The sequence below is a fragment of the Dermatophagoides farinae genome, chromosome 4 (genome assembly GCF_024713945.1).
Source record: "Dermatophagoides farinae isolate YC_2012a chromosome 4, ASM2471394v1, whole genome shotgun sequence".
In the NCBI taxonomy this organism is placed as follows: Eukaryota; Metazoa; Arthropoda; class Arachnida; order Sarcoptiformes; family Pyroglyphidae; genus Dermatophagoides; species Dermatophagoides farinae.
Genome location: NC_134680.1, coordinates 1672446 through 1888828, shown reverse-complemented (window position 1 = coordinate 1888828; position 216383 = coordinate 1672446). Strand labels below are relative to the sequence as shown.

The window sequence follows — 216383 nt, the reverse complement described above, 5'->3', positions numbered from 1 at the left end:
CCCTTTTCCCATACACCCGCACCCAAAAATGTGGCCCAATAAATAGTTGATCAAAAACAAAAAACGATCTACCAACCATTGTCAGATTCTATCCAATTGCATTAATTGTATGCACTCGAATTTTTTTCCGGTTCCATGATGATGATGATGATGGTGGTGGACAAAAACTTTAATTAAACCCTATTTCTCATTCAAGTTAAATTTTGTTACTCAAAAAAAAAAGAATATAAAAAAATCAATTTTCAGTATACGAATCCCAAATTTTACCATACACACACACATGGTGAATGGTCATTGCCGGATTGGGATGTATTTGTAATGATTGTGAAAAAAAGTAATAAGTAATTAGCAATGGAATCCGAATGATCAACATATAATGAATGAAAACTGCAGCCACAGAATGTCTTTTCAACGATTGCCTTCGATACAAAAGTTATGTCTGTCAGTGTGTGTGTGTGTGTGTTTATGTTTGTTCAACGCTTACAAACACTAGCTATTTACAGGCGATGAACCATGGATTTTATGAACATGGATCGTTTTCCCGGATACTTGAATATATTCCTAAGTCTATACCAACGATCTACTGTGTATGTGTGTATTGTATGTATGTGTGTGTGTGTGTCACGAATAGATCCATAGATTGTTTTTTTTCCATTTCGATTCTGCTCCATTGTGATATGATGAATAGAAATAAATGGATAAGTGTTGACGACGACGACGACGACGAAATAGTTCACTATACACATTTATTTCATTCAGTATTCAACAACCAACAAACTAGACGACAACAACGTTTTTCGATTCGACAATCATCATCATTATTATCATCATCTGCGTGAAAACCTATGCTTGTCATCGGCAACCAAAGAATTGTCTTGCGGCCAAAAAAAAAACTTTACTTTCTTTGATTGAATAATATAAACTTACCTGTGCTGTGTTCGTGATATGATGCGTGTGAACAAAAAATCATCACTTGGTTGCATTGAATCTCGAATCACACACATATTACACAATCATTTTGCATCATCATCAAAAAAAATGGTTATATGTGATTGCTTTTTTTTCACAATCGATTCTCAATCAATTCATTTATTAATCACACTATTATTTTTGCATCAAATTTCAATTAAACATGGTGAACATCGTCAATATTTTTCAATTAACACAATCATTTAATAATCTGGTTTATTGATTGTAATTTATATTTTTGTATGTGTGTGTGTGTTCAAAAAAAAAAAAAAACAATAAACAACGTTAGTTCAAATCAATGATTGTTTTTCTCTTGTTTTCGATACTCAAGGGTACCCCAAAATATCCATAACGATCCATTTTGAGGATTTCGTGATTCAAATTTCTCTTTCTCTCATTTTATTTGTTGTGGTTTGTTGTTGTTGTTGTTATTATTATTATTTTATTCTCAATTCTAATTCGCAAGCAATTGTGAAAAAAAATGAAGAAAGAAAGCCAACAACGAAAACAACTACAATAAAAACGATAATAATAATAATAATAAGGCCAAAATCGGTAGAAAAAACCATATAATGTGCATACACACACACACACTACACTACACGAAAGACCAAGAGACTAATTAAGCCAGTCAATTAATCAAAGCTTATCATGTTTTTTCCATGCATAAGTATAGCCCATACACACACACACGCACAAATACCCGAATACGAAACAGTCAACTACCAAGTTACAGCCAGCCATTCATTGGATCATTTGGTTCCCAAAAATTTGTGTGTGTGTGTGTGTGTTGCAAATTTCATTCATTCGAACAATAATGCATTTGTATGTGAAAAAAAACCTAAACAAAATTCAACTGAGATTCATTGCATGTTTTGTCAGTGTGTGTGTGTGTGTGTCAAATTATGAATATTTACTTTTTATAAGTTGATTCATTATTTCCCCTTTTTCTTGGTTACTCATTTCATCATTATCATCATCATCATTAGAACTATTATGATCATAATAACCATGATGATGATGATGATGATGATGATGGTGGTTATGAAATAAATTCCTTGATCGTCTTCGTCGTCGTCTAAAGAAATGCCACCTTAACAACAATATACTGTTCTGTTGTTTTAATCATTGCCAACAAAATGACCAAAACAACTCAAGTGAAGGACAAAGAACATTGTCGTCATTCTTCAGTGGTCAATTTGAAACAAAGCCATTATTGGCTAAACAAGGTAATTTGTGATGTTTGATTCAAATAAAATGAAACCATGCAGAATATTCTATCAAAAAAAAAACAAATAAATGAAGAAATTAAAAGATGTAGAATTTGATTAACATAATCATGTTTTTTTTGGCAAGATGTTTTTGTGTATGTAGAATCAATTTAAACAAATGGCCAACACCACCACCACCATCTAGCAAAACGTTCTCTTTTCGTCGTAGGTTAATCCAACCAATCTCTTCCCGTTGGTTTTTTTTCTAAAATCAATCTAAACTATTGCCAATGCTATATTTTTATATGTTTATGTTTAGGCCATAGAAATATACCATTTGGTGTATCATCAAAAATTTAACACTATCCCATATTCTATCAATTATTCAGTCATTTAATATGAATGAAAATGAAGAAACGAAAAAAAACACTGGAAACTATAACACAACAGGACATGTATAAAAGAGAAACAAAAAAAAATGCCGGACGAAAGTGATTAGAAACTTAAATTTGGCCACAATATGTGTGGTCATATCAGGTAAACGGCATTTGGTTCTTATCATCGTTTGGGCAATATTTCTTTTTCTTTTTTTTTTTGTTTCTCATTCAAGCCAATCAAAACAAAAAAAAATGTTTGGGTTTTTATTCTGATTATTACTGGTATCATCTATTTATATAGATATTTTTCACCATGATGATGTCCTACGTTCCCCCTCCCCAAAAAAAAAAAAAGAAAAAGCAAAAGAAAAAAAAAAGAAATCATTGATAATAGACACACCATATATACCAAAACATAAAACACACACACACACCGAATAGTGTCTGCAGAATGATGATGAGTGGACCGTTAAAAATTAATAAACTTTTTTTTTGTTTTATAACAAATCTAGAAAATAGTGAGAAAAACATTAACTTGTATATACATCGGAAATGACCAGAATAAATTCGTTGAACAGCAAAAATAATTTTTTTTCTTTTTTTTTGGAGATTATTTCTTAAGTAAAATAATCATTATTTGGCCATCGTTTATGTGTGTGTGTATTTTTTTTTTCCAATTGCTCATTCTTTTGGGAATGTTATGTGGAATTAATGATAACGTGCGATAACGTTACATACATACTGGTTGGATGGATAGGGTGGTTAAGCATATATGAAGAAACAAAACATCCATTTTTTTCATATAAATGTCTATGTTTATCTATATAGTGTGTTTATGATTTGGCCATTATATAATGATGATGATGATTAAATTTGAATGCTACTAGATATTCCTGGCTAATTAATACAAACGATTCTTTCTTTCTCTTTTTTCTTTCTTTCTTTCTGAATTCGTGAAATCTTGAACCATACTCATACTTATGTGGCAAGTTGAAGGGGGGATAATTTACTTGGTAATTAATACGAAACATAGAAGAACGGAAATTTTTTTTTTTGCTTGGCAATAAGTCTAGCTCATATCATATGTTTTAAATATCGTCTTTTTTTTGGTTATCTGGTCGGATGCAATGTAAAATTTTTTTTTCTTTTACTCTTCATTAACACCGAAATAATGATGCGTATATTGAAGTCATTGAATGATTACTGATGATGATGATGATGATTTTTAAAAAAAAACACACAGTTGTTGCACCGAATAAAAAAATGGTAAATTTATGATCATTTTCATCATCATCATCATCATCATTATGATCACTTGAAAGAATGGCTGTGAAAAAAAGAGGTCTAGTTGTCTGGATTGAATCATTATTTGATTTCCATTTATATTCACATCCTACATTCTTTCAGTCAATTTAAATCAAAACGTTAAGGTGTAGAAACTGTGGGAGTGGTTGATATATGTGCCGGAAATATATGTCCAAAGAAACACTAGCGTTTAAATACATGACACGAGCTCAGATAAATTTGCATATGGATACCTTTTTTCTATATATATTCTCATGATAATCAAATTATTGAATGAAAATTTTTTATTTTGATTTTTTTTTCTCTTTATACTCTTTTCCTTTTCTTTATCATTTCATTCGTTCTATGATGATAGTGATATGTTGTTTGCTGTGCTAGAATTTTTTTCTCTTCACACAATTCGGATCACTGAATTTCTACAGTTAAACTGATTCTCAATGAAAACAACGTGATTCTGCTGTAAACATCATTTTCGATCCGGTCGAATAATTTTCGTACTAAATAAACTGAACGTTATGATATCTCTTGGATCATGTGACATGTGTATGTATGTGTGTGGGTGTTAATGTCAAAAGTTTCAATGTTCCAATAGATTCTGTCATCATCATCATTGGCTCTTATATTGATCCTACTGATATTTCAAATATGATGATATGTGAACCTATTTTTTTTCCATTTGATTGATCAATTATTTTATTATTAATACAACAATTTTCAGTGTCTTTTTTTTGTGTGTGGTTTTATACCGCAACAACCACGAACACATATCTACCAAATGCCCAATCGGGTCATATTTCTGGATTTTTTGGATCAAACGATTCTTGTAACAACAACAAATATAGCCACCACTTCCATAATCGATCCTAGTGGCCATCATTGTCATCATCAACATCATCATCATTGTCATCGTTATAATCGTACAAGGCAATCGATATATCTAGCAAATATATTCTCTAGGTCGATAATCACCTGTCTAACATCGAACATCATGTTTATGATGATGTTGATGATGATGTTCAACAACCAAAGCCAATCAACGGCAATTGCTCATTCATCAAGTAAGTAATGTTTTGTTTTGTTTCATTTCAATGCCGATAATTGCTTTCGATTACAAACACAAATAGACAATTCGTTCGATTGAATTAATGTATGGTAATAATAGAAAACAAGACAAGTTCAATTTTAATTTAGTTGTATTAGAATCAATAATTTATGATCTAATGTTATTCTGATCGTGGTCGAATCATCATTGAAATCATTAAAGTCTCTAAACGTGTGTATGTATGCATGCATTGTTTGTCCATTTTTTTCCGAATAAGACACTTGGAAAAATCATACTTTTGATGACAAAATATACAAAATGTGACTCTAATGGGTGAACATTCATTTTTTTTTATTAATTTCAAATGTAGAAAAATCCAACGGTATCATTTTGTGTGAATAAAAGATTTTCGGTTATTTTTTTGAACGACATACACATACACATCAACGAAAATTATAACCATACATATGATAATTAAATTGGCTATGAATTTTTTTTCTTCATTCATTGCTCCCAACATCGCTCAACAAACAACAACAAACGGTAATTGTTAACCATATGGGGATCGTCACCAGTAGCTAGCACGATAATGTTGTTGATCCTGGATTCTGGGACTTGTGAAGGGAAAACGAAAAAAAAATTTTTTTTTTTTCGTTGTCACTTGTTTGGATCAAGATTCGAACATAATTTTTAAATATTTTATATCAACACACCGAATATGATGAAAGTTTCTGAGATACGAAATTGACAGAAAAAAAAGACAAAAAAAAACTACTACTACTAAAAAACAAAGAAAGAATAAAGATGTCTATAAGGAATTTGGTGACAGATGTAAACATCCATATCATATTAGCCAGGTTGGTTGGTTATATTGTGTAGAATGAATTGTAAATTTGGAAATTGACACCAACATTCAGATACACTACAGACTATGTGATCATTATTATTATTATTATTATTACTTGACACGGATCTACATTCGATGCATCTGACATGTACATGAATCATCGTGGAAAAAAAAGATGAGGGAAAAAACAAAAAAAAAATCATTCAATCATGATCAAACCATGCTGATATGCTGTATATGCCTGTAATTGAATCGATATCTTTATCGATATGTGTGATATGTACTAGCTATGATAGGTAAGGATTTAGAACACCGACACACACACCCAGACACATCAAAAAAAAAACATTTGAATTTTGAAGATGTTTAAGAGCACGAATAAGCTGGATGAGTAAATAAATGATAAGAAGAAAGTGTCTTTCATACTTGCTGCTTTGTTTATTGGTTGGAATGTTTGGATCATTTTAAAAGGAAAAAAATACCCGAAAAAAAATAATAAGGATTTTTCTTTTGATTGGCTTCACCACTTTGGATTCTATTATTGTTAACCATGAAAAAGAATAAGGATAAAAATTTCAATGACAATTGAAGTAATATCATTTTAATGTTCACCAGGCATTAAAACAGACAGTTTTTTTTTTGGTTCCAAAGAAATCGAATCGATTTGTGCAAAGGAAAATTGGAATTCATGTATGATTCCGGTGAATATAACCGGCACATATTTTTGCAAAGTTCACATACACACACACACAATTATATCATGAGAAAGACATCATCACATTGAAAGAATGTTTGAGAAAAAAAATAATCGAATTGAAAATCGTAACAACCAAGGGAAGGTTAGTTTGGAAAGAAAAAGGGCAAAATGGCAAATTGTTTTTTTTTTGGCTTCTGTGTTACTATCGTGATTCTATTTAGCATTCAGTATTGTGCTAATGTTGTCGAAAATAAAAATAAAAAACTCATAGGTTGTTCAAGAATTCTCACATCTATCACATAAAAAAAACGAAAAAAAAATGATGAGCCAAATGAATATGCAAACAAAGAAAAACGATCGTTACTAATGTGAGTATAATAATAATAAATTTTTCAGCCATCATATGGCGGTGGATGGGCATATAACGAACGTATAATATAGAATATTCAATGGAAAAAAAACGAAAGGAAATAAAGAAGAAGTAGAAAAAAAGCCATCATTTTTCATTCATTGCCTTTACATTTGCATATTAGGTACCCCTGATTTTGAATTTTGCAACTACCAACAAATCTAGTGATTCTCTTAACAAGCAAGCGACCCATGTTTTCATCAGCATCATCATCATCATAATCATGGCTAAGGGTCGTCGTCGTTGTCGTAGTTTTTGGTGTGAAATGAATTTGTTCGTTTTTTTTGCCCATTTACCCGAAAAAAGACTCGCTAAACAAATCGATATTATATGAATATTCTTTTTGCTTTTGCTTTCTTTTCTTTCTTTTTTTTTGGTGGCCTGTCATCTCACAAAAACCGAACTATAGTGAACTTGTTAGGTTTTTATTTTTTTCGAAAGGGATCCATATCATACATTTCAATTTCTCTTTTTCATTCTCCACCACCACCACCATCATCATCATCATTATAAATGCAAAGAAAAAAATAAAATAAAAAAAATAAAAATCATTGCCATACGACAAAGACAATTACCGAACCACCATTTCCCAAACGAAACATTGACAAAATCAATGTTTTGACGACAGCCTTAACCAAATGAACCAGCAAACGAATGAATGAATGATTGAAACGACCGATAGACTGACGAACATAAATGAATCGACAAAAGTTTAGCGAAAAAAAAATCAAGTGATCCAAATAGAATTTGTATGAAAAAAAACCCAAAAGTTAAGATCTTTACTAAATATTTGTGAGTGCTAGTCTAAAAAAAACAAGTAAAAATCCCATGAATGAATCATTTTTATTATTATTATTGTCATTCTAAAGAGAAAGAGAGAGAGAGAAAGAGAAAGAGACTAAACCAGAAGATCCAAAAATAAACCAACCAGCCAGACAATCATGTGTGCGATTCATCTGATCGAACCAGGTTCAAATTTCGTTTATTACAAACAAACAAACAACAAGAACAACAGCTCTAGCTTTAACTAGCTATAGTGAAAAAATAAAAACAAAAAAGAAAATAAATTAAACTTTCTCTATATTTCATATAATAATAAGTAACAGGGTAATTTGACTCTCTTTGAACAGAATTCCCAATGGTTCCAATTTGTAAAACGAATGATTCACAATGAGTAAAAGAGGCTAAATTCTTTATTCTTTAAGCTTTAATATATTGGGTTTTCTATAATATGTCAATCAATGTCATTGGATATTCTAGCCACATTTATTACCTGTAACACATTACTATGATATAATAGTAGCTTTGATTTTCATTCATTTATATCATTAGATGCTTGAGATTTGCAGACTTTCTATTATATTTCTATTAAAAGAAAAATGATGATATTTTTTCAATCAATTATGTCGATGGCAAAGATTATGTTGTTGTTGTTGTTTTTTGTTTTGTTTCAGGCTGGACAAATGACTAAAGATGAAAAATAAAATTGTACATTATGTGATAATCATTAGCTGTGTATCATTATTTCATTTCACATATATAGGTATAGACTCTCGAAATGATAATAAAGAATAACTAAAATATTCGGAATCGATTTATCAGAACTTATCAACGGAACCACCGATACAAAATGAATAAGCAAATGGCAGTTATTTTATTTTTTTTTTTATTTGGTAGATTCCCTATTATGCATCGTGTGTATTGTATGTGTTTGGTTCATTGATTATTCGATTTAATCGTATAATGATGGTAAACAATATCCATTCAATATGCAGATAGAGGATAGACTTTTTTTTGTTGTTGTTGTTGTTACTCATTCGAATAATAGTAAAATAACAATAACTTATTTTTAACATTGGCCATGCATGGATGGTGGCTCATAACACAAAATATACATCATCATCATCAAATTGGTCGGTGTGTTCATCTCATTCATATCTCTATGAATGCAGATACCAATAAAACGACCATAATACTTTCACTCATTCATTTTTATGAAAACTACTTATAATACCACTATAGGAATGAGAGAAAAAAAAATTACCGTTAACCGATTCACCTGAATGAATTCGGGTACCGGAACGAATTTCTATCATCATCATACACAGGCGGGGGATGGGTGGTGGTTTGATGGGCCAACATTGAAAAAATATTTCATTCAATCATTATGGTTGTATATATAAACTTGAGTGCATAATGACATCATCATCATCATCATCACATATAATAGGAAGTTACACTATTTCTTTTCTTTTTTTCTTGTGAATAACGGCTATTTTTGTCCATCATAAATTCTTCGGATCGAATAGAATTGCTGTTTACTTATTATTGAATTGCTGTTTATTTCAGAATTCACATATTTGTTTTTTGTTTTGTTTTTATTTTTATTTTCTAATTTGTATGTCAATAGCCACATTGCTATTGACAAAATTTTTTATACTTTTATATACATTCATTCTTTCATCACAGAATCAATAATAACACATCTGCCTGTTGGAAATAGAAACGATCTTTGCTATTGTTCTATTGTAACTATTCAAATGATTTTCTCTGAATTCATTTTTTTTTGTAATGTGAAAAACCTATGGCTAAGAATCGAAAAAGGTAAAGAAAAGTCAAAATAGATAATAGTGTTTTGGTTATTATTATTGTTCACAATACAGAATTGTGATTTAAATTATTCGATCATCAAATATCCACTGTCTACTACAACTATTTAGCTGACTGACCAACCGACCTCCATGGAGTTGAATGATAAATTCAAATCACGAATTCAGAACTCACGATCTGTGTGTGATCCAGCACCTCACACACACACACACACACACACACACAAATATATACAGTGAGACATCATATTATGTAGAGCAAATGAAAAAGATCTTTTCTTTTTTTTCATTCAACTATAATATTGTTGAAGAAGCAGCCTTATTTTTTGAAAATAAATGAATGAATGACCAACAAGTCATTTAATAGATAACCAAAGAAAAAAAAAATTCGAAACTGTCATTCTGTTAAATTAATCGAGTCCTTACTTTTATCATCATCATTATTATTCTTGATTAATATACTCTATACACACTGTCGTTTGTCAGAAAAAAAAATTTCCACAAAATTACCGATTGAGAAATGTGATCAGACAAGAAAATATCATTTTCTTTCTGGTTATTATTACTAAGGTATAAATGCTATGCGTTTGTTATGTACGATGATCCACAAATCATTTGATTGTGGATAAGTAAGTATAGTTTTAGTAGTATACTATCGCTTAAATTTTCATATCGGATTCATGATTCCATAGAATCTTTCTGAAATGAATAAATCGTATAGATTCTATGTAGCATTTACAGTGGTGGTAATGATAATCGATTTGATTTATCCTTGATGACATTAATTGTTGTCTCTATAGCATATTGTATATAGAGATAGTTGACCATATCGATCATAATGATGATGATGATGATGATGAGTGATACAATTTATTGTCAACCAACATTACGGTTACACAGTAATAATGATTATGTGTCCACTATAATCGATTCATTCGGAAATTAATAATGATAATAATAACAGCAACAAGAACTAGAATTAGGTGAACATATTACATGATGATGGTGGTCATCATTATTATATTGTACAAAATTCATGATAATAGCTTTCCGATAGATTTTCTTCCAATTATATTTGATCTTTATAATGATGATCACTTGTAAAATGAAAATGATTTTCAAAACAGCAGCAGCAGCAGCAGCAGTTGCAGCAGAAGTAATAGTAGGTAGAGGTGATGATGGAATGGAAGGTAATCGTAATCGAAATTGACTTCAATTGATCAATATTAATATTGACAATATTATATGATGATGATGATTACCAAACCGGCTTCGATTTTTTCCAGAAAAATTTTTTTTTTCACCAAAAAATGTAATCCCAATAGTTAATTTTTATAAGCTGTAATTTTCTAGCACACATTTTGAAAATCAAAAAAACTGCAGGCGGCAAAATTTTTTTTTCAAAATATTTTTTTTACTCCCTCCAGAAGCGCCATCTATTTTTTATGGATTAAAACTTAAAAAATCATTTGCTTGACTAGATTGGTAGATGGCAGTATTTGTTTATTTAATGATTAATTTTGAGAATTGTGAATTAAAGTCAACTCGAAAAGATACAATACAATTGACGAAATCAAATCGAAAATAAATGACCAATCGGAAAAGTAATCAAAGAAATGGCTGGTTGCATTCTTTTGGCATCGAAAAAAAAACCGGCGGCCGTCAATATCGATATATATCTGATGATGAACCGAAACCCGTGATAATGGCTGGTTGTGTGATTGCCAGGTGTATCTATTAGATTCATGGTAGATACAAGAATGATGGACAACATCGTAAGAAGAAAATGGTTGAGCAGGGGAGCGGCTGTTTTTATTTATATGGATCAAAATCAACATTCATTATCATCAAAAAAAAAAAAAAAAAAATCCCGGAAAAAACGAATCGATAGATTTTTTTTTTTTTTTTTTTGGTCGAGCTTGATCAAAAATTTATAACCACATTTGTCCACAACGAATAGCAGCAGGCTGCATGTAATGGCCGATATAAACCAAACCAAAACGAACCAAATCAAATCAAATTCAAAATGAAAATAAAAACTCAATTTCAGAATGCAATGATCCAATCATGATGATAATGATAATCGACCGACAAAAAGATTTGGCCGCCAAAAAATGGGCCAAAAATCAACAAAAAAAAACTGCATAATGATCCATATGATGATCACTTCAATGGGCTCGAATATAATGGGCAGACATTCATCTTTATTTTTTTTTCTTGAAATTGAAATTTTTAATTTTTGAAAGAGAAGAAAAAAAATTCTTTAAAAATTCATTCTACTATTCATCGGCGACCAGCGAATATAAAAAAAATGAACAAGTGATTACGAATAAGAGATAATGGATCCGAAGAAAATCATATCTGGAAACTGAAATAATTTAATTTTCTAGAATTGCAAATGTTTCATACATTCGGCATTCATTTATTCGATTCATATGTGACATTCTTTATCGGGAAACAGATTCATAAAAAAATATGTCTATTGCCATTGGTATTTTCAATGAGAAATGAAACAAAAAATATCCGCATTCATCCGATTCGATCAATCAATGAAAAAAAACCAATATATGTTAATTATTGTCGAAACATATACGAAAAGTTTTCGAAAACTATTTTTTGTTGTTTCCAAAATGTTAAGAAGAAAGTTTTTAATTTTATCAGTTAATTATTATTAGGAGAAAGGCTGTTATTTTCTTATAATGATGATAACGAAAAAAAAATAAATAAGAAATTTAAATTTTTTATATATATTCTACAAACAAATAAATAGAAAACTTGATCATTTCACATTCCATCTCATTGATTAAAGTTTCCAATGAAAAACATCAATCCAATACGATTGATTGAAACGATTCTCTTCTATTTTTTTTCTATGATGAGAATGAGAAAGCAAAGAAAAAAACCTTTGCAAATATTCAATTCAAATGATCATGATCATCATTATCAATATAGACTAAATGTGCTGGGTAAGACCACCATATCCTCCTTGTCGATCCATATAATGGACATGCTCAACATTGACTTTTTTTTTTGACTGACGCACCAACAATGTAGCTATCTTTTGGTTTTATTTCATGTGAATCCATTTTCATTCATTCCATTCATTTGTCTATGATCTTGGTTTTGATGATGATGACGGCGCCATTTTTGTAAATCACTTCATTCGGTCAACACAAATACACACGCACACACACACACACACATACACACACATACACTGACAAACACGACTATATGAATTTAGTGATCGCGCCAAAAAACAAAATTCTTTCTTCTATTGTCTGTATGACGATGATGATTCCTTATATATTCTTCATTTTATTCTTTCATTTTAAGTTTCACTTACCATTATAAAAATTATTCTTTATTTACATCATTTTCATTTATTAGTGTGTGTGTGTATTGGTTATTTTTTTTTTTTTTTTTTTTTTTGATATTTGATAAATATTCCATCAAAAAACAAACAATTTAAACAAAACATTTTCAAAACGAACAAAAAATTGCTGATCCAATCAAGTCCAGTTTTTGTTTTTGTTTGTGTGTGTATGTGTGTGTGTGTGTAGAGAAAGAGAAGAAATTGAATTTGTCTATATTGTGAATATGGCCGAATCATGAATGAATTATTCAATCCAATTGAATGTAATCAAAATATGATTTTTGTTTTCGTTTTGGAAGACCGAAAAATAAATTAAAATCAAATCGATTATTGAAACTCATATAAATATATTGGTGCCATAAAAAACAAAAATTGGATAATAATGACCAATATTTTCGATTTTCGCTGCTATTTTGTGGGCTGGTGATGATGTGGCCAGTGTATGTTTCTCGGTGTATTACACACAAATGTATTTGAATGATTTGTGTGTCCGCATATGTGTGTGTATATGTGTGTGTATGTGTGTGTGTGATTATCCACATGTCTCTTAAATATTTCGTAAAATGATTCATGATTATGTCCATCATCACCATTTCCATATGTTGGTCAAATTATTGAATTTTTTTTTCTTGGCCATTCATTCATTCATTCATTTATTAAGAGAAAAAAAATGATTCTCTCAAGAGAATGACTCGTCCACTCATCATAATAATAATCATGTTTGTTATATCGTCTTCGTCGTCTTCGTCTTCGTCGTCGTCGTCATCGTCATCATAGATAACTGTTTGTGTTTATATGAAGGCATTGTTTTTCATTTTGCTGTGTATTTGTTGTTTTTATCTCTCCAGATTTTTTTTATCATTATTATTATTATTCTCATTCAATCTGTCATCCTAGGAAATAAAAACAACTTCTTGTCTTTTTTTTCAATTTTATTTGTTTTTCTATTCTTTCAAAGTGACCGGAGAAAATTCTCTCGATTCTTGGATAAGATTTTTAAAAATCCGGCAAATTCATTATAGCCAAATTTTTATTGCTCGTGGTCATTTATTTTGATTTTTTTTCTTTGTTCTTAAAACAAAACAAAAAAAAACAGTGAAACATTGCTGCTTTAATTCTGAAAACATCGTTCATTCATTCATTTCATTTCATTCTATTCATTCGATTATTGTGAGATATATCACTTGGAAATAATGGTTTCTTCATTCGTAGACTATCACCATCATCATCATCATCATCGGCAATAGTTCAAGTCGGATATTCAGCCAAAAAAAGTACTTTGGAAGAAAAGAGAAAAAAAACTTTCTCATTAATTTATTGATATCAAAGTAATGACCAAGTGAATGTTGTTGTCGCAATTGGTTTTTTGAGGCAAACATCCGATTCAATTCCGATGATGATGATGATGATGATGGTGGTGATGAGCAAAGAAAAAGATTGTCTCGAGATTGAATGAATCCCGACTAACTATTCAACTGTATGTATGTGAAAGAGTTAGTGAATGTGAATTATATATACTAAGACAAGAGAAAAACTCCCGACACACACCCACACATGTCTATACCGCATATAGCTGTGTGAGTGGAAAGTTATCAAATAGTCGCTTATCTTATCATCATTCATGAGATGATAGGTTAAATATTGTATCATCATACAGTTTTTTTTGGAACATTTTCTGAATAACAACAACAAGAATCGAACATTATCATCGAAAACAATTACAACAACAAAAATCTGGACCAGAAAAAAACGACATAAAAAGCAAGACCACAAGATACACGAATGTACGGGAATCTTCAATGTTAATGTCTTGTTGCACATTGTCGTCGTGTTCATCATCACCACCATCATCACCATCCACATCATCATCATCATCATCACCATCAAAGCCAAATCCATTGTCGTCGTCATTGTCGCCAAACCGAATAGCAAAACTTGTATTAATAATTGTATTCATAATGATGAACAACAGTTATTCGGTCAATACAATGTGGATTATCGGTATGTATGTATATTAAAGGCGAGACGCGTTATCATTAAGGAAATTCCTTTCAATTTTTTTTCTGGCTATATTTGATCATTATTACCACCACCAACCAATTGTTATTTGTTATCATCATTTGAGAATGTATATATATATATTACACTCATTTATCTCTCTTCAACAAATACCCGGTATATGGCATTAAAAAAAAAGAACTACTGTTGTTGTAAAAGTTAAGCATTTATCTATTTTCCTTCCCCTACCAAAATTTGATCACATAAGGCCTGTATGGTCTATGATGATGATGATGATGCCTCATGTTCATTTTAGTCTCTTCATGTCAGTCATTTCCAAATGGTATCGGTTGAACCAAAAATATTCTTGATTCCTTTTAGGCTAATTGATTTGTACCGTTTCTCTTTATCAGTGAATGTGTGTATTGTTGTTGTGTTATGATCAGTGAACCACAAATAAAGTTTTTTTTTTTTGCTGTTTAATTTGGAAGAATCATCTCATCTTATCATTGTTCAAATGATGATGATTAGCTTGATAATAAATATAAAGTTTTTCTGTTTTGTTTCTGGGAAATACAATACACATTCCATATATATATTAATTATAATCCAGGATCTTTGATCCATACACATCGATTCATCACAAAGAAATGAAAGCATGAAAACACAAACAACAAACTTAATATAAGAACAATAATTTCTGGTGTTATGTATTATTTTTTATGAATTTGAACTATAGAAAAAGAGATGTTTGCTGTATAGGACTATATTGAAATGACAGATGATATATGACAGTTGATTTCAATTGTTGGTTGAATCAAATTTCCAATTGAATCAATGATTGAATAATTATGTTAATCAATGATAAATTCAAATTGAAATGAGATAAAACCTGCAAAATAATTATAATAGAAACGATGAACAAAAAAAAGAAAAGAAATTCTTTGATTCTTTGCTTTTATTCAAGTGTCATAATAGTTTGTGTTTGTGTGTGTGTGTGTATGTGTGTAGAATGAGTTGACAATGATGATGTCATGTTTGGCATTATTACTGTATGTGCATCAGACCATAAGATTGGCAATGGAAACCCATCGATAACTTTCAATAAATAAAAAAAAAAGAATTGGGCTAACATGAATGTCATCATTAATTTTCATTATTACCATTTTGTTTTGTTTTTTCCATAATATTTGGTCGATATGGTGTGTGTGTGTGTGTTTGGTTATATTCAACCCAACAACACATCAACACAATTTAGTCTCTCTCTATATGTGGTTTTTCATGATTCTTCAAACTTGATTTGCTCATCCGGATGAAAGATCATGGAGATGCATTGTCATTGGTATAAACGGAAAAAAATAAAAAAAAATTTTCCAAATAAACACATCTAAACAAACATAGTGATCAACATCATCATCATCGAAAAACTACGAAACGAACCAGAAAAGAGAGAGAGGAGAGAGAAATGATGGCCAAAAAAATCAATGAACAGAATTAACTCCCACACAAACACACACAGGCATGGTATTGCATACAGAACGAGTGGTAGAAAAAAAAAGAAATCAATAAAATATTTATGTCAATAGTCACCGTTGTCGTCGTTCAACACAATACTCGGAACCAGAATATAAAAAAAACATTCAAACCATTTTTTGGATCTGGAACAATCCTTCTCTTCATCCACCATCACTTTCATCATCATCATCATCACCACCACCACCACCACCACCAGCAACAACAACAAACATAACAATCATTCCATGCTGCAATTGATAAATACTAAAAATATTCCTTCGTATTTTTTTTTTTTTTTTTTGACTATTCATTCCAGCCCCTCTCTCTCTCTTTTTCTCAATTCGATTCTTACATTTCATTTCTTATTCGTGTATGATTATCATTCCCGAATTCCCAATGTCTCTATAGACGTTTTATTTTTTTTTCACTGTATGTGTAAGAATCAAGTAAATATATTGATTGATCAATTCTGACATCATCATCATCATCATCGTGATGATGGTCGTCATCTTTGTTATTTGGATTTTTGCAATAGTAAAAAAACCATTGAGTAGAGGGAAAGAGATGGGGGTAGCAATCATTTTTCTCTCTTTTCTATATATGCCCGTGACAAAACGGAATTTACATTTTTCGTTGTTGTTGTTGTTGTTACTGGATTGGATTGACAATCTCGCGACAAATGCACACATACACACGCAAATATACATTGTTGCCCCAAATGATTACTGTTTGACTTTTTTTTTATTTTCTCAAAAAAAAAAAAAAATGAAATTCCATGTGTTTCACCCCTACTCCTCACTATATATGGATGATGAATATGAAATGAAAACTTGCACCAAAATGAAAAGAGAAACCGTCAACGCGTGATTCACAAGAATTTCGTTAACATTTTTATCTGTTTTTTTCAAATGACAAATAAACAGCCATACGGAATCGGGCAATCATTATCATTTGAGTGAATCCAATTCAATCCAAACACATAGGACCGGTGTATAGAACATGACATGTCACAGACACACACACACACGTTTGTATCACCTACATTTTATATGCCATTTTGATTGAACCTTGATACGATGATTGTCTCCACCTCGGTGGATTGGTTTTATTTTTTTTTTTTTTATTCTGAGTGTGTCAAATGAGCTCTGATGATGATGATGATGATGATGAAAAATCTAAAAGAGAGAGGCGATAAAAATTGGATGATGATTTTGAATTCTTTAGAGAATTTTTTTTTCGACTTGTAAATTATACTAGAAATATTTGGTGAAATTGTTCAAAAAAAAAATTGTAAAAGATAAGCAATGATTGAATGAATGGCGTATAAATCACAATAAGCTAAAACAACATCATACACATTGATCGATATGTCATCATCATCATCATTATCATAGTTACACTGTAACTATATTTCTGTTCTGGCCAAATCTAAAATGAATGAATTTTCTTTTTCCCCTTCAACATTATATAACATATAAACAAGATACTGATAATAATAATAATAACCTCATCGTCATCAAAAAAAAAGATTGAATGTCGTTATAAGCTTCCTGGATTTGTATCAAAAATATTTTTTTTTGTGGTGTAAAATCCATACCATACAATGCACACACACACACACACACACACACACACACACACACACACACACACACACACACACACACACACACACATTGAGAGAGAGATAGGCCCAAACATTACATGGTCTTTTTTTCTGACTTGGGCACCAACCAAGCAAAAAAAAGACCAATGAAAATTGGTTAAAGATAAAAAAGATTGCAAATTGAAAGAGAGAGAGAGAGTGAAAGGAAAAGAAAAGAAAATTCACTAGAAATCACTTCATTTTTTCTTTTTGTTAGTAAAAAGTATGGAAAAGAGAAAAAAAATAATAAAATCCATAAACCAAAGATGAAGAAAATGAGATTATTCAACATTTTTTTTTCATCAGGCTTACATAACTTTATTCAAAATTCTCTTGGTTTAAAATCGAGGTATAAAAAAAAGAGATGATGGTCCAAAAAGTGTTTTCAGTGCAGAATAACTGAGTTATCATATTCTCATCGTCATCAACATCGTCGTCGATGAAGGAACTCAAAACACCAAACACTAAATACGAAATGCAATGAGTTGCAGATTTTTTTTTTTTTGCCCATTCTTCATTTTGTTAGCTGCGTAAAATATTATCTAATATAGTCCCGGTATATTTTGGCCGTATCCGGAATCCAGATACATACAAACACTTGCTAGTGTGAATTTGTGGTGGGCATCATCACCAAAATCAAATTTTTTTTAGCTAAATCAAAAAGTCCTTTCTTACTTTTTACTGGAAAAAACTCCAGTTTCACTTTATTATGGTTGACACAAGATAATAATAACACATTGTCTAGTGAGTGAGAAAAATTAATATCAAAAAAATGAAAAATAAATCTCACTTTCTGTATGTGTGTGTGTGTGTGTGTGTTTATGAAAAATATGGAAAATAATAAAATCAAGAATAAATATATAAAAGTAAATGCCGTGAAAGAATGCATAAAATTGAAATTTCTTCATTTTTTTTCATAAATATAGCCATTCGGTTTGTGTATATGTGGCTGTGTAAATACAGAGAGACACAAAATGACAATGTATTGCTGTGTTTGATTCATCATGATACATGTGACATTGTTTATCGAAAAATAGATTCTGCATTTTTTTTTTTTTTTTTTTTTTTGATTTCTGTCGGATGAATTATTTATTCCGATCAATTATTACATTTACACAAGGTTAAGATATTAAAAATATTTTATTTTAATGTCTATGGGTGTTTGGGGTCTGGTGTGCTTTTTTGTATTTATTATAAAATCGATCAATTTTTTGTTTGATGCATCCATATACCAGATCGATCCTGAAAAATTCGGTACTTACTGTCTGATGATGTATGCCATCGATGTAATCGAAATAAAATTCAAGATTGTATGAAGAGATAATGTTTAGCGGTAAAAATGACATCAACAACAAAAATATTTGAATCGTAGCTAGAATGAATACATTCAAGCTAACATTTTCATAACATAATGACATTTTTTCTTTTTTGAATATCATCGCTAAACGTTGTCATTCTAGGAATCAGTGAAAAAACAAAAAAAATTAGTCCATTCAATTCCATGATCATCTTTTGTTATTTGATCCATCGATCCATATATTGATCTCGTTATATAAATATATGGTAGCGAGAATATTTATATAATCTATAATCGTTATGTGCCACATTATCCATTGAACTAATACGATATGATAGACAATAAACAAGTGAAAATCATCATTACAAAAAAAAGTGAAAAAAAATGACAATATGACATGATGACGATGACGACAGCAGTAGCAATAATCATAAGCAGAAATCTTTGTAGTTTTTTTTTTCTATTCATTAGAAAGAATTTTTTTTCTATTCTAAACAGACTCCCCCCACCCAAAAAAAATAGTCAAAGTTATTTTGAAAAATATAAAAAGTGAGAGAAAGAAATAAAAAAAAATTTCTTAAACATTGTACAGAATATTCTCTATGAGGAAAAAAAAACCAATCTAAACTGACAAAAAAGATGACATTTTTTTTACTCTTCTTTTTCTTCATTGTCAAAAATGCCTTTTTGACAACATTGGATCTGAGTGAAAGAGAATGCAAAAAAGGAACAGAAAAATCACATCACTTGGTGAAGCATTGATAACATTTTACATACCGATGTTTTTGTTGTTGTTGTTGATATCATCATAATGTTGAAGAATATTTTCATATGGGAATCAATGTATGGGGTGGGGGGAGGGTCGTATGGAAAGATTATCACACACACACATGAAAAACAACAACAGGCGGAGGACAATTGACAAGCTATTTTTTTGTTGTTGTTGTTGAAGAATATATTATTGATATTGTATAACCGAAAAGTTGTGTGTGTGTGTGTGTGTGTCGATTTAAAATTCGTAAATGCCAATAGGGAACAATATATTTATTTCGGATAATATCATGATAGCGGTTACTTTAATAGCATATTGTCATCTTACTTGATTCTTTCAATCAATTCACACACACAGAACTAGCAATGGCCTTTATTCATATATTGAATGAAATATTGGTGGATGATGATGATGATCATCATATATTCCATTGCTAATATATAAATCCTGCTTTTCTATCCTCACAATCACAATAACGTTGTGTTGGGTGTTGATCATCAATTTCTTAACTTGATTTTACTTTACAGTAGTTCCAAGTAGTTCATCATCATAAGTTGCATGAATATTTTTATCATAGGATATAAACAATAGAGTTTCTTCGGGATGATTCAAAATGTGGTGAAAAGTTTTCTCTTTTAAAAACCGGAATTTTTTCGTTTTCATCTTAGTTTGTTTCAACGAAAGATGAATAAAAAAAAATCAAAAAATGACACACGTATTTGCACAAGTTTTTATTTCACTCTATAAAATAATCGGGTGATGATATATTACAGCCTTTTCCAAAGTGTTGTCCGGAAAAATTTCAATGAAAAAAGTTTGAGAATCGCTGATATATATCAGGTTCTATATGGATATGGATAAATGTCCCCGGAGAGAGAGAGAGAAAGAAAGTAAAAGGCAACCACGATCATATAACACATTATTTATCGAATTTCGATGAAAAGTAACAAAAAAAAAATTCTTTTTATTTATCGGATAAGAAAATTGTGACAAACAAATTCAGAATTTTTTTCCACTTTTTTTTACTGTTTGTTCCACAACATTAGCTACATATAGTTCGATTTTCACAAAAAAAAATATTAATATCTTTGAGCTTGGACAGAAACAAAAAAGTTTGATAATCCATAACCCAAAAAAAAAAAAACCAAGCGGGTTACACCAATCGGATTTTACCGTCGTCGCTGAACATGATGTGAACTATGAAATGAAACTTTTTTTTCTTCAAAAAAAAAACAAAAACAAACAAAAGATAAATGAAAATGTTTAGACTTTATTTCTTTTTTCTCATCCGGAAAACAAAACTAGAAAAATTCAATTATTATTTCCTTTCGAATCAACAGGAAAAAAATGATTGAAATTCTGTCAATTGCAATTGACAATAAGGAATGAAAAAAATGAAAATAAAGAAATTCTCAAAAATACAAAAAAAAAACAATTCACTAATCTAGAGTAGGTCCCGTTAAAAAGACAATAACCGAAAAGTGAAAATTAATCAAAGTTCAATTTTATTTATTGATCATCATTGTTTTTCTTTTTTTGTCTGTTGAATGAATTGATATTTGTGGACAATGATGATTTTTTTTTGGAGTTTATTAGGAAAATTTTTTCAGGAAAAAAATAACCCCCTGTAAACTTTGTTCCGGAAAACTATAAAGGTTTTGAATGTTTTTATTTTTTGGTTTGAAATTTTCATATAGAAAAAATCAAAATGAAAATAAATGTGAATCGAGCGTGTCAATTTTTTTTTTTTTTTTTGCACAATTGTATAATAAATGAAGCAACCCACTAGCTGTTGTTTCTCGTTGGTTGGTTGTCTTTATTATTATTATTATTAGTCGAAAAAAATAATAATAACATCAACTATAATGTGAGCGTGTGTCTCTATATTGATAATGTCTCCTGGAACAAAATGAAATTTTCAACTATGAAAAAAAAAGAAAAAAATTTTTTTTTTCATTTTTTTTAAGAAAAAAAAAATTCTTGATATTCTACAATAACAACAACAGTAGTAGTAGTAGTAGTAGTCAAGTAGTAGTTCACCAATATCATCATTATGGTCTTAGTGATGATGATGATGATGATGATTTAAGAATACAGCAGTAACAAAGAGTACAATGTCATAGCACATCCATTAAATAAGGATATCACGTTGTGTATGTTTTGTATTTTGTATTGAAAGTATATTTTTTTTAAAATGAAACTTTATGCTACAAACAATACAATACGATATTATGAAAAGTTGCTAACCTACACACACACACACACAGGCACAAAGAATTCAATGTAATGTCAATTTTTTTTTCCAATGGAATTTATGTGTCTGTGTGTCCTATAAGAATTGTCACACATTGTCATGTCAACCTAACATGATGAAAAAAAACAAATCATTCAAATAAAAAAATCGAGATATAAAAAAAACAAATTTTGTTCAAAGTTCTAACTGATGGAAAAAAAATTGAAATGAAATCATTGAATTTTGTAACCAAAAAAAAAATACACACACACACGAAATGACCAAATTCATTCATTCAAAATGATGAATTAATTCTATCGCACAATTAAGTTAGTTTTGTCCATTTAGATTTGTTGTTTTGAATGAGAAAAAGAGTTAAATTTTTCGGTTGCATAATTCTCAGATGATGATGATGATGAATCGATTTATAAAGACCAACAACAACAACAACAACAATGAACATTATTAATCAAAACACACCAAAAAAAAAAATACATTAACTATAGAATTGATGAATGAGTGGTTTCAAACATTAACCATCAACAACAACAAATAAAAACTTGAAATGTACTGTATTTAATGATAATTATTAGCTTGGGATTTCACACACACACACACACACACACACACAATCACAACTATTGAATTTTTTTCTTTTCGATTGAATTCCTCAACCAAACCAACAAATATCAAATTAAACTGATTGATCATTATTATTATCGATATATATGTGTTTCGAGAAATAATTCTACAATAAAAGTGTGTGGATGTTAGTTGTTTGGGCAACATGACCAAAAAAAAAAATTTATGCAGTAAAACACAATGCAGAGAAAATGTTTCCAAAAAAAAAACATGATGATGATGCAATGAAGAATTTCTTTTTTAGACACCAAAAAAAAACAGCCGTTTTTTCATCGAAAATCTATTAGCAAGCAATTAAAATAGCATTTATCATGTCGGTTATGTTGTATGTTGTGTCGATCATCAGTTCTACTGCGAGAAAACACGCAAACTTTGTGTGTTTGTATGTGAAACATCAATGAAAGAATATTTGAAACATTTGAAAGGCAACTGAATCGTTTAGTTTGCTACACAAAACATCGTCATTGTCCGCACTTTACAATTCATTCACAGTCTACTGATGGATGAGAAATTCTTGCTGTAGTTGTTATATTATTCAGTCTGCATGGCAAAAATCGATCGATGGAATTTTCATTCATGTGTGTGTGTGTGTGTGTGTGGCTAGACCAAAGATTCACACATTCAGAATGAAAAAAAAACATAAAAAATCAGCTAATCTGAAGCCTCATTCTCTCTCTTTTTATTTATTTTTTTTTAAATGGATTATATACGCCAAACACACATTGCCATTGAGAAAAAAAAAGAGATTATTATTATTATGGAACCAGTCATGTGATTAATTAATTATTATCATCATCATCCACCATTCATTTGAGTATCGAAAGAAGTAATGATGGTGATGAAAAATGCAAAAAATTTTTTTTTTTTTTTTTGGCAATTCATTAATTTTAATAGTGAGAGCCACTATTTAAAAAAATAAACTCTTAAATGATATTCGCCGTAATTGCTAAAAGTGATGAGTTTTTTTTTGGGGGGTTTATCTATTTATTGAATGAAAATTTTTGTAGTTTTTTTTCACTCTTTTCATCTTTTTTTTTTTGAAAAAAAAACAAAATATTGGAACCGGGACTTTAGAACCATGATCATTTTAGTTTTTTTCCATCTCTCTCTCTCTCTATTCTTGGAACAATGAATTATATCTATTTTTTCCTTTGGCTATTCCAATTTGAACACAAACACAGATAGACAATGGACAGATGATGGATATTTTTCTGTGTCTATGTCAAGCCAAACACACAAAAAAAACCAAAAACATGTGCTCAAGCCACTATCACCATCAAGTCAGCAACCATAAAACTAAACTAAACTAAACTGAAAACATATAAAAAACAACAACAACAACAAGCCAAATTCTTAATATTTTAGCTTTTGTGTTCATTTTCAATGATGATGAGGATTTTTTCTTTACAATAGTGATATATTGCTGATCCGATTTCTAAAAAAAAACCTTTCTAGACTTGTATCCTGTATTTGTGTAGGTCCGATTTTGAGTATGGTAGACAAGGAATATTCTACAAACGCAGAACAAATCGTTTTTCGTATGTAATAAAAAAAAAGAATAGATAGATAGTCAGATTCCATGAGGCAAAAACAATGGTTTAGATACTAAAGAATTCTACAGAGAGCAAATCAAGAAAAAAAAAGTCCACCACTGACCGGTTAATAGAATATGAATGAATCTGGTGATGCAAAGTTGACTGTATAGGAAAACTGTAAGAATTGTTCTTTTTGATTAATTAAATAAAATATTTTTTCCAACATGAAGATAGAATCCGTTGGCTGACACATAACTGAAATGCATGTGGATTATGTAAACATGAATTAATGGATGATATACACACACTTGATTTATTCACTTGGAATAACTATTTTTTATGATGATGATGATCTACAGTAAATGTTCATATAACGACAAAAAAAAACTAACCGAAAGCATTAAAAATACTGTTTGATTGTATGGCTTGTTGCCTTGATGAACAACAATGCTACTATGGAATTAGAATATCAGACATCCAGGAATAAATAAAGCAGGATAAAGGAAAAACACACACACACACATTAACTGGAAAAAGCGGAACTTAAAATTCATTTCAATCCAATGTTTAGTCAAATATGGTAAAGGACCCATAGGGACTATACACACACACACTCACAAATATGATATAGTCATGTAATATTTGTTGTTTGAAATATGCAACAATGGAACAACATCAATCAAATAAATGGATTTTTTTTTCACATATGCATATCATAACAACACACACACAGTGGTCACACACACATACACACACACGCACACACATTTGTTTATTGATGTTGTCTATTTCACACATAGGATGTGTGAATTATACAACAACGTTATCATCATCATGTGAAATAGACAACAATTAGGTCTACCAACTGTGTGTGTGTATGTGTGTATCATTGAACTAAGTTTGAGGTATAATAGTGGTGTTCTATCATCATCAACACGATGATGATCATAAATTTTTAGACTTTCATTGGCATCAATTTGAAAAATTCTATAGAGAATTTATCTTTCTTCTTGGTATGGATTCGAATTTTTTTTTTTTTTTTTTTTGGTTGTTTTTGTTATTTAAGAAAGTTATGTCACAACAGGAAAAACAACTGATCATCATCATGGTTAATACGATCATAAGATTTGACATTGTAAATATAGATTATGTTTTTTTTTTGTTTCGAGATAAAACATTTTGATCGATGAGAATCCATTAAAATATTAACACAAAAATATCACTCAAAATAAAATTAAAAAACTAGACTAGATAGTAGATAAATAGATGTTCCAAAAAAAAATCTATGTTATTTCAAATCATTGATGTTCGTGTATTGAATAGAAACAAAAACAACAACAAACAAACAAACAAACAAGCAATGATTCGTGATTTTTGATCATTTCCTTTTTTTTAGAAAAAAAAAATCGAATCATTTTTAACCAATCATTGTTTATTGTGATTAAATGTGAATATATGAAAAAAAAATTATAGCCTTTCACAAATTTAATCGAACCGAATGTCAAAAGTGTTTGTGAATCGAATCGGCAAAAAAAAAAAAATAATATCGTTTGATGTAATAAAATCATAACCACCAGTTTTTGACATTTATTGATTTTTTTTCTCTAGAATACATGGAACGAAGAACATATGAAGGAAATGGAAACGTACCAGGTGTTGGTAGCGGTATTGGTGGTGGTAATAATAAAAACCATCGTATGCGATATTATAAAAGTAAAGTGAAGACACATACCAACACACACACACACACACACAGTTTCTAATCAACTAAATCAGAATTGACAGAAATGAATGAAAATAAAAAAAAACTGGAAGCAAATGATGATGATAATTAGGATGCTATTGCTGATTATGATGGCTATCGTTGTGAAACATAATGTCTAATTAACCTTATTTATTTTATTTTATTCTATTATTTTCAAACAAATATAGAATATCAGCCATACAATACATTAATTGGTGAGCCAATATCATTGCCATGTAATATAACACCACCAACTAGTGATGATGATGTATCATTGATATTATGGTATCGTGATGACCAATCTACACCAATCTATACGGTTGATGCTCGTGGCATAGGCAATAGCCTTAAAACGGCCAAACATTTTCATGATATGGCCATATTGGGCGATGATGATCGTGTAACATTCAATATAACATATCCAATTTCTTATCTACGATTTATACGAACAATAGCCACAGATACTGCTGAATATCGTTGTCGTGTAGATTTTCGTCGTGATCGTACCATAAATAGAGTGATGCAATTAAATGTGATAGGTAAGTGTAATGGAAATTCAATATCGTCATTAATTTTTTCAACAAAATAATATAATTCAATTCAATTCGATTCGGTTGATATGATGGCCAGTACCAGCCAATAAACTATCCATCTATGATACCGGTAATAATTACATCAATGATATTGCTGGCCCATTCAACGAAGATATTCCATTGAATTTGACTTGCTTATCCGAAGGCGGATATCCATTGCCAAAAGTTCGTTGGTGGAAAGGCGAACAAATGATTGGTAATCATAGTATTACCGTTAATAATGTTGATGGTAATAAAGCAACACCAATAATGGTCAAAAATGTGATAAAATTTGATAAGGTGTTACGTGAACATCTTATGATGCCATTGACATGTGAATCAACCAATACCAATCTAACTGTGCCTGTTACAAAAACCATATTGATCGATCTGAATCGTAAGTAATCGTAAATAATCAATGTTGAAAACTAATCAAAACTGATTGTAAAAAAAAAACTTTTTCATTTTTAAGTAAAACCAATCGAAGTAAAAATTGTACGACCATTACATAATATGACTGTTGGACAAAAAATCGAATTAGTATGTCAATCAAGTGGATCAAGACCACCGGCAAAGATTGAATGGCGTAAAGATGGTAAATTAATGGAACATTTTAGTGAAACAACATCTGATGATGGATCAGTGACAACCAATTATTTGGCATTCATACCAACAATCGATGATAATGGTCGACAATTAAGCTGTGTGGCAAAGAATCCACAATTCAAAAGATTTGAATTAGAAGATCGAATAGAATTGAATATACAATGTAATTATTTCTCTCTCTCTCTTTCTCTCTATCGGGGATGATTGAAATTTTTTTTTTGTTTCATTTATTTATTTACATAGATGCTCCAATCCTATCATTACTATTGGGAGCAAATGCTAAACAACAAGAGATTGTCGAAGATAGTAGTGTTTATTTTGATTGTAACATTCAAGTAAGTAATCAATGATTATCATAATCAACAAATACTATCTTCAAAAAAAAAGATCAATGATTCATAATGAATGAATGAAAAGCAGCAAAAAAAAAAAGAAATCAGAATGAATTATCTATCCATTTTATTTTAGTGGTCAACTTTACTTGATTTCTCGATTATAATTCAATTATATATATACGATTAGATAGAGAGAGAGAAAGAAAGAGAGATTCTGATTGAAACATAGATACATGGCAAATGGTATAGTAAACACAATTAATCGGATTTCAACCGCTCATCATCGACCAGGTTATCATGAATTTGATTCTTGCAAAACCCAAAAACCAAAAACCAAAAAATAAATAAATAATCAAACAAGACAAGAAAAAACAACTAAATCTAAAATTTTGATTTCTGATTTATCGTTTGTCAGCATTTCAGCATTGTATGAGCATTGAAAAGTTAGAATTTTTTTTTGACATTAATTAGAAAAATAAATTGTAATTGTATTTCATCATTGTTATATAATGATGATGATGATGATGATAGATTTTCTCGTTATTCCGCTAATCGAAGCATAAAATTTCAAAAAGTGAAAAAGCGGTTTGCCCAATCAAAATTATTATTGTAAACACTAGACACTTGATAAAATGATGTATTGAAAAATTGATCATCAAATCAAATCATATCACATCATATTTGATTTCATAGAAAATACACACACATCTCATATCAGAGCTCAATAAAGACGATGATGATGATGATGAACTGAATTCTCATTAAGAAAATGCTGTCTCTTTCTGCCTGATTTGGTTGGCTGTTTTAATGTTATTGTTCATAACTTACACACATATTCCGGATATAATGTTAGAGTTCCGGTTTGTTTTTCTTTCACTCATTCTCTAGTGTGATATGATGATGATGGTGATGATGATGTTTGAACAATATGGACAAACCGTCAGCTGTTTGTTCTTAACGATAACGATGATGAGTTTGAACAAAGAACTGATTTTTTATTTCTTTTCATTTTTTTTCTTTCATTCAGTATAAATTAAGTGATCATCAATCGATAGTTTACCAAAATCATCATGATCAAATAGTTATATTTTAGTAACAGAATGAGCACAGAAATAAAAGTCAAACAAATTATGGAATTCTATTGGAGACAAATGGAAAACACACATAAACAAACAAACAAACAAATAAATCATCATTGAATGACATCACTCACTAACGATTCAGTATTTTTCAGATTTTTTTTCAAATACAGAAAATAAATAAGGGGCTATATAAACTATTTTTTTTTTTTTTTTTTTGGTATTCGATATACCAATTATCTTGTTTTGTTTGTTTGATGATCATTAATGGCCTATTTTTAAAAAAAATGAAAATGAAAATAAACAACTGATACAGAGTACGTCGAATCAGTCAATCAATCGACAAACCAACCAAACAGTAGAATTCATTTTTGTCAACAACAACATTTACAGTGAATGAATTCAATAGATTTTGTCGTTCTTTTTTTTTTGGTCATTTAATTTTTTCCCGTTAATGTTGTCATCATCATCAAAATTGATTATCAATCGATTATTGCCTCTAGTTGTTGTTGTTTCGTTTTTTTTTTGTTTTGGTTTTGGATCTAGTTCCCCGAAGCTAGTGAAAATGAATTCATTATTCAATAAAGATAGAATCACTTCATGGATATATTGTAATATTTTTAACTGAGAGAAAAGTTGTTGTTTTTGTTGTTATGTTGTTGTAATGTAATGATAATCAAATAGCCAAACACACACACAAAATAGTTTGTGACCATCACCATCATCATTTGTTTTTCGGATCAGTTAATTATTGTTTGATTATCATCATAAAAACCAAAAAAAAAAAAAAAAAAAAGAAAAACAAAACGAAAATCAATCTCTCTTGAGACAATTTTATTGATATCGCGTGCAATGAATGAATGAATGCATCTTGTCAGGCGTAAACATTGAATGAGAGAAATGTGAAGAAATGATGAAAATTATGAAGAAAAAAAAATGGTTGATTGCATTAAAGGGAATTCATAGTAGTTCAATTACAAAATCATCATTAAATTGATTGATATCGATAAAGAATCGAAAAGATATCAAATGCAACGATCTTTTACTTCTTTTTGCTACTATCATATCTAATTTGTTTTGAATATATATCCAATAAATGTAATTTGATTTTTCAAAAGGCAAATCCTCCAGTAAAAGAATTTGGTTGGCTATTCAATGGAGAGGAATTAGATAGACAATCAATAATGAATATGATGGCAAATCATGATCATCAAAAATTTGAAACATTAATTGGCCATAAACCAATGACAAATGGCAGGGTAATAATTAACCATCGTGACAACAGCAAAAACAACGACTACAATGATGATGTTGTTGTTGATGATGAAGATGGTGGCAACAACGATGATGATGTTGATGATGATGTTGTTGTTGACAACAACAACAACAACAACAACGACAATATTAATCGAATCGAAATACGAAATAATTCAATAATAATCAATAATGTTAATCGACAACATATTGGTGGCTATCAATGTTGGGCCACAAATCAATTGAGTAAAAGTTATAGTGAAATTGTTCAGCTTAATGTTAAATGTAAGTGTATCATTATTGTATTGGCGATTGATATTTTGAATCCTGTCCACCACTATCAATAATTGATATTCCATATATAAACAAATACAACAACAAAGTCATCAACAACAATCAAATCAACACATCCAAATTCAATGAGAAGAATAAAATTCAGTTTCATTTAAATTTCGAAATTTCAAATAAAAAAAACAAACAAACATAGTGACAACAACATTGTTACCTCGAGCATTTATAGATAGCTTGAAAATACATTATTCTCCAATTCATTTCAATTTTATTTGGACAATTGTGTGCAAACATTTTTCTTGGAAATCAGAAAAAATTGAATTCAACAACATTCCCTTTTTCAAGTGTTTCCAGTTTTTATTTGTTCATTTGTTTTCGAATGAAATTTAATTCGTTGTACTGACAATGTTTTTCTCTTTTTGTTTTTTTTTTTTTTTTTTTTTTTTTTTGATGAAAAAAGACGCACCAATTTGTTCGATGGATGAAACGATAAATGAAATGACATTCGAATTAGAATTATTTGAACAATTGTCCATTGGATGTAATGTCCATGCTGATCCTCGTGATGTTATGTTTTTTTGGGAATTTAATTCATCATCGCCTACAGCTGATATGTCAGTCACTGAACATCATCATCATCATCATCTGAGCAAGAGCAACAAAAACATAAACAATGCATTGGATTCGGTTGATGATGATGATGATGATGAAGGTAACGATGAAAATCGAAGTCGTCCATTAATGAGTATACAGAATCATCTTGAATCACCATATCGCAGTGTATTACATTTTACGCCTCGTTCAATCGATCATTATGGTACATTATATTGTTTTGCACAGAATCGTATTGGCCGTCAAAGACAACCATGTATATACCATATTCGTAAATCAGGTGCGTTAAAAAAACGGGCTACACACAAAAATATATCCAATATATTTATTATATGAATTCATGATGATAACTAATGACTTACCCGCCCTATCCACTATTTACAGAAACACCAATGGCACCAAAAAATTGCTCACTACAGAATATAACATCAACATCTTTAACGGTACAATGTCCATCATATAATCATCATTATTTTTACTCGAATGTTCATTCATCACAAGAACAACATTCATCAATAGATGATGACGGCGTGCATCATCTATCGGCAACGAATGGCAACTATCATTATATATTATTAATCTACAATGGTTTGAATCAATTAATCAGAAATCTAAGCGAACCATCATCATCTTCATCATCATCATCGATGATTAAATTCAATATTAATGATTTATCTGCCAATGATATGGATAATCTAAACATGTTCATCTATGCTATAAATCGAAATGGTGGTGGACAAAGTGAACGTATCCGTGTACCAGTTACCAATCTAGTTGGACAACCAAAAAAATTGGGTAATTATTATCAAAATAAAAAAAATTAATTTTAATAAAATGATGAAACTCATCTTCTGAATATCATCTCCATTTATGCAGAACATATCGAACAATTCCGATTGAATAATATTAGACCATTTCTATTATTAATATTCATTGTCGCCTGTTTGATTACATCGATTGGTGCTTTTATCGTAATGGTCATTATTAAGCTTGGACGACGACGAAGAAGAAATAAAACAACAACGACAACAACAACAGCAGCAAAGAAAAACTATTCAAGTAAATTTTCAATTCATAACCATTACCATTTATTTTGTTTTGTTTATATTTGTTTTATTTAAATTTTTTATTTCAAAATCTCTTATCACACAATCTTTTCTTTTTTTTGTTTGATTTGAATGAAAAATCCAATCGAATCGAATCGAATCAAATCCCAACAACGATAATGATAATAATGAAATAGATGTTAAAAACAATAAGGACCATATCGATGGTAATCATAATAATAATGTGAAACAAACAAAAGCAACAACAACAACGACGACGATACGAAATGAAGGAAATGTTTTTGACATTAGTAACAACCAACAAGACGACGATTCATTGAATTCTGTTATGAATGTCGTTAATAGTACGAGTGTTAGCTGTGGTGATGCTGCCATAGTTATGGCTTCAACATTATCATCAACATCAACAACATCAACAACAACAACAATCACCGATAATAACAACAAAATTGTAGTAAAGAATGATGATGATGAGGTTGGCGGCGATACATTATTATTGTTACAACAAGCATCAGCATCATCAGCATCACATTGCATTACAAATTATAATAATAATAATAACAACCAGAATAACAACAACAACAACGACATGCATTCTTCCTGTAATTCTTTTCAACAACAACAACAACAACAACATCATCATCATCATCATTCCAATTCGGAAACAATGTATGTTTCTGACCGTTTTTTTCTGTTTTTGTTTTTGTTTTTTTTTTGTTTTGTTTCCATTGAATCCACTTCTTTTTTTTTCTTCTGATACATTGTTTTAACCATAATACTTTTTCTTTTTTTTTCCTTTGTTTCACATCACCCATATAGCTCAAGATCAAATTCATTGTCTCGAATGACCAATTTAAATTTGACCGGAAATGGAACGAAATTTGATACTACTGTTATCAATGGTGGTGATTGTACTATACAACAAAAACCACCACCACCACCACAACTATCACCATCACATGCTGGATCATCATCAATCGAAATGGTCACATTTATGGTCAAAGATCAACAACAACAACAACAGCAACAACATCTACATCCAAAACATTGTCAAATGATACAATTAACCAGTACAAATTTTAATGATCAACATTCCAAAAATCATGAAAATATCTCCACCTCTTTATATCATCATAATCATAATCATAATCATCAGACAAATTGTAAGTGGATCCAATATATTATAATCAACGATAAAACGCCCAAAAGACAAACAAACAAACAAACAAACAAAAAGATCTGACCATTCACTTTAATTCTGTGTGTGTGTGTGTGTTATAAGTTAAATGTAATTTAGCAATGATATGAAAATATATTATGAAACCACCGTTTTATATGTATTATTTACCATTTATGGTCATCATTTGCTAATGTTAAATTCAATCGTATCAATCATTGTATACTGTTTTTTTTTTGTTGCAGTCCAGATTATTGTGTGTAGCATAGTCTATACAACCATATCGGATACAATTTTACAACGATCCAAAAAAAAAAATGTGAATCATTTGTCGTGGTCGTTTAGTGTTTGAGTATGTATGTTGTCATCGTATATGAAATACTAACCTATAGTAGAAACAAAAAAATTCATAAATGTTTTATCCACATTTCTCATTGGCAACAACAACAACAAAAAAAATTGTTGTTTGACCACGATTGCAATTCCAATTGCAGAATTCATTCAGTTCGGTTGAATTTTTCATAGAAATTCTTTAAACAAACAGCCAGAAAAAGTTTTGACTTGATCTCTTTTTTTTTGTTTTTGAATGATAAGGTGTTCATGGCCATACATTGAAACATTGGGACATTTTTTTTCTACAGTTTTACACAACCTAAACAAACAATTACATGATCGAAATGGAAAAAAAAATCAAACAAAAAACAATGATATCAAGATGTACAGAGACATTCACATTCTTTTTTTTGCCCTTGATGGTTACACCCATCTTTCCCCACATCTATTTTGTTTTTCTTTTTGCATTTTCATTTGAAATGAAAAAAAAGTGGAGAAAAAAAATCCCGATTCAAAATGACCGAGAAAAAAAAATCAATAATTTATAATGCCATTCACAGATACGAAATGAAATGAAATGAAAATGGGAAATGGACGATAAAAAAAATAGTAAAGGAAACGGATTTCCAAACATATTTATTATATATACACACAGTCAACATACGCCCTGTTTCTATTGGTGAGTTAAGTTGCAATGGAAACACCGTTTTGTGACTTAAATTTCGACTGCCATCTTAAATGAACTTAAGTCCCAATAGAAACGGGAGATGACTTGACTAAAAAGAATAAACAGTACACAAATTTAACGAAGAAATTAATGGAAATGATGATGATTTTTCGGTGACAATAAAAAAAAAACAAATGCCCAACAAATAAATAGCAAATTGTCGAATCAAATGATGATTTGCGATGATTTTAAATCTTTTTATTATTGATTTTCAAATTGCAAATTGGCTTTGAACAAACACAACTACGACAACAACAACAACAACGAAAAATACATTTTCAATTGGATTCAATTTTGATAACAAAAAAATTGCATAAACATCACACACAAACACAGAATTCGAAACGAACAAAACATTTGAAATTTTTTTTTTGTTGATAATTTTCGTGATGAAAATTTGAATCTCATTCGAGGCCATTCAAATCGATTGCATTTAAATCAAAAAAAAAAAACAAAAAATGATTGCATTATTTTTCGCAAACAGAAATCAAACAATACTTAAAAAATGCCATCACCCAAGAATGATCAATATTGATCCAGAATATCAATTTTTTTCTGTTTGTTTTTTTGTTTGTTTTGGATCAATCAAAATGTGTATAGATTATTAGCATAAAAAATCAGCCACACCTATCCATAAAAAATTGATCAAAATAATTTCTAAATGTTTTTTTTTTGGTAGGTTCTACGGCCAACCATAATATTGTTGAAATGATCGATCCAATTGGATACAAAATCGATGGTTGTGGTGAATCGAAAATAATACAACATTATCATCATAATCACAATCATCCACAGCAATTGTTATCGGGCAATGAAAATATTCTAAAGAGCATAGCCACCTTACCAAGACGTTCATCAACAATGTTGAATCGATCACAAACACCTACAACAACAACAACAACAGCAACAACATCAATGATGAATTGTTGTCAATATCAAAATGATCGCTATCAATCACATCATAATCATCATTATTATCATCATGGATCATATCTGGAGTTAACTACTACCGCTAATGAAACCAACAACAACTATACTACAACAGCTAAACCTTTGGCCATTATGAATGCTGATCATCAGCATAATCATCCAATCGAATGTCTATTATATCATCCACAGCAGCAATATAATCAGATTTGTTCCATACAAGATGATGATGATGATAATGTAACAATGATAAATTCCTGTCATAATCATCATCATCATCATCATCATTCACATGTAAAAATCTGTCCAACAACATTATCATCATCATCATCATTATTATCAACACAGATAGATCATCATTATAATAATCATAAAAATCATATTGTCCCTGATGAGCTTACCACAGTTTACGAAACAAACAACGAAAACAGTACAATATCGATAAGTAATGGAACAAATCCAACAACAATTAGAGATTATCATAGGAGACGATCAACACCACTTCATCAAGAGGAACAGAATTTTCTTGCTATAAATAATTTATCTGAACAACAATCTAATAATAATAATCATGTAAGTTGTTTGACAAACACACATACACACACACACAAAAAATATTTCTAGATTTTTATCGACAAATGTCGCAGCATCAGCGAATTAAACCATCATATCTGCGAGTAGCTAGTGTATCACAGAATATACGATGATGAAGATGATCTCAAATCGCTTTCATCATCGCATCTTCATCGACAACAGGAAATATGCTATATATGAATGTTTGTTGTTGACATTCATTTCATTTATGTGACGGTTTGATTAATTAACCTTTTTTTTCGTTTTCACCCGGTATTATAGCTGAAAAAGATTGTTTTTTGTTGTTGTTTCTGTGAAGAAAAAAACGAAAGAAAAACAAAAAAAAAACCATTAATTTAGATGTAAACAACTGGAATGAATATCATTTAAACAGAAACAAACACACATACAGAGAAAAATGTTGAATTAGCATCTTTTTTTTTCTTTGAGATCTGGCTGGTTTTTGTCAGAGATCAGATGTTTCCGTAAAATAGACCAAACTGAAAACAAGGAAAAAAAATCTTTACTGGAACAATTCAGAAAAAAATTCCATTGAAATGACCTGCATTATATTTCTATCATATACCATCATCATCATCATCAGTGAGATGAAAACAAGAATTTTCTTTTTCTCTTCTCATTTCTATTCTGTTTCAAATTTTCTTATTTTCTTTACATTTTCTAGATCAATTAATAATGACTGAAATCGGTTTTTGTTGTTATTTGTTTTTTTGTCTTGTTTTGTTTTTCCAGAATTCATTTGTCTTAACATCTTCATCAACAACAACGACAATGCCATCATCGAATGATGCGACAATGGTAATGACGACGACGACGACGACGACAAAAACAGCGACACCTGTAGTAATGAATATCGATTTACCAAAAAATTCTTTTCCACATATCATTATGACAACACAAACGGCAAATATGGATACATTTCTAACGGCATCGAATGCTGCTGATTCACATCATCAACATCATCATCAACCAACAAATGGATCGATAATCATAGATCAGCAGCAGCAGCAGCAGCAACAACAATCATCATCATCAACAATGATGATCAACACTAACAATTTATCACCAGCAACATCAACATCATCATCATTATTATCACCACAATTACCACCAAAATCGGCCATTAAAGTACGATTTGTCGAATAACAAATGGAATGAAATGGCCAAGCGCATCATTAAAGAAGATATTTGTCCCGGAAACCGGAAAAGTGCGATTTATGTTTAATAATAATAATAAATTCAACATCGTCATCATCATCATCATTATGAAAATGATGTGAAAAAAAATTCATAAACAATAACTGTATATATTATATATGTAGGATGCTATAAAATGTTAATCAATTATTATTGCAAATGTTATTAATGTTGTTGTTGTTGTTGTTACATCATCATTATCATTACAACCACAATGAAGATGATCATCTGACGATCTCATCATCATCGTTGTAATCAACATAATAAAAATGACAATTTTTTTCTTGTTCAATTTTGTTTCCCTATTTCTCTCATTACGATGATGATGATGATGAGATCGTTTGTTTCAAAGTTTAAAATGGCCGGAAATCGGTATTCAAAAATAAAGGAAAAAATCAGAGGCACAAAAAAAACTTTTTTTTTTAGATTTTAGCCATAATAAACCCATATCATTCACAGATATGCTATACTCAACATCAACAATGAATGATTCGCGCTGTTAAAGAAAATGGTCCAGTTAGTGAATTCATTCAATAATAAACGGCGATGAACAAGATAATCGATTCTTCAATCATTTGACCAACTTATAATAATTCGTTATTATTCGATTATTATCATTATCATTATAAAATAGACATATCGTCGAGTATCATTTCCTCACCAATGTTTGCTAAGCAACTTTAGTGTTATTTTGCATTTGTCATCATTTAATTTTTCATACACAAAAAACGCTCGCACACACACACAAACGTTTTTGTGTGCGGTTATTTTTTTTTTATTCATTTAAAAATTGTTCATCGTACCGAAACGGAAATAGTTGATGGTTAGCTGAGAATAAATATTTTTTGTTGCTTGTTTGTTTGCTTGCTGTATTGTAATTGACTAGAATATCGAAAAAAAATCAGATTGAAAACTGGAAAATCAAGCACAATTGTCAACCACAACAAAAATATGAGTGACTGTTTTCGGAAACGGAATACTCACACACACACACACACACAAAATGGATGTGAGAATGACCAGCAATTGTAACAACAACAACAACAGAAGCAGCATAAAATCGATTCGAGATAGGAAAATTGGATTTGCCAAAAAAAAATGGAAAGAAATTAAATTTATTTATATTCTTTAGTGCCAATTCTTTCTTCTTTTTGCATTTTAACTACAGCCAAAAAAAAAAAAAAATACGAAAGAAAAAGAAAAAAAATTCGCTCATCACAACTATCGATTCGGTTATACACATGAAAAACTTTCGAACAAAATTCTTTAGCATAACAAAATCCATATATATCTAGTCATGAAATAAAAGTCAAAAAAAAAAGTTGAAATGGTCACCCAGAAGTTACACACACACACACACACATTAACACCAAAGTGAACAAAACCGAAGGCGATATGATAAACAACAACCGTAACAAAATTCTGGAACAATCAAATGACAAACAACAACAACAACAACAACAAAAATTCATTCGACATATCCACATTTTGGGATATATTATGATTCTAGAGATTTGTGACATAATTAGGCTTCTGGGCTTATCAGTCGAATGGATTATAAAATAAAAGACACATTCTTTGACATGTAAAATGGTCACACATTAAACAAAATTCTGGATATAATGGTTTTTGTTTTTTGATTTTCAATCATTTCAATTTAATTCATTACGATAACGCCAGAGTGCACCACACTAGCTAAAATAAGATTCAAATCATAATGCATTATATATTATCAATGTCCTTGGTTATAGATGTATGGATGAATTTGATCCTATTGTTATAAAATGATAGAAGAGAATAATAATAGAATGGAAATTCATAGATCGATCATTTCGATGTTGATATTGTAGTCATTATCTTTGAAATAGTGTGTGTGTGTGTGTGTGTGTGTTAATGTCAATTTCTGATTTAAAAAGAAATTGACAATCCTTTTATCCAGATGTTTCAATCAAAGAAAAAAAGAATAAAAACTTTACTATTATTCTAAAGATGATGATGATGATGATGAACAAACAATTGCAATGTGAACAACAACAACAACAACAACAACAATTATAAAGGTGTTGATGATGATGATGATGATGATGATTGTATCGTAATGTGTCAATGGGAAAAGAGATCAGAAAAGCAATTGTATGATACAATTTTTATTGAATCACACACACACACACACAAACAATTGATCAAAATGATGATAAGAAGATTAGAAACATTGATTATAGAGAGGCAAAATATTCAACAACAACAAATGACAACAATACAATTGTGTCCAAATGACTTTTTTTTCGATGAATGAAAAATTCCAAATTTTCGCTACCATTTTTTGCCTTTCTCGTTGTTTCAATGATAGACACAGACAAACACAAACAAATAAATAAAGTTAGAATATATATAGATAGATTGATGAAGATTAAGTTTCACCGTTTGTTCGTTTTTTTCCCCTTCTTGTTGAACAATTGGATGAAAAATTCTTTGTCAATAGGCAAACAATGCCATAGAATGGAATTGGAACAACAGTGGATGACTATTTTTTTTTGTATTTATTTTCATTGGCAATTCAGATCCATTTCACTTTTTTTTTGGAACTTGTTGACCTTGGTTTGGTTTTTATCGGTTCAAATACTGGTAACCGGGTTAAATTTTTTTTTGTCAAAAGAAAAAAAGAACTACAAAATAATTTTTGATTTATAAAATAAAAAAAAATGAAATTTTTTTTTTCATTATTTCATGAAAATTTTTCATTTTTTTCAAATTTTTTTTTTATTATTATCATCATCATTTTTTTCATTTTCATTTCCGGACCAGACAAAACAAACATTAAATATGGCAGAACACAAAAAACAAAACTGGGCAAAAAAACAAAACAATAATGATCATCAACATTAACAAACATCAACGATAGGGGAAGAAACAAAATATTAACAAAAACAAAACATTTCAAGTTACAAAAAAAAAATTTTTGTTATCCCAATCCATTCAACCAACCAACCAACCAACAAACTAACTAACCATACACCCATCCATCTATCCATCAGTCATTCATTGATTATGACGGTAATGTTTTCTTGACGATAATAATTCGTATAGGGAAAGTGGAATGTTTTCCTGAAAATATACATTGCTTAAAATCAAGTGAAGTTTGTTTTATGTGTATTGGTTTGTGAGTGTGTATGTATGTAATAGAGTGCATAGTGTTAACAATAATAAAAATGTTATGCTTTCATTTTTGTTTTCAGTTTCCAGAAAAAAAATTTTTTTTTTCTTCGTGTGTATGGTGTATATCGATTATGTGTTTGTGCTTGAATGATTGAAATCATTGAGAAGAAGAAAAGAAAAATACAGTGATGGCAAAAAAAAACTGCTGCTGCTGCTGCTGCTGTTGGATCAATTTATAAATATGAAGAAAATGTTTTCGATGTTTGACGATGCGGTGGTAGTTTTTTTATTCATTTATATTTTTTTCTAACGTTATCCATCCGAAAATTCTTTTTCCGTTCAAGCGTTTTTTTTATTCTGATAATGTGTTCTTCTGACACCGAACATTCATTCATTTTTTTTTCTTTTCACTAATTCACCAGAATTGTTTCACAACAATTTTCAATTGATGAATGATGAATGGACTCTGAATCTTTGATTTCGAAAATATTCCTGGTTGAAATATAACAAATGGCAAATAGTATTGATTTGTGTAATGAAAGATTTTTTCTTCGATAAAAAAAGATTCTGATTCTGATTATTCAATTCAATAAAAACTCTCATAGCCATATTGTCATCATTGTCATCATCATCATTATTATTTGGATTGATCCTATTACTGTATGGATACTGGTTAAAATCATCAATTGAAAATCAAGAGAAAAAAATTGTCTTCTACGAATTCGATAACCGGCCATATTTTGTCCAAAAATTCAATTATCGGATATTATTGTTCCGGGTTAGACCCAATCTTGTTATACAATTATAGCTTTTTGCAGGTAATTTAATTTTTACCATTTTCACCACCAGGTATATATTGTTTAATTCAAGAAATTATTTCCACTTTTTTCGCTGTTATTGTTTCGGTTGATGGTGGTTGTGATGGTAGTGGTGCAAATGAACATTCCGTTTCAAATGTACCATTAAAATTGTCAATGTTTGATTGTTGTCGCTGTTGTAAAGCATTGTTCAATGGTTGTAACAATGTATCAATGGTACCGGTTTCATTTTCATGATAATTTGATGCCATAAAATGATGATGCGATGGATGATTATGAATCTGAAGATGATGATGATGTGGTGGTGGTGGTGGTGTCAATATGACCGACAATGATGAATTAGTTTGATCACAATCGGTGACTAGATTTTTACCCATTGGATCCATTGTATAGAATTCGGTATTAGTATTTGTTGTTGTTGTCGATGATGATGAAGGCACAAAAGCATAAGGCACAGTTTGATGATTATGATGATGATGATGATGATTAATAGAATTATCCGGATGACTCGCCGTATCAATCGTTATGGTCGAAATATAATGATTATGGCCATAATTCTGATCATTATCTAAACATTCAACAACTGTAATATCGATCAATGTAATTGTCAGCCATAATAATCATTAATCAATAATAATGCTTACCATTGAATGTTGTTAGATTATTCAATATTGAATCTTGTTCATTTTTATTATTATTATTATTATTGTGACCATGGCCATTATGTACAATATGACCATTCATCGTGGCCCCCATGTTTGTACTGTCCATAACGGATGCTGTTGTCGTCAAAACATTGGATGCTGTAATATCCCAACTTTTTTGTCTAATAATATTCATAACAAGAAAAATGCAACAACAAAAAAAAATTTATGATTCAATAAGTCAATAAAAAAAACAAAATTTATTGCTTTATGCAGTATAAAATAATAATAAAAAATTTTTTTTTCTTTGCTACCAAAAAAAAAAATATGATTACTTTTTCATAATGGATTTCGGAGTTATATTGGCCGGTTTATGATGATGGGAATCATTCGTTTGTATTACGGTTCGCATACGACCTATATGCATATGGATGATAAAACACAATCAAAGTTTTTTTTTAAAGAAAATTAATTACAAATCATATCAAATCCAAACCTTTAATACGATTACGAATATGGACCAAAATGGTGATGAATAATATCACAATGATCACTATCACGATTATCACCAAGGCAAATGGTGTTAATGTTGATGAAATATCCATTGCCGGATATTCGGCTATATGTGTTGTAAATTCAAATTCAAGATTTTTTTTTTCATCATGATATTTTGATTGAAAACAAGAAAAAAAAATAGAAATGAAAAAAAAACATACCAGATTTCCAAGGCGATGGTTCAGTAGTACTACCGGTAATTTCAATCGATTTAGATGTTCCTTTACGATTAGATGAATAGATGACCAATTTGAATAAATAACCGGCCGGTAGATCATCGATTGAAAAATATGGTTGTTGTGTATTACTCAAATTTTTTAATAAACGATTAGGATTCAAAGAATATACTTGAAGAAAAAATGTTTGTTCAAGTCCACCACTATAACCGGGTGAACATTCTACCGTCAATGAATGTGCCGTTTTATTCACCAATGAACAATTGTGTGGATGGCTTGGCGCTTCTATTGAACAACAATTGAAAAATGGCCAAAACAAATCCCAAATAATGATATTCAACACACGAAAAGCAAAAAAATTTTTACCGAATATGAAAAAAAAGAAAGAAAAATTTTGAAACAAAAATGATAGATTCGGTTTCACCAGTGTTCGTTTTCCGGAAAATTGAAAAAAAATATTCGAAAAACGTGCGCAAGTATATATTATATATATATAATGTACGTACCGGCTTTGATGATATGAAAAACGCATGGCTTATCTTGTCGACCGACCAGATTAGTTGCACGACAATATAGATGTCCATAATCGTTTTGGCTAGCTGTACGATATTTAGCTATGCTTTGTAAACCAACACTAGTATATGATGTGATAGTTTTCACTTTCATTCGTTTGATATCTGCCGTATGATTATTATTGCTGTAGCCATCATTATAATTATTTGAATCATTTGATAATGATGATGATGGCCATGATTCCATCCACCATTCAAAACGAACATTAACTGGATTAGCCAACACTTGACATTCAATGGTAACCGTTTCATCGATAGCAACACCAATGTCAACGATTGTTTTATGTTTACATTTTGGCGTATCTGATGGTCATCATCATCATCATCATCATCGTCATAGTGTTATATAAGAATAGTGAGAAAAAAAATAAGAAAAAAATGAGTGAAAAAAAAGAAAATAAGGAAACCAAAAAAAAAAAAAAAAAAAAAAACAAAAACAAAAAAGACAAAACAGAATCACCATAATGGATCATCAGTTTCATAATGGGATGAAAAGGAACAACAACAACAACAAAAAAAGATGCCTTTTTCCTTTTCCATTTACGCTTATTTTTTTTCTTGCATTGCGGCAAAATAGACAACAAAAACTTAACCGATTTTTTTTCTCGCTTCAAATATAGAAAAAAAAATGGAAAAAATTTCGAATGGCAAAATTCGCGAGTAGAATACATAAAAGCAAAACAATGGGAAAAAAACCGTCGTTGCAAACACATATATCGATTCAAAAAAAAAAATAAAAAATAAATAAATAACGACCAAACAACCAACCAACCAAGCAATGAGCAATGATGATGATGATGATTGAATTGAATTTGAATCGAAATCGATTGGAATTGATTAAATCAAAATCGAATATTAAAGTAGCGAATGTAAATATATATATAGATTCAGACGATGACAATGGCGTAGATGAAGAATTTAAATTTTCAACTATTGTATTTTTTACCAAAACAATGTCATCGTAGTGATCATCAATAGTGATTTTATTTTATTTATTTATTTTTTTGGTTGAAATCAAATTCTTTACTTTTTTTCTCATTCCGAATTGTGTTTATCAAGTTCTATTGTTGTTGTTGTTTCTGAAAATTGAATTTAATTACAAATGCAAATCGTGTATTGTACGTTGTTTAGATTGGTTGTGTGTTCGTTGGTTGGAAAAGGTAATTTTTTTTTTCTATTCCGGCAATTTCGTTTTAGATCGAGTGATTTTCAATTTTTATACGCACGGACGGAAATCATTAACACACACGCACACAGACACACACACACACACACACAGAACGGAAAATTTCGAAACATCCGAAAATGCTGAATGATTGGATGATGGACAATAGTGAAATAATAATAGAAAAATAAAAGTGACTCACATTTAACATTAAGAAAAACGGATTCACTTTGGCTAGATCCAATACGATTACTAGCAAAACATTGATAATGGCCATAATGTTCGTGATTTACATTTGTAACCAACAATGATGTATTTCGCATTTCAACACCATCAATGATGATTGTCGATGATGCTTTTTTCATCGAATTCGATGATGATGTTGTCGTCTTTGTTGTTGTCCATGTGCTAATATTGAGCATATCAAGTATTTGTCCATTAAGTTTCCATCCAAATGTGGTGACATATGGATTGGCCTATTTGGTTAGTTTATTTGGACACAACAAATAAAAAAAAAAAAGAAAGAAAAGAAACAATGGAGAGAGAGAAAAAGAAAATTGACATAGTTAGCGGCCATATAAAGTGAATGATCATTTAATTTTGTCTATTTTTTTTTCTTTGATTATTTCCAGAAAAAAATAGATATAAAAAACGACTATAAGTAAATGAATGGTATACTACACTAATACGGAAACTAAAACTAACAAAACTAGGACAAGATCATTATTATGGCTGTCAATATAATGCATATGTGATCCAAATCCAATTCTGTGCTAATAACATTCAATGTGACCCGTAATAAAAACCTAGGAATTTTTTTTTTCAATCCACTTTTTTTTCGAATATCAAAATAAAAAATAGTATATATATGTACCTTTATATCACATTCAAAATAAACGTTGCTTCCTTCGACAATATCCTGTGATTGCGAATCTGAACCCATGATTAGTGAAAGAATCGGAGCATCTACATATAAACAAACAACAACAAGAGTGAGAAAAAAAATGGTAAACAAGAAAAAAAAGTTTCAGTGAGAAATATTTTTTTTTCTTCAGTTAATCTGGATTATGATATGCAAAGTTTTTTTCTTTTGTCTATTCGTTTAATCATTCTCATCATGAATGCGTACATGTTATATTGATTAGCCAAGAATTTTCGATCGAATATTTCGATTGTGATATTTGAGGATTATAACCGATACAGGTAATATTTTTACCATTATCATCGATTGAAGGCACAAATGAAAGAAAACTAGTTGTTGTTAGGCCATCATTGGATATAATCTGTGTATAGGCATCCAACCATTCTTGTTGTTCATCATCATCGTTTCCATTTTTATGTTGATGATGATGATGATGTTTTTTCCATTTAATTTTAGCCGCTGGTCTTGATCCTGAACATTGACATGCTAATTCAATGGGTGTTGCTGTTGTCGTCGTCGTTGTCGTTGTCGTTATATTATTCATAGGTGTAATTATTCGTATTTCTTTTGGTTTTACTAGAAGAAAAGAGATTAAGAATATATATAGAGAATTTTGAGAAATTTGAGCATATAAAATCAATGGTCATTACAATAAAATAAACTTACAATAAAGATCCAATGTAATTGTCTTGACAATAGGCACAGTAAGATTTGTATTATATGCTTGACATGTAAGAGATAATTGTAGATCATCACGGCTTAAATTATTTAATGTAAACACATTTCTTGATATACTATTATTGATGATATAATATTCACTATCGATTAGATTCGAACCACGCCACCAATGTACTACCGGTAAAGGATTTCCTTTATTTTATTTTTGTTTTGTTTTGATTTGATTAATACATGGAAAAAATATTAGTAAATCAATGTCACAATAATAATAATAATAGAAGATTTCTTTCTCTCGTTCTATATTTATCCATCCATACATCAATCTATCTTGTATCATCATCAAATGGCAAAAATATTTCGGTCTCACTTGGTTTATATATGGAGTATGAGTGTGTGTATGTGTATGTTTACCCAAATGAATCAGAGATTAACACACTTGTCACTAAGCCTTTTGATGATGATGATGATGTGATGCAAACACAGTCACAAAGACATTGTCGTTTTTTTTACAGAATAAAGCTTTTGTTGATGTTAATGTTGATATATAGAAAAACAGAAAAAATTATTAGCTTGTAAAACTATTCACCACACACACACACACACACACATACAGTATTTTTTTCATTTAAATGTGTAATGCAAAGAACTTTTCTTCAAGCATTGTCTTTTCAGTATTAATTTTTTTCTTCGTTTTTTTTTTGTTCGATGCTAAGCCTTGGTAATTTTTCACCTTCATTTAATATATATGTTTTGTAATAAAAATCAAACTATAAACCGTATATAATACAAACTAAGCTAAAAACACACACACACACATCCTATGTGAGAAAGAAAGACTAGATTAATTTTCAACACAGTAAATCATCCATAGATGGTGAATGATTGTTGTTGTTGAAGAACAAAAAAAAATAAAATATAATATGGGTGTGCGACTGGTTAGTTTCAGGCAGTATTGTTTTTTCTGTTTTATTTGCTCGCTTGATTCAAAAGCTTGATTCAGTGAACAAAATAAAAAAAAACTGACTAAATGAATGATGAATGAAAATAAAAAAAAACCCGTTGAGGAAATTATAACCTTTGGTGAAAAACAAGTCTTAATTAAAATTTTTCTACTGTTCATCATCATCACCATTGTTGACGCCCAGAAAATTAAATATAGGAAACCAAAAAAAAAATTGATACACACAAACACCACCTGATTCTGTTTTGTTTTCCCGAGCTATGATTATTGATATTATGGAATTTTTTTTCTTTGAAACAGATATAACATACCTTCACTTGAGTCACAGATAAGGCTTTGTGTGGAATCCTCTTCAAATGGGCCGGCAATCTTATCGATGATGGTAAAATTTTGATCATAAATAATAACAGAACTTGTCGGAACTGATAATGGTGGTGAATTTTTTTTTTTTTTTATTGAAAAATATCATGACCAACATATCAACGAGAAAAGGAAAGAGAAAGAAAAAACGAAAATTGTAAATGAATGAGAAAAAAAAACACGAACAAATATTCGATGTGTTTGTATTTGTCTCTGTGTGTGTGTGTGTGTGTGTGTGTCGTGGTTAATTAGTAAATATACATGGTCTCTAATTCAAGAAGAAACAAAACGAAAATAAGTTACACTTAAGTAACAATAGCGACAAAAATCAACTATGATGATGATGATGATGATGATGCTGACAAATAAACATCACGTATTTAATATATAACAATAATGATAATTGGTTCTGATCATTCATTCATTCATTTATTGTTGTTGCTTTGACAAAAGTTTTTGTTTGTGTTCGTGTGTGTGTATTTTGAGTTTATAAAGTTATCATCATCATCAAAATAGTGATAGTGATGGTGGCGTTGTTGGTATTGATATATTCCACTTGAATGTGCAAAAATGACTATTTGATTTTAAATGTCGTATATACTGGTGACGATGATGATGATGATGATGAAACAAAAACAACTTACAAATTGACAATTCAAATGATCCTTATTTTCTTATATATAGCCAATTCATTGATGAATGGTCAACAACAGTTATGTATATCCAGTTGTTGTCATCGTTGTTGTTTGTACATGACAATTCAATGATAAACCCGGGGTAGACTAAAATCCAAAACTGTAGACATAATCTCTACTACTTGTATTATTATTTTATTTATTTTTTTCGATTATTAATCGATGAAAATGTACACTACTACTACTACTAATATCATCATCCCCTTTTCCAATCGATGAAAATGGTAATTAGATTTTTTTCTTCTTTTCGTTTCGTTTAATGCGTTCATAATAAATTATTCTTTTTTTTCTGTTGTTGTTGTTTCTATATCTATCTGGGTGGCTTGATCGACGATTTTTTTTTTGCTTTTTACACACCATACGAGAAAAGTTTATATGATAAAAAAAAATGAGTGAGTGAATGAAAAATCATCATCATCATCATTGATTTTCGGTCATTGATTAAGGTTCATTCGTTGTTTTAAACGGAGACAACAGACATGGGTAAAAAAAATCGATTCTTAACTACAAAAAAAAAACGCATAACAAATTATCTATCGTCAAACAGAATATAAAAAGGGTTTTTTATTATATTATATATGTTGGGCCACATGCAATTTATGCATGTAATAATAGTTGTCAGAATGTGAAAAAAAATTATTAATAATTTTTTTTTTCGTTTCAACGAAATGTGTACACTGTACTTACCGATAACGGTTAATTTAAGTATACGATTCACAGTACGAGCACGACGAAAATCTACACGACACCGGTAATCACCACCATCATTTGGTCGTACATGTTTGATCAATAAAAATGCTAATGGATAGCTAATATTAAATGTTGCACGTTGATCAAATATATCTGTATGTAGAAAATGTTGTGCACGTTCCAATGATGATGATTGTCTTGCATCGACCGTATAAATTGGTGTAGCAATATCATCACGATACCAAAGTACCAATGATACACCATCATCAAATGATGGTGATGTTATATTACAAGGCAATGCTATCTCACCATTGATTATAGCATTATAGCTGGTATTATCTATATGAATCAAATATATATAAAAACAAAACAAAACATTAAACGGTAAATGAATCTCGTTGGTGTGTTTTTGTTTTTTTTTAGAATTTTTATTTTTCAATACTAAAATATATATATCATTTGGTTATTTTATTTTCAAATGTGTTAAAAGATGAAAGAAAAAGATTTCAAATCATCTCAAATCATGGCAAATGCTTTATATAATCACCAATGCGAATTCATTGAAAATTGAATCATTAAAAAAAAAAAAAATTTCCACCCTAACTTTGTTGAACGGTAAACAACAACAACAACAACAGCAAACGAATTGCTGAATCTTCTTCGCAGCTTAAAAAAGAGAAAGAGAGAAAAAAACATTAACTAAATTCCATTTTTTTTTTGCAAAATAAAAAAAAAAACATTACTTATGATGCAAATGATCATCATCAAAAGCATTCTATATATATGTGTGTGTTTGTGCAATAATGATTTGAATAACAACAGTGAACAAAAAAAAAGTAGCAGAAGTTAATCTATGGACTGCTACTAAACTGTATACCTATCGAATTCCTGGAATCACTCTCTCTCTCTCTCACACACACACACCATTCTCGTCATTTAACACCTATAAAATCTCATTAACACTATGCATCCATGAAAAATTGGTCATTACGGCCTCATTTAATGTTATGCAGACTAAATTTTTTTGTTTCTGTAGTCAACATTATGATCATCATCATCAACAACATTAATATATTCATCATCATCATCATCAAATACATTTAGGACAAAAAATAATGTATATGTGTATGATTATTGCCATAATTATCATGATTTTTGTAATTTTTTTTTCTTTGAAAATCATTACCTCAAATAATTTAACTTGATGAATATATTTTTTTTTTGAAGTTAAAAAAAACCAGAAAAAATCGATTCTTTTGCTTTGGATGTTTGCTTGATTCTAGAAATGCAATTCTTTTATTACCGTTTCGGAAAAAAAACTGGCTGTTAAGTATGCTTGAGTTAAGTATTTTTCGACAAAGAAAATGATGATAATCACCATCATCATCATCATAAAACAAATGAATAAATGTAGTTTTGTAACTGAAAATTAAGAAAATCGTTTTTTTTTTGAAAAAAAACACTTAGCTATGCAAATTAGTGACTATTGAAGAGACTTTTATCTGGAAAAAATTCTCTATTTTTTTTCTTAACCCTTAATTCATTTCATTTCCATCTTGAATTGATTGATGGATTGATTGATACACACACACACACACACACACTGTAAAATGACAAACAATGGGAAAAAAAATCCAAAGTTCCAAACTAATAGAAATCATTTGTTAGCACTAATAAGTAAAAAAAAAGATCATTTTGATTGTTTAGTAATATCGGTTTTTTTTCAAAATGTTTTTTTTATTCGCGGAAAGGCGTATCCAGGAAAATAAAATTCTTACAACAAATTACCCGAATTTGTATTGATGGTAAAAAAAAGAAAATACTGCATTATCGATAGAATGGAAGATGTAAACATTATCATCATCATTATCGGTTAAAATGTCGGCAATTGTCATAAATGACGTGTATACGACGGCGGCTGTATCTTTTTTTCCGTTTGTTTGTCAATTTGAAATTTTTTTCGTTTTGTTTTTCAACTACGAACAATGGAATTCTCAAAGTTCAATAAGAGAAAAAAAAATCAAATTGTGATAATAATAACTGCTAGGAATGATCATTGAGTATAAAAATAAAATAAAAATCTAATACCAAAATTATGGACCTCAACGATGATGATGTGGGCGTTATTCTTGAACCATAGATGATCCACCAATGATGATTGTCACTATTACTGTACTCAACACCCAAACAATGGTTCTAGTCACATACTTACAAACATGCAGACAATGAGTATGACAAAATAAAAATGAAAAAAAAAGAAAGAAAAGAATCCAGGGTACTAATTTGAGCCTTGTTGTACATTTAACATAGTATGTGTTTTTTCTTGGGAGTAGAAAAATAAAAAGAAAAAAAAAGAAAAAAACATGCGATATATTAAAAGACGTGATGATAATGTTTGTTTCTATTTCTCTCTCTTTAAGTATATATTTTGGCTGTTGTTCCAGAAACAAAGACAAATGCCAAACCACCAGGCCAGTGTTAACGTTATTATATGATTCGTTTCTTGGTCGTTGTTGTCGTGAATCGTCCTTAATGATGATTAGCTAGTATTCTGTTGATGCTGTTTGGTTGGGTTTTTTGGAAAAGAATTACGAAGACTTTTTGGCTTCTTCATTTAGTTTTTTCTCCAAATTCTCATCATCATCATCATGAAAAAAAAGAAATACCATTCATGAAGCCAATCGAAATAAACGGAATTGCCAACGATGAGATGAGTGTGTGTGTGATGTGTTTAAACTTTTCGTCTACGAAGTGTTTATGTGTATAATTCGAATGACTGAATGACTTACTGACTGACTGACTGTCGATTCCGATTGGAAATTTACAGACTATAGTCCAGTCTGTGCGTGTGAACGTTAATCTCAAAGAGATGACTTTCTCATTAAAAAACATCAACAACAACAAAAATAATCTTGAAATTCCCAACTGAAAAAAAACATCTAAACAAAAGAAATAACCATAAAGTGGAGCAAAATAACAAGAATCGGCAACGAAACGATCAAACAAACAAAAAAAAACAACAAAGAGTTATAAACATTACACGGCCCAATGTCGTAAGCATTTTTCTCATAAACAACACTGAAAAAAATAACCCGATTTCATGAAAACAGTATTTAGATTATCAAAGAGTTTGAAATCAAAAAAAAAAAAAAAAAAAATACAAGAAACAGGATAAATTTTTTTTTCGATCACCACACAAAACGACAAACAATAATAATGGTTTGGAATTAGCGGCCTGGGTTAAATGTGTGTGTGTGTGTTTTGCGATTTTTTTTCAAAAGTTCATAAATCTTGCCCAAACCTAATACAGTTTAATGGGAGATAATTAAGACTGTGTTGATGATGATTATGACAATTCGAATTTTTTTTTTTGTAATTCTAGTTTTTTTTTGGGGGGGGGAATGATATTTTTTTCTACCAAATTTTTTTTTTTGTTTTGTTTTTGTGTTCATAGATTTTCAAAAACTTGTAGGAAATTCCAATTTTTTTTCACATACACACTTTCATAGAATTTTTTTTATACAATGCATAATGATTAATTAGCAATTATTTTCATCATCAAAAATAAAAAACAAAATTGAATCGAATGGAATAAAAAAACTATGCAATGTAATGAATCAGTTTTTTGTTCACAAATTCAATGGATTCCTTTCGTTATTATTCTCGATGGAAATGACCTTAAGCTTTTTTTTCATATATCACAAAAAAAATGATGTTGATTTTGTGAGAAAAAAAAAATGTTGACGAATTTAATGATGTGATGAAAATTGATTCACAGTTTTTTCCCTATTCCAGTAGTGTTGTCGCTGTTGTTGTTGTTGTTGTTGTTTAGTTGATGAAAATAAATGAATGGAATGGAATACATATGTTTATCGAGAACCATCATCATCATCATCATCAACAACAACAACAACAGAAAAGTAAATGTCGAAAAAAAAACAAATAACCCATTCAATGGAAAGTGAAAATTCATTCATTCATTCATTCATTTCTATCAACAAAATTTCCAGGTATTAATATTCTAGATTCTTTTTGAAGCCAAATGAATAAAATAAATGAATGAATGTGAATAAAACATATAAACATTTTGTTGACCAACAAACAAGCAAACAGTAAAGAGAAAAAAAACCCCCAGTACATTCCGGTCAATACATCTTCTCTCAGATAAAATGAAAAAAAAACATGGTCTCACCAAAAAAAAAACATCATGTTTGTATTTTATGTTTATTTTCGTTTTCATTCATTTATTTTTTTTGTCGGGAACAATCAACAAAAAAAAATAAAAATAAAGAATAAAGAAATGAAAAAATGAATCAATCAACGCCATCAACACTAAATAGAAAAAGAATATGCTATGTGTATAATAATATACGATATGCAAAAAAAACAGTATGTGTGTGTGAGATCATATAATTTGGTAAATGTAATAACTTTTTTTTTTTGGAGCTATTGTTGGGATTTTTGATGCTTCCGTTACGTTGTTTATTTATTAGGAATCCAGATTTTTGTTATTATTATTATTATTATTATTATAAGCTGGTGGTTGATTGCAATTTTGGATTCTACCAAACTTACTATATACTAATATATTATTATAGATGAGCGCCACAAAACAACATTGTAATATTACCGACTTATTAGTTTTTATTATTATTCACATTTTAAATGGCCAATTGAGATGGAAATGTGTGTTTGTGTGTGTGTGTGTGTGTGTGTGTTTGGTTCATTCTATATGCTAGGTTAGATTATTGCATATTTGCTTATCCAGGTGTGTGTGTGTATGTGTGTGAATATTTATGAATGCGATGCGAAAAACGAAAATCCTGCAATACAAAGAAACGCCCGAAACATAAACATTGACAAGTCAACAGTCTCGATTTCGTTCATGTAGAAACATTATTTATTTTTTTTTTATTTCCATTTTTTTGGGTTTCGCATATATATGTGTTTTATACCAAATTTGTGGAAGAAAAGTTTTTCTAATTTTTTCTTTCTGGTTGCTTTTGTTTGTATAGTTTTTTTTTGCAAAACAATAAAAATGTGATTCTCACAAACATTAATCGTCATTTGTATCGAGATTTTTATTCTGTTTAAAATTGTTACAAAAAAAACCGAATATGATATAAGGATGTTTATGGATTGATGATGATGATATCAAATCGCATATACGACGTGAACGGAAGCTTGTCTTTGGCTCAAGTTTTCATCATCATCATCATCATCATCGGCATTGATTACATCCTAGCAAACACACACACACATAGACACAGAATAATTCCAGAAGTGTCTGTCTGTCTGCCTGTTCTCATTCATTCAATTCTGTGTATGTGTGTGCTAATATTTTTTATACAAAAACCTAAAGATACTTTAGGAAACAAAACAAAAAAATGCCCTTCACCATCATATATTATTATTGGGATTTTCACATTTAATCGAATCAGAAAACAAAACAAAAAACAATAAGAGATCCGACACACATACATAGCCGACATTCATGTTACAATAACGATGATTGGGTTTAGTAATGATGAGATTTTTTTGGATAGAATGTATGAGGACAAAGAGAAAAAAATCACTTGGCAATGGAAATGGAAAAGACATAATTTTCGATTTACACCAACACAACCACCATCACCATCGCAAAACCAGACCGAGGAGAATTGTGTGTCTTTTTTTGGATTCGAAAAGATTAGATTCGTTCGTTCATTGCCATTTATTTTGTTGTTGTCTGAATAGAGAGACAAGGGTTCATCATTTGGTTAGAATCAACTGCCAGAAATGAATGAATGAATGAATGGATCAGTGAGGGCCGTTTTTTTTCATGAAAACCTTTTCCTCCAGAGTCGGGACCAAGTTATTTTTATATTTTATTTCAAAACAGACCCTCATCTGGAGTTTTTTCTTGTTCTGGTAGAATTTTTTTCTTTTGCTATTTTTTTCATCATTCTTGTCGTTTGAATTGTTTGTTTGTTTATTGGTTTTTCTGTTTTTTTTTTGATCTTCCAACAAAGTTTCGATTATCTCCACAACGGTAAGTTTACTTTTGCTATTAAAACGTAACCAGAGTGAACCAAAAGAAAAAAAAACAGCAAACGATAGAGTTACACGAACATATGACAAATGATGAATCGAAATATGGCCGAAGAACGAAAAAAAAACAATTTTACCTCCTTCGTTTTTATTTATTTTTTTGTAGACGATTCCGATTGTTTTTCATTCAACTAAACAAGATCATCATTATATGTGTAGCCAAATTTTTTCGTCGAATACAATTTTCAATTCAATTTGTGATTATTTCTTATACTTTGCAAGGCACTGATATCCGATCAGAATGGAGAAAAAAAGGGGTAAAACCTCTATTGATTATAGACAAAAAAAACGACCACGAACGAATCCGGGTAACAAAGTTCAAGACTATAATAGTTACTATTTGTGTTCAAATGATGATGGTGATAATATATAGTCAGAAGGAAGAAAACGAAAAAAAAAGAACAATAAAAATCAAATTTATCCGGGGAAACGAGCAATTTTTTTTTCGGAAACAATCGAATCTGGGGAAGTAAACAAATAAACAACAACAACAATAAAAAAAAACAAAACAAAAAATAAGAAAATAAAAAACGAGCTTCGTATATAAAAAAAAGCAAACAAAATCTCTATTCATTCAATCTATATTTTTCATTGAATCAATGGAAACAACAACAGCGACAATTTTATTTCAAACAATGAATAATCAATGATGACAATTATAATCTTCAAGTAGAAGAAGACAAAAAAAATGGGTGAATCTTCAATAAAAGTTTGTTTGTCGATAGATATGAAACATTGATATGGATCAATATACAAAGATTGTGTGTGTGTGTGTGTCTAACCAATGTCTATGTCGCAATGTTGCCTCTTTCTTGCTATATTCAATTCGTTAATTTAAGGCATTCGGGAATTGGGAATATTTTTTTTTCTGTTGCTATTTTTGTTTCACTTATGGATTCAACAATGAACATATGAATTAAATTGAATTGATGGAATTGAGATGAATGAATGTATTGAAAGCGATCGTGATTATTATGAATGAAGAAAAATTTTACCATGAAACTAAATACAACAATCAATGATGTTGATGAGCTAAAATGTAAGAAAAATAACGAATAAAACGTTCAATCAATTTTTTTTCCCATACAAAGAAATATTCAAAATTCAGAATCTTGAAGAATTTATCTTTATCATAATGGCTGGATAAAATAGAAATAAATTCTTCTTATCTTTTGATTTCACTTTTTCATTCAATCATATCAGCAAAAAAAATATTCACACAACACAATCATCGATAAGAATCGAATAATATCAAAATGATGAAGGCTAGCGCTAGCTAAACAGTCCGAATTTCAGTCATCAAAATCTCAATACACACACATATTCAGATTTCTATTGCTAGAAACAATATTGGAAGTTGGCAAAAAAAAATGCCATTGATATGAAGAGGATGAAATCCAGGAAAAGAAAATCGGTAACAATAAAACATTGAAACACAGTACAAACAAACAAAGCAAAAAAAAGTTTGCATTAGCTTAAGTTGAAAATCACTTTTTTTTGGGTAATCAAACGAAAAAAAAGAAAAACGATTGATCACTTAGATACATACAAACCGACAGACACAAAGAATATTCTCTAATATTCAGCAAATATTGACTCAAACCAATTCGATAACGATGATGATGAGGATAATAATGATGGGCAATAAATTGGTGGCCATTCTTTACTTCAACGATAATAATGTTTGTCTATATTGTTGTTGTTGTTACTTGTGACCACTTAGTGTATAGCAAACCAATTCATCCACTAAAAACCAACAACAGAAAAAAAAACATTCGATCAAACCCTCATCACCAGAAAAAAAGTCAGAAGAAAAAATCAGATGATGATCGAGAGAAAATTTTTTCAAACAAACATTTTTACCCACCACCCAATAATAGCCATCAATAGCCATCACTATCAACGAGAAAGAAAAATCAAGAATGATGATCAAATGATCATAATACCAAAAAAGTTTGAATCAAGAAGATGTATTGAATCGAAAAACATGATCATCATCATGATTATCATCAGTAAATGATGCAATAAATTTTTTTTTACATTCACATAAGTACATCATGTATAAACATCATTTGTTGTGATTATTATTGTCGTCCGATAACAAACAACAGAAAAAAAATACTGTGGTCAATTCAAATAGATTGATATTGATAAATATATAATGATCACTTCAAATTACAATCCTATGTTGTTGGTGGTATTGAAAAAAAAATACACAGGTTTCAATTTAATAATCTTCCAGATTCTTAGTGGATATATTTGTGTTTGAAGAGATGGTCAAATCTTATAATAAAAAACAAACAAACACACAAACAAGGCCAAATGCATAAGGTCATTTCTTGTTTGTTGATGTGTATTTTTGTTTATTACAATTTTCTATATTCATTTTTTCTTTTTCCTTGATCACACACACACACACACACACACACACATTATCTTTGTTGATTGTTATGGTTCTTTTTTTTCGACGTAATGATAATATAATTCCAATGAAAAAAAGATGTTTTTTAGGCCTTGTGATATATTAGGACTTAAATGTTTGCAACACACAGAATCGTTTCGTTTCGTTTTTCTCACTGTTCGGTAATGCCGAATGTATATATAAAAAAAAGAGTTTTAGCTTTTTTCCCTTTTCTTTTTTTTTTGGATTTTTATTTCTGTGTTCGAAAGTTTCATCAGAAAACGAAAACTATTAAAACTTTATGTTTGTTGGATATATAATAAATGAAAAAGAAAAACAAATAAATGTTAACAAAACAATGACCATGATATGAAATGAATGGCAACAAAAAAAAAACCACATACATAAACAAATAAGGAATACAACATTTTGTATGGTTTAAGAATCTGGCCCAAGCATCACTATTCCAATTCCAGCTGTATATTCTCTATTATAATTAACGTTGTGTTTTCTCAAATGGGAAAGTAAAAAAAAAAAGAAATTTCAACGACGATTTTCAAGATTGACAAACGAAAGAGTTTTTCGACGAAAACTCTTTAAAAAAAAAGACAAAAACAACAATCAAGAAAGAAGAGAAAAAAACGCGGTTTAAAAAAAAAGTTTGTGAACAACAACAATTTTGTCCCAAAGTGTTGTTGTTGTCGTTGTTGATGATGATGATGTTTCAAACACTCGAATCAACAAAAAAAAAATTTAAAAATTCAAAAAGCCAAAAACAAGGTTAGAATTTGAAATTATTGTTCTGATTAACTGGCAAAAGAAAAATTGGAATTTGTTTTTTTTTTGTTTGAAAAAACTCATTAATATCATTATTTTATACCCCACTGGTTTTTTTCACAATCGAAAATTTCATTTTCTAATTTCTAGTTTTTTTTCACATTCGATTCATTCATTCACCGTCGTCGTCCTCGTCGTCGTCGTTATTCACAAAATATTCATAAGTTAAATTTTTTTTTTTTGCTTTACTTTCGGAAATTGAAAGACCTGATACGAAAAACCAGATGATGATGATGAAGATCAGTTCATTTGAATGTTAACAAAGAATAATAATAAGATTCACTACCGTTAGCTACTAATATAAACGAAATATCAGAGAGAAAAAAAATGTTTCGGTACACGTTTTTTTTGTGGTTTTCACAATGATGTGTATCTGATTAACTTGATTTCATTTCAAAAGCAACTTTTAGGTATTATAATTGGATTCGGTATGACGATTTCAAACACTATCTGTCTATATCTGTCTAAACTCTATCTAACCAGCTTTATTCATCTCTCTATCCATCCATCCATCTCTCTCTCATTACTGATTCAGCATCATTTCTGTGGCAAAAAAAAACACGAAAACTCAAAACTCATGAAAAGTTCATTCATTACGGGTTGGCTAATATTAATTTTTTTTTTTGCTATTCAGTGTCTACGTTTTTTTTCGTTATTCATTGAAATGAATGTCGTTCTTTTTTTTCTGGTGAGAAACATTAATGATTACCCGAATAGGCTATTTACATAGCCCCTATAGATTTTTATCATTGTGGAAACAAATGATGAAAATTTTCCCATTTTATTTTTGTCAAACATTCTACAGAAATTAAACAGGAATATTATATTTTGGAATAAAATGCAAAGAATAATAATTTTTTTTCTGTCATTCGTAGTTTATTTTTAGGATATGAATATATGTGCTCACCAATAATCCACATCGGTTCGGTAGATGGAATCTGAATTTGGATCAATAATAAAATATAAAGCAAAAATGGCAAAATAATATGATAATGAATTGTAGAAAATATATTCAGTTGATTATGATTATAATGACGGTAATGGCCAGAGGCCAGTTGATGAATGATTTGTCGTAATGATGGCATTGATGGCAGTATTTTTCCTGTTGATGATGAATATAAATTCACCAATATAAATTGGCTAACCATTTCATTCAATAACATTATCACATTATGGCCAATGAATTTTGATATGATCGATGATGTTAATGTTGATGTTGATGTTGATTTTGATTCATCATCATCAACAACAATGATAGCCTTTGGCATTATATGAAATACGGTTGGTCGAATTATTGTCTTACACATTTTTTTTCATAAATATAATGCCATGGTGTGATTGTATTTTTTTTTGTTTTCTAAATCATTCTTTTTATATATGAAGATGATATGATTTTGAATTTCAAATTTTTTTTTTTGGTTTTCAAAAACAATCAAACAACAATGTTGATGATCAACACGACAACACACATATACTGGATTTTTTTTATGAACACAAAACACAATGTAAATGAGAATGCATTAATCAAAGTAAAAAAATTTTTTTAAAGTTAAGAAATTTGATAAATTTTTTTTTTATTTCTTGTATGTTGACCATTACGGAATTTAAGAATTTTTTTTTTTTTTTTTTTGGATGATGATGTTAACAATCAGATCAATGGATCACCAAAAAAATCGTAAGCATATTGTGTATGGTTGTGTGTGAAATGAATTTTGATTCTTTCAAAAATAACGGATTGAATGTACCGAAAGAATCAAGTGTTATTGTTCAACTGTCACAACTGTCGGTCTCTAGAATAGTGTTTAAACATCATCATCCTCGGCAATACTATGCTATTCCATAAAGCAAATGGAAAAAACAAAACAAAAAAAGAAACTTTTCAAGAGACCATAGTGAATAGAAAAAGTTTGCGCATAATTTTTTTTTGGCTAACGGTCGCATTGTTAATGGCATCAATTTTGGTCCACAGTAGACATAGATAGACAGTGAAAATAATATATAGAAGAATTTGATTGAATATTCGCGTTGTTGAACTTTTTCTGTGTGTGTGTTTTGATGATGCTACTAGATGGTTTTTCTTTGCAAAAACCTCCAAAACAAAACCAAGAAAAAAGCAACAGTCAAAAATTCCCGCCTTTTATTCATTAGAAATAAAGAATGGTGAAGAATTTTCATTGAAAAATGGTTTCTGCTATTCATCAATGAATGATCATAGTCATCAACAATTTTTTTTAGCATCTTACTGTCATCATCATCATCATCGTCAGAATTTTGGGTGTACTATTATTCTTCAAATATTATAATTCAATTCCTAATTGTTTCACTGTTTTCTATCATCATCATCATCATCATCTAAATTGCAATAAATGGGAATAATAAATAAAATTAGAATACACAAAGAATGTTGTTGTTTGCATTCATTACATCATTGAACATTGGCAATGTAGTATTATAGCAGTTGAATATGAATCAATAAAGAATAAAAATGAAACGAGAAACTCTTTCTCTCTCTCTCTCTTCACTTGTTTATTAATTATTCAAACTGTTTTCCTATTTTTTTTTGACCTTTTTTGGATCCATATGTTTTTTTTCTGAAAAATGAAAGTTTCTGATGAAAAAAAAACGTACGCATAATGATTAACTTTTTTATGTGTGTGTGGTATAATATTCATGACCATAATTAAATTGTCATTTTTTTTGGTTAATCTGGCTGCTAACGATAAATATAACACTTGCACAACAAACACACATACATATATGCTTGATTGATGATTTCATTCTCCACAAATTTTTGGATATATCAAACTAAAATTTTAGTGTGAATTTTGTGTTTGTAATTTGATTCAAAGAATTTAGAAAACTTTTTTTTATATCAACACTTTTTTCGAATCTTGATCGAAAGATGGCGACACAATTTCAGGGTAAAAATTGATAATCAAATATAATTGGTAATACTATATTTTGGTCGATGATTGACTGTTTTACTAATAAAATCAGACAAAAAAAAATTGAACTTACCGATTCTTCTTTGATATAAATTATTGTTCGTTTCAGATTTAAGTTTGATGCCTACAATTGTTGTTTGAAAGTAAAAAAAACAAAAGAAATGAATTAAATATGAAACAAATATTAATAATTCTGATCTAAATCAATAGATGTCGCTAAGAAATTTTTTTTGTTTCAAAATAACATTTTCAACGATCCGGATAACCATTTTCACATCGGTTTTTTTTTTGCATTTCATTCATGCATGCATGACCAACGGTGTTTTGATTTATTTTCAAAACTAAAAATTTATTTTTTTTTCCCCGAACAAAAAAAAAATAAGGAACATTATTTGCCTGTAAATGTATTTATTATATTATTATTAATGGCAATAAAGTGAAAAATGCAAAAATGTTCCAGCAACACACACACACACAGCACAAACAAAACAAAATAAAACAAAACAGCAAAGACGAATGAACGACAATTTTCAAATGATGATGATGATGATGATGAAAAAAAAAACAGATACAAACAACATACATAGAAATAAAATGGGAAAAAAATGAAAATTTTGAAAATGAAATTTTTTTTTTGTTTTGTTTTGTTTTGTATTTATTTCTTTTTTCCCATTTTTAAAATTGTATTATTTTCCAACAATAATGGTGTTTTTTTTTCTCGGTCATAAAACAATCTATATCCATCCAGGCAATTTTTTTTCTTCACATTTCATTTTATTTGATTTTTAGCTCTCTCTTTCTCGCTCTCTCTTATCTCATTGGATGTTTTCATTTTTTATTTTATTTTCTATACATTGCTTCATCAGTTATTTATATGTTTTTTTTTTTAAAAATTCAAACACAAACAACATAGAAAGAATATAATCATAAATGAAGAATATGAAAAATAGAAAATATCATCACCAATTTCATCAACATCATCATCATCAAATCAAAAACAAAACCACAACAAACCATACAATTGAGGTTATAATCCGTTTGAATTGTTCAAAATAAACACGAAACGAAAAGAAAAAAGTAAATCTGAATCACTTACATTTGATTTACATTTTTCATTCATCAAACTATCATGGTGATGTATGTATGTATGTATGGTGTAATGAAATGAATGAATGAGTTATTTTCAGGAATTTCGTAATTTTTTTTTTTTTTTTAGTATTCACTTTCAGTGTTGATTACATGAATTGAATAAATATATCCATTTTATATGGAGAAAATGTTGGTATATGTGTGTGTGTGTGGGACGTAGAAATATTTTGATTGAAGTTTTTCGGTCGGGTTTTTTTTTAGTTTAATTGAATTTTTTTTCTTCTTCTTCTCACTTTCTTTTCACACACGCACACCATGGTTATTTTTTTTCTCATTGTTGTTACTGCTGTCGGTATTGTTTAAACAGAATTTGAGATTTTCCAGTGTTGTTGTTATGTTTTAATGGTGTTTTAACAAAAGAAATGAAAAAGAAAACAACGGAACAAAGTTTATAAATACAATCAGGGCTAAACTAAAATTTATTATGAGAAACAAAACGGGATGAATAGGTTGTGTGTGTGTGTGTGTGTGTGTGTGTGTGTGTGTAGTAAAGTTTTTTTTTATGTGTTTAGGTTATATCCTGATTATGATGATGATGATGATAATGATTGTTATTTGAAAACATCAAACTTTTTTGTTGTTGCTACTACCACAAAAAAAAATTTTTTTAAACAAGTAAACATAGAGCCCAAGGATAGAATGAATGAAGAGAATTTAAAAGTGAAAAATCAAAAATAACAAAACGATGTAAAATTGATTCAAATTGAATGGAAAATACGTTTCTTTCGATCAACAAACAAACAAACAACAACAACAACAACAATGAATAGCTAAAGATCAAGTTCATGCACACACAGACAATAAGGAGAAATTCTGCAATCGTTATTCTCACGACCATTAAACGCACAAACAAAATTTGATTGAACAAGATAGATTCTGTCAGAATCTTTAGAAAAAAAAACAACCAGACTAAAGATTTTTTTTCTTGATGTTGATTGTAAAAAATGTATGTTGTTTGATCAGTTTAAAAATTTTTTTTTTACGTTTAGAGAGAATATCGGTCATGGTTGAATGTAAGAAATCATAAAAAAAAAAACAAAACAAAACAAATTACATTGAGTTTTGAAACACACAAGTAAACAGTAAAAAGTTGAAATAAAACGAAAACATTGATTAATTAATGAAATTTTTTTTTGTATGAAACTTTTATATGATGCTATGAACATATAGTGTATATTGACAAACAAAGACCTGCCCATCCATAAGATTAACGGCAATAGTGTCATCATCATTGATTCAATGTTTCAAAGTTTTTTTTTTGAAACAATGAATTTCATTTCAATGAAAGAGAAACTTGTAAAAACAATTCTTTGTGTAGCCAATGTGTTAATCTATAGGATCTATATGTTTAGTTCCACACAGGTCGAATACAAAAAGTTTTATTTTCCACAATCAGTGTGTGTGTTTGTGTATTTGATACGTTGTGTGATTATATTTATTCTATGTGCAATAAAAGTTTAAATCTTTTTTTCATAGGCATAATTTTTCAATTCTTTCACAAAGTTTAAGTTTTGATTGTGAACAATGAATACGATCCCGTGCTCGTTCACAACGTTTTCGCATTTCATGATCATCAAGTATTTGGTCAATCTTGGCATTAATTTCATTCGACGTAAAATGATAAGCATCGATACGGCGGCCAAAGCCTCTTTCTTCTATACGTTGTGCATTATCATATTGATCAGTATATAATGGCATTATAAGCATTGGTTTACCGGCTGAAAATGTTTCTGTAACCGTATTATTACCACCGTGTGTAATGACTAAATCGACTAATGAGAGAATCTGTATTTGTGGTAGATATGGTCGACCCCACATATTTGATTCAAGATGAATTTGTTGATGATGTAATCCGGTAGATATGATAAATTTATGTGGTGATTTATCTAAAGCAGCGATTAGATGTTGCATTAGTTCAACATTAGCACTGCCGAATGAACCCAGTGATACATAAATCAATCGAACATTTGATTTTAATCTGGCTCGCTGAAATTCTTCTGGCAACTCAAAAGATGAATCTGCAGGTATTTGTCGACAAAATGCTTCAATTCGAATAAAATGATCAGGTAAACTTGCCACATCTGTATAATCAAGCTCTTCAGGATAGCCATAAATGTTAAGATATGGAGAAAGAAATGATAAATTATTATTAGAATTATCAATTATTCTAGCATATCCAAGTTGTTGGTTCAACCAATTTTGATAGTATCGTATAGCTGATTTAAATGTTTTGTTGAATTTTATACGAAATTCTGACCATCCATTCGAATTATTGGATGGATAGCCTGGATGGATAAACAAAAATGATAATTATCAATCACAATAGCTACAAAATAACATTACGATTCTTACCGGACATCATTGGCGGTAATCGATCCGATTGATAAATTAAAATCGGATTGGCACTCCAAGAGAATGCCCATCGATATGATCCATAGAGGATACATGGTGCAACTATCATTGAATCGACTATAATTAAATCCGGTTTCAATTCATCAATGATGTTCAACATTTGTTCATGAACATTAAGAATTTGTTCGGACATTGTTCTAGTAAACATATCTGGATTCTTATGTCGATCATAAAGATCTAATTTTTCCAATGGTGACATATCGGACAATAGACCGGAATTAATAATCACATCCATCAATTTATTATTCTTGATCGGATGATCATCATCAGATCCATTAGTATTCGTTGTTGAATTCGATTGAACATGGAGAACAAATTCTTTGAATCCATAACGATTATATTGACCAGCATATTTTACATTTGTAAAAAAATAGATTTGATGACCACGTGAAAGTAATGACTGGCCAAGGCCAATACAAGCATTCATATGGCCAAGACCATCACATGGATTGAATAAAATTTTCATATTGACATGTCAACAATAAACAAAACCAAAACAAAACGACATTGATGAATTGCATGTTACTCGTTGAGAAGTGAAACATGTATCAAAAAGTTTTATCCAAGAAAATAGTTATCATTATCATTGATATGATAAAACTATCATTCTGATTTGAATTGCATTACAAATTGTTCAATTTTTTCACAAGCTTTTTTTTGTTTCGATTTTGAACACCGTAAACGTTCACTAATTAGTGTACAACGTTTTTGCATTTGATAATCACTGAAAATGGCTGCAATCATTGTTAACAATTCGGTTTCGTTCGATTGATTTTGATCTAATCGATATCCATAGCCTTTGTCCTGGATACGTTGTGCATTATCATATTGATCGACAAACAATGGAATGACAATCATTGGTTTTCCAGCCATACAAGTTTCAGTAATTGTATTATTACCACCATGTGTGATGACCAAATCGACTAATGGTAAAATTTTTGGTTGCGGTAGATAAGGTTTGCCCCACATATTGTCAGCCAACTGAATTCGTTCATGTAATGGTCCCATTGAAACAATACATTTTGTATGTACAGCTCGTGACAATTCATTTATCAATCGATTCATCAATTCAACATGACAACTTCCAAGCGAACCTAGTGATAGATAAATTAGTTTATCTTTAGGTTGAATTTTACTACGAAATTCATCGGGAAATTCAAATTGTTCGATTTCATATCGACAAAATGCATCTAATCGAATAAAATTATCTGGCAATTTTACGATATCCATATAATCCAATTCCAATGGAAAACCATAAATATTAAAATATGGTGATAGAAATAGAAATTGTTCGGGATCAACTGTTTCTGGATAGCCACATTCGTGATTCAACAAGTTCTGATAATATTGAAGACTTGGTTTAGTTGAAGTTTCATAAATTTTAACAAATTCGGTCCATTCACTACGGTCGTCGATTGGATATCCTTCGAATTTAAACAATATTCTCAATTAATCATCAAAAATAAACAATAACAAAAGACAAACGAACCAGAAAAAGGTGGTGGAAGTTCTTTTGATCGATACAACGGAATTGGATTGGAACTCCATTGAAAAGCCCAGGGAATTTTTCCGTATGCAATACATGGTGCAACAAGCATATGGTCGACAATAATTAAATCAGGTTTTTCTTCGTCGATCATTCGAGCGATCTGATCATGCAATTTGATCATATTGATAGCCAAATTTTTTACATAATAATCTTCAGTTTTATGGCGATCATAAAGATCTAATTTTTTCAATGATGATCGTGATGATAGAACACCTGAAGTGATCATATGTTGAATAATCCATTCGTCATTGGCACTTGGATGATTTGTTTTGTTATTTTCGGACTTTTCATCATCATCTTTAGTAATGAGTAGTAATTCTTTGAAACCAAATTTCGAATAATTTCCAGCATATTTAGTTCGAGTAAAATAAATACAATAATGTCCATTTTCAGTTAATGCTTGACCAAGTCCAATACAGGCATTTATATGGCCAATCGATTCGATTGAATGGAATAGAATTTTCAAACGTTTTTGTTCATCAGCCATAATTAGTTGATCATGCAAATGAAAACATTGCTCACATTTTAAAATTTGTTCAACATGTTACCAATAAATTAATGATAAGAGAGATGATGATTAGCCAACAGCCTTTATAATAATAATATATTTTATCATCAATTAATTAGAGCAAAATTAAGATTGTAATTTTTCTAGGAAATAAAAATATTATTCAATGAAAAGAAATTTTCCCAGAAATGTCAATAAAATATTTTTTTTCCATTCTCATTCATCATCATTTCATCATTTCATTGGATTTAATCGCCTTGGCTGTTTTTTCCTTCGCTCAAAGAATACAAAATTAAATTTTTCATCCACGTTCTGTATTTATTATTTCGCTTACATAACATTCGAACCAGTCTTTATTTCATGGAAAAGAATTTGATTCCTAAAGAGTGCGAAAAATTTCGTCATTCAACAAACGAGATGATGATGATGATTTGATGATTTGCACATTCAAAATTTTGTTACTCACAAATTTCAACATGAAAAAAACTTGGATAAAATTGTTTCAATCAGACAGCCACCCACCCAACACCAAACACAAAGTTCAAATGTACAACAAACGAAACATTTAACAATAAAAATGAATAAAGAAAACTTGAAACATAGAGATTCCAGTGAACATAGAGAAAATTCTATTCTATATTCAACTAAAAACAAAAAAAAAAGAAAACAACAAAAATTTGGCTGCTTGGTTTTTTCACAAAACAAAATAAAATCCGATTTCATCAGTAAAGTGTGTGTGTGTGTGTGTGTTCATAAGAAATGCACGAAATGAATATAAAAAAAGAATCAAATGAAAAACAAATCCACAAAGGCAATTCAATGAATCTTGGCCGATGGCTGCTGCTGATGATGATGATGATGATGATGATGATATTCATAAATAAGAATTTTGAGAACGAGAAAATCTTTTCAAGAAATCGGATCAAAGCTAAAAAATTCCTTTAGCCAACGATCGATTGAAAGTTTGTAAAATAATAACCAGAATCAGGATAAAAATATAGAAAAACGCAAAAGATGATAGCCGATAATTGACTTATCATCATCATTATTATTATCATCACACCGAGCGAATGAATATATATTAGAAATATAATGATAATAATAACAACAATCAGAATAAAAAAAAAATCGAAAAACAACTTTTCTAGCGGGCAAATACTAAACCAAAAAAAAAAAAAAAAAAAAATTATGATGACAAATCAAACAAAAATTATTAATTGGTTCTATTAATAATAAGTGAAGAGAGAGAGAGAATCACGATTCATTCGATATAGAGACCATTTGGATTTATTTTTTTTTCTTGTTATTCGTCTGGTTTTTTTTTCGTTGCTGGAAGATTTCCATGACCATTTTCATGAATTCGATCATAAAAAATCATCATTTTCACATCCAAACAAATTCGTGCACACACACACACACAATAATAGGCATTCACAGAGAAAACAATAATAATAATAAAAATGAAATAAGAAAATCTTTAGTAAAATTGCAAAAACATATATATATAAACAGCCTTAAGGTATGAATGATTGAACTAGAGATTGTGATTGAAAGAAATACAACAAAACCAAAATTTCCTTTATGATCATCATTTGGATCAATTATAGTGAATTAATGATATAGATGCTGGTATCATCATCATCATCATCATTAAATGAACAAAATTATTACTTAATTAATTTCTTTATTTAGCAAATTATACAATTATCCATTGATTTCGTTATGATGGTTGTAAACGGAATACGAATATCATTCAATTTCCGTCCATCGAATATACATTTGTGTGTGGGTTTTATGGTGATTGAACATTTGAATTTGTTTGTATGTTTACACACAAACATATGAGATTTTCTCCTTCATTTTATTTATATTGTAACAAAAAAAAACTGAGTACATAGTCAATTGATCAATTTCTAATCGATTGATTAGCTATAGTTTTTGTTCAATGTCCCGATAAAATAATTAACAGCTTTTCAACAACAATAACAAATATTATTATTTCTAACTAATCGACAATTTTTTTCCAGAATTGTTTTCCAAGCAAAATTACAACATTCATTTACATTTATTGAATTCATTGGGAAAAATTCTGTTGAATTGAAATGAATTGAATTTTTTTTTTTTTTTTTTTTTTGAAAGTTGGAAGAAAAAGGGATGGAAGAAAAAAAAATGATGAGATGGATAACCGCAAGCAACTTGGGTTGAATCATCATCATATATATTAATGGAGCACACTGTGTGTGTGTGTGAGAAAAATGGAAATGGAAAAAAAATCAAAATTTTTTGTTGTTGTTGTTGATGATGATGATGAAATGGTAAATATAAAATGGAAAAAATACTGAACAAAAAAAAAAAGAAAAGAAAAAAAAACAGTACACAAAGCCTGCAATGTATGTATTTATTTATGAAACAAGTAAACATTCTGGGGTTCCAAGGTTCCACGTCAGAAGAGAAGCACGTCAACAACAGAAATAGCAAATAATAACCAATGAAGAGAAAAAAAACCGACCGAAACAAATATTTTTTTTTTGCAGAATTCGATAAATGATGAATGATTGAAATGATTCGATTCATATACTATGATGATCATCACCACCAACACAACAGTATATATATGGGTAGAAAAAAAATGGATTCATCACTATTTTCATTGCATTTAAAAAAAAAATGAAAAAAAAACTTTTTTCATTCTATTCCCATTCACATACATAATTCCATTTGACGATGATTCCTGTGTTGTTGTTGACTGGAGAGAGGGAAAAAATTCTTTGAATTTTTTTTTTGTTTGAATAAATAAACACATTTCATTTCATTTTTTTTTAATAGATCGATTGATCTATCTATCGGTCGATTTCTCGATAGATAGAAAATCCTAGAATTTATATTTATATTTACAGAATTCAATAATAATAATAATAATAAATCTTTTTCTTTTAGAAAAACGAAAATTTATGACATTCATTTAAAGCTAGGATAATTGTTTGGTTTTTTTCACACACACCCACACACTAACACACATTAAGCTGGCTGCTGTTGGATCTGCTGTTTCATTTGAAATATAGCTATATTTCAAAAGAATGAGAGCACTAGTGAGGCTTATGTAATGTGAATGCAAATACTATTAGCTATTAGGTATATGGTAGAATGGTGGGAGTTGTCGACTGCATTTTTCAACCATTAATTCTTTTTTTTCTCCTTCTCTCTCTCTCTCTTTTGTTGTAACGAAGAATTATAAAGTTTTTTTTTCTCATTCAATTCCATTATTATTATTATGAGAACATTGTGTATATATGTGCGTGTTATTAAATTATTAATTTTTTTTTCCTGTTCAAGCTAATCTCTTTTCATCAAAAAAAAAATCAAGCTAGTTTAATGAATGAATGATTTTCTGTTTTCCACTTTTTCTTTTTGTTGTCCCCGTATTTTTACTTTCAGAAAAAAAGTCATTATAATATATATTTTCAAGAATATTACTTTCGTTTAGTAGTGAATCGTAAATCGTTGAATTTTTTTTTTTTTTTTTTTTTTTGAAAAAAAACATGAAATAAATCTCTACTTTGATTGAGACCATTTTTATCGATTTATTCATTTATATGGAAAATATAAAAGCTGTAGAAATAATAAATTTTTGTGGGCCAGAAAAAAAATCAGAAATAAAATTCTGTGTGTGTGTGTGTGTGTGTGTGTGTGTGTGTGTGTTGGGACAACCTAACATAAGTGAATTGGAAAAAAAAACAGATATCAATCAATTGATTTGAAATATGCACAAATATTATTATTTACATTGATAAATAAATGTCATATATATGTGATTTCATTATCATATTTCATATATATTCTTAAATTATTGTCTTCTAATCAATTTTGACCAATTTTTTTTTCTTGTACCATCATTTATGTTTGGCTATTACACTTTCTCTTTCTCTGTTCGAAAAAAAACCCAATGAATCTAATGAACAATTTGTGTACCGTTCAAAGCCACCAAGCACACACACACACACACACACACACACACACACAGACAAATAAAAATCAATCGTCAAATCAAATGTTGATTGAAATCCCTTGTGATCCATTATGCCTTTCATTTATTTTCATTCATTCATTCATTCATTCATTACCATTCATTCGGTTCAATGAATTCAGAAATAAAAACCAAAAGAATTTTTATCTGAAATTCGTAAAGAATTTGCTTCTTGTTCTATTCATAATAATAATAATAATCATCATCATCATCACCTCGATCAGCCGAGCATAACATTTTTTTTTTGCCTACACCCTAAAATGGTCATTGCATTTATCCAACAGAAAAAAAATTGTTGTTATTTTCTGACCATAATATACATTTTGGCTCATAAATAATAATACACACACACACAGACAATCAGATTGGATATACAAGGGAATAAAATAAAACATACACATACACGAAAATAAATGTTACCACTACAATAACATCAATCAATCAGAATCATCATATGAACATGAAAATTCAAAAAAAAGGTTTCGTTTATGTAAAAAAAAAATACATTTTGCTTCACACACACATACACATTTATACAGTACAAAGTATCAAACAGGAATCAAACATTATTTTTTTTTTCGATGGCTATATTTGATCATGATAAATATAACAACAAGAAATGAAAACTTTGTTAGTCACAACAACAACAACAACAACCATAATAACCAGAAGGAAAAAAAACATTTATGCATAAGATACATACATGTATGTTGAATATTAGATACATATATGTAATATATAAAAAGTCAGTGTCAATAATAAAAACTTGAAGCTTGTTTTACACTGGCTGACGGGCTGAGAATGATTGAGAAAAGCAAAAGAAGAAAAGGAAAAAAAAACTTTTTCATAATGAATGTTATGTAATCGTAAGGTTTATTTATTTTTTTTTTTTTTTTGACAACGACGACAACGATTGACACACATTGTTGTTGGTTATTGTGTTGTATGAATTATATTTTTTTTTATTATCACGCTTTTAAAACGTTTCTGTCGTAAAGAATTTACACGAATCAAATCAATCTATTGATATGAAATAGAAAATTTAAAAAAATATATATTTGGATACCTTAACTATTTGTTTGTAGATTTTTGTTAGTTTTTTCTTTCTCTCTCTCTCTCTCTCTCTCTCTCTCTCTCTCTCTCTCTCTCTCTCTCTCTCTCTCTCTCTCTCTCTCTCTCTCTCTCTCTCTCTCTTGAATGCCATAGAAAATGTATAAAAGAATCAATTTATTGTCTCGGGCTAAGCGTGTATGGCAATTGATAAAGAAAAATGAAAGCGAAAAAAAAAACTATGAAAAGAATGATTAATCAATCATAGAAATATATACAGAGAAATAGAGAATATGTAACATGGTATATGCTTTTGAAGGATTCTGAAATCTGCTGCTTTGCTATGAACCCCCGATCACGATATGTAATAGTAGTTGGTGATGATAATGATGATGATGATGGTCAATGATGTTTTTTTTCTCTCCTATTCTCACCATACTCACATTGAGTGTTTTTGTTTGTAAATAAAAACAAAAACAAGCAGAAATTTATTTCATCATCATCAACTAAACTAACTTCAATCGAAGCTAATATAATAAATGAATGGAAACATTTGTTTGTTCATTTGAACAATAACAACAACAACAACAACAGCGACAACAACAACAACGACAACAACAACAATCAATTTCTATTATCAGAATTTTTTTTTTTGGTCTGGAGTGATGAAAAACGGTTATTTTTTTTCATTCTTTGTCGTACATGTTGTAGGGTAAATAATAAAAAATGAAAATAAATAAAAAAAAAAAAGAATAATGTGTGTCCAAATTGAAGAATTGTCGTTTATTTCGACACACACACACACACATAAAACTGAATAAAATATTTGAACCAATTTTTCATGTGATTTGTTTTGTTTTTCTGTACTATGAAATTTTGTTTATTTATTTTTTCTTCCAAAAATAAAGAAAAATCCTTAAAAAAATGATTACACTCATTATCGTCATCATCAAAGAATGTACGACAAAAAAAAATGAAGCATAAAATTTTTTTCCCATAAACATAGGTTTCACTTGACTTGAGATTCATGTAAAAAAAAACTTTTCTGAAAAGTGAAAAAGAAATTTTCAGAATTTTATTACAGAGCTATCTGTATTTCTTTCCCATATTGTTGTTGTTGTTATTGGCAATTTGCAAAAAAAAAATCATGTATGTGTAAAACATATTATATTATGTTTTTTTTAAAGCTTGAATATTCTCTCGTTGCTTTACACACATAAAATAATATAAAAAAAAATTTTATGTGTCAAAAAATATTCAAATAAAGTCAAATGTGTATGCTATATGTAAATCAATCAATCAATTTATAAATAAATATATATAGATTCGGGTCATACAATAGCAAAAAAAGATGTTCATCATCATCATCATGCTGGAAACCCGGCAGATACCAATGAAAAAAAACTGACAAAAGACTTTTTTTTGACTGAAAAAAAATCATTATTATATAACGATCCTGCAACCGCCTGGAGAGTGAATCTCTATGTTGATGATGATTATGATGACAAATAATGGTATGAACGCGTGCGTGCGTGCGTGTGTGTGTGAGTGAGTGAAAAAAAATCATCATTTAATATGGATGTGCGCTTCAACAACAACAACAACAACAAAAAAATGTCATCATCAACCAATTGATTGTATTTTGGGTGAAATTTTTAACCCACAAAGATAGAGAGAGAGAGACAAAACTTTTATTTAGCTATGTGCTGGTACTGTATTTGATGTTTATCATCATCATCATCCTTGGTGACAATCATCATGATGTTTCTGGTTCAATGTTGACGTGACATCATTATTATCGAATTGGAATCACGCATACCATAGCATGTCATCAAACAGAGACACAAATATATTAAAAAAAAATTTCATTTGAAACAGGCAAATAAATTGAAAAAAATACAGATTCCCGATGGAAATGACTGAATAAATGAAATGGTTAAATTCATCAGATAATATACCAAAATATATGATCAGAAATGGAAATGGTCAATGAAACAACAACATAAAAAAATGGAATTAATTGAATTTTTTTTCCCAATTTCCATTTCAACTAGAATCACACAAAAAAAACATTATATTCCATTTTCATTCATTTAGTGGAAAAAACCAGGGTAAAAATATTTTCAATTTGAAATTATTCAACAAAACAATAAATGAATGAATAAATGTTGACCTTGTGTGTTTTATGAATATTACACTGGATTGTTTCCAAGTAATCCAATCCAAGGAGAAAAAAAGGCTGTTTGTTGTTTTTGTTGTTGTTTTTTCATGAAATGAAATAAAAAAAAAATTTGAATTTAACGTTAAACGTAATCATCATCATCATCATCATTATATGTTCTGTGGAGTCGAAAAAGAAAAACAAAAAAAAAAATTTTTTTTGTTATTACATAAACCACAAAGGGGACTTTCTATTTGATGCTGCTGATGTTTGAGCTGATCTACAACATGATGAAACAATATTGATAGTTGAAAATAGTTTTGTTTTATGTTTGAAATCGAAACTCTTGCCCAGTTTTTCACCAAAAAAAAAAAGTTTGTTGATGATTATGCAATGCAAATGCTTATGCAACAATTTACATAGCTACCTTATTTTTGGTATGATGATGGTATATATCAACACTTTTAATGTGGTATTTTTATTTTTGCATATTTTCTCGGCCGGCCCTGGGATTTTTTTATATATCTCCTCTATTTGATGTTTCAATGTAAACACGGGCATAGTGATGATGATTTTTATTGAGAGCAAATGGCAAATAAAAAAAATAGCGTTTTTTTTTGTCAAACAATTGGAATATGGTTGTGTGTGTGTGTGTGCCATAAACAAACAAAGTTACAGCGATGACCCAAACAGAAAAATTCGATGGTTACACAATTTTGTGATTTCAATTTTGAGTTCGATTCGTTTTTTTTCGAAGAATTTAACAAAACAAAAAAAAAGAATATCGAATTATCCGAAAAAATTTGATGACAGGGTATCGAGAAAAAAAAATAGAAAATAAACCAATAATAGTTCAATTGTATAATATAATTAATTGATCAAACTTTCTCTTTTTCGTCTGTCTGTAATAATAATAATAATAATAGTGGTAATGGTAGTGATTTCCTTGTAATCAGAATCAACATTTTACATTCAATTTCAATTGAATGTTAAACATAGAATTTGAAGGTAAAGAAGACTTGGAATTTTGAAACAAAAAAAAAGTTTTTTTTTGTTTTCAATTGAAAATGAGTACAATCATCATCGAGTGAAAAAAAAGTAAACAATGGTAAAGAAATAAATAAACAAACTATACTAAACTTACTAGTCGATTGGGATGAATTAAATTGTTGAAATATTAGTAGTGACAATAATGATAAACTTGTTATGATGAAAAATTTTGATTGACCAAAATGATGATGATGGAATTGTTTTGTTTGTTTGGAATTTTTCACCGTTTTCATTACTATTATTATATGATCATGATAATGATTATGGTGTTGATGATGATTATTGTCGCTATGATTATCATCATTGTAATAATTGCACTTAATTTTGTTGAACTTTTTCACATCATCATCATCATCATCAGTGATAATTTTGACAACATTTATAATTTGCTGACCATGTGCTATATGATTATGATGATGATTGTGATGATGATGATGACCGGATGTAATTGATGGTGCCGGTGATGATGATGTGATGATGTGGTTATTATTATGACATTGATAATTATGATGAGGTGATGGTGTTGATGATAATGACAAAGAAAAAATGGCAGCAGTAGTATCAATGTTGTTGTTGTTATATAAACAAATATCACATTCAAATTCTTGTTGTTGATTCATCGATATAAATATGGGCGTTTGTTTGGTTGATTGATTGGTTGGTTGGTTGGTTGTGTATTTGATGTTATTTTCTGGTTAATTTAGTTGCTAATCAGTATTGAATCAGTTAAATTCATTTAAAAAATGATAATAATTTTTTTCGAAAATCAAGCAATTGATTGATTGATTGAAATGATGCCAAAATCATAGGAAAAAAAATTGACCAAATAATAAACCAAAATGAATGGCGATTATAACGCTAATACATGCGAATAGTTTGTGTGACAAATGACATCAATTTATCTGATGGGTCGAGATCTTTATAATTATTTTTTTTATATTTATTCTTGGAATTTGATTTTGGTACATCACACACACACACACACACACACAAACAAAACACGACATATAACAATAATAATGTTCCAGAAAAAAAACCATTCTCATCAACAACAAATCTTGTTGGTTGGTTGATTTTAGTTGTTTGTTGTTTTTGTTTTTGTTTTGATATGGGCCACAATGTGAAAAAGCAAACAATAATAACAACAGCAAATAGTAACAGAATGTGAAATTAATCTATGATTTTTATTCTTTTTTTTTGTTCGTTTCAATGTTGGTTGAAATAAATTGTAACCATTTTGAGTCCATAACATTTAGCTATCTCTTTCTATCTGGGTGCGTGTGTGTGTGTGTTCTCAATAATCATTCGAGCACTAAAAGTCCCAAAGACCATGATGATGATGATGGTGATGATCAACCATTGCCATGAACATCATCTTCATTTTCATCATTTCATTCTTTGTTGAGTTTCTTTTATTTTTATTTTATTTTTTTTTGTCTTCTTTTTGGTCTGTTTGCTGTTCTTATATTTTTGGGCAAATTCGAATTGAATGATGATAAGTGAATAGATAGAATGTGCATATACATACACAGTTTATATTTAGAAATGTCTTGGCTGATTAATAACCAAAATAATGTTCGTGTGTGTGTGTGTGGATGTATGTGTGGTTCATTCATTTAATACTTGACTGTTGTTTGATGGAGCATTGTCATTCGTAGAATTGTATTGAAACAACAACACCAAGAGAATTGAAAGAATGAAGAAAAAAAAATCATCAACGTTCATCAACCACACTGTTTCTTTTTTTTCTGATGATAAAAAAAGAAACACACACTGAGAGAAGTTCAATTTAATTCATTCAAAGTCACATTTCAATGTTGGAAACTTTTTTTTTGTTTAATTGGAATTTTATTGTTGATGTTTTTTTTCCGGATGAAAATCATCAAAATCGATGCATAATTATTGATGAAGGTGATTGAATTTGAAAAAAAATCATTGAAAAATACAATAATTTGATTTTGTTTCGATGCTTTAAACTTTACAAAAACACAAAACGATCAATTTTTTTTCATGATGAATTTTTAAATACAAATCGATAATATTGGTCGTCGTTTTTGTTGATAATGCTGATGATGTTGGCAAGAAAAATGTTTTGTGTATAATTGAAAAAAAATCAACGGAAAGAAAAAATAAAAAGAATTAGTAAAAATTATTATAGTGAAATGAAGAAAGAAAAAGAAATGAAAATAAATGAAATCAAAATGAATGAATGATGATAAACTCTATGGGGAAAAAGTGGAATTATTTTTCCCATGAATGATCCAAGCTTTGAGATTTATTTCAAAAAAAAAAAAATAAAAAATAAAACATCGTACTACTCATCATTGATGAAGGAATCAATGAAAATGGTTCCATTTAGTGTTAGAAAGACAAATAAAAGAAGGGAAAAAAATCATGCAAGCGGATAGGAATTTAGTCAATCAATTTGTCTTGCTTGCTTGCTAGATGGATGGATGGATGGCTGAATGATTTCAACGATCGAAAATTCTTTCAATTCGATTCGTTACTTATACATTTAGATAAATACAAATGTATTATCCACTAGAATCGTCATTATTAACACTTACAGATTTTTTGTTTTCCTAGGATTAATGATAATGATCAAAGTTGTCATCATCGTCGTCGTAATCGTAGCACTCGTTGATTATGATGATGATCAATATATTAGCCATTGGTATTGCATTTCTAATTTAAGTGAAGAGAATTTAAATCCATTTCATTAGAATTTTTGTCAATTTTTTTTTAAAAAAATTTTGTTTCGATTTAAAAGAGCAAGAAAAAAAATCTATAGAATAAAAAATGAAGAGTGTTGTTTGAAAAAAAAGAAAAAGAAAATTTTTATATTCAAAAAAGAAACAAAATAAGCCTGATATCTAGTGCAACACTGAATTCGAATGAAAAGAAGAAAAAGAAAAAAAATCCTAGTGACAGGCCACACTTTTGTTGTTGTTGTTGTTGCTGTGGTTTAAGTTTTAACCGAATTATTTTACAAATAGTTAACGCCCACACATTCCGATTTTTGATCAAAATCGATGATGTTGATAATGATGATGATGTAATTTAATATCTGTTTTATTTTTCTTTTTTTTTTTTTTTTTTGCTTTCCATACACTAACACAAGCACACACACACAACTAACAAAAAAGTTTTAGCTTTAAATATAATATAAAATGAATGAATGAATCAATGAATGGTTACAACAACAACAACAACAGTTATAATAATAATAATAATAAAAATGGAAAGAAAATCCAATAGAATTCAATTCAAGTTTTGTTTTGTGTCTCAATAATAGTAGAAGAAAAAGAAGAGAAATTCTGTTTGATTCTCTTTTGCTCTATGTGTGTTTGTCTATTTTGTATGGTGTCGACAAGTCAAATGGTAATCGGATTCGATCCAGAAAAAAAATCACCCTACAACAACAACAACAATAACTGAAAAGTAGCAACGAAAATTGAGATTCAAAATGATTCGAATGAAAAAGAGAGAGAGAGAGAGAAAGGAATAAAGAAAAAATGAGCAAAGATCAACTCTCCCATCACCACAATCACCACTAGCTTTTTGTTTACTGTACTACAAAATACCATAACAACAACAACAACAACAACAGCCATAAAAATTGGGCCAAAATGAAATTTGACAGTTAAATAGTCCGATAGGCCATCAAGCCATCATTCAGTCAAGTCAGTCGATCGGGGGATCAAACAAAACCAAACCAAAAAAACAAAATCATTTAATTTCAATGATGACAAAATTTTCATAAGAAATAATAAAGAAAAAACGAAATCAACAGAGGATTTGAGAAAAAAAAACAACAATGAGCATCCCATTAAACATGGCCAAAATCATTGATGAGTTTTGTTTTTTCTTTTTGCTTGCTGTCACTTATTTTTTTGATCTCATTACAATTCATTCATTTATTCGTTAAATAAATTTGCCGAACATCAAAAATAGTGATTGAATCAATACAAGCCACAGCGCAGACAATCAATTTTAATTATAATTGAACGATTCTTTATTCAGCTATCCTCAACAAACACATGCAAGAAAAAAGTACTCATTTTTTTCTCTGTATTCCAAATCAATTCAGATGTTCACTTCAATTCAAAATCTTATTGTTTTCGACATTTTTATTTTCAATAATAATGATGATGATGATGACAAAATAATATTTTCAACTGACAAAAAAAAATTGAATTTCTATTACTGACCACATGTTTCCATTTTTATTATTATTATTTGTTATGTCGTTTCAATGCAAAATATTTGTTTGTCATTTACTCAACACGATAAATTTGATGAAATGGAATGGAATTTGAATATTTTATTCCGCTTGAATATTTTTATTCTGCATTTTTCTATCAAAATGATCGATCAAAATAAAAAAAAGAAAAAAAATTTGAATGCAAAAAACAACGACAACAAGAATTTCCATCATCATCATCATCATCATCGTCACAGTCGTAGTTAAAGTCGACACAGAAAAAAAAAGAAAATGAGACAAAAAAAAGCGAAAGAAAATTGAAAGAAAATTGACTTGGAAATTCCAAGTGAATATCAAGTTCTCTTCGATTGTATCTACTTATCTGTTTGTCTTTTTTTCAAAAAAAGCATTACTTTTTGGAAAAAAAATATTTGCTGCCTGCTGTGGTATCGACAACATCAGCAGGCATCATGGAATCATCATCATCATCATCATAGTTTTATTAGGCACGTATCCGGACTCGAGAACCAAAAAAAAAAAAAAATAAGAGAAAAATTATAGACTATCCAAAGATTATTACTGCTACTACATCATTCTATGAATGACCAAAAGATAATTCAAAGTTGATTCAAAATACAACACTATAAACCTAAATCGTCATTATCATGATGGTCGGTCACATAAACAACAACAACAACAACAACAACAATAACTAGAATTAACATTGATTTACAATGCAACTGATAATGATGGTAAACAATTCTATTGTATGTATGAATGTTTTTTTTTACCATGAAAATTGCTTCATAATAATAATAATGACGAACAAAGAATGTAAAGAAAAAAAAATTCAATTTGTTTGATGAAAGTTTTTTTTTAGTGAAAATAAAATAAATCAAAAAATCTCACAGATATATAATATGATTATTATGGCCAATATAATGATGATGATGAAAAAAAAATTCGCAAATTTGCACGTACACTCATACTTTGCACGTATACACTCATAAAACGACAAATGAAAATGGAAAGAAAAAAAAGAATGAGAAAACGGTTATGTTCTTTTTAGCATGTTTAAATTGTAATGATCATTTTCATAATTTACAAAACTCATCGTGTATGGATTATTTAAAACGAATAGAATTTGTCGATAGATTATTACAAAAATTGAAACAAAAATGATAATATATCAGTTTCGTTGAATAGACAGGGCTTTTTCTCGATAAAAAATTACAATAAATGATAAAAGTTGTTGTCATCATAGACGATCACCCGACAAAAATGATTTTCAACACCGTTGTATACGATTGTATCATTTTGAATTTGATATAGTTGTCACACACATTTCTTGATAGAGAATAAAGAAAAAACGCGCCATTCATGACTTTTCTAAACAGACAGAAAAACATCGTGCAGAATTTATTTTTAAAAAAATGCAAATAAAAAAAACAATGATTGAATGCCATCAGGGACATATGCGTGTGAGAGAATAAAAGAAAAAAATGAGCAAGCCAAAAAATAGCTACTCGTTGCCTTGAAATAATGACAATAAATGATGTCGCAAAACGGTAACATTAAAAAAACAAGCAGAAAAAATTAACTTTTTAACGCAAAAAAAAATTCCGGTTGATTTCAACATCATCATAACCTTCACCGACATCACCATAGGGCATAGAATGTAATGAAATCGGAAAAAATATTTCAATTTATTAATTCAAACGATAAAAAAAAGGTGTTGATGAGATAAACATTATTGGAAGAGAGAAACTTTAGAAAAAAACCTAAACGTACGATGATTGATTTGATTTCCGATTTGGTAAAAATGAAATAGCGAAAAACTTTTTTTTTTATTGTTACAGTATTTTAAAACAAAATGATGTTGACACATGATGATGGTGATGATGACCACAAAAATAAAACTTTTTGAATTTTGTTTTCCACTGAAATTCGTGGATGATGCAATGACAAACATACATACATACACAAACAGTCGATAATATAAATCTATACAATCACTATTTTGAAGTGTTTTTTTTCCCGAAATAGTAAGTTATATTGATGAAGTTTTTTTCCCGTCATTGTCGTTGTTGTTGAGCTTTTCCTCTTCTGTTTTTGTTGTAAAGTTATTCTCATTGAATATGAAGAAAAAAAAAGTAAAAGACGAAAGAATTATCGAAATTGATCATTTGAGCCCCTTTATTATTATTATTATTATTATTGAATAGATGAATGTATGAATGTGTCGTTATAGAATCAAATAGAGAGAATGAATGAGAAAAAAAAATCCATCCAAATGAACGGAAATGAATGTTTAAATTAATGTCTTTTTCTTTGTCGATAGCTCTTTTTCGTGTACTGTTCGTTCATGATGATGATGATGATGATCTTAATTAATGGATTCACCAAACTGCTGCTGCTGCTTCTAGGGCTGAATCTATGAAGATGATGAAGACATTTGTTTTTTATTTTTAGCCAGATTTGATTGCGTTCTACAGGACAAATGTTGCATCCCAGAAAAAGAAAGACAGAGAAAGAGAGAGAGAGAGAGAGAGAAAAACCTACCTAATCTAATATGTAAAAGCTAAATTGCTATTCATTCATTTAATGAAAAACAATATTGTCATATTTTTCTGATTATTATATATTTTTTTCATACATTCATTTTCATATTTTTTATAATGGATGTGAGAAAAAAAAATGAAAATCACAAACATACACATACAATTGTTGTTGGATCCTTGAATGTTGGCTTCACTGTCATAATTCTTCGTATTTTTTTTGTTGTTGTTTGGATTTACAGATTATCATTGCAAAAAAATGCTAATATAGTGAAATACTTTGCCTGTTTTCGGGTAATTACTAAATCAATTTTTTTTTGTTTGGCTTGTCGTTTTTTTTTCTTTTTTTTTAATTCCTGAATCATTTTGTTTAATGGGAAATTCATCGAAAATATAAACAACAAAAAAAAAAAAAAAAAAAACAAACGGAATTACAAATACCAAAAATTGATCCAACAATGAACGAATGTTCGAATTCGAATAAAATTGAGTAACATTTTTTTCCCCAGAACACCAGAATAAGTATCGAAATTTAATTCAGGAGAACAAACAAACAAAAAAAAAAAAACAAAAATGACCAATGATAAACGGATACGGAGCCAAAAAATGAACACAAGTGAAAATAAAAAATAAAATTCCAATTTTCATACCATAACCACAACATTGTCATTTTAGTTATTGTTTGGGTAATTCACACTAAATTCCCTGAGGTGTGTATTGTTTTTTCTTGTCATATTGACCACACAGACTGACCAAAAAAAAAAAGCACAAAACTTTGAAAAAAAACAGAACATAGATATAATGCGGTCTGAAAAAAAAACTTTTTTCTCTTGTTCATTTTTCTGACAACCACAAAGCATCCAAAATGACAAAATCATTCGATTGGAGGGTTTTTTTCTTTTCCTTTCAAAAACGTTTCATTTAGCTTTAGCTAAATAGAAAAAAACTTTGACATCAGCATTGATTTTTTTGTAGCTAATTGGTGGTGATGATAATGATGACCGGATACTTTATTTTTACAATAATAATTTATATATGATTGTCATTCTGATAGTGATGATATGGGGCGTCAGTCAATTCATTACAATTATTATGATGATTATCATTTGATATCGATTTCAAAATAGACAACATTTATATTTGTTTGTCTGAAAATTGTTAATGATTAACAATTGGAATTGAACAATAACAATAAATAGCTAAAATAACATCAACCAACATGTACATACAGAATAATGTTACATTTTGCCAAATCATCTTACCAGAATATATCAATTTATTTAATGTTTAGTCATTGTTTCAAATTTTCTGTTGCTTTTGTTGTTGTTATTGTTGTTAACGATTTTTTTGTTCAAACACAAATACACAAAAACAAAGATAGAACAATGGAAAAACGTCAGTCGATTTATAAATAAATAAAAAAAATTGAAATAGGTTAAAAATGAGCAATTTACAACATTATTCAACGAATAAAAAATAATAATTTGCTTTGTAAAGAATAAAATAACTAAACTTTATTCTTAAACTGTTTTATATTGTATCATTTATAAAGGTTGGTGACATTGAATGAATAAATGAACAAACAAACATCACCAAACACACACAAACAAACACACACAGGATTGAAGTTAATGATGCTGATTATGATGTGGCTACTTTTTTAGTTTTGAATAAAAATTGAAAAGATCTTTGTTTTTGAGTTTTTGTTAGACATTTTATTAACTATTATGACACACAATACACAGTAAGCAATGAACAAAAGAATTTGTGACACAACCCTTTCTTTTTTGTCAAAAATAAAACTAGAGAATTTTCTTCTTTTTTTAAGCCAGATTTTAAACAAACTACTATTATTATTAGATAGTGGACATTGCGCACATTGACCAGAATTTTGTTGTTTTTGTTGAGTTTATATTCACTCGATGATGAAGAGCAAAAAGAAAAAAATTCAAGTCCAATCCAGAAAATCACAGAACCACGAATCATAGACAAATACAAAGATCATCAAATATTGCACATTATCAACAATGAAAATAACCCGAAAAAAAATGATCATCAAATGTTTTGTGTTGTTCTACACTCATGTCTGGTGTCAGAATGAATACTGTATGGATCCACATTGCATGTTTATTGAATGACTGGCTGGCAGGCATACAGCACATACATACATGCACACACACACACACACACACTTGGATTTCATTTCGTCGGCGTCCCTGGTTTTTTTTTCTCCAACGGAACAGTCGATTTCTCATTCGAGTTTGAGCTGAATCTAAAACCAGAATTCACATAACCAAACACACACACTTATGGTATATTTTTTCTGTAGAAAAAACAAGTTAAGGGTAAAATGTTTTCATTCTCATTTGTTTTGGCTATTCACATTCCATTCATTGGCGCCATTTCTTTTATATTATTTGCTTGAAGAAGTTTTTTGAAAATATAAAAAAAATATATATCTTTTCGGCTTTTTGAAGAATCATGTATTCATTCCGGTTTTATCACATTCAGTGTGTCTATCACCAAGACAAATCTTTTGATGATGATGATGATGATGATACTTTTTTCTCAAGCAAATCATATGAAAAATGAGTTTTTATCTCTCTTTTTTTCAAAAAATGACGATTTTGGCACTTTTGAAAAGAAAAAAAAATTCTTGGAATCATCTCATAGTGTGTATTTGTGTGAGAACAAATGCAATTCTTAATTTTAAACATATTCAAACTTATCAAATAATAAAATGGAAAAAGAGTAAATTTTTTCCATTTAAGCTTTTGTTTTTCTAACGGGAAAAAATGGAAATTCTTTAATCGAAATTTTTGAATTTTCATCTGATGATGATGATGGAAGTAATGATTTTTTTTCGATAGTTTCTTCGTCACGAAGAATCTAGAATTTTTTTTTTTTGATTCATTTTATCCAAAAATGATTGTAAAATGTATCACGTCATTTTAACATTTGAAAAACATGGTTGTCAATAATCATTTGCGTTCTTCACTTTGTTGTGAGTTATTTTGTTTGTGGTAATAGTAATAATAATAATAATGGTCAGCCAGCCAGCCATCATCATCACAAACAACATACACACATGCACACATATCATAAACAAATTTATTGAAAGACACATTTTCCAATTTTTATTTTCACGGATATTTTTATTCGTGGCCGCCAGTCACGCTTGTTTGTTGTTGTTGTTTTTTTTTACAATCACAATCATCCGATTCAATGATGATACCCAATGGATGATATTAAGATTTTTTTTTTTTTTTTTGGTTGTTATCACATCAATATTACCACATCTTGTTTGGTTGTTGTTTCGATATTATTGTATTGGCCAAAAAATAAAAACAGAAAATATAAAACAAGCCCAATCCCTCGAATCATACATGATATACAGTTTTTAATATTTTTTATTTTGTTTTTTGTTTTGTTTTGTTTCTTGCCATGTGAAACTTTATATATATTCAATATCATGATGATGAGTGGAAAATTTTTTCTTCACATATTCTTTGTTATTATTATTATTATTATGGAACTATTAGATATCCTAGGTTTCAATGTTTGTTTTTTATTTTGTGGCAAAAATAATTTTTTTTTTTTTGGTTTTGGTATTTTTTTTTCGGCCACTTTCGTGTTTTTTTTTGGTCATCCAAAAATGAAAAAAAACGAATAGATTTAAACGCTAAAATGAGACACATACAAGAAATTCATGTTTATTTCTTAAAGATAAATGGCCAAATAAATAGAGAATTGAATGGAGCCATATATAAGAAAGTGAAAAACAGGAAAAAAAATAGTGCTAAAAACGACCGATCGACCGACCGACCAACCGAACAATATGAGCCATCATTTTCCATTCGATGATGATGATGATGATGATCCACGATGAAAATGAAATAGATGGCCTGATATATATGATAGACGAGAGAAAGTAGTGGGTGGGGGGGAAAAAACATATATAAAGGACCAATAATTTTCTTGTTTTTATTTTTTTTTTTAGGTTGTCAATTTGAAAATTTTCTCTTGCATTCAATCTTTTTACAAATAATCTATAATAATAATAAAAATAACAATAACAACAACAACAACAACAACGACATAAATTATATGATCAAGATACAAGAGGAAGTTAAAAAAAGTTGATAACACCATCATCATTATTGATGTTGTTGTGAAAAAATATTACAACCACATATATTTCTGAGATTAGCTAGATCTGAATGAATAAATGAACGTACTGGTATTTGTAATGTATATATATATATTACAATGGATAAAAAATTGTGATAATCGATTAATCGACATCTATTCACAAACACAATGTTTTTGATGCTAACAAATTATCAAACTACATTTTTTTCCCGTAATTATTATTCAATAATAATCATAATTTCATGCAAATTGCTTACATCATCATTGATATATCTGTGATCATCATTTTTGATTATCGGTTATCATTATCCATTGTCATTTTTTTTCTAAATAAAAAAAACCTCGAAAAAAAACTTGGCATGATTTTTTTTTTGAATAATAATTTAATTAATCTCATTTGCTCTAAATTAGGATTCTGTATTGTAAACGGTTGCATAATAAGCAGCAGGGATTCTTGTATGTCCCTGGTTTTTAATAGCTATAGTGGTTATCTTGCCGTTGTTGTTGACATGAATGACAACCAAGTCAGAATAGATAATCATCCACATTGGGTCGATGTTTGTTTTTTGTTTTTAAAAACAATCCTAAAAAAACATACGCAAAGGTTTTGAAGATAAATACGAAAAAAAGCTTTAAAATCTAGTTCTTTCTTTTTTTAAATCTCCAAAAAAAAGAATCCAGAATTTCTTTTTCTCATAAAACCAGGAACAAAAATTGTCTTTTTCTTTTTTTTTTTTTTTTTTTTTTGGTTAAGATTAATTAATCAATGGCCTTCATCATCCTCATAATTTGTGTATCCTTTGGGACACTTAGACATACATACTGTATGATATATTTGAAATAATATGCTACTTTTCATAAGAAAATATTCTTACAACATCTAAACACACACACATACACACATTTTGTGTGTTTTTTTCACTTTTCTTTCCCTTCGGCTTGAAGTAATTGTTTTGTTTTTTTTCTCTCTCTCTCTCTCTCTCTCTCTCTCTACTCATTAATTATTATTAATTTCATGCTTCATATGGTTTACCAGAAAAAAAGAGAGAAAAAAATTGTAACCGAAAAATGTTATATAAATAAAGCAGTGGCGGTGGAAAAGGAAAAAGATAAAATATATGTTTCACATTCATTCAAATATGCGTCATTGTTGTTAATGTTATTGTTATTGTAAGATGCAAAACAATAAGAATATATATATATTTGCAAAATAAAACAAGACAAAAAAAAAACATATGTAACGACCATCCAATGATGATGGATTTTGATTGATGAGCTCATATATACGGTAAAAAAAAGCGTTAAACACAAACAAAGAGAAAACAACAAAAAAAAATTCAGTTTTACCCGGCTGGTTGTCTGGCTGCTGCTGCTGCTGCTGGTTTTTCAATCAAAACATACCGATTGATCAACAATAACTAAACAAAATATACAAATAAAACATGTTGTTGTCAACACTGTTTCAATCAGCAGCTAGATACCAAAAAAAAAAAAAAAAATTTGCACATACATACCGAAAATGATTATAAAAAAAACACGTTGAAACGATAACGATAACAGCAACAAAAATAATTTTTCTCATTTAACCAAATGGATCTATTACCATCACATCCATTAATTAAGGATTAATATCGATCGATCGAGATTGATCGATCGAAATGGATCAAATTTGAATGAATTGTTTCAACACCACCACAAAAAAAACACTTTATGTCTTGTTGAACCATTTTATAATTTTGGCAAAAATTGCACCCACACACAAAATTCCAATGAAATTATCAAAAGATAATCAGATGGCTGGATTATTTTCATTCAATTTCATTTCCCATTAAACATTTAGAAATTTCCATTTCACAAAAAAGTAAAATTACCAAAAATTTATTTTCTATCAATGTGATACACTTTTTTGGGATTTGAAAAAAAAAATTTCTCAGCAATGGAAAAGTTTTTTCCTTGTCATCATCTGTTCACTTTGACAAAAATCCAGAAAAGATCAGGTTAACAAAAAATAAATTTTTTTTTTGTGGTAAAAAGTTTCATTATCAAATTTGAAAATGTCGATTGAATTTCATATATGAATTCATTAAACATTGTTATCCAGCCATTTTAGTCATTTGAATAATCCACGCGAGTGGGTGTGTGCCCAATATTAATTTATTTGAAAAATAAAAAAAAAGAGAAAAATACATGGAAAAGTTTTGCAACGAAATAGTAGTCGCATTAAATATTTCAAACAAAAAATATTTACATTTAAAAATCAACAACATTGTTTTTAATTCATTATTTTTTATTTGTTTGTTCGTTACTACTTTAGTACATACTGTCATTAGCAACTTTTTATTCTTTCATTAAAATTCATGTAGAAAAGTGTAAAATTCTCCACATACACACACACACACACACACACACACACAAATAATGATCGAATTTGCTTCCTAAAACCTTATGACAACAAAGTAAATCCTATGAATGTTTGTATATAAAACATGATGCTATTTTTTTGTATCAAAAATCAACTACAACTGACAACTGACAACAACAACTCTTTGCATGATTATGATGAATGATTCCTTTTTTTCATAATAATGATAAATTACTGTTTCATATGATTTGAAAATCAATTTTCAGCTGATTAAGTTAATCGAGAAATAATTATCAATAGAAAATCAGTTCGATATGATTGTGATATTCGTATTTTTTTTCCTCTTCTTTAATTAAGCACAAAATCTTCAAACTGGTGAAAAAAAAAACTTAAACTTCAAAGATTAAAACACTGTCATTATTACATTTCTAATTAATTGAGTTTCCTTTCGAATTTTTAGATTTGAAAAAGAAAAAAACTTTGATTCATGGAAAGAAAAGCCCAAATTTCAATCTCAACTGATAATTGACCTTTTTTTCCTTTCCAGATTTCCAATTCTAATTGATTTGATTTGATTTGTTCTGACTGGTAGAAATTATTTTCATCACAAAATTTTTCTTTTAGCCTTTAATTCTGTGTTTTTTCTTCAATTATTTGATTACAAAATCAAATAGAGAAAAACAACAACAACAAAATTTCATTCGCTGATTAAACTCAGAATACTTGAATTCGTCACACACACAAAAACATAACCAATCACTTGTGTTTACAATCAAATCAGAAAGGATTCTTGAGAACCAAAACAACAAAAACAAAAACAAAAAAAAATTTTCAAAGAAAACAAAAATTCCTATCGTTGCTGCTGCTGTCGTTGTTTGACTGACGCAATTATTCCAGAATGCAGAATTTTTTTTTTGAAAGAATCTCTTTTAAATCTTGTGAAAAAAAGAAAGAAAAAAATATAAAAATGGCTGTGAATAGAATTTAATAAGTGGCTATATATATCATTTTATGATACAAACAGAAAAAAATCCAGAATTCCTTTTTCTGCAATTTATTCTTTATTTATTCTCCTTCAACAACAACAACAACAGCTCAATCCATATTTTCAATTTTTTTTTCTGAATTTTAAATTCACCAATCTTTTTTCTTGTTGAAATGGTCACACAATGGAAGGCAAGAGGAGAAAAAATTTAAAGATCAAGACTCCCAAAGAATTTTTTGTTTTCCATATAAATCCAGCCGAAAAAAAGCAATCTATATTTACATACATCATGAATGAATATTCCTTTTTGTTTTTACTTATACAAACGCACACTTTCTTATAAATAAAATGACTTGGCATTAACAGAACAAAAAAAAAATAAAAAAATAAAACAAAACAACACAACCGACAGTATCAACGACAAGATGATTGAAAGAATAAAAGATAGATAGATAGAAAAAAAACAAGTTAAAATTCTCAACACACACACACACACACACACATATGAATATAGTAACAAAACTGAATCATTGAATCTGTCTGTTGAAGAAATTGAAGTCAGCAAATCTAAAACTATCTGACTGTTATTTCAATATAGTAGTTCAATTTACTGATATAAACTAGCTATAACTTTGGCCATTTTTTTGTGTGTGAATTTATTCCAGACATTGAAAATGGGCCAACTCATCAAACATCATCATCATCAGGAATCATGAATGATCAAAAAGACCACTAAAATAATCATGTCTATTCTATACTGTATTTGGGTGTGTGTGTGTGTGTGTGCTAGTGATATTTTCCAATTCGATAAGAAATAAATTACATTCAAATTTCAAATGAATCATCAAATGGCAAATTCCTTTTTTTTCAAAAATGATTCAAACCAAACCAAACCAAAAAAAAAAATCAAATGTCATATCATATTATTCGTGTTGTTTTAATATATTTTTGCTTTTCTGTCTGACTTTTCCAATTCAATTTTAAATCGAGAAAAAGGAAAAAAAATTTTTTGTGAAATTTAAAAAACTGATTCGCATAGTGTTTTTTTCTAAAAAATAAGCATAAAGAATTTGATTCGAAATCAAAATGATGTTGAGTGTGTGTGTGTGTGTAGGTCAGGAGCTTCTGAAAAAATTTTTTTGACTGACATAAATCAAATTGATACTCAACAACACTAGTAAAGGAACCAGAAAAAAACCCCATACACTTTATACACATTGCATTTTCCACCACTATTTGTGCATCGAAATGCAATGTAATGAAAGGGCAATAGAGAGATTGAAAAAATTTCATTTGAAATTCCATCATTCCAATTCCATCATCGATATTTGAGTGTGTGATATATATTGTTATTGGCCATAAGTGATGTTAATTTTCTTTTTTTTTCTTTTCAATATGAAATCAGTGTTTGAGAATTTTGAATTGAAACCATTCTCTATACACCGATGCACACACACACACACAAGCAAGCACAGAAGCAGACACAGAATTTGAGAGAGAAAGAGAAAAAAAACTTAAAACACAAGTTATTCATGAATTAATAATAATAATAGTGAATCAAATATCGATAAAAACACATCAATATATTTTTTTCTCAATCATTTTTTGTTTATATCTGAACGATAACAACAACAACAACAACAACAACACGATGATGATGATGATGATGATGATGGAATAGTATGAGAGAAAATGAAAGGTTGTCTCTATTTGTTTCATTTGCTCTTCATTCATCCATCTTTACAATCATTTTCCATTCAATATACATTACTATCAGTATTATTATGAGTTTTGATTTGAACGGAAGTTTGGAATCAACAACAACAAAAAGCAATAGATGGGAAAAATAATAAGAAAAGAAATAAAATCATCATCATCCATTTCATTTCATTTCATTGCATTTTTATTCCATTACATTCATACATATATTGGATTGGACAAAAATATAAAACGCAGGATATGTGCATCTATTATCTATTCATCAAGGTTTTCTTTTTTTTCCCATCGATTCTATCCAAATCATCATCATATAAAATGAACATGAACAATTGTTGTTATATATATTATTATTATAATCATAATCATAACTTAATATAATGATGATGATCATGTATTCTCCATTTTTTTTTCATCTCCACTTTAGCCATTGTTATTTTTCTTCTTCTTGTTTCTCGTAACAATCTAGCTAGCAATGACTAGAGAAAAAAACATTCAAAGAAATTGTAATTATTCATCATCATCTGTCGATAAACATTGTAATTTTATCTTGTTTTTTTTTCATATTGTTTGATTGAATTCAATGGAATAAAATTGATATTCAAACATTGTTCTTTAACCTTTTCTCTATAAATGTTTTTGAAATGATTATGATGATGATGATGATGATCTGTTTTTCTGTTTGGTTTAGTTTTTCAATATAATCATTACTTACTTATTTTTATTCAAAATTCGTATATTTGTTGTTCGTGTGTACATTTATATAAATTAACTATTCATCAAACATATGATGAGCATCATTGACCCATATAGCATAAATGATAATAATAAATTGTTTATATCGGTCTACGTGCGTGTGTTCACATGAAACTTTTGTTTATAATCATTTTATATTGAAACATAGTGAAACACACAACCACACCGGAAATAATGGGTTGAATATCATTTGTAGGTGAGTGTTTGCAAAAAAAAACCAACCACCACTACAATTCAACATCCATTTCGCCGGAAAAAAAATCAAAAATAAAATAGAGTAACCCGTTTTTTTTTACTGTTTGATAAATAGAAAAATGAAATAAATATATCTATTTTTATTTCCACAAAAAAAACCAGAAAGAACCAGAAAAAAACCTTTTTATATATTTGTCTAAGCTTTTTTTTTTTGCTTTGTTTTGTTTTGTTCAACAAAGTTCAACATTGGAAAAAGATTTTTTTTTTCTCTTTATTCTTCTTTTTTTTTCATTACTTTTTTTTCTCAAACCTTTCATCCATTTCATTTCATATATATTTTTTCTTGAAGAATAACATGCAATATTTGCAATTTGCACAGCATTTGATGCAATCGTTGGCAGAAAAAAAAATTTGCAAAAAAAAAAAAGAAAAAATTCCTTTGAATTTCAATTCGGACTCATTCAGTGAATAATAATGTATGTGTGAGAATGACTGACATGTATTAAAAAAAATTTTTTTGAACAAAAAATATCGTTTTAAATCCGATATATATGATGAAACCATCATCATTCAGTTGAATAAAAACAAAAAAAAAGTGGAAAAAAATTGACGGTTGATGTGTGTAATGTGAAATTTTTTTTTTGCAACTTAAACACATACACACACTCACACACAATCTAACAACAATAACATTAATAATGATGATGATGATACAAAACTAGAATTCTTGAATCAGAATCTAATAATAATTTACGCAAGAATAGAAAATTACACACACAAACACACACACACTTACATGTGAAGGGCGCTTTTTTCAAGATATTCTATATATGGAAAAAATAGAATCTGTTTGTTATATTATACTCGATGATCGTTTATTGGATATTCATAATGATGGTATGTTTTTGAGCATTTGATGATGATGATGATTATAATGTGTGTGTATAATATTAGTTGATGATGATGATGATAATAATTGATAGTTGGTTGGTCTAAATTTGTCCCTTTTTTTCAATAATAATAAATGGCTTTCAATACCGTTTTGCCGATTGTATGACACATTTTTCTTATATGATTCTTTTGGTTTGTTTGAAAAAAAAATCATGACACCATCAACTATGATCATCTGATGATCATTGTGATGCTGATGATGCTTTTTTTCAAGTCCCCTATAACTATGGTATAGTTTCGAAAAAAATGTATCATTTGGAATTTGATCTCAGATGTGAATATCTTATTCCTAGAGCTTTAGTTCAATAATAATAATGATCATTTTCATACATTTTAAACACACACACACACACACACACACTCATTGATAAGTGGCAATACTTGAATACATAGAATTTTTAACCATAGCTTTCTCTTTCTCTCACTCATGTATAAAAATTCATTGTACACCAAATAAATGCAAAATTTAGAACCAAAAAAAAAAATAGAGAAAATCTATATTATAGATGGCCTATGTATTCAAATTATTTTTTATTCTTGAAAAAAAATAATGTCACACTAAGCGGCAGAATCGGCTGCTAGCACAAATCATAACCTATTAGATGAATCATTTTTCTTAACATTTTTTTTTCATTCAGATTTTCCACTATTCCGGAATATCACGAACCAAAAAAAAAAAAAAAAATGACAGAGTAACAGTAATAATAATGATAATAATAATAACATACAGAATCACATACATCATCATTTGTAGCAATAGCGACAACAACAACAAAGAATGGTCCAAAAATAAACTTTTGAATGTCCAGAAATTGAAAATGATGAAATTTGAATAGTGAATAAATAAACGATCATATTCTTCAATGATGCGAAACTTTGAATATATATATATAGATAGATGCATTAGAATGAAATAACTATGGACTAGTAAACGATATCAAGATATAAAAGAATGACATCAATTTGATGAATATTTTTGTTGAACCACAACAACAACAACATCATCAACAACAATTTTTGTCATAAATACCGATATGATTTAAATAAATTTTTTATATCCGGCTTCTCTGGTTTGATTTGATTTTTAGTTCATACTTCCCTCATCTTTGTGTTTGTGTGTGTGTGTATGTGTGTATGAATGAACACATTGCATGACTATTATCATTCATGTATAATGGTGTGGTGTGATGTGGGGTCACTTAGACATACCAAATAACCAAAAACGAAGAGATTCTTTCCTATGAAGAAAAAAGTTTTTTTTTCTAGCCAGAAAAAAAACACAATGCTTGTTATATGATGCTGATTATTATTATTATTATAATTCATAGAAAAAAACCGATCATTGTACATGATACTAAGACAAACCAGAAGAAAAAATCAAAAGAAATATAAAAATCCAGGAGAGAAGAAAAAAATTTTTTTTTTTTGAACGATTTGCCGAATCCATTCAAGCATCGAAATACCGACATCGACACACAGATACACATATACAGCGAAACTAAATCTACCGACACAACGAGAAAAATTGACTTCAAACACTGTATATACACATAAAATGAACGGAGAAAAATCGACATCAATAAAATACTTCCCCCTTCATACACACACACACATAGAGAGAGAGAGAGAGAGAGAGAGGAAACAACGTAAAAAAACAAGAATGAAAACTGGAAGTGAGGAAAAATAAATCGATCCAATTGGATTCTATGAAACCGTGGAAGGAAACAAAAAAAACATTATGCCAATTTGTCTTGTTCGTCTTTTTTTTTCTCACTGATACTCACTGTCTGCCTGGTTGTTCATCCACTTTTTTTTTCTTTTGTTATTGTCATTGTTGCACGCATTATATTCTGGAATCAATGTGTCACACTATGAATCTGTTGTTGTTATTGTTATTATTATTATTATTATTGGAATTCATGATGAACAAATTTGAAAAAAGTTACAAATTTTAGCTGTTGTTTTTTTCGTTATTTGCATGTAACAAATAATGCTGAATTTTGTTTGTTTGTTTGTTTGTTTGTTTAGAAGAAATACCCACGAGAATAATTCAATGGTGAAATTTTTTTTCCTTTCGCAGAATATGAAAATCAGCAGCAATTTTTTTTTCAAATTATCGCGCCTTTATTTTTGTATCTCAGATACATTTGCATGTGTAAATAGCGTTATGTCTTTTATGATTAGACCGCTCAACCAATCACTCAAACATGTGACCAAAACAAAGATTTTTTTTAGCGCGTCTTTAGCACGTACATTTGTTTGATTGATGGTTATTTTGATCTGATTTTTTTCCCTATTTAATTCAATTATTATCAAGATTTTCAATTCCAAATATACATTAAATTCATCCGAGAATATTGAATTTTTTATTTTGGTGGCTAAAATGTCATTGTTGAATGAGAAGGAAACAATCGACAATGACAATGATACCCGTGATGATATTCGATCACAAGTATCAAGATTATTGTCAAAGTTTTTCGATGAAGATAATGATAATCGATCCACAACCAACACTTTTGTTGGCTGTGATAATAAACAAAAATTGAATGTCGATGACCATCACCACAACAATGGCCAACAACATCAATATTCGATTGGTGAAGTCAAGAATTTTAATGAACAACTACGCAATCAATTGGAACGAATATTTGATCGAAATGAAGAGCTACAGGAAGAATTACAACTACATTTACAATACAATAGACAACTATTGTTAGAAGTTGAAAAGTTTGAACAATTCAAAAACGAAATAGACCAATTGACTGGCGATGTACACAGTGACGAAGAATCACAATCAGAAAAACAAATCGAAAACAACAAGGAAAATGACTGAAGAAAAAAAAACATCAAATGATTCTACTTCGAATTTTGTGATTTCAAATTGCTCAATTGGTTGTTGATATTGATTTCAAATTTTTCAATTTTCAAATAATAAAATTGTTTTTTTTTCTCTTTTAAAGTTATTCGATTTTATTCTCGTTGGTCAATTTCAGTTCGTTCATCACAGAATATTGGTGATTCCAGGATCAAAGTCGTTCAGATCATTTCAAGCATAAAGATAACGAACAATTCGATTTGGTTTTTTCTCCTATATATTGAACACAGAAAAAACAAAACACCCTCATTCATACTATTCAAAAGTAATTTCCAACCCTATTATCATCATCATCAAAAGTAGAAACACAAAAAATAAAAACAATGTAATGATTATTTAGGAATCAAATGAATTTGTGACAAAATCAAAATGGCCCATTGATGATGATGATGATGATATTATATTATTTTATTGGAAAATAATGATCCCTAACACTTGAAGTTATATTTTTCTGTTTTGTTGTTTTTGTTTCATGTCATCATTCTTTGACAACACCAACAACAACACTTCAACAAATTGTAACAAGAAAAACATTCTGTCTCATATAAAAAATTATCATAGAATTTGGTCAGAATTTTATTGGACTATCAATTGATGTTTCAAAATCATTGTCCGATAATGATGAAGATTGTGGTGGTGGTGGTGGCAGCATTCTGGCCAAACTTAAATTTTTTTCTTCCTACAAATTTACACTGTTTCAATGAAAAAGCATCATACAGAATAACACAATGTTCCAAACACACAAGATTCTACTGCCAAGATAAATTGAGCAATCGTTTTTCATCAAACTAACTACTGCTGCTTCGCCGTGTTTGATATGGTTGATTCTTTTTATTTTTTCAATGTTCTTTCTTGATTCATTCTAGAATTGGCGGGGGTTTTATTCTTTGCTTAGTGTTTTCACATTGTGCACATTTACACGCCACACCATCACCATTACTGTGTTTGTATGGCAAGAGGAAAAGAGAACCGACGACGATCTGAACTATTATGTCGGTTTCGTTTCCTTTGATTTCATTTCATTTCATTCCACATAGCCAAACTATTCTAGAATCATCATCATCATCATGATATCACATACTTGAATCTCTGACGTTTATTTTTAAATAGTAATAAGATAGATATAGTGATCCTTATTGTTCTGTAAGTGTGTGTGTGTGTGTGTTGGGTTATTTAGTTATATTTCACTTTTGTCCATTTTTCACTAATACAGTCATTCAATTCAATTCACTGATGATGATGATGATGATGATGATGAGAAGCTGTCCAGTGTGTTTAACTGGTTCATGTATTCCCATTTATATATTTCGAATAATAAACTATGTATGTGTGAGGGTTAGGATATTTTCACATTATTCGAACCAGAAAATCTAGTTAGTTAGTTAGTTAGTCTAGTAGTTGGTTATAATGAAAAAAAAAACGGGCAATGAAAAAAAAAAATAGAGAATTGATGTTTTCAATTACCGAAAAAAAGAAAAACGACCGAGAGGACAAGAGAGAGATAGAAATGTGCGTTCGACACACAAACAGCTACAACTATATCGCTGATCGAATATCGGATATAGATGATTTGGATGTTACCAAAAAAAAAAAAAAAAAAAAATAAAAACCGCCTGATCCAACAGCATCAGCAGCATTGGTAGAAATGGAGAAAAAAAATGTGAAACAAAACTGAAACCGGAAATTCCTATCCGGTCGATCCACTATTATTAGTGTATTTTTTTTGTTACAATTATATTTTTGGATCTATTCTTCTATTGTTGAGTTACAAAGCAGTTTATCGAAACCATTTTTTTTCTGTTTACCGCTGAACAACAACAACAAAAAACAAAAAACAACAACAGGAAAGTATTTCGTCTTTTCAATTTATATAGATTTTGTTTTTTGTTTTTATCACTAAAATAAAGTTCAGCCAAAATCAACAACAAAAGTTTTATCTTTATAAAACTAACAACGAATAGAAAAAGAAAAACAACTAATAAATTTCGAGATTTTCGTTTCAATTTCATTCAATTTTTTTAGTTTTAGTTTTAGTTTTTTGTATTCTGGATACAAATAAACAACAAACACAGTCAGTGTTTACACACTAAAACAGCCATGTGTGTTGTGAAAAGGGATATTATTCCTGGTTCTCAGTTCACGTAATTTTTTTTGGTTTCTTAAATAAAATAATAATAACAACGACAACGACGACGACGACGACGACAATTGAGAGATGGACGAGAACTAAATATAAATGGAAAGAGATATTCTTTTGCGTTTTAATTTAATAATATATTTTCAACAAACAAATAACAAAAAGGTGATGAAATGTAATACACACACACACACACACACACACACCTTTTATATAAATTCTTGTTTCAGATTTTTCTCACACATTCTCATCATAGTTATTATTATTTTTTCAACAATTCTTTTCATCCATTCTTTTCATTTTGGCCATATATATCATACAGATTGAGATTTTTTTTTTAAATATTTGTCCAGAAACAAAAATCCAAATCCATTGGATTCATTACATTTTGTTTCAATTTTTATTTTTATTTTTTATTGTTTATTTTTCTTCACACAAATCCATTTTTTTTGTCGTTGTTTTTGTTGTTGTTGTCGTTTCTTCATTCTGCAAAATAAATTCATAAATCTCTTAAATCTTCAATCGTTCAAGATTGTAATAAAGAACAAAAGATTTTTTTTCCGAAAAAAAATGGAAAAGAATCAAGTGAAAAAATAAAATTAAAATCTCATTCGAAAAAAAAAATCAAACAAAACAAACCATTTTTGTTTTAAAACTTTTTTATATATTATATGTTTGTACCAATATGATACAATCATTTATATTCGGTCCTATTTTCGATCGATTCCATTTTACATTTTGACCATCATCATCATCATTCGATCGAATCGATTGATTGATTCTCAATATCTTCATATTTTTTTTGTCTATAATTCTTAGCGATTACAATTCTCCCTTTTTTTTGACAAACAAACGACAATATCAACTTTATCTCATGAATCGCAATCGGAATTGTTTCTGATTTCTATTTTTTTTCCTGCTTTCACTATAGTTGTTGTTGTGTTGGCTGATCCATTGACATTGACAACAGCAAAGAGAGAAAGAAATCTTTTTTTTTTTTGGCCAATTATTCATCATCATTGGTCTTTGTCGTCGTCGCTGTTTTTAATCTTTGTTGTTCCAGATAAAATGGACCATTTCGGATAAGTTTGTCTCATGTTGATGAGCGACTAAAGAAAAATAGATTAGATTAAACCAAAACTAGAGAAAAAGAAAACGACTAAGAATGACTATGAAAAATGCCGGATGAATTTCTATAAAAAAAAAAGTTTTTTTTTTTTTGCAGCCACCACCATCATCCCCAGAATACTTCACATACATGAATCATTACTAACCAAATGATTATGACGTCGTATGGTTGAATCAAAAAAAAAAAAAAAAAAAATTCTGTCTCTCCATTTTCCAGTACCAATCTTAGCCTGCCACTATCATTGTTCCGAAATTCACATACATCAAAGTTTTTTTTTTTTTATTCTTTGGATAACATTCATTGACAAAACGACAAATGTGAAACATTATGGTTCGTGTTATTCTTTCATTCCGTATTGTTATTCTTTCCTACACACACACACACACACACACACACACAATGAATAAATATGAAAAAAAACGATGAAAATTTATAATGAATAATAATAATATTTTCTGAAAATCATTTTTCATGATCGTGATAATAGCTGAATATGTGTGTGTGTGTGCATGTCGCACCAATGTTTTTTTTTCTATTCTCTATATATCCTGTCATTATAATATGGTATATTTTTTTCTCATACAAAACAACAACATTATCGATTTGTTTGAATTTTTTTTTGGTATGTCGGTTTCTTTCTTTCTATTGTTTGATTCTTCATATTTGTAGTGAAAACCAAAAAAAAAAACCAATAGTTCAATTAGTATATTTTTTTTTCTCTCTCTATTGTCATCATTATTGTTAGAATTGAATGTTGGATGAATGTTTTCCGCACAATTCGTGTTTGAATGATATGAAAAATAGCAACCAAAGTAAAAAAAAAAATTAAGCTTCAACACTGGCGGTCGGTCCATTGACTAATCTAACATGGTTGAGAGCAGTAGCGAAAAATGAAAAAAAAAAATTAGAAATGATCGTTCAGATTTTTTTCCAGAAGAATATCAATAAAATGATCCATCCAAACATGATGATGATGATGATGATAAGCTTTGGATAAGATTTTTCTCAATGTTTCAAATGTTTTCAAATATTCGACCCAAATCACAGTTATAATAATGATAATAATAACCAGAGATTTACACTTTCTCTCTATCTCTCTGTATATTTATTTATCGATTGATTTTGTGATATTCTCTCTCTTTTTTTTTGATGATAATGATCATTATGCGGAAATGGCAAATGGATGTGGTGGGTGGTTGGTTGGTTGGTTGGTGACTGCTGGATGGGCGATTCTTTTGTGAAGGATTTTTTCTTGCAATACAATTTCGATTTACAATCAAACATCTTCATCATCAATATATATGAGTTAGAAAGATGATGATGCAAAATCTATTTACAGAATTCAAATTTTTTTCTTTCTTTCTTTTTTTTGTTTTGTTTTGTTTTGTTTTGTTTTGAATTGTATATACTGACCACCATCACCCGCTTGTTGACCAGATGTTTTTTCTCTCTTTCTCTCTATATGTTTGACATAAGTCTTGATCATAACACATATCAAGTGACGATAAATGGTGTTTGAGATGCGGCAGCAGCAGCAGCAGCGTCATTGAATGTTTTATGTATGTTTGAAATAGATAAATGAATGGATGGATTGATGAAATTGACCCGATTTTTTCCCGTTTTTTTGTTGTTGTTGTTGTTGTAGTTGAAAACTTTTTTATTATTAGAAGTTTCTTAGTTGTTTGTCGAAATACACATATAACAATTCTGCATGTGATGTGTTTATATATTGTGCTTATCATGGCAGAATTTTTTTTTGGTTATATTGGTTGATTCTTATTCTTGTTAAAAATGACCAGTAGTATAGTAAAGTGTTGAAATAGAAAAACATCACATTTAAGCTATTTCTACTCATGTTTGTATTTCTAGATATTCTGTATTTTTATAATTGATTCTTGTATATAATTGGAACTTTCAATGTTTGATGATATAGAGTTGATAAAATGTTGCCATTCTCACTGGTTATTGTTGTGTTTGATTTTTCTAACATAAAGAGTCTTATATCTTTTAATGGAAATCTATCATCAACAAATACGAAAAAAAAGAAAGAATAGTAGCCGGCATATATCCTACATGGTTTATTCTTTTTTTTTCTTTCTTCGGGCACATTTACTTTGATGAATGATCATTTCATTTTGTAACCATCAGAAGTAGCAACAACAACAACAATAAATTCAATTCTCGTTAAGGTTTTTTTTTCATATTCTTTTTGATGATTTTGCACAACAAATTTCAACAATGAATATAATCTAAAAAAAATGAATGAATAAAATAATGATGGAAAATCAAGGGAAAAATGTAAGAAATTTTCCATTGATTCAAATGTCTCAACTTTCATGATAAATAAAAGCAAAGTGCTTCAATAGTTTTTTGTTGCTGTTGTTGCAATGAAAATGGTTATTGATGATGATAATTATCATTATTGATAATTATTATTATTATTATTATTTGGTGAGATAATCGATTGAATCAATGGAAAAATACCACCAATAACATAATCGATGATGTCTTTCATCATCATCATCATCATCAACAACAAGAAAAAGAATCAGATCAAATTGTAATTATTGTGCGTATAAAAAGAGACCCATAGATAGATAATAAAAAAAAACTATGCCTGGACAATAAAAAACAAAGTCTCTTAGATGGTACAAGTTGTTACTTTTTTCTGATTTTTTCGTTTTTGTTTGGTTTTATTTCATCATCATCCCCATGTTGACCAGGACCAGGACCAAACTTTTCGCTTCGTTTGGCTATCTAAGCACCATCAACATCTTATATACTATTGGATGGACATACGAACATTGTACACAGACATAGAAAAATTAACAAAACAAGAGAAAAAAAAAAATAAACGACAAATTCAAACCATGTGTATGTGTGTGTGTGTGTGAATAATTCAAGTGCAATAATTCATTTGTGATGCAATGGTTGTATACTATATTACATTACTACTTCTCATCATCATCAATTCGTGTTTTTCTTTCCTTTTTTTCGGGTTTTTCTATGTATCTTTTATTTTTTGGTCTTCTTTTCTTTCAAATATTATTCTAATGGCTATACTGGTTGTTGTTCAAATATTTGTTTGATTCTTTCATTTTTTTTTACTTGTTCTTGTTCCTTCTTCATCCAAGATGATGATGATGGTATTTTCAACGTTTTTAATTTCTATATTTCTTTCTGGTGAATGTTCTGGTTCATGTTGATTTGATTTTGTTATTCATGTTTATTATTTGTCACCATATCTATATATAGAACACAAACACACACACACACATATATATTATGTTTTGCCTATGGCCTCTTTTCTGGTCTATTACATCATTATTGTCATCATTTTAATAAATATCTGCACACACACACACACACACTTTTACTATAGATAGATATTTGCACTAGAACAGAACAAACCAAAAAAAAAAAAAAAAAATGAAAAGAAAACGACAAAAAAATGAAATTGGCGCCTAAACTATGTATCCATCAGTCAAGTATGATTATTATCGACGACACAAAAAGTGGATTGTCACTTGTGTTGTGTGTGATTTTTTTTATTTGACGGAATAGATAAAAAAAAATTTAACGATCATTTAACACGATAATCTGATCAGATGATAATGATGATCGTCGTTTATAAGCTAGAATTTGTTTATTTTATCATTTTTTTTTAATTTAATTTTCACTATATCACTGTTTTCACGAAAAGAAAAAATAAATGTCCATCATCATTATTATAAAGTGTTACTATCACACACACACACACTTAAGATATAAGATGCGGGTAATGTGTTTTTTTTTCTTCTCTTAAACCCTAAAAGATTTCATTTCTTCTTCTTTTTTTCGTTGTTATTGGCCACTACTACTACTACTACTATTAATGTCTGGATGTTATTTGTAAACATAAACACAATACAGGAAATGGCATCATCATTCATGGATAGCCCAGGAAACCATAAGACAATATAATAAATATAAATGAAAATAATGAAATAAGTCGGCAACATATACACATATTTATTTGGGTACATTTTATGACGATTTGGAACATTAAAAAAAAAAAAATTTTTTTGTTTTGTTTTCTTTCACATTCATTTTCATTTAATTTTATTTTTTTTCCAATTTTTCGTTTGTTTTTTTTTATTGACCAAAAAAAAAAGAAAAAAAATATGCTGGCATTTTGTTTTTTTACCGAATATAAAAAAAACGCTAATTTGGTCAAGCTATCATCAATTTATTGATTGTTGATTATTTTGGAACGAAATGATTCTTTCTATCTCCCAACAAAAAAAAACAAAAACAAGACTTATGAGTTTTTTCTTTTTCCCCCTGTTGTTGTTGTTGTTTTTTTTCATCGAAAATATTTATATATAAAAACCACTCTTACTTTTCAAACATAATCATCATCGTCATCATCATCTGTCGTAGTATGGTCTCACACAGATAATGTATATGTGACAGTTTTATATATTTCTTTTTTTTTCTTGATGATTTAAGAAAAGATAACAGAAACAGTACAAAAAAAATCGAAATTGGAATTTTTTTTCTATGTTTTATTATAGAAATCAATTCTTTTGGGTCCATTAAATTAATGAAAAAAAAATACATGAATCATCATCATGAATGACCAATATATGGGTGGAAAAATGAAAATGAAAATGAAAAAAAATTTTTTTGTCTGATTCATTACAAGAATAATAATCATAGAAATCATGAATCGAACTTTGAATTTGTCTTTTTTTTTCTTATTTCTATTAATTAAATATTTAACTTATGTGTTTGGCATGAAAATCTCAACAACCGTAAGTACAACTTCAAAAACAACAACAAAAATCAATTTTTTTGTGTCATTAAATCTCATTTTTTTTTCTATGAAACGTAAAAAATCAGTTTTCAATCTCCAAATCAATCATCATCATCGTCAAGTACCTATGTTGCACTTGATATGTACTCAATGATTTTTAACAAAGAAAAATCTGTGTATTTTTTTCGGGGTAATTGAAACTTGTTCTCTCTGATAATAATGATGATAATGACGAAATTGGAATACATTAATTTCAGGCAGCAAAAAAAAAAAAAAAAATAAGAAGAAAAAAAATCTTTAAGCAAAGAACTTTGATGCAATCCATGGCAATATTGCATGCCAATTTACTAATACTATTACCATTTTCAATCATATGGAATCATTGGAATTATGTGTGTGTGTGTGTGATTGTTGAAAATTCTCTTCATAATAATAATAACCATAAAGTGATTTACTTATTCACATTAATTGTTGTCAATTAACTTATAAATTAATGAAACAAAATGTTATAGATCTCTGATTCACATTCTGTAGAATTGATCGCCGTTGTCATTGGCTAACAACTTTAAACTTTTTCTTCATAGCACTTAGAGAATGGTTTAGTTTCTTGGATCGATGTTGAATAAATGACGGAGAAAAAATTTGAAAAAAGTTTTTACAAATTCTGAAAAATAAAGAAACCATCACCATATTTGGAAGACAAATTTTTTTTTTTTTGTTTTTGTACTACTATTACAACTACTACTACTTTTATATACAGCCCTTTATTTCCATTTGTCATTTTGTCAAAAAAAAAACGGATAAAATTTAGTGATAACCGTTTTTTTCCGTTTTTCAGAAAAAAAAAGTTTGATAGACTTGTCACTATTTGAACTTTTTTTTTCTCATTTTGAACTTACCCTACTTACGGTAAACTTTACAAAACGGCAAATAGAAAAAAAAATCATAATCATCGATGATGATGATGATGATGATGATGATGATGATAATCAAATAAAAGTCAAATGATAAAAATTTAAATAAATGATGTCATCACATCCGTATCATCATCATCATCATCTTCATGATGATCATCGCTGTATGTATAATATACATTTTCAAATAGGCCAAATGTCTAGGGCACGGGTTTTTTATTACAATGTTCAGACAATATTTTTTTCCAGTGTTGTTGATCATTTTGAATGGATGCAAATTTTTTTCTCTTTTCTTTTTCCGCATCTTTTTATTTTTGTTAAGTAGTTTAGTTTAGTTAGCATTTTTATTCTTTCGTTGATTCAAAATTATCATTATTAAAATTTATTGTTCAAAATTGTGACAATTTGATGATGATGATGATGATGATCATAATCATTATTTTCATAATGTCAACCTCTATATTATATACGTTTATTATCAGAATAAACGTATTTTGATGATGATGATGATGATTAGCTTTTTTTTCTCACTCAAGTTAATCCATCAAATATTATAAATTTGCATCTGAAATTTATATGGTACCGATAAAAATTATAAATGAATCATAAAATTAATTCATACAAGAGTTTATGCAACAATTGCAGAGTGCAAACCCGACAGTTACTCATAAACAGGCGTCTTAATGAATATATAAGATAAGATATAGAGGTTTCTCTAAATAAAATTATTATTATGATTATTATTGATATCACTCCATCACCTTTTCAATTTTTTCTTAACAATTTAATGATGATAATATCTCCAGGATTTTTGGCGTTTCTTGTTGATCTTGTTGTCACTTGTGTCTCATCATTTTGAGTATATTGAAATCATAATTAAAAAAAAAAAAATACAAAAAAAAATCATCATCATTATCATGGCTATATTGTCGACAATCCAATTAATTTATTAATAATGGATTCAAGGATTGACTAATATTATCATCAATAACATAATAATCGATAATTAACAGCTATAAAGATGGATAATTTTTTGATTCTAAATCGGTCTCTGTGATAGTTGTTGGCGAGAAAAAATTTTTCATTTATTTATAAATAACCAGTGAATCTGCAATCATCATATGCACACACACTTGAATTCATCAAAAAATAGATGATAATTTTATTAGTGGAATTGATTATTTTCATCATCATAATTTGATTTTTTTATTGTTTTACAGCCATAATAATCACATCATCACATTATCATTAGAATTATCCATTATTCTCCGGTTATCATTATTTTTGTTTTTTTTTTTTTTTGACTGGTATGGTTGATGGACATTAATAGTTTTTTTTCTAGTGATTTCCTTGATTTGTCATCATCATCATAATCATCATCATCATCAACATCATTGTCTATAATAATATTTTGATACGAAACAAAAGTGATTGTTCCCCATTTTTTTTTTTTTTGAATGAAATGATGACCATGATGAATATCATGATAAATACAACAGATTCATTATGGTATTCATATTGTGGTTCAAAATCAATTTGGGTAAGAATTCTATCCGAATATTTTGTTGTTATTGTTTTTTTTTCTTTCTTCACTTTTGGCCTTTTTTTTACCAAATCGATTCCGTTATTTTTATTTTTTTTTCGTTTATTTGTTTCCCTCTTGCACATTATTAACGATGATGATGGCCACATATAGTGATTATTGATTTTTTTTCTGTTATTTGGATTCATTACTGTGTGTGTGAATGAAATGAAAATGAAAATAACATATGAGAGGTTCAATCGTATTGTTTTTATACGAAAGAAAAAAAATTCCATGAACCAAAGAATTGATAATAAAAGCGATGCAATAGAGAAAATTATAGCAAGAAATATTCGAGAGAAAAAAAAAACGGTGATCAAAGCAAAAAAATCTATACACTGCTATACATTGAATTGCATTTTTTTTCTGTTTTTTTTGTTTTGTTTTTGTTTTTTGAAACAACTAACTTTATCGTCTATTTTATCTAATAAAATAAAAATGGACAGATTGTCTGAATAAATTTTAACAAACTTGAACACATTTTCTCATCCACTATGTTTTTTGGCAATTGAAACCTTTTTTAAGATTTTTTTTTTGTTTTGTTCTGTTTTGTTTGTCTCGATAGATTCTCAGATCTTATCGAACATAATGATTATATATATTTTCTGCCTTTATTTTAATTACGGCTGTTATTTTCTATTTTCATTTTCTAATTTAATTGTATACCATTTATACTATTTAGCTCGTTCGTTTATTCGTTTGTTTTTTCTTTCACAATAAACATTATTATTATTATCATTTTGTTTTGCCTAATCAACAGCCTTTGTGAATTTAGTTTAATGCAAAAACAATTTCATTCGATTTTTATTTCGAATGAAAGGCTAATAATCATCAGTTTTATTTTCTCTTCTTCGTTTCATTTGTTTTGATCAATAAATTCTTTTTTCTTAATCATTTGATGTTTTTTTTTAATTTCAATTTTCTTTTTTTATACAATAGGATAATCAAATATCATGGACAACCGAACAACCAAGATTAACATTATGTTTTCGTAAAACGATTCTTGTTTGGTTACCGGCCATATATCTAACGATATTGTTACCCATATTGATACGTACATTGAAATTAATGCCACAATCATCATATGGAAAACAAATACAATTCAAATGGAATAATTACAATAGTATACGTATGGCCCTTGCTATTGCATTATTGATGTTTTGTATCATTGATTTATTGTTGACAATCAATGATTATAATCATCCAACATTGGCGAATCAAAAATTTACTGCCGATATTATCAATGCAGTTATACGATTATTATTTTCAGTATGTTCTTTTATTGATTAGTTTTTTTCATCATCAGTTAATAATAATCATTTTTTTTCTGCTGATCACATAGATCATTTTATTCACACTTTTTTGGTCGATGGTAAAACGTAATGTACATACATCGGCCATTATATGGTCATATTTAGGTATACAATCATTATCACTTTTATTGGAATTCATTTCCATTATTATGGACCGTTATCGTCATCAACAACAATCATTTTGGCACCTTGATTCCACTATGGTGGACACGATTATATTGTTGATAAATTATCTACTAACATTTTCATTGTTTATTCAAAGTTTTATTTCGGATCCTGAAGCCAAAAAAACGATAGAAGAAACTACCAAGGTAATTTTTTAGAATATTTCATTTTAAAAGTTGTCATTTCATTTACAATCATGATTTATTACTCTTTTTTCTGCCGATCCTGTCTGCCTTTTTTTTCATTGACCATATCTCATTTTTTTATCGTCATTTTTGTTTTCTTGTTTCTGATAAAGATCGATATAGAACAAGAAAAACCATTGGCTAAAATGACAGCATCATTTTTTTCTCGATTAACATTTAGCTGGTATTCACCGCTTACTTATCTGGGTCTAAAACGTCCAATCATTTTGTCCGATATTTGGCGTATACGACGATGTGATAGTTCATTTTATAATTATCAATTATTTCAGAATAAATTGGAAGAATTTCGACAAAAGCATGATGATGATATGAAGAAATTACATGGGAACAATCCAAATGTTTATAATAATGAAACAAAAAGATTCAAAGTAAATATTATCAAAGTGATTTGGTCAACACTTAAATACTATTTTATACCTGGTTCATTGGCAAAAGTTTTCAATGATATTTTCGTCTTTGCTAATCCAATGGTGTTGAAGTATGTTTTTTTGTTTTTTTTTTTTTGATCTATTCAACTAACATTATTCATTCATTTATTTGTTCCATTTTTAAATCATTTATTTAGGCAATTGATCAATTTTATGAATGATGATCAACAACCACTTTGGCATGGATATTTTTTTGCATTATTATTGTTTCTGGTAACATCGGGCCAGATATTTGCATTAAATTATTATTTTAATCGTATGATGTTATTTGGTCTTCGTGTTCGTACACAATTAATAGCGGCTATTTATCGAAAATCACTGCAATTATCGAATAGTTCTAGGTCTAAATTCACCACCGGACAGATTGTCAATCTGATGGCTGTGGATGCACAACGTTCTATCGACATAAGTGCCTTCATAAATCTATTGTGGTCGGCGCCATTACAGATCATTGTTGCTTTGGTTTTATTATGGCGTGAATTAGGTTTGTGTTGAGAATTCAATTTTACACATTTAACACTTTTATTATTTGATGATAATGTCCGATTTACCCTAAATAGGAGTATCCGTATTGGGTGGTTTTTTCTTCATGATCATATTGATACCGATCAATATATATGTAACGAACATATCGAAAAGGTTGCAAATTAAACAGATGAAATTAAAGGATGAACGTGTTAAAGCAATGAATGAAATATTGAATGGAATGAAAATTATCAAATTATATAGTTGGGAACGTGCATTCATTCAACGGATAGAAACAATACGTTCAAAAGAATTACAAAATTTAAAACGTATAAATTACATTTCCGCCTTTATACAGGCATTATTGAATTTGGCACCATTTCTTGTTTCATTCATTACATTTGCCATTTATGTTTGCATTGATCAACAGAATCGTTTGACAGCATCAAAAGCATTTGTTTCATTATCATTATTTAATATATTACGTTTTCCATTAGCAATGTTACCAAATCTTATTTCTTTAATCATTATGGTAAGTTCAAAGTATCATACAAATATTTACAACAACAATCATAAATCAAATCCTGTTTTGTCCGAATCACTAATGCACGTGAATATTTCCTGATTTTTTTCTTTTATCACATTTTCGTTTCTGATTTGTTTTATTCTGTTTTTTCATTACAGACTAGTGTTTCGGTGAAAAGATTAAACAACTTTTTTAGCTCGACTAAATTGTCAATTTATATAGTACGAAATGAACAAACAAACAACAATGGCAATGACTATTGCATGATTCTTGATAATTGTTCATTCAGTTGGTTCGATCGATATGAACAAGCAAACAACAGTAACAATGATGATGATAAGGACAATGACAAGAATGTTGGTCAAAATAAGAAAAAAAATCAGCAGAATATAAAGAACAACAACAACAACAACAAAAAACAAAAACATGATTGTGAAAAAAATGACCAACCATATCAACAACAACAACAACAACAACAACAGCAATCTAAATCATTCTTGCGAGAAATCCAAATGAAAATTAAACCAAAGTCCTTCGTAGCTATTGTTGGTGCTGTTGGTTCGGGTAAATCATCACTATTGCAAGCAATATTGGGAAACATGGAATTGACTAATGGAACAATCAATATGTAAAAATCCATTTATACATACTCACATAGACACAAACACATATAACCTAGAAATTCGATAGGCAATTTCTTTCTATTATTCTAAAGAGACTATACAATAATTCTTCACGTCTGAAGTAGCTTAGAGAAAACCATTCATGATTAATGCTTGATGTTTTTTTTTCTTTTCTTTATTTTCTGTTTTCTCAACTGGACAAAAATTTGGAATTCATCCAATGGGTCGATGATCTGTTGTTGGTCAAATTGGTTATGTGATATAATAATCAATATCAAACTTTTTCACTTTCAAAAAAAAAAAATAGTGTTAAATCCAAACGAATAGCCTATACCTCGCAGGAACCATGGATTCAGAATAATACCGTACGTGATAACATTCTATTTAATCAACCATTTAATGAACAAATGTATTGGAATGTGATTGAAGCTTGTTCATTAAAACATGATCTACAAGTATTACCCGATGGCGATCAAACAGAAATTGGTGAAAAAGGAATCAACCTTAGTGGAGGTATAATTTATTTCTTTATTATAATCATAATTAATTAAATAATATTTTATTATTTAATCCCTCCAATAATTTAACCAATGAACCATCATATGTAATTATCACACTTACACATGCACAGGACAAAAACAACGTGTTAGCCTAGCACGAGCTTGCTACAATGATGCTGATATTTACTTATTAGATGATCCATTATCTGCTGGTATGATTTTTGTGCATTATTCATTATTGATTTATTTTTTAACTTGATCCTATTCATATATAGTCGATTCACATGTTGGTAAACATATCTATGAACATGTCATATCATCGACAACCGGATTATTACGGAATAAAACCCGTATATTAGTTACAAATAACTTATGGTTATTGCCAGAAACCGATCATATTTATGTACTTCGTGATGGTCATATAATCGAATCCGGTTCCTATCAAGAATTAATGAAAAATGATAATTATTTTTCCAATCTTATACAACAATTCAGTAATAATAATGCTAATGGTGATGATGATGCTGATTATGGTCAGACAATATCAGATGTTGATAAAAAACAAAAAAAAACAAGATATTATTCATTGAATGATCAAAACGTTAATATTGATAATGGTGACAGGAAAAAATCTACCATGACAACAAGTAAATTGATTGAAAAAGAAGTGGCACAAATCGGACAGGTTAAACTCCTTGTATATGGCCGTTATTTGAAAGCCATTTCCATTACATGGGGAATAATTATTCTAATCAACTATGGACTTGTGCAATTATCCAATGCTGGATCCGGTGTATGGCTATCAGTTTGGTCAGCTGAATCTGAACAAAATGATGATATGGAACATTCCGATACAATGTATTATCTGACTATCTATGGTTTGTATTGATCATATATAAATCACATTTCATTCATTGATGTAATAAACAATGATATATTTTTTTATATAAAGGTGCAATCGGTCTTTGTCAAGGTCTATTCAGTGGACTTGGTTGGATTGCCTTGACAAAGGGTATAATCAAAGCTGCAACTTCATTACACAATCAAATGCTATATACAATATTCCGTTCGATGATGTCATTTTTTGATGTAACACCTTTAGGGCGAATATTAAATCGATTTAGTAAAGATATCGATGTTTGTGATACATCTTTACAGATGAATTTTCGGTAAGTTTTTTATTTTTATATTTATTTTCATAAATAATAATTTTTTTTTTTTTGACATTTTGCTTTTGTCGTTGAACAATGGAACAACTACAACAATGAAAACAACGTCTTCATATGTATATAATGATGAAAATAACTTGATTCCTTATTTTTCTCTCTATACCATTCCACACACACACACACACACCCACACCCATAGGATATTCATAAGCTGCCTATTCTCAACATTGGCTACATTGATCATTATTTCTATGAGTAAGTTTTTTTTCTGTAGACAATTTCTATGTAACAAAAATAAAAAAAAATTGTTTTTAGCAAAATAAAAAATACTGTCGAAAAACAGTATTCGTCAGATACAAAAAAAAGTAATAGTAGCAAAATGGTTAAAGACACTCTTCATTCCATTAATCTTGTATATAAATATCATATATACTATAATAATAATCATCATTGATTTCTGATTGATGATTCTAATTTTTTTTTCTTTATTTTCTTTTTTTTCACCATTTACTTCCGCTTTAACGTTCAATGAAATAACAACAACAACAACAACAACAACAATGATGATGATGATGATAATGTTGTCGCCGCCATTCAATGATGATGTTGGTTTCAGAGATTCCAATATTTTTGATAATTATTCTACCCATTGTGATATGTTTCTATTTGATTCAGGTGATTTATATATGTCCATCACTAGCAACACTGCTATTTTCTTTTTTTTTATCAAAATAGATCGATCATTTTATTCATTATTGATTTTTTTCTCTTTCTCTCTCCCTTATTTCTACACATATGTTTTCAATATTTTTTCTGGCCCGAATTTTTGATTCATTTGGTCCCGTTGTTTTTGTTTGGTCTCACATCTTTCTCTCTCTCTTACTCTCTTGTTTGGAGAATCCATTTCTTCCGATCATCATGATCCTGATGATGGCAATGATCTGTCGTTCGGCTATATTGTGTTGTATTCGATTTTTTTTTATCTTGTGTTGTTATTGTTGTTGGCCATCATATATCGACCGGACCAACAACAAAAAAATTCCCAAATCATCATCATTCAACCATTTTCAACAAACATACAAACACATGCAGAGGCTATACATATCGACTGCTCGTCAATTGAAACGAATCGAATCGATCACTAAATCACCCGTTTATTCACATTTTAGTGAAACATTGTCCGGTGTTGGTACTATTCGTGCCTATTCCTGTATGGAACAATTCATCACAAAAAATGATGACAATTCAGATATTAATAATTCCTGTAATCTGGCCATGTTCATATCGAATCGATGGTTATCTATACGTTTAGAATTTATTGCTAATTTTATGGTATTTTTTGCCGCTGTTTTTTCCATTATTTATCGACAAAAAATGGATTCTAGTTCGGTTGGTCTTATCCTCACTTATGCATTGAATACGATTCAAAATCTCAATTATCTCGTACGTTCTACAACTGATATTGAAACAAAGTTAGTGAGCGATGTTTCTGGCGACATCTTTTGACTATGAATGTAATTAATTTTTGATCAATTTTGTCTTTTGTTATTCAGTATTGTAAGCGCTGAACGCATATTGGAATATACGGATTTATCCGTTGAAGCTGATTGGGATATTGATGAAACGGCTCCACCTAGTGATTGGCCACAAAATGGTAGAATTGAATTCATTGAATATGGTACTCGATATCGGCCACAATTGGATTTAGTATTGAAAAAAATATCAGCCATAATTGAATCAGGAGAAAAAATCGGTATTGTTGGTCGAACCGGTGCCGGAAAATCATCGCTTACATTGGCATTATTTCGATTGATCGAAGCTGCCAACGGTTGTATTCGAATCGATGGTATTGATATATCGAAAATTGGTCTGCATCAACTACGAAATCGTTTAACAATTATACCACAAGATCCGGTTTTATTTTCCGGAACATTACGAACAAATCTGGATCCATTCACAAGTTTTACCGATGATCAGATATGGCATTGTTTAGAATTAGCACATCTTAAACAATTTGCACAATCATTAGATGGTCATCTTGAATATGAAATCACTGAAAGTGGTTCAAATTTATCGGTTGGCCAACGACAATTAGTATGTTTAGCACGAGCATTATTACGAAAAACAAAAATTCTTGTATTGGATGAAGCAACGGCATCTGTTGATTTGGAAACTGATTCATTAATTCAACGTACAATTCGACAATCATTCAATGATTGTACTATATTGACTATTGCACATCGATTAAACACAATAATGGATTCGGATCGAATTCTTGTATTGGATGATGGTCATGTTGCTGAATTCGATACACCAGATAAACTATTAGCCAATAATGATAGTATTTTTTATTCAATGGCTCGTTCAGCCGGTCTTCTTGATAATAATAATTAATAATTAATCATAATTAAAATAATAATAATAATGACCCAATAATATTTTAATGTTAACCATGTAAACCATTGTTATTTGTTCGGTTATCGTTGTCTTTGTTATATTTATTTTATATCTATCTATATTTTATTAAGTGCCTTATTTTCTTATTAAATTGAATTGAATCTGTCATTTTATACTGATTTTAGATGATATTGCTGTTTCGTTTTCAAATCATTTCTGTGTTTAAATATTTATGAGAATGTTTCTGTAGTATTAATATATTGCATATTGATATTCAGTAGCTAAATTTTTGTTTTTTTTTTCGAAAAAAAAAATATATTTTGGTCGTCAAAACAACGTGTAAATCCAAATTAGTCACACAATTAACTTTGTGTGCCGTCATCATCATCATCAATGATCATTTGTTGTTGTTGTTGTTCCATCGGAAAAACATAATTTTGTTTCCCAAAGACCGGTATATGTTGGTAATCCGGCCGTCATTGAACCACAATAAAATGACTGATTCTCATTATCATCATCATCATCATTATCTATTTTTATTCTCTTTATGTTATTTTTTTTTTTTTTTTTTTTTTTTTTTTTGATTCACTGAATTATTTATCACCTTTTTTTTATTAATCGTTTTTTTTCACCAAAAGTTTTCAGAAATAGTTTCAGCAAAACACAAATACCTTTTACCTGCTGAGAATACATTGGTGTATATATCCACCACGGATACAATGTCAGAGTGCATATAATAATAAAAATGCAAATATTTAACTGCAACAAACAAAGGGAAAAGAATTATGGGATAATAATTATAATTTTATTCTTTCACTAGAAATTCCATAAATGATCAGTGATGGAATGATCATGATCCTATCTAGACTATCAATATTTTCTGGACGTGAATTACATTCGCAAAAAAATTTTTGATCATTTGATTGTTGTTGTTGTTGTTGTTGTTGTTGACCATTTTCATTCATTATAGATGTTAATTATTAATTATTTGTTATGTGAGTGTGTGTGTGTGTACGTATTTTGTATTGTTTAGATTCTATTTTTATCAATTCATTATATTAAAGATCTAGTGAATAATATTTTCAAAATTTCATTCTATACGTATTGCTATTATTGCTCATTCCAGGTTAAGATTCATAATTAATAGAATTTATTCTAAATAATTCTCACCATCATCATCATCATGATCATATCATATCATATCATGGTCCATTGTATATTTTTGATGATGAGAATATTGCCATGGTTTATGTATGAGTGTGTTTGTGTGTGTGTGATAATTATGAAGTAATTAACTAATTAAATATGATTTGCATTCCAACCAAACCAAACCAAACCAAACCAAACCAACCAACCAAACAAAAAAAAAAAGAAAAACAAAAACAAAATGAATTGCTTTTTATGATGAAACTATCAACATTTATCATTTAGAATGATAATGGTCAATGAATGGATATCGAATAATAATAAAATGAATTGAATTAGTTGGTATTTTTTTTTTGGTTTTCATTTCTACAGTTACCAATGAATACGACACACACGTTCATCAACAATCACGTACCGTGATTTTGTAAATTTTATTCTGGTAATTTTTTGTTGTTGTTGTTTGGTTTCGCGATAAAAAAAAATACAGTCACGGAATTTTCAATGAATGATTTTTTACCCAATATTTTAATTAAAAATCCTACATTTTTTCTTTTGTGACTACCTTCTGATCACTGAATATACAATAACAACAACAACAACAACAACATGCAAAAATCTGGATAAACAACCTATATAAATTTTTCACTATTGTATTATTATCATAAACAAAACAAAAAAACCCTATTTTCACAGTTGTTATTTGACTGGCTATAACGTATACAATCAAGTTTATATATTACGACAAAATAATAGTTGACAATGATTGATTTTTGTTGATCGTTGATCGTTGATGATGACGATGATCAAATTGTTTGTATATATCAATATAATTTGTTTTGTGGTTTTTTTTTATTTCCATTATTCGTTATTGTTTTTGCTTTTTGCTTTTTTTTTTGGTTATATAATCTATTGTTATATTGTGACATACACACACACACACACATATCATCCAGATGATTGGCCAGATATTTGATCAACAACAATTTTAACGCCAGTGTAAAAAAAACAGGAGAAAATAACCAGAAAAAAAGAATAACAATTCAACAACAACAACAACAAAAAAAAAAGTTTGTCCATCATTATGAATGATTCGCGCACACACACACTCATGAATTTGAACATCATGATTTGATAGAGAGAGAGAGATGATCATCAATGACCAATAATAAGTCAAAAAGACATTTACTTATCACAATTTATTTCTTTTGAATAATGTCATTTCATTATTTTATTCTATATGATTATCTAGTGGTTGGGTTGGTTTGGTTTGATTTGGTTTAGTTAAAACAATACAGTTTGACAAACAAAATTTGAATGTTACAAAGCGAAAAAAGTAGAGAAAAACATGCAAATAATATATTTATAGATAGTAATCAACCAAAATGAAACATAAAATAATCGATTGATTCAATCATTCATTCATTCATTCATTCATTTTTTTGGGTTTTTTTTTGTTTTTCTTTGGATTTTCAATCATTCAAAAATGGAATTGAAAATGATACAATCCATCCAATGATGATGATGATGATGATCAATGTTTATTGTTTATCATTATGCACATGATTATGATGATCATTGTTGTTGTTGTTGTTGTTGCTGTTTGCAAATGGTAACGACCGACCATTCAAGGATGATTTTTTTTTTTTTTTTTTTGGTTAGTTTGTTGGTTATTGTTTTTTGGCTTGTTTCGATCACAATCATCATCATCATCATCATATATAATCGTAATGGCTGTTTGTGTTTGCGTGTGTCACAGCCCAACGAAAAAAAAATGGAAAAAAATCTGATGATCTTTGACACCATAATAGTAAACATTTTTTTCTTCATTTATTGATTTGAATACGAATTAAATGGAATAAAATCATTTTTTCTATATAGATTCATATTATCATTATTATTTTGAGCATCGGATAACCTCCTCCTACCAATTGTGATTTGATCATATTTGTACATCATCATCATCATCATCATCATAATCGATTTTTGGTATTTTTATTTTCTTGATGACGACAACAAATGAAATGAACGAACAATCATTTTACCATGATAATAAATTCACCTATATAATCTATCATCATAGAACTTATTGGTTTTACTACAGGAAAATTTTATTTCTTTTTTTTTCTCATTTATCTCTCATTTTTCCACAAAGATTGATGGATGAATTCAATTCAACAATTTAACTTCAACAATGATATTTATCATTTCTTCTTCATTTTTTTGTTGTTGTTGTTGTTGTTGTTCACGTAGATCAGATTCAAATCAATCAGAAGTTTGTTTGTTTGTTTTTTTTCTATGTATTCATCGTTAAGAAATAGGAAAAAAAAGAGTTCATCATCATCATCATCAAAATCCATCAACGAGATTGGATTATTTAATGATTTTATCATTTTCGTTTTTTTTTTTTTTTGGTTTGTTCATTTAGAAATCATTTCTTTTTCTTCCGATGATGATATTTTTTTCAAGATTTATTTCTGATTGAGAAAAATATTTCATTTGTTTGATTTGGATAATGATGAATTGTTTGATGAATATCATCATCATCTAAATCAGTGCTCAGTGTTTCTGATCTAGTTTATTTCCATTCCAAGATGATTATGATGATGATGATTGAAAATGAACAATACACAATTGTGTCTATAAAACTACTACTACTATGAATGAAATGAATCAATTTATATTCTATTTATTTAAATTTTCTCCTTCATCATTGATTTTGAATTGTATAATTTTCAATTTATTTAAACAATTATTATTGTCTTTGAAATGAACTGGTATTCAGATCATGGATATTTGAAATATATATTGACATATAATAAACAACGATCATCATCATCATCATCATCATATCATAATAAATAAGTAAATTGAAATTAAAAAAAGAATGAATGATTAAACGAAAAAATGATCAATTACCATAGCAGCAGTAGTAGCAGTAGTAGTCATGAAGAAAATAAGATGATGAGAATGATCTATCATTTCAATCAACCAAATCAACAAAATAACCACACTAACAAACTCAGTTTGATCAACAATTACGACAATTTCATTCATTAAATTCTGAATAAAAAAAAAATTCTATTTAATGAATCGAATGATGGAAAAATGTATGATTGAAATTTATTTAAATTTTTTGCTTTGCAATTTATTATCATTATCATTATCATTGAGATGATGATGATGATGATGGAAAACAATGAATGAATAAAGAAAAACAGAGAAAAAAAAACATTCAGCCCATGATTATGATTGGTGATGGTGGTGGTGGTGATGGTAATTGTAAGAAATAATTGTTGTCGTTTTTTTTTTGGTCACTGAGATGGTCTGGATTTCCTGTCTTTATTTATTAACAGTGACCATTATCACTATAAGTGATTGAAATTCTTTGAAAATCAAAAATGAACAGTGATTTTATAACTTTTCTATTGATTGACTTAAGGAGAAAAAAATGACATGAGCATCGGATTTCATCGACATCATTGAAAACGTTTTTTTAACCTGAAAAAAATAGTCTAACAAGATGATTATGATGTGGTTATATATGTAGTCAACACACACACAAATACTAGACATCCAATCATCCAAATCGTTTGGTTGATGATGATTACCTGACCTTACTTTGCCATCACCACCAACAAGTTATCGATAATTGTATTGATGATAATGATGTGTGAATCAGAGAAAATAATAATAAGCATCACATCATTATCATCATCATCATCAACATCATCATTTTTGACCATAATCATCATCATCATCATCATAGGTCTCAATTTTGTTTCCTTCAACAGTTGAATAAATGATAATAATTGAGAGTTAAAAACTATAGTTATAACTAGGTAGCAAAAGTTTGTGATTGAATGAATGAATGAATGAATGAATAAATAACAAATGCTACTGCCCAATCGATAGATAGATAGATAGATAAATAGATAGATGATAATTATATTTGAAGTCTAGAAAGACTAAATAAAAAAAAATCAAAGAATGATATTTTCTTTCTTGGTGGTAGTGAGAATGATGGTTATGGTGGTCGTATGATATCATTATGATAGTATGCCTGAAAAAAATTTAAAAGAAAAACTTCAAACACCATCATCAATTGTCTGGCTGTTGATTCGATTGCCACACACAGGTTTTTGAACACAAATTGGCCATCTCACTCTCTCTCTCTCTTTTCTCCATTCAATTCTTGATACAAAAATTATATCGTTTACATCCCAACTACCGAACCGAAGAATGGGCTATGGTAAACAGCAACTGAGAATTGGATTTTTTTTTCAATAACTGAAAATGAAAATGAGTAAAAAATGCCTTACAATTCAAATGGTAGAATTCTAACAAAATTATCATCCATTTTTTTCTGGAATAAATAAGCGTTCTGTCTGTTCATGTCTGCCTGTGTTTAGTGTTATCAACAATTGTATGTACGTATGTGTATGTGTGTGCCACAATATAATATTAAACGATGATTATTATGTTAGAATATGATTGGCATTCAGTTGATGGTTAACAGAGTGTTCAAAGAAAAAAAAATATCTATGATGGTGGTGGTGTATAATAGTTGTTAGTAGTTTAGTTAGTTGATAATAATATCGGCAAATTTCCAATTGTATTTCTTTTTCAAATGAAATAATCATATGATGATGATGATGATGATGATGATGATGATAAAGTCATTCAATAATCATTAATTATATCGTTAATAATAATGTTATCATAATCATCATTGTGGTTATATATATTTGAATGAATGAATGAATGAATAAAATGATTGAATGATTCAAACCAAAAGCCAAAAGGCAAATGACAATAACAATAACAACAACAACAACAACAATGACCAAAAAATTTGATGATAATCATAATAATAATAATAGTGATTGGTCTTTTGGTCTCATCATCAACAACAACAACAACAACAACAAGTGACAAACGGTTTCCGATAGTGATAAATGCACACACACACACACACACAAAGTAAATTGATAGACAAAATTGGATGATGATGATAATAAAAAAAATAATAATAATGTGACCACCTCCTTTGTTTTTTTCTTTCTTTCATTTTACCTCACTTTACATTGGCAGCTGTTTCTTTTTTGTTTTTTCATCATTTCGTTATTTATAATAATAATAATAATTCTCTCTTATTGTGAATCACGTCAACACCTGTGTGTTGTGGTATGTATGGTTCGAATAACAACAACAGCAAAAAAACACATGACATTAACGAGTGTGTATGTGTGTGTGTGAATCAATCAGAAAAAAAATCTATAGATAATTGATGTGGTCGACTTTTTTTTCTGATATAACTACGACCACCACCTATGACATTTGTGACGTTTATCATCAATATAATGACAATGAATAAAGTTGTCATCAATTTGACTTCTGTTTTCTACCTAAAGCTAATAGACTGGATCCTTAATGCGTAACGGATGACATTGAGAATTGCAAATCTCATCTCAAATATTCTATTTTTTTTTGTGTGTGTGGTAAAATAGACAGTGGACAATACAACATCTAAATAACATCCTCTGTGGTCCTGACATGACATTTTGATTTTGGTTTTTTTTTCTGTAGCAAAAATGGAGACAAGCCACACTCACAATCATTGGTTTCCTTTTTTTCGAAGGTTTGCGTTTTGGGTGTTATCAATTGATATATACTTTTTCTTTTATCTTTCTGCTGAGCCAATGACATTAAAATGAAAAGAAAAAAAGCCAACACAGAAAAGAAAATGAAGCTATAACTAATAGATAATTGGTTGGTTAGAAGAAAAAAAAGCTGATTGGTTGATTTGATTTGACCATTGTGGCCATAGTGGAAAATTGGCTAAAACCGAGAAAATTCTTAACTAAATCCATAAAGAATTGCGTTTTCAATTGCAATTAATTTGATCCCTTTAAAAAGATGTGATAACAAGAAAAAAAACTGAATTATCTTCAAGATTTCACCAGCAGCAGCATTTTAGCAGCGGCAAAAAAAAAACAAACTTTTCAACAGCAATAACAACCATTGATTATCATCACCATTATTGCTGCATAAAAATTCATCATCAAAAACAACAGACAAAGAATCAAAGAAAAAAAAATTGGAAAAAAAATTATCCATTACAAATGACATATTTGGTCATTAAAATTAATTTAACCACTTTTATATTCGTTTTTTTTCGCTCGTTTGTTTCTTGTTTTTTTTTTTGATAATCACAATATTTTTTTACCTGTTTATTTTTTTTTTGATGTTTTTCTATTTGGTTCAATCATGACGATGATTATTATTCCATAATGACATTCACACACACACACACACACACACAAGAGAATCAAATAAATTACGAGAAAATTTATGATTATTTATGTAATAAAATATCCCGCCAAAGTGGTAAATTGGATGTTTTGTACAAACAACCAAACGAAACCAAACCAAACCGATGCTTTCAATGATGATCCGTATTGATTATATACAATCGAATATGACAAGCAAGAAAAAAAAAGAGAAAAAATTTTATGACCATCATCATTATCGTGTATAAATGATATTTTCTTTTAAAAACTAATTTTTTTTCTCATTTATTTGTTGTTAAAAATTCCAATTTAATAATAATCAAGTGGCCTCGAAAAAAATGGTTTTGATATTTTTTTTTTACTCGCTCACCCATTTGTAACCGGTTATATTGTAATTTCATTCGGTCAATAATTCATCATCAAAAAAAAAAAAAAAAAAAAAATCCAGAATTTCAAATTCCCTGGATATTACATAAGAGAAAAAAGAAAAATTCAATTAAAATTTTCATCATCTTTAAATAAATTTTTTTTCTTGGTCAAATTTCTTTTTTTTTCGTAGAAAATGATTAGATGAAAATGAAAGAAAAACCTCATTATCATAATCGTCGCAATTGTGGCATTTTTGGCGTTGTCCGAAATTTTTGAAAAATCGACCAATTTTTTTTTCATTGTATTCACATATGTTTGTTTCATTTTTGTTTCCGAACTTTTAATAATGGATTTGGAAATTTGGCCATTTTTTTTGTTTGAATGTCAATTTAATTTTTTTTTTTTGAGTTAAATTTAAATTCATTTTTTTTTATTTCCTTCAACCCCAAAATAAAGAACAAAGAAAGAAATTTAAATAACTTTTAAACAAGGGGGAAAAAACAGATTGAAATCGATAGACGTCGACAACAAAAACGAAGAATAAAGGTGCGGCACAAGAAAAAAAATCGGTGAAACAATCTACAATGAGCACTTAAAAAAGAAAAGGCCGGCAAATAAAATAAAAATAAGCGGCGGAACCGTGATAAGTGCGTGTACCCCCTCTAATCTTTATTTATCCCAGATAAAGATCATCTCATTATCATCAGCATCTTGATAATCAGATAGTTCGAACTTCGAACACACACACACACACGCATCCCAATAATAATGAGATTGATGAGCAAAAAAAAAAATTGTTGCAAATGGGCGTATCAAAGCATGAAATCTTTTTTTTTTTTGCCCATGAAGCCAATATACTTACTCTACATAATAATCGATATATCGTGTGTGTGTGTGCGTGTCTGCATCAAAGACTCGCCAACATTGATATCGGGTGAAATTCGGAATGTTGTTATTTTTTCCAAAACAAAAAACAATGTTCATTAATCATTAGCAGAATCATAATGTGTGTGTGTGTGTGTGTGTGTGGTGTGTATGTGATGGTCAATGGTTATGTTTATCCATTTATTGTCTACTATACTATTTCTACTACTGAAACTACAAACTAATTTATTGTGAATGAAAAACTGATAAAAAAAAATTCCAAATCTTAATTCAAATCCGATGGATTATTGAACTTTAATGTATGATTATATGATTATTATGATGATAAATAAAAAGAAAAACAACAACAACAACAACAAAATTATCTATTCATAATTACATTATTTGTATGGAAAAAAAATAAATGAATTTTATATATAAAAACATAATAAAAATTGAGATCATCTTTGAAGAAAGAGAGAGAGAGAGAGAGAGAGAGAGAGAGAGAAATTTATATTAAACAACCAACACCTTGATCATCATCATCATCATCATCAATGGATGAGTAGTAAGCCAAATAATGAATAATAATAATATTCATTGCAGGCTGTGATGATGATGATGATGATGATGGTCATACACCCAGAACACCAAAAAAAAAAAAAAAAAAAAAAAAGCCATAAATTAGCTATTTAACACTTGAAGGTTATATCGTTAAACATTTTATTATATAAACAACTTTGCTAGAGAAAAAATAACCTTAATATAATGTCGATTATGATGATAATGATGGTATATGTGTGTGTGTGTGTGTGTATGATGTGACCATTAAATTCATTGATTTTTTTTATTATTATTATTCATGATAATAAGGTTAAAAGTAGCGGATCAATCGCTTTGTTCTTTATTTTTTTTTCTTGTTTCACGCTTATCGTTTATATTATATTTCATATATATATGAAAATTTAATTCTTCAAAGTTTCAAATTTCATAAAGTGAATGAAATGAGAAAATTAATTTTTTTTCCTACCTATTTGGCATAAAAAAAAGAAGAGAAAAAAACTGTTTAAATTAATTAGACTAACAAAAAAATTTTTTTTTTTCAAAAGGTGCAAGGTGTGAGACTAGAAATTTTTTTCTGTTTTGTTTTGCTGTACCTTGAACATTTTTTTTTTTTTTTTGAAACAATTCTTTAGCAGCAGCAGCAGCAGCAGTAAAGATAAATATTGATCATCAACAAACAACACACACACGAAAATGATCGACAGGTTCTATTATGAACAAAACAAGAGTGACCTGTGAAAAAAAAAATTTCATCCGTGTGTGATTAGCAAAAAAATTTTTTTTTTTTGTCTATCAATCTCATCGGTAGATTATATTATTGGGATGAAAAATCATGACTACCATTATGATATGAAAATGATTTTCTAATGAAAACACACACACACACATTTCGGCAACTTTTTTTTTGATTGTTATTTTCTTTTCTTCTTCTTTTTCTTCGTTTTCTTTTCATACAAACAATAACATAACATTCACATAAACAATAGACCGCTTCAATGTTTCCCATAGTTTGTTAAATTTTTTTTTCTGGTCATCATCATCAAGCCGGTAATTGCTATTGTTTTTTTTTGTGTGTGTGTGTGTGTATGCACAATTGACTTCAAAAGAAGAATAAATTAAAGACACCAACGATTCTGATCAATGATGATGATGATGATGTTTATCATCATTATATTTATTTCATAAAATCATTACGCGTTAATAAAGTTTATCACATAGAAAAAAAAATTTCATTGAACAACAACAAATCAGATTGTGTGCACCATAAATATTAAGATTATATAGATTATCGATTGATATATAAATGCATAATTAACTTGCCAAAAAAAAACAGAAAAAAACAGAAAGCCAAACTATTTATCTATATCAACATCAATAATATGATGATTTAAAAAAGAAAAACACGAGTTGAGATTGTGATAAAAGTTGTTGTCTAGATATTAAAGCATTTTCTGTTCTGAAAATAAACTACTATTTTGTGTGTCTATGTGTGAACGTGTGCGTGTGTGTGTGTGTGTGTGTGTGTGTGTGATAATTGAGTGTATCACAATCAAAAGAGATACAAGATTAAATGAAATTCATTTGTGCAAATTCAAATTTAATCTTTAATGAATATGTAATTAGTCAAGCAAAAAAAAAAATAAAACAAAGATAACAATGGCTAGGAAAAAAATCTAATTGAATCACAGTAAAAAAAAGCTATATTCAAAAACAACAACAACAACAACAAAAAAAAACCTCATCTCGTCTAATTTCTAGATTAATACAAGATTCATAGCACCTATCATTAGTTTGATCAAAAAATGGTGATGATGATGATGATGATCAAATTGGAACTAAGAATTCGTGTTAACAGCAAAACAATAGATATTCTATTCATTATGTTGTTGCATGAATTATATTATTCATGCAACAAGATTCTAATCAAATTGATATCAATCGATTTTGATCATCATCCGACAACAACAACAACATTATGAATAAAAATTATTATAACAACAATAAAAAAAAAATCCGATGCACGAATTTAATATATGATGATAAAATGTAAAAAACAAAAAAATTTATAACTTTTAATGATGATGACCGTTTGAAATATTAGATAGCACCTGAAGAAAAATCAACAACCAATTTAAATTTTTATCGATTAAACTAGTGATAAACAAGAAAAAAGGAAAAAAAAGTTATTAAAATAATTTTCTCTGGCTTGTTTTCTGCAATTCATATCTATCTATACATATATATTATTCATTACCAATGGTGATAATGATGATGATGAACACAAAGCAGATTATGATCGTCATCGTCGTGATCTTTTGATATAACAATGTAATGATGATGGTACTCTGGTGGTGGTGATGGTGGTCATTTAATATCCTAGATTAGTTTTGTCCAATGTTTTTTTTTCCTATTCCATTCATTGCTATTACTCGATAATAATGATCATCACAATAATAATTATTAGTATAAATATCATCATGTTTTGCTTGATTATTTCGAATGAATATTTGTTATCGTTGTTGTTGTTGTTGTTTTTTTTCATAAAGATCCAATTGCAATTAAATGATGATGACAGCAGTAAGCTATTTGAATATATTCGTATGACAAGGATTAAATATAAAAATAAAATAAAATGTCCCATTCTATTAACAATGTTATTATTATTTGTCCTTCATACCTTGATTTATATATATATATCAAATACTGATGAAAATAGAGTTTAACTTTTGCTATTTGTATTGTCCATGACTAACATATATTTATATCCATACATATATATATTATAATGGACATAAATATATGCTGACATGAAATTCTTTTTAATTAATAATCAGCTGACCAAAACAAAAACAAAAACATAAATTTGTCATTCTACAATCAAAACAACAACAACAACAAAAAAATGGTCAATTGCTTTTTTTTTTGTAAATGTAATGAATGACGACAACAACAACAACAACAATAATAATAATAATAATATTTGTGCCACTTTATTATTGCATAGAAATGCAAAAATTTCCTACATTTTGTGGTGAATAGAAAAAAAAACGTTTTTTTTTCTGGAACAACAAAATTATGGCTTTTTCACATTATGTTTTGTTCAACAGAATGAATAGAGAGACAAGTAGAAAGGTTTTTTTTCAAACACTTTTATACACACTGGATGATGATGATAATAATAACATAATCCAATTGATGCTTCCGGATATTATACAATTTTTTTTCTTTGAATGAAATATTCAATTCAACAAACATCATTATTATTATTATTATCAAATTGATCAGATAATTTGAGATAATCATCAGAAAAATAAAAAAAAAATCAAACCTTCGTTTTCGACAACTTATTTTTCCAGATTTTTTTTTTTTGATTAGCCTGGATGAATGAAATTCACATCACATCCGACACACACACACACACACACAGATACACAATCGGATTTTGTTAACGATAATAAACAATTAGTTTAGGCTTGGCCAATTTAAATGCAATCCTCTCCTATTTTTGTTTTCTTGTTCTTTAATTCATTTGATCTAATAATTTTTTTTTTTTTTTCGGCTCATTCACAACATCTACATTGGAAACAAACGCACAGCGATGGGTAGACAGACAGACAGGCTTATTAACCAAAAACTTACCTGTATTTTCTATTCATCATTTATTTTGTTTTTATTTTATCAATAAATGTGTCAAATTAGATTTTTAGACATTCAACCTGTAATGATTATTATTAGCTACCAATTTTTTTTTTCATAATTTTATTCACTTTCTTATTGGAATTCTTTAACAAAAAAAAAAAAAAAAAAAAAAAAAAAAAAAAAACAAAACAAAACACTATATGGATGTCAATAACTTTTTTCTTTGTTTTGTTGGCAACCATAAACTGGCTGGATTTGCTTGGCTGAACTTTTGTGTATCAATATACACACTTCATTTTTTTTTGTTTTATTCAAGTTTAGTGGAAAAAAAATCACAGAAATTTATTTATTTATCTATTTTTCCACTTTTTTTTTGTTAAAACAAATTGCATTCAACCTGAACAAACAATGTGATTGTTATAATTCATTTATAATAATTCTAAGTAAAATACACAGCATATATATAAATACTACATTATTATGTGTTGAAATTAATTTACTTGTCGAAATGAAGAAAAAGAAAATCAGAGAGATTTTTTGTTTCTTCAAAAACATTATCAACATTTACGGGTAATGTAATCGATAGGATTCTGAGCCTATTGAATGTCATCATTCTTATCATCATATGTATAAGTGATGTGTAACCAAAAAAAAAGAGCCAAGGAGGTATAGGATAGCGATCATCGATTCAATCAATATTTCAACAGAAAAGAGAGAAAGAAGAGTCTTAATGAACAAATGAAATCAACTCAACTCGTTACATATATTAGAAATTATTAATTTAAACAAACAGAAAAGATAGGTGTGGCCATTCTGGATAATCGTCTTATGTTATGAGACAATATATTGAATAATGGTAAAAGTAGGCGGCCCAATGTAACTAGTATGTACAATTTATAACAAGCTTTTACCTATGAAATGATTGGTTAGCTACTTGCTATCGAAGGCGGAGTTTTCGTAATATATTTTTATTGTAAATGGATTTCTCTCATTCTCATTCTCTTTTACACTTTTATATATTCATTCATTCATTCACTGTATTTATTTTACAAACATATATATGATGAAAATTGTAAAAAAAAATTAGATGACTACCTGACTGAATTTAGCTTAAACAACACTGTAAGTTTAATCTAATTTTTCATTCACTTATTAATGGCTAATACACAAACACACACACACACACAAATTCATTTGATGAAGTAGTTTTTCAATGTAGTGGTCCACATCGATGATACAAACGCGCCATAGTAACGAATCGAACTGCAAACCAACCAAAACAAAACAAAACAACAGAAAAAAAACCATTAAACTTGACTAGCCAGAAGAGATAGCCATAAGATAGCTAGCTAGCTAGCCAGGTAAGCTCATAGGTTTCAGATCGAGTTTATATCTCGACAGTATCGGTTGTAGTTTATTTTTTTTTTACAGTTCATATGCAGTGTATTACATAACAACATAAATTGCGGCAAATTATCAATTCAATCCTTTTATCCAGGTATCCATTATTTAATATTCATGTAACAACCAAAATAAAAACATTCAACGAATTCATTGTGATGATAATTTTGTGTGACAATTTGTTATTGTGATGAATTATTTTTATTTGTATCTGTGTTTGTGTGTATTTTCAATCATTTCTGATCAACAATCTATTCATACAAAGAAACCTATCTATAAATAATCAATGATTGATCAATTGACCATCACAATCATTAAATGAATTGTCGATCATAAGCGATTTAAAAGGTATGTAACTTGATTGAATTTCTTCTGATTTCTATCATCAAAATTGATTAATTAATTAAATTCAATCACTTGTTGATCGCACAAATCTTCTGGAATTTCTTTCACTCTCTCTCTCTTTCTCATCTTCTTTCAAACAAATCGAATCATATGAAAGTAAAAGATGACAAAAAAAACTGAAGATTATTCACAGATAATTAAATATTTTTCTTTTAGTATATGCGACATTACTTGCCTCAAGCATTAATTCATGTTGTTGTCGTTGTTATTAATCTGTTTCAGGATCTTGTTTTAAAATTTTGTACAATATTATCTGTACAGGAGGCGCATATCGCTCACAATACAATTATTATTATAAGAAATAGTCAATCAATTAGTGGAAGAATATTGATGATGATGATGATGATGAACGAACATCATTCACAGCAAGGACATTCTTTTATTTTTTCACTTGTTGTTGAAATGATGATGATGATGATGATGATTATACCGAATAATATCACATCATGATTTGGATATTTTGTTGTTGTTGTTGTTGTTGTTATTATTATTAGTATTACAAATGAAAATTGAAATATCCATAATGTTTTTTTTCTCAATCAAGATAGCACATCAGGATTATATTTGTTATTATCATTAATGCAAGAAAGAAAAATGTATTTTAAAAAAAACTTTTGCAAATTTCGGTTCCCAACTACAATCAGCATCTTGTCATCATTTTTATTTTGAATGTATGTCTTTATTGAATTTTATTCCAAAGAAAATAAAATAGTTGTCATCATCATCATTCATAATTTGATCATGATAATCTATTGATTAGTAACAAAATAAATGTGTTTATACATTAAATGTGTATATGTATCATTTAAAAAGCCATCAAAAATGTTTTCCACGGAATTCATGAGAATTTTTTTTACTTTCTTTTTTTTCCTGAAATCATATTTTGTGGTGTTTATAACAAACAGATATATAAACATTAAAAATGGTAAAAGGCAAATTTTTTTTTTGATAGATTAAGAACATCATATTTTAAACCTTACAATGCAACATGAAATGTCATAGTGCTAATAAACAACCTCATCATCATATAATTAATATTTCTAATTTCTAAATATGATAATGGCCTTTCTGAAATGAATATACATCAAATAATCAAATTGAAGCGGGTAATATTTCGATTATGTTGTTTTTCGGGTCACATTCAGGTTGAAATGATCTTTTTCTTCCATCAAATTTTCTCTCTCTCTCGTCATTTGAAAATGTAGACATCATTAATTGTTTCGAATTATTGATATCAATGACCAGGAGAGTAAGAAGAGAGAGAGAGAGAAAATCCGTGTGAAATTCATGCAGATCAATTAATGGCCAAATTTTCCGTTTCTTACTTTTTAATTGTCAAATAATTAGTTACGCCATACCGCCTACCTTAAGCAAGGGAACCAGAAAAAATAATGAAACTGAATATAAAAAAAAAAATTTTCCTAAATCCGGAGAAATGAATTCAATTTGAATGACAGAAAATGTTCACACATGACAAATGTCAATCAAATTATCATCATGAAAAAAGCAAAAATAAAATTCAATATAAAAATAGAGTGAGAGAAAGAGAGAGAGAGAGAGAAAGAAATTTTATTTAAGAAAAATCATATGATATCATTCATCGGTAGTGTATACATTTGGTGCAATACCTGTCCACCACCATCATAATCGACAACAACAATAATAATAATAATAAAAAACCGGACAATCGGTCTCGTCACGCTATAGTGGCCATTCATTTATTTATTCATTCATTCATTCATTCCATGTTCAAATGTTGCTAATGACCATGGTTTTATAATAAAAATATTAATAATCATCTCCATAAGATCAAACGAAGCATAAATCTCATATCATGTTTGAATATTATCCTATCTTTCTCTCTCTCTCTATTTGCCATTTTGATGGCAAATATGATATGACAATTTATTTTTTTCTTGCCTGTATATTATTAGATTAATTCAAGATTGATAAAAAGAAAAACACATACACACACACACACACACACACACACTCACGCACACGTAAACACAAATATATTCCCATGAAGCAGGCAAGTAAACAAACAAGGTTATATTGACAATTTTTTTTTGTCCGGAAATTTAATTCACTTAGTTCTCTCTCTTTCCTCCTTTGTATATGTAGGTACAAAAAATTTTAACAAAAAAAAAATAAATAGAAACGTTATGTTGTTTTCAAAGTATATGGACACTATGTGTGTTCAAATGATGATGAGATAATTATTTTAATTAATTAAATCTACAGACAACAACAACAAAAAAGAGGCACCGTATACATAAATAAATAAATAACATTCATTTCATTATTATTTTTTTTCGTATTGTTTTTGTAACTTTTTTTTCTAGATAAAACCAGATTATTTTCTATTGTTATTATTACTTGAAAATAATATACGGATCTCTCATATTGGATTTAGATTTCGACGACCAAAGAGGTGGAAAAAAAACGAGAAAATTAAAAAAAAAAAAAAAAAAAATATACATTTCATATCAATTTAATCCGGTGAATGATCTTTTGTGTTGTTATTATAACATTATCAATCAACAATTCATAAGAAAAAACTAGAACACCTTCCAATGGGTATGGGGGTGTTGCCAGCACCAGATTTTATTGATCATCATACTAGACATCATCATCATAATAATAACCACCACCACCATCATCATCAACAACAACAACAACAACAACAACAGCAACATAATCATCAATTCAATCATCATCATAATCAGCTTATAACAAAGCTGAATATGATTAATAATCATCCATTCAAACAACAACATCAACAATCACAAAGAGATCAATTGATTGCATCAGTTTCAGCATTTGAATCAGCAGCATTAGCAGCTGCTGCTGCTGCTGCCGCTGCAGCCGTTGCATCTTCATCAACACCATCATCACCACCATTACAATCATTACAACAGAATTTAAATACATCAATGAATAACGGCAATATTGATCAGGATGATCATCATATCGATAATGATGATTGTGATGATAATAATGATGACGACGACGATGATGATGATGATGATCTAATGAGCATTAAAGTAGATGAAGAAGATAAAGATGAATTATTTGTAAGTAATTTTGATAAATATTTATTTCGGATAAATTCTGCAAATAGTCAATTAATATAATCAAAATTAAATAATTAGGAAAATGAACAAACAACAACAACGCAATCAACAGCAGCAGCAATGACACATCATCGATCATTGATGCCTCATACAATGTCAACTAGACATTTATATGATCCAAATATGCATCATCGTCATCATCATCATTTTAATCATCATGGACATTCGGATGATTTTCCAAAACGTAAACAACGTCGTTATCGTACAACATTTACCAGTTTTCAATTAGAAGAATTGGAAAAAGCATTTGCACGGACACATTATCCGGATGTATTTACAAGGTAAATTGTTATTTTTTTTTTCATTTCCATAGAAAAAATACATCATCAATAATAATAATCAATTATCAAAACCTAAAAAAAAAAAATCTTTTAGTCCACTCAAAAACATCCTACACACACACACACACACACACTGTTTTACCTGTCAATATTAAACGAATGGCTAAAAAATTTCCATTATCTATGTTGATCATTCGGCAATCGAAATGATGATAATAATCACCAATGGCAAATGATTATAGCCATCACGGACACACATACATTTCATTTATACAGTGAGATTATTTTTTTTTTTCGTTTACAGGGCGGGCAATTAATGATAAAAAAAAAATTGAAATTTAATTTAATTTAATTTATCCCCATTTCTTTTTCGAGAAATTGAAAAAAAATCTAATAATAATAATATCACCACATAACCTTGTAGTACCTGATATCATATCTTATATAATATTAAACGGGCGGCTTCATACTGTGTGTAAGTGACACACACACACACACACATAAGCATCATCAGATATATGTACATATGGAAATCCCAAACATACACACACACACACCTGTGGTCTTGTATCTCTCTGGTCTCACCGAGAGAGAGAGAGATTGATGAATAAAAAAAAAAATAATTTTTTGCGATAAAAACAAAAAAAAATTGATAACTTGCAAATCTTACTGAAAAAAAAGTTTCAATTTTCATCAAAATAATATTAAGCAAAGTTTTTAAAAAAAAAATTGTAAATAAGAATCTTTTTAATTTCTTGAAAAAAATGTTCAGTTTTTAAGTAATAGAAAAAAAAATAATCCACACACATACACTATGTGTAATCATGTAATTTATGGAAAATGTAATGATGACGACGTCAACTATGAAATGACCATGTGGATCATCATCAACACTGCATACACACACACACACACATAATGATAATGAATGATAAGCTGATGAATTTTTCTTTTTCATCATTGAACATTCGGAAATCAATATCTATCTATGTGTGTGTGTGTGCATAACATGTTTTAAAAGTTAATTTAATTGCCTTTAAATTGGACTCAATCAACGATCATGATAAGCCTATGTATTATGGCCATTAATGATTATTATCATCATCAAACATGAATGACGTTTTTCTTTTCAAATCAAATTTCGAGGCCATTTTCAATTCAATTTAATAATAATGATAATAATTATATAATCAAGTTACATTCGAATTCGATTGTCTCTTCGTTGAATGAATGAATGAATGAATGATCGATGCGTTACTTATCGATATTTATTTTTTTTTCATCCTGTTTTTTAACTATTCTAATCTAAATGTGGTTACAAAATTCAATAATCACCATCAGCCTAAAAAAATTTTCTTTCATTTAGCCAAAAATTATCAAGGAAAAATGTAGAAAAATAATTCATCCTGTTTTTTTTTCTCTGGAAGCATCAATCTATCTAAGCAATATCAATCTGTCTGTATTTTTTCTCTCTCTTTTTCTTAATTGCACTTAATATTTCAATTCGTCAATTATATTCACACACACACACATACATTTGAATGAATTGTTGCTTATCGTTTATTGCTGTTAAATAATAATAATCATCATCATTAATTACAGAAATTAAATTGTTCAATCCCAAATTTTAAAACACAAGTTTAGTTTTTTTTCTGGTGGTGGTTATTAATATTTTTTCATAATACAAATTCTAAACATTATATAGACAATGTTTGTTCCATGTCAATCTTTGATACTTCTTTGTAGATCAGATCAATGACCACCAGGCTAATGTTCAAATGACAAAAAAAAGAGAAAGAAAAATGACTCGAATTTTTAATTAAGTCAAAAAAATTTCTAATTAAATCTTCTGAATAAATTGGAAAAAAAAATCACAAGATAAATGATGCCTGATCATTCTACCTGTAAACCATCAGTGATGTTTTGCAAATGATCTACTAATTGATCAATTGATTTTTTTTTGTGGTAACTAGAAAGCAAAAATAATGTAATAATTGATTCTTCTCTCTTTTTTTTTTTGAATAACTAAATTACCTTAACTAAATCATAATGATATAAGCGACAAGAATATTAAGTTATCAATCATAATAATGATTCATTCATTGATTTATTTATCGTCTGAAAAGAGAAAAGGGAGGGCAAAAATGAGAAAAACAAAACAAAAATTGTATCAATCATATTTCTTTTTCCTATTGAATTATCAATCCATATATTTATGGCCAATTTTTTCTGTTGTTGTTGTTGTTGTTATAATGATAGTGTGGCTAACTATATGATAGCTGAGTGGTTTGTATTCAGTTCAAAATCATAACAATCAAATGATGATGATGATGATGATGAGATAATAGCCATTCATCTATCCAGCCAGCCAGCCAGCCAGCCTGTCTGTATGTCTGCTATATGTTGATAACCATTGTACATATCATCATCATCATAATTTAACCACTTGTATGGATACATAATGATAATGGTAATTGAAGCAATGATTGGAAAAAAAATTATTTATCAACAATTGATAGATGAAAAACAAATTCTCTCACTTTCTTGTGCTTGTTTTCTTGTGTGTGTGAATGAATATATCATAAAATGATGGTTAGTGGTGGTGGTTTGCAATTTTCTTGAAGAATTTTTTTTTTCACTTCAACATTCTTCTATTACCACTAATTGATCAATCTTTGAATTGAATATTTTCAATAAAGTTGTGGTAGTGAAACAGAATGAATTTAGATGAATGGTATAGAAAAGACTTTATTTATATACATGTGTGTGTGTGTGTGTGTGTGTGTGGGGTCACGTTTATCAAATTAAATTTTTGTTTTTGTTGTTGTTGTTGTTGTTGTTACTAATCTCAATTTGTGTTTGTTTTGTGTATGTCAAATAATTATCGATATATGATATGTCCATATGGATGATTAGAATGAATGATTTACACATCAATCAAAATGGTTAATTGATTGGGAACACCTGAATATAATAACAATAAATGAATGATGATTGAAATTTATCAATCAATCAAAAGAAACAAAAAAAAGAACATTATGGTTAGCTATAATTTGCTTCTACAATTTTAATGGATTATCATTATTATCATTATTTTTTTGTAGTTGTTGTTGTTATTAAAGGATATTATTCACATTTAAATTGCATAGATAATCACGATAATTAAATACCTGCTGTAAATAATTTTTTTTTTTTTTTGATAATAATTTCATTTCCATTGTTTTTTCTTTACAATTTTCTTATGTTATTCCAACGATAAACAAAGAGAGGAATTGGCCATGCGTGTTGATCTGACTGAAGCTCGAGTACAGGTATGTTGTTTTGAACTTTTTTTTTCTACTTCTTTTTAATAATAATAATAATAGTCACATGTGAATTATGATTATTTTCTTTATCCATTTTGCCATATTTATTTTCATTCAATGATAATAATCTTGAGATTAATACGGATTTTGTTTGTTAATTGTTTGTTTTTTTTAATTCGTATTTTTTATTTAAAAAAAATCAAGGTTTGGTTTCAAAATCGTCGTGCTAAATGGCGTAAACAGGAAAAAACAACAACAACTACAACATCTACAACATCAACAATTGTTGGTAGTATAAATGCCGGTAGTAATGGTGGTAGCATTGTACAATCTTCGGGTAATAATAGCAATAATAATAATAATGGTTCCAACAACAATATTCATTCACCATCAACTCATCATCAATCATTATATCATCAAACGAATATAATCGCGCATCCATATAGCGTGGGTGGTGGTGGTGCCAATACCAGCCACATTATACCAACATCAATATCATCACCGTTACATGGCCTTAGTGGCTCCACATCACTTAATAATAGCAGTAGCGGTGGTGGTAGTCATAGTGTTAGCCCATTACATTTGGCACCTCCTCCACTTCCGCCTCTATCTCATTCATCTACGAATCATACGTCAACATTGGTACCACCTTCCGTGACATCCTCATCGTCTTCATCATCATCATCATCATCATCAACAACAACAGCATCATTACATACAACCAATAGTGACCAATCATCATTATCGATGCATTCATCACCTATTTCCGCATCATCATCCACATCGTTACATCATCAATTTTTTGGATCAAATACAGCAGCGGCAGCAGCAGCAGCTGCAGCTGCATTATCAGCTGCATATAGAAAACAAGCAATAGCTAATATGTTACAACAACAACCGACAACACCAACATCATCAGCAGCATTATTAGAACATTCAATAAAATCCTGTATGTCAAATTATGCTAATAACAGCTCTATGCTTGCTCCAAATCCATTTGGATTCCCTGCTGCAAATGCATTTGCGATGCGTGAATTAAGTTTAGCATATCCACATCTATTTCCACCATTACCACCACCACCACCACCACCACCACAACATCCTTCTTCACCGGCAGCTACATCAATACAATCACCATTTGGAAATATATCACCATTTTTTACGCCTTATGCTGCAACAAATTCATTTCAAAGTCTATTAGCAACATTATCATCATCATCATCTACATCATCAAATTTACCAATTAAAAATAAATCATTATATGATGATGTAGAAACAAAATTATCGATGCAATTTCCAACTACAACAATGGGTACTCCTGGTAATCCTACTTTAAACCCATTGTTAGATTTACCAACAAATAGTATGGCACATACAATCGATAGTCTATTTCATCATCATCATCATCATCATCAGAATAATCAAAATCATTCTTCATCATCACCAACATCATCATCGATAGATAATGATAACCGTACACGATCAATAAAATCACCTTTAATCAATAATAATATTAATGATAATGGTGGATCTTCATCATCATCATCGGTGATAATAAAATCATCAAAAACAACAGCATCATCATTGATGATATTAACCGGTAGTGATGATTCACAAACAGATATTAGTGAACATTCACCAAATACACCACCACCATCAACAACAACAACAACAACAACAAAAACAAACAATGACAATGATCATCATCACCACATATCATCGCGATCACCATCACCTTTATTATGCAATAATAATAATAAGAATAAAAAAACATTGGATGAAACCAATCAATCATCATCCAATTTAAAGAATGATACGAATGTTTCATTAATGAATTCGGGTAAATCATCATCATCATCATCGGCTGCTACTACTGCAACAATTTAGTCACACATTCACATCTTTGATCATGGATGGATGGAGATGTTGTTGTTTTTATTGTTACCGGTGGGAATTGTAGAATCTATAGGAATGAAAAACAAACTAAAACAGCAGTATTTTTTAGTCAAAAATGAAAAAATTTCTTCTTTTTTTTTCTCTCAATCCAAAAATAAAATTCATTGCACACAAACACACATTTATATATAAATATGATAGTCGTTGTGTATAGAATTTGTATGATTCGTGATTCTTCTTCATTATATAAGGTATTTAATTCTTAACTTTATTTTTCGTTTTGATATAACATACACACACACACACACACAAAGACATCGTACAAAAATAGAAAAATTATTTATTATCTTCAATTAGAAAATTGATATAATTTGACATATTTGAAATTCCATTCACACACACTTGCACATGGATCACGTTTGTTAATTTTTTTTCTTTAAAAAAAGTACTGAAAAATAAATAAATAAAATTTCACGAATTGATATCAATTTGTGCATGCGTGTTATTTGTTTGTTATATTATTAACTAATTGATGCTACCTTATCACACACACAATATAAATACAAGTAACAAAACAAACAAATAATTGGTATCATCATCATTATCATTATAATTTCGTGAAAATTTTTTTTTTGTTTCTTTAAAAAATTCATTACATTCCAATTTTTTTGTTGTTGTTGTTGTTGTTGTTGTGATCATTGTGTTGTATATGATATTCATTACAAATAATAATAATAGCTATTATTATTATTAAACAAACTTTTTTTTTCAATCCACATTTTCCAATGTTTCCATTATCATCATTCATTCATTTATTCATTAATTACATTGAAAAATGAGAAAACAAAATCAATGCATGGAATGATGATGATGATTAAGTACAGAAATTAAAAAAAAACAATTAACCTCTGAATTTAGAAAAATTCTTTTGTTTTTTTTTCGATTCACTCACTCACCCACACACACACATACACACACATATACACTTATAGACAATTATCAATTACATATTTGGTCACTGTAGTACTATAATAATAATGAAAATAAAAAATAAAAAAATCATTGTTTCATTTGATGATCGAATTGTACTGTGTTTTTTTATTTGTTATTATTAGTGCCAATTTGATGTTATTTTTTTCAATTTACTACCATCATCATTTTGATTCTCTTGTCTTGTTGTTCGTTTATTTTATTTACCTGGTAAATGGAGAGAGAGAGAGAGAGAGAGAGAGAGAGATGGCCTCAATTTTTTTTTCTTTTGTCTTTCGAACAATAAATTATCTTTAATTGAATAATAATTTATGTTGGCCATAATCATTATGTAATGGAATGGTCTGATCATCATCATCATCATCATTCAAATAATTTTTTCCGTTTAAAATTGAAGCAATTTTCTGCCTCGAAAAAAAACGATACACGATTTGCTCTGGATTTTAGCTGATTTAATTCATTTTTCTCTTCTTCCTGCACTTTACTTTTTTTTTTGATGAAAAAATTCTTCGAATTCTCTTTATAGTGAACAAGTGATCAATGGAGAGAAAGAGAACGAAATAAATGTCCATCAAATTATGATGTTAATCAACTTATCAAATCATTGGTTGATTGATTGATTGATTGAATTCAATAAATCACAAATTAGTTACATTTGTTAAGCTTTATTTTTTTTTTCATCTAAAGTAGCAGTTAGATACATCCATTCATTGATCATCATCATCATCATCATTAAAGTGTGTGATTAGATCAGATCTTATAATAATTTGATCATTTTCTCTTTATCATCATCATCATCATCATCTTCTATGTGATGCATGCATGAATGATTTTTCTTCAACATACTGGTTTTGTTTACAAAATGTATTTCTTCTTCTTTTTTTTTTGATTTCATTCATCAAAAATAAAAAGAAAAATATTGATCTAATTGAGTTTATTATGGTACACATACACCTACACAACAACAATAATAATAATAATATTCCAAAGATTCAATTATATTGTTGAATTTCATATACAACAGTAAAAAAAGAAGAAGAAAAAGAAGAAGAAAATTCTTTCTTATTTTCGGTCATATTTGATTACAATCTTCATGATGGTTGATTATTATAATGACAATTTTCATTCTATATATATATAATATCATGTGATGGATGATGACATTTGATCATTTGATCATTATTTATATATGATCATATTGCATGATGATGATTATGATGACGATGACAAGAATCTAGTTGTGAATAGAATGATGATGATTACACATATACAAACATAAACACACACACACACATTATATATTGCTATATCAAAAACAATTTTAGAGAATTTTTCTTTACTGCTTTTTTTTCTACACATATTAAAAAAAAAAAATTCAATTTAATTTCGAAATGAAGATAAAATTGACAACAACAATGTTTTTTTTTGTGTAAACACACTTTTGGTTATGATTATTATTATCATTACATTACACATATCATAGCTGTCAAAGAATAAAAATTCATATTTTCCATTCCATTCCATTGAAAAAAGATGAAAATTTTCATTTTGTTATAGTTATTTTCACTTCATTCACATAGTTATCGATTATCGATTATTATTTCAAATTCATATTTTTTTTTGGTTTTGTTTTGTCAAACACAAAAAGCTAATTATTATTTTGTCATTTCATTTTTTTTATCAAATCTTTTTCTTTTTTTTTGGTGAAAAACAAACAATAATTATTAACTGATTAATTGATCAAATTGATAACAAAAAAAAATGAACTATCTAAATGAATGATTGCGTGTGTGTATTTTTTTTTTTTTTTTTTTGTTGCCCCGTTTTGGAACAAAAACAACAACAACAACAATTGAATCTAAATATCCAGAGATTATGAAAATTTACAAAACAAAACTAAAAAAACGAAATAATAATCACATTTTGACAAAAACAAATGTATAGCACACACACACACACACACTGAAAAACATTACGACATTTTTTCAATTATTTCAATTTCGATCCATAAAACAAGTGGAAAAAATATGCAATTATGGATTACAATAATAATAATTTTTTTTTGATAATAATGAGAACCGATGATTAACATGACAAAATGAAAAAAAAATCATGAAAATCTCCTTGGTTTTTAAATAGGTTTCATTTCATTTCCAGAACAAAAAAAAAAAAAAAAAAACAAAAACAGAAATTATCGGCCTGATCCATATAAATAAAAATGAATAAATGAATGAATCATGTTTATGTGATTTTCGTTGTTGTTGTTGTTGTTGTTGTTGCTGCTGTTGTTGTTGTCATTTCATGATTATTTTTCACATTTTATTTCGTATGTCGTTCATATATATGTCTTTTTGATATTTGATTGTTGTCGTTGTTGTTGTTGTTGTTGTTGAATGAATGAACACAAAATCAATTAACAGTATAATTAACATTCAGTGCTGTATTCTTTTATTATTTCGTTTGTTCAATTATAATAACATCGAAATGGTATGGACACAGGTAAAGCAGCAGCAGCAGCAGCTATATTTATTGTGTGATTAGATGGAAAAAAAATGTCATGTAACTATAGTTTTTCTGTTTGTTTCATATTATAATTTATTTTCTGTATTAATCTGGTTCGTTGAATGGTCGGTTGGTTGGTTCAAATGATGACCTCACCTGTATGTGAGTGTGTGTGTGTGTGTGTGTATCAATGATATAAAAAAAATATAATACAGCACAGCGTACGAATTTCGACACGTATTACACAGGGGAAATATTACCACCATCATACAATACAGATCCAGTCGTGTTTTTTTTTCACCACTATACCAGAAATGATTTTATTCATTTCATTTCAAATTCGGATAGAAAAAAAAATCATGGATACATAAGTGGGAAGAATCCAAATGCAATGAAAAAAAAATCACCACCAAATTTTAAATGATAAATATACATGCACACATTGGTCATTTGAATAATGACTATTTTTGTGACCATTAGCTCATCATCATCATCATCATCGGTTTACGTTCTTACTAAATGGCTAAATTACGTGCTAATGTCTTCGAGTTTTGGAAAATAACAAAATAAAAAAAAAATTTCTTTTGTTTCGGATTCAAACACACAGAAACGGAATAATTCCAGTACAATTTGACATTTGGCATTAATTTTCTATATTTAGAATTGTTTTTTATAATTCAATTTTGAATGTAGACAAAAAAATTTTTTTTTTTTACTGTTTTTCATTATTTTTTGACCATTATATATTAGATTGATAATGATCATTATTTGCATATTGAGTATCGTTTGAAACTTGACGTTGTTTTTTCATTTTGTTTTTTTGATTATTATATTTCGTTCTTGATCAAAATAACATTATGATCTGTAATGATGGTGGTGGTCCAAGAATCCAGGATAATGTTTTTTTTTATTGATCACCACGGGTCAAGGTACACATGGTTCTGCTATTCACTTGTGTGTCTTGTCATTTTCGTCAATCAGAATTTCTTTCGATCAAAAAACAATGATGAATGAATGAATGAATGAAAATAAAAATTCTAAATATTGAAAAAAAACAGAATTACGATAAGATATTGAATTAGGATAAAAAAGAAATTTTAACGAAAAAAAAAATTTGTTAAAGCAATCAATCAACTGCCTACAAATGATATGAATATTACAAATGATGATGATGATGATGATTGCATGTATATATCATATGGATGGTTGTGTGTGTCCACTGAAAAAAAAACAAATTATCATTTCCGACGACCGATTTTTTGTTATTGTTGTTGTTGTTGTTTTCGCCTCATCCAGTTTTTAAATTAATTTAATGAATTTTCAAATCATGATCATAGCCAGTGTGTGTGTGTGTGTGTGCGTATGTGTGCGATGTGTTATTCATCATAATCACATTGACGTATAATGATGGTGATGATGAATACCAAAAAAAAAAAAAAAACTGAGGCAAAGAAGAAGCTGTTGTAAGTTTTTCTTGTAATGAAATTGAAAAAAAAATTTGGCCAAAATAAAATTAGATTTCCTATTATTATTTTCATACCTATGAGGATGATGAAATGGTAATTCATTCATTCAATTTGGCCAAAAACATCAACATATATGATGATTGAGTAGAAGTTATTTTTTGTTTCGTTGTTGTTGTTGCATCCATCACACACACACACACACAGCGAAAACACTTGTTGTTTTTTTTTGTCGATCGTTTCGCACGAATTTCTAGTTGGAAAATCATCATCATCATCATAAACAAATCATAACAATCCCCACATCCAGCAACGAAAAAAAAAATGATTGATACGTAATGGATGATGACGAAAACAACAACAAAATTTCAAAAAAAAAAAAAAATTGATATGATTGATCTAGTTATAATAATGATTGATTGTTATCATCATCATCATCATCACTATTTGCTATTCTGGTCATCATCATTGGGTTTTTCTAGTCTTTTTTTTCATTATTCGGTTAATACCAATCAACACAGCAGCAGCAGCAGCAGCATCAGTCAACGAGCAAGTAAGCCTATATAAAGAAAAATCTTCACAAACAAGCATGAAAAATTCATCATTATCATCATGAAAAGGATCACATGTCGTGCATTTCCAATCATCATCATCATCATCATAGATAATGATACCAGAAAAAAATATGTAATAATTGTAATCACATTGTCTCCAAAATTGTGATGTCTGGTTCGAAACAAAGAAAATATAAACAACGATGAAACAGTCATATTATCACACATACACACACACACACACACACAACACCCTGAACAATATCATCTGGTTCACAAGTTTGTAAAAGACAAAAGAAAAAAAAATTGAAGAAAATCTAATTTCCCATCACCAGCACCACTATCACTTTGTTTGAATATTCATTAAATAAAGTATCCATCAATCGATACAATCGATATCTGACATTCGATTATTTTTTTTTTATATTACCAGATAAATTAATTTACCTACTACTATTGTTTGACACATTTCAATGGGGTCAGGTTTCAACCATCATTCTCATGATGGTGATGATGATGATGATCAGTTTTTTTTCTTTTTTTAAAAAAAATAAATAAATTTCATGCTCTCAAATTTAGTTTGTTGTCCGTATAATTTAGATCGATCAATGATGATGATATCTAGACTAGTGATCGCAGCTCAGGTGTGTGTGTGCGTGTGTGTGTGTATGTGTGTGTCTGTGGATTTAGAATTTTTTTTTTCATTTTCTAAAAAAATTTATTACAAACCATCGAGCGAGAAATAAAAAAAAAAAGAAAATCAAATCAAATCACCTGATAAATCATTAGTTGCAGCTTGTCAAAATTTGACATTTTCTTTCTCTCTCTCTCTCTCTCTCTCTTACTCTCTTTCTCATCGACCATCGTTTCTTTCTTTTCTACATTTTTTTTTCTGCATTCAATAAGATTGACCGACAACAACAACAACAACAACAACAAATATCAAATCACACATCACATCACATTACACACCTGGGACAATATATAATAATAATCATATAGTATATGATGATGATGATACATTAGTGAAAGAGAAAGAGAGAATCATGAGTGTTAATAACTAATTTATTTTAGATTTTTTATTAGCTAATTTGCCACCATCATCATCATCATACATAATAAAATGCAAGCGCATCACAATTTTTTTTTTGCTTTTCGCTTTTTTAGCTATTTGGATTTTTATTTCACTTATCGATATGATGGATTCTTCAAACGAATTGAAATCATATAACTTGCAATGGCATGTTAGTATTAGTAGTAATAACAGCAGAGCTTTAATTTTTTTTTCTCGTTTCATTCACGCCAGTGAAAAAAAAAAATCAAAGTGCAAAAATTTTTTTTTCTTCCATTGAAAATGGCTTTTTTCTTCACTCGACAATTGATCATCAATTAAGGATTAATTAAATCAGTTGAATGTTTTTTTTCTATAATGTGAGTATGTCACAAATGTCAGATGATTGTATCATCATCATCATCATCATTTCAGTGTACATAACACACAAACACACCTAATTTAATTGATGATGAAAAGAAAAAAACTTTGAAAAGCTAAAAAGATTTAATTCAGTTCATCATCATCAGTTCAAATGAAAAAAAAAGAAAAATAAAATCCGATCATCCGATAAATGATCATGATCATCATCATCATTTATCCGTATCGGTTATCGATTGTCATTTTATGTAATTAACAATCACAAAATATCATATGTGAATTGAGTAGCAATACATTCATTTATCACACACACACACACACACACACAATCATGATCATTATTTCTGAATTTTTTTTTTTTGAAATAATCAAATGAAAAAATTAATAAAAAAATTCCATTGAATAGCAAATCTTTTTTTCTTTGAAGATTATATTATTATTAATACACGTATATATAATTATCGATATAATAGCCATGGATTCATGTGTGGAATCAAATATATCGAAGTTTAAACAGGAGAAAAAAAACAAACAAAGAAAAACAAGAATAGAATATCCAAAGACCACCACAATCGAGATAGTTGGTGGTGGCGGTGGTGGTGATGATTGTATAACTTTAGCAATAATTTGCCTCATTAGTGTCGGAAAAATCTATCTGAAAATGATCATCAAAATTTTCATATTTTCCAAATGATTATCATTACTATATGGCCAACGAATTGGTCAAGATAAAATCTTTCAAAAAATTTCTCTCTCTCTCTTTCTCTTTCTCTGTAATTCTTGCAATTAGAAATATATTTTATTTAATAATTTATATTTTGTTTTCTCCGAATTAACCAATGATATATTTATTTATTGGCAAAAAAAAAAATAAAAATAAACAAACAAAATTCGGGCCAATATAATTATAAAATTAAATCATCATAATAATTAATGGTTCAGGCCACACATGGTAAATATGATGATGATAATGATAATTATGATGATGATCAAGCATCATGATGATCGAATGAGATGATTTTTTTTATATTTATTTATTTATTTTCAATGATGATCTTCAATGATGATAATTTGCTTTTCCCATAATTTCGCTTCTTCTTCTTTTTTTTTCTTTTCTCAATCAGAAATATGAGAAAAAAAGAACAACAAAAAAAAGAAAGAAAACGATGCTAAATAGCCCATTTCCTTTTCATTCGGGCCATTCATTTTTTGATATTTATATCTATCAATAATGATGATGATGGCTACCATTGATATCTTTATCATTATTACAGAACATTTATTTATATTTTTTTTTATTAATAACAATAATTCTCAACACATTGATGAATTTAAATTTAGTCATTATTTAAATCAAGTTTTCAAATATTATTGCGTGTGTGTGTGTGTGTATGCGTATTATATTACATTTCCATTGATTGATTGATTGATTGAATGAATGGATGAATGAATAAATAATTGATAAAATGAAATAATAAAAAGCGGCAATGGCAATGGCATTTGAAAAATTATCACAGGTCATTTATCAAATAATAATATTTGTACTTTGTTGTTGTTGTTGCTGTCGTCATCGGTCAGAAAAAAAAGATTCAATTCAAAAGAATAGGAAAAAAAATACAATTTTCGGTATAATCATAATGTTTGATCAATAACAATGATAATATTAAAAATGATTTGATCAGGTGTAATTATGATGAAAAAAATTATCATCGATCATCATCATTATTATTATTATCAGAAAGAATGAGCTTATCGAAATCATCTTTGTCGGTCGGACAATTCTTACATTTTTATTTTGTCATTCTTTTCATCATCATCGGATTTTTTCTTCATACTGACTAAATTCGATTCAATCGTTTTTGTCTTATTTTTTTTTTTTAATTATAAAATTTTCAGTATGCCGATATTGAATCAACTTGATTCATGGTTGTCAATAAAATAAAAATAGTCAATGTGACAACCTGTGTGTGTGTGTGTTTGTGTGAACATAATAATATCGCTCAAAATAATGTCACACACACACACACAAACTAAATGAACAAAATTTGATCAAACAAATCTTGTTGGGAAAAAAAGCGGCAAAAAATCAAAGAATTATTTTAAAGAAATAAAAAACAAAAATTAAAAACTTTTTTCAGCTGAAAAAAAATGAAATGATTTTTTTTTCTGCTTTGGTCATAAATTTATGACCATTGATGATGATGATGATGATGGTGGTCACACAAATGGCCATCAATCCGTGGTTAATCAATGTAACCATTCCATAATATACATCATTATATACAGACTGTAAATTTAATTTTCTAAATTAATAATCATTATCATTATTATATCATTTATTGAAATAAACTGCAATTTTTTTTTCTCCGAATAATTGATTCATTTGCTTTTTATAGTGGCCAATCATTCAGAATTGATTTGGAACACAGCTGTTTTCAAAGAATAGTCGATCATCAAATGATTTAAATAGAAAAAAAGTATTTTAATCGATCATCAATCAATTATTATCGATTGGAAAAAACTTCATGTAAATGTGTGTGTGTGTGTGTGTGTGTTCGTCAATCTACAAAAAAAAAAAAAAACAAACAAATTTGAAAAATTGGTAAATCCAACAATGAAAACAATTCAAAGTCAAGTTTAAGTTTAAATTTTTTTCTTTCTTCAATGATGATGATGACAATTTTAATGTGCTGTTTTTTTTTACTTCTGTAAATAGTTATAGAAAAGAAACTGAAATAAAATGAAAAAAAAGAAGAAGAAGAAGAAGAAGAAATCTAATAATGGACCGGATTTGACGATTTGATAATATCGTTGTCGCTATCATCATCATCATCATCGTAAACTTTTTAACAACAACAACAACAACAACAAAACATTTCAAGTCTTATAATAAGTAAAGTTAAAGTATTTATTTTTTTGCTTTTTTTTAATATTTTTTTTTCAAGAATTGATGATCATCAAGCGACAATGAGATCATCTTGTTGTTGTTGTTGTGTGTTCAGCCAAGCATATATGAAGCATTTTTCTTCCAAAATAATAATATCAACACACACACACATAGTAAGTTACACTTAATGACAGTGGTCGACAACAACAACAACAACAAAATAATCTTTAGTTGAATTCATTCAAAATTGAATGTCACAACGAGTTTTACACACACACACACACACACACCGGAACTTTATTTGATTTTTGTCAATGAATCAGTGATCATCATCTGGTTTTTTTTTCATTCATTCAAATTCCATCACCTTCATTACTTATAGTCATTGTCGTCGTCTTTGTCGTAGTCGTTAACGGCTCAGATGATCGTCAATTAGATGATGATGATGATGATGATGATTGTTCACGTATATAAACGTAGTAATTGTAAATGATGATCATTCATTCATTCTTTATTCTTTTTTTCCATTCATTCATTGTTTTTCTTAGTTTTTCTCTTCTTTTTTTTCATTCAATTCAATTCAATTCTATCTATTTGACTACTGTATGTTTTCTATTTGTTTGTTTTTATATGTGTGTTGTCTGTTTGATAATCTATATATATATATGGCTTTTCATTGAGACAATAATCATGATGATGATAATGATTATGATAATAATAATCTTATTTGAAAAAAAAACAAAATAGCGAACAACAATAATGATGACAAACACGATTCGATCGAATGAAACAACTAACTACTTCTTTTTTTTTACCTACCTACCAACCTACCTATAGGTTATATTTTGAATGATTATGATGATGATGATGATGATAGGTAAAGTGCATCATCTTGTGAATGAAATAAACCTGAATTTTCGTCTCTGTATGTATGAATGCTTTGTATTTGCGCGAGCAAAACTATTCGTATAGTTTCAAGCTATTTTTTCGTACTCTTTTTCAAAAATCTTTCAATTTAATCCGACCAGAATTTCTTTTTTTTCTGGTAATAATATAATTGTAGCAGTTTAATTCAACAAAAAAAAATGTAGATAAACTAAAGACGGAGATGATAATTTAATGATTTGTTTAAATAAATGAATGAAACGATTTAGTAATAAGTCACAACAATAAATAAATGGCCAGGTTCATCATCGTCATCATGATAATCGATATGTTTACCAGTATGTCTGCATATCTACCTGGCCAACATGGTAATTATTTTAATTACAATTTAAAATATATATTATATTCAACAGAACAAAACGGATCAACGATCTTTCTTGATGAATTTATCCATTATCTTTTCGGGTTGATCCAATTTTGTTGTTTTATTTCATTTTTTCATTTTTTTTTTGGTTTCAAAATTTCTGTTTTCATAAAAAAAAATTATGATGACGATGACGATGATAATGAAGAAATGTTTCAAAGATCAGAAATTTTTTTTTATCAAGCTAAACGAAAAAAAAAATCAATTTTATTGAAGAAGAAAAAATAAATGCCATTTTCAATGTTGTACATTATCATCGTCATCATCATGTATTGAATTATGAAATTTTTTTTTTAATTTCAGTCAAAAAAAAGAACTTTAAAATTTCCGTTGATCAACACACACACACAATGATGATAAATGTCATTTTAAAATGCCATTTATCAAACAAACATACGGTGGCTGATCACCATCATCATCATCATCATAGATCTAATCAATTTTGGCGGAAAACAGCAACAAAAAAACGACGACGAAAATGATGATTAATTGAAATGATTTCAAAAATTGAGCAAAAAAAAAAACTTGATGAAATTCTACAAACAAACAAACAAACAAAATTCAAATTGTTTTCATTACATCAAAAAAAATTAAAATAGATCTAAATCTAAATGTTGCATGCCTCAGATGATGATGATGATCAATGCAGTTTTTTTTTGTCAACACTGGCTGGTTGGTTGGTTGATTGAAAATCGATTTTATTTTTTTAAATTTTTTGGTTTTTTTTTCGCGAAAATTTAGACTTCAGATATTCAAAATTTAAATGTTTCACGAACGTAAGAGCAAAAATTTTTTTTGTTTCAAAAAAAAATGTTCATTGATCATCATCATCATCATCATCATCAAATCATGGCAGTTTCATTATCATGTCGTCCTGTAAAAGCAGAAAAAAAGGAATAAGAAAAATGAAAGAACCATCCAGCGAGAGAGAGAGAGAGATCGCAAGAGAGGATGTGTAATTACATTACACGCACCAGTAATTGAGAACTTGAATTAAAGAATGAAATTATCCAGAAAATGATTTTTTTGAAAAAAAAGTTTATTTCATTTCATTCATTTATTTTGACTTATTCTTCGTGATTAAATCAGCTCCGTCAGTTGTTGTTGTTGTTGTTGTTGCGAATAATAACAACTTAATGTCACACACACACACACACACACATAACATGTAACATTTGAACATTTATTCATCATTCAAATTAAGTTGAATGAATTTTATATGTTTATTCATTCACTAAATATATAAAGTTAGAATTGAATAAATTGAATTTTCAGAATGGAAAAAAATAGATGATTACCAAATGTGACATTTGAGGAAAATTTTTTCATTTCATTGTGTTTGTGTGTGTGTGTGTGTGTGAATTGAATCTAAATTTTGAATTTCAATTGATTGAAATCAATCAATCAATCAATCAATCCATCAATCGATCAATCAGATACGAAATTGATGACACTTACACAAGGGAAAAAGAGAGAGAAAAAAAAATCAGATTTATCACAGGTTTCTTTTTCATTCATTACAATAATATTCGAATTTCAATTCACTCATCTGATGATGATGATGATGATGATGATTGAAACCAAGTAATTAAAAACAAAACATTCAATCCAGTAATTATAATGACGAAAAAAAAAATTAAAATAAAATAAAATCTGAAATAGAATTCAAATCTATTTGTTCGATGGACGGTGACAATCATCGTCGTCATCATCATCTGGTTTTAATTACCGTTTGGACTTGCTCACCATATCATCTATCGATCGACAAAAAAAAAATGTTGTTGATTACTGTTAAATTTAGTGTGTGTGTGTGTATATTAATTAAAAGTTTCCATCAAAAACAAAAAAAAAAAAAACGATACTGATGATTATTGCCATTTTATATTGGTTTGATGATAATTATAATGACCAAAAATGAAAGAGAGAAAGAAAAAAAAATCCATTCATTCCATAGTTTGGTGATTCTAATATTCTATTTTTTTTTTAATATTAATATTCAGTTCATATTCAGTTTTATTTATTCATTCATTCAGTATGATTTTTATCACATACATCAATAATGTATAATAATCACTCCAACCAGCTAAACTTTTCCATATATTCCATATATATTGAAAGTTACATTTTCTTTCAATCAATCCAATTGAATCTGCTTCTGTTGTCGGTTTAATTATAATCATAATCATAATCATGATGATGATGAAAGTAGAGAAAAAGTAACGAATAAATAAAACAAAAACAAAAACAAAAAAAAATTCCTAACAAATTCACAGGTTAAATTCGTGATTCGAATCATTGCCAAATGAATTGATAATGATGAGTAAATGTAGTTGAAAACAAAACAAAACAAAAAAAAACTACCTAATTCTGTATTCAAAACACACACACAAACATGTGATGATCAGGTGATGATCATATACATAGACCCTGACAATATTTAAATATTCGATTCTGGTTAGATGGTCGAGATTCTGTGTCGGTCAGTCGGTGTGTGTGTGTGTGTGATAAATGAAATTTTATCTGCGTTATGAATCACCACCACCACAACCAATTCAAAACACTAAAATAACAGAACAATGAAAATGGAACAGTACAAGACACCAGGACAAAATAAAATAAAATAATAATATCATTTTCAACATTTCATTTCATCAACAATTCCATGAAAGAATTAAATTTCTTGCTTGTTCTGTTTTTTTTTCTGTTAAAAAAAGAAAACATCAGCTGTATAATGAACTATGATGATTGTAAACTAGAGGTCACTAGAAACTTCTAGTATGTTATTTTAAATCTATATAAATTGAAATTTTTCCTTTGATAATTGTATTATGTTTTGCCATTTCAATAAATGCTATCATTGATTAAATACACATTTTTATGAACAGGTTATGGGCTCAGCCGTATCATCTACTTAAAAATTGTGTGTTTTGTATTTTGTGCATCTATTGTGTTTTTCCCAAAAATTGCTCGATCTTGTTTATGGTTCTTTTGTTAATCTGTTGCTGTATCATCATCAACTTTGTTAAAAATGAATCATTTTGCGTCGGTTTCGCCAATCCCGAAGCTTTCCAAGAACTGGAATCTTTGGTATCGTTCAGTTGAGTTGACTATGAGGTCACTAAAAATTTGGAAGTATTGTGCTGGGACATTGGCTGTTAATCCTGATGAACTAGCCGATTCTGGCCGAGCAATGGCAATTATTCTGGGAACGTTATCGGAAGAAGATGGTAATTTAGTAATGAGCTGTAACAATCCTGAAGAAATGCTCTATTTACTACGTGGCAAATATGAAGGCTCAAGGTCAGCTAGCATAATGGCTCTTAAAGGTGAATTTCACACCATACAGTTTGATGATCAATTATCGTTTTTTGGAAAGATTCGCGAAATTAATACCAAGTTAATGGCCTTGGGTAGCAGCCTAGATGAGATTGATATGTGTCAGCGTGTGTTAGCAATTCTACCACCTGAGCATCACGATATAGTTGGCCAAGTACGTGTTATGTCCGAGTTTAACATGGATAATCAAGAAATTGAATTGAAACTGGTCAAAATCGAATCACTGCTACGCCAACGGGTCAAAGATCGTGAATCTGGAAAATCCAGTGTGAAACAATCGAATGAATCGTTGGATAAATCTGTGACGTTGGCTGCAACGAAATCTGATCGAAAGAAATTCATCAAATGTCACTATTGTCACAAGATGGGCCACATGAAGAAAAGTTGTTATAAGTGGTTAAAAGAAAAGAAAAGTGACAACAATAATAATGAATCGAATTCAAAGTCTGTATCTGGAAAAACGGTTTTGGCTATTGTAAAGGAATCTGAAATGAATATTTCTAATCGATTCTATGGTGATTCCGGTGCCTCATCACATATTGTGAATAAACGTGAATGGCTTGATAATTTTCGTCCATGTAATGAATCGTTTGATACAGCTGGTGGTCGAATCAAGATCATTGGATACGGTGATTTGAATTGTCAATTTCATACGGGTACTGAATGGCATGATGTTTTGGTACGTAATGTAGCGTTGGCAAATCAAAATTATAATCTTATATCAATTGGTCAACTGGAACGTATTCATGAAGATTTATCGGTAATCATCGGCAGTGGAAAAATGAAAATTATGAAAAATGGTAAATGTCTATTGACTGGTTATCGGTCTGAAGAAATAAATAATTTGTATCATTTGCCAATTCGTGTTGTTGATTCAAGTAGTCCGTCATTTATGAATGTATCGCTAATATCATCATCGACAGCTGATCTAGCATTATTGCACGAACGGTTTTGTCATGTGAACAAGAACACGATTATCAAAATGGCCAAGTCAAGAATCGTTGATGGCTTATCAATTATTGGTTCTGATAATATGGGTTTTTGCAATGCATGTAATGATGGTAAACTTACAGATGTGTCGCATCGTTTGTCGGAAAAATTATCGAATATCAAACCTGGTCAAAGTATTCATATTGATATTGCTGGTTACACTGATCAATCATTACATGGCAATAAATATTATCTGATTTGTGTCGACGAGAAAACATCATATATTAAAGTAGAGTTCTTGAAAAATCGTGATGATGTCTTCAATAAATTCATTAAAATTGTCAATCAAATCAAACTTGAAACAGGAAATAATGTATTGAAAATTCGCAGTGATCGTGGTTCTGAATTTACATCCAATAAATTTCGTGGATATGTTGATTCTCATGGTATTACCCATCAATTCGCTTGTGTCGGTGTTTCTCAACAAAATGGCCTAGCTGAACGCCACGTACGAAATGTAAATGATCATGCGACATCAATTTTAGTTTCAAGTGGATTGCCGAAAATTTTATGGGACGAGGCGGTAAATTGCTCTGTTTATGTATTGAATCGCACGATGAATTACAAAAATGAAGTTCCGTACAACGATTGGTTCAACAAGAAAGCAAATGTGAGCAATTTTATTGTATTTGGTAGTCGTGGCAAAGCATTAAATGATGAAATTCGAAAATTTGAATCGAAAACTATTGATGTATATATGGTCGGATATCAAGGTGATCATATCTATCGATGCTACCTACCAAATAAACGAGAAGTTCATCTGGTGTCTGCCGTCAAATTTGAAGAAATTCCGAAATGTAGATCTGTTGCCTATTCAATTCCTGATGATGATATGTTTTCTGTGCAATCTACTAGTGGCTTTACCAAAGTAAATGGTGATAATGATGATGATGATGGCAACGATGATGATGATGATGGCGATGATGGTGATTCTAATGGTGTTGTTGATGTATCAAAACGGGGGAGACCTTTGGGCTCCAAGAATAAAACGTATGAAGCTAATCCTGAACGTTTGGGTTCGTTACGACCACGTAATGTTATTGGAATTGTAGCTGCTGGTACTGAACCGTTGACATATGATGATGCTGTGAATTCTGTTGAATCTAATAAATGGCTACAAGCTATGAACAATGAAATGAATTCATTGGTTGAAAACAAAACGTTTACTTTGGTCGATCCTTCAAATGTCAATACTATTATATCGTCAAAATGGATCTATCGTATTAAAAGTGATGGACGTTATAAAGCGCGCCTTGTTGCTCGTGGATTTGAACAAAAATTTAATGTCGATTATTTTGATACTTATTCGCCAGTTATAGCTTTTGATTTGGTACGTTGGTTTTTCAGTATTGTTGCTACGTTTGATATGGAAATGCTACAATTCGATTTCACAACTGCATTTTTAAATGGTTATTTAAAAGAATCCATATATATGTATCAACCAGATGGTTATAATGATGGATCCGGTAAAGTATGGAAGCTGAATCGTGGTCTTTATGGCCTGAAGCAAGCCCCACGGGCATGGAATGAATGTTTCCATAATGCAGTCATCGAATTCGGCTTTGAAAATTCAACATTGGATAATTGTCTATATTTCAGACGTATTGATGGTCGATTAATTCTGATAATATTGTACGTTGATGATGGATTCATAGCCTCAACTAACAAAGTTGATTTAATGGTTGTGTTCAGTTTCTTGAAAACAAAATTCAAAGTTAATATCATCAATGATCGAAATTTTCTTGGTGTTGAATATGAAAGAAATCGTCGTCAAAAATTAATTTATTTGAATCAGTCAAAATATATTCAACAAAAGCTAGATCAATTTGGTTTATCAGATTGCAAATCAACGAAAACACCGATTGTACCTGGTTCAATTTTGGAAACTTCCACTGAAATTATTGAAAATTATCCTTACCGGCAAGCTGTTGGAAGCTTATTATATTTAGCTGTGAAAACCCGACCAGACATATTGTTTGCCGTGTCTTATTGCAGTAGATTTTTGGAAAAACCGAATGCTACCACGATTAAAATTGTTAAAAGAATTTTCCGATATCTAAAAGGTACGATCAATTATAAACTAAAATTTGGTGGATCTGTTTTATCATTTTTGGCTTATTCGGATGCTGATCTGGGTGGTGATCTGACAAATCGAAAATCTACGACTGGATACGTGGTTTGGATGAATGGTCCGATCATATGGAAGTCCAAACAACAACGGTGTGTGGTGGACAACACTTGTGAAAGTGAATTCATTTCTGCAGCCCAGTGTTGTAAAGACATAAAATTTATACGTAATGTTTGTTCCATTGTGAAAATCAAGATTAATGTCCCAACTTTATTTATTGATAATCAATCAACTATTGCAACAATAATTGCTGAATTTGTCTCACCACGTTTGAGACATATCGATTTAAAATATCATCTTATACGTCAAATGGTTAATGATGGCGAATTGAACATAAAGTGGATAGATTCAAGCCATCAAATTGCTGATATTCTTACCAAATCATTATCACATAAATCGTTTGAAAACTGTTGTGAACAGTTGATGTTTTCGGGGGAGTGTTAAAAAAGAAAACATCAGCTGTATAATGAACTATGATGATTGTAAACTAGAGGTCACTAGAAACTTCTAGTATGTTATTTTAAATCTATATAAATTGAAATTTTTCCTTTGATAATTGTATTATGTTTTGCCATTTCAATAAATGCTATCATTGATTAAATACACATTTTTATGAACATTTTCTTTGTCCTTTTGTTTGATTTAATTTTCGATTGAAAATTGAATTCACTTCTTTTGGTCGGTCAATGATGAGCATTAAAAATATTATATGATATTTATTCATTTTCAATCATTTGATAATCTATGATATGATGAAATTATTATTTAATCATAAAAATGTGAAATTTTCATCAAGAAGAACAGAAAAGTTATTTTAATGGCCACCACCACCACCACCATCATCATCATCATCATCATCATCGTTAGTTATTTACAGACAAAAATAAATAGATCATATCTTTATGGATTTAGAATATGACAAACCAAGCCCTGTTTTTTTTTTTTTTTGCTTTGCTTTGATAGAAACAAACACATATGATGAATACATAAATAAAATGATTTGATCAAAAATATCCATTATGATTTTTGATGATTTTTTTTCAATAAAAATGGTTAGATTTTATTTTCCCATATTTCTGATAAGAACAAAAAAAAAATGAAATACCTCCATTATTCCATTATCAGGTAATGTCTGAATTTGTCATTTGATTATGAAATAAAAAAAAAAATAAATAAAGATTGTACTGATTCAAGATCAAGGACAATCGGATTTCAAAACAAACACATGCAAAAAAAATAAAAATTAAAACTACATTTCAGTCTGAATAATATAACAACAACACATCATCGAAATAATGTTCGATGTATCCATGTTACCTTGATAATCAAATTATTCAAAAAAAAATGATGATGATGTTATTATAATAATAGTATTGCATAATAAACTAGATAGGTATAAATACAATAATATATTTGATGATGATCTCCATATTACCTGCCAAAATAAATCTGTATAATGATTTCATTATTTTTTTTTTTTAAAGATTCATATTAAAATGGCCATCATTTTTTTTTTGTTTTTGGATGATGTTATGGTGAATGCAATCATGGAAAAGCAACAACAATGATGATGATGATGATGATGATGTCCATTGTATTCATCATCAACAGTAACAACAGTGAAAAGAAAAAAATAAATTAAGTTTACACAATAACAACAACAACAACAAAAAACGTTCAAAGATATGATGATATTGTTGTTTGGCCCTGTTGTTGTTGTTGTTGTCTATATAATATTCATCCCTCTCGATTATGTTTATGATGATGAAGTTCAGAAAGATTGTAATACATAGAAATTTTTTTTTTGTGGCTTCTGTTTTTGTTGTTGTTGATAAATGCTGCCTGTTTTTTTTTCTTTCTTGATGATGATGTTTCATATTTTGTTGTTGTTGTTGTTTTTGTTATTATTTTCATTAAAAAATAATGATGATTTACGGAGAATTTAATGCAAATAGATCAGATTACATTATATCATCATAACACACATCATATCTACCTATGTGATGTAAATTGGAAATAATCGCATCTTCTTGAAAGTTACACACAAACACACACACACACACACAGGCAAACACAAAGGACCAGATAATGAATATAAGGAATAATAATAACTAGCGAAAATAAAACAATTTTTAATTAAGTAAAACTTCTGTTTTTGTGGTGAATATTATATTAAGTTTTTTCTTTATTCATTCATTCATTCTCCTCAACTATGATTTTTTTTCTACATTATTATATATGTAATAATGAATACGTTTTTTTTTTGGCTCAGTTTATTTTTTTCGGATGAATTAATTTCAACAGGTGTGTGTGTATGTGTGTACGGGGGATAGGTAAGTAATTTCATTCATTCAATTGATTGGATTTGTTGCTGTTGTTGTTTAATATATTTTCATTTTCATTTTAATTTGATATTTGAATTTGATTAGGATTATCTATTACTAAAGCAGATAGCGAAAAAGCTTGCTCCTAGTACCTTGCACCAGATGATGATCGGCATATTTTTTTTGTTTTGTTTTTTGTTTTTTTTTTGCCCATTTCCAATGTTTATAATTGACTTAGACACCAACTTGAACTAACCATCGTACACCCACATACCTACACTAATCATATTGAGCTCAATCCAATCAGCCAGATGAAAGAGAGAGAGAGAAAAAAATGACGATAAGGCCAGGCCATTTACATTCATTACATATTTATCAAAGCAAAAAAAAATATGATTTTTTCGATGCCAAAATAAAATGAACCTAAATTCAAATGCAGTGGAGATGCAAATACGAACAAGAAAGCAAAAAAAAGAAGACGAAAAAAAATTAACTTAATTTACTTTCAACGCCCGTGCACAGAGAAATTCCAATTTTTTTTTGGAATCAAAAAAAAAAAAAATTTCAAATTCACATCGTGTTTCTAATACAAAATATTTCACGGAGAAAACCACCACCAACCAACCCCATTGGTATGATCATCATCATCATCATCATGGTCTGTCTGTAATGGTTATGTAGTCGCACATATTTTTTTGTTTTTATTTTGTTGTAATCCATCACCATCATTGAATTTGGTTATCTACTTGGTTGTCATGTGTAATTCATTCATTCATTTTTTTTTCTCCATATTTTTTATCTTATGGTTTAAACACATCCACATTCAATTATCGTTGTACGTTAATTCATTATTTCACTGATTGTTTGTTGTTGTTGTTGTTGTAATACATTTTTTTTTTTTTTTTTTTGGTTGATGATGTTAGTAATCATTGTTATTTTTTTTCTCGTTTATTTCATTAATAAAATAATAATCATCTTTCATGATTTTGTCTTGATGATCATTTTTTTTCTGCTACCACTACTACTAGTACTACTAAATGCTACCTATGGTGATGTCCAAAAATTTTTTTTTCTGGATCACTTGATTGTTGTTGTTGTTGTTGTCGGTTTCTACAACGCTTTTTCTCATTTATAATAATTTGCAATTTCTAATTACTTTAATATATAGCTGCCGGGCTATTACTACTATTTCGTATTCAAATTCTTTTTTGTTGTTGTTGTTGTAAACCATATATAAATGATAATTTTGTATTCAAAATTGGCAAGTTAATTTATACTGAGCCAGTCTATTGTTTTTTTTTTTTTTTTTTTGACAAAAATAATTAACAAGAAGATCATCATCATCATCATGGTCATCATGATCATGGTCATCAGGAAAAAAAATTTAATCTAAATTTAATAATAATTTTTTTCTATGAAAAGGAGATAAATTTTTTAAATTTCACAAACAAACAAAAAAAAAGCAGTTAATGAAATTACGTAAAGCGATTGGATCATCATCATCATCATCATTACAAAAACAACAACAACAACAACAACAATCAACCACACAACTATGAATGGGTGGTAAATGTTATTATTCAATTTGACTTTCTTCATCATCATCATCATCATTATTTTGGTCATCATTAGTTTGGCCGCAAGGCAATGATATAATGTCGTCCATATTCTCATACATACATTGAAAGGTAAGTAAAAAAAAAAAAAAAATTTAAGCATACATTCATTTTTTTTCCAATCTGGTTTATTTTATTTTCCAAGACATTCATAAAGCAACATCCAGAACAACAACAACAACAACAAGAACAACCATAATTATTGAATGCCACTTGCTGTGTTGATTGGTTATGATGATGATGGTATGATGGTTACAAATTAGAAATCAGTTGGAGGTCCTTGTTGTTGTTGTTGTTGTTGTTGTCGTCGTTGTTGTTGTAGTTATTCGGCTCTGTTTTAAACTAAAGAAAAAAATTTCATACGTAAAATAAACTAGAGAAAGGAAGAAAGAAAAATGTATTTATAAAAATATAAGTTCTCACACACACACACACACACAGACAGACAGAGTGTGACAAGATATTTTGTTTTATCAAATGATATAATATGATCATGATCATGATGGTCATCGGACATCATTTCTTTTCTCTTTTTTTTTGGTCATAAAAATTACATTATTTTTTTCCAATTATAAAAAATTGAAATTCAAAATTATGTTGTATTCATTTGAAATTGAATTCTTTATTTTCTCTTTTTATTTCTGTTTTCTACATAAATAATAATATATTTATATAATTTGATGATTGAATTTTCCATATGAAATATGTTATTATTTTTTTTAAAGATATTTTATCAGTTGATTCGGCATCAGTTTCATCATCGACATCAATTGTGAAAATAATCAACGACAAATATATATGTTTTCAAAATGTTATGGAATCATCATCATCATTTTTTTTCATTTTGCTTCATCATTCTTTTTTTGTTTGTTTGTTTGTTCGCTCATCTATGGTTTTGACATAAACGCACACATACCGACTTTTATATGTTGATCTTGTTTTTTACAAGAATCGAATGTTTTTTCTTTCTATAGAAATTAATATGGTGCAAGCAAGCAAACAAACAAGAAAAATGAAATCATAAATAAATTTGATGATGATTCTCATTCACATAGCTTAGTGTATTAGCGTGTACATTTTGAAGAAGAAAAAATTTTTTTTTTAAATGTGAGAAATATTCAAATAATCATATTATATCGATGATAGAGAGAAAGAGAGAGAAAATGTATGTTTTTGTATCGTAAATCATTTTGTATATAGACAGCAAAAAAAAACAAATCAAACACAAATCGTTTAATGTTTTCTTCTTTACAAAGCAACAACAAAAAAAAAAACGAATAAAATTTCCATATAGAAAGAAAAAGTTTTCGTCAGTTGTGTCAAATTCGGATGACAAGAATTTATTCATTTTTTTTCAATCAGACAATCAATTCACTAGGACCCTGTGGAAATTTTGGAAACCTAGAGTATGATTGAATGAGTGAAACAAAAATTTATTCTATACGTCTCTCTCTCTCTCTGTGTGTGTGTGTGTTTCTGAAAAAATTGTTTTTTATCATAATTAAAAGTATTAATTAGATTTGTCTATTGTTTCTTTCTTTGTTAGATACGTACGTGTATGAAACGAACATACTGGCCACTTGGGATAACCGAAATGAAACCGTTTTTATATTTATGTCATTTATCCAATGAGGATAAAATGAATTTTTTTTTTTTTTTGGAATTTTAGCAACGATGTATCAAGAATAATAATGAAGCATATATTCACCATCAATAATAAGTCACATATGGCTATGATGATATTAATTTAATTAAATTTTAATTCAATTAACGTTTGCTAGTGGTGATCAAGCAATTCGTTAACGAAAATAAAAACGGTGACAATATTCGTGTTGTAATAATAATAATAACAATCCCCGGAGAGCGAGGGAAAGAGAGAGAGGGAGAGAGAAATAGATTGACCAGGTAAAAATTTTATTTTCAAGAAATAAAATTGGTTCCAGAAACCACCACCACCACACTGAATATAGAAGGGAACAGTTAATTATATTTCTTTTTTAATTAATTAACTAATTAATCAGCCTTGGAATGTGAAATGGCCACATTTTTGTACGGTGTGTGTGTGTTCAGGTCATAAGATAGAAGGAAAAATCAAGTCTATGTTAGAGTGTCTTGCTGTGTTTGTGTTTGTTAATGAAATTAAAATTGCCATTAATATATTTTTTTTGGCCGCAAAAAAAGACGATAAATTATCATTTTTTTCACCTGGAATATTTTCTTATCGTTTAACTTGTCCAGGTATGCACAGGATAGAAAGGTGGTTGTTGTAAGGGGAAAAAATAAAGATATTTCTTTATGCTAAAGTTATTGCCATTTGTTTGGTCGATCGTTGCTGTTCCTGTTGAATTCAATTAACATCGACGATTAAACCAACGAATAATGAAACAATTATTGAAATATTGTTTCAATGTTTGACGGCTATTAAATATGAACAAAACTGATGCTGTTGATAATATTGAAATCAATATGATCATTATATAAATGGATAGAAAACTTGTTCGTTTTGTTTGATCATCTGCTGTTGTTTGTGAAGAATATTCTGCATCAAAATAATCATGATGTGCATCACAACCGAAAAAAATTTGCCATGATTTTGTCTATGATAAACACGAATAAAATGAATATATTTGTTAACCATTTTTGTCAATGAATTACCTTTTTTGCCAATAAAAATTGTCGACTATCAATCAATTCGATCAACAACGATCGTCTTGTATGGATCGATGATAATGATAATGGCTCAACCATTAGATAAATTTTATTGTCACCCAGCACTGATCGCCATTGAAATGCACCTTTATAACGATATTTATCCAATTGATGGATCGGTTTCAAAAACCAATGTGTAGATTTTTCTGTCAAAACACGAATTGTACTTAATGAAAATGGTTCACTACGGTTGGTGAAAATGTAAATTGGTTTTTCCCGTTCCTTGTCATAAACGAATGTTGCAAAATGTATGGCACTCATATGTTGTACATATGTACAGGGAAATATTCGACACATAATTGTTGATGATGTAAGACATTTTCGATTTAAATTATTACATTTTAAATTATCGTTCCAATTAATGTGACAATTCGAATGTAACGACGACAATAGATCTTTACAATCGAATGTCCGGTTATCGATAGCTATTCGACGATCATTACAACAGAAGAAATTTTCACCATTCGAAATATTACGATAGAAATCAATATAAAGCCCTAATTGATCAATGTAGAATCCACCACGTGGTAATACTATTTGTATGAAAATAATTTATAAAGTAATTAGATTATAATGAATCAATAAAAAAAAGGAAAAAATTACCATCAGCCCGATTGATGGATGCAGAATCATCAAATTTATAATGGAAACGATGTTTATCACCATCATAGTAGAGACGAAATTCATCATAAACAAATTGTTTTCGATCAGGGTGCATAACACGTCGATTAACAGTAAAACGATATGATCGACCATCATAACTTAATGAATCGAAATAATTTTGTGAACAAAATAAATGTTTAGCCATGTGAGAATTCTTCTTTGGTTGCAATTTGTTGCCAATCACTGTTGATAAAGATGAATGAAAACCAAACCACAAAACATATGATAATAAATTGATTTTCAACCAAAAACAAACTATAGTTCGATGATAATACATTATTCGATATTCGATTAAATCGAAGCTTTTCGATTTTTAAATGAATGAATCTTCATGTTCATCATCATCGTCGTCATTATTATTTGATCAGGATCAATCAATTCGTGCTTTGATTGATCAAATGATTAGCAATAAATAATCGAAAACAAAAACAAAAAAAAAAAATAAAACAAATTAGCCGGAAATTTCTCCAAACAAAACAAACTTTATTTCCATATTTGGATTCAAAATCGAAATTGTGTGTCTGTGTTTGTGTGTGTGGATAGTGGCACGCCATCTATCGCAATATGTTGAATCGAATGAAATACGGACAATTTTCTGGTAAACTCGGGAAAAATATTTTTAGTAACATTTTTTTTTTCATGTTCACAGAAAAGAAAGTGCGCGAGTACTCGCGATTTTGGCGAGTATTTCGGCTATTTTTTGGTGACTATTTGAGTGTATATAGCCGAACAATCGAAATTTTGCGAGTACTCGCATTTTTCGCGAGTACTCCGACTATATCCACACAAAAAGTCGCTAAAAAATAGCCGAATACTCGCAAAAATCGCGAGTACTCACAAAGTTTCGATTGTTTGGCTACATACACTCAATTAGTCCAGCAAAAAAAAGTGTAAATAGCCTGTTTACACGCAAAAATCGCGAGTACTCGCGGTAATCGTGTGTAAACAAAAGTTTTCGATTGTTTAATTTGATTTCGATGTTTAACATTTTAATTTTTGTTTGGATACGGAATTATTTTGAATCATAAACTAATGGACTAGAATTATGTCGATAAAAATGGTAATTTGGTACAAAACGATCCAACTATTCCAATTCAAAAAGGTCTTCAATGTGATGGAAAAAAGATTTCACATTTCATTTTTCTGTAAGTTGAATATATTTTCGTGCAGACATTTATGTTAATAATAATGTTGAATTTTATTTTATTTTAGTATTAAGAAGGAAATCTTATGAATTAAAATGGCACATTTGTGCCGGATAATTATGAATTCCCGGTATTTGATGATGACTTAAACGTATTTTTGCTGAATCCGAATTCGATTGCCAGCTTTAAGATATTGAATTCAATTATTCTTTCGATTATCAGATCAATCGTTAAACATATTTGCAGAACAAGTAACGACTTCTTGTATATGACAAGCATTCCTAAAAATACGATGCTCATCATTTTAAATAAAATAGACGCCAATTACCCAATTTTACCCAAAAAATATAATGAACTAAATTGTGATGCAAAAAAATGGAATTTGTATTTTATGTATTTTTTCAGAAATTTTTATGGTACAAATATAAAAATATCAAACGGTCTAATGACCAAAAAAGAAAGACAAATGAAAAAGAATCCTTTCAGAATTCAAAATCGAGAAAATGGCAAATGTCCAAACTAACACGACCAGTTCAGAATTCAAAATCCAGAAAATGGCAAGTCCAACCTAACACGAAGAGTTCAGAATCCAGAGAATGGCAAGTCAAAACTAACACGACCAGTCCAGAATCGAGAAAATGAAAAATCCAACCTAACACGACCAGTTCAAAATTGAGAAAATAACAAGTCCAAACTACCACGACTAATTCAGAATTCAAAATTTAAAATCGAGAAAATGACAAATCCAACCTAACACGAAGAGTTCAGAATCCAGAGAATGGCAAATCCATTATACCAATTTATTAGAATCACATTGGAATTATTATCGACTTTTCTTCGAATTAGACAAAATCTTTTTTGGTGATAATTTGTTATGGTGCTTATTTTGATGATACATTAATATTTTCATGTTCTTTAGCAGAACATTCGATACATATTGAAGCCTACATATCAAATGAAATGAATTTAACAAACATAATTTAATACTGAATCTTGAAAAACAAAATTTATTATTCAAAATAATTTTTAATAAATCTAAAAAACGGTATAGAAACCAACCAATTCTTCGAGAAGTGAATTGTTTACTGTCGAAATAGTAATCACCTAGTAATCAACACAAATGGCAGTTATACGAAAATGATTGTTATCGGTATGGGAAAAAATCAACAAAACATATTATTTGTAGCATGCAAGAATGACTTTACACAACCGATGGTGATAATCAACTAAACTTTATTAATATATTTTCAAGCTTAAATAAACAAATAACAAATCAATTCATAAACAACGTTACATATGGGGGACACGCCTACATACCTCCCCTTCAAGTTACAAAATCATAAAAAAACAAAATTTTGATAAAAATTTGACATTAAAAAAAAATTATGTTGAATCAAGAAATCTGATAGGTTTAACAATTTTTCTACCAGATGAAGAGAATTTGCTAGGGATATCGAATCGAACTTTCTTGACGGTTTCACGAGAATCTGTTCTTTCCAGTAAAGCTGGTTTCAATCTTGAGATCGATACGTCAAAATTTCCTTTTGAACCTTTCAATACGTACGAAAATTTATTTCTTTTGACAACTTCGAACGGACCCAAATACGGTCTATCTAAGGATTTTGTATTTTCCTTTCTAATAAACACAAATTTAGCTGTTGATAAATCCGGTGGTAAATAATTTCGATTATCAATAGATGGTCGAGTCACTACTGACTTAGCTAAAGACATTTTCTGTTTTAATTTTTCAATGAAATCCAACGAAGCGATATCATCAATTTCACGATTTGATAATAGATCAGCTGGTATTCGTAATTTTTCTCCGTATAACAATTCAGCGGATGATGCTTTTAGATCTTCTCTAACTATTGTTCGTAGACCAAGCATTATTAATGGTAGGACTTCTTCCCAATCCGCGGCGGAAGCTTTGATAGCTGTTTTCATTGTTCTATGGAACCGTTCGACCATTCCATTTGCTCTTGGATTATATGCGGAAGTTGAGATCAATTCGACGCCTAATAATTTTGCGAAATTTCGATACAATTCAGATTGAAATTGCGATCCCCGATCAGTAGTTACTTTTTCAGGAACACCATACCTTGATACCCATTCGTTTACGAATTTTTTTGCAACCGTTTCTGCAGATATATCTTGAATTGGCCATGCTTCAGCCCACCTAGAAAAGCGATCAATACATGTTAACAAATATCGGTTACCGGAATTTTTAGATACGGGTAAAGGACCAACTATGTCCATGTTGATGTGAATAAATCTGCCAGTAGGAATTTCAATTTGAACTGGTTTTGTAATTGTGTGTCGAATAATTTTAGATTGTTGACAATCGACGCATCTACGACAATAATCTTTTGTAATTTTCTTCATACTCTTCCAAAAATAACGATTTGTTACTTCATTGATTGTGCGATTTGCTGAATAATGACAAATGCCATGACATAATTTGATGATTTGTTCGTACAGTGATTTCGGAATTACCGGTCTTATTTTTTGTTCATCTACATGTACCAACAATAAACCGTGATTATATTTTTGTTTTCTTATCTTTTCAGGGAAATGGTTCAAATATTCATCCATTTCTTCTTTGTTCTTCACTTGTTCGTCAATAATTCTTTCAATGGATAATTCTTCAATGTTTGATGATGATGACGAATTTGATTCAATGTTCGATGATGATGATGATGGATTTGATTCAGTGTTCGATGATGATGATGATGGATTTGATTCAGTATTCGATGATGTTGACGGCGTATTTGATTCGATAATTGATGATGATGATGTTTGTATTTCGTCAACATTTACTCTGCTTAAAGCATCAGCTACAATATTTTTATGACCTTCGATATACCGAATATCTGATGTAAATTGTAATATGTACGCCATTTGACGCATTTGAACCAAAGATCGTTTCGTGTTATTTTTTGTTAACAATGCATTTACCAATGGACGATGATCAGTAAATGCTGTGAATGTTCTTGCTTCTAATAAATATTCAAAATGACGAATGGCTAGAAACAAAGCTAATAATTCTTTGTCGAATGTTGGTAAATTTAATTCATTTTCTTTTAACTTTTTACTGAAAAATCCAAGTGGTTTTACAGATCCACCAGAATTTTGTTCTAATACTGCTCCTACGCCATTTCCAGATGCATCAGCTTTCAATACTAATTTGGCTTTTGGATCAAAATATGCTAATTTGATTCTTTTTGACAATAATGATTTGACTTGTTCAAAATCAGCCATTCTTTCAGTTGACCATTCAAAATTCCCATCTACTTTCTCTAGATCATGAAGAGATGCCATAAATTTAGCTGCATTGGGAATGAATCTTCTATAGAAATTGACCATACCAAGAAATCTCTTCAAACTTTTGACCGATGATGGTACGGGATAGTTGATGATGGCATCTAGTTTTTCTTCCAATACGCTGATTCCATCTTTTGATATTTTATGGCCAAGAAATTTTACTTCGTTTTTGAAAAATGTTGATTTATCCATGTTGATTGTCAAACCAAATTCGGCTAATTTGTTGAACAATATATCAAGATGTGTTACGTGTTCGTTTTCATTTTTAGACGCTACTAATATGTCATCTTGATAGGCAAAAACAAAATCCAGATCTCTAAGAACGATATCAATGAACCGTTGAAATGTACTCGGAGCATTTCGTAGTCCAAATGGTAATCTGGTATATTCATATAAGCCGAATGGCGTTGTGATGGCTGTTTTATTTCGATCTGATTCTGCTAGTGGAATTTGATGAAAAGCTGATACCAAGTCGATTGTTGAAAAAATGATACAATTGTTTAATTGTTGAGCAAAATCATGAATGTGGCGCATGGGATATCGATCAGGTTGAGTTATGGCATTCAATGCACGATAATCACCACAAACCCGAACTCTCCCGTTTGGTTTGGGAACAACTACGATACGACTAGCATATGGTGATGATGATGGTACGATGATTTTCTGTTCTAGCATGATGTTGATTTCATTTCGCACTTGCTGCATTCTGATGGGATCTAATCTGGTTGGAAGACAAGCAACTGGTTGATTGGTGGTAACGATGATGTGATGTTTGATATCATGCTTGGCTTCATTCGATATGTTTGGATTAGTGATGTTCGGATATTTGCTGAGAATTTGTTTGATTCGGACATCGGCATTAGCAGACACAGCCGATATTCCATAGAATGATGATTGTTTTTGTGTAGCCACGATACTCTCACCTGTTTTGCCATCTATTAATTTTCTTTTGTTAAAATCAGCCAAAATGTTAAATTTGGACAAAAAATCCATTCCGATTAAGATGTATGGTGAATCAGCTACAATAAATTTGAATAAGAAATCATTTTTGAATCCGATATTGATTTTAAATATATCGTTGCCATAGGTATTGATTGATGTACCATTATGCGCATACAATTTGATGTCATCATACTTCATACTTTGTTTACTATTTGTTGCTGCATATGGCCAAATTGATATTTGTGAACCACAATCGATTAAAATTGGTTGAGACGAAATATATTCTTTTATGAATAATCGATTTTCGTTGTTGTTGTTGATGGAAGAAACGGAACCACGTGCTAGCATGTGCTGATTCGGATGTTGATTCGGTATTTGTTGCTGATGATTGATGGTTTGAATGCTGCTGGTAGTGGCGGTGGTAGTGGTTGTTGATGATGATGGTGATTCACTAATGCTGTTTGTCGACCGATTTGATTGGCGTTTCTTAAACGTACATTTAGCTGGATTTGCGCATGACCGAGCTTTTTCGCGGTATTTGTAATGGTTGTAACACCACTTTCCATTCGAATCGAATCTTTGCTGATTTCTTTCACGGCTGAACGATCGATTTCTGCTACGGCTACGATTATTATATGATGATGATGAATATGGCCGTTTTTTCCGAATAGCGGACACATTATCAAATTTTTCTGGATGACGTTCGACTAGCAAATCGGTAGTATTAATCAATAGTTGTAGACTTTCTTCTACAAGTGGATCATTGGCTGAGCTATCTAATCGTTTTTCAAGTTGGATCACTTGTTGTTCAATAGTTAATGCAATACCACTAGGAAGCCATTTCACCCAGTGAGCCAATAGTTCAGGCTTTGTGTAGATGTCACCAGCAATTTGTACTGCCCAAAACCATGCTTCTGATGGCTTGAGACCATCAAGACTTTTTCTGTTTAGCAATCGTTCACGTCGCATTGTTTTCGATGGTTTGAAACGCTCAATGAGACGATTTTTCAATGTTAATAATTTACCAGGATCAAATGATGATAAATCGATTGATGTTTTGATTGAATCGATGACATTTTTCGGAAGCACAGAAATAATTTTAAAATATTTGTCTTGTTCATTGGATACATGTGCCGCTTGGAATGCTGCTTCGACTTGTTTTATCCAGCCTTCTGGGTCATTTTCCCAAAATGGTTGAATGTCCACTCTTGTTGGTGGTTTGGATTGTTGATCAATTTGATGTTGTTGATGATTTTGCTGTTGATTAATCATTAGATTCGCTAGTTGTTGAACCATTTGTTGACTTTGCAAGATCATATTTCTCATCTCCTCAATACTGCTATTGTTTCCACCGTTATTGCTGTTGTTGTTGTTTCCACCGTTGTTGTTTGGATTAATGTCGAAAATTGAACTGTAGTTTTCTGAGAACATTGGCGGATCTTCAACAATTGGTGTCGATGCTGGTGGTTTCTTTGGTATTGGTGGTTGTTTATTGTTATCTTTGCTTGACATTTTCTTTTTTGAAACAAAATCGATATTCTTTCAATAAAAAAAAAAATGTTTTATTTGTTGGACGGGTCACCAAATGTAGCATGCAAGAATGACTTTACACAACCGATGGTGATAATCAACTAAACTTTATTAATATATTTTCAAGCTTAAATAAACAAATAACAAATCAATTCATAAACAACGTTACATATGGGGGACACGCCTACATATTCTTGTTTTCGATCCTATTTTTAAATTGAATATGATTGCTGTGTGCAACGAATAATTTGAACGATTTTCGATCTAAACGACTATGATACCATTGACATCGAGAGCGCAAACATAAAGAGAAGGATAAATTGATTGAAGACCAACAACTATTCAGTTATTAATTCATTAATTCATTCATTTTTCGATTCATTCATCAATCGATCAATTGATTTATTCATTTATTTTTTCATTCATTCATTCATTCATTCATATATTTATATTTAAAAATTTATTTTAATTTTCAATCAAAAAAAACATGGATAAACAACTAGAAAAGACGGTATTGAGACGGATGGTGATTCAATATCACAAAGACGGACTGAGTATCCGCAAAATAGCCGAAAAAGTAGAGAGAAGTAACTCATGTGTCCAACATATCATCAAGACTTATCGTCAAAATGGGCAGACAAATGCCATCAAACCACCAGGTCGACCTGGTCCAACAGAGCAAACATTGAGAAGACTTGGTCGTCAAATTGAAAAAACACCGGCAACAACAGGCAAAGAATTGGCGAATCATCTTGATGTGTCGAGAAATACGATACAGAAATACACCAAGATGACCGAATATAACGTCAGAATAGCCAGAAAAAAACCACTTTTATCCAAGAAAAACATAAACAAGCGTCGTTTATGGGCCAATAAAATGGCTGAAATGCCTCTTGATTATTGGAAAAAAGTAATTTTTTCCGACGAAAGTCGATTTTCTCAGTTTAGCGATGCTTATCGCACATTCGTGTATCGCAAGAAGAATCAGGCATACCAAGCCAAGAGGCTCCAAGCCACGGTTAAGCACAACGGTTTCAGTGTGATGGTTTGGGGGGCCATATGGTAAGATTTTTTTTTAGCATGTTTTAATAATTATTTCTTAACAATAGGCATGGTGAGAGATCAGAGTTGTGACTGTGCTCCAATAGTGTGAATTCTGAAGAATATATCGATATTCTTAAAACCACACTATCCCCCATCTTCCGTAATAAAAAAAATAATGAGTGAAGATCGCAAAGTTACTAAAAGATTTTTTCCATCTGATCGTAAAATAATTCTTATCGATCTACATTTTGTGTTCTCTCAGTTTTTATCGGGACATGGAAAATTCAATGTTTACCTGCATTGGCTATCGTTATAAGACGTCTTGTTTTTGTGGTAATACTGCTCACAGTTCTATTCATCTGATTTGTTTATTTGTGCGGAACGAACTTTAATTGAAAATCAATGTGATGTAAATCTACATGAAGAGAATTGATGTATTTGGTTATAATTCTTCAAATATGATTTTATATGAATTTATAATTTATTTTTTTCCCTATCTTCGAGGTATAGGGGTTTTTGTTGAATAAATAAATATTGATAAATAGCTCGACTTTGAATGAAATAACTGTCCATCAATCAATTAATCCTGACAAATTGACACCAATTTATCAAACAGTGGCGAAAATTCTTTTGCTCAAATCACTAATCATCAACATGTGATAAAGAACAATTTTTACGTTCCATTGAAATTACATAATTTTTTTCATCAATTATGCATCTGATATGATAATATCTATCATATCATGAGTATTTTTTTATTCATTTTTCATGCTAAGTCTACGGCAAAAATAATGCATTCATTTTGCCGCCAAAAATTTCAACTCAAAGTACAACTAATGGGCAACTGCGCATAGTCAAATAGTGGTAGTGCAGCTAACTATTTTCAATGCAAATGTCGCGCGCTTCTTTTCCCCTTCTATTCTCCATACAAATTTGAATTTGATCGTTGGAAAATCGAACATTCGAACTCAACGGTCGTCGAAGACGGTTGTCCTCACTTTGAGCTATTTTTCGTGATCATGTCGTGATATTTTTTCATTTTTTTCTATTTTAATCGTGGATTTTCGCAGTAAATTTTGGAACAAAGAAATTAATCGATTCAAGATTATCGTTGTTAAAACATATTGCGGTCTAAGATAAAAAATTGGCCCCGAAATCGATGAAGATCGTTTGGTTCGGTCATGTAATTATGATTCAAGTTGGCGAACAAATCCCATTTTCGGTGACTTTCAAATGTATTTATGACATTTTGTTTTTCATCAAATTGTATTCAATCACATCCTTTTCAAGTTTTCTTTTTCAGAGTCCATTATTATAATTGATGTATGATAATTGGAATTCGGATTAATATATGAAAACATGGTCAATGAGGTAATTTACATTTTGCCTTTGATTGAAAATGCTAACAATTTTCCTTGTCTTTTGAAGCATAAAATCAATGGTCATTAGAATCATATAATGCCGTCTTTAGAAAAACAATCATGGTAATGATGCCGAACATTACAAATTTATTGGTGGATATCTGGTCACTAACATGGTACAATGTCCAATGAAACATTATATTCGTCATCAGGTAACTTTGGAATTTCGTTATCAATCAATAATTCTAACACTTACATTTCTCAAAAGTCTATTCAGAACATGCCTGCATTGAATTGTCGGAACAACTTATTCGGTAAGTCGACATATTCATTCTTCATATCTAATAAAGATTGGTCTATCTTTTTTTATTAGGTTCGTTCCTGAAATTTTACAATCATCAAATTGAAATTCGATTGATGATTATGTTTGAGATCAATTCGGCGGTTCCATTGTTCATCAGCATCCAATTCAAGAATAGTTTGACCATGTTCAACACATGATATCAGGTTAGGCTAGGGTTAGATTAGGCTTTGGAACATGGTCTGAATTATTTCCTATTGAATTTTATGCTGATTGAATCTTTGGAATCAATGAAGCGATCGAAAACATGATTATAAGTCGAAGATTCATGGAATGGAACACATACTTGAAAATGATCATGGTAAGCAAATGAATAGATTAATTGAACAAACAATTAATATTTATTTTTACTTAGGATCGCCGGCGAACAATTGGGAAATTGAATCTCGAACCACGGATAGAATTCGGAGATTGTCTTGGAACATGGACCGCGATTATGGATTTATTTATGTCAAACGGGACAATTAACGTTTTATGGCGCAATTTGGATGTGAAATATGCATGTATTTTATTATTTAAAATTTTTAATAAATTAATATTTCAATAAAATCAATTAAATTTCAATATATATCGACTAAATTAATATGAGGGGTAAAGGCAATGAAAGGGGGGTCAAAATTGCTGCAACAATCGGTGAGCGACACCATCGATGATTTCGATATATCGAAAAAACAATCGGTCAGTCGGGTGGTCGCGAAAATCGCGAGTACTCGCGAAAATTGCGAGTAGACTATCGATATATCGATAGTCAGTCGGCTAGTCGTATGCCGTTTGCGAGTACTCGCGATTTTGGCGAGATTTGTCAACTGCACAAAATCGCGAGTACTCGCAGGCCACCACTTTTTTTTCTGTGTAATTGTTGTTATTTTAAAACGCACATCGTTCTCGATCTCTAAATTTTAAGCAGATTTAAAAATATATATTCGTTATATCGTTATTATTTTTGTCTTCATTGTCTGTGTATTTGTTCTGTTATTGTTGTATAAAATCATTCAAACAGTTGCAATTTATATTTATCAATGTAAATGTCGAACTGTCGACATCATCAACATAAACAGTGATCATATATGGCCTGTCATCAATAAATTATTATTATTACTTTAATTTGATTTAAATTGATCATTATCATCGTCAAAATGATAAAAGTTTATTGTTTTGGTAATACCGAAAATGGTGAACTTGGCCTTGGTGCTATTGAAGATGAACATATTTTGACACCACGAAAACAACGTTTACCATATGATCGACGTAAATATACTCTAGTACAATTAAGTTCTGGTCGAAATCATACATTGTTATTGTTGAAAAATATTCAACTTGATCAAAATGTCGTTTTCAGTTGTGGTTCCAATGATCGACTACAATTAGGTCGTAATGGATCATGGAAAAAATTGGAACAACTTGATGGCCTTATTCATCATAATATTGTTAAAATATCATGTGGTTCGAATCATTGTCTTGTATTATCCGAAGCTGGTCAACTATTTTCCTGGGGTTGTAATCTTTTCGGTCAATTAGGTCTAGGTAATCGTGAGGAATACGAAATCGCTAAACCATCATTGATTAAGAAATTGGCTACCAAACAAATCATACAGATCAGTTGCGGTGGTAATCATTGTCTTGCATTAACAAAAAGTGAGTTTCGATTTTGTTCTGATTGTCATTTGTATTAATTATTTTTTTGTTGAAGATGGTGAAGTTTATTCCTGGGGATCGAATGCATTCGGTCAACTTGGTCTCGGTAATTCGGGCTTTTGTCTTAGTATGCCAATGATGTTGACATCATTACAATGGACACCTGTACGACAGATTACTGCCGGTGGTTCACATTCAGCTATATTATCCTGTACTGGTGCCATTTATGTTTGGGGCAAAAATGAATTCGGCCAATTAGGCCTAAGTGATGTTGAAAATCGTTGTCTACCAACATTGCAAAAATCTCTTCGTAATCAAAAAATTGCTTATATTAATCTTGGTGATGAACATTCGGCTGCATTAACATTTGAAGGTGGATTATTTACATGGGGTGCCGGAATGTATGGACAATTGGGACATGGCCGTAATACGAACGAAGTTCTTCCACGAAAAATATTCGAATTAATGGGTGTACGAATCGTACAGGTTTCTTGTGGTCGTTGTCATACATTGGTTGTAAGCAAACAAGGACGTATTTATTCATTTGGTTTAAATGGATCCGGTCAATTAGGTATCGGTAATACATGTTCAAAATATTTACCCGTATCGATATGTGGACCATGGAGTGAATTAAATACTAAAGATGTTATTGTTCGTGATAATCAACGTTCATTATTATTGTTCGATGAATCAGTGGATGAGCAAGAATTTCGTAAGACATATACTTCATCGGCGAATGATCAAACAATGGATGGTAGTTCATCATCATCAGCCAGTCATCAATCATCCGATTTGATGATGGAAATAAATGAAATGGAAACCATTGTCAGTGAAGATGAAGAAAAGGACATTCGTGATAATCAAAATAACAATGATAATTTCATTATTGAAGAACCTGAAGAAGACCGATACAACAACTGTCAACAACAACATCAACCATGTTCACAGGCAAAATTTGTATGTGCAAATGATACTGTTTTTGATGAATCAAATCTATCATTTCAGATTGATGAATATGAAAGTGATCCAGATTCGGATGAAGAAGAAGGACCTAATCGTTTGCAATATATTTGTAAAGAAATTGTTGCTGGTAAAGGTGATCATAGTTTCGTCCTGACACAATCATATATGGAACAAATTATGCCGAAAGATTCACGACGATTAAGCATTAATGATGAAATTCTTAAGATGAAAAATCAAATTTTCGAACAATTTCCCAGCATTTCAAAAGAATCATCAATACCATTAGATATTGTTGATTATATTGAAACGATTTTTTCATCATTTCCATCAATGAATGCAAGTTTTTTGTGTTCACCAAGTAACGATGACAATGATGGTAACAATGCTAATGATAATCGTAATAATCATAATGATGATGAACGAAAAAAATTACAAAAATTTAAACAACAAGAAAATATTCATTTCGAAGAATCGATCAATTTTTGTGATGATTGGATCAATTGGCAACAGGCTTTCCATTGTTTCAATATGATTGAAGATGCACAAAATGAACGTATCGATGAATTGATCTATCAATTGTTATGTAAAATAATGCCTAATATGCCCGATTTGACAAGCCTACATAAACGTCGATTAGAGTTAGATGATGAAAAGTATAAGAATAAATTTCCTGATATACTCGATGAAGAAGTGATGCGTGTCTATCAAATATTGCCATTATTTCATATGTTTCGTATGCCAACATATTGTGAACGATCACAGAAATTGATTACAGCTTATGCAACATCATTAAATACGTTATCGGAACGTGGTATTGGTTGTATGAAAATCCGATGGTACTATATGAATCGAAGATTTTTCAAAAATCTTATTGAAATTTTTAAGAATAGTGTCAAACTTAATCTATATGAACAATATAAAGAAAGTGAAAGGAATTTAAACAATGGTGATCCGAATATACAGCTGGAATATAATTCAGGTCATGATATTTTCCATCAAGCTTCGAATTTCTTTAATAATTTAACAGTCCGATCACCAGATTCACCATCATCTTCATCAACAAAACATTTTTTCATACCACGTAAAATTCATTTTAATCTGGCCGTATGTCTTTTTGCACTGAAACGTTTATATTCGGTGAACAAATTTAGTGGAAAGATTTCCCATAAAGAATTCTACATTCATGGTATAAGCGATTGGTTTGATCTGAGATATGATTATTATCTTTGGAAAAATAATCGTATCAAAGAGCCGAATGTATTTTATCTATGCAATTATCCATTCATATTTGATCCACCGGCCAAGACAATTATTCTGATTGCCGATTCTGCTATTCAACAAGAATCGGCTGCAAATCTATCGATTCGTAAGCAGATACTTATGTCGATTCCGATCGATGGTACCATACAGGTGAATCCGTTCATCGATATTAGTGTTCGTCGTGATAATATAGTTGAAGATACTATTCATCAGCTCTGCCTTTTCAGTAGATATGGCGAGGCAGACCTGAAAAAACCACTTCGTGTACTTTTCTCAGGTGAGGAAGCTATTGATGCCGGACGTGGAATGAAAAAAGAATTTTTCCTGCTGGTCATGAAAGAAATGTTGGATCAAAAATATGGAATGTTTGTTGAATATAAAGAAACGAATACGATTTGGTTTAATCATGTTATGACCGATGAAGACGATGTTATGTATCGATTAGTTGGAATTCTTTGTGGCCTAGCCATCTATAATCAGGTATTTTTCTTTGTCTGATATTTTTATTTGAAATTTTCATTTTCATTATATTGTAGGTGATAATCGATTTGCCTTTTCCATTAACATTGTATAAAAAAATTCTCAATGAAAATCTTGGACTCGATGATCTTGCCGATTTGGATCCGATTTTGGCAAAAAACCTGAAAGAAATACTCATATCCACTTATAAACCAGACGAATTTAATGCTATATTTGGCGATATGACATTTGTGATTACATTACATACATTTGGTTCACCCGTTGAATATGAACTTTGTCCAGATGGTAAACATCGACAATTAACATATGAAAATCGTGAAGAATATGTCGAAATGTATTGGAAATATTTATTAATTAATTCGATTGAAAAACAATTCGAATCATTCTATAATGGTTTCATGAAAGTTTTGGATAAAGATGTGTTACAAATATTTCAAGCCGAAGAATTGATGCAATTAGTAGAAGGTGAAGAATTGATCGATTGGAATGAATTTGAACGGGCAACTCATTATAAGGAACCATTCAATAGGGATCATCCAACTATTCGGCTATTCTGGAAAGTTTTTGGTTTGTTTTCCAATGATGAAAAACGGAAATTTCTTAAGTTTTTGACCGGATCTGATCGTATACCAATAACTGGTGTTAAATCAATGGATGTAAGTATTTTTAATTAGTAACTGCACTATTAATATTGATTTTTCATTTTTCAAGATTGTTATTCAACCAATGAACGTATCTGATGATCATTTACCTGTGGCGCACACATGTTTTAATATATTGGATCTTCCACTTCATTATGAATCGGAAAATTGTGAAGAATTAATGAGAAACAATATATTGAAAGCTTGTGAATATTGTATTGAATTTGCCTTGGTCTAAATATTTTTATTTATCTAAAACAAGTTCAAAAACTATAAAAATAAAATTCATATTGTTGTTGTTGTTGTCTCATTTTAAAATTTAAATGATTATGTAATATTGTGGATATATCAGTTAATAGATAGCAGCACTTTTATAAATTAAAATCAAAAACCAGTAATTTTAAATTATATGCCCCCTTCTGGGCTTTTTTCGAATAAAAAAAGTTTCGCGTAAATAAATGAATGGAAAAAAATCCTATGTGTAATTTTATTTGTAATTACAAAGTTTTTTACAAAAAAAAAAAATATACAAAAAATCAAAATTGATAGATAGAGTGGTCAACAATCAATTATTAATAAATTAATTGATTTTAGAAAAAAAATGTACAAGAATGGAAGCATTCATCGCAAAAACACAACAGAGATATTAACATCATTCATTCCTAATAGTCGTTTTACGTTTATTACGTTTTTTATTATGAATTCTATTCTTGGCCATCTGATCATGTATATTGTTCATATTCGAATCATTTGCATGTTGTTGTTGTTGTTGTTGTTGTTGATGATGATAATGAGGATCATATTGGTTATCACAATTATATAATAATGGACCAGTTGTTTTACTAGCCAACGAACTGGAATGAGAAGAAGTTGAATCATTGAGTGTCGTTGATTGTAAGCCACCACCACCACCATTACCAATAATTTCACTTGATGCATAATAATGATTTGAATTATAATTTTTGTTATTATTATTAGCATTCGATGATGAACAATCGGAACCAGAATCATATGATGATGATATGGGGTTATTTATGATTCGTGCAACGGATGATGATAATATGTGGCCATTATTGATAGGTGAATGATGTGATGATGGTGGTTGATTGAATGTCATCAATTGATTGCGACCATCGTTTCGGCTATAACCAATTGGTAATGAATCTAAATCATTTCGATATAAGAATGGAATCGATCTACCCGATGGTAGACTATTTTGTTGTTTTTGTTTTTGAATTTCATGTACAAATTGTATCTGAATGATTAATGTAATTTAAATCAGACATTATTTTACAATTAGTTAAAAAAATTGGACTTACCCTTTGATCATTATCAACACCACCATTATCATCATCATCATTATCGTCATCATTATTATTGTCGGTAAATTTATTGGTTCTAATGTTTGAGGTAGCATCAAAATCTGTATTGAACATATTGAAGCCAACATTTGTAGTTCTTGATGATGATGATAATGGTTGTGTTGAGGATTGATGATGATGATGATGATGATCATTCATTGTCGTCATCATTATCATTTTTTGAAATGATGTTTGACATTTACCATTACCATTTAAATGGGTAACAAGAACTGGCTGTCGACCATTCAATGGATGTATCATATCCGTCGTTGTTAAATGATGATGATTATGATGATTTGTATTTAGTAATGGTGATTCACTGAATGAATCATTATTTATTAAATTGTTTGTTTGTTTCGGTTTAAACGATGTTATATTATCATAATGTTGTTGCTGTTGTTGTTTATTGATTGATTTTTCAATCAAAGGTGTCATTGCATATGGTTCAGCATTTATATTGTCATCACCGTGTTGATGTTTTTGTTGTTGTTGTTGTAGTGGTTGACCATAATGTTTAAAATCATTCACTTCTGCATATTCATTATTATCTGGACAACTGGAATATTTACTCGAACTATTACTTGTATCGTATTTGGCAAAATTTTCGCTAAAATTTTCATCCGCTTTTTCATAGATTGATTTTACACTATTCTTTCGATTTGAATAAAATAATACTAATCGTACGGCTAAAATAAATAGAATGATTGCCATAAGAATAGCGATAACATATGCCCAGAATATTGGTGATAATAGATATTCGTTTTGATTGTTCTCGCTATCTGATGATCCATTATAACCAATTTGGCCATTATAACTGTTGTCACCATCCATACTCAAATAAATAGGCAAACTAAGTGGACCATTACCAATCGACGTAAATGCTGACATTTGTATAGAATATATTGAACCAATGGTTAGATTATGAAGAGCAATAGAATTGAATGTCGAATCTAAAGAAAGATTTGCGTATAGATAGCTATTATTTTCAAAAATCTGTAAATAATAGCCTAATATGATTCCATTTCGATTTTGATCGATTGGTGGTAACCATTCAACGATGGCCGACGTAGAATTGATTACTTTGGCTGTTATTGAATATGGTGGTGCTGATGGTCTATCTTCATAAGTACGTTCAATGACGATATTACTTGGACGGCCTTCAACATTTCGAAAAAATGGCATAACAAAGAATCGATATGTCGTATATTTATTTAGATCTTGTATGTTATATGTATATGTTGATCCACCAAAAACGGTTACCATATTGAATTTAGCTCCATTCACTGATGATGATGATGATAATTGATCATTGATATTGTCAATATTTTCAAATCGAATATAATAGCCATCGATAAAATCTCCATTTCCAACAACATTCCAGAACAATTTGATTGATGTAGAAGATATGGAACGAGCATCGCGTAATTTAATTTGTATATTATTCAATATTGTACGAGCTTGAGCGATAATCATCTCTTCATTCATCGGTGATGATGATAATTTCTGATGATCTGTCGTATGAACTTCATCGGATACATCACTAGGCAAACCCATTCCATGTATGTTCTGTGCACGAACATAGAATATATAACGTGTATTTGGACGTAAATTTTTTACAGTGAATATATCGGCAACAATTCGATTGGCAACGGAAAACCAACCCTGATTACGAAAATCTGGACTATAAGCTTCAATTGTTGTACCAAGATGTGTAGCTGCAGATGAGCCACTATTACTTATGCTGGTGCTACGTTGCCATCTTAATGTTATTGATGTTTCTGTAACATTGACAATCGATGGTTTTGTGGGAGCTTCAGGAAACATTGTTGGATGTGGCATTTTTGAAAAATTAATATTCGGATTTCGGGGTGATTCAACTGAAAGGCGTGCTGTCCAGCTAGTGGAACTACCCGTCAATTGACTGGTGGCTAGACAAGTGTAAATACCGGAATCGATACGTTGAATATCTGAAATAAAAAAAAATGGAATGAAGTAAAATTAAACGAAACTGGCAAGGATGCCTACTTTGTATATGTAGTCCAGTTCTTGTGATTTGGAAACGGCTATCATTATGTATTGGTATTTGATTGTATAGCCATTGAGTTGTTATTGGATCGGCATCAATCATATTTGAAATCACCGATAATGAAGATGTTGCTTCACATGGTAAAAATGCTTTCGTATCTAAAGGCAATGTTTGATTGGTTGCGCCCAATCGAATACGTGGTGGAGGCACATCATTTCGATCCAATATTTTTAGATATGTTCGTGACATTGTTGAACCAACAGTAGATATAGCTGAGCATAGATAATATCCTTGATCTTGTCGTGCTAGATTAGTGATGGTTAATCGGCCGTCATTCGATACATTATATTTGCCATATTGATGACCGGGAAACATTAGAAGATGAGCACTTTCTTTATGCCAAAAATACAATGGCTCAGGATTTCCATTTGCCATACATTCTATATGTACTACATCGTTCACTAATGCTTGTATCGTTTTCGGATTGGTTATCAATGTTGGATGAGCTATGATTTTAAATCAAATTAATTCATTCAATCAATTATAATAATTATTGACAGCAATCGACAACTTACAATTGACAATTAATGTTGCAGATTTTGTTAGTTTTCCGGCTGCATTTTCAGCATCACAAACATAGGTCTGTACACAAGAAAAAAAATGAAATAAAATGAAATGGATCGTATCGAACACACATATGTTCCTTGAACAACAACTTACCCCAGCATCGGATATTTTAACCTGATGTATTTTTAACGCTTTATCTTCGAGGATTTGTGATCTATATAAAAAAACAAAGTTTAGTATATCGACATTCCTAGTAATTATATATGATTAACTTACTTGTCAATGGCTATATCACCTTCAATTTTATGCCAAGAAATTTCTGGCTTTGGATCACCACCAACTTGACAATGAAATATAATATCAGTACCGGCCATTGTTTTTATACTATCTGGTGGCCTTATAAAATATGGTTCAACTAAACGACGAACGGACATTGTGAATCAATTGGAATAAATTCATTAGAATAAAAGCAATATACTTACCTAATACTTTGAGCGTTACGGCCGGTGATTCACGTACGCCAATCATATTTTTTGCAATACATTGATATTGTCCTTGATCATCTTTCATCACATCATTGATAACAAGATTTGTACCATCCAATCGAAAACGACCTGAATCCATATAAATTTTTTGTCCATCATGTAACCAATGAACATTTGGTTCAGGACGACCTTTTGGTGGTGAACATTGCATTATGACTGTTTTTCCTTGTGCTACTTGTGTATTGATGGGCAATACACGAAATTCATCTTTTAACACTATAAGAACAAGAAGTAAAGAAAAAAATAAATTTAGATTATTCAAAAAAAATTTAATGGAATTCTTATTAAATTTTAGCCAAAAAAAAAGAAAGAACAAATAGTCATTTCATCAAAATGTCAAACAATTGACATTTTATTTGACATATTTTGTGGTATGAATAAGTCAAACAAACCTTTTGTTGTTGTTTGATCTATCAAGATTATTATTCAACAATTTTTCAATGACAAGAAACCTATATATGTCTACACATATGATATGATGTGTGGTATTATAAAAACATGAGTTCATCATCATCATCATCATCATCATTGAAAAATCATTCATTTAATAGTAATGAGTAAACATTGTCACATCAAGATGTATTTGTATTTGGGTAATAATTGTATCGCATCATATATTCATGAATAAATAAATCCATAGATTATTCCAATTAAATATTTGCATATATGGGGAATTCCAATCATAAAATGATCATTTACAAGTTCAAACAAACAAACATTACTTTGCGTTTAGCTTTAATTCTCATTCAAGTGATCATTAATTCAGTCTTATTATAAATGTGTGTTTGCTTAATGTGTTTGTATTGTTGTTGTTTTTTGTAGCAAATAAACTTCTTTTTTTATTGATTATCGGTAACTTGTTTCAATTTAATTGAATTCAATGCCATTTTTTTTTTTTTTTTTTTTGGATTACAACAAAAGATTTTTCTTTCCAGAAAAAAGTATGAATTAATGATGAATCGAAGCGCATAGTATTCAAGAGCCAATCATCAAGATTTAGTTAACACAAATTTAACTGTGTGAATAACCTCATCATCATCATCCACAAAAAAAAAGAATCTATTATTAATAATCGTATGACTAATTTGAATGAATAAATGTCTGGAATTTTTCGATTTTTTTGAGTTCTTTTTTGCCGAAAATGTTTATCAAAACGGACACATTTATTTACAAACATTTGAATCAAATATGCTTATATTATATTTACTGGACACAAAATAATCGAAACCAAAATCAACAAAAAAAAAATCCTTAAATAATCGAAAAAAAACCAAAGTAGCTCAAACATCATCATCATCATCATCATCATTATTATTATTATGACCACATTAATAATACCGACCGGATTTCGAATGGACAACGAACCATAATTCTCTCATTCTTTTGACCAAATAATAATGATAATAATAAAATAGAATTGCCAGGTAGCTTTTTTTATAGAGAAAGAAATCAAGATAGATACAATGTAATTACAATTCGTATAACGAATAAATTTCCTTTTAGGCTTAGCATTTTTTTTTTTTTTTTTTTTTTTTTTTTTTTTTTTTTTGGTGTTGTCATTGTGATGATAGTAATGGCGGTGGTTGTCGAAGGAAACGATGAATTGTCGAAATGATGATGATGAGGATGCTTATCTTGCTTTCTTGCCACTCGATTTTTCAATTTGATTCAATGATAAGTATCGATCAGATATTGATGTGGCAGAGAAAAAAAAACCAAATGAAAAAGAAAGAATTGCTTAGCAACCACCACCAAATAGTATAAATGAAAAAAAACCCAGAAGGCCTAGAAATGGACCAACATACACAAAGAAAAAAAAGCCAAAACTAAAGCTGATCACAAATCTTGATCGATTCTTAATTAAAGTAGAATTAATTCTTCTGACAAAGTCGATGATGATGAAAACAAAAAAAATAAAAAATACAGGTTCTATAATAGAAGATATGAAAGAAAGAAAATGGTAGCACTGTTGTCGACAATAGAAGCCAGTATATTTTTGCCTTATTAACTTTCATTTTCAAATGGAAAGAAAATTGAATTTGCCAAGCCCATTGGACATATCACATACACACACACACACACACAATGGTGTAGTACGAAAACAATGGAAGCAATGTCAATCCATTTGGATCGAAACAAATGTCAAACGTCAGTTATGTCAAAAACGATGACGATGAATAGGAAAAAAAGGAAGGAGAAAAAAAATTTAATCACCAAAATCGAACAACAACAACAACAAAACCGATCGATTATGGGTGTATTATATTATATAATCAAGCAAGTTTGGCAAGGGGTGTAAAAAAATGAAAATGGAACGTGAAATATTCAAATTCATTTTTTGTTTCTTTGGTTAGAACTTTATTATTATTAGACAGTATAGTGGTTGATGACAAGTGACATAAGGTTCATTTTTGTCTTGGTTTGGGTAAAACCATATTCTTTTTTTTGTAATATAATTTCGATAAAAAACTATATTGACAACAACAAAAAAACGAATAAAGGCAAGATTTAGTCCTGGTGGCTTTTCTTTCTTTCTTGTTCTGATTGAATTCTTTTTTTACCGGTTGAAAAAAAAACCTCATTGAATTGATTGTTGCCTATCTATCTCTCAGATTGATTGACCAGAAACAAAATCGATTTCGATTCTTTTTTCGATTTCAGTGATTTTATTCCGATTGGTCAATAATAGTAATAATAAAATTCAAACAAATAATAAAAAATAGAAAGATTCGGATCATTTTCTATTCGATGATGATGAGAAATCGATTCCGAATTGAATCAGAATAGGATTTCTTCTTTTTTTTACAATCTTGATCAATGGACCAATCGAGAGTTTCAGATTGTATCCAATCATCATCATCGATTATAATGGAGAGAGAGTGTCGAACTAATTTATAGAATCAGAATAATGTTTTTCCATTTCGTTTAAGATGAATTAGATTTGGGTTGGAAAATAAAATTACCAAATGACAACAACAACAACAATGTTCGTTCGTTCATTTAATAACTTGTCACCTAAACAGACATGTACGATTTATTATTGGATAGCCCAAAGAAAATAAAACTTGATTCAAATTAATCAAGACATCTTTTCATCTTATTATTACAGAGGTGTGTCCGTTAGTGGTGTGTATGTTAGTAATGCAAGTGAACATTTGAATTCTGTCCAATGAAAGAAATCCGAGGATTTTAAAAAGAGTTTATTTGGCTGCTAATCAAATTGAGCGACGACGACGGCTACATGGTTGCTAATTAAAATTTCTTTTGTTTTTTTCTTTTCCTCAATTTTCAAATAAATGAAATGAATACTCGAAAACTTTTTCTCTTTTCAGAAAAAAAACTTGAAGAATCAAGACAAAAACAAGGACAATTCTTATTTTTTTTCGCTTCACTTTCTTGCTAACTTTTCAGACAATCAAAAATTTTGTCCAATAACGAATGAAATAAAATTGAACGAATATATATCTAAATATATTGGAATTAGGCAGCAAGAAATAACGACTATTGAACTGAATTGCACGCAAAATTATTATTGTCGATCCAATAACAGAAATACCAAATAAAAGCAAAAACAAATGAAATTCGTAATTCAGAATGCAATTAATGATTTTAATTGTTTCGATTTTCTCATTCATTCCTATAACACGACAACATAATCGATTGATTCTATATCCACAAACATACAAAAATGAAATGAATGATCATTGTAAAACATTGAATGGGAAATGGAAATCTTTCGATTTTCAAAATACAGCTTACATTGAAAAAAAACATTGAGAATCATGCAATAATTAATTAAATATATTAAGAAGAAGACAATGGTTGTTGTGATGGACCTGGCAATGAGAATGGAAGGAAAAAAAATCTCACACACTTTGCGTGTGTCTAAATAATCTTGCTTTTCTTTACGGATTTTTATTATCATTATTATTATGGCGAATTTGATTCTCCATTTGGATTGTTGTTGTTGTTATTCACAATGAATGGATCACCAAATCTATCGAAAACCCAACAGAATCCCAAGTGTATATACCAAGTGTGGAGCGAATGGTTTTATCAGAAATTCATTGCTATTATTATTGGCAACACACATAGACATTATATTCGGAATTCGGTTTGTAACGATGTGAATGAATTCTTTCTATTTTGGTTCCGTTATTGTCATTTTTGTTTCTTGATGGTCAGGCTAATTAGACTGCTACTACCGTTTCAATGAATTGAAAGTTTTCTTTCTTGATTTTCAATCAGCCAAGCAAGCAAAAAAAAAATAAAAGAAAGCCAATGGGTTTTGGAAGCAAAGCAAATCCCGCATGAAGAAAACTTTTCTTTTTCGCAACAACAAACAAAAACTGAATGAAATTCATTTAGATTAGCTAAGCATTTTTTTCGATCCTTGAAAAAATAAAAAAGAATTGAACATAGTGAGAATTGACCATTTGAATTAGTAAAGTCAAATGTTTTTTTTTCCCTCTCGTCCGTTTTTTTTTTTCGATCAGGCACCATTCAAATTGATTAACTTTGATGGCTATCTCTCTATATATGGGTTTTTATGATTATTATCATTTTTTTTCAGGACAAATTATCTGTTGTAATAATTGTAAAGAAAGAAAAATCTAAATTTTACGATGTGAATTTTTTTTTTCGTATGATGACCATATATTTTTCATCTTGTATGTGAACATGATGATTACTATCTGTGGATTGATATCAAATTATCGAAATCCATTTAGCATACGATTGAAGCATCAACAACATCATTTAGACAATCTAAATAATAATAAAATAAAATTGTATGATTCAAGAATTTTTGTTGTCATTAAATTTAAGAATAACCGATTGAAAAAGAAGAAAAAGCCAGAAAGCATTTTTTTTTTCTTTGATATTATCAATATTATACCCAAATTGAACATACAAAATGGACAACTAAAAACAACGAAAATAGTTGTCGTTAAGGATTAAAGAGGATGAACATAACGAAACTATTTTGCTTTAGTTTGCAGAAATATTTTCCTTGGCTTTCTAGTATCTACAACAATTCCAATACACACACACACAGCCATTACTAATGTGTGACGCCACGGGAATTACTTTTTGGAATACCATCACTTTGAATGACTAAATAGTATATAGAGTGATAGATAGTGAATAGTGAAGAAAAAAAAAAAAAATAAAAAACATGGCTATCATCAAAAAAGAATGAAGAAAAAAAAATTTTTTTTTTTCGTTAAAATAAAGTTTTTTTATTCTTTGGTCAAAATAGCAAAAAAAAAACTTTGAATATATAGTTAAATCGAATATATTAACCAGCCAAAAAACAACAACAACAACAACAACAAAAACTAAACTAAACGACCGACCACCAACAACCGATGATCATCATGATTATTATCATCATCATCATCATCATTGAATGAATAGCCCGTCGAATTCGTATTATAATTCTATAATCCCCAAAAGACTTATATCTATATATATAAAGTCACGATAAATGGATTGGATTGAGAATTATTACGTTATATTTTTTTTTTTTTTTTGGTTCTCTATGGCTCCATAATACTAGAACACTAACAACATTAAAACTGTGTGTATGTGTGTGTGTGTATGTAAACGAAGTGAAAGCATCCAAATATGATTGGATACCAAAACGGATACCAACACACAATGTAAATTGTCTTTGTTGGATCATAAGAGACACTGAATCAAATTCATCTAGTTCTCCATCATCATGATCATCATCCATGACTTTACATAACTATTCTATTGTTTTTCTTTCTCTCTCTCTCTTACTCTTTGTGTCTGTGTGTGTATGTGTGTCATTTGAAAAGTTACAGAATTTTTCCGAAGAATTCTCTTCTTCCCATTTCAAGTAGACAAATATTATTTGAATTTTATGCTAATTTTTTTCTACTTTTTTTTTACTTGAAGAAAAAAAAGTAAACTTCGGACCATCACCATTGTAGACATGCCATTATTTCATTGTCTTTGTTCATCTTTATTATTCAAGAAAAAAAAAACAGAGAGAATAAAGGAATAATAATCTACTTTAAGTCATCAGAAGAAATGGAAACAATAAAAATAACAACGGTTGGTTTGCTGTCAATTTAATTTGCACTAGAAAACCAATCTACAACAACTTGAAACCAACTACAAAAAAAAAATTGTAATAATTTCCAAGTCGTAAACTTGGAATTTAACAAACATATACAAGCCGAAAAAAACTGGATAAAAATTTAAATTTTGGGCGCCATATACACATACACACACAATCTAAAACTATAATATCTTCCAAATGTGAATGGCCAATAATCCCATTCAACGATTATTCTTGCTCATCGAACATATATTATAATAATAATCGATAATGTTTGACACAAAATAATATGATGCAATTATAGTGATTCAAATGAAAGAATTTCATTTTCTACACATATCGAAATCATATGGATGATGATAAACAATGATGATGATAGATAGATAACGTGATAGAAGAAACGAATGAAACGTGTGTTTAAGCCTCCCTCCCTTACACACACACACACACACACACACACACACACACACACACACACACACACACACATGACATTAATTTCCAATTGAATCGATAATCGATTAATGATCACTATGATATGATCATATCATATCATACTATAAGGGAAAATGTGATCATATGCGATAAATACAATTGAAAATGTTTGCATGTTATTCACGTTTCTCATCGATGATAGCATCACTTGAAAAAAAAATTCTATTTCCAATGTCTATGTCAAAAAGATTCATTCACATCTTGTTTTTGATCAAGATGAATGAAATAAAGATAATCGAAGAGGGAAAAATCGAATCAATCAATAAATAGTGAATAAAAAGCGGAAAATTGAGAGACAGGGTATTGGCCTTAATTGTATACTGTATTTGAAAAAAAAAATCAATCGAATCTAAAAAAAATGACTGAAAAATCAAACTTGGAGAATCTCATTCATCCCTTTCAAATATAAACAAGCTGTGCGTAAATTTTCTTACCTCTTCGAAAAACAACAACAACAACGACGACGATAAAAAAAATTAAGTTTTCATTTTTGTTGTTGTTTTCGTTTTTAATTCGTTTGTTGTTCGTTTAATTATTAGTTCAAAGATCCAAATTTGGTCATATATGATGATGATGATGATGATGATGATGATGTAGGGGCCATCATTATCATCATAAATCAAATTGAATCGAACGAACAACAACAACAACAAAAAAAATCGGACTAGACTATAGACAACCAGTGGACAACACAACGGACGTTTCATTTTTTTTTTTGGCCGGTACACACAACCAAATAAGATTGTTATAAGCAACGAGCGTTAATTATAATATATATGTGCATGCAAAGCAGAAGCAGCAGAACAGCATTTTGTTGTTTATTGGCTGATAATAATCATTTTTTCTTGTTGTCTATTTATCTACTATCTAGAACCTGGTTGATTCGGTTAATATTTTTTTTTAATATATTCATTGAGAGAGGCACCTACGAAAATAAATGAATTTTGCTTTATTTTCTTCGTATTTGTTGTTGTTTATGAAATTGTATGTATAATTAAATGTTTTTTCTTTTTGAATTTTTGCGTTATAAATGAAAAAAAAATGATGATGAATAATAATAATGAATATACTTACAAGCTATTTCCAATGTTGCATTACGACTTATAGCTTTACCAACTTCATTACGTGCTAGACAATAATATGTACCAGTATCACCATTATGATGATGGTCACCTTTACGTCCACCACTTACATGTAGAAAGAATAATGAATCACCTAATATCATTGGATTTGATGATGGTGATGGTTCTACTTTTACATTATCTTTATACCTGATAATTTTGAAAATCAATATCGATTATTGATTATGAACAACTATTAAAAAAAAATAAATAAATAAATTACCATTCAATAATTGGCGGTGGATTACCATCAGCTTTACAATTTAATTGTACTGGTTCATGTTTTTTAACAACCATACTAGTAGGATGTTCTTTAATTCTTGGTGGTCGTAATTGTTGTTGTTGTTGTTGGCCATGTTGTTTATCTATGCAAAAATGAGAGAAAAAAAAAGACAGAAAAAAAAATGAAAATTGAATGACAATTGTCCAATTCAAAAAAGAAAAAAAAACAAATTCAATTATCATTTTTTTTACAAAACTTCAATTCTTAAACGGAAAAAAATTTAAAAAGAAAATTCAGTTGCAAAAAAACCAACAACAGTTCAAGTGTGAAATGAAATTCATCCAATAGAAAACATTGAAAAAAAAACAAAACCATAGCTTCATTTTTGAAATAATACAGATGTATGTATTGTGCTTGAAGCAAATAAAGATGGATCATTTTATTGAAAGAATTTTTCATTGAAACAAAATTCTCTTTCTTTTTTCTTTAAAATAATAATAATAATAACAAGAAAAGGAAGAAAAAAAAGTCAAGATAATTTTAAATAACAGACACACATACACACACAGTGGCCCAACAAGCGAGCAAGCAAGCACAGAACTTGAAAAAAAAACTCAATTCAATTATAGAGAAATTTTTTTTTCATCTTCTTTTAAAGCTTATCTTTTCGTTATTTTTTTGTTTTTTCTTGTTTTGTTTCCTTTTCAGAACCAGAATTTTCTTTTTTTTTCTCTTTATTCGTTGTTGTTGTTGTTGTTGTTGAAAAAACCAGATTCTTAAATTTTTTTTTCTGCTGCTGTTGCCAGAATGATTTCAAAAGTAATAATAATATCTAATTAATATTTAATTTAAATGATAACGATGGAAATATCTAGAATGAAAATTATATATTCAACAAAATCAAATTCTTATACAGTGAAACAATAGAAACAAAAATGTCAAGTTAAATTGTGAAATGAAGAAAATAAGAATTTAAGAATTTTGTCCATCATCCTATTTGCCCCATTGATCCATAATGTTTATTATTTTCATGATAAATAAATTCAAATAAAATTCCATGTCATTTTGAGATTCTGAGATTCTATTCACACGAATTTACACCCATTGTGTGCGTGTGTGTGTATGTTTGGAGACATAAAAGCCATTATTTTCAATGGATGTATTATTTTTCTTTTATGACATACAATTCACCATAATAACAACAAGAAAAAAACTTGTTGTGAGGGGGGGGGGAAAGAAAACTAAAATGAAAAAAAAATTTCATTGATTGCCAATTGGTTTTTTTTGTCTCGTTTTCAGTTTTGTTTGCTTCGTTTGGGTCTCTACGAATATAATGGATTTTTATTTTTCAAAAAAAAAACTTTGAATGATGTATTAATGATGATTAAAGTCTTTCACGTTCGATCATCGTTGTCGTTTTTTTTCTTCTAATCATATTATTAATACCATCATCATCATCATCCAATGGAAAAGAATTAGAACGAAAATCATCATTGGCGCCCAATGAAATATGTACAGTTAAAAAAAAAAAGAAAATCCCTATATCGTATCAGCAAGGGGCCGTGCCATTTTTCGTCGTTGTCGTCGTCGTCGTCGTTTATATAAATCCAATTTAATGGCAACGTGAAATGAAATGAAATGAAAAAACCAGAATCAACCATGTTTGTTATGATTATTATTATTATTAGTATTCAAAAGACTTATGTCTTCGTTGTATGTGTGTGTGTGTGTGTGTGTGTGTGGTTCTTAATATTTTTTTTTTACATTTTCTTTCTCTCCGCTTCTCCACATTTAAGTAAAACGAGATTTTGGCAAAGAATATTCTTTATAATAATAATACTACATAGTATGGTATAAGAACAAAGCGCACACACACACCCGCCCCTTTTTTGGTAAAAGCTAAAGATTTGAAAGTGAAAATCAAAATCAAAATAAAAAAAATCAAAACAGTTTCTGGTTATTTTGTTTTCGTTTCGGTCGATCCAAAAAATCAAGAGTGTAACAATCGTTTGTGTGTGTGGTGGGTTTGTGTAACCACCTTTGAATTCAATGAAGCAGTAAAATGATTGTTTTTTCAATTTCATTCATAAGAAAGCTTATTACCACCAACACCGTCGATTCGCGACCAGCACCAAAAACGAAAACTGGTTGATTTTTTTTCCTATTTTCATAGTCAAAACATAGAAGAAACTGCTGTTACTGTTGTTTTTTCCTGTGTATAGAATGGAACTTTTGTTTCATTCCATTCTCGTTGTGAGATTTTTATTATCACGCACCCCCGTAAAGTTTTACACGCGAAATTGGCTCCCATCGTTTTCGGGTTTTTTTGCATTATTTGGATTCGTCGAATACACACATATACCGTCATCATCATCATCATTCGGTTCTGGTTATTTTGTTGGCATTATTTTCTGAAGGCGCCAACTGCTAGTTAACACTATACACAAATCGACATCGACATCGACCAAGCAATAAGTCGACCACCGACAACAACAACAGAATAAAACTACTACCAAGCATCTGACACATAAAACTAATCCAAAAAAATCATACTTTTGGTTGCCTGGTCGATCGATCGATCGGTATCGTTCAATCGAATAAGAATTTCTTTTTTTTTCCTCACAATTCCCATTCAGAAATTCATATCACGATACCTCAATCTGCAGTCTGATGATTCTATTTCTCTGCAAAAAAATACAATAGAAATAGAATCAATATAGGAAAATTTTTACGGTTATTTTCATTGTTTCACACTCAGTGTAATTCTACGAATACAACAAACACAACCATCCACCCTCACACACGCAATATAAAGAATTTTGCGTGTTTCAAATGTCATCATCATTATTAAATGCTTGTCGCTACTGCTACTGCTGATGATGATGATGATGTTCATTTCACTTTATGCTTATATTTTATTTCGATTTTCAAAAAAAAAAAAAAATTATATTTCGGAAATCGAATTTTATTTTTACGTTTTTTCACAAAGAAAAAAAAATTTGGTATAAATCAATAAATAATGGGTCTATAGTCGTTTTGTCGTTGTCGTCGTCATTTTGTATTTATATAAAATGAATGGGCAAAATGAAATCACTTGAAATGATCAAATAGAAAAAACTAGAAACGGAAAAAAATTGTATCCAATAGAATATATAGGAAATAAAGAAATTGAATTGAATTGAATTGAATCGAATCGATCGATCGATCGATGTCTTCATCAACAATAACAATAGCATCAATCTTGTTGTTGTTGTTGTCGTTGTTGTTGTTGTTTATATTGATTGTCCATTTTGATTATGATAAACACACAAACTCACATACACAAACATTTTCAAATGAACCGAGCAATTGAAGAAAATTTCACATTTGACCTTTCTTTTCATTGGGAACAAAACATAAATTCACAACAAACAAACAACAATGTGACATTTTAAAAATAAATAAACAAGATTCGATGATGGTCAATCAATCAATCATTGGTATGTGTGTGTGTGTAACAAAGTTCGATCAGATTATCGATTGATTGTATTGATATTCGGTTTTAGGTCATTGATAAAAATTGATAAAAAGCATGTTATATGAATCGAGCAGGACGAACATCATCATCATTGTTGTTTATAATCTTTGATTCAATCATTATTCTCAATTTGAATCCAATTATCCAATTGGATTTAGTAGTTTTGTATATTTGTTTATATTAAAAAATTTGTGAAAAAAAAATAATTTAAACATTCAATTTTGAAAGAATTCAGTAAGTATGCATGTAAATACAAAACATATGTGTTCATAAACACTTCTTCTTATGGTTGTTCATTGGATTTCTTCACTTCATTTCAGTCAATAATTTCTTCTTGGTCGTGATGTTAATAATGATGTTATTTAAGCTTACGAAAAAAAATCGATTATTATGATTGACTGAAAGAATTTCGGGTTTACATCATAAGACATATTCAACACACTCACACACACACACACACACACACAAACACTGACTGTCTTGATACAAAAGATTCGGTATTTTTTTTCTTTCTTTTTTGATTGATCCAAACCGAATCGAACTAAATTGTTACAAATCTTTTTTTTTCATTCATTCATTCAATCATTTTTCTTTTCAAAAAATTTGATTGATTCAATCAAATTCTGATGATGTTGATAATCATATTGTCGGATAAATAGCACACATGGTATTTCCGTTGTGTTTTTACTTGTATTCAACATTGTCTATTTGAACTTGTTATAATCCATGATATGATTGACGTTCAAGATCCGTATAACAAAAATACGTATGGACCGTTGTATGATTGATTACAAATACCACCACCACCACCACCACCACCACCACCACCACCACCACCACAACCAACACATCAACATTATAATCAGAGTATGCTTTGAGCTATAATCACACATGTGATAATCTAATTATACATTTAACACTATCTCTTCCTTTATTATCTTTATCATATCTCAAATATATGCAGATTTTCGGATCAAAAAAAAAAATCAAAAGCAAAAACAAAACACAAACAAAGATAAACATTGGAATTTTAATTTAATTATCAAACACATCGACACTAGCAAATACAAAAAGAAATTATTACCTACAATGAATGGCAATCGATGGGTGCAAATTTTGAATGTCGATTCTTTTCCTACTTCTTTTACTCATCTATATTGAATATGCAATAAGTTTGGAATTTATACCATTTTTTTTTATTCGTTGATTTTGGTTTTGTAGACAGCAAACAAAACTGTCTGATTCTTTTCATTGTATTCTTTTTTTTCTAAGCAAATATTTAAATGTGAAAATAGTCAAGTGTTCGTATGTGTGTGTGAATGAAAATTCTTCGTAAATTCAAAAGTTGCCCGTTTATTTTTTTTCTGTTTGATTCTTCTTATTTGATTAGTTGTTGTTGTTGTTCATTTGTTTCTGTGGATGACTTTTCTGTTTTTGCATTCATTTCATTCATTCATACAATTCCTTTCAATTCATTGCCAATTGAATGTCTCGATATACAAACACACACACACATACACACCACACAGAATACCCAAAGGATTCATTTCTAACCAAAAAAAAAAAACCGAGACCAAAAAAAGGAAAGCGTGTGTGTGTGTGTGTGTGTATTGAGCAAACACATGACCCCTCTCCACTATCCCCTACATCAATGTTGAAAAAGAACCTAAGATGATGGAGAATGAAAAAAAAATGTCGATCCAACAAAACACAAGTGTTTGGCCACAGCAGTAAAAGTGTTCAAAAAACATTAAGATGATGATGATGGAACATATGAGTATAAAACGAATGAAAGTAAAAAAAAAAACGAAAGAAAAGCAGCCAACATCAAACATCGGTTAACAAGGAATTGAAATAATTAACTCATTCAAGCTGCTGCTGCTAGTGACTGCAATCAAACAACCAACCAACCCAAAAAAAAACAGAAATTTTCTTCTTTTAGAAAGAAAACATGAGAAAATAAAAAAAACCGGAATGAAACAAATGAATGAATGAATGGAACATTTGAAAGATGATTGAAACTGTAAGAAAAAGAAGAATAATAGGAGCCACTGGCACACACACACATACGCTGAATTGATTGAATCCAAACGATAATAATAATAATAATAATAACGACAACGGTGATGATAAAGTTGTTTCCTGTGATTTTTTCTTTCCTGATAAAGTTTTACATTTGCCATTATACAAATTCTATGTGCTAAGTAATTACTTCATTATTATTTAGTTAGGAGAATGTGAATGAATGACTGAATGTATACTATATCTGCTGCTGTTGTTGTTTTTCATAATAATAAATTACTTTCAATCTTGTCAGGTGTATGATGTGAACACACAGCGAAAAAAAAAGAAAAAAAATGGCTGTTCAATATGAATAATGGTCGTTGTGGTGTTTGTGTGTGGGGGGTTATACACGGGGTATACATAGAAGAAATACAAATTGGAGACAGATTAAGATGCACATGAATAGAAAAAAAAAAATTTTTTGATGTGAAAAACAATTTATCACCGAAAGATAGAATAAGATAGATTGGATTCAGTATATATACAGTGAAACCATCGCAAGATAAAAAGAATGATTGTGTCGAGATTTGCAGATGATGATGATGATGATGAGCAGCATACCACAATTGTTGTGGAATGTTTTACCGGTAAATCTTAACCCGATAACGAATAAATAAATGAATGAATGAATGTTTAGATTGAAGAAATCAGTTTGAAAAAGTTATTGATCAAATAAATTAAGACGATGATGATTATGTCTATCGATATATATTAAAAATTATTTTTCAAAACATTCATTCATGTATAACGGATTGTTGTTGGTGATTGATTTTTTTTTCGATTATACTTATTTCACTTGACTTCATGATCAGAATGAAATGATTTATTATCATTATCATTTATAAGGGAAATGTTAAACACTGTTTATTCAGATTTTTCATTCAGAATACATTCAATCAATATATGCTAAATAATAATGATGAATAATGTGTGTGTGTGTATGTGGATTCAATCAAATCGAATTGGGTAGTAAAAAATAACCATTTGTGGCAGTGGTTGGTGTTGCACAAAAGCATCGAAAACTATACGACATTTAAAGATCAAATAGAAGATTGTGTGTGCTATTCGGATCAATCATGTTATTTGTTATTGTTTTTTTTCAGAATGGTAATTAGTCTTGAATACAATCGAAACGATTCAATACAGAATAGTCAAACATCATCATCATTATGATGATGATGATGATGAAACATGCTCGAGTCAGCTTATTTATTTATTTTTTTTTCATCATTTTTGTTAGAAATTGGGCACGTTTGTTTGACATGTCAAACACCAAAAAAAAAGAAAATGCTGGACACATTAATAGCGAATTGATGGCAATTAGTTTTTTTTGCCAAGGCACCACACGTCACATATTTAAGTTGGGTAACATATTGGGCAAAAACACACACACACACACACATGGAACAATTGCACATACAAGCACGAAATTCTTTATAAGAATCAGAATAAACATCAAAAACGATGAATGGATCGAAACAATCGATCGTGTGTGTATGTGTGTGTGTGTGTGTTTCGATTTATAACGACGATTTCAAAACGATAAACGATGATCAAAGAATAAGAAGGTTTGAAAGTTTAATCCAGAAAAAAAGAAAAAGAGAGAAAAATGAACGAGATAAAGATTCATCTGTTCAATCGTTTCATAAAGATGAGATCTATCAAGAAGATATCAACAATCAAAAAAAAAAAAAAAAAATGAAAAAGAAAATTAGGAACTCTAAATGGACGAAGACCGCGCTAATAATAAAGTATAATGTAATGTAGAGAGTGAGAGCAATTTAGATGTAAAAGTTTTTTTTTGGGGCCAATTCAATGTGTATGTAATTGGATATCATATGTTGCAAACAAGAGAGAGCGAGATAGAGCGAAAAAAAACTATTAGAATCAAAAAGAAGAAAAAAAACCAGAAAAGTTAACGTTTTTTTCTCATTTTTTTTGTTTCACTCATATCATGTCATTGATCATAATGATAATCATTATGATGATGATGATGATGATGATGGTAAATGAACATCAAGATCCAATTGGAACAGCAACAATAATTCTGTACTTGATCCCAATCATCATTATAATCATAATAATGATAGTTGATCCTTTGATGATGATGATGATGATTATGAAAGTGATGAAGAAATTATCTATCCAATAGTTATTATTATTAGAAATGGGGATGATGAGCTAGTTGAGAAAGTTTTACCGAAACCAAAACAAAAAAAAAAATGGCTGAGAATCTCGATACATATAGCTGCTGTTTACAATTAATATCCGTATAAACAGGCAAGCAATTAGTTTAGTTTAGTTTAGTTTGGAAATGAGAAATAAAACAACAAAAAAAAAATTTTCTCCATAATTAATGGATTCGTTATGCACATTTTGGATAACCAAAAAAAAGGAAAAAAGTGCTGTCTAATTAGTTCCATCATCATCATCATCATTGATAGGTGAATACATACCAAATATGGCTTTAGTTTAACATGGCAGAAAAAAACTTATGCCACACTAAAATGTTATGAATATGAATTGAAGAATTTTTTTTTAGTTTTTTTTTGAAAAATTGAGACTACATTGCAATATAATATTGCAAAACAAACATATGGAGTTAATAATAATAATAATAAAAATTATCGGTACTCAATAATAATCATAAAGGGTAAATTGAACCATAATATAAATGAAATGAAAGAATTTTTATTTTTCAAAAGCAAAAAAAAGAAGAAAAATTGCGAAGGCACACAAACTATCAGTGACCATTTGCAATTACATGGTAAATTTAAATCAAGTTGAATAAAAAAAAATTTTTTTCTGGTAAATTAACTTTTGACCATCATCATCATCATAAATGAAAATGAAAACGATAGCCGGTGGTCGTCGACAATCGCGATTATGATGAGGACAAAAAAAAGTCAATAAATTTCAAACAACTACGATGATGATGACGATAACAACATTGACGTGATTGTTGTTGTTGCTTGTTTACTTTAATTTACTTGAATTTATCGTCTTCATTAACTTGAAATTTTTCTGTTTTATGAATTTAAAACATACACACACACACACAAAATCATAGATTCATTAAAGGTCAGAGGACGAACGTCACAGAACGAACAAACGAAAGGAAACACGCGCTTAAACACATTCAAGATTGTCTTTATGAGTTATGGAAATGGAGTGGAAAGAAGCAATTAAAATAAAATGAAATGAATTTAGAATTTTATTGGATATAACCCACTTTCCTATTACACTATTACATTTATAACCACCAAGTGTGCGTGTGTGTGTGTGTGTATGTGTGTGTTTTAAAAGTTTTCGGATTGAATTTTTAAGAAAATGTTTGTTTTTGTTCAAAGAAAAAAAAATGCGAAATAAATGTTTCAACCAACGTTTTTTTTTATGACAAAAAATCAATTCACAAACATCCGTTCAGTTTATGATTTAGTTTTAAGATAATTTTTATTCTTCAACCAACATTGAACAACAAATTTATTGGATGTACGTAAATGTTCAGAATTGTAAAAAGAAAAACAAGTAGCAATTGGTGACAACTTTGGATTTTTTTTTTTCATTATAGATGTATTCAAAGATAGTAGAATGAATAAGAGAGAAAAAAGGATTCACTCAGTATACATATATCCACATCAACAATCCACTATATTCATTCAAGAAAAAAGGAACAAAAATTAAATTTTTGTTTTTGTTTTCCAAAACTTGGATAAAAATGGATCATTATTTTATTAACAAAATGTTCATTTATACAATAATCTAAACATGATATATGATGATAATGGTGATCGGAAAAAAATGGAAAATGTTCATAAACTTTACGTTGTCGAATATATATATATCTTTAAAGATAATAGAACATACACACAGATTGTCATCATCATGATCATGAACATTGTCCCTGTTTATTTGTTTGTTTTGTTTGTCTCATGTCAAAAATCTCAAGAGCTGAACATGAAAATTTATATTAACCAAGAGCAGATGTATTGAATTGATAACTATCAACAATCCAGTGAATATATGCAATGGTTGATGGTGTAAAATATCTCACCATTCATTCGTCGTTGTTGCTGTACCAAATTTATATAAATGGACAGCAATTGTCGTCAAATTGCAATTACAAAAAAAAGCACGAAACATATAATGATAACACAGAAACAGCAGCAGCAGCTTGTGGACATAGAACATTGTCTGTGTGTGCTGCTTGTGTTATTGTCAAAAGGGGCTTGAATATATGAAATATCCAGATTCAGTTCATTTTCTTCTTATCAAAAAATTGTAATCAGATAGATATATAGATTTCATTTCATCATCATCATCAACAATCCATATAGAATAAGTAAATTGTTCATTTTTCGATGATGATGATGATGATGATGATGGTTATGATGAAGATGATGATTATGACAGCAACAAACAAACAATGTCAAAAAACAACAGAGACAGAGCCACTTTTGTTCCCGGTTATTATTTTGTTGTATTTGATTCTTTTCATAACTAAAAACTATAAATGATGTCTCTTTCTGAAGATGAAAATTTGACTATCTAATTTTGTTTATTTTTCTGACTAATTTAATATCGTTTCTTGTGTGTTGAAAAATATTTCAAGAATTTTAACTTCTTAACGAACGTTTCTTTTCTCTCTCTTTTTCATTATCGGTAATAATTTCACCTATATCCAAACAAATATCAATCATAATGTTATTTTTGGAGTATTTTTTCTACTAGAAAAAAAATTTCATGGAAAAAATAAAACAAAAAAAATCGGCCTGTATTTTTAGTATAATGATGATGATGATGACGAATCGAGGTAATTTGATATCCAACCACCATGATTTTGTTGTTCTTACTGAATCATCGATTGCCCTCGACAATGATGATAATGATGATGATTACTATGGGTGGGTAATTAGTGTCTGTGACTACGACGACGACAACAACAACAACAACAACATTGTATGTAATTGTTGTTGTTGTTGTTGTTTCGTGTTTTTAGTGAAAAATCAATGTAATTCAGGGGCCTGAATAAATTCAACATGATGCATCAGCGAAAAAAACAACAAGAAAAAGATATCAAATCAACAACAAAAACAAAAAACTACCGTTATATGTCTGAAAGAAAAAAAGGCCATTTTATCACTACCAGTGAATATGAATGAGAGATCTTTGAAGAATTGAATGGAGACAAAAAAAAATTTATGATGATAAAAAACAAGTGAAACCAAAAGAAAAAAATGTCAACTTTTATAAAGTAAAAAAAAACATTGAAAAAGATAAACAAAATACATTTAATACATCATCATCAACAACATTGTCATTCAGAATGTCATCACATCACATCATTATTATCATAACATCAATATCAGGAACAGAAGGAAACAACATTAGAGAAAAGTCTTGCCCTTTTTTTCCCACTATCAATAAAATGGTCAGATCAGATCAAACCCAATAGCAAAATACATGTGAAAATTATTCAAATCCTTGCCAAAAAAAAAATTTTAGGGTCTAAAAAATACATTTCCATAGAAAAAACATTCATTAAAAATCTATGACTTGATCATCGCAACGATAAACATAAACACGTGGACATTTTTCAATCCATCATCAATACAAGGGAAAAAAGATGCCCAGTTTTGTTTTTGTTTTTTTTATGCATATAAAATCTATCGAGATATATTGATGAATGGCACTCATACAATCTGTGTCATGTATGGATTTTTTTTTTCTTGTTTAAATCGCATTTTACGATGTGTTTGCGTTTGGTCTGTTTGTGTGTGTGTGTGTGTGTGTGTGTGTGATTAATATATTAAAATTTCCGTCTTTTTCATTCAATGTGTTTAAGTAAGTTTTACAATCCATAAAATATATTTAGAATAGATAATATGGGAGATACAATAATATTTTATGATAACCAATCTCTTCTGTATTGAATTGATCATTGAAAGACATGATAAACACACAAACAAACACAAACACATGGAAACATAGATAAAAACACAGCTCTTCAACTATGTTATGTAGAGATGATATAATGAATGAATGAAGATTGCATAAATAAAATTCAGGGACCTTATGTCCTGGTGATCTATTGAATGGCAAATTCTCATCATTATATCAAGACAATGTGACTTTTTTAGCTGCTGCTGCTGCTGTTGTTGTTGTTGTTGTTGATGAATGCAAAAAAAAAGAATGTCAACAAAACTCCAAGTACGACGGGACACACATTATACAATGCAAATAAAACAAAAAAAAAAACACAGGATCTGTATATTATGGATGAAAGTAAACTTTTCACATCATCCTCATTTTGATTGGTCTTATTCTGTGTGATTATGTAAACAACAGAAATTTATATCCATCATTACATTCTGCGTATGCGAAAGTGTGTGGATGGATTCTGAATATTATTGTCATTGTATTCAACTATCCAACTGTAATTGATCGATACTTTTTTTTCAAAAAAAAAAAAAAAATTTTCAATTCATTTATTTTCAATAGAAAAAAAAACGAAACTTTTTCAGATAAAATATTGATACTTTTAAATGTGTGTATGTGTGTGTATGTGTGTAAACATCATCATCGACAAAGTCGAATCATAAATCATTCTGTTGATTCTAAATTCTTTTCACTATATATAAAGTGTGAAAAAAAATTGAATTGAAAAACTTTCAAAGTGTAAATTTTATCATGATTAACTAACTATTAATGGTGATGATGATGATGATGATGGAAAAAGTAAATGAAGCGGACCGAACGGCAATTGTCCGGGAACTGAAACCATAAAATCAAGTTCCCAAAAAAATAAGTGACAATAAATAAAATCTCTATAATCGGGTAAATAATAGCTGCTGGAAAATAATAAAGAAAAAAAAATTTTCACTCAATTTGAAATTGATATGACCAAATTCATTGATTGTTATGATTTAATCAATCATAACACTTATTATTATTTGTGACATCATCATTGAATGAATGTATTGATCACACAAGAATTCTTTTATACCAGAATCGAAATAAAGTCAAAGAAATAGAATCTCGACAGAGTTTAAATTTTTTCCTTTTCACTCAGATTCTATTATTTACGGTTAGCTGAACAGATATACAAATTCAAATTATATAAAATCAAATGAATAATAATGGCTTGTGTGTGTGTTTGGTTGGTTGGTTGGTTGGTGTTTTGTTCAACAGAATCGTTCATTTTTCTATCGAATAGAGAGAGAGAGAGAGAGAGATAGAGAATGAAAAAAACTGAGAAAATGAATGTTTGAATAGAACGTAAAAGAAAAGATTTTCAATGTTTTATTATGATTTGAATTTTTTTTTGAAATCAAATGAAAACGAAACAATTCGTTGTTTGTTTGTCTGTTTGTAGTCTGATGAAATGAAATGAAATAATTTTTTTTCTGTTTTTTAAAAGCGATCGATTTTTCGTCTCTTTATCCGGTAAAAGAAAAATATTCATTATTCATTTGGATAATTTGACAAACAACAGAGCAAAAATCAAATTTGAATCACGATGACGACGAAAAAGAAAAATAATTGAAACAGGGAATATAAAGACAATTCTTGAGCATGAAAGCCAGAACAAACAAACAGACAAGAAATCCAGAAAATCCAGAAATGTACATCGATCGATCAATCGCAATGATCATCTTATGTTCCAGAAACAGTAACAACGAAATCCTGAAAATAAACAACAGAAAAAAAACTTTTTTTTCAAAAATGAATGGAACCAAAAATGAATTCAAAGCGAAAAAAAATCTTAAAACTATCCATCTGCCTTTCTGGTATTAGTTAAGTAACGGGAGATGGATCAGAACAACGGAGAAATTACATTCTTTAAAAAATGAGCATTTTGTTTTGTTTTGTTTTAAAATTGAAATTTAATTTTGTAAAAAACAAGTAAAAGCCAAAAATCAACAAACAAAAAAACGAAAATCAAAATTCAAAATCATTCAAAGTTGTACATTGATAAACGTAATGTCTTCCTGGTTTGTTTCAATGAAAAAAAAAACAATAAATTTTCATCATCATCATTGTCATCATTGATGATCATCGACATCGTCGTTGTCGTCGTCTAATAACCCAAATATACAAAAAAAAAAATTATCAACAAACAACCATGGCCATCATCAATGTTGTGTGAACCGAAATAGCAAACAAACAAACAAAAAAAAAACAGTTGCCTTTTTCGATGGATGATGGTTTTGATGATTTTGATCATCCACAGTCAATATATATTTCAGGCTATAATAACAACAAACAAACCGAATCGAAACCAATGAAAAAATTCATTGGAAACATTCAGGCAGACATTCAGTTATTCATTGTATGTGTATGTATTTGAGTTATTGACTTTTTCGAGAATTTATAAAATGAAACAAAACAAAAAAAAAATCAGAGTTTAACATGATCATCATCATCATTTGCCACACACAAACACACAATTACAAAAAAAGCTACTAATTATTTTATCATCATCAACAGACATCCGACTGAGAGAAAGAGAAAAAGAGATCGATAGAATTGAATTAGTCTACCATCCAAAACTAGCAACCACCCACCATTAACCATCATCATACTTGATCAAAGTTTTGTTGTTTGAAAAAGATATTTTCTGGTTATTATCCAATGGACCTCTCCAATAATAATAATAATAATCATTATATTACAACAACAAGAGAAATAGAAAAAAAAACTCAATCAATCATTCAGTTAAGTGGATGACTGGCTGGTTGGCTAGCTGGGTATCTACAACAACTAATCAATAACAAAGGGGAAGGTAGAATATCCGAATATGAATCTAAAACAAAAGTTAACAACAACAGCGAAAAACAATAGCGGGAAAAATGTTTCAAAAAAAATTTTTAGGTTTTATTTTTGGGTTTCACCAAGAAAAAAAAATATTTGAAAAATCTGTTTTTTTTGTTTTGTTTATGGAATGTGGATACAACACATGGTGTGGATACACATGTGTCACCTAAACCCAATGTATTTTATTGAATTAGTTGATATTTTCATCATTATTATTATTTCATTTCATTTCGTTTTTTTTGATGAACAAAATATTAAATTTCAAAATAAAGCCAAATACTAATACATGTATGTAGAATATCGGTAGAATGCAGAATTTGGCGTACAACATCTTATTATTCGTTATATTATATTTCTATTCATTTTTTTGTTTGAAATATAAATTCTTTTTTTGGTTGCTCTCGCTCTTTCTGTCTTTGGTTGAATGGTATTTGGTGTTGGTGGTGGTTGACGATGAAGATGGTTGCAACTTTTTTTCTTTATACATACACATTTCCACTAATAAACGATGAACCACAAACAACAACAACAACAAAGTCAAAGCCAAAATCATCCATCCGAATACACAGAATGTACCAGCACCAGCACCACCAAACCAACATCAGTAGTATTATGAAATAGGCAGAATATTATTATTATAATATCGTCAGAAGAAAAAAATAAAAAGATCTTGGGTTACCAAACAAAAAAGTAAGAAGACTAGCCAACCAACCAGTCTATTCAGCAACAATTCTAGAGATTTCATTCATTCAATAAAGAATCAAAAGAAATCATCATTGAAAAAAAAAGAAAAATCAACCAAACGAAACAAACATCCCAAAATGAAATGGATAAATGAATGAAATTCAATCCCGAGAAAAAACAACATAATAATGATGATGGGATAAAAGAAAAAGATAAGAAAAAAAGTCGATTTTAACCAGAGAAAATAGATAAATAACAAGCTGTTTATGATTAAGGAATAAATCCATTTCTTCTTTCATCAAAAAAAACCCATTAACAACAAAATACCCAAATGTTTTTACTGGAAACAAGACTTTTTCATTAATTATATCATCATCATCATGTTTCGATAAGGTAAATTTTCAATAAAGTTTCATTCAGTGGAAATATTCTTAACGCTTAATTGAAATAGACTTTTTGAATTCCATAACGGATCTCTACTTGTTTTTATCCATCAAATTGAATTCCTTCGGTGATGATGATAATTGACCGACAACAACAACAACAACAACAACAATAACAATAACAACAACAACAATTCTAAACATGTTCAATTTGTTAATATAATTAAAGACTATTCATACTCTATATTCTGTGCGTGTGTACATTGGACAGCCTAGCTACAGGGCAAGTCCAAAATTCTATTTCAAGTTTCAGTTTCAATGTAATAGGAAATATCTAACAGCCAAATATCAAACATCATCATATGGGTATTGTTTTTCTCTGTACGTGGCTTATAATTGTGTTAACTATTCGATTGATTTTCAGTTGATGAACATTATCATTGAAAACAAAAACAACTGTTTTCACTATTGTTTCTGTTATGTAGAAAAAGAGAAAAAAGGAAGGAAGGAATAATGATGACGATTCCTACAATGGGTTTTAGTTTGCCAATCGGCTGTGTGTATGTGAATGGCTAATTTATGTATTCGAATGAAAACGACGAAATTAAATTATCAGATTAGCAGCAGCAGCAGCAACAACAACCAATTCAGTGGTTATCGACGATAGGCTCGAAAAAAATTCCACAATTCCTGTCTGATTGAATGAATGAATGAATGAATTTGACTACTTCAACATCAACAGAGTAAAAAAATGAACAAATCAATTCTGATCGGATGCAAAAAAGAAAAATTAGAAAAAAAAGCCCAAAATTCCATTCCAATGACAGTGAATTCCGGTATAGCTTGCTAAGAGTTAAAATAACAAATTATTACCCAAAATGAAATAAGATTGGCAATAAGAGATTGGCATCAGCAGCAGCAGCAGCAAAAAAAAATCACAGAATTCAAATAAGCCAATCGATGGAATTCTAAATATATTCATTCATGCAGCAATAACTAACAACAAATATTCTCTCTGGGGATCTAGCAAGTGTACACACAAATACATACAAACACCGGGTATCGACATTATTCAAAACGGTTATTTCTCTCCCTCTCTCAAAAATGTGAAAACTACTAACGAATTGTATTTTGTATGTACTATACTATTTTACCTTATTTGGTATAATACAAAACTCATAACTTTGCAATTGTCAATTTGACAATTTCATTTCTGTGTAACAATCAAGAATGATCAGTGAGTGAGAAAGAGAAAAATATTGAAGAATTTTCAAAGCACTGATAGCCTTGATTGCACACATGAAATATTATTATTCGGAAAAAAATAGATATCAAGTAAAAAATAAATAAATAAATAAATGTCTAGTCATGGCAATGAACAACCCAAGGTATAACAAATAATAACAACAACAATTTTCTCCATCATTCTATATATCTGCTGCTGATGCACCTTTAATTTCTTGGTTGTTGTTGTTGTTGTTGTTGTTATTGTCGTTCGTTGGTGTCGGCACCCAAATAAGTAAACCATCCGTACTTATCAACAACAAAATAAAATGAAAAAAAAACATGAATAAATAATTTTTTTCTCCAACCGAACGCTGAAAAAAAATGCTGACAACGGATGTTTGAAAATTGTGCGATTGCGAAAAATGAAAGTGAAAGTAAAAAAAAAAAAATAAGAATCACACATGAAATGTGACAATTTCATTCTTTTTATTCGCTCTCTCTTTCTCTCTCGCCAATTTAATTCGTTCAATCAATCAAACAAACAAACAAACAAAAAAAAGTAGGAGGAATTGTATTCACGTCTCTTTGATGATAATAATAATTGAATGAAATTGTTCAAGTTGACAATAACCGACCGAGGAATAATTATGTGAATGATTCATGAAATACAAAAAAACAAGTTTTTGACCATTCAATTTACATCGATTCGTTTGATTATTCTTGTTGATAAAGTCAAGTGTTATATGGACGAACCAGAAAACTCGAATTTCATATCAATCTAATAAATTTTTTTTCGAGATTCTAGTGACACTACTACTACTACACACACATACACGAACTTCAAACACCCAAAAAAACAAGAAAAAAAGTGAGAAAAAGAAAAAAAACCCGATTTAATTCAACCCAAATGTTAACACACTGTGAATTACAGTGAAAAAAAATAGTGAATTCAAGAATGGTAAAGAAAAAAGACATCAATTTAATGGAGAATTCATGCTCTAGAATTAAATTTACACCAACAACAGAGAGACCAAAAAAAAAAAAAAAAAAAAAAAACTATAACACACGAGATTGTTTGTCGCAAACGAAAAAAAAGTTCAATGTTGAATTTTGAATGAAGATAATCAAGGAAAAAGAAAAAACAACAACAACGACTAACAAACACACATACACACATTGTATATATTCACAATTTGACATCCACACACACACTAGAATTCTCATTGAGAATTCGGATTCAATAATAATAACAACAACGACTGGACTTTTCATCATCAGACAAACAGATTTCTGTTTTTATATGCTTAAAAAAACTGAATATTTCCATCAAATCATTGCTGTTGTTGTTGTTGTTATTGTTGTTAGCTAATCAACCTGAATGCTGTCGATATGAATGAATGAATGAATGAATGTCAAGCATGATGATGGGATAAAGAGAAAGTAATGAAAAATGTTTTGTCTATATGTCCATTAATATGTAAGGTTGTTACAAAAAAAAAAAAAAAAAAAACACAGATACACATGGATTGTCCAATGAATTTATATGGAACCAAATCAATGTTTTACTGTATAATGTCAAGTTTGTACCAATGACAAAAAAAAAATCCACAAAAATCCAAATCAAATCACAAATGTTATGTTAGAATCAATTGATTGAACAGAGTACACACACTGTGTACCGATCTACCGACCGGAAAGTCGGTGAAAAAAAAATAAAAAAAATAAAAAGGAAATCTTCTACTACATTCATTTCAGTTTTTTTTTTTGCTAAATTGATATTGCTGTTCGAAAATTCAATTCAGTTACATTAAATTCAATTTGTTGTTTAATGAAAAAAAAGTGTCCACTCAGTCCACCTTTTTCAATTTTATTTCATTTTCATTTTTTTCCCAAAAAAAAAAAAAAAAAAAAACAGAAAATAAATGGAAAATCGATTGACCAACGAATTGAAAGAAAAAAGCTTTTCATCACATGAAATGTTACAATTTTTCTTATTTTTTTTCATCTTCAATAACTTGATAAAGATAATAACAATTCCTATTCGAAGAAAAATGAACGTAATTCGAGCCACTTTAGAGTAATAAGACACAGACACACACACACCTACACACAGAAAGAGATCATCAACCTTTTTTTTCTGGCGAAAAGACAAAACAAAACCTTGAAATACAATAATAATAATAAACAAACGGAAAAACATCTTAAACATGTGAAAAGGCAATGACATCAGAGAAAAAAAACAACAACAAAAAACATTCTTATTCATTGATACATTGTTTATTTTGTTTCATATCAAGATTATCAAAAAGATAGAAACGAAAGGGTTATCTATATTTTAATTAAAGACCAAATAATTATGACTTGATTAGCATTTAAATTCATTTATCACGATCAATCATCATCATCATCATCATACATTTGGATCTTTGAATATGATGATAAACATATCGCGTTATTGAAACCAAAATAACAATTGAAGAATGAAAAAAAAAAACATTTGTTTGATCACAACGTCTTTCCTGTCATCATATTAATTCCATATATATATATAAAAAGATAGTGTGTATTGGTGGTTGTCATTGTCGTTATCATTATCGTTATTGTGTCATTGTTGTCAGATATATATCCGTGTCAATGAGAAAAACACAAATGTTTCAGAAACATTGTCAATGAAAATTCGGTGTGTGTATGTGTGTGTTTTGTGTGTGAATATTTTCAATTGAAAAATATAGCAACAATAAATTGAATTGAATGAATGATTATTTCTAAAGAAGAAGGGTCCAAAAAAATAAAAACATACCGGGTTTTTTTTTGGATCGTTATGCACTTGAAAAGGAAAAAATCCACTACTTATTCATGTTGTTGTTGTTGTTGTTGTTGCTGTTTTCACCATTGTTGTTAACGATAATGGTGACATTTCATTTCATTTTTGGATTTGATTTGTTTCAAAATTTTCGAATATTGAATTGAATTTGGACCATACCATGTATGTGTGTGTGTGTGTGTGTGCGGTACGATGCACACACGCTCACATAAAGAACAATTGTTCAATACAAAGGTCCCTATACCGTAAATTCTTACTATCAACTAAGGGCCAAGCCATTCAGTCGGTATAAAACCAGATAAAAAAAATGGATGTCAGATGGCCAATATATTATAATGATGAAATCAGTATTAATCAAAACCTCCTGTTCTAAAACACACACACACACACTCACTCATTCATTTGAATTCAATTCATAGAAAAAAAAACCAATTATAACCACCAACAAACAAACAAAAGAAAAACCTCCATATTATTTATTCAAAATGATCATTTAGATCACGGAAATTGATGATTACAGTACACAATTCAGTTCAATTCAATATATTTAAAATATTGATTCCAAATGAATGAATGTTGAAAAGATGTGTATGCATCTACTCGATGAAAAAAAAACATAAACAACTGTGATTTTTTCTATTTATATTATCATTTAACGATCAAATAAAATTAATGCATGGAAAAAAAATTTTACATTTGGTCCATATAAAGTCAAAAACACACATACACACACACACACCGGGTCCTTAAAAAACAGGATTTTTTCGGGTCCCTATGGCCCTATGAAGAACATGTATATATAGTTAGTTACCAACCGTATATTGTATACTTATCCATTACCGATTACAATAGGTTTTATTGTATTATTTAATTTTTTATACTTTATAATTTTAAATTCATTCGAACCGAAACGATCCATTTCCATTTTCATTTTCCCCTCTTCTTAGCCTACGGTTCGATTCATTCATTCATACAGTTAGGGTTTTATGAATGAAAGTTTTTTCCCTATTTTTTTTTTTGCTGTTGAATTCAGCTACCGTGTGTCTGTGTGTGTAACCTGTGATTGTATTGTGAAATAAAATGGAATAAAAAAAAATAGTGCCAGAAGGCAGCAATGACAAAAAATAGGTACACATACAAACAACCAAACGAAAAGCTAGGTCAAATCGAATTGTAGTTTTTGTTGTTGATTTGATTCGATGTTTTTTTTTCTTTACAGAAAAAGGAAAATTTTTTTCCAATTATCATCACAATACACCGACAGATCGATTGAGCGAAACTGTCTGTGTCTAGTTAAAAAAAAGCCTAAGGACAGAGGAAAAAATAATAAAGAAAAACAGATAAATTCATCGGTTGAGTTGGAAATTTTGAAATTTTGAAAAAAATCAGTTTTTTTTCCATAGAAAAAAAAGATATAATAATGAACCGAAGAAAATTCAAGGTGAGACACACTAAAAAAAATTTAGTGACTAAATGATGAATGATGAATGATGATGATTTTTTTTTTTTTTTGGTTTCAAATTTTACATTTTCCATACACCGTTTTTTTTCCTACAGCAGGTGTCAATGTGCCTTGGTGCGATGACCAATGACCATTGATGATGATGATGATGGCCGTTACTTTGTTCTTGATAGCCAAAAAGATTGCTATCATCGAAGAAACCCGATGCGTACAGAAAAACATCGAAAAAAAAATTAAATCAAAAACATTTTTTTTCGATTATAATCACAAATGACAAGTATAATATAAGAAGATTAATCCCTGTTGATCTCAAATGACCACCAGAAAAAAATGAAAGATAACTAATTATAAATTGTCACATCTTTATCGTTTTTTTTTTTTTTGGATAAACAGCAGAAACCAAGAGAATATCTCCGTCTAATGGTGGTTTAGTTTAGTTTAGTTTTATTTCTTGTTATAAATTCCATTTTATTTATGGATATGCCACCATATTATATTATCATTATCAGGCAAAAAAAAAACAGATTTTTTTCCAGTTAAAATTTTATTTATTTTTTTCTTTCTAAATAATGTAAAATGAAATTTTTCAAAAAAAAATTTTTCTTTTAAAAAAACATCATCAATGAATTTGATGATGTTTTTTTTTTATTATCAACAATAACAGAGAAAAAAAAACATAAGCTTATTAAATTTGGAAAATGTTTTTTTTTTTGTTGTTATAAAAACGATCCATGAATTTTTTTTTTTTGGGAAAGAATCTTCATATTAATGACCATCACACACAGCATCATACACATTCATATTGAATGTAGTGAAAATAATTCTTTGGCTTTTTTTTTATACATCATTTCATGCGGGGGGATAGAATTTTTTTTTGTTTCGGGTAAACAAAACAAAAAATCGAATGAAATGAAAAAAAAACCCAATGTGTTTGCTGTTCTACATATCAAATAAAGGATTATCATCATCATCATCATCATCAATGTAGGCTAAACATGAGGCATTGATGATGATGGTGATAGCTTGCCAGCATCATTGATCATCGAAATAACGAAGCCAGAAAAAAGCCAAAAAAAACAAATATATATATAGAGCATAATAATAAAAATAATAAAGGAGATTAAGCAAGATTTCAGCAGCAGCAGCCGCCGTCATCATCATCGATTGCTATTTGCTATTCATCATCATTATCATCATCAGCATCATGAAATGAAATGAAATGAAAAAAGGGGATCCATTTCAAGCCAAAGGAATTATTATTATTGTTATTATTATGGGCCTATCATATACGAAAAAACAGTGTTCCAGAATTGGCTGTCATAAAGAATCAGAACGCTTTTTTTTGTTTTTGTTCATTGTGTGGTAGGTGTGTGTGTGTGTTTGGTGGGCGAAAATGGTTTGAATTTTTTTTAAACGAAATTTCAATAGAGATTGAACAAATCATGCATGAATTTTTTGTTTCATTACTTTAAAATTCAATTGAATTGAATTGGTCATTCGAATTTTGGCAGTGAATAATTGAAACACAAACACCAATCGGACATTGGTCACATTTTCAAATAAGTATTCATTTTACACACACACACACACTCACAAACAAACAAACAAAACAAGATCCATGAAATGTTTCCATTATCACCAAAAGTGGGATTAAAATAATCCCAAAAAAATAAATCTCTCTTTCATTCTCATTCACTCGATGTGTTCAGCTGTCGATTTTGTTGTTGTTGTTATTTCATGGATCAAATTTGGACATGTTTTTTTTTCTCTCGATATTTCGAATGCAGAAAAAAAACACAAAATTGGCTTTGAAAAACAACAACGGCAATTATTATTGTTACTACATACAACAGTTCTCAAATATCTATCATCAAAAAAAAAAAAAAAAAAAATTTTGATCCATAAAAGAGATTGTAATCAGACACTATACGTGTGTATGTATGCAGTGACCGTTATATGCTACTAGTAACATTGAACAACACCAAAAAAATAAGAAAAACATCATTCATTTACACAGCATGGAATCCAACAAAAACTAATGAGATCTAAATCGAAAACTTGGTTATAATTGTGTACATGTGTGTGTGTGTGTGTGGATTAATCGATGATAATGATTCGTTTTTTTGCTTGATTATCATCATCATCATCATCATGGCCATGGATGCATACAACAGGATTTTCTACTGTAAAAAAAAAATAATTCGGTTTTTATTCGCGAGTTTTCTCTCACACTTTATCGATGTGTATATGCATATAGGGCGTAGAAAATTTTAGTTTGCAAACACACGCGCGCACTCACACACACACACATGGAATAACCGGACATTTATGTAATAATAATGATAATAACCGTAAATCATAAGTAAACAAGGAAAGGGGGAAAAATTGAGGAAAAAAAATTTAAGATAAAATGACGAAGTCAATGTGTGTATTTTTAATCATTTTTTTTTTAAATTAATTTTTTTCAGTTTTGAAAAATAACGATAATCAAGCAATAACCACCTTGCTTTTCGAAATCAACATAAGATTCATGAATATACAGATAACAGGTATTTAGCGGTGAAAAAAAATTTTTTTTTTCAAAAAAATGAATATTTCCATACAACTGGCCAGTCAATATGTCCGATATGAATGCATTGGTCAGTTCTCTCTCTCTCTATCTCTCTGGTGGCCTTTTTCTCAGTTAGTTAGTTGGTGGTCATATACACGTATATAGACACATATACAATATTGCTATCGGCTATTTTATTCACATAAACAAATTTCGGTCAATTTGTGAAAATTTCCAAAGAAAAAAAAAATCAATGTAATCAACCAAACGATCCATTATAATTATTTACATAAAACTACCCAAACGGTTTGTGTGTGTGTGTGTGTGTGTGTGTGTGCGTGATCATCATTGATAACGATGATGATTCGTTGTACATACAATTCAACGTGTTAATTTTAATGATATCAATGAATGATTTTCTCCATTCTTTTTTTTTTTTTTTTTGCTATACCTTTAATTTTTATCAATTTCAATCACAGAGAGTCAATTAAGTCGGCAATGCCGACAAACAAAATTACGACAATGTTTTGTAAAAAAAAAAATAAAAATAAAAAAATTTTTTTTTAGCTCAACCTGAGTGTGTGTGTGTGTGTGTCCATTTTTTCATTTCTGAAATGAATGCATAAAGATCACAAATAATGATAACAACAACAACAACAACCAAAAAAAAAAATCAAAGTAAAGCAGACATGATGATCATTTTTTCGGGGACAGAAAAAAAAGAAAGACCAAAATTATCAAATTTTTTCCATAAGATCTTCCTAATTGCCAAGTAAAAAACAAAAATTGCTTTTTGAATCTTTTTTTAAATAAAAAAAAATATGTCTAATTTGAATAGGAAACAAAATCATAAAAAGACATCATCATCATCATCAACAGATATATATCATTTATAATGATGTCAATGTGCCAATAATTATCATTCATATTCCATTTCATAATCATAATTGGTGACAATTATTATTTTATCAATTATTATGATTAGTTGCTACTGCTTTATATATGTATGTACTGGCTGTGGTGGAAAAATACAATTTTTTTTTCTTTACAGTAATGAATGAGTAAATGAATGAAATACGGTCATCATCATCATCATCATTAAAGAAGAAGAAAAAATCTTTTAACATTGATAACATTGACATTTCAGTTTTGAAGGTCAATTTTTAGAAAAAAATAAACGGAATTTTCATCTATCATAAAAAAAAATATTTTCGGTTATTATCAAAATGAATGAATGAATGGTCATATAACTAGCCAAACCTACACTATATAGATATTAATTACAAACTAATTACCATAAAGTGGAAGAATTTTTTCCTTCTTCTTCTTCTTCTTCATCATCATCCTCAGAAAGAAAGAAAAAAAGATCGGCCATTGTCCACCTGATTATCATTTCAAAAAAAAAAAATTTTTTTTTTTTACACTGCAAGCAAAAAAAAAAAAAACAGCGATGAATGAATTTACTGAATTATATGAAGGTAATGATCATCAATCATACACATTGGTTGTTGTTGTCAACGACATTTTTTTTTTGCATTTGCTGAACATTTCAATCCATATAGCACACACACACACACACACACATACAGTGGATGATCAATCAATCAATCGATCGATTGGTATTTGACACGCAAAAAAAATTGAGAAAAAATTCCATTCACACAAACATAAAATGAGAGAGAGAAAAACAAAGAAAATAGTCGAGCAAAAAAAAAAAAAAAAACAATACATACCACCAATGGCCAATGTTGTTGATAATAATAATATTATCAATAATTGTATGATTAAAATGAATTTAGTTGTAAATATCGCAGCTATTATTGATGATGATGATGATGATGAGGAAGAATTATTGATTATGACATATTGATTTTGGTGGCCCATTAATATTGGCGGCCGTGATTGACGACAGAATGGTATCATCATTCTGTCACAGTAAATGTGTGTGTGTATGATTTTCATTCAAGTAATAATCATCATTATGATGATTGGATGAGAATATATGAATGCTGCATCTGAAATGAATCAATAGAAAATGATTAAAAATTAATTAAAATTGGTAGGAATTAAATTATAAGAAAAATGTCTATGTATGTCGATGTCATCAATCGATGTTGATTTTCTTTTTTTTTGTATTTTTTACTCTAAAATCAAATGAGGAATTCTCTCTCTCTCTCTCACTCCTTATGTCCTCAATTAACACCAATCTAAATGTTTGTTACTATTGGTTACCAATCAAACGGATTGTAATACAAACAATCACAATTAACATCAATTGATTATAATCAATGATGAATGAATGATCGATTCATTTGGATTGAATGATTGGCTTTTAATTATCATCATCAGAAAAAAAACACCATACATACATACATAGTAAATTTTATTTGAAGATGGAGATAAACAAAACAAAACAACAACAACAGAAAAAATGTCAAAATCCAAAATTGTTATTTATAAATACAACTACATAGTGCTAATCTGTTGATGATTATGATGATGATGATGATGGTAATGATTGTATTGATAATCCATCCATTGATTATCTACATTAACAAATACATAAAAATACCGATTATCCAAATCAAATCCGTTATGAATCAAAAATAATGCAACCAAAAGAAAAAAAATCTAAACTCAAATAGCAAACAAACAATTCCATATCGATATATTTATCCTTACAATTTGGATAATTTCAAGTCATAAAAATCATATAATATATAAAATAAAAACAACAAAAATCCAAATATGAATGATTCAAAATGATAACCATCTGATTTCTGATGATAATATCACTTGTGTGCATTTGATGTTGCATCATCATACAAATAGACAAAAAAAAATTACCTGGATTTTTTGTTGTTGTTGATTTTCTTTTTTTTTTTTTTACTACGACGTTGTTGTCATATGTTACATTTCAATCAAACAATGATAATAATGAGCAACACGTATTGTTATGATTGTTTATCGGTGTTTTTTAAAAAAAAAGTTTTTTGACCTAAACAAGATCATCATCATCATGATGGATAAATGATTCACGGATTTAAAACATTAACCACAAAGATAAAGAAACAAAGACAAACTGAAATATACATTGAAACCAAAAAAAAAAAAAAAAGATTTGGCACATTCGCAAAAGATTCTTTTTTTCGTCGTGTGGTAGTGATAAAAGTTGATTGATTGATTGATGATGATCATCAATGGTTGATTATGAATGGTGTACTGGTCACGAATATTACATCATTTTTGTTTTTTTTATTTACCACAAAAAAATATGCTTAAGATTCATATCATCATTATCATTAAAATCATCATCATAAATAATCATAACAACAACAATGACCACATTTATTTTGTCGAAGATTTGATAAACAACTTTTTGAAACATATAAACACAAACACAGAACCAAAAAAAAAAAAAAATCAAAATCAAAATCAAAATCATGTGCCATGATCCTGAAGGAGAAAAAAAAACAATGAATCAATAGAATCGATTCATCATCAAGATGATCTTCCAGATGTTACACATATGCATACACACACACACATGGATGGAATAATTTCAAAAAAAAAATGTAGAAAATTCAGTAAATTAGATGTACATTCAACAACGGACACACAACAAATGATGATGATGATGATGATCATTATCATTATAATCAAAGATATATACCCGTCGTGAATAGAAACGAGAAGCAAAGTGCGACTACCACTATTGCCATATATCTGTGTGTATGGTTGTCGGCTGTTCATTCATTCTATGTGTTTGTGAGAGATGTCTTCTCTTACTCTCACTTATGTATGTGTATAGAAAAAGTAATGGAAGCGGCATTTTTTTTTTTTTTTTTTTTTGGTTAGATTGTTTAGTGGCTGT

The 216383-nt window shown here is 29.2% G+C and overlaps 10 protein-coding genes across 22 annotated transcripts; 5 read left to right on the top strand and 5 right to left on the bottom strand.

Moving 5' to 3' along the window:
- Positions 1-2006: 2006 nt before the first annotated feature.
- On the top strand, positions 2007-37286 carry LOC124500423 (uncharacterized). Of its 3 annotated transcripts, XM_075730774.1 has the most exons (15): positions 2007-2198; positions 4218-4920; positions 26088-26192; positions 26412-26762; positions 26854-27192; positions 27268-27564; positions 27645-27736; positions 29934-30354; positions 30821-31252; positions 31357-31767; positions 31849-32031; positions 32216-32708; positions 32859-33202; positions 34956-35776; positions 36530-37286. In XM_075730774.1, exons 2-15 carry the CDS (start codon positions 4638-4640, stop codon positions 36941-36943), a joined length of 4986 nt encoding a protein of 1661 aa, XP_075586889.1. In that variant the 5' UTR covers positions 2007-2198; positions 4218-4637; the 3' UTR covers positions 36944-37286. The 3 variants fall into 3 exon arrangements, with proteins under 3 accessions (XP_075586889.1, XP_075586890.1, XP_075586891.1); XM_075730775.1 differs by lacking the exons at positions 2007-2198; positions 4218-4920; positions 26088-26192 and adding an exon at positions 12656-14843; XM_075730776.1 differs by lacking the exons at positions 2007-2198; positions 4218-4920; positions 26088-26192 and adding an exon at positions 14811-14847.
- Positions 37287-39671: 2385 nt separating this feature from the next.
- On the bottom strand, positions 39672-83486 carry LOC124490585 (uncharacterized). Of its 2 annotated transcripts, XM_075730777.1 has the most exons (16): positions 82587-83486; positions 77130-77247; positions 74657-76628; positions 60733-60783; positions 48384-48725; positions 46953-47063; positions 45669-45872; positions 45210-45578; positions 44955-45046; positions 44283-44556; positions 42850-43218; positions 42329-42628; positions 42109-42231; positions 41948-42029; positions 41613-41794; positions 39672-41551 (listed from the first exon to the last, which is right to left on the bottom strand). In XM_075730777.1, exons 3-16 carry the CDS (start codon positions 75180-75182, stop codon positions 41016-41018), a joined length of 3561 nt encoding a protein of 1186 aa, XP_075586892.1. In that variant the 5' UTR covers positions 75183-76628; positions 77130-77247; positions 82587-83486; the 3' UTR covers positions 39672-41015. The 2 variants fall into 2 exon arrangements, with proteins under 2 accessions (XP_075586892.1, XP_046909065.2); XM_047053109.2 differs by lacking the exons at positions 60733-60783; positions 74657-76628; positions 77130-77247; positions 82587-83486 and adding an exon at positions 58622-59008.
- On the bottom strand, positions 62951-64686 carry LOC124490587 (NDP-glycosyltransferase YjiC). The gene is made up of 2 exons (XM_047053112.2): positions 64161-64686; positions 62951-64093 (listed from the first exon to the last, which is right to left on the bottom strand). The coding sequence occupies exons 1-2, from the start codon at positions 64684-64686 to the stop codon at positions 63279-63281; spliced, it is 1341 nt and encodes a 446-aa protein (XP_046909068.2). The 3' UTR covers positions 62951-63278.
- LOC124490586 (NDP-glycosyltransferase YjiC) lies at positions 64726-66370 on the bottom strand. The gene is made up of 2 exons (XM_047053110.2): positions 65710-66370; positions 64726-65644 (listed from the first exon to the last, which is right to left on the bottom strand). The coding sequence occupies exons 1-2, from the start codon at positions 66254-66256 to the stop codon at positions 64824-64826; spliced, it is 1368 nt and encodes a 455-aa protein (XP_046909066.2). The 5' UTR covers positions 66257-66370; the 3' UTR covers positions 64726-64823.
- Positions 83487-94647: 11161 nt separating the features above from the next.
- LOC124500413 (uncharacterized) lies at positions 94648-95883 on the top strand. The gene is made up of 2 exons (XM_075730542.1): positions 94648-95333; positions 95402-95883. Exon 1 carries the CDS (start codon positions 94825-94827, stop codon positions 95272-95274), a length of 450 nt encoding a protein of 149 aa, XP_075586657.1. The 5' UTR covers positions 94648-94824; the 3' UTR covers positions 95275-95333; positions 95402-95883.
- A 9246-nt stretch (positions 95884-105129) lies between these two features.
- On the top strand, positions 105130-113836 carry LOC124490373 (multidrug resistance-associated protein 1). Of its 3 annotated transcripts, none has more exons than XM_047052850.2 (15): positions 105130-105834; positions 106816-107145; positions 107219-107500; positions 107653-108038; positions 108126-108472; positions 108549-108985; positions 109138-109607; positions 109910-110115; positions 110234-110314; positions 110378-110980; positions 111055-111271; positions 111471-111526; positions 111888-111946; positions 112364-112743; positions 112825-113836. In XM_047052850.2, exons 1-15 carry the CDS (start codon positions 105757-105759, stop codon positions 113663-113665), a joined length of 4773 nt encoding a protein of 1590 aa, XP_046908806.2. In that variant the 5' UTR covers positions 105130-105756; the 3' UTR covers positions 113666-113836. The 3 variants fall into 3 exon arrangements, with proteins under 3 accessions (XP_046908806.2, XP_075586887.1, XP_075586888.1); XM_075730772.1 differs by lacking the exon at positions 105130-105834 and adding an exon at positions 106326-106536; XM_075730773.1 differs by lacking the exon at positions 105130-105834 and adding an exon at positions 106428-106561.
- A 13517-nt stretch (positions 113837-127353) lies between these two features.
- On the top strand, positions 127354-138040 carry LOC124491118 (uncharacterized). Of its 3 annotated transcripts, XM_075730771.1 has the most exons (6): positions 127354-127423; positions 127628-127662; positions 130692-131423; positions 131502-131764; positions 135030-135075; positions 135274-138040. In XM_075730771.1, the coding sequence occupies exons 3-6, from the start codon at positions 130923-130925 to the stop codon at positions 136954-136956; spliced, it is 2493 nt and encodes an 830-aa protein (XP_075586886.1). In that variant the 5' UTR covers positions 127354-127423; positions 127628-127662; positions 130692-130922; the 3' UTR covers positions 136957-138040. The 3 variants fall into 3 exon arrangements, with proteins under 3 accessions (XP_075586886.1, XP_046909688.2, XP_046909687.2); XM_047053732.2 differs by lacking the exons at positions 127354-127423; positions 127628-127662 and adding an exon at positions 127726-128289 and having other exon boundaries at positions 130763-131423; XM_047053731.2 differs by lacking the exons at positions 127354-127423; positions 127628-127662 and adding an exon at positions 127726-128289.
- A 20673-nt stretch (positions 138041-158713) lies between these two features.
- Positions 158714-162245, bottom strand: LOC124500277 (uncharacterized). 2 transcript variants are annotated; one of them, XR_012832205.1, is made up of 4 exons: positions 161809-162245; positions 161152-161738; positions 160702-161093; positions 158714-158838 (listed from the first exon to the last, which is right to left on the bottom strand). XR_012832205.1 is itself a non-coding variant. In XM_047064334.2 (3 exons), the coding sequence occupies exons 1-3, from the start codon at positions 162143-162145 to the stop codon at positions 160848-160850; spliced, it is 1170 nt and encodes a 389-aa protein (XP_046920290.2). In that variant the 5' UTR covers positions 162146-162245; the 3' UTR covers positions 160229-160847. The 2 variants fall into 2 exon arrangements, 1 of the variants encoding a protein (XP_046920290.2); XM_047064334.2 differs by lacking the exon at positions 158714-158838 and having other exon boundaries at positions 160229-161093.
- Positions 162246-172173: 9928 nt separating this feature from the next.
- On the top strand, positions 172174-176869 carry Herc4 (HECT and RLD domain containing E3 ubiquitin ligase 4). The gene is made up of 4 exons (XM_047064479.2): positions 172174-173207; positions 173263-175910; positions 175967-176566; positions 176622-176869. The coding sequence occupies exons 1-4, from the start codon at positions 172709-172711 to the stop codon at positions 176787-176789; spliced, it is 3915 nt and encodes a 1304-aa protein (XP_046920435.2). The 5' UTR covers positions 172174-172708; the 3' UTR covers positions 176790-176869.
- Positions 176870-177010: 141 nt separating this feature from the next.
- On the bottom strand, positions 177011-216155 carry LOC124490707 (roundabout homolog 2). Of its 5 annotated transcripts, XM_075730770.1 has the most exons (12): positions 215357-216155; positions 214243-214524; positions 188981-189122; positions 188711-188907; positions 180988-181266; positions 180782-180920; positions 180659-180719; positions 180514-180580; positions 179938-180444; positions 177871-179879; positions 177531-177806; positions 177011-177480 (listed from the first exon to the last, which is right to left on the bottom strand). In XM_075730770.1, exons 2-12 carry the CDS (start codon positions 214469-214471, stop codon positions 177478-177480), a joined length of 3909 nt encoding a protein of 1302 aa, XP_075586885.1. In that variant the 5' UTR covers positions 214472-214524; positions 215357-216155; the 3' UTR covers positions 177011-177477. The 5 variants fall into 5 exon arrangements, with proteins under 5 accessions (XP_075586885.1, XP_075586881.1, XP_075586882.1 ...); XM_075730766.1 differs by having other exon boundaries at positions 177011-177806; XM_075730767.1 differs by having other exon boundaries at positions 177011-177806; positions 214243-214518; positions 216057-216148.
- Between the last annotated feature and the right edge of the window lie 228 nt (positions 216156-216383).

Bases quoted from the DNA above. Each gene is read 5' to 3' on its own strand.
- LOC124500423 (XM_075730774.1), top strand. From the start codon at position 4,638: ATGCCCAATCGGGTCATATTTCTGGATTTTTTGGATCAAACGATTCTT. The intron at 26,193-26,411 runs GTAAAGTGAAGA...AAACAAATATAG, and splicing joins TCGTATGCGATATTATAAAA to AATATCAGCCATACAATACA. The intron at 30,355-30,820 runs GTAAGTGTATCA...TGATGAAAAAAG, and splicing joins TGTTCAGCTTAATGTTAAAT to ACGCACCAATTTGTTCGATG.
- LOC124490587 (XM_047053112.2), bottom strand. From the start codon at position 64,686: ATGAAAATTTTATTCAATCCATGTGATGGTCTTGGCCATATGAATGCT. The intron at 64,094-64,160 runs GTAAGAATCGTA...TTATCCATCCAG, and splicing joins ATTACCGCCAATGATGTCCG to GCTATCCATCCAATAATTCG.
- LOC124490586 (XM_047053110.2), bottom strand. From the start codon at position 66,256: ATGGCTGATGAACAAAAACGTTTGAAAATTCTATTCCATTCAATCGAA. The intron at 65,645-65,709 runs GTTCGTTTGTCT...TTAAATTCGAAG, and splicing joins ACTTCCACCACCTTTTTCTG to GATATCCAATCGACGACCGT.
- LOC124490585 (XM_075730777.1), bottom strand. From the start codon at position 75,182: ATGAATCAACAACAAGAATTTGAATGTGATATTTGTTTATATAACAAC. The intron at 42,232-42,328 runs GTATGTTTTTTT...CAACACATATAG, and splicing joins ACCATCGCCTTGGAAATCTG to CCGAATATCCGGCAATGGAT. The intron at 41,552-41,612 runs GTAAGCATTATT...TCGATATTACAG, and splicing joins TAATCTAACAACATTCAATG to TTGTTGAATGTTTAGATAAT.
- LOC124500413 (XM_075730542.1), top strand. From the start codon at position 94,825: ATGTCATTGTTGAATGAGAAGGAAACAATCGACAATGACAATGATACC.
- LOC124490373 (XM_047052850.2), top strand. From the start codon at position 105,757: ATGATGACCATGATGAATATCATGATAAATACAACAGATTCATTATGG. The intron at 105,835-106,815 runs GTAAGAATTCTA...TTTATACAATAG, and splicing joins GTGGTTCAAAATCAATTTGG to GATAATCAAATATCATGGAC. The intron at 111,272-111,470 runs GTAAGTTTTTTA...CCACACCCATAG, and splicing joins TCTTTACAGATGAATTTTCG to GATATTCATAAGCTGCCTAT.
- LOC124491118 (XM_075730771.1), top strand. From the start codon at position 130,923: ATGGGTATGGGGGTGTTGCCAGCACCAGATTTTATTGATCATCATACT. The intron at 131,765-135,029 runs GTAAATTGTTAT...CGATAAACAAAG, and splicing joins TATCCGGATGTATTTACAAG to AGAGGAATTGGCCATGCGTG. The intron at 135,076-135,273 runs GTATGTTGTTTT...AAAAAAATCAAG, and splicing joins TGACTGAAGCTCGAGTACAG to GTTTGGTTTCAAAATCGTCG.
- LOC124500277 (XM_047064334.2), bottom strand. From the start codon at position 162,145: ATGTATTATCATCGAACTATAGTTTGTTTTTGGTTGAAAATCAATTTA. The intron at 161,739-161,808 runs GTAATTTTTTCC...TCATACAAATAG, and splicing joins ATCCATCAATCGGGCTGATG to TATTACCACGTGGTGGATTC. The intron at 161,094-161,151 runs GTAATTCATTGA...TGTTTATCATAG, and splicing joins AATTTTTATTGGCAAAAAAG to ACAAAATCATGGCAAATTTT.
- Herc4 (XM_047064479.2), top strand. From the start codon at position 172,709: ATGATAAAAGTTTATTGTTTTGGTAATACCGAAAATGGTGAACTTGGC. The intron at 173,208-173,262 runs GTGAGTTTCGAT...TTTTTGTTGAAG, and splicing joins TTGTCTTGCATTAACAAAAA to ATGGTGAAGTTTATTCCTGG. The intron at 175,911-175,966 runs GTATTTTTCTTT...ATTATATTGTAG, and splicing joins GCCTAGCCATCTATAATCAG to GTGATAATCGATTTGCCTTT.
- LOC124490707 (XM_075730766.1), bottom strand. From the start codon at position 214,471: ATGAAAATCATACACACACACATTTACTGTGACAGAATGATGATACCA. The intron at 179,880-179,937 runs GTAGGCATCCTT...TTTTTATTTCAG, and splicing joins AACTGGACTACATATACAAA to ATATTCAACGTATCGATTCC. The intron at 177,807-177,870 runs GTAAGTCCAATT...TTAATCATTCAG, and splicing joins GTGTTGATAATGATCAAAGG to ATACAATTTGTACATGAAAT.